At 39.2% G+C, this 288358-nt stretch overlaps 4 protein-coding genes across 9 annotated transcripts; 2 read left to right on the forward strand and 2 right to left on the reverse strand.

Moving 5' to 3' along the window:
• The first annotated feature begins 38134 nt into the window (after window positions 1-38134).
• Window positions 38135-86343, forward strand: ITGB8 (integrin subunit beta 8). Of its 2 annotated transcripts, XM_058022547.1 has the most exons (15): window positions 38135-38333; window positions 53040-53125; window positions 55740-55914; window positions 58425-58671; window positions 60429-60594; window positions 63314-63472; window positions 68215-68310; window positions 68404-68493; window positions 71084-71218; window positions 74066-74468; window positions 75553-75778; window positions 77345-77448; window positions 78530-78693; window positions 85873-85998; window positions 86235-86343. In XM_058022547.1, exons 1-15 carry the CDS (start codon window positions 38204-38206, stop codon window positions 86319-86321), a joined length of 2394 nt encoding a protein of 797 aa, XP_057878530.1. In that variant the 5' UTR covers window positions 38135-38203; the 3' UTR covers window positions 86322-86343. The 2 variants fall into 2 exon arrangements, with proteins under 2 accessions (XP_057878530.1, XP_057878538.1); XM_058022555.1 differs by lacking the exons at window positions 85873-85998; window positions 86235-86343 and adding an exon at window positions 78787-83590.
• ABCB5 (ATP binding cassette subfamily B member 5) lies at window positions 85917-160562 on the forward strand. 5 transcript variants are annotated; one of them, XM_058022508.1, is made up of 29 exons: window positions 85917-85998; window positions 127049-127139; window positions 128150-128237; window positions 128373-128421; window positions 129254-129398; window positions 129843-129909; window positions 130140-130331; window positions 131486-131657; window positions 132645-132769; window positions 135158-135332; window positions 135627-135740; window positions 136608-136718; window positions 139063-139188; window positions 140416-140619; window positions 141806-141976; window positions 144338-144499; window positions 144968-145201; window positions 147163-147309; window positions 147805-147909; window positions 148737-148814; window positions 149315-149398; window positions 151319-151522; window positions 152207-152307; window positions 153546-153686; window positions 154188-154344; window positions 156580-156777; window positions 157693-157899; window positions 158848-158994; window positions 159523-160562. In XM_058022508.1, exons 2-29 carry the CDS (start codon window positions 127091-127093, stop codon window positions 159718-159720), a joined length of 3951 nt encoding a protein of 1316 aa, XP_057878491.1. In that variant the 5' UTR covers window positions 85917-85998; window positions 127049-127090; the 3' UTR covers window positions 159721-160562. The 5 variants fall into 5 exon arrangements, with proteins under 5 accessions (XP_057878491.1, XP_057878500.1, XP_057878483.1 ...); XM_058022517.1 differs by lacking the exon at window positions 85917-85998 and adding an exon at window positions 122406-122424; XM_058022500.1 differs by lacking the exon at window positions 85917-85998 and adding an exon at window positions 126324-126361.
• Window positions 160563-211022: 50460 nt separating this feature from the next.
• Window positions 211023-211574, reverse strand: LOC131080583 (uncharacterized). Its single transcript, XM_058019002.1, has one exon. It carries the CDS (start codon window positions 211572-211574, stop codon window positions 211023-211025), a length of 552 nt encoding a protein of 183 aa, XP_057874985.1.
• Window positions 211575-216634: 5060 nt separating this feature from the next.
• On the reverse strand, window positions 216635-219322 carry SP8 (Sp8 transcription factor). The gene is made up of 2 exons (XM_058035245.1): window positions 219219-219322; window positions 216635-218113 (listed from the first exon to the last, which is right to left on the reverse strand). Exons 1-2 carry the CDS (start codon window positions 219237-219239, stop codon window positions 216635-216637), a joined length of 1500 nt encoding a protein of 499 aa, XP_057891228.1. The 5' UTR covers window positions 219240-219322.
• Window positions 219323-288358: the final 69036 nt, after the last annotated feature.

A 288358-nucleotide genomic window follows, 5' to 3' on the forward strand; every position in this document is an offset into this window, starting at 1 on the left:
TAGAGATCTTTATGTGACCTGTTCTGGAAGGCAGGTCTCTGCAAATCACTGAATATTTTGAGCACTGACTAGCTCGAGGGAGTGCTCACATAAAAATCTTGCAAGGTTCGTTCCTCTTGCCTTCATTTTGAATGCAATGATTTATCTTTGTTGACACCTACAGGAGCAGATAAGATCAAATAATGAACTGCTTTAAACTTCTTTAAATTACAGGGGTGGTTTCAGTAAACATTTTCCATCAAAATAATAAAACCAATGCTTAACCTGGCATCTTCCAGTGTCACACAGAGTTCTTTTTGGTTTTTAAATCCAATACAGTGAGGAAGCCATGATTATGCAGAGGAAGTGAAATTGCAGTTCTACTGATTGTGGTGTTATCAGCTGCAACTTTGAGGACTTAGACAACTTTTGAGTTTCGATCAGCAGCAGTGCTGCTTTGTGGCTGGAAGCTCAGGTAGGAACAGGGAATAAAAAGGGCTGTAAAACTACCTCAAAATGGTAAGAAAAAATAACAGTTGCATTTCAGTAAATGCATGCACCAAAGTTAATCAGTCTAAGATGGTTTGGAGTCACTGGATCACAGAGGATCTATGATGATTCCCTTTGCATGCATTTCTTGCTGAAGGCGAACTTCAAAGACGTACATAAATTGGACAGTGATGCTGCCATGCTTCAGAAAAACTTACAGACTACAGTAATACAGATGCAAAAACATGTAAGAAATGCTCATAAATACTTGACCATGTAAAACCTTAAAGTTTTGCTTTTATATTACTAACTTCTCATTTTACTTGGTTAGTTTACTGGCATTTTGGACTTAATTTCTAAATATGAAAATACTTTTTTGGAATAGGGGATCGTTATCTCACTTTATTAATAGTGGACAAGTTTAATCATAGTAAAATACTGTTCAAATATTAATCTTTTAAATATGAGGGAAAAGAACAAATAACAAAACTGAAAAAAGGTTCAGAGAATAGTCTTCCTGATGAGTGTCTTGAAACGGATTCTTCAACAACATCTGCAAGCTGTAAATGATAATTTTTTTCCCCTCATAAACATGTAAAATCACATGCAAGTTCAGTCATGACTGTTAAATTGTGGATCAAAGACACAGTTCGTTATGATGAAGAGAGTATTTAAATACGCCCACAAAGAGCGTTCATTACCAGTGCCACCAGGCCCGTTGTTACTGCCTTTGCTGCTTTTGAATACAGACACTGTAGCTGTTTGGTTGAAGAAATATACATATTTCTGATCTGACATTAACAATCTGGCTGTGAGCTCACACCGCCTCGCAACAGGTATGACCCGTGAAGCCTCACACCTGGAGAGGTCGAGGCTTGTGCGTGAATCCAGGCTCCTGTTCCTTGGCAGCCTGGGCACATCTCCTGCACTGGCCATGCATTGCCTTCACTCTGGTTCCTCTACCAATGTTTATTTGCTGACCAGCTGCACATAGAGCATTTAATTGCAGAATAGCAGAGCATGCTGGACTGCCCCTTGCGACACGACTTCTTCCAGGATTCATTTCTCTGGTCAAAAGAATGCTGCATGATACCAGCCCCTTCAATCCAGGCCTCAATCTCACTTCCCCCTTTCCATTATCTAGAACCTTCCTCACTCACTGAATCAGACAAATCGTGACAGGAAACATGCTAAGAAAGTTATAAAATCTGACAATCAAAGCTGCATTTAAAGCCATTCATCCAAAGCACATCTGCATGCATGTTTCTATTAAGTTCATATGAATGACCAGATCTTCCATAATTGGCGCCTCTTTTGTTCAAAGTTTGATCGACTGCTGGACCTTGGGAAAAGTTATGAGCCAAGGAAAAATGTCATGAAGTACTTTGATGAATTTGAGTGTCTAGTTTTGTCAGACACACTTTCCTTGGAACTTTCTTCTTCCTTGGAATCTCAGGCACTTTCAAAAATTCCTAACTTGACAACTTTTTAGTGGATTTGCCCTTGACAAATCATTCCTGCCAAAATGTCTGTGGCAGTTCAGAAATTACATCCTTCACAGACTTTTATCCTTGCTTCTTTGCCAAAGATCCTGTAGCTGGAGCTCTTGTAGTATAATGCATCAAGTGAGTGCTCCTCATTGCATACATAATCTGAAATTGTACTTTGAAAAACCTCTTACTGCAGGCTCATTCAGCCATTTGAATTACAAGGTGCTAAGCTTTGCTTGACATCTTACTTTTAGATTTCAGGAGTGGAGACAAATAAGATTTGTCTTCTTTTGCTGCCACCTGCATTGGAAAGATCTACCGTCTTAGGAATTTTTCCATATAACTAAGTATGAAAGAAGGTGATTTTTAAAGCTCACAACACTTTGCAATCAGTTCAAACAATCACTTTAAATTCTTTCTTTGCATGTGTTCAAGTTTTCCTATTGCAACTCATTCTAGGCAGCTCAGAAATTAAAACCATTTCTTCTTCACACATATGCTATCCTTTTGGTCAAATTCCTTATATCATCATCATGACTTTTTTTTTTTTTTTTGGCCTGCAAAATAACATCTTCTTTGTGTAATTTGAATTAAACTTTATCGTTTTCTAAACCTCCACAGGGGTGTCACATAAAATAATAGTGTCATTACTGTCTGAAGCTATGCCAAATTCCAAGCATGGACATTAAAAGGAGCAAACAGAGTCTTTGCCATCTCCACTTTGCTTCCCATGTGACCAAGGCGTCAGTAGTATTGGAATCCTTACAGAGGTTTCCACGAAAAATGTTGAGTCTCAGGGCTGAAACTTTATCACTAGTACTGGAACTTTATCGCTACAACTTCTCTACACTGAGTAATCGTGAAGACTCCATATGAACTTGTCACTATCCATTTGTGCTCCAATGAAGTCAGCTGCTTTCCTTGGGAAAGTTTGCTCTGTCATCAACCATAACTGGATATCATTTACAAGAAACCATTGCAAGATCTTAAGATCCATGATTTCTGTTGTCTAATTTTGAGTAACTGGAACTGTGCATTTGATTTTACCCTCTTCCCGTTGCTGTAAAGTACCAAGATCACATCTGCTTGCAAAAAGCAGTTGAAACAAGTTGTACTCAGCCTCTGAGAGATAGGCATGTCTTCAGATTATTCAATACAGTCACCTTGTTTTGAAAATCTTTGTCTTACAAGATTACCACCACTTAGAATTTTGCTACAATTTTCCTTTTTCATTCTTTCTCCACTGAATACTGAAAACTTATCAAATCTCTGGTATTGTTCAAAAATTAAGAGCTTTGGTGTCTCAAACTTTTTTTCTGGTTATGGAACCCTTGTCAAGTAAATGTATTTCATCAGAAGCTATTCTCAACTAAAAGCTACCTGACCACAGAGATGGCACACATTGTCACAGACTTTGAAATAAAAACCTTGAAGATACTGAAATTACAGTGAGCAGAGCAAGGATTTCATTTCCCTGAGCTGCATGGAAGGAAAGGCTTTAGTGATCTCTGATTAAATGTTTCAACTCTCTTCCTGGGATCAAGTACTATTTTTATTTTTTTCAGGTGCTGATAAGTACAGGCAATTACTGCACCAAGAAAAAAAGGTTTACATTTGGTTAGAAATAGAATTCCTTTTTTTAATTAAACTATTTAAAATACATTCAATTTTAAATATATTTCATTTTATCTTCAGTAAAACATTATATTTTCTCATTATTTTGTTCCATTTCTATTTATTACACTTCTAAAAATATATAGACCTCCTGATAAATGAAACTGTCTAGCTGAACTTGGATTTGTTTGTTGACTGTTGTTTACAGAGTAATCTGAAATTCAGCAGAATATTGAAGGGAAAGTCAGAATGTTAGGCTTGTACTTGAGGGAAAAAAATACTAAAACAGTTAAATACATTTACAGTAAACCTTTTTTCTTAAAAAAAAAACGTTCTCTGAACTTCATAAGAAAATTCTTCTATTTAAAAATATTTCCAAGACAAATAAAGTAATTAAGCAGATATTTTGACTAAAAATTTTGATCTCTTCTTCTAATTAAGAATCATACTAAAATCACAATACTTTGGGAAAGTGATGCAGATTTTTCATAGCCTAACCTCACCACAAGATCCACTCTTAAGAAATGCCTCATACAAAGTTTCCAAATGACATCAGCCAAACTTTCAATAAGTACCAGCCTGGCTGTAAATGCCACTTTACTTTATGGTGGATTTTTGAAAAGTAGAAAACCATGAAAAAAGCTATGTCTTATTTAAAAACAAACATATGTCTTATTTAAAAACAAAAATAAAATTCTCACTTCAACATTCATAATGACTTTAAGTATACATTATAGCATTCATAATATTAAGAATTTTTTGTTGTTACTTTTTTTATTAAGACTTTATTCCAATTAATCATCAGTGGTACTGAGAGTCTTATTATTAATTTACCCTTTAAGGATAAAGATTTGAAGTTATATATATAACTTGTAAAGTTTTCATTTATTGATGTGTGCGCATACATGCTTTTCTGATGTCACATTTAAGAAAAAAAATGTTTTAAATTCAACTTGTACAGTAACATACAGTATTTTGAAAAATGGACTCTCTTCTATAACAGATATCACATGGAAAGGTGAAGAAAAAATGTGATGAAGTGTTTTTTATCTACACCATATCATGTTCAGATGATTTGAATCAAGAGATTTCTGAATGTGATATGTATATAAACATTTGAAACCAGAGTGAACAGAGAATTTGAAAACAAATAGTACTCTAACATCTTTTGCAAGCAATACCACTGACAAAACACCCATGAGTCATATTTTTAAAGCTTTGCAAAAAAAAGCTGCTGTAGCATGGCTCCATTCCACACGCACACACAGAAATGCTTGGAAACTCACATTAGTTTGATAGTGGAATAATTCTATTCCAGAACATGTTCTTTTGCCAACTTCCCTCTTTTTTTTTTCCTATGGAAACAACAGAGCTTTCCCCACGAAATACAAGGCTGGAAACACCGTGTACTCAATCACCAGAAAAGCATGTACATTTTCACAGAGCCTCCTTGTAACATGATAATGCAATTAGAAATAAAAGTATATTTTTCTTTTATTGATATTTCAGTCAGTGAGTTCATATTTTAAATAAAAATTTTATGCTTGTCATTATATGTAAAATACATACTCCTAAAGAAGAAAACAGAAGTAAAAAGGAAGTTTATAAAGAATATTCTAACAAACTTGGAATTTTCAAAACCTTATAAAGCTTTGATTTTTTTTTTATTTTGGTTTTTTGTAAAGTAAAAACCTAATCAATCTATCTCTGGCTGACATATTCCAAGGTATTTGTAGACACAAGATTAAACAAGCAGATGTAAATCAGGCATGTTTGTGCCTTCCAGAGTTTGCTCCAGGATCTTTTTAGAGTGCAGCAGAGAGATGCTGCATGCTACAATTGCTTGCAGGTGATGACCTCCAGAGCACCCAGCAGTCCTGGCACCCTGCCACCTCTGATAAACCCTAAAATTTGCTACACAGGTCTGTACTACTGAGATTCTATCAGAAATAGCACCAACAGGCAAGAAAAAGTCCAGAGAAGTGAGGAAAGTATTGTATCAAAATATTTGCCCAGCATTTCTGCAGGAGCCTCCACAGGGCTGTAAGATAGGCCTGGGGCAGGTCCATCCAAGTGTAATCTGTTTCAGAGAAATTACGTGGAATGGTTTATCTGGGAGGGCAAAACAGATACCTCAACAGTTCATTCTGACTTTACGATCCATGAAAAATTAAGGATCCCATAAACTTCAGAAAAGTATTTGAGATAAAAATATGCCCAAGTCTATGAAGAAAATTTATAGAGCCAAGACCAGTTTAATATACTACAGCAACAGAGAGCAGGCCAGGGATGGTTTGTAGCGCTGTGCTAACACAGCTGTTTGAGAGAATGGGGTGAAAGAATTTTTAAAGGAAAGAAAGATGTAAAAAGGCTTCTTAGGGGCATGTGATAACTGAGTTAGATGCATCAAGAAAAGACATGTTACAGAGACTCCTCTTGGTAACACAATTTAATTTTTCATGCAATGATTAATAATAATGCAGCCTTTAATATTTTTTGTCCTATTTAAAAAAGACCTGAGAACCCATTTTAAATCCCATTGGGGCTGATTTTTTTGCACCAGTACTGTGCTGAACATAATTTATCACTACATCCCATACATATCATTCCTTACCAAACAGGGTGAACACATAGCAGGCACATAGGAAGGTTTTTCATGCAAGTCATGATATTGCCTTGCAATGGACAAAGAAGTGTGGTCCAGAGGCTTGTGGCTGAAGTAACCTCACCAGCTTCAGGAGCCAAGGATGACAAGGGCTGAGGCTCCATTGCCTTGATACCCTCTTCCCAAGAAATGAAGATGATCTGTGGGTTTTGTTAATGATGTCATCCAATTATCCAAGTGAGATGTTGTAGGATGCCTTTAGTTAGCAGAGTTTATGCATCCTTTTGCTTCTTTTCCACTCATTGTCTTTGACGTTCAGACTACACATGTTGTCTTAATGGAAAAAGAACACCTTTATTCTTGTTCCAGGGCAGCTTTTCTGCATTTTCTTTTCATAATACTGACTGAATGAATTCTGCATTTTCTTTTCATTTCTTTTCATAATACTGACTGAAGATAAAACTCAAGAGTTCACACTTGATCCCTGCCAGGTACACTACAAAAAGCTGCAAGTGTTGTTTCAGAAAGCCTACAAATACTTGGGGGTTGGTTACCTGTTTCAGTTCTGCATCTGCTGTCTTGTGTAATAATAATTATACTACAGAAGAAACCACAGAGAAGAGGAAGAGAATGAGGACACTTTTGGGGTTTCCTGAAATATTCCTCACTGGAGGATGTATAACAGATCTTAAGGGAATTTGAGACCTATTAATCCCAAGGGTCATTAAGACTGGAAAAGAAAGTGCCTCCTGGAACAGAGGCAAAAATTCTTTGGAATCATGTAACTGTAAACCAAACCCAACTTAGCCACATGTCTCCTAAATTCTGAGCCCTTGATTTTGGAACACAAATTTCGAATGAAGCAGAGAATGGCACAGCAGTGAGCACAAGAACCACCTCTTCATGGTCATAATTAGGGAGAGGAAAGAGAATTTTACTATGTTATGTGCCATCCCACAAGTGGGATGTGAATTGTAGCACCATTTCCTTGTACTAAGGACCCTTGAGAAGAAATTATCAATTTCAGAGTACAAGTAAATGCTCAGGAAAATAGTTAAGGTGGCTTTTATGCATGTTTAGTTCATGGATATTTTGTCTATCTTGATCAATCTGGGTTGAATAGAGCTTTCTAGAGTAGTACAGGACAAGTGACTGCTATCAATCCTCAAGGCACACATGGAAACTCAGTACGGGTCCATTTTCCTAGAGTCACTAAAATTCTCAATTTTCTTTATTTTCTCTTCAACTACATATCATTTCATTATATCCCCATACCAGAGTGTTTGAAAGTCATCCTTTTCTGTTTCCAAAATTTCAATGGGGGCAATTTAGATAAGCTTTGGTCCATGCCCCTACACTTCATGGTATCCCATTCCTTTTGATGGCTTTCACGTTGGTGAAGATTTTTTTTTCAGTACCCATGCCATGTCACTTCACCCCAAAGTTCTGGTTTCCGCCTTGATGTTTCCCACTGCTTTGGCAACAACAATGTAGGATCTAGCGAAACAGAAAAGAAGGACATAAAAACACTCAGGAATGGAGATACCATCAAAGGAAATGCAATTGCAGGAAAAAAAAAAATTTGGGGAAATTTAGTGACTACAAGAAAATGGACCGGGATTACATCAGGTGCAGTGCAAAAGACCAAAAGAGGCCAAAACTAACTTCACAGATGTTGCAAAAGCAGGGGAAAAATCAAGGAGGAAGACAAAACTTGGAGGGGAAGATATGAGGGACATGGTATGGATACTTAAAAAAAAAAAAAGAAAGAAAAAATCTTAGGTGATATGAAAGCCATCAAAAGGCTTGGCATGCCATCAAGTGCAGGGACATGCACTAAAGCTTGCCCAAATTGATCCCCATTGAAATCGCAAGATTTCATTTCCCTGTCCTAAAGGAAATTTGTTGGCATCTGTATGGGGATCACTTCGGTAAGCTTTGATGTAAGTCCCTGCACTTGATGGCATGCCACGCTTTTTGATGGCCTTTTTGGTCAAGTTTTTTTTTGGTTGTTTGTTTTTTCCAGTATCCATAGCATATCTCTCATATCTTCCCATCAAAGTTGTGTCTTCCTCCTTGATTTTTTCCCCTGCTTTCATAGCATCTCTGAGGTTAATTTTGACATGTATTTCAGCCATCACTAGGGATGGATGTTGGTCACTGGTGGCCACAGCCACTTTTTTGGGATCTGTGTGTTTAAATATTTGTGAAATTATAGAGAACAGCAATGCTTTGAAGTGTCTTTTATCATTAATTGCATTTAAACAAAAAAAGAAAGTTTTTTAAATTTAAAAATAAATGTTCCATTGTGGTTTGTGGGGTCAATTTTTAAATCCGAAACAGGAATTATTGGTCTTGGGAGCTGATGGCAGCAAGTTAGATATAGAATTAAAATGTTCTGTTTTTAGTATGAATAACCCTCTGAAATTTATCCACTTACAGAAAAATTTTTCCACTTCTAGTCTTCTGCAATTTTTCATCCTGCTATCTCCTTTTTTTCCAGAGGTCTCAGTGCCAAAATAGTTTCAGTTGCTAGCTGGATCTGCTAAAGGTTTTGAAGTCAGATCTCTCACTGAAGTATATTACCATTTTGCTTCTGCATTGCTCTCTTTATTGTTTAGAATCAGACCATGGATAAAAGTAATGTTGCCTTAAACCCACTTTGACTAAGACTCATACTTTTTTTCTAGTCCTCATCTAATGAAGTAAAATACAAAAGGGGTTTTCAAAAACAAATTAAATTCCATGTTACTTTTGCCATTGGATTGCAAAACAATGAAGAGTGGCTTCACCTCGGAGAGAAGTTTTTGCTTCTCAGGCTCACCAGCATACAAAGGATGAGCAGCTGTTCCCAGTCACGTGTCTGGCTGCTCTGTCTGCAACACTGGGCAAGAAGAAAATGCATTAGAGTCAAGAGAATACATATTAGAGCTACTTTGCAGTCATGGTGTCTGTCAATGCAGTGTACAATTCACAGTCTGTCCCTCCAGAACAGAGACCAGATACAAAATGAAAGTGAAAGTGGTCTCAGTCATTTTTACACTGCAGTGCACATCGTTTCTTGTGTAATTTTTAACCCTAGAAACAGTAAAAACCAAGAGGCTGCAGATTCTCTGCATAGTAAGCTTCTTGCTTTGACATATGATCAGTATATCAGCACATCATACAAAAAATTGACTGACTTTCTGAAGAGTTCATAAGATTACTGTAAAAATTCTCCTAGTTTCATGTCTAGTTTCAAATCTTCCTAGTTTCATGCATTTGCAAAACCTTGAATTTAGCATTTCTGTTTACCATTTCCTATGTTTAATTTGAATTTAAGAAAGAAAAAATGCAGTTAGTTTTTTTTGTCAGTAACAGAGTCAAACCCATACAATGAAAAACAGTGTATATAGACCCAAGGAAGCTTTGGGATGGGGATGTTTTGAAAAATTGATTTTTATCAAGTGACATGTCCAAATCTCATAAAGGGGCAGGAAAAAACTGGGTAGAGATTTCTCAGTTCATATGGAGAAAAATGTACAATTCAAATACATGAGTGACAACCTGCAATAAAGAATGCTTGAACAGTGATTGTACCCTACAGCATGCATTTATTTGGCAGAACAAAAAGCACTCATACATTTCTAAGGACCGTATGTAGGTGAACAGTCCTGCAACATACTATGTACTTTCAATTCTCAACAGAAGCAGTGGAAAATGAATGAAGGTTAAAGCCTTTATACACCTAACATCTTTCTTTCAAAAGGATATGAATCCTTTTCTTTTTTTTTTTTTCTTTTCCCTAAAAGTATTTCAGCAATTTCTTCTAGCAGTATATTGCCTAGCACATTATTCATTGTGTGGAGGGCACTAGCCTGGAACCTGAAACCTTCTTTTGCCCTAGATTTCCAATATGACCTTGAAGTCAGATTCTTTTTAATTTTTTTCTTTTTTAAGAAACTAAAACTTTTTGAATGCCAGACCTTATTCTTGCTTCTCTATCTTCAGTACTGTTTTTTGGCACATAAAGTAGAGCTGAAAAAGGCCATTCCACATTACAGATCATAACAAAAAAAATTTTAAAATTAATGTAGTCAGATATTGAAGAGCTTTTTAAATCAGGGTGTTAATGAAGCATTATAGATGTCTGCATATTTGTTCTTGCTGGGAAAAATGGTGAAATTATACAAACTGTAATTACAGACTTGTCAGTCTCTGTCTTGGAAAGCAAGACACTGCCAGTAAATTAAAATACTTATAATTTAATATATGATAACCACTAAAAAAACTACTTTTAATTGTCATGACAAGCCTCTTTAATCAGAAAATTTTGAGATATTTTAAATACAATATAGGTCATTGTAAATGGATGATTTGAGACTATGCATGCAGACATAAAAGAGTTCATACAGCTCCCTGTTATCATCATCCCAATAGAACAAAGTATTTTCTGCCAGACAGGCTATGAAAAACAGACATTTCACATGTATGCAACTGGAATTGATTTTCCTCTGGAATTACTACATATATGGAAAAGTAAAAACTATGCACAGACTTTCACATACTTACACGTGAAGATAGAAAAGTACACATAGGTATGTGTATCCACTTGATACAGATTGAGAATAGCTAAGAAAAAAACTCCTAAAAACAAGATTTAAAAGTGACAGGAGAATTAAAATGATGTAATTTCACAGTTCTGGGAAAATGAGGTATGGCTTATTATTTTGAGGGTTTGCATTTGACTCTAATGACTCTGTAATAGAAATAACATCAGTAGTTCTCTGTGTCTTGGAATATTGCCTAGGACAAAATAATTATGGAATTCACAGTTTGTGGCAGCCTTTTCTTATTTTTATATAGCAAAACATTTAGAATGTGTTTAGAGCCTATACAGGGAAAGAACAGGGCCATAACATGCACAAACATATGACATACGTATGTAATATTTAGCAAGTGGAAGATGGGCTGCAATTGATCCCAAATTTCACAGATGCAATCCATAATGCAGATTATTTACTGCCCTAAAACCCCACGCCGAATGATAAAATAAGGAATCCCTGAAAGGTAAAAATCAGGATTTCTGATTCTAGAACAACATGCATTCTCTTACATATTAACAAAGCATTTCAGCATCTCACCAGCATCATACAAGAAAATAAAATTCTGCTTTACTTCTCAGATTGTCAGCCCTTTAATTGTGGGTAGTGTTTTTAAGTCTCTGATACAGCAAACTCTGATTTTTTAACAAACAGGATTTATACATTTCATAAGTCTGGTTTCATAAACTGCAGCCTGTAATGACAGGCACGAATTTTTTGAACAGACACAGGTGAGAAATAAGAACATCCAGAACAATCAACAGAATAAAACCAGTAGTAAAATGACCTATTAAGATATGAAAGTTTAGATTATATCAGCTTCATGATTAATCATTAGAAATAAAATATATACTTATTTATGATAGCTCCAATTAGGAAAACAAAACAGTATTTATATTTGGACTGTAAGGAGTATTTCTTCCAATGTAGCAAATTAACTTCCTCTAATGTGTTTGGATATAGAAAATAGATATCAAAAAATCTTTATTAAATTTAGCACTCCTGAAAGATTTTTCAAGGGATGCAAACTACTATGGAAGGGTACAAAGCAGAAGGATGTAGGGCAGCAAAATTAATCAAAAAAAGACATTATGATGATTTCTTTGGGAACACAGGAATACTAAAGCTATAGAAGATGCAGAGAAAACAGAACCTGTAGTGAGAGGAAGAACGTAAAAGACATTTCAGGTGTTTCTCAATGGGAAAAATAAGAGGGAGGATGAAAGCTATCAAAATACAGAGAAATTTAGGGGCTAGGGAGAAGCTCCCTCAGACTCAACTTGTCTAGATCCTTGACATCTTTTTTCGTATTTGATTCTTTCTTACTGTCTCATATTTTCCATTAATTAAAATTTTAGTTTGTGTCAGACTGTGCCTTTTTCATCTGTTGACTCAAAGGAGACATCCGTTTATTTCTGATTTCAACCTTTCTAACCTTTCAGCCGCTCTAACCAGAAGAAATATGTTAATTATGTGAAACTTGAAATATTGAAAAGGTCAAAAAACCTACAGAAGAGGGAGATGTAAATTATATGTCTTGAGACAAATGCATACGCATGTCAATCTTTTTGCATTCACTCCAATGCCAGGCTTATTTTAACCTCCTTCAGGCATGCACTTTACAGACTTCCACGTCACCCTTCACCTCAGTTCTACAGCTATTTTCTGGTCATTGCTACTTGCAGCTTCCTTTGCACCAGCTGGACTTTTCAGCCTCTTTCTAGGCTATGCAATAAGGAAGGAACCACAACATAAAGATGCTGGAGATGATGCGAAGCCTAGAAATGTTCCTCTGCCAGTGGGTCAGCAGAAAAGATGCCCCCATGTGGGAAAGTAGGGATGGAGATGAAGGCACCTGTCCACCACCCAGGATGTGGCTTGGCAGGTCTGCCCTGCCGTGTAAGTGCCAAGACCTTTCTCTTCTGGATCAGTTTTAAGTCAGATGGGGAGTGCCACCTGCTGGGTGACCTTCTGAAACTGAGTCATGGGTTTAAGATCAAGGTAATTGTAACAGGAATTTACATGAGCAAAAACTCAGCAAGGGCCTAAAATTAAAGAATTGACTAACCAGAGTCAGTGAGAAGGACAAATTGGTCTTAAGTAGCTCCCCTACAGTTTCATGGCCAGCTTGCTGTTGCTTTTAGTAATCCTCTTCTTGCATGCTGGTCAGAAATCTGTAGGGCTTGCCCTCCTTTAGGTGTAATCAAGCTTTTCAAAAAGGCAGCGTACAGACCCTACCTGCCTGCTTACTCTGTCATAAATTTTAGGGTTTGGCTCCAAGGTGTGATACCATTGTCTTTTTAAATAAAGGAAAAAGAAATGTTAATCGGCTCTTGATGAGGTGTTATACCTATGTATATCAAAGTCAATAACAAAATATTCTGCGTCCTCCTAGAGATCTTGAAGGAATTTTCCACAGTTCACTCAGTATAACAGTGAACAATCAATGCATGAGATAGATCAAAATCTTCTGAGCAGTGTGTTTTGTGTACACAAACCACTTTCTCATCCTGACTCCAAGATTCTTAAAAGTGGGGAGACTTACAGCACAGACTAAGAAAGGCAGAATTCTGCCTTGTCCGGGCACAGTACAAAAGACTAATTTTATAAATTGCTTTAAGTTTTTCTTTCTATTTAGTCTCTTAAATATACCTCAGAAAGCTGGCCTAAGGAAGTTTAAGAAATAATTTGATGCCTAGAAAGTGTTGCAAGTGGTGTACGGAAGATGAATTTCTGTTATTTTCCCTGTTATGGGAGGTATTCTGAACTAAGGTGAAGGTACAAAATGTGGCAGTCTATAACCAGATATGGGCAGCTATGAGACATCAGGTACAGCACAACCTCTACCTAAGAATAACTAAGATTTCCAAACAATATTATGCTTGATTAGTTAATGAAGCTCACATTACACATGAAACCTCAACTGTTATCTGCTGATATTTGGGGGTAAAAGCCAAACCAAAATGCCAAAAAGTATTAATACTGAAAAAAAATTGGAAAACTGCAGATGGAACTGAATTAAAAGTGTGGTAAAATCCCAGAGAGTCCATACCTGATGATAGATCTCAATAGGCCAGTGAAGCCCAGCAAGGTCTGCAGTGAGTGCCCTGACTTCAGAATCAGAAAGGAGACTGCCCAGAAAAAGTCTGTCAGGGACTGACTTGCCAAAAAATCCACGTTGGAAATGGGGAGGTTATCACTTAATTAAATTAACAGTGCCACCATTTCACAATCTGACTGCCTCCTGACAAGAGAAAATGGTCTAAAACGTGCCAAAGTACTCCTTGGAGAGCTGAGTGGAGTTAATTAATCAACTTCTGTCTGAAGCACAGGACACAGCAGCAAATGTGTCTGCAGCATAGGGTAAAGCAAGAGCAAAATCACATATGCTAGCATTAGTTTAGGTGTTTAAGATGATGGTCAATGATCAAACATCAAAAAGATTTTGGTTCTGTGGCCAAATAAAAACAAGGAGACTATCCTGCTGAGAGGATTTCAAAGGAGCTACCTACAAAATGATGGAGTGTAATTGGGTGAGCCAGGCTGTTCATAACAATATGGTGGTGTTGGGATGAGAGACAATGGTCATAAAACGAAAAAGGAAAATTCCAGACTAGATAGAAGGAAAAGCTTTTATCAGCTGAAACAGATTGCCTGGTTATGAGGAGAGTGTGCTGCATCCATCCTTTGTTTTCACAGTAATGCCCAGAAAAGCCTGGTCTGTCATTATAGCTAATGTGAGCAGGAAGTTGAACTAGATGCTTCCAAGGGTTTCTTTCCATCAGAATTTTGTGTGAGTCTAAGATTATATTGTACTGTGAAAGCAAATATGTGAAAAAATATTTATACTCTAAGTAATCTGCATGAGAGGACAAATGCTTTAAAAATTGATTGGCAGAAGAAGAATTAGATGTTATGATGAGAAAAGCAAAAAGAACACAGTAAAATTTCATTATGTAAGGATTATACAAGCATTCAAATACCTCTGCTCATGTAGCAAGATCACACAAGAATTGAAATACTTCAGCTGACAAGCAATGATTGTGAATTGCAATATTAGTTTAAGTGTTAGTGGTCAATATGAATAGAACAATAAATTGCAAAACTGCCACAACAGGAATATGCTAAATAATCTGCAATGTCAAGTTAATCATTGAACTAGATGATGATTAAGCAAGTCACAGTACATGTCAGATTGGTGGCTAGCAAGGAGGGCAAAAGAACAAGTATTGCACAGAATGAAAATGAGATTTCTTGGGAGACTTCAGCATAAAAGGGCAGATATGCAGAGAAATTCTAATCACGGTCTAGGGAACTCCTTTCACAGAACAGCTATGTGAAATGAAAGTTTGCATAATGGCCAAAAAAACCCCAAATTAAAAAAGGTTAAAGAAATCACAGGAAAGTACTGAAAGAAATTATAGTCAACTTGAAAGTGACGAATGAGATCTGCTGGCTCCAACACTAGAATAATATACTTAAGTTAATGTACCTGTATAGCACCTGAGAAAAGAAAATAGTATGCAATAAAAGTCTCATTAAAAATAATAGTCAGGGATATAAATCAAGACAGAATTTCACCCCTGGGTTTTGTTCCAAAATGTTGATAATCTTGAGATGCAGTCTAGGACATCAATTTTTTTTTTGAGTATTCTTGCTCTTGCTGTTGTGCTAATAAATGCTATGGGGATATGTAGCTCCAGTCTGAATACAACAGATGATAATGCAAAGGAAAAAGACCAAAGAAAACACAAATATGAAGATTCTCATTTTACCTGAGAATATGAATATTCTAGAAGGGTCCCATTGACACAGGACATTGACACATTTTCTTGCATTTAACCTCCCGCTCCTGAATTATTATTATTATTATTAGTAGTAGTAGTAGTATTTTCAGCTCGTCCATCTCCACTGAACTTTCCCCTTTTTCCTTTCAGCTTTTCCATCATTATTTTCTAGTAATTTTTAAGGTATCATTTATAATGTTTTAAACATCACAAATCAAAATGAAATTTTGAAAGTTGATTTCTGCTTGAAATGGGAGTCTAGGTGCTATAATTTCTTAAAAAGCAAAACATTTCAAGGGCTGAGCTCATGGTTTCAAAGACAGCTATGTTGTCTGGCAGTGAGTTCCCAGGGACTCTAAGCTTTCACATGCTGAATTGCACTGTCCTGGAAGGATAGAGATCTTGGTAGTCAGGAAGCAGCAAGCATCTGAAGGGCCAGTTGATGAAAACTCTGGGATCCTCATGGCTAGATCAGCAGCCAAAGTCTAAAACCCGCTTTGTGAAAAGGCCAAACAAGTGTCTACAGAGATCAACATTCCCCAGGATATTTCTATTTTCAGCAGGTTAGTTTTCTTTGACAGAAAAACTGCACACCAGAAAATATCCAGCTGTCATTCTCACCTTATTATCATTTCTGCACAGTGGGCCTGTACACACAAAACACATAATTTTATCCTGTCTTCTGCTTCCAGCTTCACAGATCGTACATCAGCCTCTGCTCAATGCCAAATCTGCATTTACCTAGACAGTCTGGAAGCCTATTTTATTGTAGCATACATGAACCCTTCTGAATTCTGCAGAAGACGCTCTGGGTTTTGTGCTAATACAAATTTTTCCTTGTCATGATGTTGGGAAGCAGGCATTCAGTAACCACACTGACATCTTGCTCTTCCCAAGACAATCTTAGGGCAGGACATCAACAGTTCATGCTGTATATCACAGCAAGGGATGTCATACCCAGTGGTGCTTGAGGGCAGCTTTGCAGGGTATGAAATGAAAGACAAATAAAGGCCAACAATACCCTCCTCCCCTCTGCCAAATAAAACAGCAGCTTAAGAACTAGAAAAGAGATGTTCAATTTTCTTGTGTGGTTACAGTACGTTTGTTCCTTAACAGTAATGACCTTCTTCTTGGAACAGAGAAGTTATGGTCTCATATTAAAGAACTGTGGTTTTCCGCTTAATTTAGCAAAAAAAAAAAAAATAAATAAATAAAAATAATTGATGTCAAAGTTTTGGGATGGTATTGAACCTGGTTGATAAAGAAACCATAACATATCAAACTTAAAATCTAAGAGATACAAGATGGAAGGATTATAAATGAGGTAGATACAGAACAGAAAAGCTGAGTGCAAAAATGGGAGAGACTTCTGGGGAAATATAAGAATTCTAACACCAGGCCCCTGCCTTAAAATAATACTTAATTGTATGGCCTCAAATATTTTACAGTGGGGCGCTTTTTTTTTAAATTAATGTTCTCATGCAAGTAAAAAGTGCAGAAAATAATCTGTAATATTTTTTTATTTGATTAAAGGATCCTGTGTTGTTTTTATCACTCCAGCAAAAGTTTAGTCTTAAAGAAAATTCATATTACTTAACTTATTCAGTGTTTTCATTATAAGCTCAACTCCTTGGGGCTCTGCTGACAGAGAATAAAAATACATTGATTTCATGATTCTTTAGATAACATAAAAATGTGCCATAGTCACTTCAGAGCTTCAGTGCTTACGTCTAGACAATACAGAGCATGTGTATTTGCCTTTATATAATACTCAAACATCTAAACTAATCAAATTTCAACAACATGAAGAGTAGAAGGTCCCCTGTGGGATTTATTTTCATGGTAAAATCATGGTCCAGTTACATTTTTCATCTTTTTATTTGCTTACTTGTTCTTTGCTGATTTTTATACAATTCCATTATTCCAAGATGAACCAAATTTGCTTGTAGTTCACTTTTAAGTGACTTTTAAACTATTAAACCCCAAAATTATATACATCATTTGGATTTCCCCAGCAAAAATCTGAACATCTGCACAAACCATATTTTCCTTTAGAGTACAATATGGATTACCTCAAACCAATATTTGATGTCCTATTTTGATGGAAATATCTAGACAAGCATTAACATCACTAGATGTCACTAAACCGTCATTTCCTTTGCAAAGATTCTACATAATTGTTTTCCATTTGGTAAGACATTCATATTTCAGTAGTTTAGCTTTCATCTCCAGATACGACTTTGTCTCCTGTCACAGCTTTGCTTGTCACCTACGTCGTGTGTAAACCTTTGTGCTCTACGTTTCAGTTTTGGGGAGCTTTTCTGGTCATTGTGCATAACTCTGTGTGGGGGCAGGTAAAGCCTTCTTGTGGGTTTGTTTTTATAAAGTGCTCGGTTTTCACATACTCCAAGTAACACCAAAACTTTCATTCGTGCTACCTTAATGTACTTTTTAAAACTAACATACTAAAAATTTTCTCCCTGTTGAGAATATGTAGAGAGACTATTCACATCTAGATTTCGGGAAACTTGTTTTATGTTTCATGTGTACCAAACTACATATTCTGCTGAAGCTTTTTAGAGGAAGCAGCAAATGAATTTGCAAGAGCAGAAGGGCAGCCATGCCTACGGTTCTCATGTCCTACTTTTCACTAGTTGAACAGCATTGCCTCTTAACTGGAATTCCAGGAATCAGCAACGGGCAGGTATCTTGTTCTTTGTTGTCAATACCCAAATAACTCACTTTCATGCCATGCTCAACCCCAACAAAAAAATTGGCATGTGCCAGCATACACAGTGGTGCCACAGCTTATTTAGAAACAATCATCTGGGTTTGTGTCTTGCTTGCTGACACTGGAAGTGCATTTGCCCTGAATGCAGATGCTCAGTTTATCCAAGTGTAATCATTTTAATGCACTGCCTCTGCCTGAAGAATGCATTGCTGCTGCCTTGCCACCAGCCTCTGATTTGTTGTCTGTGTGGTGTGGAGCACACTTTCCTCACTTGATGGGGTTTTAATATAGCTGTGACTCTTATTAGTTCCCAAAGGTTACATTTCACCATATAGCTTTTTGATCCTTGTTTTTCCTGCCTGTTGGTGGCACACACATATCTTCTTCAATAAAAAACCAAAACTTTCAAACTAATCCTTTTTTATTTGATTGAAGGATCCCATGTTGTTTTTATCACTCCAACAAAAGCTCAATCTTAAAGAAAAGTCATATCATGTAACTTTTTCAGTGTTTCCACTATAAGCTCAACTCATTAGCATTTTGCCTTCCTGTTTAAGCTCTTAGTTTCACCTTACAGATCCTTGTATACCTTTGAAACCTCACCAAGACTTCTGACAATTTTTTTCTCCATTTTCAAGATCCAAACCATTTCTCTTCCACACATAAATTAGCCTGGTTCAGACAGCACTGGGAACATTTGTGTATCTTGGAAATTAGGCTTCCCCTCTAAAGAACTTTCATGGGCATACATAAATTCCTTTTAAATTTGACATTACTAGTGAGAGAATTATTCAGAATAAGCCCCCAAGAGCCCAGCTAGGGTTAAGTAAAGAATAGGTTCAAACAATACTTCTGAACTTCTAAGGACATTACTTTAACAATCTACTTCCAGAACTAAATGAGGAGGTGACAGTATCTCTTAACCAAATATTACTGACCAGCTTTTTGGGGGCAGAGGGGGAGTGTATTGTCATTATATCGCAAATATTCCATACTGTTGTCTCCTTATTGCACACGTTTCATACCTCCTTGAGGTTTCCCATGGGCAGCTCCTCTAAGCACTAACTCTTCCTGCTCCTCACTGCAGCCAGCTAACTCCAATCCCCCTCTCAACCAACCAATCCACTCTTTTATAGCACTCTTCTCATTGGTTACAGCTGCAGCCTTAAAATCAGGCCTAATCTCTAATAACTGGCTCAGCTGCAACTCCTTAGGGGTAAGATTACTTTCTATACTACCTTTATTTTCTTATATTCTATCCCCCTACAAATGTGCTCCAAAAATATTTTTTAGAAATGAAAACATAAGAGAAACAGAGAACTCAGATTCAAGCATGAAGTTTTCAAGGAACTTAAACTCATTAAAGAAGAGGCATTCATCCATATATAGCAGCACTCTGAAGGAGGTAATCTGGTACCTACTTCCCATTTGATTGAGCACTTATTTGGAAGCGTTTCTGGGTATTTTTGTTCTCTAACAAGATTAATCCTTCGCACAAATACACACCTATATTTTAAAAACCCAGTTATTTTCACACAAAAGCTTGTCTGGTGCTAACAGCTGTAGGGAAATATTTTTAAATCTGTGCAAATTAATGTCAATAAAACATCCCTGAAGAGAAATCCATTTTCCTTAATAGCTTCCAGATGTAATATTAAGAACAGGGTATCCATGAAGCTGATCGATGTAATTTATATTTGGAATATTTTCTTCTTTGTGTTCACAGGTCACAGAATGGATGAGGTTGGAAGAGACCACAGTGAGTCATCTGGTCCAACCTCCCTGATCAAGCAGAGACTTCCTGGAGCACATGGCACAGGATTGAGTCCAGGTGGTTCTTGAATATCTCGAGTGAGGGAAACTCCACAACGTCTCTGGTTTATCTGATCCAGTGCTTGATCACCTGCACAGTAAAGAAGTTCTTCCTCATGTTCAGGTGGAATTTCTTGTGCAGCAGTTTCTGCCCAGGACCTCCTGTCCAAGTGCTCAGCACCCCTGAGAACAGCCTGGCTCCATCCTCTTGGCACCCTCCCTCTGGATGCTTGTAGAGGTCCCCTCTCAGTGGTCTCTTGTGGTGGTACTACACAGCAGTGCAGTGCTGTAAAAGGCCATGTATCCTGAATTCCACAAGCTACTTTCTCAGAATGAGAGACCTATGAAACTGATGCTTATAAGAAAAAATTACAGGAGCTGTTGCACTTTTATAAATGCAGTACTGACCTGGGCAGGAAATTTCCATTCAGTGAATTACTGTGAAGAGGTCCTTTGATCCAAAAATTTAACAAAGATTTTTGCTTATGCCAAGTGGGAGATGCATGGGTTTCAGAGCAGAAGCACTCATCTTTTCCCTCAGAAGTTCCAGATGGGCTCAGCATATTTTGCACCAATGAAGAAAAAGGAAGCCATTTTTACACATTTATTAGGAATACTAAACTCACAGCAAGCAAGATCTCTTTGCATCAGCAAAGCTTTCACCACCATTTTTTCTGTGAAGTTGTGTCCAATTTATTGCTGATTTACACTTTTAAGAGTACTTAAGCAATATAAATTATTGTCTTTTATTAAAAAAATAAGTGAACAAATTGTTAGAAATATGGCTAATCTTTTAAAAGTTAAAAGATTTAAAAGTTGTCCGAAAACAACAGATCATTTAGGATTAGGAATATTTTATTGTACTTTTGATGAAGAAAACAAGGCATACCAGGACACTGTTTATACTGTTAAAGCATTGTACTAATGCCTCAAATTACATTCCTCTGGGGAATCTTTGTGCATCTATATTTTGTCTTTGCTCTGGTCCATTTCCATAGCAACATGTTTGTTCCTATGGAGAATCTGGGTGAATACTTTCAAATTGAGCCTGAAAGTTTTGAAACAAGGTTACAGTTGTCTACAAAATAATTATGAACACAAGTAATTTAAAAAACCTAAAACTTAAACATAATTTTGCCATTGTTTCTTTTACCGTACTCTAGGCATGATTAGCTCTGAACAATCCTTTGATCTCTTTCCCATGATGTCCAGACTGGGAGCAGGCTTATCCACATGACTTCAGCAGCTGTTATAAAATCTGGTAGGGAATTTTTTGTTGCAATTTCAATGGCTCACTGTATTCACTAATTATGTTGTTATATACACACACACACATTCCAAATTTTTACTCAGAAGCTGGGATCTCCACTTACAGAAACCCCTAATAAAGAAAAATCCCATGAGGAGACAGGGGAAAAGAACAGGGCAAGATGACTTTAAAATTACTTTCAAAATAATAAAGCTCATTTTAGAGGATCTCTTTAAACTCTAGCCAGTACCACTTCCTGTTCATACTTGTCACTGTCCACTCTTTCGACTCAGGAAAGATGTTATAGCTGAAAACCATTTATTGCTGCAAGATAATAGTGCTAAAATAAGTTTTTTAAAAATAGTTAACTGTTCTTTAGCAATATTTCTTCATTTATTCAAATGCATGCACTCAGAAAAATAAATAAAATTGAAGAGTTTGGGTTTGGGTTTGTTTTTTTTTAAAGAGGATATTTTCATCAGAACCTGCTGGAAAATGAAATTAATTTTGAAAAATCAAAGGAAAGAAAACTAAAAAGAAATACCCCTAATTACATATTGTGGGTATCATGACTTTTCATAGAGCAGTAGGTCTCTTAAGTCTAGTTGTAAAATGATCCAGCTTGGTTTTCAGTCAAATAATTTTAGGAATTCTCTTGGAATTGCCAAATTTGTCTGACCAAAGTTACCTTTCCTGCAACGCACAAAATAACAAGACAGAAAATGCTGTGTGTAAACTGGCCTAAAAGAAAGGACCCCTGTTTTGCTTGATTTGGCTTGATTGGGCAGGTGGTGTCAGCCTATTGAATCCAGCTTAGATTATGCCATTCATACAGCTTGGAAAATTACTGCTGCACAGATTGAACAATTTTGCAATATTTTGAGGCAGACCCAACATCTGCATCATCTGGAGATAATGATGCTTTCATTCTCTATGCCAGCAATTCAAGCCTTACATGTGATAGTCAGAAAGTTTTCACAGATGGTCCATTCCAACCTGCTCTTTTTCTGCTTCCCCTGGGTTTGTGCTTTTTTTAGGCATTTCCCATCTGCCTGCTTTAAAATCCTTAAATAGGTGGAATTTCTCGTGAAAGGAAGGAATACATTTATCCTGCCTCCAAATTCTTTCCCAATGATGCCACGGGCACATTAGAGCTGGCACGCCCATACTTTGAAAAGAAGCATAAAGTTAAAAAGAAAAATATGGACCTGTTTTATATAATAGTGAGTCACTGCTGCATTTTAGTCACAGGCTACAGACAATAAAAGAGAAATGAAGTGTCAGTGATTGAATTGGGAGTAATAGATAGAAGCTCTGTAGAGACAGCATCATCTCTTCTCAACTGGTAAAAACCATGTTCATTTACAGGATAGGTGCCCTGCCATCAGCCAATGAAGACAGCTCTAAAAACCTATGTGGCCTAAGTGAACAGGACATGCAATCATGGAAGTGGTTCCTGAATATCATTCAGAACAATTGGCTTGAATCATACAAAAATAACTGAGAAATAGCTACATAGCAAAGAAAGATGGTATCAATAATTTTTAATAAAAATGTTGAAAGAAATAAATTCTTATTCCACAGCGGGGAAAAAAAAAGTTGCAGTATCTGTAAGAATTGGTTGTTAATAACACAAGCCTACTTTTCCTAGTTCAGCTGGGTAAAGAAAGGAACACAGAGAAGGGTGGCAGCTTTGTTTGGAACTAGGTCTGGCTTTCTGTAAGAAAAATTGTGTGTCCAATCATCTTCAGATTTCAGATGGCAATCCACTTGGTTTCAGTAGGAATTAGAAAAAAAATTAGCTCCCATGTAAGCTGGATATCCAAAATTATGTTGGTCAGTTCCAGGATGCTTTGAATCCTGGCCATATTTGAAAATCTTGGTTCAGTATATCACAGTCCGCTCATATTTGCAATTCAGCACATCTGTTGGAAAATTATATGAACACTTGCAGAAAGAAATAGGAGCATATTCACCAGAATTGAAGGTACTGAGAACAAATTATTAATCGGGTTTGGGCAGTATTAGTGTTTTCTGTCCTAAATCCAAGCCAATAAGTATATCCTGTGGTGTAACATCTGTGTACCATGCCACAGTGAAAGCCATGGGCATTCCTCCCCTCAGTGAAATATAAATTTAAAAACAAGACAGTGAAGTACTGAAAGATGTTTTTATGTCACATGAAGATAGGAGAATTAAGCAAGGAATAAAACAGTGAAATGTGAGAAAAAACCATCAGATTCATTTCAATAAATTATAGTAAAAGCTGGAGGATAGATACTTCAATGAGATGTTATTAAAAGGCTAAAGGCCTTTTCCCAACAAAGTAATATTTGGAGACTCCCCACCTAATAGCAAAGAGTCATGGATAAATAAGTTCTTCTCTCCAAATCCACAAACTGTTTCTAAATGTGTGGAGCTATCATAGGAAGCCCCTGGGAATACTGTACATGCTTTTGATCACATAATAGCAGTGTGGCTTATAAGTGTATTATTCTGGCATCTGTGTCATACTTGAGGATGTATGAGGCTATATAGGATAAGAGCTAAACAGCTGGAGAATTGAGAAAAATAAACCAGATTACTATTTATGTCTTTAGGACTGCATATATTTTGTATAGTCTCATCTCACTCTAAACACTACGCTGTCCTCGTGAAGGACACAGTGAAAGGTCATATTAGAACAGGTCCTTTCCAGAAACATGTTCCTATATAAGTGTTAAAGAAAGACAGGCTAGAGAAGTGTGCTTTGCATTTGGAAGATAATGGGAAAATAACCAAAGTGTTTTAAAAACTGTAGAAGTCAATTTCACTTATCTTTTGCATACATAAATTTTACCTTACAAGAGTAAAAAGAATTTTATGAAGCCAGAATAAGGGCACAATGTACTATACCATTTGTGTAAGAGACAGGTTGACATTCCTACTTACCAAAATCATAAGCTAGAGTTAGGGCAATGTTCCAGAATTTGCAATTGTTAATCCACAATACACCTTAATTACATTAGCATTTCCACCTTGGGTTGGAGAACTTTTACCCAGAATGAACTATCCAAACCCATGTACTACCAGAAAATATTCTAGTTTCAAAAGAGGAAAAAAATTACAGATAATCTTGATGGCTCTATGGAATTAAGAGCATGTTACTGGCTGCTAGGATAGGACCCAGCTAACTGGGGATAATATTAACAATCAGAAAAATCTTCCTGTGGAGCATCCATAAGGAATGGAAAACAACTGAGATGCTAGAATATGAATCAGACAAATGTAAATTTGTGTCAATTAGCCAAAAGGAGCCTTTAGGCTCCTTAACACTCCAACACTTCTTGGCTGGCTTTATCACAGATTTCTTCCAGGAAATGTTCTTATTCAACATTAAGTTGACAGCATGGTTCAAAGTGATGAACATTAGTAATAACATTGACATTTCACACTAAACACAGATATACTCATTAACATAAAATCCTTTATGTGCACCCTTATATATAGACACGTAGATTTTACTCGACAGATATATAAGAAGAAAGATTAAAATGTGCCAACATACTAACAAAGTTACCTACTTACAAATTATCTCTCTTTCAACATTCCCTAAGGCCTACCCATTTGATTTAGTATGTAATGAATCGTGCCTTTCTCCATAAATACTCTTCCTCAGCCGTTGTTCCTGAAAAGGCTTATATATAAATGTAGATATAATTTCTGCTTTTTCTATTCCATCACCTCCTCTGCAGCTCTGGCCTTCTGTTGTGTTTTGTTTACAGAGTAGGAGCACTTGTGCTTTAGTGTTTCCCTCCATTTAATACTGCTGTATAGCAGGCTGAGGGTGTTCTCTAATTTGAAAGACTTGGCCACTTAAAACGTGGCTGTCAGCAGCAGTTGCTAAGAAACTACAACTTAACTGCTTTCAAACACGGGATTGCTAAAGTGCAATTACCCTCACCTGCTATTATTATTTATATGAGCTAAAGTGTAATTCCTTCGTCACCATACTGGACACGTCCTCTCTTACCTCCCATTTCAATAAGCCCCTTCTTTCTGGTAACTTCTGAGATCATTCCTCATCTCATCCAAACAAACATTTCAAACTACCCCCATATCCCAAATATTCCCTGAGCAGGGAAATGAGCCACAAAATATCTTTGTGTAGCTCAGAATGAGAGCACATAAAGGCCCAGCCAGTTACTGTCACTTAGAAAACCATGATTTTGAGACAGAGCCTCTGAATAAATTTTCCCCTAAGAGAAATTGCATAGGAGTTTGAATAGGAGTGGATGGGCATTTTTCACTTGAAAATGTTTATGAAGTAATAAAATATTTAACTAAAAAAACAAATTAACTAAAAAGTAAGTGTATAATTTAGTAACTCTGTCTCTATTAAGTCAACCTTCAGTGTTTTGATATATGAACAAAAAAAATGCCAGTAATAAGGAATATACATGCAAGTGGAGTGGTTGTCTTATGGGTGTAAAACTTTTGTCCTTACCTTTTTTATCTTGTAAAGATCTATTGGTGCCTCCTGAATAAACATGGCATCTTCAACAGTATTTTGGCTGATTCCACATCAGCTCAGCACATTCTGTTTACTAAGTAATTTCAACCATGTGAATTAGACGTCGCCTTCTTTGCTTTCTGGAGGTGAATGCAAACCTCTTGGAACCAGTCAAGCAGAGATGTGAATGAGTGGAAGTCTGGGCCAGATAATGGGAGTGAACAATTAAAATGCAAAGAATTTGTAAAGCTTGATGCTTGCCCTTTTTGTGCAGCCTGAAGCATGCAGCAGTGCATGCGAGTAAGGAGGAACAGCCTTAGGAAAAGCATGGCACCTCTCCACAGGTGGGAACAGACAGCCTTGCTCTCATCTTTCCTTCCACTCAGCTCCCACTCAGAGCTAAGCAGACACAAACCAGAGAACAGGCTGTGCAGGGAGGCAGCTGCTAGCCCCAGTCCAGCTATGCTTTATTGCAGCTGTATATCTTCTGAAGAGACCCTTGCTGGCACCTGAAGATTCAGAAATACTGGAAAAAGGGCTTATGTATGTCTCCAGTCACCCACATGGGCTCACACAAAATAGAGAACATGAAAAGGTAAAAAAAAGGGAAAAGGGAGTAGGGAGATGGAAGAAAAAATAATCTTAGCTAATACATACTCACACTCAGGCAGACCTTAGACCTTCACAAACTCCTTCAAAGGAAGTAATATAGTCAAATGTAAATCTTGTTAGTTGCTGGACTACTAGTCATTTAAGTTAAACTAACTGATTTTTAACAGTTCACACTCAGGGTACAATTCCTTGTCTTAATGCTGTATTTGGGTATTTATTTTAACACACGTAGTTTTCTGGCACTGCAATTTTGAACATTTGAGCTTCTCTGTAGGGTGATTAGGCAATGTATCCTGCATTAGACTGCAGAGGTAAACAACATGATTTGTAGCTGCATGTGGTTGTTAATTATGCAAAGAAAAACTTTGGGAACAGTACAGTAAACAAATGAGGTTATTTGTAAATCTCTAATTCTCTAGTTTTAATTTCCAAACTACATAATACAAATGCAGTCATATTTTCCTGTATGAAAATAGCATTAATTTTAAAAAAAGGCAAGCTCTGCATCAAAAGATATCATTGTTCAGTTATTTAGAAAAACAAAAGATGCATTTCTTTCTCTAAGGGAGACCCTTGAGCTGACAGTTTTTTTTAAAGAGCATTATTTTCACTAAAAAACATTCTGATACCTCTATATAACTTAAGAACACATTGTTAGAATATATTTCAACACCTCTACTGCATAACTGCAGCAGTAGGCTCAGGATAGTTCATTTTATGAAAAAAAACCAATCTGCCATTTCCACAAAACTCCAATTTAGAGTGGAATGGGAATAATAAGTTGGAACAATAATTCCTGAAGACATCATTTGGATGGCCACCTTTGGAGATGCTCTGGAGGCATTAATTTGTGGGAGAGGAAGGGGATCAGCAGTCCCTACTACCCTGCTGTGATGGCCTTGGGCCAGAGGATGTACTGTACATGTTAAGGGATCACCAAGGGTTTCCAACCTCCACCCAGATCTGCAAATTATCATTGATGTCCTGAGCACAATATGAAGGCACTAGATTTAATCAGATTTATTGACAGGAGTAAGACATTGGGGTTTACGGTGTACTTTTAAGAGTTCTTTGAAGGGAACAGAGTTTGGTGGAAGGGCAAGACTGCAGAGAGACCCAGGTGTACTCCTGCATATTCAGATATATCCAGTTTTTAAAGATTGTTTCACCTGTATTTTTTTTTTTTTACTTTTGGACACATCAGAAATTCATTCTTCATCATATTCTGCTTGCTAACTGAGGCAGAGGCAATAAAACACACTACTAATAAATCTAGGGATTCAAACTGCAGCCCTTGGCTGCCACCTAAAGGTTTGATGTACTTCTTTATAGAAATACCACCAGACTCCATTTCCATGTTTGGAATGTAAAAATGCTTGTCTACTACCATTACAGGCAACCCCAGGGTCACTATTGCTAAAAGAGAGGGGATAAAATATTTATAGGGTAAAATTATTTTTTTATAAAAAAACAAAAAGCCTCACCAAAACAAAATGTAGGAAAAAAACCCACAGTGGTTCAACAGCACTACAGAAAGAATGATTTCTTGTTTTTGCATGCACTTTCAATCTGAAATAACACCTAAAATCTTTTTAAAAATATAAAAAAACAAAGCATGCTATTTGGTTTTGATGAAAGAAGACAGCCAGATCAAAGAAACAATACAAACTACTGAGCAATGAATGGCTCAAGAACAAAAAGAGGAGTGGTGTGCTCAGCCACCATTTGGACAACACCATGCGAGCAGCAGGCAGTTTGCATAGGTCTTATGCTCTCCACCGAGGGGAGACTGATCTCTCCAGACACTGGAAATTCAAGCCCTTTGAAAACAGGAGGAGCTGAGATGGAAAATAAAATCCTGGCCAGGAGTCCTTTCAGCACCAACAAGCAGAATTATGCCTCAATTCTTTAGCTAAGTACAACTATCTGATTGTCATCAATTAACTCAAAATCACTGTTCCTTATTCACAGTGTCTGTAGTAGCTGGGCAGTACTGACTTTTTTCAGAGGTTTTTAAAACTATTATAAAGTTTAAATTTTCAATTATCTATCATTTTTACACTGATTAAATCATTAAATCATTTGTTGGGAAATCTTTTTTTAAACTATCTAGAACCTGTAACTTCCATGGTAAATGTTACACTTTGGTCCTTATATGAAGGGATTTTTGCTTTTTTCCTTTCTTTTGTTTCCTTCTTTTTTTTTTTTTTTTTTTTTTTTTTTGTTAGACTTTAGAATATTGGGTGCGGATCTGAATGAAAATGGGTGCTCTGAGGTGATGTGGCCAGCAAGAAAAAATGTAAAACTAGCACAGAAACTACATACCGTTTTTTGAAGTTTAATCCTTATTTACACATCAAACTCTATTTTGACTTTCCACAGAAACTGATCTGTTTTATTTTTGGTTCATCCACTCCCCTTACAGGAATGATACCTCTCATGTTCTTACAGGAACGAGGACTGACAAAGGGACAACGATGCTCTGAAAAATAAACCAAGAATCTACAGAGAACTAGTGGTTTCCACCCACACATGGGAAGAAGCTTAGGGACAGTGTTATCTTGGCCTCCATTGTAAAAATGAAAACACACAAGTAAACAGTAAACTCATAACTGTGCATTTCCAAGCTGTGATCATTGTGTATTTGCAGTATTCCATGGAGGACAGTTAATAGCTAAGGTTAAAGATCTAGTCATCCTCTTATGTCCTTTTGAGTGGTCCATGTGTCTGTGTCATCTGTGGCAGGCACAGTTATATTTGAGGTTATTACCTGGATCACACCTTTTGCAATCATAACCTCCCATGGCAGGTGTTAGGATAGCTTGTAAGGCAAGGAGCATGTCCCTGGTATCCTCTCACACTGCCTAAGGTGCTGGCTGTTCTGTCCTTTATTTTGGTTTGGTACCTGTATTTTTCTGTTCAGCAAGGTGCAGTTTTAGTTTAATTGGATGTAATGTAATCTTTGCCAATTTCAGAGTCAGCCAGGACACATCTGCAGATTAACTTCATGTGTTCTGTTTTTTCTTCCAAAGCCAAGTCATATAGTTCTGTTAATCATCTGTAGGAGTGTGGACACTTAGAAGATTGATAGGATTTAAATCAAGAAGGAATTGTAATGGCAATCTTTTCTGACCTTCTGTGTTGCCCAGGCTATGACTTCACCCAGAAATTTAACATTAATGCTTCTGTTTCATTTATAGTCTGTCTCTCATACAACCATTGAGCCTTGAATTCAAGACCAGCCATGATGGAAAATGGTGCCAAAGAAGAAGTTTTATCAGAAACATTTTTCTTCAAACACAGTTAGAATCACTAAATTACTCTGCAATCTCTATTTCCCCTCACCTTCCAGTGATCATTAGTGTGTCATGTCACATGAGGATTATTTGCTGGTACAATATCACATTAGCTAAATTTTAATGAAAAAATAATTATCCTAGCTGTAACTTAATTTTGTAAAATGCTTTCCACTTATAATAAAAATATACGCTGTGGCAAATCCTAAGGTAGCTGTGTACTCTATTCAAGTACATGCTAACAGTGTGGCCTTAATTTTCATCCTCAGTTCATACTGACCTTATATACTGAACAATTCAATTACTCCTGACAGCCCCAACTCAGGTTAGAACTGTCTGTCCCCAAAAAATTCTCTGCTCCTTAGCAATATATTAATCCCATAGTCCCCCTCATGTCTTATCTGACTTCAGTCACAGCTGGTACCAGATGCTTCAGCAAAGGTGGAAATCATCTTTAAAGGAACATGTAATGGTGTGGCTGCAGGGGAAATTTCTGTGCAGCCTTAGAAAGTGACCAGTTCTTGTTCTGAGGTACAAAAGGTTACTTTTGTTATGAACTTTTATCCTGGCTAATGTAAAAGCACATACAATTCATATAAATATTTCATTTATTTTTAAATCCTACAAATTTCTACAGCCAACTAATTTCAAGAGTTACTTATATATTATTTTTAAAAGAATCTTTATTTTAGCTTAAAGTATGAGCAGTAAAACCAATAACTACAGTTCCACTGGATCCTGGAATTAGACTAGAGAAGACTCACTGATATGAATAAAAAAAATTTCAGAAGTAGAGATATCTTTCAGAAGAAGGGATGAGTTTGTGTGAGGTGCTGCCCAAATACACATGCTCTTATGCCAAAATGAAAACATTGCCGAAATGAATCACCTGAGGATAAGCAGGATATAAGAGGTGAGAAGATATATACGCAGACACATATTTGAAACAATTACAAACATTAATATGCAACGTTTTCTTACTATTTCTAAATGTCCCCATCTGCCTCCATTCTTTCCTGATTTTGCACCTAAATATTTCTCAATTTATTTTAGTTGTCATTTTAGCAATGAGTCTAAAGCTGGTGAGAGAGGAGAGAGGATATGCAGGTAAACACCATGCACAGGCTGCAATGTGCACACCATGTTTCAAGACTGAGGACAAAATCAGACGAAATTCTACCTTTGATATGTTCAGAACCTTTGATAATTCTGGAAAACCACCCACCTCCTGTCCATATTCTCCATTTCTCCTACTTGCCCCCACACAGAGTTTGCCTGTGGGATTTTTCCATTCATCGGCCACTGCTCAATGCAGCAGCTTAGCTATGGGCAGGAGAAACGATTTTCACTCATCAATCACCCAATTACAAACTTCTGCTTTTCAACTGTATGACACTTTCGAGCTTCATCCATACAGGTTATTCAGAGCTAGAAATGAACTTTAATTTCTGTTAAACAGCACCAATGCTGTTTATGAACCATATCTTAACTTTCCCTTTCAACCTCTAACACCTAATTTCCTCCAAAGTTTCTCAGGAGGAACTTTCAGAAGTCCCAAGAAATATTTCCTACTTACTATCTACTGTATTCTACCTACTTTCTACCAGTTCCTAGTAATACATAACATAGGAAACCTCTGGGAAATAACAAGTGAGCTAATGGTTGTCAGGGGCAAATGTGGGAATTTTCTCTGAAAACTTCCAAAAATGTCAGGCCTACTGTACTATTACAAAATATTTCATATGGACATTTGGTAACCCAAGGTCTTAAATCCAGGGTACAGAAAAGGGTAAAATTGTTGTGGAAGGAGTATGAGGAAGAAGATGCAAAGCTGCTTGAGATAGCTGCAGCAGCAGCAGCAATCAGGACCTTGGGACTCTGTTAGGGAAGTGAGACACCGAGGAGTAGGTGGGGAAAGCAAGAGGCCTGTAAGTATCTGAGGATCCATTCAAAGTGACTGAGTGGAGGGAGGGTGAGAAGAAAAAATAAAAACTTTTTAATGCAGATGAGGAAGAAGGCAGAATGGGAGTAGTAGTCTTCAATGAGAAAATAAATTAAAAGAGGAAAAAAAATTGAGGAAGAAGAAAATTAAAACACCTGAAGTGTAATACAGTGACTTCATGGGCACCTATGTTGGCTCTCAGCACTAAGTGGAGATTACATACCTTTTTCAAGTAGCAGAGGGAAAAGTAGGAGACAGGTAACAAGAACAGAAGGAAATGGGTGGAGGTAAAATAAACACACGGAGTGCCAATGTTCTGTGGACAGTTTGACCTTGCAATAATAACAACAATAACAAAAAAAAGTGTGTGACTTGCTAAACTTCACAGTGGCTGTTGTTCCTCTGTATAAATAAAAGTGCTATTTGTGCATGTCACAAAGTATTCTGTGAAATGTGTGTTTTCAGAGTTCAGTTGACTCTGTCTGTGGATCTATACCTACATCTATCAATATGAAACCTGGTCTTCACCTATCCTCCATGGAGCTAGAAAACAACATAGCTTTAAAGATGCTATGACTGTTTTTGGGTGGGCTGCAGTCCTTTGTGAATATAAAGCTAATTAAAACAATATGCTCTTTTTTCTCTGTTAGTCACTGAAGGCAAACAGGAAAATGGCACACAGATTAGTAACAAAGGGTCAGGTCTTCAGTCCTTCAGGCCAAAGTCTCACTGAAATAAGGCTAATGAAATAACTCATCTAGCCTACTGTTCTTCTGTTTGTTCCTTTCAGAAATCAAGCCATGGTGCTTGTAAGTTCATGAAGTAATATCTGGAAAGTATTAATGACAGCATACAGAAGAATCCCAGGTAAATTTTATACTCCAAAGACAGACCACAGGGGACCTCACCTCTCTGAAGTCAGAAGGACTCTCAAAACAGTGTATTTGTCAAAAGAAAACACTGTCTAAAGTATCAGTTCAGACACATAAAAATGCATAGTGGAAATACCAAAAAATCTTAGTGAAACAATATTCTTTAAAACTCTTCATGTGACAACATCTGAAATGTTCTTCTTTCAGAATACATCTGTTCAGCTAAATATACTACTGGGGTTTTTAGTAATTACTTCCAGAAAGAGATTTTTAGACCATTTCAATAAACAACTTCAGCTTTGACCACTTGTTACAATACATATTTTTATGGTCTTAAGTATTCTAGAGGGACTACATAGATAATTTCTTATGCTTTCTTGTGTCTAGAAAACTCACCCTATTCTTTCTTAAACAGAAGACAGGGACACCTTTATGAGCCTCCCCACCGAGCCAATATACAGATCAGCTGCCTGCACTACAGATCTCTTTGGAAATTAATGTGTAGAACTTAAAGCATTGAGTTTAACCTAGTAAATCCTAAACAGAATGATACCTTCTCACCTGTGAAACAACTGCTCTTTCTGTCTCAACTGCTTGCTGACCATTTCTGTCGAGAACCCATGTGCACTGGCTTTTTTTTTTTTTTTTTCTTGAATAGTCCGAAATATCTCAGGTTTATTGTCCTATAACACAGTCTTCTTCACTGGACTTGTCAGAAGCACTGAAGTATACAAAATCATGCTCTGGGATTTCAGGAGGATTACATACTCTATTTTTAATATTTAAAAAATTACAATTCAGTTGGTTATATAAACAAGGAAGAAAAGTGTACCAGTATGGTATTGCAAGTAATGTTCTCAGAAAAGCAGGAAGGAGAAATTTTTGCCACATAAGCCAGAAAAGAAAATAATTTTATAGTTAAAGTTTTCCAAATATATTATGAAAAACAACAACATTTAGATGCAGTATGCATAAGTCACCAGGCTGAGTATATGGAAAATAAAAAGTGGAATTCCACCTGTATCTGCATAACATTGACCAAACTGTTAACACTGAGAGGGTAAATGCAAAAAAGGTATTGGTTCAGATGCTGCCAGATAGTTTCATGCAGGCCTACTGAAGTTGCAAACCTAAGTAAGGTTTGTAAATTCACATAAAATGTCCACCTGAAATCAAAGTAAGCCTTCACAACAAATTAAATAGATTGTTGGACATGTGGATTACTGTTTTACAGTAAAATTGACCATTTTCTCTTTGTGCCATATACTTCAGGAAGTTCAGTAGCATGGGTTAGTAACTAAGGTAGGTATTAATGAAAAAAAATAATGAAAAATACTATTTTGGGGAGTAAAGATTTTTCTAGTTTGGAAACTGACATTGCCAGCTCTTACCAGAACTGAGGCTAGAAACTAAAAACAATGTGCACAGTTTTAATATCTTATAAGGAAATGCATCACATTTTTCATCACATTTGCTTTTTCAGAATTAGAAAATAAAAGCACATTTTGTTAAAAAAATTGTGTACTGCATTAGGCAGCTGGAATTAAATGTAGAATTTTTCTGTATATAATAGACAGCATAAGTGGATTGTTCATAGTCTGCACTTCTGAGGAAAAGGCCTTCTTGGCAACTGGTTTTTTGGGAATAGTCATAGATTTTGAATTATTCCATCATTTTTAGTTGATGAAATATAATGGATTTTCACAATATACTGACCTTTTTATATGAAACAGATGCAGTTTTAGATTCAAATATTGTATAAAGAAATGAACACAAGTTATGATAGCAAATGCAATTGTATCTGACAGACAAGCATATGATTCTTTTTGTTAGTTATACTGCAAAAAAATTCAAATTTGCATGTCAGTGGGATTGAGCGAAACCAACAAGTCCAAAACAATTACTATACTCTTGCAGGATTTTATACTATTAAAATAGGGAAGTTGGAGGAAAGTAGAATTAATTTAACAATACCAAAATGCTTTTTATGGGGATTTTAATTGTATCTAAGATTCCATAATAACGTAAGAAATCACAAGATTGAATAAATAATACTTTTCATTTTAAAAAAGCTTTGATACTAGTTGAAAAATACCATAAATCTTCCCTTTGCAGTCCTGGTTTGGACTCCCCCCCAAGAAATGGCACATTAAAGATGGTTGGAAACATTCAACCAAAAAAGGAACATGGTTTTTGTAAGAAAAGTTTTGGGGTTTTTGACCAGCTCTAGTTAACATTCATTGCAGATGCAATATTTTCAAAGCTGTTTCCTGAAAAGAGAGACTATTCACCAACAATGTGATAGACAATTGCATTTTGTTTCAATAAAGCAAATGTAAATACTGGAAAAAAGCCACAGTTATAACACTTCAAGAAATTTGGGATACATGTAATATAATAACACAGTTTCCACCACAAAAATATGTAGAATAACTTAGTTCGGAAAAAGCCCCCTGAGGCCCAACCATCCCTCTGCTCAAAACAGGTTCAATTAGTTCAGTCTGCTTGGGAACACGTTCAGCTACGTTTCAACTCTCTCCAAGGGCAGAGATTCCACAAACATTGCTTCAAGATTTCACAGCCCTGTGGATAGGACAATGGAGTGAGACTCTAAATCCATTTCCAGTTGCTTTAAATTCCTTGTTACAGGAGTTTAAGAGTTACATACTCTCATATGTGACCTTGGATGACTCCGTTTCTCCACTTGCAAGCCTAGAATTATTATTCAAAACTCCTGCCTAATTATATTATTGCATTATAAACACTGTCGAAATAACAATATATTCAAAGATACTATCACTGCAAGGTAAATGTTTTTAAGTCCTTGGATTTCACCATGAGAAGAATGAAGCTAAAGAAATAGGGCATTTCACATAAAGCAGTAGACTATGCTTTAAACTCTTACAGCAGCCTCTAGACATTGAGGCCTAAACTATTTGTATCTTCAGTTCTTAGCTCTTTTATTGGTGATGTTATTCAAAGTGCATAGTTTTCACCCAACATTGGCATCCTTTTCGTTATGTTTTCAGGGTTTAAGTTAATGACCAGAGTAGTTTCATTTTGGTAACCTTATTATCAGATTTTTATGAAAACTATCCATGTTTATTCTTCCACATTAAACTGCAGGTATTGTCTTTCTGCCCGGAATACCAAATCTTTGCATGATGTTCTCATAAGGAGTAGTGCATGTAATGACTGATTCCTACATGTATGATGAACAGCCTTTGCTTAGAAACTCAGAAGATAATTCATGCTATTGAGGACATAGTCATTTTTTTTTATGCTGCTTATGATAATTTACATTCTAATAAATAGTTTCATACACAATGTATCTGTATGGGATATCATCTCTATCATTCCTCCCATCAGCACTACTTAGAACTATGCAGGTGAAAAATCCAAAATAGAGAGATTCCAGTTTCAGACACTTTTGCTTCTGATGGTATTTTTTTAAAGATATTTCCTTGAATTTCTTGATGTATCATCTGAATCCTTTTTTTTCCAGATACATTTGAATCACCATAAACTTGCAACATCATGATCTATAAACTAGACACTACAGTACCCAAGAGGAGTAAATTGAGTTTATTTCACCCATCACCAGTGTATCCCATTTCAAATAGCACCCAACTGAGTTCTCAAGGGACATGTAGCTCTCCACCTATAGCGTTTGAGACTGTGACCTCTGAAATCATAGGGCTTTTAGGTTAAGAATGTCACAATCTTTGAAGTCCTGTAGATGCTTCATTTCTTTCTGAATGTCATTGCATATGGCTTTCTCACATCCCATATCCCCATTTGGGCTGTGACCACTCAAGGAATGATAGTCAGATGTCTGAAATGGGGAATTTTTCCAAAATGAAGCAAAAAACATGATACATCATTTAAAAACTCCCAAGAGTGGGACCACGAGATTGCTACATTGCCAGCTCTTCCTCAGCACTCTAGAACAAACCTACCGTGTTCAGTTTCTGACCTCTGACATTCAGATGCTAAACTATTCATAGCTTCGCAAGGCTTAGCACAGGATCTGAAAAGGCTTCCGCAGCCCTTCATTCGTAAAGACAGTGAAACAGCACATTATTTACACTGGTTGCATTTGCAGGATTTATTAACGTTGTACCCCGCATAGGCAGACTTGGATGCAGCGCAGAGATCCTTTTAGGATCCTGCGTGCACTGTCATCTGCTGCCGGCATCATGAATTAAGGCTGGCCCTCAGAGACCCGAGGTCGGCACACATACCCCGTAACGCCGCCGGGCGGGGGCCCGGCCACCGGCGTGTGACAGGGCGAGGTGCCCAGGTGGGTTTTACCTGCCGGCAAAACGCCTCCACCACCCAGAGCCTCCGCGGGGAGCGGAGCCCTGCAGAGGAGCACAGGGGCGGAGATGCAGGGAGCTCCTCCGGGGAGCGGAGCGGGGCCGGGCGGGGCGGCGGCCGAGGTCGCACCTTGACCCGGTGGGGCTTTCCTGGCCCGCACGGCGCGGTACTTTCCGCACACGGTTAACCTTTGCGTTACTCCCACTGCGCCCGGAGGGGTGGAAACTCCGGGCAGAAATCATTCGGGGAGGGCGGTAAAGCAGGGGAGGCGGTTTTAGGTAGTGAAGTTTTGCCGGCCGCACCAGGGGCCGGCGTGCTGGTGCCAGCGGGAGGGCCCGGGGGAAACGGCGGCGCTCCTGGGGCCGGTGGGCAGCGCCGCGGGTTACGGAGGTGCTGACGGCGAGGGTCGCACAAGCAAGGGGCGGTGGGGTCACAAGGAGCGAAGGCCGGCCCAGCCGGCGGAGCGGGGCGGAGCGGCTGCCACAGGGCCACGGCGGCGGGCGAAGTGCGGCGGGGGCCGGCGGCGCAGCGCTCTGCCCGCGGCCTTCGCCCGCCTCCCCGCCCGGGGGCAGCGGCCGTGCCGAGCTCGGGGAGCCTCGACCGAAGCCGGCGCCAAACAAAGGCGCGGGCGGGCGCAGTGACTTCACCGCCGGGCCCGCCCCCGCATTCCCGCCCGCGGAACCTGCCCCGCTGCCGTCTCCTGGCAACCTGCGGGGAGCTGCGGGCCCGGCGCGCACCCTCCGCGCTGGGGCCGGACAGCGCCGCGCAGCGCCGCCGGCCGCGGTCTCCGGCCCTCCCCTCCCCGTCCTCAGCAGACCCCGTCCCCCCGGCGCGGAGAGGCGGCCCCGGCGGCGGCTGGAGACGGCGGCGGGCAGCGCCCACCTGGCCCCGGCGGGGGCGGGCAGGGGGCGGCCGTCTCCGCCCCCCCCGGCAGCCGCCCTCTCCGCCCGAGGGAGGTGCGGAGCCGCCGCCGCCGCTCCCCGCGCGGTGCCAGGAGCCTCCCCGCGCCCCCCAGGCAGCGCGGGCGGCGAGGCGCCCCTGGCCCGCCGGGCTGGAGGCGGATGGAGGGAGCCAAGCTCCGCGCTCGGCCGGGGCCCCTCTGCCGCCGGGGGAGGGCCGGTCCTGGCGGGGCGCGGGGGCGCGGCAGGCGCTGCCCCCGAGATGCGGCGGCCCCCGCCCGCCCCTGCGAGCGCCCTACCTGTGCCGGGCCCGCCGCCGCCCCTCCCCCGGCCCCGCCGCCGCCGCCCCCGCGGGGGCCGGGACTGAGCGCGCCGCGGCGCCGAGACACGGCCCCGAGAAGAGGGAGCGGGAGCAGTGCCGGCCGCGGCGCATGATGTGGGTGCCGCTGCTGGCGTGCCTCACCGCGGGGATCGTCTCCGTGCCCAGGTGCCAGCGCGGCCCCGGAGCCTTCCTTGGGGCGGCCCGGCTGCTGGCGGCCGTGCCGGGACTCTGCCAGCGCTGTAAGTGTCCGAGCGCCTGGGGCTGCTCGCCGTGCCCCGGCTGGTTGGGGCTGTGGCTGGGTTCGGTTCTGGCGCGGGGTCGTGCGGGGGCGGGGGGCTTGCCCGGGCCCGGCGGCTGCCTTGGGGCGCAGCGCTGACAGCTGGGGTCGCCCGACGCCACCGGCACTCGCCGGCCGGGCGGGCCGAGCTGGAGGGCGGACGGTACCTGCAGGGAGAGCCGGGCTGGAGCGGCTCCTGACCAAGCCTCGCACGGCCGGGGCCAGCCCAGGATTGAACTGCCCACGCCGGGGCCGTCCCGCCTTTGGGGAGCCGTGGTAGCTCCCGGGAAGCCGGCGGGACTATCGCACTCCGGGGTGCTGCGGGTCCTGAAGTGCACCCTCCGCAACACTCCGTGAAGCGGCACCCGCGCCCGCCCGGGGAACCGAGCTAGGGATGGACAGTTCTTGGGGATGGCAACACTTTGTTTTTACGTCGTTTCTATGGCATGCAATGGCAGGGTTAAATAGGGATAGAGCTACGAGAAGATTGTCTTCTGTTTACCTTGGGATAACGTGCGTGTTGACAGTTTCCCGGGAGCTATGGTTCTCGGGTGAAAAAGGCTCTGGTAAATGTGGGTAACCCCTCGCGTTGTGGAATTGCTTCTCAAAGCCCCCAGCATAAGTTTTAATGTGTGCAGGCTGAGGGGGGTTTGTGCAAATGCACCTTAGATAGTGCAGCAGTTGACAGAGCAAGCAGGTTAGTCTAGTATTTCATAAAGGATTTTATTTAGCTAGCAGTGATCATAAAAGTAGATCTGATTGTCAATCATCTTTCTGTATGTTTTTCTGCTTGTGGAATAATTGGCATTTCCCAGTTTAAGCCTGGAGCTGATTTAAAATGTTAACATGTAACCTCTGAAACTAAGATTTACAATGGGAACAATGTATTAGTCTTAAGTTCTTCATCGCATATGTGACAAATTCATGCCTAATTCAGTAGGATTTGCCCATTGCTATTAAAAACAATGGAATAATTTGTTAACTTTCATAGGATAATTTATTTTACTTTTTTGGCTTCGTACTTTGAATTCAGAACCAAACTAAATGTCAATAGGAAAAATAAAATATATTATTAAATTTCTTATGAAACATGACATCTCGTGTGTAGTATCCCAGATTTTTTTTTTATACAGTGCAATTGAGTTGAAAGGCTAATTGAAACTTTATGAAGAGGATGGTTCTGTGCCTGAATGCAGTGTTGTGCTTGCTCATGAGTGTAGTTCCTGGGTACACACTAGTGCAAATAATGCATCAGAACAGAATGCCACAGGGGGGAGGTTGTGCATGGGGCTTTTGTGCCAAAAGATGCTTGCTGTCTTTGTTGTGCTTCATAGTGAAAATATATATGGGCAATGCGTCATGGGTTATGTGTTTATTGTGACAACAGCTCTCAGATTGGGCAGGCTGTAACTCACATAGACCTTGTTTTTTCCTTTTCATTTGAAACCTCTGCTAATTCATGAAAGCTGAAAGCACACTGAATTCTTTCCTTCATACATAATCACTTTACAGGCTACAGCCGCAGTTGAAGCAAGAAGAGTGTTTTGTTTTGTTTTTCTGTGAATGAACACGTGAAATTTTTTGTTATTATTAATGTTATTTGTGATTTTTTACATTTGGCTGTGGTAGCCAGTGCAGCACCACCTGGATTCTTTGAATGTCTGCAGGCTGCTTTGAGAGAGACTGGGCAGCAGCTCCATGTACAGATATTTGGCAGCATGGCTTTGTTCAAGCAGCCACTCCTCTCTGCTTCTGCATCGACAGTGCTGGGCATGGAGAAAAGCATCATGCTGTTCCTGTGCCATCAGCAAGTCCAGTTTATTTATGTGCAGAGTTGGCAGAACCTGCATATCTGTTGCACTGAATCTCCAGTTCTAAAAGAGACTGGAATTAATATGAAGTTTACATGGAACTCAAATTTATTTAATTCTTTTTGGAGCATTTGTGGCTCTTTAATTGAAAAATTGAGAGCTTTATACTACCTGAGGTATTTGTTCTGCAAACTGCAGTTTGAGATGAGAGTCATTGCTTGGGGATAAGTAAAGGTAGAATTTGGTGCAGGGTTTGAAGGTATAATGAGTGCAAAAGGAAATCTCACAATGCTGTAAATTTGCAATTCCCAAATTACAGATCCTGTAAGCTCAGATAAAAAGAGTAGCGTTGCTGCCTTCTACAAAGAGCCCCTTGTTCAATAAGTCTCACCAAAAGGAAATTTGCAGTTCAGTAAGCCAATTATAACAAATACCTGACCTAAGAATCAAGCTAGTTCTGTAGGGATTTCTACAGATCTGTGCATTTATGTTGGAGCATTAAACCTGACAAACTCCTAAAGGTGTAAACCAGTGAACTGAATAAAAGCTGGATTCTGCAGCAAAAGCATGTGTATGCATTGTGCTAACCAGTTAGTAAGTGCTTACTTCAGTGAAGACAGTTCCCTTGCCTTGTTCAGAAACCAACTGCTGAAACTCTTATTTTTTACCTGCTGTATAAGCACAGGGGTTATGTGGGGTTCAAGTACTGAAGAATGACTGATTGGTCAGGGTTAATAGATGACATTAGTTCAAATCTCCACAGTGTCCCAAAACCAGTTATAATTAATATTAAAATATGAAAATGAAGGTATTTGGTGCTTTCCAAAATACCCAGGGAGTTATTCCTCTATGAAGCTCAAATAAACAGAGTGTACTTGTGATGTGCAAAGAGGAATGGGATGGAATGAAAATCTTATGTCTGAACTAAAAGTTGGGGAACAGTCACGCAGCAATTCTCCTAGATAATCGTGTTTGACAGGTCTCTTTAATATACCAACTTTAAATGTCTGTATTTTCAGTCTTCTTGAAAGTGTGATTTGGAAAGACCACTGGGGAAAGTGGGGGATCTGTGATCATGAAGGGGTCAGTTGTTAATTGATTTATGCCGATTGCATGACTTCTGATTCATTAATTTTCTCCCATCAAGGTCTTTGGTGCTTCGCCAGTCTGGTCACATCAGATTTCCATGTGACCCCTCTAGTAAGAAAGTTTTATAAACCATTACTCGTGTTACTTCTCAAAGGAGTAAGAAAAGCTATTCAAGCCACCCGTGGAAGTTTTTGAAGAGAGGTGATCGAGAAATGTCTCATGACACACACACAAGCACACAATAAAGTCTGAAATAAAAGATATATCATGATAGCTTTAATTGGCGTTTGTCTGTTAATTCTCTTGTGTACCCATGCGGCCCATTTTCTATTGAGTCTCAGTGGAAGAAGCTGTGTTATATGGAATACCCAACACTGAGCCAGTTTGGCATTTCCTGAGGCTTAAAACAATGCAAGAAGAAGAGACGACCCATTTTCCATTTCCTGAGTCTGCCTGGGTGATCTGCTCCTGAGGGCTAATGGACCATCTTTGGGAAAGCCAACCTTTTGGAAACCAGCATTTGGGGAAAAACAACCTGGCAGTTTGAGCAGGCTGTAAGTTGCAGTTCTGAGTAATAGTGAGGGAGAGGTTTGTTTATGTGCACATTGCTCAAGGAGCATATTTTGCCAATGACATGAATACATTTGCTTTGCAAATTGTACACTTCTCATAATCGGTTGCAATTTCATGTCTCTGGGGGGCTTCTGTGGTAAGGTGTTTTTTTTTATTTTATGGTTTTTACAAGTTGAATGAAACTCATTGCATGTGTAGTGTTTACAATGTTTTCATGCTACAGGTGTTTGAGATGAGGCTGGGGAAAGAGAGGAGAGGGGCAGTTTATGAACTAGAAGAGCAATAACCATTCTCTTGGTGCTCTGGAAAGGTTGCCTCTGTTAGTTTGGATATGCTGTTGCTGAGGAAAGTTGTCAAGGCAGTCTGAAGAGTGCATGCATCAGAAATACTCTCTACAGTTTGAAGAGGCAGTTGCTTCTTTTTGGGCCTTTAAACTTTCAAGGACTGGAACTGCAACAACTGAGAAAAGAAAAATTACACCCCATTAGTCAAGAGGCTTAAATGAATAAATTTGATTTTCCATACAATCTAAGTTTAATTTACTTCACTTCCCCAGACCATCAGAAAGATGTCAGAATGTGAACTTCATGGAAGCTAAAGAAAATATTCATTAAATTACCCCCATTCCACAAGCAGACATTAAAATGTCACATTATAACTACCTTATACTTTATAGAGCACTTAAATACCGGTAATAGTTTTCAAATCCCTGTGAAGAATTTGTGATGACTTATCCATGTTGTGTCTTGAGTTTGGGACAATTAGATCTAATTACCATAGGAGAAGAAAAATGGAAGATATTTTATTTAGAAATTGTGTAAGTTGACATGGGCTGCTGATATTTATCAAGACTTTTTAATAACAGTTAACAGTTGGACCAGAGGATTTAAAGGATCTTTTCCAGCCTAAATGATGCTATGATTCAAGGAGGTACTCCTGTGCCTACATGTGCCTTTCTTATCCTCATCTCTGAAAAGTTCCCCCACTTATATGAAGATGGAATCATTCAGGACAAAAACTCAAAGAGAAGCCTCAGACAGGTGCATATAAACTCAAGTTTTTCATGAGATATATACCAATGTAGAGGATTACTGGTGGACTTGGCAGTATTTGGTTGATCTTAGTGGTCCTTTCCAACCTAAATTAGTCTGATTCTATGCTATGATTCTGTGAATAGGTCTGATGTAAGGAACATTAGCCTTAATTTATAAATTAAATCTGCATTACCTACATGATTATTTTTTTTCAACAATGTATATTTTAAAAACTGATTATAGAAAAAGTGTACTTTCTGAGTTCAGGATAGGTGTATCTAAGGCAGTGATTGGGATTTAATGAATTCTGTCAGGGTAAGAAGAACGAGTGGAATAGCTTGGTGTTCTGACCTTTAAAGTTTGTTTAGTGTTCTTAAAATATATAAATGGCACTAAAGTCATATGTTATATTTTCAAAACTTATATCTGTGAACTATTCAGAGCTTTTGCTGTAACTGATAATCTAGACATCTTGGTATAAATTTGACTTCTCAAGATGAATTTACTGAAAACAGAGAGTGGAGAAGGATATAGTTTCCGTTTTGTTAATAAACTTTTTTTGTTCTGGGGTTTTGTTTAAATAAAATTCTTAACACCTCAGTGCTTCTCATTCTACTTGCAACCTCCTTTTCAGCAAAATCTTGTTCTCAAAGTTCCTGTATCTCCTCTACTAATTACTGACTTCTGTTTAACCAGTGGAAAGATGTAATAATTCTTTCTCATCTGCTTAAGCAAACATAATTTTTGATGGACAAAGTAGGATATGGTCTGTTATTCTTTTCTAAGTACTTGAACTTCATTAATTTTTTTCCTTTTGGCAGTTTACATAAATGGACTTGGGCTATTTAGTTTAACTTTTGGGAAGGAAGTGGGGCTCTAATGAATTAGTTCACTGTACACTGTAATGGAACCTTTCTCCAAGAAGAAAAGTAAGCTTCTTGCCAGCCATTCAGGATTCCCCCTTGTTCTGGTGGCAGAACAAGAATAACCCCTTGAGCAAAGTGTGTTTCAGGATGATCAGAATTTACAGCATTAGAAAGCTGCCAAAAAAGCAACTTCTAGCTGAGGCTAAATTGGCCTAAATTGAAAACTTTGCGAAGCTCATAATTGACTTTTTTCTTTATATGTTTCTCTGCTTCCCATGACTTCATTGTCATATGCCTGTGGTAACTTCTTGGTATTTACCCATGGTGACAATAATAATGAGTCTGAAGTATTTATGGTCATCAAAAGATGCTGAGACAAATATTTTAACTATGGTTATTGGAGAAAGAAATTTCTGTACCTTTAGGCAGGTCAAATGATGTTCCTGCATGTTTGATTTTCATTTTACTTCAGGCCTCTTCTCTGCCCACTGATTTGGGAGTTAGGTTGTTAGCAGCAGTAGTTCATTGGGTTCAAATATTGAAGACTGGTATTTTAGGTGTTTTGCTATTGTAGCAGTGTTATGAATACAGCTGCATGGTGTATGGTGACATCACAAAAGTAGTCCAAGTCTGATTAAACCAGTAGCTGCCTTTTCTAAAATAAATTCTGTTCCTTCTCTATGTTCAGGGGAATTAGGCTAAGTGAATTCTGTTTGTTCTATACTTGAGAGTACAATTTATTTCCACCTTATCTCTGCAGGGTGGAAAGGGTTAGTACTGTGCTGAGGACAACTTGCTTCTCTCAGATGGGAGCTTCTTCCCAAAATCAACCAAGTTCCCATCTTTTTCCTCAAACAAGACTACCAGGAAATAAGAAAACTTGTAACAACTTACACAATGGCACGAATGACACAAAGTAACTAAATAAAACTAATGACATCAGCAAGCAGCCTCTTCCAAGCTAAGCAAAGTTGTTGGAGTGCATTTTGCTGTTAGAAATGTTGTGGCATTACTTCAGAACATTAAATAAACCACTACCTGTTTAAAGCCTAGAATTTGCCCGTTTGAAGTCTGTCCCTTAAGAGAGCATTTAAGCTGCACCTGCAGACCCTACACAAATGTGAATACTTCTTTGAAAGAGCAGAAGGAGAAGCTTGCATTCAAACAGTCTGTGAGCACCTGTAGTTTACTTATAATTAGTATGTGAGTCCATATATTTTATAGCCCACTGCCATATTTTGTGTAATCTTTGCCCCCAAATTATAAAATTTAACAGGCTAAACCTAAAATAGATGTTGTACAGTGTCTGTTCCTAGACAGGTTGGTTTGGTTTTGAGGTTTTTAATTATGAAAAAAAATCCCAGAAAGTTTTTTACCAATTTGTCTCAGGGACAATAACCATCTTTGGAGATTGAAAATCTCCAAAGATGGTTATTGTCCCTGAGACAAATATTGAAAAGCTCATTACTGAAATAACAAATACCGTAGACTTGGTATTCTAGAAAACAGTAACATTTTTGAAATAGCCCTCTTGAATAAATGCTCCTCCCAATCTTGTGGACTACATACAAATCCTTAAGGAATGGTGGTTATCCTCTCTGATACCAGTCTTAGCTTTTATTTCATATTCTTGAGGTTTTCTCATTGCAAGTGTAAACTATGTATGCTCAATGTCTCTCTAATCCACACGTGCACAGCTTTTGGTTTGTTTCAGGAAAATCTTGTGTAAAAGCACAATTCAGTTTGTCATTTTGTGTTCAGAGCTGAGGGACTTGTTCCCCTAGGTTGTCAGCTTTGGGAATTTCGAACTAGAATAGATTTGTTCCAAACCACCATGTTTGCAGATAAAAGAGAATGAAGTAAGCTATTTGCATTGCTATGGACTAAGAATCTATCAGGTTGTCTTTGGTGACACTGTGTGGGAAGAAATAGCCCTGAGCTATTAGGATCCTCTGCACTGCTGCTGGGTATGTGAATGGAGAGAGTGCCAGGATGAGGTCATGCTCCTATAGGGCAGAAAGCAGCAATTTGGTGATGATTAGACATGCAATAAAAGGGTACTTTAGAGAAACAATTAGGGGTTGAAGGCCTGGTTTAAGGAGGAACAGCTATTGAAGATAGTGGGAGATAAACCTTGGGCTGGTCTTTTTTCAAGGTTGATCTTCTTAAGAAGGCAGAAAATAGTCATTTTTATCTACCTTTATAACCATCGTGACCTCCTGATTAGGTAAGACTTATAGAATACACAGGAAAATACCAACCATTCTGGGCTGTTGATAGGCTACCTGCTAGCAGTGCTTACTAATACAAAAGAAATTAAATTAGCAGTGATATATGACAGTAGCCATTCCAGGCTTTGCTGAAGCAGCATGACTGTATTCAATCTGGTCTACTCTGAGGGAGCTTCTAGCAGCTGTGGATGACTGGAGTACAATTTTTCCTATGCCCATGTTCCATCCTAGGAAACTGAATGAACACAACTCCACACATCTTGAAGTTTCCTTGAAATCAAGGGATTAAAAAAAACCCAAACCTTTTAAGCTCTCTGGTTCCATATGCTTTGCATTTTTATTGGTGTAAAGCTGTACAAACAGGACCATCAAACCTGTGCCACAGAAGCATTAGCTTTTATGACTGTGGGAAATTAGTCTGTTCTAATGATATAATCCTAGTAAATTTTCCTGTATGTTTTATTTGCAAGAGACAGGATAGATTAGTTTCTGAAGCCAAGTAGGCTTTGACTCATTGTTTGCAGGCATGAATTGCATCAACAAAATGTAACCATCTCCCAGAAAAGCAGGAAGTTTCATGGAAAGGAGAGGCTACAAGTAAAGTTGGCCAAGAGACAAAAAAAATTTCAAGGTTGCATTGCTTGTTTTCATTCTGTATTGTCGCTTGGGAACAAAGTCAGACTGGAGTAGTCAATAGTTCTGTCTCTCATAGTCAAGGCCATGTCTGAGGCTGTGGTTTGAATGTTGTGTTTTTGAGTCCTAACTGCAGTACCAGTAGCTACTATGGGTAGTACCTTTTCAAAAAGGCTGTTATATGAATCTTTCAGAAAAAAAAAAACCCTTCAAAATTGCTATATGTAGGTGAAAAACTTGGGTTGCTATGCATCTGTCTGAGGCTTATGTTCCCCAAGTCTTCATCTTAATGTGCAACCTTCATGTATGTGCTGGAACTTTTCAGAGAGATGAGGATAAGAAAGACACCGGTAGGCTCAGAGAATTTCAGAAGTATCTCCTTGAATCATAGCATCATTTAGTCTGGAAAAGACCCTCAAGATTCTCAACCTAACCCAGCACAAGCCCACCACTAAATCATGTTCCTAAGCATCACATCCACATGTCCAGTGGATGATGGCTCTACCACTTCCCTGGGCAGCCTGTTCCAAGGCTTGACAGCCCTTTCAGTGAAGATATTTTTCCTGATATCCAATCTAAACCTTCCCCAGCACAACTTGAGGCCATTTTGTGTTATTGTTAGTTAGCTGGGAGAAGAGGCCAACCCCCACCTTGCTGCAATATCCTTTTCAGGTAATTGTAGAAGATGATAAGCCCCCCTCCCCACCCCTGAGCCTCCATTTCTCTAGATTAAACCACTCTAGCTCCTTCAGCTGCTCCTATTAAGACTTGTGCCAGTCCCTTCCCCAGCTCCCTTGCCTTTCTCTGGGCATGCTCCAGAACCTCAATGTCTTTTTCACCAGCAGCTTTCCAGCCCCTTTTCCCCCCAGCCTGTAGTGCCACATGAGGTTGCTCTGACTGAAATGCTGAACCCGGCACTTCCCCTTATTGATCTTTATATAACTGCCTCAAAGCGTAATGTGAATATCCTCTCTAATTACAAAAGTGTCCATTCACTTTTATGGGAACTCCCCGTCAATGTGCCTTTACAGAGCAGACTTTGAAAGCATTTTCTATCCTCCAGCATCAGCTATGACTCTTGTTCTCTGCCAGGGCTTTCCCAATGCTGTGTTGACAGAGGTGTCCTCCCCTTTTGTCTGCGCTGTTCAGCTGAAATCCAGTGTCAGCTCTCTCCAGTGACGTCACTCAGACCTTGCACAATGTGCAAAAAAGGAAGATCTTGGTGGTTTTTCTTGCGTGCTTTGCAAAGGCACAAACTCATGCAGGGCAGACTTCTGCATGACTTTGCATTTTAATGGCTTTGTAAATCACCTGTGTAGCTGTAACTAATGACCCTCATGTTTAAAAGGTACTTTATTCATAAGGTAGTGCAGATTAATTTGGGAATCCCAAAACTCTCAGTGTGGGGGGGTATATTGGCAGAGTTAGGAATGGGAAGTCCCTATCAGTTATCAGGACTTGTTCACTAGTGATTATTTTCATTGCATTTATTTCGATGTGCAAAGACTATTTCGATTCTCACCTCTGCCTCTTAATATTTCTGTAACCACATTATGGTTTATCTCTTCCAGTTCCATTTTTCCTATTAGGAACACTGTAAAAGTTGATTAGTTTGGTTTGGAGGGGTTTTTATCTTGTTTGTTTGTTTGGAAAGGTGTTTTACTCATGTGCCAGATTTACAGAAGTATTTTTTGAGAGCTCAGAATTTAATAGTGTTTTTAACCTTTCTTTTATACATCTTTATTTTCATAGCAAAAACATGTCCTCTGCCATGCAGAGTTTTAGTTTACTGCTTCTTTTAGTTACTGGCAAAAAACATTTTAAAATCAGTGTGCAGCTTAGATTCTTTCTGTCTCAATAGTGAAACTAAAGTGCCCAAAAGTTAATGACGAAATGAAACAAATTAACAAATGCCATATGTAATATTAAAAATGGGAGAGGAAAGAGAAGTTGTTTGGTATTCTTTTGAAGTAATCTTAGAATTTTATTATAAAGCATAAAAAGAGTACAGTGTTCAAGTTGAGATCTCCTCTCCTGGGCAAGGTTGAGTACCTCTTAAAGCTGATTTTGAGGTATACCTTGTAATCTTATTGGAAAATCTGGTGATGTCATAGTGTGTTTTTAAGGTATGGCACAAAAGGCAGAGAGAATTATTTCTTATTTGGAAAAAAAAAGGAGGGGGGTGGAAATCCCTAATTCCAGGACTAGGTTTTAGGATTGGCAGTTAAAGCACACTCTTTTTTTTTTCCTGTAATCTGAGCATGTAACTGTCCAACCTAATAATCATGGAAAAATAATCCCTCCTCTGTAGCATTTTTATGATGCTTTTCGTTGTACCTGCCTGCTCAGCCAGAGCGAGTGGGGAAGCCATGTGTTAGGTGACGGCCACTCTGCAGGGTCCTGCTGCTCTGCTCTGAAGACAGAAAAGTGAAAGTAACTGCAGTATACTGCATAAAAGCTGCAGCTTTCCTCATAAATTAGGCTATGCATGAGTTAGTGAAGGCCTCATTCATTATCTGTGCAGGGGGATAGCCTGGCTGATGGCTGCCCTAGAACAAGATTAGATGCACAATTGAAGGAAAACCAGCTCTGTGGAAGCTGGATATTTTCCTATCTGCTTGCCTCAATGAGTGTTCACCAGTGTGAGGGCCATGATCAGGGAGCATAAGCTGCAAGCTGTATTTTGGCTTTCTCTTTTTAGAAAGCAAGTGGTACACCCTCCAAAGCCAGCACAAGCGTGTACCAACTGTGAAGCTGATACAAATCCAAATTCTTGGCTGTACTTGAACAAAGTGCTGTCTGTTTGAAAACCTGTTTAACATCCCCTCTGAGACGCCAGAGTGCTTTATTGCTATTTCATCTCTGAGATAAATACCCTGATTGTGATAAGGTTACTTTCATAATAAGGAGGCAGGATATAATTATAACATATAGGATGTTTGTCTTGCCTTGATCCCTCTTGTTGCAGAGAGTCTAGGCTTGCCACACCTGTGATCACTGTAAATAGCTGCAGTTGTTGGAGCATGGTTGTAATTTTGTGGAGTAGGCTGGAAAAGTGTGGTTTAACCTGATGCACTTTTTATTATATGCATATGCCTTTGCAGTTCCCAGCACAGAATTTGGCCCTTGTCGAAAATACCTTTTGGCATACATCAGTTCAAACTAAGCCAGTAGAAACTAGCCCTTAGCTTTGGCTGAACAGTAACTCAGTCTTGTCTGGACTCTGTTTTTGGTGAAGTGGCAGGAAAAATCTCCGTTCTTTTTTAAGTCAACTCATAAAAAAATATTTCTTGCTTTACCATGGTTTTTTAAAGCAACCGAAAAGTTTATACTTCAACACTTATGGTTTTAGTGTAGGTTTACAACTAAATACTAAATATTTGATGAATGAAAGCATGTCCATAAATGTTACTGTTATTATGGACTATGTACTTGGGAACCAGAGTAGTGATGCAGACAGAATAATAAATAAAGAAATTAATTCAACTTTTTCAAGTTTCTTGTTATTAAAAACATAAAATTTCAACCTTTTGTTCCAATGGTACCAGGCTTCTCTATTGCCAATCTGCAACTTAATGTTATGAAAATTGAGCTCTTGAGACTGGAGAGTTAGCAGCAAAGAGTTTTGCATCCAGGAGTACTGTATATCTCATTTGTTAATGTGATCACACTGAAACTAGATTTTAAGATATTGTTTCTGACTTAGCAGTCTGCAAAATCAGAAAGACACAGACCCCCCTATGTTTTACTGTACAGGCTATATTAATAAACTAAATCAAGTTTCAATAGATTCAATAAACTAATCATACAAAAAAAATTGGGACAGTTATTTTTCAGTCAGCTTTCCAATGCCTCTGGAAAATGGCACATAGACATATATTAGTGGGTTTTTTAGGAAGTGCATATTAAAAAAGGTGTTAATATTGTGCTGTGTTGTCAATGGCATTTAAATTAAAGTATGTGTTTTGCAGATAGGATTATATGTCTTAAGAAAGGAGTCTCAGATATTATTGCAGGAACTTAATTAGGCCATACTTATTATTTGGCTTACTTGGTTTACTGATTGCAATGACTAGGAATTAATCTTCCTTATTCCATATCTGAATAGCTAGAAACACAGGTTTCTCATTTTTTCATGTCAGCTATTTATTCTTATCAGACCAGCTCTGTCTCCTGCAATGAATATTAATTTGAATGGGTAACCTCAAAATTCATGTAATTTTCTCCCTATTTTGCTCCATGGGGGTCTTAAAACCACTATTGGGCTGCAGATCAGCAACTTATATTTTTCCTTGTCCTTTGACACTTTACTGAATTTATCACTCTCTTTTTCTTGTACCGCCTTTCATCTCTGCTATCTTTGATATCCAGTTGAAGATGGGAGGGGTGTTTGTGTGCCAAGAACAATTACATTCCTTTTATTTTCATTCTTTCAACAACTTTTCATTCTGACTCTTTGCACTTTATGAATACTGTCTAGAAAAGGATCTGTGGCAAGGTCTACAACCCTGTGCATGTCAGTAGCTACCCAAAATCTTCATACTTTTTCCCATCTCCTGCAGTATGTGGTAACATTTTCTATGGCCTCTAGGACTGCTCTTTCAGAGTGCAGAACTAGAACTGCATAAAGTACAGTTGCTGTCTTCTTATAATTACAAAAAAAGTTTTATTGTGTTAGTGCTGAATGAGCTTGCTCTCATTTCACATCCAAGTAAAACTTGCTATGCTTGTTTTTATAACAAAAGGAAACAAAAAAAATCCCTTCAGATTTTGTCTTGTTCTTTTCTTTCTCCTTAGCAACTCCTTCTTTATTTATGCCTACCAACCTCTCCCACCCTTTAATCAGTTTTCCCTGCATTCCAGCACCTTCCTGGGCTGCTTTTCAACTTACTGTTTATATCATACCTGTAGCTCTCCTTTTCATTTATGCTTTTTTCCTCACATTGCCTTCATGGCAAAAATTGTCAGCAGCAGTTGATATGAAATAGAAATGTTGGTTTGACCTTTGAAATTAATTAAATTGCCACTAATCTACACATTATCAGTATAATGCTGCAGCTTTGCTGCGCTAGGCTTGTTAATACTGGTATATGTGTTGTTGATAATAATAACAATGTGCAAACTGTGATTGGTGCCTTGCATCAGCCATCGTTCTAAGTGACCTCTTGAATACTAGCTGTTTATATGATACAGGATCTCATCTTAGAATCCACAGATGAAATCAGCAAAATAAATTTTAAAAAAAGATATCTTAGTACATATTCTCCTAATGCAACTGTTCACTATGAGAAGTTTGTCACATTACCTAAAAAGAAAGATGGTTTGCTTTATTATTTCAGGTTAGAAGGAAATAATCTCAGACAATCATGTCACCAAAACTTTGGATGAAAACCAAACTCTTCATCAAACTGTTTCGATATGATGATGCACACTATCACAATGGACCAACTAACATATGTAGCCTTTTTATGCAGAAATTAAATTTATTTTGCTCCCTGTTTTTTTTCTAATATGTCATGCTGAACGTGCCAGAAAGCAATGTTGTTTAACACAGTACTACCGAGCTGTGCATTTTGGGCCCTCCATATAACTCCTAGCAGGTGACCTCTGTCTTGTTTAGAGGTGCACTGGTCTGCAAGAGGCTTGTGCTCAACATGGTGAAAGGATACACTAATGCTGACATTCTAGCTGAGCTGACCCAGTCCCTTGAAAAGACTCTTCTTCTCCATACCAACTGCCAAAGTTTCATAGGAAAGAGTAGTAACTTAAGCAATGATCTATAAAACAAAGACGTGAAAAGGATATAAAGGACTTTGCTGGTAGACATGTAAGTAGGCACAATTTTTGCAATTGTTGGTACAGAATGATGTGTCTTCAATCTGTGACACATGTAGTGTTGGATTCATTTCTATTTGCTTCTGGAAAAGAAAATCTTCCTCTTCTGGGAAACTATTCATTGCAAAAATGAATATGCAGAAGGGGAATATTTATAGAAGGTGAGAAAATACTTTGGGTTTCATGAGGAGTGAATAATGAATGATTCAGTCAAGTGTAAATGACTTAAAGGGAAAATGTCTGTGAAATGATAAGCTACCTAGTAAATTCTTTTCTCTTAGGCAGTAAATCAGCAAGATACATGCCAAAGATAAACTTGCACTTCAAAATTATTCTAAATCAGGATCTTAAAAATTTGGCCTTGTTAATTGTGAATGGAGTTTATTCAATTTGTGCAAATATTTCTAGACTGTAGAGAAAAGAAAATTCTATTCCATTGCCACAGTGCCTTTGTTATGTTTTACTTCTGTTTCAATATATTGTCATCACTCTTAATCTGGAGAAGTCATTTTTGAAATGTTGGTTTAAAATTAGATATTTTACAATTTCACATATCATCATAAATCATGAATGTTTGGGTTTGTATTTCATTGCAGCGGAAAGCAGATGTGCCACTTCAAATGCAGTAACATGCACAAAGTGTCTTGCTTTGGGTCCAGAGTGTGGATGGTGTGCTCAAGAGGTATGGCATTTTGCTTAATTACATTTGACTTTATATTTTAGCTGCTTCTGATCTTTATAAAGATAAAGACCTTTAAACTGAGAAAATTATAGTGAGAAATAGCAAGAAAATCTTTAAATGACCCCTAGAGACAGAACCTGAGAAATCATGTGAAATACATTTTGTTTCCAAAGGGGAAAATGCAACCTTTTATTTGGAAAATTGCAGTAATTTTAAATAAAGTGAGACCTTCCTAATGCATTCCATCTGCTTTGTAGACAGCTTTGGCAGACTTACAGTTGCTTTGAGATTTTAACAGTTTTTGGCTTCCAAAGCAAAATTACTTATCACTACTTTGTATTAAGTCCTTATCATATATGAAAACAAGTCTATACATATATGTCTACTGCGTTTAGCTAAAGGTTCTACTAACAGTGGAGTTGACTTCAACTTCACCCTATATTATGATCATATCACAAATGGAAAAAATGATGCTTTTCTCATTTTGACACTGGAAACTATCAGTTCTGAGACTTGGCACGGAAGATAGATCTTCGGTAGCAAGAATTATTCTGAAATTATTGTTATTGTTCAAGCTGTAAGAATATGAGAATTTTTGCTTTTGTTTGACAGAAAACACATAACCCTGTTGATAGCATGATTTTGAATAATCACTTCAGAGGAGCAAGCTTTTGAAGAATATCACTGGCAATCGCAAGCTCATATGCTCTTTAAGTTCACGTGGAAATTACCAGTGGTAGCTTTCCGGTTAGCAGCAGAAAAGGTAGATAAGTTCCTACCTATAATATAAGGGGTGTATCTGGCAGAGATAAGAAGAGTAATGCACTGGTAATATCTGTGTCTTGGAATTGTTAACTTAGTCTGCCAAAGGTACAAGGCTGAGTAATGCAAGGATGAGTAGAGGCACGCAGGGCTTGCTTTCCAAGAGGAAGCTTCAGACGTGTAGACGGCACAATGGATTACAGTGTTCATTATTCTGGCCCCATGTCCTGTGTTACAAAGGGCAAAGCTTTATCCTCCTCCATCTGCATTTATTACAGAACAGCATTTGCTAACTCTCCAGTGCTTTGGAAGCTGCAGTACATCCCCTTCTAAGTAGGCACACGGACTTGGCCAGTTTCACTTCTGCTCTGCTTGTCCTGCATCACTTCTCAAGTCAATCCTGAGAGCTGTTCATGGACACCAGGGCTTTCTCAAACCCTCTTAAATAGGTGGCTCACCTACACACCATCCATGGTTATGGAACAGCATAACTAGTATTATTGCAGATGGAAATATTGCAGTGCAGCTTAGCCTGCCTGCTTCATGAGAAAAATCTTTTTAATAAGATAATCAGGCCTGAGGAACTCTTGAAATGCTTTGAATTTATACCTACACACAATGCACCTCAGAAAACACTACAAATCTATTAGTCATTACTGATAACAAGAGTAGCTAAATTCTTATGCATTTAAAAATCTAGCTTTTTGAAAAGTATCCACTAAAGAATATGTAAATAGCAGTAACTTAAAAAGCAGTCTGTTGGTTTTAATAATAGGTTTGGTTATAGAAAAAATATATCTGGGATAGACTACAAAAAGAAGCTTTGAAGATAGGAAAACAAGATATAGGACTGTCATATTTCATTGTTCAGGGGCTTTCTCTAGTCTTTACAGGGTCTGGATGACTATTTATTGTCTAATACACAGTTCGCTGTAGTTTAGATTGCTTATTTTTGCCATTTGCATCTGAAAGATCAGAGCTTGTCCTTTGTTTGGTGGGTCTCCAGCTTTGACTCAGATGGACCAATACTTTCAAAGACTACAAGAGATCTTGTCTTTCCCCTCCCACACACATGTTCAGAATCGTATTAATCATCAGATTAGTGGTCAGGAAGGAATTTTGGATTGGATCATTTTGGCACAATTTTGGACAACTTTTCTCTTTCAATGCAGAAAAGAATGGGCTGCTTCTGACATCATCCTTTTACTAATCACTTTTCATTAAAAATCATAAAAAAGCTACCAGGGCTTTTTTATGTTGGTGACATCCTAAACTGTCTGCTCCTGTAATTATACATGGATTCTCCTTTCCGGGAATTGAAATGATGTAGTTCAGCAGGTCTATGGATTTTGTATAGTGAGATAGATAAATTCAAGCTGGCTAAATCTAGAGCTGACCTCTGGTGCTCCTACTAAATATCAGCCTGAGTAACATTACCAATGGATTCTTCTGAAAACTAACCTCTTTTGATGTTGTGGAAATGATGCTTTCTTGCTAAAATGAGCTCATAGCATGGCACAGAACTTTTTTAAGTAACATAATAACAGTGTGTAATTTCCTTTTTCTCCAAAGTCAGATTGTTCTGATTGTGCAAGATCCTATTTCTCATTTAAATTTTTTTTTGTGTAGAAAAGGGTCAATGTGAAATTGGGTTTAACTTCTAATTTAAATATTGCATCATTACCATTATTAAAAACATATGGCTTCATGAACTTGTCCTATAATTTATGCAATTATAGTAGCATATTTTATTGTTTCAAAGACCGATATTTTGGTTTTCTTCATCCTTTGAAGTTTATACAGTTTTTTTTCAGCTCAGATTGTTTTGTACTTTTTCTTTCTTATTAAACAGGATTTCATGGCTGGCACAACACAGAAGGGACGCTGTGACACTGTTTTCAACTTAATGAAAAGAGGCTGCCAATCAGATTTGGTTGAAAACCCCATGGTTCATGTCACAATACCTAGTGACCATGAAACAAATACACAAGTGACACCAGGAAAAGTTTCAGTCCAACTGCGTCCAGGTTGGGTCATCTCTAACACATTGATATTGTAATAAATTTAAAATAAAAACAATAGTTCTAAGTACAGATATTTTATGAAGAGGCATCTGGAATAATTATTTGGAAGAATGATGCTATAGCATTGTATTGTAGAACTGTGATGGTGTTGCTCCCATATTCAAGTATCATCTTCACCAAGAATTGTTTCTGTCAAACACAGCTCGGAATAATTCAAGTACTAAGTGGACAGGGAACTTTGATGTTTTTTCCTGTTTTCTTATGTGGTTTCTTGATTCTTTAGCCACTTACACTAACAGTTTTGCCTTATATGTGTATATATATTCCTTCTGAAAGAAAATAGAGTTATAATCCCTAAATTCATAATTTGATAAACTTCTTAATTATTTCTCTACTTTCAAGTACATTGACTAGACAAGTAGAAAAATACCAAAACCATAGTATAAGACTACATTCCTAAAGAATGTTCACTGCCTGAATTTTTTTATAACTAGTATATCTCCATTTACCCTCAGCACAAGTCTAGTTAAATCAGTGTTCATTCTCTGTCTCTAAAAAAGCTGTAACCAACAGCCAAAGTGAAGGTGATATAAAGGGATGCAAGATTATCTTTCACTCAATAAAATTTAATTTATTTCTTTTTCAAAGAGAAAGAAATATGTGAGAGGGATCAATCTTTGTCTTAAAAACATTAAATGCTTAGGAGAAGTGTTTTGCTGATCTTCACTGTAGAAATGGTAATTTTCTGTCAATTACAAGGGAAAAAGGAAGATCTGCCTGAGTGTAAAGCACAAAGGATCTCTGTTTTTCACACTTTATAATAATAAAATAGTCAAGGTAACATCAGCACTTCTCCTTTCTTCACTCTCCTTTCAAAGTGACTGATCGCTGCTTCAAGAAATGGTTCAAGAAACTGAGCTACCTCTAAGCCCTGTCTGTGATCACATTAATTTCCAAAGGCATACTGGATTCATAGGAAAAAAAGTTAGCTTTCTCAAATTTGGTTTCCTTAACCATTTTTTCAGTAAATAATGAAATTAGGTTTGGAGTTCCTTATGCTTTGTAGAAGTTTTTGCATCAGGGAGGCAAAAGAATGAAATTTCAAGGACTCCAGAAGAAAAACTTTTTATATATACATATCTTGCCCATATTTTCCACCTCAGGGAAACACACAGATATCCCACTATAGTTTTTTCTCAAAACAGACATTTGCTACAGTATAATCATGCAGCAAAGATGCTTTTGTTTTGATGCTGGGGGGGCTTGTCACTGTTTTCATATACTCATATCAGTTAGGATTTATGTGGGAAAAAAAATAAAAGCTGCACTCAGTATCTCACTCTATGCAAACTGGAGACCTGCAAGGGTCATTTACAAAAAGTAATTCAATTTACATTGGCAAAGAGGAAACATAAATTACAGCACACTGAAATTGTTTTCCTCATGCAAGACCTAATACAGACAAATCCTGACATTTTCAGATGGATTATGTTCAAAGACCTTTGGAAGAAAGTACTTTGCATATTTAAATTTTATGAGTCAGATCTCTATACTGGATGTACCTTTTGATAGTTTTAATTGAAAACCTGCATTTTTCTTCTGTAACATCTTCCTTCCTCCTGTCCTTTGCTGTATCTTCATTGCACAATACTGGATTAGATTCTCCACTCATCACATGAAGATCCTGAACTCACTTCTGCTCTAAGCTCACACTTTGGATGACATAAAATGATGGCTAATTTGAAACTGTGAATTATTGTACCCACTCTGCCCATACAAATCAATTCAGTCATTTTCCTGACATTACAGAATACTAGACCAGCAAAAATGTGAGGACTGGTTTAAGCAGCTTCCAAAGCATGAAAAACTATCATCTTGAAATAAGAGTTCTATTTTGTACATACCAAAAGATGGATTTTTTTTTTATATTAAAACATTTTAATAAAATATATATTTTTTTATCCCACAGAGTTTTCTCATCAAATCTTTGGGATTTGATGAGCAGTTTGGGATAAACTTGTATCATTATTTATGTGAAGTTTTGAGGCTGTGCTGTCCTTGTGGTGTGTATGTAGTTTTAGATTCTGTCATATGACAAACTATTTGCAGGATACATTTACATACTTTGAAGTGACAACCTTGAAGTGACTGACCCCAATTTGTATGCAGATCTGTGTCCTTTGTGAGCCACAACTGCTTTTTGTTATAATGCCAAAGGGATTGCATAACCATGAATTTAAAACAAAATGGAGAGAAGTCAGATTTTTACAATAAATTGCACAGTGCTCCTGCAAGAAAAAAACCCAAGATGTTCTCCAAAACAGCCCTTTATGGCTTATTTTTGAATGCTTCTTCAAGGTTTAATTTACTCTTGGGAGATTTTCTTGTTTGTTTGTTTTTCTCTTTGCTGACACAAACAACTTTGTGCTGAGGTTGCTACAAAAATAAATGTATTTTTAAGCATGTCCATTCAAAAATAGTAAACAAACATATTTGTTTCTTTTGTTAATCAGGAAGTGAAGCAAACTTTATGTTAAAAGTTCGTCCTTTAGAGAAATACCCTGTGGATCTTTACTATTTAGTTGATGTCTCAGCCTCTATGCACAACAATATAGAAAAGTTAAATTCCGTTGGATTTGCTTTATCTAAAAAGATGGAAAATATTTCTCTTGATTTTCGACTTGGATTTGGATCCTATGTGGATAAAACTGTGTCACCCTATATTAGCATTCATCCAGGTAGAATCCATAACCAGTGCAGGTATGTAGTCTTTTAACATTTACTGTAGCACAGAGACGTGTATTTAATGTCAGAATATGCATTATACGTATTTATTTTTAAAATTCTTCAGAATTTATCTTGGTTTCCTTGTACCACAGTTCTTTGACAAAGTTTCTAAGAAAATGCTGAAAATTCTTTTACAGTGATTCCTTCTGAAATACCTGCTAAATGATTTCAGAAAAACCGTTTCTGTATCAGAAAAATGTGCTGTATTTTCTTTAGCAAAACAAGCCAAAACCCATGCTGCTTTGTTGATGTTTTGTATTTAATTTTAAATTAAACTGTTGTGGTTTTCGTTATTTTTGGTATAATACCTAGATTCATCACAAAGCTTTTACTTTCTGATCTAGGTACTTTCTAGTGTATGGTCATGTGTTCATTAACTCTTTTGTGATAATTCTGCTTTTGTCAACATGATGTGGTTTCTTTCAGCACATTTAATGAACATAAGTGATTCTCTGATCTACAGTTCTAATGTGAAGTAGCTCCTCTTTTAAATACAAAAGATGTTCTGGCCTGCATTTCTTTGTTCATGCCATGCCTTATGTACCTTGGGTTCAACACTTACATGAAGTGAGGAATCACTTCCAAAACCCCCAGAAAACAAGATTATGCACAACAAACTCAGAGCTGTATAAATGATAGTAGTTGGAAAAGTGAATATTAATTCTTCATGCTTTCTTGCTTGCCTTTCCTGGGAAGACATGATCCAAAGTTCTGTCAAGTCCCTAAGTACCCTTTATGATTTCAGTGGGTTTTGAATTGGTTCCAAGGAGTGGAGTTCCTTCTAGAGATGTGACTGCCTTTGGATAAAGCAGTCATCTAGACCATCTATGTATAGTGAGTGGATATTGATTAGCATTTCTAGGTCACAATGTATTTTGCCTAAGAGGAGACATCTGCAAAGGTATTAATCCTTTCAATGCCAGTTTCTCTTCTTTGACTGTACCTTGATTTGGAGGAGAGCAGGTTACAGTCTGGATGCAGCACAAATTAAGAGTTGAAAGCTGCTCAGCACCTCTGGAATGGATGAGCACTTCAACTTGTGCCATTAATCACATCTGGGAATGGGTCCCAGGTCAATGACCTGTACAAGTGCTGCTTCACTAGCTTACCTATGATAAAAATCAAACTTTCTCCCTTATGCATAATTTGAAAAAGTATCATTTGCTATGATGTTACTGAAAATGAATTTTCTCATCTATTTGATGAGGTAATTATTATTAATATCAGTATTAATTTTGTGTACAGTTATGTAACACTAGTGGATATAGGAAGTTAGATTTTATTACAGTTCAGTAGACTGTGTAGCAACCTATTAAAAGATCTTACTGTTACAGTATGATAGTCTTTTCTCAGGATAATGAACAGCGAAGTTGTACCACACTGTAGATATTCCAGAAGGTTTCATATACTCCCTGAGATCATCCCATCCCTCTTGTTGCATTTTTTGTTCTGTATGAAACACTACATATATACTGTTAACATATTAGCTAAGTTATTATATACACAATTCCATAAAATACAAGATAATATACATTCTTTGTAGTTAATTATAACTACTTCCCACTGAACTTAATTTCACATGGACTTGCTCTTTTTTTCTGTAAATGTTTCTTATTCTGTGTTACCTACATCTTCATTAATATCAGGATTTTATGGGTTAATGTGGATTCAATATTTTCATTTCCTTCAAAGGAAAAATAAGTCTTTTTTATTTTTTTGTTTTTGTACAGTGATTACAATTTAGATTGTATGCCTCCTCATGGTTATATTCACGTGCTATCCCTGACTGACAATATAGCAGAATTCAGAAATGCAGTGAATAAACAAAAAATATCTGGGAATATTGATACACCTGAAGGAGGTTTCGATGCGATGCTCCAAGCAGCTGTGTGCCAGGTAAGGAAGCAACTTATTTACAAAAGAGTAAAGAAATAGTAATTCAGGCACTATATATATATATATATAAAGAGAGAGAGAGAGAGATAAACTGGTGGTCAGTGTTCCTGAATTCAAAATGCCAGTGCTACGCCTGATAATACTAAGATTTTTTTCTTCATTTTCCATTATTTCCCCCTTAAGTAAAAATTTCCAATTGAAACTGAAAAAGGAGAGCATGAAGGAACATGTTTCAGTATTGGTTAGGGATGTTCAATTTCTGGCTTTAACCAGCCTAACCAACATAGGATGGATGATGAAAGCAACTGCTTCTTGTTTTAACAGACACATGTATGAATTTCAGTCAATTACATAATTAGTTTCATAAATCATTAAAGCACTGCTTGTGTTCCTCAATGAAGACATACCATTTGACATTTCTGCTCCTTAAGAACTTGAAAATTGAAGATGTTTTACTTAACTGCTTGTGTAGATAAGGATAACAGAAGAACTTCTATGTTCTCAGCTTTTAAAATTTTCAAAATTTAAAACAGTACAAATCAACTAAAAATTAACTTTTGTACATTGATAAAATGTCATCACAGTCTGTCCCATGCAGAAAAGGATAGAAAAGATCTGCATGGATAAGTCTCAACCTTAAGCATATTAGATAACAAGAGTTTGTTTTGCTCTAGAGAGCTATTTTTTGTTATTGTTTTTCTTCTTATGCATATTAATGCAATACAAATTTTGAAATTTTGCTGATTCATGGGTTTGGTAATGCTCTATAAAATATTCAACTTATATTCAAATCACAGGCTTGGCTTGTTTCTCATCTGTTAGAATGATGTCTGGACAATTATCTTGTCCATCTTCACACTATTTTTCTGTACAGTACAATATCTCAAGAACAAAAAGTAATCCAAACTATGCTAAAAATTGATAGTTTGGTCCAATTTTATTTTCAAATTTTGATGAGCAGGTAAGTAAAAACCACGCTTTATAAACACTGTGATTGAAACTCTTACAAAGAATTATTCTGGAACTTTGGAAAAATTCCTAAAAATTCAGTGTTTCTCACTGGACACATTCCACACTTATGACATGTGAGTTCTAGAATAATATATGCTTCCAAGAACAATAGAATGGAAACATTCATGAGAATGTGGAGGCTTTCCTGGTAAGTGAATTGTGAACTGAAATGGATGGGAAGAATGTGCAATTCATAATGACCATCATGAACTATAAATTATATTAATGTGCACTCATTTTGCCTACAATAGACCTTTATAACTTGCTCCATCTTGCTTTAACCAATACATCATAGTTGCAAGTAGCAGGTTAGGACAAGGAGCTGCTTTAAAATTTAGATTGCTGTGACATATGTAGGTAGGAATCATACAGTCACAGAACATCTCAATTCAGAAGGGACCCATAAGGATCATTGAGTCCAACTCCCTGCTCCTCACAGCATTACCTAAAGCTAAACAAGTCTCAAGGTGACAAAGTCAAATGATGGAGTCTTAGGAGAAGATGTTTTTACAGTGCTGGAGGAGAATTTGGAGTGATTTAAGACAAATCCTGTTTACAAATACAACTTAAAATACTCCTTCTTTAGAGGGATGCTGCCTAGGAGTGTCCGAGAGAGACTGATGCCTAAAGTACAAGTTGGAAAGACATGACACCCCTCTGTACTTGTTATTCTTGCTGGCTTGAGATATTTAACCTCCTTTCAGAGATAGGAGAGAGTGAGCCTGAGAAAGAAGCTAAATTCCTCTCCATGAAGAAAGGAAGGCAGAGAGTAAATCACAAAACCTGGCTGAGTACATGGACTGTATGCAGGTTCATGTTTCACATGATAATCATAGAGATTGTGTGTCATAAGAAGGAGATAAAATGGAAGCAGTGAAAAAGTAGATGGAATAAGCAAGACAGGGAATAATGAAAAATCATATGATGTGTTTCCTGTGTGCCTCAGAAATTTGATTATAATCAGGGAGATAAATGTTTTGAAAATACAATTTGCCATCTCTAAATTGATTTAGGTATAAGTTTACCCTGCTGCATCCTTCACATCACCAAATTCCTGAAAGGCATTCAATTCACCATTGAGGCTGCCACTTTGCTATCAATCCCCTAAGATGGTGAATAAATGTAGCATTTTGCTTCTTAATAAGGAATTTCTCAATTTATAATTGCATTAAGTCCTTCAAACTTTAGTTTATTGATTTGTGATTGCATACTAATGCACTTTCCAGGAAATTGTGTAGGAAAAGAAAATTATAGAGTGATGAGAATATAAATCAAAGTAAAAATAGAACAGTGCCAAGTATCAATATGGATGAATGCATGTTTACTGATTGTAATGCTTCCTAGGACCCCAGAGGATTTTACAAACTGTGGGCTTTGCATTTGTTACTTAACAGTGATGTACACAATGTGGCAGCTGTTATCAAGCCCTCGATATAAAGCATAACTGACCTGTGTAGTGAGATATGGCTGTTTAAAAGCAAAGAAAATGGTAAATGGAAAAAAGCAAAGAAACTGGTAGATTTCAGATGTAATACATTATGTGTATTTCCACACAAAATGCTTTAAATAGCCTGGTCTAAATGCAATGCTGCCAGGCAGTGTAACATCTAGAAGGTGGTCTTTCATGTTAATTTTTTGTTTTGTTGTTGATTACTTTAGAAAATAGGTAGCTGCTGCTTTCTTACACCTAATTTTGTTTTCTTTGTAGAGCCATATTGGATGGCGTAAAGAAGCAAAGCGACTGCTTCTTGTGATGACAGATCAAACTTCCCATCTGGCCCTTGACAGTAAATTAGCAGGAATAGTAATTCCCCATGATGGAAACTGTCATTTGAAAGATAATGTGTACATCAAAGCTACGACCATGGTAAGGTATATGTCATGGATTTTTCCGTCAGAGAGGCAGTGCAAAACTGTTTTAATGAAGTTTTTAGACTCCTCTCAAAACATTTTTTTTATTTCAGTTATTATAATAATATTATTCCAGGTAGGGAAGTTGTGAAATGAAGAATTGGTCACCTGGCACATTGACATTTTTTTTGTGTGAACTAACGTATTTTGGAGTTCTGAATAAAATGGTACAGAGCAAAGAAGGATATGTTGTGGTTTTGGTGTGAGTTTTTATTAGCATCTCATAAAAATCACACACATATTGTATAAAATATAAGTAAGAAGTGTGTGGTGTGATATCTAGCACAAGTAGAAGCTGGTAATATGTAGGAGTTGTACAATCGTGCTCACAAGACAAAGGTAGTGGCTATGGTTTATGGTCAGAGGATACACAGGAGTGTTGGTTGAAAGGCTTGGTAAGAATAAACCAGGGGGCATACAACAGCAAAGAGCTATCTCAAATGGATGGACTAGCATTAAATGCATTCAGATTTCACAGTGGAAAGCCAATGTGTGGTAATACAAACGTCTGCAAAAAGTTGCAGCAAATCTGATGTAGCAAAATAAGATGCCTTCAACAGACTTTTTTAACTTTCAGGATATTTTCTTCAGTAATAGATAAAGTAGTTATAAGTGACTGAAGAAAGGAATTTTTCCTAAGAATTATAGGCTTCAACTGCTTTGGCTATTTTCTTAAATAAATATGAATTGTTTATTTAAGAAACATGAATCACTGCTTAATTGCAGTGTAATCCCCAGAAAGCAGAAGTATGAGCTATGGTACAGTTAGAACACATTGAAGTTTTGTTCTCAGTGCTGGCTGCCCTTAGTTAAAGTGTACAGCCTGTGTTCAGCCAGAGCCAGCAATGTGAAAGTGAAGTCGGTGAGGGCTTGTGTAAGTGGAGTTAGACCTGAATGTAGTCCTGGCAACTGTTATTTACAAGGATGGTGGAGCAGCAGGAAGAGGCTGCTGGCTGTTGTGCTATCATGAAATACAGGAGGTTTCTGGGAAGCAGTGAGTGTTTGGGACCTTGCTGAACGGAGGAGGGAGATCAGTGTGTGCCAACAGGAAGGTTATTTAGGTTTCCGTTTATCTGACGTTCATGCATTCATATACTCCCTCTGTCACCTCTTGGATATTTCCTCACAGATGTCAGATTTTTTTTTCCCATTCTAATCAGCCTATTCAGTTTATTCTACTTAGAGCAAATAATCCTGAAACTTTTCTTTCCCAATGCGGAACATTCTGTTTTTCTTTCTTTTTAGTTTTCTTAGTTGCAGTGCTATAAATCAGAGAATATTTGCTCTGCTTATTCAATAGTTGCTAAAGGTAAAAATCTTTTTGGTGTTCAGGATTCCTTTGATAATAAAGATATTTTCTGTTTCAGGAAAAAAAAACAACAAACTGTATTTATTTTCTGTCCAACTTTTGGAATTAATTTCTGTTGCAACTGAAAAACTCACCAATGGAAAATATGGGCAAAATGAATATATGTCTATGCAGCTATGATAGATTGATGCTCACTGAAAAAATGGTGTTTTTACTGATATTCTGCATTCTGGTTTGATAGCTCATAATAGAACTTTCCCATATGGAAAATGAAATCTCCATGATGACTGCTACTGATGTATTTTATGAAATTGTTTTTTTTAGCTTCCCCAATGAAATGACCTTGAAAGATGCTTAGATCTGTGTGGAACATTTAGAGCCACATGTTTTCTGGCTGCTAACTCCTTTTTTTTAACATATGTGCTAATTTTTGCATGCCCACATGTTAACAGTAGGCATCAACTTAGTACTAGGAATTGCATTTTCTGGAGCAGATTTGATGACAACACAATAGTGTCTGTAAGGGAAGATGTGCTGGTTTCTTGGTTTTTTCCTCTCATCCATGGTAGATGTGATTATTTTATTTATATCCAACTTCAAATGAGTGAGTGAAATCAGAGGGCTGAAATAACTATTTGGTACTTAAATGAAATATCATGAAAGTCTGTCAGTCTTTTAGAAAACATAATATGAAACATATTTTTGGATTTTTTTGGTATCAATACAATTTTGTTTGGCTGTACTAAATTAAAGACTTCTGCAATTACATTGTTTTCCTGCTTTGATTCTTAGCTTTGGGTAGTCATGAGAAGATTGTATTTTGGCATATTTTTATTTCTTACTTGAGCCAGTTTAGAGGACTTTGCTTTATTTATTTGAACAAGCTTAGACATCAGAAATATTTCCACTTAGACAATTTTTCTGCATGTTTCTTTCTAACTTCTGCTAAGCAGTCACAGAAGGGTCAGCAAAAAAAATGCATGATAGGAAAGAAATCTAGTCTCTTTTAATTGGACCTGTGCTTGGTTAACTCCCTTTCTGAAATGTTTAACATTTGTATTAGTTATCTTCTCAGCTTAACCAAGTTAAAATAATAAAATGAATTATGCAATTGAAACAAGAGAGATGATCTAAAATTAAAGTACATTTACCTGAGCAGTAGTGGGAAGAGATAAGATGAAAACACATAAATTACAGCAAGGTTTTCACAGCAAGCAAAGTAAGGCTCCATGAGTGACCACTGGTACCTTATATCATCTCTTTACATAAACAATTAAAAAAAATCATCAGGTACCTTATGTCATCTCTGGTGCCTTATGTCATCTCTTTACATAAACAATAAAAAAAACTTAAAATGCTAGTGTGGGTCTGTTGATGCTTTGGGCTTTGTTTGGTTTTGGTTTTTGGTTTTTTTTATTCTATTCAATTCTAATAAAAATAAACCAGAAGCTGGACACTCTAGAGACCTACTGATGACAAGTACATAGAAGTTCAGCCTTCCTTGTGAGCAGAGGTAATCTGGGGATCCTGTTCCCGCAGCCCTTGCATGTCTGTGGGTGTCATAAGCTCCATCTGAGTAAGTTTTTATTTTATGAAGGCTTGGAAAGCTATTTCTGATACTCCTGATGCCAGAGTTCAGCCAGTAGCTGCAGAGTTGCTGAGGAGCCATTCTGCTGTAATTCAGACAGATCTCGTATCATGTGCTAAGCCAAAGGACTGACCTATTTTGACAGCATCTCATGATCTCTTGGTACTGCCCCTGTCATTCTCACATTTATGGTGCAGGAGGAGTTTGCAGAACTTCTGGCTTCACTCGTGTCCTAGGACCACTTGGTGTGTCTGTGGTCTGCCAGCCCATTGCACGTGGCCTGCAGGGTTGGGCAGCACAGTGGAGGCCCCACCACTGTGCTCTGTGCCATGGAGAAGGAAGGAGGGCTTAGCACTGTGTGGTAGGCTACTCTCTCCAGCTGGAGCTGTAAGAAGGCCTGTTTGATACTGTGTCATCTACCTTTCATCAGTTATCTTAAGGAACATAATCTTTTACCAAAGCATTGAAACATTGAGAGAGGAATGTACCCTGGCCAATATCAAACTGCACCAAGAAACTCCTTTGTTCTCTCTGTACGTTATACAGGCTCTTTATAATTGTGCAATATGATGGAAAATGGATTTTGCTCTCTTGCATAAGATTCTCTTTGTCTCAGTTGTCTTGCTATTCAGATTATTCCTAGTAGGGCTGTTGACTTGCAGGGTCTCTTAAGTAAAAAGGGACAATCTGAGGAGAAAGAAATTGTTCAGGGTAACAGACTGTGTTTGTGCAAGAGAGAGACAATAGGGGGGGAAGATGATGAAAAATACAAGGAAAAGAAAGAGCAAACTATGTAGGGGATAAAGGTTGAAGTAGCTGACGTAAGTGGAGGTGTCCAGATGAAATCTTTTCAAGTAGAATCACAGGCCAAGACCCCAGTCACTTCTTTCTTTTTAGTCATGAATTTTAACTGTTGAATTTAGTGGAGAACTGTTGAATACTTCTTGAGAAGTATTCATTTAAGGCTGGTTAATAAGTGGTGATTTTCAGATACAGTTTGGTTTGGAGTACTGGAGCTGAAGGGATCTCCCATAACCCAGGTGTACAAAGCCCATTGGGACTACACAGACACCCTTGAACTTGCCCAGATCTTGGATGAAGAGGCAGTAACACAGCTCTTGTTCTCAAATCCATGTCAGATCTCTTAATGAGAAGTGTAGAAGAGCAGGTCATTGGCACAGGACAGGCTGTCATAGGTACTCCAGCAAATAAAACAATGCGTTACTGAGGAGAGCTGTGAAACTCATGCCATCTTCTTCAAGCACAGGTGTGGTTAAGAAAATGTAGCAGGTCATCATGGTGAGGACTAGAGTCATCAGCCCTTAGGTAGGTCTTGAACACACCAAGGAGAAAGCTGTCAGTTGTAATTACCCTCCTTGCTGTGCCCAAAAGCACACCTCATCTCAGTGTTTCATGTTTTACTTTCTCTCTGGCTTTTGCACAAGAACCCACCTATTATTCCCTGTTCTTCTAGATGGACCATATCCTATCCATATTTCTTTAAGCATAAGACGCAGACCAACAAAATAACATTGTAGAGTCGTCCCACTGTGCAGCAGATCAACATAGATGGCTACAGATAACCCTAGGTGATGCCCTGATGATTTTTTTTTTAATTGTTTTTTAGGATGGCCCATCCTGGTTTTGATATCAGTCTACCATTCTCTGTACGTTTGGGAGTTACAGTTGGATTGGAATCAATCCAATTTGATTGATTTGAAAATCTGTAATGTGTCATATATGAAATACAAGATTTTTCCCTACTAATCTGCAATCTTCTCTTTCCTGTTGTATTTTGCAGGAGCATCCATCTCTTGGGCAGCTTTCTGAAAAATTGATTGACAATAACATCAATGTTATTTTTGCTGTTCAAGGAAGCCAGTTTCATTGGTATAAAGTAGGTTAGAAACCTGTTTTCTTTTTTTAATTCTGAAGGCACAATATTTATACTTAAAATTAAAACTGTGCATAAATTATTTCTTTTTCATAGGATCTGTTACCTCTCTTGCCTGGTACTGTTGCAAGACAAATAGAATCCCAAGCAGCAAACCTCAATGATTTGGTGGTAGAAGCCTATCAGGTATGAGGAGAGTGACATGTTCTATGTAATATTTGTATATTTTTCATCTTTTATAGCCTGAAGTTGGAATTTCCAGGATCTCGTCTTCCAACTGAAGTCTGCAAGGATACATTCCGTACTTTTCCTAATGTCCAGGTGGATAGGTGATACTATCTTTTGACAGCTCTCCAAGTCCCAGGCAGTCAGGGTCTCAAAGCCAAGAGCTTCTCATTTTTAATTTCTAAGGATGCTTCTAAATATTGTATTTGGTTTTCTATATCTGTTGCTATGTCACTTCAAAAGATGGTTTATTTATTTGAATTTTGGCACCTCAGATCTTTAGTTACAGACCAGACACCACTGTCTAGGCACCATATAAATTCAGAGCAAAAGCCTAATGCAATATCTGGAGAGTTCTGCAGCATAATTTTTAGAAAACAAACAGGAAATGGGAATTTACAAGGAGGTAGTTTTAGAACAGCGGATATCGTGAAAAGCAGTATCTATACTGTAAAAAGCAGAGTAATGACTTGGGGGTTTTAGGCATGGAAGTGAAGAGTTTTGATAGAATTTGGGAGAGAAAAATGGAAATGGCTTTGTGAACTCTTGCTTGGAATCATCAATTGAACGTAATAGTTTGAGAAAGAGAAAGTAACAGTGTGGGAAATACCATAAAGTCATTTTCCACACATGATTGACACAGAATGGCAGTTTGAAAGTGAAACAGACATGTTGTTAGTGAAGGAAAGACAGTGTAAACAGCTTTGGTAATGAAGCCAAGAAATAGACATTTGAGGTACCAGAGCATGGGGAGCCCACAGAGCAGCATCTGAATGAATGTGATGGTTTGCATGCTTGAATGCTGTTAAGATGTGCAGTTACACACAAACATTCTGTTTCAGAAAGTTGAAATCTCAGCTTCAAAAGTATATGCAAGGTATCCACATGTATCACTTTTTTTTTTTTTTTAATTTGTTAGATTTGGGAGGCTGAAATTATCCATTTTACTTGCTTAACCACAGAATCAAGCAATTTGTTTTCAGCAAATTGGCTATAATGAAGAGCAAGCCCCCACGTCTGTTCCTAATTCATAGAGTGCTTTTGCATACACTTTTCTCACTGTCACGTTGGAGACATTGGGAGAAAGGCAAACACATTCAAAATCAGAGCTTAGGGGTAGTCAAATTGCAGAGAAGTTCTCACTGGTATTTTATTTCCTCTTATAAAGTCAAGAGATCTCATTTTAAATATGGAGGTTTGCAGGAAGTTGCTGGCATAGAATTTTGAAAATTGTAGTCCTTTTGTATGACAATTTTACACTGTCCTTCCTAAATTGAAACACAGTTCTTACTCAGTGCAGGCAAACATTCAAGGGGAGGAAATGAAATTTTATGAAGCAATTACTTTGTTCAATACAAGATTCAGTGGGACTTTCCTGGTCCAGCCACCCCCAGTTTGCTTTAGGTTTATTTTCATTTTTCAGACACTGACTTTCTTCCCATTCTAACCTTCATCGGATTTCACAATTTGAGCTTTTTATCATAGTTTTAGGGGCTTTTTACTATATAAACACATGGTGAACAGGTCTTGAATGTGTTGCATTCTAGGAAAAAAAGGACTTAGATAAGAAAATAAATTTAGTGTTGATATTCAGTGACAGTGGGCCTCTTTCACTCTTGTTCCAGGCAGGGAAACCTTAGCCTTAGCTATGGAAAACCCTGGCTGAAAATCCCTGGCTAAAAAGCCAAGGATGAGTCACTAATTTTCAAAAAGTTACTACTAAGATAAACATGCGTTAAGATTCACATAATTGTGTTTCCATTTGTAGCAGTAAAAATATCCCACTAAACTTATTTTTAATAGTAATATGACAGGAATTTTAAAAATCCCTCTGTGCAATTTTCAGTTCATAAATTTATACAGAGCTTTAATAAATTTTTAAATCGTCAAGAAGTGTTTCTTCTTTGAAGGAAGCAGGATTTTAGGTCATGTAGTAAATACAAGTTACAAAGTAGTTGCTTTTTCATTATTTTTTATTGCAAAATCGGCCAATAGCTGGCTTTTATAGTCTTAGTTTACCCAGAAAAATCAGTAAGAATAATCCCAATAGCCTTTAGGTCACCCTAAGGTTTGTTCAGAGAAATTTTTTTTAAGATAAATGCAAAATATCAGAAGTTTTTAAAGTGTCAAGTCAATTAGAAAACTTTTCTGCTGGATAACAGTGGTTCTGTGTATGTTTACTGTTGTATTTTAGGTGTGTTGCTAAAAGCCAGCGTAGACTCAAACAATGAGCAGTTTTTGTTGCACATGATTGTTGGAATAGATTTTCAAATTGTGAAAAATGCAGTCTCAAAACCATGTTAGCAAAGCTGAAAACATTTTTATCTGGAAAACCTAATCCTCTTTATCAGAATTACCAGTTCACTGGTTGTGTATATTTGGAATGTAATTGGGTCTCTACATAGGAAACAAAGCTTTAATTCATTCCTTTATTCACACAGACAAGCTTTCTTCATTTTTAGTCAGACATAGGAGCCATACTTGGTGTTAGTCACTAATGTACATTGTGTTTTGAGATGCAGTGCAATTAAAACTTGTTTTCTGGTTACAGAAACTAATCTCTGAAGTGAAAATCCAAGTGGATAACCAGATCCAAGGTCTTCATTTCAATATCACTGCTATCTGTCCTGATGGAAGTAAAAAACCTGGCATGGAAGGATGTAAAAATGTGGGATATAATAAAGAAGTATGTTGATAGTTCTCATTCTTCAAGGAACTGGAATACTTATTTTTCTGTTTGGTTGGGTTTCAATGGTGTGAAATCTTCTAGGGATTTACTTAAACTGAAAATGGATTTATGTGATTAATGATCACAGGCTCTCTATTATTCTCTGGGTTTATTTTTCCTGAATCTTATTTTAATTCTCACTAATCCTGTGGAACTAAGGCTCAAAGCTTTTCCTGAAAGCTAACGTCCATTAAAACTTTCCTTCTTTGTCCTCCACTGGGCACAACCACCACATCCATTGTGATGAAATCTGTACGTAAAGAGGTTGAAAGATAATCACCCAGTGGAAAAAAATCACTGGAATTTGTGTTCCTTGGGACTAGATGTCACCTTTCTCTCTTCTTGCTTTAGTAGTCTTCCTGCACAATCAGGGTTGTGGATAATTAGTTTATTTTTTAAACCAAATTAATAAAAAAAATTATTCCCATTTGAATTGGTGGCACCTACTGAATGAAACAGAGCATCATGCACCATGAAAATGCAGGGGAAGATGTCTGGCTGAGGTAAAGAACATGGTTTTCTTCCCAGAAAAACTTCTCTGTGCATTGATATATTTATTTAATTGCTAGACTACTGGAGTCTTTTCGCTTGCCAGGAAGAAGTCTGTGTTTCTAGAGAAGAGGGTCAAGTTCTTTCCTGCTTGACATGTACATATGTCTCAGCTAGTGTGAAAAATAGCTTTTGTGTAAAAATAGCAAAACAAATTAAATGTGTGAATTGTAATGTAAATTTGAATGTATTTTATGTTCTTCTGAATTTTCTCTGCATGCCGCTGATTGTAGCTTTTACAGTTTACAGGAGATCTGCTGTTTTTATTCTTAAGGCATCTTTTCCCCTCTGTTGGTCCCTGGGCATGTCATAAGAAACAGGACTGGAATTTGTTCTGTTTAATGAAAAGAAAAATATTTATATCTGTTTCTTTTTAATAAAAGCCAAGCCAGTTGATTGTAAAAGATTGCATGTGGTCCTAAACCTCTATGGCTGTTGAAAATGAGCCATCCTTAAGAGATTAATTTATTTTAACCGTAAATCCTTCTTTCAGTATTTGTTTACAGACAAAATGCTTTTCCTTAATTCTCACATTCCTTTCATTGTCTAATCCTTCTTCCTTCCTTTTCTTACCAAAACACAAAGTGGATTAAATTCTGGAAGAATCCTGTGGTCTCTTCAGGGTGAAAAACCAACTTTGGCTATTAGCAAGTGTCATGGTGTTGTAATTATTTAGTCACCACAGGCTCAATCTATCTGCTGCTGTGTTCAGAATCAAATTTCACAACTCATATGCACGACATGATTTTCCCTTCTCTCCCATTTCCCTGCAATTCTTCCAGTACTGTTTTGTACATGAAGATGATGTTGTCTGGCAGGGCTCTGTGTTGAATAAATCACATTCCTTAGCTGCAGCCTGTCCTCCCCACATGATATGCACCTGCTGTATGAATCAATTCCTCTGTAGCCACACTTTTGCCCTGCAACCCAAGGGAAGAAATCTCAATGCATGGAGAGTGTGGGCTGCTGAGGGGTTATGTGTGTAGTGGCACATTTGAGAAATGAGAAGAAGAAAAGCAAAGGGTGAGACAAAGCCTGTGTGCCCCCTCAATATGACATTAAGTGCATGTTTCTGCACAGCATTCTTCTCCTGTTGTCCGTGTGGGCAGCCGCAGCCCCACTTGCCACAAAGCCACCATTGTCCCCAAGGGCTGGGTTGTTCTCGTGTGGGGGCGCAGCGGGAGGGAGAGACAGTGATGAGAGATGAATGGCCTCAGTATTTGCGGGTTGTTTTAGCCTCATATGTAATCAGTTTCTCGGGGTTTCTCCTTTTTTATTTGGAAATCTTTATTTTTTTGGTAGTAAAGATTAAAGGTATTTGCTTCTCTTGTGTTCCTCTCTCACTTTTTCCTCCTGGTTACCTTTTCTTTATGAGGAGATGAGAAAGAGTTGCTTTGCATCAGGAAGCTGAAAAAATTCAAAACTTTAGAGAGAATACCCTGTCAGAAGTGTACTGCACAAAAAAACCCGAAAAATAATTGTAAAATACAAGATTGATATATAGTGTGTCAGACATGTCAGAGCTGTCAAAACCTTTTAGAGGTGATTGATGGAAACTGTGGCACTCACCTAACTACAAAAATGATCCTTAGTCCTGTGCTAGAACTGCAAAAAGCCATGGCAGCTGCTGCTGTAGTGGGCACTGCTGGGATGAGAACTTGGAGGACGGTGGTGATGGCCATGACATGGCCTGGAGCTAGGCACTGGGTCCATGGAATTGAGAAAAGTAACTGCCAACGTGTGAACTGTTTCTGTGTTTCAGTAGGGGTAGTCAGGGCCATCCAAAAATCTATATGGTTTATGTGTTCATGACCAATTCTGCAGCAGGACATTCATTATAGATTCTTTTTATGAAGAGCACCTCTGTTTCTGTTTGTGTATTGTCTTGTTCAATCTAGTCCCAATTCTTACCTAAATATTCCTGTGATATAACAGAATATACATGTTAAATAATAGCAGGAGCATGGTGATGATATTTCTATTTCCATTTAATTTGTATTAAACTTGTCTTTTGCAACTACGCTTTCTTAACTTCAAAAGTGGACTTCCTCTATTATTAGGATTTTACCTATATTTGTGATGCCTATCATTACTAATATATAATGTTTGAAAAGTGACCACTTGTATTTCGCTATTATCAGCTAGTGCACATTCATACACAATATAAGATTCTGCTTTATTTATGTGTTAAAATTTTTAAACAAGTGCAAGCAAGAAAATAACAATATTGTTAAATCCATCTTTATTTCTTCTTAGGTACTTTTCAATGTATCAGTTACAATGAAAGGATGTCATACAAGTGGAGGAAGAAAATATGTCATACTTAAGCCTATTGGTTTCAATGAAACTTCCATTGTCAATGTGCAGCAAAGCTGTGCCTGCCAGTATGGGGACAGCACAGGGCGCAAAGGAGTGTGGGCTGATGAAACTTCTGACAGCCAACAGTCCCCGTGCAGTGACAGTGACTGCAGCTTTAACAGAGACACGCTTCCCTCAGAGAAGTGCAGGCAACACCAGGACCAACCCATCTGCAGTGGTCAAGGAAATTGCATAGATGGGAAATGTTTCTGCCACAAAAACAAGCTAGGCAAGGTGTATGGCAAGTACTGTGAAATGGATGATTTTTCCTGCCCCTATCACCAAGGAAACTTATGTTCTGGTAAGTTGCAGTGTTTATGTCTATGTTTTCTTGGTTTGTTTTGTTTTCTGAGGCTACTTTACATGATGCAGCTGAAAACAATGATATAAGGCTGTCAAGAACTGGAATTGTTTGTGCAGAATTAGTGTGGGAAATGTCCTGAACATCCTGTTAGGAATTCACACTCCTGGACTTTTTTTACCACAGGCATACTGTCTTCTAAATTTCACCACCGTTTTCTAGGGGATAGACTGATTTTTTTTTTCCAAAGTTTAGCTATTTTAATATTTAAATCTCAAAATTCTTAATAAGTAATTATACTGACTTCTCAAACAAAAAATAACATTATTCCAGGAAGCTAGTTGATACATTTCAGTATAATGGAAATATGAGATACTGAGAGATTAGGAAGTGATTATTGCTTCCAGGTGAGATTCTGATTTTCTACTACCCTAAATCGGTCCTGTGAGACATACAGTGGCACTTGATTTCAAATACTGGTATAAACATGAACACTGTAGGGAATGCCTGCTTCAGAAAGCAGACTCCTAGTGAAACAGAGTTGTTAGAAATTTTCATTCTTTTTGTAGTCCACTTTATGGTAGGGAAGAGGAAAAAAAAAATAGGAAATGGAAATTGAAATTGAAATGGAAATGGGAGTGGAAAATGAAAAGGAAGGAACAAACCTGGCCTGTGCACATGAACTTTATACTATTTCTTCCACTGAATCTTGCTGTTTATTTGAATGGAATGTTTTCTTGCTAACAAGAAGTTTGTTTAGTTTGCCTGAAGACTATTTTCCTGGTCATTGTGTAATTCCTAATCTCCATTGTTTTGATCCAAAGCAAAAGAGCAGAATTTTAGTAAAATGTTTTAGAGCAACATCATAGTAGCAACTTATGCTCAACTTAACAATGAACAGCAGCCATCAACATTGATCATGCCAGTAACTTCAGTCCAAGTTGTTAACTTAAAAACTAATTAGAAAGTCCAGGTCTAAATTTCCTCCGTTCAAGATAAAGCACAAGAAATACAAATGTATCCATCTAATTTTTTTTTCTGTGTTTTCATGGAAACGTATGACTCCAGACTCTCTGTGTTGTAGGTAATGGTGAATGTGAAGGTGGTAAATGCAAATGCTTTGCTGGCTGGGAAGGTGATCGTTGTGAGTGCTCATCACAATCAGCAAAGCACTGCCTGAATTCAAAGGGCCAAATTTGCAGTGGAAGAGGAAAATGTGTATGTGGAAAGTGTGAGTGCACAGACCCAAGAAGCTTTGGCCGTTTCTGTGAATATTGTCCTACTTGTAACAAAGCCTGTGAAGAAAACTGGTAGGTTTCTTGTGCTAGACTTGACTTTTTCACTCCCTAGTATTGAAACACGAAAATATATTTCTGCTTCTATTTCTTAGTTATTTAGATTGTAGGAAATTGGTACAATTCATACTTGATACTTCTCTGTGTAGTTGGATTCCCACTGGCAATTTAGAGAATTGCATGTCAGCATCTATTTTAACCATTCTTCATATGAGATCTCCTGGAAATAAAGCTATAAGTTTGTATTTTAAAAATGGAAAGTAGTTCCTACTTTTGAATGCCACCAAGTCAAATAATAGTCTCCACATTTGTTTTTGCACACTCCTTGTGCTTCTCAGCTGAAAGAAAGCAGTGTGGAGCTAAAGCAGTACTTGTAGATTGTCACTGCCATTGATCAGCAGAGCAGAGCTGGTCTTACCCAGAGAACAACATTCTTCATTGCTCAATTTCAAAGCACTTAGTCTTTGCCATGCTGGTCTTAAAGCCCGTCATTTTTCCTTACTCATGTAAAGGAAGGGACAGTGTGGATGGAGGCCAAAACTGAGCAAGCCCAGGAGGGGACAAGCTAGACCAGGCTCTCAGTGGTGCCCTCTGTGGTCCTGGCACAGAGAGCAAATGAAGCCCTTTCCTTGGGCACATCTCTTCTGTGCCCTCTCGTCACACATGTGATGTTGTGCATCTCACTGTGGTGCAGAGGGTGAAAGATCAGCCTTTCATTGGAAAGGTCATTGTGCTCAAAACAGAATCATTGTTTGTTTGTATTTATTTCAATTATATCTCATCTGGTGAAAATGCTGGAGAACCAAGCTTGGCCACATCTGGAAATGTTGCTGCTAAGATTTCACTAAATAAAATGCAGTTAACCTTTCTGGCTTACACTTGTTCGAAGTCACTGTGAAATATGTGCCTTTAATAAATTCAGAAGATGGCATATCTTCATTAAAAATTCAGTTAGGGCTTTTTTGAGGATCTCTTGTGACATCTGTCTCCTTCAGGGCTATACAGTGAAGACAGTAAGACTGAGAGCATTGCCTCCCACTTGTGCTCTCTCTCTTAACTGCCCAGCAGTGCAAACTTACTTGGCTTTGTCTTAACATAGCACCCAAAAATTATTGGCAAAACTGTGTTTCCTCTACTTACCTCTACCTTTCAATTCCAGCGTGCATCTGAATGAGATTGATAGGTAAGGAAAGACTAGAAAGTGGAGGCTGAAAGCTGAAGAAAGCTGGACCTTAGCTACACCTTTGCATCACAAAAGGCAGAGCAAGGATTGGGTGAAGGTGGCTCAAAGCCAAAGACATGTTTTAGTTTGCAGCTTCTGACTAGTTGGTTCTGAGAAGCATCAGGGGGATAAAATGTTGAGAGAGGCATCACATTTCAGAAAAAAATAAATAAATGTCGCAATGTTTTTGCTAACAACAGGAAAGCATTATGTGCAAGCAATACGTCAGCCTGTTGATACATTCTCTTAAAGGGGAAGGCAGAGAAAGACATAGGTTTTCAATTATAATTTACAGGAAGTATTATTAAATTAAAAATATTAAATATGAAATTATTAAAATTTAAATTATTATTTTACAGGAACTGTGTTCAGTGCTATCATTCTAATAATGCATCTCAAGTCATACTTGACCAGTGCACAACCTCATGCACTTACCTACTGCATTATATTGATAATACTTCAGGTAAGTGGCATTTTCTAGGTAATTTTAATAAGAGATTAAAATCTTCTGTGATTAGTAATTTAATTTTTCAGTGTTAGAATGTCTTGCAGAAGTATATCACATTATTGCAATAGCAAAGAAAGAAAACAGGAAAAAGAAAAATCATTCATAGTTTTAGGGAAAGTGAAAGATAAATAATAACAGGAAATAAGATTGTCAAGCATTGCTAAGTTCAGTTTTCCCAGATCCTCAAGAAGTCATGTCTAATAATGATGAATCCTGCCTGAGCAATGCTTAAAGAAATATTTATAAAAATTTGTTATGGCATCTGTATGTTTTATTACATTGACCATGTTTATAGTATTTGACATTACCAGAAACAGGAAAGAAAGAAGTAAAATGCTTACCTCAAGTTCAGTAATGTTTAAAAGTTTCTTTCAAGTATAAAACACTGCAGTTATGAGGTCTGTGGAAGAACAAAATCTTTTTAAATAAAATCTCTCCAAGTTTAATCACTTCATGCAGCAATTAAAATGCAGGTAAATGGTTACCTTTTGTTATACCTTAATATATATATAAATCTTTTTATATTACAGTTCATCAATGTGAAAACTTATTGTGAATACTTTTTTCATAACTTTAGCATTAAGGAAAGCTTACTGTATTAGTCTATCAGTGAGGAGAGCACTGGACAGGGATTCAATAAAACACATTTTCTTTCAAATTTTACCAGTGATCTTCACTGTTGTCTTGTGAAGATTAAATTCTCTCAGCCCCAAACATCTCTAATATTTCATCCCCTCTACTTCAGCTATAAACTCACTAGTCTACAGAGAATTTATGGTGGGCAATACAATGAAACCTAAATTCTTTTTCTACCATGGATCTTGATCTGAATTGCCTTTCTTGATATGCCCAAATTTAAAAGCTTGCATATGACAACTGTTCCTCTTAATTTCCCTTAATTTATTTTCCCTTACTTTCTATCAGGCTTGTATTACATTTGTGCAGCATTACTAAGCAGTGGTGGAGATGCCTGTGTTAGAGGGATGTGCCTGTTCCATACGTTAGGCTTTACCCCTGTGTTTTCCTTTCATTGCAGATTGTTTCTCTGGACGGAACTACTTTAGAGTCTTTTCCATAATCTTTATAGTTACCTTTCTGATCGGGTTGCTTGTTGTCCTTATCATCAGGCAGATAATTCTACAGGGGAGTAGCAATAAAGTTAAATCTTCATCTGATTACAGAGTATCTACGACAAAGAAGGTAATTGATTTCAGAGCCATCATCTTCAGTAATCTTTTTCTTGCTTATAAAAGTTAGCTAATTGCTGATAAAAATTGTATCTTCTCCTTCAAGGATAAGATGTTTTTGCCTACAGTTTGTACAAGAACAGTAACATACAGACGTGACAAACCAGAGGAAATAAATATCGACATCAGCAAGTTGCGATTAAACGAAACTTTCAAGTGTGAATTCTGAAGACTGCAAATGTCTATTTCCATCATGCTCGACTTTTAAGAAATTACCTTTTGTACTCTGTGGGAGTCTTGACTGTTGCCATATGGTTTTGTGTTGTGCATTTTGTTGAATACTGTAACAAATTGACATGTAAACATATTCACATTATGTGATTATGTTTGGAACTATAGCTGCTGTATTTTTTTAAATTTTTTTGAAAGAGAAATGTGCGTTACTACTGTTCAGAAACATTAGTGTTGATGTAGCACTTTAGCATATTCTAATTTATTTAGTTATGGCCTAGAATGTAGATACAAACTGATCTGACAAAGCACTGATCTCACTCTACATGTAGCTGGTACTGATGTGCTCTGTGGGAATGGACAAAAGCTGTGACTGGAGTATTAACATTGCTGTATATTATAGCAATAGATGAAACTATTAAAATGCTCTTTAATAGAGTAAATGGTACTTTTATAGTTCTCTCAGTTGACAGATTCCACTAATTTGTCTGCTTATTCCTCTCATCTTTTCATCAAAAAAATGATGGGATTGAGTGTTTAGTTCCTGGTATATGTGTATGTTGTGTGTGTATACATACACATATGCATGCATACACAGATAAATTATATATTTATAGGGGTTTTTGAATGGATTATGTCATTTAAGGATAATTTATATCTGATAAAGAGTAATTTTAAGCTGTTTTACTTGCTTAAATATAATGCCCCAATTTTATACAAAACATAAGGTGTTTGGAAACTGAGTGGCTACAGAAAATTAGAGTTCCTTTACCCAACAGCATGGTCTACATGATGATCACTGCCAGCAGACTACACCTTTAGAGTCAACAGCATCAAATCCATTGCAAATAGATAAATTACACCAGAGCTGTGTTTGGTTTGCTAGCTACATGTCAGTGTTTTGCCAAATAAGGACTTGGATCTTTTTATATGATGTCAGGCATAAGTCTGATTTTACATGTGCTCTTTTTCTCTATGTAAATTAGTCGATGAGATTAGGTTTTCTAAGATTTTTGTAACTACTTCACTTTTTTGTGACTGTGCATTGAGAAGTGTGTCCAGTGTGTGATGGAGAAAAGAACCTGCAAACTAGAAGAAAGTGAAGAAAATAAGAGTATTTTTCTCAAAACACAATAATTGACTTTATAAATATGGATTGGATTCTGCATTCCAGAAATGTGCAAAACTCTTCCAAACATGGAGGAACCAATATAATCTTATCTAAGAGCAGAATGGGAGCTAAAAAGTCAAGCAGAAGCATCTTTTTTTTATCCCTGAAACCAGCTAGAGTGGTGGAACACGTTATTGTTATATGCTTGCTGGAAGTGTCAGTCTGATTTACTAACTGTATGCTGCTGAAACCCTATGAAAATCTGATCAACCTCTAATGCACTAAAACCTTGCTGGTTTTAAAAAAAAAATCATCTCAGAAGACAGTCTATAATTTCACTAACATTTATTACTAATACTAAATACTGTCACTATTTGTCATAGATAAGAGTTACAGAAACAAAGCAGGACTTCCTTATGTGCAGTCTTTAGAAATTACTTGTATTTCCTATTCTGTATTTCTTCTGTAAATTCCCACTGAAACGTGAGCACTGTGAGGATTGAAAGGAAGGCAGGGTGTAGAAAAATGATGAGTGTTTTATGAGTGTTAAGTTTCTTGGGTAACAGATCAAGCGGGATTGAGAAAAATAATACACAGACAATGGACCTTTCATTAGTCATAAAAGCTTAGGAATTTTTTTTAAATGTGTAAAATGGACTATTAAATGTTTTTAAAGCAGTCTCTGAAGTAGGTCCTGAGCTTTCTACCACACAGGTAAAATTATCTCATTTAACAAAAAGAGTATTTCTTTACACTGACCCTGACTTTAGTGTTAGCTTAATTGTAGAACCTTAGTCATAGATTAATTCTGTAGTCTAATACTACACCTTAAACTCTCATTTTCTTTTAAAGTGTATAGGACTGTTCTCCTCCTGTGTAAATTAAAAGATTTCAAACAACTGGTTTTGGTGGGATAAAGATAAAAGATTTATAAAGGTTGACCTGCTTTTATCCTTGTCACAATTCATGGCAATTTGTGAGTGGGAAACAATCTCTGGTTGCTATTTAACATAAATTTTAAAAATGCTTAGTGAAGTATATGTAAGTATATAAAAAGAGGTTAATTATATTCTTTAAACAGTGTGATAAACCCTTTAAAAAAAAGATTCCTCAGAATCTATTTTCACCCCATAATGGCTTTTAAAGCATGTACTAAAGCATTTATTGAACTGATAAATATATTTTTTTCATTAGAAATTACTTTTCACTGTTAGAGGGAGTTCAGTTTTGTGGGTAAGGGATAATGGAAGTGGGTTCTTGGTGGAAGAAAGACTTGAGCTGTAATACCCATCTTCCAGACACATCACATCGTGCTGCTACTGCTTTTCTTCTGTAGCACTTGGCATTGGACTGCTGCCTGTGAAAGGGCATGGCCAGTATTTCCTTATCAGACACCTGCCTGAATGTTCAAAATACTCTGGTCAAAAACAGCAGGCTCACAGGACAAATTGCACTGTAAGCTGCTTGCTGTCCTGAGATTAAAAAAAATGTATATATATAAACAAAAAAAAAAAAAAAGAGAAAAAGCTTTCTTGCATCTCCCTCATGCTTTTGCTGTATTGTGGAAGAGGCTTGGTGAAAGAGAATAAGCTGCTGCTAATGTGACAGGTCAAGGCTTTTAGAAGGCCCGTGGGGAGCTTATACAGAGCAGGATTCTTGGGAGGAGGCTTTGTTTCTAGGGATGGAATCTGTCCATGAGAAACTCTGGCTTTGCTTGGTACTTGTTTCCCTCTGCCTTTGACCATGTTTTTCAGAAGAGCTGCTGCAGGAGATGAATAGCTCAACAAAAGCCTCACTATTTAGGGAGCTGTGTTCCCTCAGCACATGACCTTAAATGAGAAAGCAGCCTTTAATTCACAAGGAATTTCTTCAGTGATTGCAGGAGGACTGTGCTTCCTATAGTGCTTAATATGGGAGATATTAAAGACAAATTAGTTCATATTAGTTTTCAATGTATTGTGCATCAAAGATGTTCATAAAAATAGGGGAAAAAATAACTAACCTCAGAACAGAGTGTTCCAAAGTTCTCAAATAACACTTTTTATACGGGGCTTCTTCAAAAAAATTTAGAAAAAAGTCAAATAATCCTACTGCATGCTTATATCCAAAAATATACCAGCAGATACTGCTGCTTCTCATCATTAGTTTGGGGAATTGTTTTTAGATTTGGTCCCACAAATGAAGAATGTACATGACTTTTCACAGCATATTTGTTATTGTTAAAATCCATATGTATACTTTTCCAATTCTAGTTCCCTTTTTTAACCTTTGACCTGTTATTTGCCTGACACTTCAGAAATTGCATGTTTATGTAATTAAAAAGTATGTATTTTACATCAGATTTTTTTGAGTACTATAAAATGAAAAATGCTATGAAGAAGTTCTTTCCAAGAATCATTACTACACTAATAAGATTGCTGCAGAAGTGTGTGGGAAAATAGCTGTTTCATCCAGAAAACGTGCACATGGTATGCAAGGAATTTTCATTGTGCCCAGCTGAAATCCCCTTACATTTGCAAGGTTAAAAATGAACCTTAAAAAGGAAGGATGTTCGTATGGGCATAGTTTACATTTTAGCTATTATTTACAACTGGATTTATTTTTTCCTCTCTATAATGTCATGAAAACCTGCTATGTAAAGCATTCTTCTGACTGCAATGGAAAAATATTTTTTTCCCAGTATGATCATATATAATATTTATTTCCTGCTTAGTGTGCGTGTTTTGCAAACCGTGGGAGTGAATGTGTGAAACAGCTTCAAGCAACCCTCTGTCCTAAAGTAGGCATAGAGTCTGGTGATGCCCAGGGCAGAGACATGCAGGGTCATGGCTGCCTGTGTGGAGACTTCAAGAGGGACAGTGCTGGGGCAGAAGTGGTGCTCTGAGATCTCACTTTGCCTTTTGTCAGGGCAGGAAGCCTCTTTGGAGTGGGCTGGCTTGGCAGCGCTGGTGCCCTAGGTTTGCATCGCAGGCACTGCGCACAATGCAGACTGGGACTGCATTGTATGCAGTCTGAACCCTAAGGCTGCAGGCTTTTTGCATCTTTACTCATCAAAAATGCCTGCACACAGCCCAGCAAGGGATAGCCTGTACACGTGGATGCTGCAGAGCTCCATTAAGGCTCCTGGGGAGCATTTGGGCACCTGCCCGCTGACTTCCCACCAGCCCCTGGATCTCCACCAGCCAGCCAGCCTTAAGGAATGTGAGCAGGGGCTGTAAAGGGCACTTCTCACAGAGGCATTTGTGCTGAGTCAGTGCTGGGTGACTCCTACTCTGTCCCAACTGAGTGACACCTGGTGACAATGTCCTGGCTACCATTTTGCAACAGAGGGGAAAGCAGAAATGAAGCAATCATTAAGAAAAACACTAATTTTTAGTTCTGATCTCAAGGCTGCTCTGATGCACAGGTATCTGTTGGCTCTTACACAGGACTGAAATTCTTGGAGAGGGGGGAAAATGTTTAAGTTAACCAACAGGAATGAATCTTTATAGCATGCCAGATCAGTGGGGTTTCACCGAGAGCAGGGTAGCTCAGAATGGTTGGCATGTCTGGGGGGAGGGGTTGAGGGGTTAAATTTCTAGATTCTTAAGCTTTCTGCTGATCTGAATTTCATATTCTCTTTGTTTCCTTTTCTGAACATGCTTTAAAAAAAGGTACCTATTAAAAAAACCTTAAAGTGTGTGGCATTTGTTAAAATAATTACTTCTGTTGAAATTCTAACATTTCATCCTGATACCTATATTGTATTTGGGCTGTTTCAGTTATATTTTGAAGGGAGATGTTGAAAAATGAGTCTTTTGCAGATGCATTAGTGTTGGATGAATTCACTGTGCTGGCATCTTCACTCTTAGCTACTACTGCTTCAAAAATAATGCTACTTTAAAGTGTCTTACTTAGCAATTGTGTGACAGCAATTAATAATACTACGGTCTTAAACTTTCTATTTAACATATACTACCTTTTGTAAAAAATAAATACAGAGAAATAAATAATGTGTGTCTAGATTTTATGCATAGAGAATTTTAGTAAGGGAAGAGGTTTTAAATTTGATAACTTCTTACTGCTCCTTTTACATTTTGAATGATACTTTTAAATCACTACTTTTGTTCATCTGGAAATATATTGAATATTTTATTATTTAAAATAGTATACTTTTATAGCTGTTTTATTAATTTCAGTTGACTACTAACTTTTATTGTGATATTTATTAATGAGTTACACTGTAGCATATTGAGATGTTTATTTTTCTATCAGAGCTGTAACAACTATGACATAGCATTATTTTAATGCAACATCATTGTACTTGCTCTCTAAAAAATAAAATCAATATTTAATCCATATGGATTTTTTATATTTTTGATATTAAATATATCTGTGACAAGAAAGAGACGTTCACCTGCTTTTAAAAGTATAAAGCACATTTACTGAGGTGTACTGATATCTGCAAAGGGAAGATATGATTGTGGTTATTTTAAAATTGAACAATACCATGTCCAAGGAGATAAAATACAAAGAGAACTTTTTTTATCAGATGTAGGCAAATGAGTAGATGCACATTCAGGTTGAATTTTGAGAAGATGGGAAGGAGCAAAAAACTATTTATCAGTTAGGAGGTGCAGCTGCCCACCACCAAGGGTTTACCTTGCCCAACCCATCTAAACCTGGAAGCACTAGGAGGTGCTAGTATTTTGTAGAAGACAAGAAGATGCTTCCTGTGTAAATACAATCTCTAGATTGATACACGGTTGTGATAGCCTCTCTTTTCCCTTGCCCTGTTGGGCGGTAGAGGAGCTAGATTTCTGGAAATGGGTAAATCTCTGCAGATGCCTCATCTGTGCCACTCACTGCACACTTGGGTCGCTTCATGAGTATTGGTGAAAACATGTCACTGGTGGGGAAGGTTCTCTCATCCTCTCCTTGTGCAGAATCAGTCACAGCATTTGCCTTGCACAGCGGCACGAAATTTTTCTTGAAAAGGATTTAGATATGCCTTGGATAAGGACATTTAAAATTTGCCATGATGCCTCAGTAAGAGATATCTACGGCACTAAAACACTTGCCAGACATCACTAATAAAACTGCCCATCCATGCTGCTAACATGATCCAGTTTTTGCTTTAGGAGTGAGAGAGAATCAAGTGACAACTGATGTGTTCTCAATCATCATGTAGCTTAGTGTCCAATAAAAGAGAAACACTAAGAAAAAGTCAAAACTGTAAGGAAAAAAAAAAGTAATTATCACAGGAAAAATCTGTAAATATTTTTTGCTTCTTTTATCAAAGCACGGAACATCATCTTAATATATGCATGATGAGACTATGTCTGAGAAATTTCCTTTCACAGATGCCATAATAAACCTTCACTGACACCCAGAGCAAGCAGGAGGAGCGAGCCCTATAAACAGAAATACATATTTTCCTTGAAAGCTTTCTATTGGGAAAACATTCATGTTATCATTACTCAGAGTGAACATAAACCTAGATCTGAATTTCAGATGAATTCAAGCATATAACTTGAGCCAGAGCTATAGGCCTCCATTTTGAGGTTTTGTTAACAATTAAGTCTCCCATAGCCAGTGATCCTGGCACCAAGCAGTGTTGGCATATCCTGTATGTTATTGAAATGATGGTAAGTGCTCTGTATAAAATCTTTCTTCCTCTCTTCTTTCCTATGTTGTGTAATCCAGTAACTAATTCATAGCTATATACCTTTAAATATCCAGGCCAGGACAGGGTTTGTGACACTGGCATTGTATTTAGCCAATTTTTACCCACATATGCACAGTTGTCAGCAACAGTACAACAGGAGCTAAATGTGTCTCTAACCTAATGCAAGTGCTATTTTCTTGCAGATGCCATTGCCAAGGAAAAGGCTTGCTGCCCAGACTCTCCAAAGAGAAAAGAAACCTAAATTACAGCCTCTAAAGCTGGAGGAGGAAAGAGATCCTGATTTCAGCCACTTTTTTGACACCAGTCATGTACGTGTATTCTGTTACAGAATTTCTCTGCCTGCATGATTCCTTTCATGGTAGATGCAGAATTTGATAGAATATTCAGAGAAAATGGCATTAGAGTTGATTTGAGTGAGTATCTGAATACGCCTGATAATAACCAAAATATGATGATTAGAATTAAGAATAAAAACTTTATTAACAGACTGATTTTGACTAGTAAGGAGTTAATCTGACAAATGGGTGGTTTCTTTTGGTTTCAGGTTCTGCAACAAAGACAAGAACCTTGGAAACGCATTCCTGCTACCCTGGGTTTAAAAGCAAGCAGTTTAATGTATCGTATAAAGTAAATAAAAATCTAGTTTTACAGAATCTCAAGTGGTCTGAAGCTGTGATTAGAGCACAGGTGCTATCAGTTCTTCTGGCTGCTCATCATCTGCTTGGGAGTCTTGGAATGGTCCAAGTTGGGTTGGACTGTACAGAATTCATACAAAGCAGGCTTCCAGTCTGATTTATTAGTACTCCAGAAGCCCCAGCATTATCATGGGGTTCCTCATTCCAGGGGCTGTGGTGGGTGACAGAAAGTAGAATTTTCCTTATATTTTGTAAACCATTCTATCTCCTCAGCACAGAGCATAGCATGGTCTCTGATTATTTTCTTGGCCTTGAACTTCATGATTCATGAAGTACAGTTACTGCTTAATAAAGATGATGTGTATGCAAGCAGATAAAGCTAAATTATTAACCACAAAAGCATAATAATGCCAAGTTATGTCACATATGCTTATTGAAATCAGTACTTGTGATGTATTTCTTTCAGCTCTGCTGCTTGCCAAGTCCCCCTTTTGGGACTCTAAGCCTCATCCTAAGCCTCTTGTTTATGCCTGAGCAATCTGGACAGCCCAGAACCTGTCTCTGAGTGGTGTTTCTCTGCTCTCAAAACTGCTCACAGGAGAAGCCTTCTCACAGACCCCCTTCTGATATTTTGGGCTTTGACCATAGCCTTGCCACAGGCATTCTGAAAGCATCGCTGAGGCTGTAAGATGTGTGGCCTGCTGAGGAGATGGGGGCATGACTGGATGGGTTTTTCATACAATTTTTGGACACACTTTTGCTTTACTCTGCTCTAGACAAAGCGGGAATTTCAAAGACTTACACAACTTAATCATGGTGTTCTCTAGATTGTCCTTGTCTTCAGGAGTGTTTATGGTTGGCTTTTTTCCTTGAATCATTTTGCAGCAGCACTCAGGTTCCTGTGGGAGAAAAAACCACAATACTTCCTGTCTTTCTCAGCTTCTTTTCTCCTCTTCTTGTGTATCTCTCTAGATCTAAATGGAGCTCTACCTGTGTCTTCTTTGAAAATTGCAGACACAGGATCAGAGTGAGTCATCAGGAAACAGCTGATAAGGAAAGCTTTTTTTACTTTTGGGCAGAAAAGAACAACTTAAAGTCTGTGGTGCAAAGCTAAAGAGAGAGCATCTCTCAACTTGGTCAGGTGCAGTACCATTCCCCTGCTCCTTTCCAGAGCTCAGAAGCTGGGGCTATTTCTTGGTGTACTAGCCAGCCCATAGATACTCACAGGAATTCTCCTGCTGTAAGCCTTGAATGACTGCAGGGTGTTTGCACCATACAAAGCCCAGAGACATAGAGAACCTCTAATATCCCCATTCTGATAACAGATTTTTTTCATTTCTTTCGTATAACTGTGTGTGTGTGTGTGTGTGTGTGTGTATTTATGCATGTTTATGTGTGTGTCTGTCTGCATATTCCATCCAAATTAACTTTTCCTCAGCATCAAGTCCATCCCTGATTGCTAAGCAGCCTGTCAGTCTATATCCAGGCATAGTTTCACACACCTTTTTTGTATATGCTTCAAATGGGATTCCTCCCCTAATTTTATATGCATAGCAGGATCTTCCTTTTAAAATTCCTGTTTCTGTTAATGGCTAACTGCTATCGTGTGGAAACTGTGACTTGAAGTTCCCTGGTGTCTTTATTTATTTTTTTCTTTTATCCTTTTTGGATGCTGCCTAGCACATTAAACCTAAAACATAGAAGACAGACACAGCACCTTACCCAGGGATTTTTGGTTCACAAATAGGTCCTAATCACAATGTTAAAAATAATAAATTAATGATTCCTTTGCCAGTTTTTATCTCACGCCTTTGAAAGCAGAAGTTTTTTCCTCACTCCTTTGATTTTTTTAAAAAGAATAATTTGGCCCAAAGAAAGAAAAGATAATGTGTCAGATCATTTTGCAAATCCAAAAAGTGTTATTCTCAGAAGGAAGATTTATTATTGTGTGACAGACTAAAAGTGTTTCATGCTGTCTAAAATGAAAACCAAGTAGATTAATTTTCAGACCCAAAACCAAACAAACTCTGGATTCAACAGTTCTGTCCAAGGTTCATTTCTGTGAAGTTGCTGGGCCCTTGTGGTTCAGTTGAAGACTCTGTTAGAAGTGAACACGCTGAGCAGCTTTAAATATCAAATCCATAAGATTGCCTTTGATATCAGATATATAGCAGTGTAGGAATGTTAATGTAGTATGTTATATCCCTTCTTTTAAAAAAACACAACCTTTTACAGAACTTGTTTGGTGATCCAAAACATGAAAGGCTTTATTTATTGTCTTAGCTGATGTTCTCTCTTGGATCACCAAGAATTTCTGCTAGCAAATATTGTGGAGTATTCTTATGTTTTCTATTTTTCCCCTTTTCATCCACCAAAAAAAAAAAAAAAAAAAAAAAAAAAAAAAAAAAAAAAAGTAGTTTGGACTTAATCTATCTGAAAATAATGTAATGCATAATTTACTGTTATTTCCTGTACTAACCAAGAACTTTGCTTGTCTAATTAGCTGACTTTTTGTCAAGTGTGTTATTGTACTCAGTTTTTTTTTTTCTTTTTTTTTTTTTTATCTATGTGAGGAAGGAAAATCAACAAATGTCTGTCAGCATCATTGAAATATCCCAAAGTAAAGTGTATTGCCCAGTCTAAATGCTTTTATTTAAGTGATTTGATACATTTGGTGCCTGTATTCCTATAGAATTCAAGTGTTTTTACCTTGCCAAATTTTATTCCCTTACTTGGTCAGTGCTTGGTTCCTCCTTGTTCCATAGGTGAATGCAAGTGCTTGCCAGCAAAGTCTGCAACTGTCCTTTGAACTAATAAAATAAGGGAATTGCTATCCTTCAGCAAGCTTTGGCAAAGAGGACAGTATTGTAAGTTTTATATGATTACAGCACCTGGGCTATTGAAGTTTTATTGGATATAAAATGTGTAGTCAATTTATACACAGCTGCCCTGAAGTCAGCAGTATAACATACCTGAAATTTTACTAATTCTAAGGGTTATCATGTGAGGGACTTTTCTGAAGAACTCTCTTTTTCTTGAGTATTTTTGACATCCCCCTTGGAATGATATTTTTAGATACTTTATTTCCCCTGGTGCCTCCCTAGAGGTCATCCAAATAGATTAATTTACAGTGTTCACAAGGAAGAAGAATGATGCTGTGCCCTCCTTACCTTAGTGATATGGAAGTGACAAGTGCTCCCACAGCACCAGAACCGTGTTCCAACAAGAGTCCTTACTTTTTATATCAGTACTCCATGAGAATAGCCAGGGTTTTTCTCAAACCTGAAGTCCCTCTAGCATGGTGTATCTGTCTCCAGCAGTGGAGCCAAGCTGCCATGGGAAGCATAAGCACACTCTAATTGAGTATTACTTCCATGAGGTCCCCTAGCCTAAATTTTTCAGCATTTCCCACATCTAATTCCTTTGGTAAATCAGTAGCCCTCACTTTCAGGTATGTGCCATTGAGTTTACTTTAAAGAAAAAATTTAAAAGAAAAAAGAGTCAGCCACCAAGTCTGGAACCGCTGTATGAAGAAGAGCTTCCTCTGGTTTTGAACGCAGCATTTGGAATGCAGGAACTATGCTCCCAAGCAAATAGAGGGGACATTGTACCCCAGCCACTCTTCTCTGGAAGGCTTGTCATGTGTCACCAGGTCACCTTTCCCAGACTGTGAAGTCCAAACATACAGAGTCATTTATACCAAAGCCTGTCCTTATCCTTGATCATCTTTGCAGCACTTTTCAGCTCCTCTCCTATCACTGACATTCTCATTTCCATTATGGATGATGGAGTAGAGCTGTTTTCAAAATTCAGAATGTACACAATCCACCTGTTTACTAGGGACATACTGATGTTTCTTCCTTTTCATTTTATAATGCTTCCTAACATTTTTATGACTTCAATTGATACAGAATTTTCATGTCTTTCTGCTTAACAGAGGTCTTATACTGAATTATAGCGTACTTTCCCGTTTACCTCTGAAACCATTGAATGAAAGAAAGATGATTCCTGACATCCCTTTGGCATAAAAGTGCTAGAAGTTCAGTTCTCTTTTGGCTCAAGAAGGATCTCTGTCTCTCTCCCCCTCTCTCTCTTTTTCTCTCTCATTCATAATTCTGTTTTTTCAGCACATAGCATCATTCCTGGTGAAGCAAAAATCTCCACCAGATACACCCTCCAGTATTACAGCTCTGCCTTTCTACTTCTGTTTCCTGTTCTGCACAGGCTGTAGTAAAGGCTTCACAGAAGCCTGGTCTCCAGCTTTTTTTCCAGCATGAAAATATTTTCCTCCAGAATTTCCTACCTTCTCTCTTCTATACGTGATTGATGGTTGCCTAAATTCTACTCACTGCAACCCACTACCTCTAAGGTTAACCAGCCTTGCACTTTGTAGGCAAATTGTATGTTTGCCTATATGTCTGAACCATGTGCTGTATCAGAGCATTTTGCTCCTCTTCCCTTCCTGCTGGACATCCTAATTCCAGAAGGGCATTTGCATTAAGAGAGAGCACGCACAATCCAGTTAAGAGAAACCTATTACTGGAGCCATACTTCCTTTCACTTGTCAATATGACATTCCTGATCTCACCTGCCAGCCTACTTCTGCCAGCAGAAGTAAACAGCTTTTCTTAAGACAAAATATTCAGCAACTGCAATGCATCCTCAATGAATGTCTCCATTAGCCCACTTCTCTCTGGGCCAGCTATCTGACTCTGAAATCCGTACACAGATATGCTGACTTTTCCACAGAGGCAATAATTGCATGACTTTCCCTTTCTCCCTTCAGGAAAGGTGCTTCTAGTGTTCTTCCTTCTTTTTGCCTTTTTGGACAGCTACAGCATCTGTTCCTGAAGAACTATCTGTTGCCAACTGCTCCTTTTTCATTAGCCTGCCATAGTGCCCTGGCCGCCAGGAGGGCCACACATGTCCTGGGATGCATCAGGCACAGCATCACCAGCCTGGCAAGGGAGGGGATTGTCCCCTCTGCTCTGAGCTGGGGACACCTCACCTCGAGTCCTATGTGCAGTTTTGGGCACCACAATATAACAAGGGCATGAAGCTGTTAGAGTGCCCAAAGGAGGGCCACAAGGATGATGAAGGTTCTGGAGGAGATGCCATATGAGGAGCAGTTGAGGTCATTTGGTCTTTCAGCCTGGAGGACATTGAGAGGAAACCTCTTTGCAGCTACAGCTTCAAGAAGGGAGGAGGGTCAGGCACTGATCACTTCTCTGTGGTGATCAGTGACAGGACTCAAGGAAATGTCCTGAAGTTGTGTCAGGGAGGTTTAGGTTGGATATCAGGAAAAGGTTCTTCACCCAGAAGGTGATTGGGCACTGGAACGGGCTCCCGAGGGAAGTGGCCACAACATCAAGGCTGCCTGAGTTCAAGAGTTTGGAAAATGCTCTCAGGCACATAGTGTGATTCTTAGTGTCCTGTGCAAGACACATAGAAGATGAAAATGTTATATTTGGGCCCTAAACAGTCCTGCTATAAATGATTTAGCATCTGAAAGTCAGATCATTTGGTAAGCAAGCCTCCCTGAATTATCGGCTAAATTTTTAATTAAATAAAACTATGAATTGTAAGCTGAATTTTTCATTAGATACAACTATGGCAATGGAAAGTATTGTTTCTTAGCCAACAGTGAAAATGAGAGAGAAACAAGAAGGTATCTGAAAAAAGTTAAAACAAGGATTATCATGTCCTCTACTATAGTGACTATCATCTTAAAAATAGTCTTGTGGGTGGTGGTAAATCAATATTTCACTCCTAGGTTTTGTTCAAAGACGAAAGTTTTGAACTTCAGGATTTTGGCAGAGATTCCTCCAATTTTTGGCACAGCACAGTCCCAAATGCACTCCTACATTTGTCGAATCACAAGAAGTGGAAAATTAAAAACAAGAAAAGACTAATGGGATAAATCTGAAAGTAAGAATCATCATGACTGAAATCTGTTAAGGTATTTTCCACAGTATGAATTTCTACTGCTTTTCCACATGGGATGTGTATTTAGATAAGGGTAGACATCTTGACAGGCTGAAAGAAGGGTCTTCTTAACTAACCCATTGCAGACTAACCCATTGCATCAGTCTAGCCAAGGGTTTTCCTTTTGAGGGGACAGCTCTGCTGGGAAGGATCTGTGAAGCCTGGTGGTTGCAAGCTGAATGTGTGACAGCAGAGAGTCCTGGCACCAAAGCACACCAACAGTACCATCTTGGCTTGTATTTATGAAAACATAGCAAGGGAAATGATGGAAGAAATTGTCCCCATTTTACTCAGAACTCGGTAGTACCACACCTAGATATTGCATCCTCTTTTGGGTCTCAGTACAAGAAAGGAATTGAGGACCTCGATCAAGTTCAGCAAAGGGGTTCTGAGATGGTCAGGGTTGCAGCACTTGCCCAGTGAGAAGAGACCAAGGGATATGGGCTTGTTCACCCTCAGTAAGAGGTGGCTCCAGGGCACCAAGGAGCAGCCTGCCAGTGCCTATGGGCAACTGTTAGGTGATCAAGACAATGGAATCAGTCTCTTCACCAAGATTCTTAGTAAGATAACGGACGTAGGCTGGAACAGGAGTTTGAGACTGGGTTTTCAGAAGAATGCTCATTCTGAGAGTAATTAAGCATTCTAAGAGATTGCTCAGAGAAGCTGTGAGGTCTCTGTTCTTCAGTGTTTTTTAAATCCAGCCAGACAATGTCTTGAGCAAACTTTTCCAACGCAGCATTGCTCTCCTTTGAACAAGAGGTTGGACTAGAGACCTCTCAAGGTCCATTCCAATCTGGATAGGTCTGTGAGTCTGTGAGATATGTGGAGCCTGGTTAGCTCCTAAGCACACATCATTGTTCCCCTCTGTGTTACCTACATTTGCTTCAAGAGGCTTGTTGTATGCAGGTGGCCATTGGTAGAGCTCACAACAGTTTGCTAAGGATCTGCTAGGAAGGAAAAGCTGCAATCATCACACTCCTGTATAGAGCAGAGAGATTCTCTTCATTGAAGAAATAGCTATATAAATAAACTTAATTCAGTGACATTTATAGCATGCATTGACTTTGAATATGTATTCCTTATCTGACCATGGAAGTTTTTTGCCATCTGAAGCAAAGAACCATATTCTGCTCCAAGGCATATACAAATCCCTTCAGCTTCAGTGGGAATAGCATGCACATAGCTGAGGGTATGGCTTGGCCCATGGTCAATAGCCTTCTAAAAGCATTTTTTTCCTATATTTTTTTTCTTGCAATATTCATCTTTTTCCTTTCCAAAGCTTCTGATGTCATTCCTGTTGCTGAAGTTATAGGGCTCAATTTAGTGGGAACATCTTTGAAGTTTAATTAGATTTCTTGAGAAAGACCATGGGTAATATGAAATACTAGTTCACAAGACTGCTTCAGGCTAAAAGTGTCATATTAGACCAAATATTATGCAATTGTTCTGCAATTCATGCTCTCTTCCCACTCATGAGTTGGGTTTGAAAAACTTGCGGAATATATATGACATATCAGAGAAGTGCCAAATGTTCCTTGTGTAGTCCATTCTCGTATTTCCTATGGAAAATGCTCCTTCTCATAATCTTCCCTTTCCCACATTAAGCTGAAGTTTGTCCATTACACCAGGGTAACATCATCCATGTCCACAAAACTTCAAGGAAAGCCTCACATGTCCACAACATCTGTTCCAATGGCCGCATCCAAGGTCAGGTACAGACTGCATCCATAGATCTAGCAAGATGAAATATTATGTAATAGACACAGTTGCCATCTATGCCCTTTTTCTAGAAATGCATAAGTGATTATGCAGAATTATCCACATCTGACTATAAAAACTTGAAAGTTGAACCTTTTAGCTGCTCTGAACTAGTCCTGGTCTTGTCCATCTGCTACAGTGTTTGCAGTGGGTGTGAAATCAGCTCTGATTTGTCTTTGAGGGTAGGGGCAGAGACCCAGGAGAGGAAGGCATGAGATTACATGCGTGCTTTACTCAGGTGGTGCCTCACAAGGCACACTGGCAATCTGTGGAGGAATGGGGAGAGATGCTGTATCCCAAAGTCTGGCATCTCAGCCCTTCCCTCATGCCCAACAGGCAACTAAATCTGCTTGGCAGCACAGAAGTTGGGCTACAGTAGAACAGTATCTTGTTCACAACTGCAACATTTTCAGCACAGAAGATCCTGAGACGTGTTTACAAACCCTAAGTTAAAATTTACTCTCAGTAACTTACTGTCCAACCATTTGTCTTCAGTGGAATAGTGACAGCAAAGCTGGTGTCACCTTGTCCAGACGTGACTGTCTCCAAGAACTGACACGAAACAACACAGTCACCAAGCTCAACCTAAAAGTGCTGCTCCATTTGGCCTCTTTGCAAGTACTCTAGGTAATGGGTCAATATATGATTTCTTGGGCACACTCTGCAAGGGTAAGACTAAGAGGTGACCAATGGCACACATCTTTGTCAGCAGGTCATGGTGATGATAGACTTCATGGTTGCAGTCCATGATACTTCCTTCTTTTAATGAATATGGAGAAGTTTAAGATCCCAGAAGATAAGATCCCACATGGACGTGGGATGATACTGCCTTAAGCCCATTTTGAACAGACTTAATACATGGAGTTATCTGGACATACTGAATCCTTAGGCAAAATCAGCATTTTTTTGGTATCACTAAAATAAGAGTTTTATGGATAAAAAGCTTCCATTCTGTACATTCAGTGCTTATTTCTTATAAAAGAAATTAAAGCAATCATCAAGGGAACAGAGCACATAGAACTTTACTGATGTTGCAACCCGCAAACAGCAAGAGATCCCTTTGTGTGAAATAAAACTTATATTTGGTTACAACCATCACTTTACAGCACATAGCTTTGAGATCTGATTCATTATGGCACAACTCCAGTTTTATAAATGGTATTTAGAGTAACATTAGACGGATTCTGAGATGACTCTGTTTTTAATATTTGAGTAGTTTGTTGTTCTTTAACTGTCAGAGCTATGTGTTGGAAAAGTAATTTATGTGTTGAAAAAGCAACAGTTGAATGTAATTTTCGCAGCCATGAGTCCACTAAAAGGAGTGCCCACAGGTCTCATACTGCTGCCTAAGAAGTGTGACTATGGACTGAGAAGTGAATATGTTATAAAACAGAAGTTCTGGGCAATATATTTGGGATAATTAATATTTGCATAATAGTGTGTAAATATGTCATGTGAAGGCTTGAACACATGATAGCTTTGTGGGATATAAATATGGCATCCATAGAAGGTTCATGAGTACCGGTATGTTTGTGTCTCTAAATGTCAGATTTTGCTCTGAAGCTGTGTTCTCCAGGTCGCCCAAATGGAACATGGCCACCTGAAAGAAGCCCCTCAGGCCCACCCAGCCCGAAGCACCACAACTGGACCTCCCTGACCTGTCATGCTTTCCTCAACACTTTTTCTAGCAGCTGATTTTTAAGACAGGAGAAGGATGAGAGCAGTACAACAGAGCTGTGGGGCTGTAGCCAACAGGGGCCAGCTCAGGAGGAGCCCCATGGGGAAATCCCACCTCAGTTGATGATTTGGGCCCTGCAAACAGGGCCCTTATTCTCACAGGCCCTCTCCCCAGTGCAGCTGCCTCTGTTAATGTAACACACTCTTTTTTGCCCCTTCTTTTCCTCATTTTAAACAGTCTGAAGAAAAAGAATTAGGATCCCTAAGTCATATACCTTCTGTAGGAGAGCTGACTTGTATGCTACAGACTGGTGGTGTTCCAGGACTTCTCCTTACAGAAAAATGAGTTCTTCCTCTATGATCATGCTTAGGGTTTGTGTAGGAGTGTTTGGTAATATTAAGTACATGCTTTTTTCAGTTTCATCCAGTGGTTTTAGGTCTCAGGAGTGCTACTCCTTTCCCCTTCAAGGGGATCCCTCCTCCATAGATGAACTGGTCAGCTATTCATACAAATACTGTTTATTCTTCTGGTTTTGAATTATGCCTATTAAAGAATTTGCTTTGCTGCGAGAGAGGCGTCCCTGGGATTTGGGACTGGCCATGTGCCATGGTTTCCACATGCAAACCCTTGGAGCTAGTCTCAGCCTTTCCATTGTGGCTTTGTGCTTTGACAGCCTTCAAGGGTAACATTACTTATTTATTTTCTCTTTTTTTGATGAGTGTCTGAAACTAGGTAACTGACTGTGCTTTTCAGACTTTAAAACAAGTTTAAAAAGCATGGTTTGTACATATGATGAAAATTGGTTGCTCTCCATCTACCAGAAATCTCTGTATCTGTCCCTGATAACCCCAGCACACTCCTTCATGTCCCCATTTATTTGGTTGGCAAAGGGTGGAAATAAAGCATATGCTCATTGGCAGGTTGGTGTGCCAACAGGCCAACAACAGCCAAGCTTGGAAAAGGTAGAGAAACACAGTTGTTCCCCTATCTGGTGTCCCCAGATATCATTTTATCCAGACACCAACATGGGAGAAATTTCTAGATTTAAGAATTATAGGCTGATTTCCTCTTTCATAAGTTATGAGTGGCAAGTGGCCAATTGAAAATTAAATGATGGTGCAAATCTCTCTTTTATTTTTTATTATTGTTTTTTAGGAAACCACAAGAGTTAAATCAGCAGTTCTTAAGTTTTTTTCCTGTGGTTGATTTGGGCAAACAATGGTGCCCACCCACTTTGCAGTTCTTTTTTGCTGTGTTTATATTTCCTCATGAGAAACCAGCCAAAATCGCTGCTGAAGATGGAGTTGGGAAGGAGATGTCCCATAAGAGCAATAGGCTGCCAGTAAAGTCTATCAAAAGGATGGTGCTGCTGCTGCTGTTGCTGTGTATTATTACTGTACTTCTAAGGTTGAATATCAGTCTTAGACTATTGGTTTTTTCTTGAAATACTGTTTGTGTAAATAGGAACTTATCCCACAGGAGGTAAAATTCATATGTCATAGATTTCCATGTTTTGAATTATTGACATCTTCTCACTTTTCCTTCAGGGAGGAAAAAAGGTGTGGATCTAAAGAATGTCAGCAAGAAAAAGCATCAAGCAATTTCAGTACACTTGACACCATGAAACAGACTTTGAAATAGAATAACCTCTTTTTGAGGGTCCAAAAAGATCAATTAGGGACACTTCCAAAACTTCAGTATTTATGACTATTAATTATAGTTTATTTTTTAAACAGTAAATTTTTGTTCAGAAGCCAAATTTTATTTGATAGACCTTTATACTTCACATTTTCAGCCAATTTACTTTATTTTTCTTTTATCCACAAATTTGATGACACTGGAGCTGCATAAACAAGCACACAAAGCAAAGCCCAGGATTGGGAAAATTGCTCATATAGTTGTTTTGGTTGATCTATTAAAGTAGTGGTGTTAACAGAACATCTTAAATTGCACAGTAATAATTTGTAGTTCCTACTTAGGGTATGATGGTTTTCCAGTTTGGTTTATTACACTGTAAATAACTCCCTTGCATCTGGGTTGATTTGTTTATTCAATTAAATCTGAAGGAAAAACAACCCAGTTTTGCAACAGTTAAATAAAGCAATTGTGCCATCCAGTGGCTAGCTAGGTTAACTCATGTCTTCTCCTTCCACATGATCATTTGGTGTTTCTTTTTTCTTACTCAAAATAAGATGTAATTCTTGTAACATGCAACGTTCCATTGCTGTATCCCATTTATATATGTAATAAAATTTTAATTCTTTTCAAACTTCTTTTTTCTACACTCTTTAAACTGAAGGCCCAAAAGAGGAATAAGATGCACTATATATTTTTCTGGATCAGTTAAAGTTACAGGTTATTACACACCCTATTATCAAATATCATGGACTATTGGCAAAAATGAGTAAATAAAAACATAGCATTTATCTCCTGTGACCATGGAGCACGGCAGAACCTTTAATTAGGTGTTTTGAACATAACATTTTGAAATAACAGCTATGACTGAGTTTATAAATTGGTTCATGAAACATCTCTGTGACTGTTTGAAAGAAAAATTCAGAGAGGGCAGACAATATGACAAAATAATCCTACGGTACGATTAAATTCTTCAATGTCACACTCATCTCTTGAGGATAATTTCTAAGGCAGCTCTCTGGAGCCTCATGTGAGACCTGGGGCTTGTTGACTACTGAGTAGATTAGGAAATGCGGCCGCGAGTCACAACTTGAAAACATGTCATCATTTCCAAACCAAAATCCACTGTGATAGCTTCAGAGGAAGAAGAATGTCCCTGATTACAACATTTTGTTGGTGCTCCACAAGCCCGTTTTGGGGAAAGTTTCAAATTAATTTACGGCATCCGCGTGAAGCCTGCAGTTTGGACAAGCACAACACTGCGTGCATGGGTGTGGAGGACCAGGCATAGGCATGGAGGATGTAGGTGTGTTTTGTCTCAAATATTCTGGCTGTTGTGACAGGAAAGTCGTGATCAGAACAGAGGGTCCCACAGAGGTGGGGCAGCATATTGCTAAGCCAACTTCTTTTTCCATCTTGAGATTCACTCTTACCCTCCCCTAACTCCCTTCCTGGAGAACTCAGAAGGGCTGACTGCTCAGATACAAATGATATGGCTGAGTGTGTGTGATGGACTGGGAGGAAAAATCAGAAAAGCTATGAAAGGAAATGCATCAGTGCATCAGTCCCTCTCACTCTTTCTCTTTTTCCTCTCTTTTTCTTAGTCTCACTACCCCAGATTCAGACTATCTACATCGCAGGATCTAAGGACTGATGATCTTCTTGCTTCTCTTTCTTTTTTCCACCTTTATTTCTCTCCCCTCTTGCTTTGTCTTGACAAGGTTCAAATATCATATTCTAGCCTGTACATTGCACTCAAGAGCTTTTTTAAGTGTGTTGTAAAAGTTAAGGGCTTGATAGAACAACTTTTGAGACTAAAGGCTGGGCTGGTTGCCAGAGCTAAGACAATTATACAATAAAGCCAAAGAGAGTTCCCTGACAAGTGGACTGGTCTCTTTGTTCAGCCTAATGGGAATTTATAACAAACATAGTTCTCCCTACCAATTTGGTTGTGATGGTGGGTAAGAAAAAAATAAGCAGCTCCTCCATGGAGGCAAAATGCAAGCGAAATACATTTCAAACATGTATGGTGCTACACATAGTGCTATGTTGTGGGAGAGAAACAGATTCTGGTGGACTATTCTGGTTCCTTTTCTTACTCAAGTTGTTTGCCATCCCCTTAAAACATTAACCTTGGGCACAGGAGTTGCATATCCCAGAAACTGTCACCAGGAGAAAAAGTGCATCATTAAAATAGAGTGGGGGCCTCATGCTGTGGGTACGACTCATGAAGGGACATGTTCCAGTCCCAGCACACAGTGACAGCTTGTCACAGACATCTTTTCATTAAAAATCCTTCCTTAGGATTTTTTCCTTCTGAGAAGCTGAGAGGCCTTAGAAACAAAATGTAAACAATGATTATCTGCTGCTGTGTAATGCAACAGGTGGAGGGAGCCATTATTGGTCTCATGTGGGTGTTTAGAATTAACGGCCGATCACGGCAGAGCTGGCGCTCTCTCTGTCCGAGCCAGAGACCTTTGTTATTCATTCTTTTCTATTCTTAGCCAAGCCTTCTGATGAGAACGTTTTCTTCTATTCTTTTAGTGTCGTTTTAATGTAATATAGATACCATAAAATAATAAATCAAGCCTTCTGTAACATGGAGTCAGATCTATGTCTCTTCCCTCATCCTAAGACCCCTGTGAACACCATCACAGACAGCTTCCTTCTTGTGCAAGTACCCTGTGTTCTCCTGACCATGGCAACATACTCTTCTAGCAGATAGACTGGCCTTTTATTTTCACTTGGATTTAATTGCAGGTTTTTAGCTCTTGGGCTCTTCATGTATTCCAGCTGTGTAGTCCTTCCAGAAGCAGCACAAACACATGTTGCGATCCCATGCAAAGCTCTCTCTGTCAGGTACAGCTGCCAAACCATCCTCCATTCTGGCATGTCCTCCCCACTTTCCTTCTCCACATTGCTAGCACAGGAGGGACTCATTAAAAATCAAACTTTTCTGTCAAGTATTAAGCCATTCCAAACATATTTCTAGAATGCAAGCAGCAATTCCTCTATGCCAGGACTTCCAAGGAAATCTGTCTGCAATGCTGCCCTGACTCTCAGGGATGTGAACTACCACCCACCAGTTCCATATGCACTTCACCATGATGAGATATGAGATAATAGTTAACACAGTGACATCCTTTTGCTACAGAGACACAGGAAGATTCTCCCACAAGGAAAACCTTAGATCTAAGCACAACTGTATCTTGTCTTGTAATTTAGAAAGCATTTACAAATTTAGGCTATCTTTTGAGAGGGCCAGTCCAAGAGGAACTTAACTGGCAAGAATCCAGCATTTTTGACGCTTCTTAGAAATGAGACAGCAAAATCACTGGTCATTTTTGAAAATGTTGCTTTGTTCCTTATGCATACAAGTTCATATTTACAAAGCAGTGTTTTACATACTGTGCCACACCTGGAAATGAGATTCATACTATTTCTTTTCTTTTAGATATCACTAGCTCTTCATAATGAGAGAGATAATAATATAATTCTCATTATAATATAATCAACTATATCAAATATATTGTAAGATGTAATAAATATATAGAGACCATAATACATGTAATATAAACTGTAATAAATATAATATATAGATGACTTAAGCTATGTTATATAGTATACAGCCCATTGTATTGTATCATATAATTTCTAATATATACAGATCTATTCTCAGAAAACAGATGAATAACAGCTAAATGCAGATGTTCTGTGCTGGTTGTTTGTTGGTTTTGTCTTTTCTAAATTGTTACAAAAAGCTAATGTTTAAGATTCAAAAACCACAAAGCCCAGCATCAAAATGTCAGGACGGGTGAAGAACCAAGACTTTCTCAAGCCAACTTTTTATCAGCTGCAAAAGTCTAAAGAGACTAAGTGACAATTTTGAATGTTTCTCTTGGAGAAAAAAAATCTTCAAGAACAAGACCCAGCCTTCCCATTCAGATAAAAACCCACTGCTCTGCAGCCCCTTGAAGAAGCAAAGTGTTGTCACTATTTCACTCCGACTGAGTGTGTGTCTGCTGGACAGACCCCTGCCACCCTTCCTGTATGAATCCCACTTACCAAATCCAACTGCAGTTGGGACCAGGTGCAGATACAGAATTATGGATGAGATCAGCATTGCTGTGATAACCATCATCGAAGGAGAAAAATAAAAGGGTTTGAGCTGTCTTGAAGAAACATTAATGAATTTCTAGTGAATAATTTTTACTGGACAGAGGACCTAAGGTAGTGTTTAAACAGCAATCCTCATATTTAACACATTAAGACAAAATATTAGTGTTTTAGCCTGGCCATGTAGTTAATAATAAGCCAAATTAAAGGAAGTTATGGTAGGGATATTTTTCTACTTTCACCCTCTTGCTGAAAGTGTTGGCACGGTTCTTTGAGTCAAATCTCAGTAGGAAGGAGATAAGGATGTGATTATTAGCCCTCTGACTCCTAACCCTGCCCTGTTTAAGTAAAGTTAGACCTGGGCTGGACCTGCAAGCAAGGAAGCAATCACTGAGCTGAGCTTTCATTCCTCTGGAGTATGTGTAGCCTGAGATATCTCATCGCATTCAGATTCCTCTGTGCTTGATTTTCATGGTTATGTATTAAGTCACTCCACTCCTTTCCCATTTATTTTTGGCTCCTTAATCTTGGCTGCCTATGTCACTTGTCCTTGGGGAGCTCTTGACCCAACAGGCATGAACTTCTGTCACAATTAAAGCTAATCTCTGAGAGTTTTGATATGCCTGGGCCACCCTCCAGAGTCTGCTATGTTAATGCACAAAAGCAGGGATGAGGCAAGCAAGCTTATCTTTTTGAGGATGTTATATTTGTCCTATCTATGGCTAATCTATTACAAGATATAACAGCCTGACCTTTTCTGAGACTTTATTGATAGAGTGCAATGATCATTTCCACTTATCATGAAGAGCAATTGCCATGTTGTTAAGTTCATAAAGAAACTTTATCAAAGGCAATCATCAGAGATGATTCTCTGTCTTCTTTCAGCTATGAAATCTTCTGCATCAGTAGTATTTGTGAGCTAGTCTGACATAAATAATTCTCAATAATTAATTTCTCTCACAGCAGTCACCACCCAGGGGAAGATGCCAAATCTCTTTTTGTTCTGTCTCATTAGTCACAAGTAATGAGCATGTGTGCAAATTGCAACACCAATTCCTAAAACTTTAGGCAGGGAGGCAGCATCAGAAATGAACTACCAGAATTCAGCAAGAAGTGTACTTTTGGCCACACTGCTTCATGCTCATATCCAGATCTACAGCTAGCTACTTGGTAATCTGTGCTCACTCATCTTTTCTCACCATCTACAGTAAGGTAAACAGACTTTTTCCCCATTTGTAGTACTGTCATCCCATGTATAATTTTCCTCCTGTGTTTTCCAGTTGACTTTTCTAAGATTCATTTTCACTTTTAGAGAAATTAATGTTTTACTTTAAAATTTTTTAGAAATATGTTGGCTTAAAGATCAGGACTCAAACAGCAGTTACTACCTGCTTTCAGTACTGATGCAGTGTCTTGGAGATGCAACAGCTCCCCAACTTCTTTCTAGTATTCCTGTTCTTCCAGAAATATTTCTGTTGCTGTGATTGCTGATTAATGTAATAATATAATATATTAAATATAATATAATATATTAAATATAATATATTAAACATAATATAATACAATAAATATGATACATTTAATATAATACATTTCATTTCATATAATACATATAATATAATATAATATAATATAATATAATATAATATAATATAATATAATATAATATAATATAATATAATATAGTATAATATAATATAGTATAATATAATACATATAATATAATATAATATAATATAATATAATATAATATAATATAATATAATTAATATAATATAATATAATATAATTAATATAATATAATATAATATAATATAATATAATATAATATAATATAATATAATTAATATAATATAATATAATATATATACTCTGAAGAGACTACCTTCAGGATAGTCCTAGCTTGTAACAGGTTCTCTACCCTTAATCACAGGAAATTATGACCATGCTTAAATATATATATATCTATGCATGGGAGATGTAGGATCTGGGCAAGATGTAAATGCTATAGAATAGGGGATGGTAATGTGAGTGAGCAGAACATGGTTTGAAGACTAAATTTGGGAATACCATTCCTAAACCAGAACACTATTCCATACAGCTTTTATGGGAGTGGTTTATGGAAATACCTCTGTTCTGTTTGGGCATGACTCACCACAAGGTCCCCACAGTCAAATGAGTAATGTGGGGTCAGGGCTGCTGTGGTCATCCAAGAAGAGGATCTGCCCCAGGTGTGGGGCAGATGTGTGCCAGCACAGGCAGCTGTGAGAGCCAGCGGAGAGGAGAGACCCTGCACCCTAGGAACTGTGTCACACCACATACAGAATGCCAAGGCTGTGTCAAGGCAGGGGGCAGAGCAGTTTGAAAAGTAGGCCTTTTTGTGTACGTATGCTTACAGACACCAGAGCGCTTTACTTTGGATTGGCACCAAGCACAGAGTGTCATACAATTATGCAATGAGAAGATGAAGTTTTTCTAATGAGATCTGTGGAACAGAAATGGAAATGGCACAAAGGAGCAAAGTTAACACAAATTTTATCCCATCTGTTTTAGCACACCTCGCTGCACTGTAGGAATTCCTGAGTGAATTCCTTAATTTTCACCAAGAATCAAATTAATTTTAAAACATGTTTTGAATAAAGGTATGCATACATTTTTGGACAAATGTTTTGAAAAAGATGAAGTATTGAATGAAAGACAGATATTGCCATCACACAGCTATGCAGTCCCCTCTCTTGCAATTTGCTTACAAATCATTGGGAGCTCCTCTGCCCAGACAGATATTTCACCCTCATGCTGTAAATTCTAACTGGCCTCAGTAAATTTGCTAGACCTGACCATCATAACATCAGTGCAGAGCAAATCTTGATGTTAGGGTAGCATTATGGGCTCGGTTTGTCTGTGGTCCCTTGGACCTGCTGCCATGTCACTAGCAAATAATGCACAAGCAGAAGAAACAGGTTGGACAAAACTTTGCTCCCTATAAATTTTGACTGTGCAAGTTCTGAGGCAATTTTTAATTCAAAATTCCTTTTGTAAAATAAAATAGGCATAGAACCCTTCCTGGGGTTTTCTGAGGTAAAACCAAAGACTTGGGAAGTCGTGGTGACTTAATTGGTTATTCATTTACTTTTATATTATCTTTTAATGTGTGGTGTTAAATTCTTTCTAAAAACTAGAGCAAAGGTTTTTGCTGAGTGTTTGTTGACAGGATTTGGGAGCCAGCAGCATCAGACTGAATGCTGCTCCTTCCAGTTTTCTTTTGCTGGGAACAGTAGAGTTGTGTTACTAAATTTTCTTTACTTCTATTAAAGAGGCACAAAGATGCTCTGACCAAAATGCAGACTTTTCTTGTTAGATTCAATTTGTGAAGTTGCATAAAATAAATCTGTTAACAAGGGTAGGAAAAGAAAGTGACTAATTTTAGGGAGAGAAAATAAGGAAATTAGGGCAAGACAGCAATGGCATTGTGAGAGGCAAGGCCCAGGAACAAGCACTTGGCTGAGGGCAGATGTGGGGACGTGGCTTTGCTGGCAGTGAGCAGATATGTGCCTGCCTCAGGATGGATTAAGTGCTGAGGGCAAGCAGATGTGCAACTTTCCCACATACCATTTATGCTTCTTGCAGATATTTCCATAGTTGAAGGTAGGTTGCTCTGTAGCAGGACTGGAAGACCTGCTCTGCAAGCTCTCTTTCCCTGCTGTCACTCAATTTATGAGCACTAAAGGAAAATCCAGGCATTCATACCAGTCAGTACAGTCTGCTGTGCCTTAAAATGCACTTGAAGGTATCAAAGGCAGTGTTTAAAATGTGTCTGCTCCCAAGTACAAGGTGACTTTTTAAAATGTTCACCACCCAGATGTCATTAGTCAATGGGCACTTGGGAAAAAAACCCAAACCACAACAATCTATTTTCATTAATAGTTTTTCCTACACACCAGGTGCCTTATTCAACAATTGACTCCCAGCCTTGCTCTCCAGAATGAGGGAACAGGTTTTTGATAAGCTGTTATAGACTGAATGCCAGTGATGGAACTCCTTTCCATTTGAACATCTCTGACCAGAAGCAGGTGTAAGATTTGCTTAAAGCCTACAAATTAGTTTGGTCAGCAGGAAGCTGCATTTTTGCATGCAAGAGAAGGATTGTTTTCAGTTTGGAAACCCTCTCCCAGTTGTGGGAGCTGCTCTAGCCACCTCTGCAAATAAGGGGAGTGTGTGAACTACACCTCACTGCTCCTGCCCAGCACCAGCATCTGCAGCTCTGCCCTGCCGTAGAGGAAGGCACAGTCTACAGACTATCCTCTGCTTCCAATGTCTGCATTTGTATTTTAAGTTCAGTCAGCAGAGTCCAGAGCAATAATCAGGCTCCAAGACCTCAGTGATCCACAGCAAGGGTCCAAACCTCAGAGAGACAGCACAAGCCTGGCTCCTCTGGCTGTTCAGCTGCACAATTGGCTTTCTAACCAGCTTCATCAAAGAGAACAAGTCCTGTCATGATTTGGAGGAGCTGGAATGCTTTGGGAAAATTCCAGGCTTCAAATACAGGCCACAGATATTTATTCAAGACAGAAGTCATCAGGATGAGTGATAAATTTAATTTGGTTTTGTAATCCTGTTCATATTTTCAATTCGCAGTTTCTATTTATTGCAATGGGCTGAATGGATATACAGCACTAGAAATTCTGATTGAGAAGGTGTTTGTTTTCTGTACTTTCCCAATATTTGGACAATTTTCCCCTCTTAGAGCTTCCACCTTTTTTTTTCATTTAACATATCCATTACTTAACAAAAGCTACACTTTTTCTGCATACACTGTACTATTTTTTAGTTAATTACTTTATCAGTTTTTACAGGCCAGAATTCAATCAATATGAAAATCTACTTACTTCTGGGCATTACTTAATACTTCATCTGCCCATCTGGAGTTCTTTACTCAACATGGAAAGATAGGGCTTCTATTATGGCCAGGCTTCTTTCTCCCCTTGTACTTCTGGGGACCTCCTGCAGACCTGTGAGTTGGTATTAGGCAAACTACTTTGAGCAAATGATAGCTTCTTTATTTACATACTTTCATACTGTAATGCCTAATTAAATGCAGGCTGTGCTTTTTTCCCCTCATTTAGTGCTGATCAGATCAGATAGCGTGGAGTAATTATCTCAAGCTAAGCAAGGTATGACAGCCATCAGATATGGATTTTGGTGGTTTGTTTATTTTCTGTCATATTAATGGACCTTCAGAAGTGCAATAAAAAAAATCTATGAAGTGTGTATTTGGAACTATTCAAGTTACACAAAGATGAAGTGGATCACCCCAAGTATTCTTTGCCTGCAATGGAAAATGCAAAACCTGACAAAACCCCTCATTTGAAAAGGCATCCCCAAGGGAGCTGCCACACCAACCACCAGCCATCGCCCCAACGCTCTGCAGCTCTTCTCTCTGCACACCAGCAGTGCTCCACTCCTCTTTCCTTCAGCTGTAAAGCCCTCCTCTTCCTGGTACAGGCTTTCTAGAGGGTTTCTGGTTTATGTGGTCTGCCTTTTTAAAAACTGCCCCCCAAAAAATCATCTACAGGAGTGTCAGTCCAAATATGACAAAGTACTTATGAAATTTTCATGTATGCTCATTACCTAATAGAATGTTTTCCACTGTATTAATAACCTCAGCCTAATTAATTTATCACATAGAGCAGGGGATCCCCTAATACCTCAGTTTCTGTCAGCTGGACCACACTGCAGGTGCAAGTTAGTTCAAGTAGTTTCAACAGTTTTTTCTCTGGTATTGTAGGAGACATTGGGATTTGGCTGAAATGTAGTATTCAATGGACTTTAGAATCTTGTATCATTTAAATTGGGAAAGAAGACCTTCTTTTTCTCAGGAATATTCCATATTTTTCTGTTCCACTTCAATTATTTTGTCACAAGGAAAAATCTCTCTGAAATACTATTACCAAAATTTACACTGAGCTGTAGTGAAAGTGGGAAAGCACTTGTTAGTGGACATCATCAGGTTGAAAACAGTGTCTACACTTCTCCAAAACAATCTTTCTTCAGAGAGTTAACTCTGCTTAGTGATTTCGAAATACTAAAAGCAAAGTTTTTCCAACAGTATTTTGGCTTTTCTACTTGCAGTTCCAGCTGTGTCCTTCAGATTTGAGATAAGCAGATACAAAAAATAAACTTTGCTAAAAACAGAGCCAACTTGAGCAAACCTCCAAAAATACTGGATACTAAGTTTGGGGTAAGCCCAAACACATTCTTGTGTCATCCAGTTCCATTATCTAAAATTTGATTGGTGCATCAGAAGGAAATCACTATTTCACTAAAGGTAACAGCAGTAAATAGATTACTTTCAGGAAAAGCATTATCTGCTTTGACATTTCTGGGCCATTGGTTTTGATTTGTTTTGGGTTGGGCTTTTTCCCATTCCTTGGATACGAATATTTTTAATTAGTTTCCTGAAAATGTGCAGTGTGTCTGCAAGTTCTCTGAATTGGCCATCTTCCCATCACGTGACTTACACCATGGAGCCTGTTTTCCACATTTTTTGTCTTCTTTCAGGTATTAAACATATAATAAATGCAAAGTTAGAGAGCCTTATGATTTTTGCAGTGCCAGTGAGGTCTCATGTGATTAACCTGCTGAGTAGAGCATGAAATACTAAGAAACAAATGTTCCACAAGACAGGAACTCCACACAGTAAATGAAGCAAATCATGGCTTAATGCTTTGTATGAATGTTTGGTTCTACTTTTTTTTCCCTGAGGGCAAATGAATATTTTATTATTTTTGGTTGATATATTGAAACAGATAAATACTCTAATGCTGATTACTAGTAACAGCTTATGGACAAAAATGAAGTAAATTGCATATGTGAGAAAGAAAAAAATCATACAGTCCTGCTCTTCTTAAAGTCAACAACATGACTTTCAAGCTTACCTAAAAAGCTGGGCCATTCTGTTTCATTTACATATTAAGTTCACCTCATTTAATGCAGTAAACTGGATCAGGAGGGGATTGAATTTCTAAGTAGCACTTATGTTCAGACCTGCCATAGTGCATCCGATAACTACTGGTGCAAGTTACAGCTGAAGTCACTGTTATCTGTAAGAATTTTGCATTGGAGCATAAGATCCACTTGGAAAAGGATCTTGAAGCACAAGAAATTTTCTGACCAGCAGGAAAATATTCACCCAAACTTTGTGTGATGTGAAGTCAGCCTTTTGTTAAGCCAATTTGCAAACCTGCTCTGTTTAAGGCAGGATAACAGTTTTGGGGAACAACCTCCTCCACAAAGCAAAACAGATCCTGGAGAAAATTTTCACTTCACATCAGACATTTTTCCTTTGGACAAAGATTCATGCTGCTCCCCTGTTCTTGGCCAGTGTTCTGCAAACTTGCTTCAGTTTTACTTACTGCATGCAGTAAGCAAATACATTAAAGAATGACAGGTACAATGGAATTAATACATCTCCTTCTATATAAGATACCAATTGTTTAATCAATAAAAGCTATTAATTTTAGAAAGATCTCACTGCATTTTTTTTCTGCCTTCCCTTTGCAAAGTATTAGTTGTATTCAAAGTTCATGTAACCCCACAGTAAAATCTGGTTCTATCAAACATTTGTCTGTGAGACCTTCAGCTGTCTTCCTCTTCTTTATGCCTTTCATCATTCCATGTCCTATAAAAAGCAAATATTAAAGGACTGGTTCTTGCATTCCTCTGAAGAAAGAGCTGGAATACATGTAACAGAATAATTGAAATAATATATATATATATATATATATATATATATATATATATATATATATATATATATATATATATATATATATATATATATATGAAATTGAACAAAGGATATATCAGTATTTCATAGATTTTTTTGAAAACATCTAAATTTTATCAGGTGAAAACAATACACTTACCCTAGTTGATATTAATGTTTTTTCCAGGAAGTTGCATACATTTCAGAAATCCTATGTCTCGAAGACCTGTCATTTTAAAGTTGTTTTGAAATTAAAGTAAACCTTACTGCCTTAGAGGTAAGATCTTGCCAGCCCAAACACTGTAAATATAAAGAAAATTAGTCATGGGGATAATTTAAGATAGACATTTTAAAAATGTAAATGTCTTTTGGAAAGTTCCAGATTAAGTGCCACTCTGACAGGAAAAATGTTTAAAGTGTTATAAAGCAGATGTCAAATTTGACAAAAATCTTATTCAGAGAAGATAGGTTAGAAGGACAAATGGGAACTGGGTTTTTTTTTTTTTTGTTTTAAGCATGGCAGACACAGATTTGTGGATCTCTTCTGGAGAAACATGAAAAAACTTCTGTTTTCCTGGGCATGGTTTTCCCAGATGCTAGAGGAAGTGGTAGAAAATTCATTTTTATTTTGTGTTTGGGACGCTGATTTCTTGAAGATAGACATGGCAGAAAATCAGTAAGACTTGATCATAAAGAAGTAAACAATAATTCTGTGTGCGCCGGCAGTTTATATACAGACACAAATGGGACGGGGCTACTGGAATCAGAGTCGTGAGCTATTTATTTTCAGCATCAGTCTCATGACATGGTTATTACGATGGAGAGAAGAGATGCGAACAGCTCACTGGTCCAGCAGTAAGCCAAAGAAACTTAATGTTTCAACATACCATAAATGCATCTCAGCCAATCACAGAGAGAAAAATCATACTGAACAGTAGTTCTATCTAGTCACTTTAAGCACATGTAGCTTTGGTTAAAACAATAGTGGCCTATTCTCAAAAACAATGGCTCGTTTATAAGGGACAACGAATAAAGCCCTCTTCATAAGCGTGAAAAATGCATGTATTTTATGATTGGCTTTTCGCAAATATTAAAATGAATATAATATGTGCTGTGTTAGAAAGTAATGCTGCACTAATTTTCTTAAGTACTGCGTTAAATATAGTTTTAGGTTATAAAAATTGTTAAAATAGAAACTATGCTAAGGAAGATGCTTTGTTTAAAAGAAAGGACTTGCAGCGAGATAACAGCCACAGGACACCTAGATCTTTCAGAGAAAAAGAATTTATTGCCTTCTTATGGGAAGAAACTAACTTCTTCCCACCTCAAAGGCACTATTAGGATTAGAGGGGAGAAGTTGATGAAGACCAGGCGGAATCCTGTGTTTGAATGGCATTTATGCATCATGTATGAGGTGTATGAATATGCAATGGGCTATTGCTCTTAAGGGTTAATCCTTTGTTAACGGGTGTCCTTTTTTGGGCTTGTGATGCCCAGAGAAAGGTACCTGGATGTCCGTAACACTTTGCTTTTATTGTCTCATATTGTCCTAATTAAATTTGTCCAAATTGCTATTACTCTAATTATATTACTATTCTTTTTAACTATTTTATTACTATTAAACTTTTAAAAATTTTAAAAACAAGTGATTGGCATTTTTCACAATAAGCATAACCTTCTAGATATATAATAAATAAACTTGTTGCAACTTAGAAAGCTAAACTACACAGCTCTATTGTTCTTTTTCCCATGTCTTCGCTACAGCTTATATGTCTTTTTCTGCTGCCTTAGCACTTCACAATTCCTGCTGTTTTAGCAGCTAAAAACACCTGTGGCAGGTGTTTTTATCAGAAATTAATTTACAATCTTCATTACACTTCTGCCCAAAAAAAGCCACTCACACGCTATCACTAAAGCTGGAAACATTCCATATTGTACAGATTAATTTTTTTTAATGAAATTGGTACAACTTTCCAATATCATGCATGACCTTCTTGGAAAAAACATTATTCTGATAAGAAAAAAACCCATCCTTATTCATTGGTAGCTTTAGATGTTTTTGTTTTGTTTTTGACAAGTTAGACCAATTTGAAATGTTGATCTCCCCAGCTCCCAAAGCAACCTGTTACCTGGCAAGACTATGTCTGTGACAGCTAAAACTTTGGGCTGTAATGGGCACAAATTTAGAAAAGTGCCTAAAAATCCTTGGAAAGAAAACAACTGAGACAATAGAAAAACATACCCCTGTAAATTTCTCATATCCCTCTGTCTCCTTTTGCACCCTTACATGCCCTGTTGTGATGTTACAGACTCCTGCTCACAAGCAGGTAACTGGACTTTAACTGGGCTGACTTCCCACACAAAAAATCCAATACAATGTGGGGATTGTTCTTGGAGCTCTCTGCCTGCTGGCATACATTAACCTGGTACAATAAAAGATCTACTGAGCTGTACCCAGCAATGATTGGTTTCTAAATATTGACCTTTTGCACCAGGACACCTCTTACCTTCTGCACAGCAAAGCGGCTGAGCAGATTGCCTTCTGCTTAATTAATTATTTAACAGGAGGAAGAGGTGTGTACTCTTCATCACGGTGATGTGCATGGCGAGAGGCAGCTTCTCCATACTGAAAGGTAAGCTGAAATGAACAACCCTCCCTTTCTGTCACCTTGCATGAACATCAGGGCCAGCTTCCTGGTTCATAACCTTTTATCTCTGAAAATATTAAACATAAACCACCCTCTGATAAGCAGTGATAGTGCATTTTGTAAGGGAGTTGTAAAATAGATAAGGCAATTAAGAAACTTGACTTAAATTTTCCCCTCTGGTTCAAGGGAATCTCCAGATCCCTGCATACAAAATCGGTCTGTGGGGGAGAGAACAACAGTAACCAACTTAAAGTGTGAGGGATACTACAGCTCTTGAATAATTACAAACCATAAGTGATATGAAGTATCAGGAGCTGATGCTTTTATTTCAACTTTTTCTGACCCATCCAACAAATCAGTAGTGCTTCCTGTGTATTTATGGACCCTTTGGTAAGTGAAGGCATTTTATCTCTCTCTGATTGTGGTTATATTCAGTTATCTGCTTCCCATTGCATGAATCTCTGGTCTAATTGCTAGTCATTCATTACCAAATGTTTTAAGCATAATTTAATTCTGATAACCTGCACATTAAATGAAGACCAAATTTAGTGGCAAAGTTCAAAGTAAAAATTGATTGAACTGATCACCGATTATATCTCTTTTATAGCATTCATAAGGGCCTTGTGGTGGGAGGGGCATCACGTCTCAACATTTTACTTGCCTCGTAGAAATAATGTTTCCATCATAACGTTTCAGATTTTAATGCCCGGTTTTGTAGCTGGAGCTCAGGGTGAACACTCAGCCTGTCTTGGCTAGGCTTGCTTTACTATGATCAACTTAACTGATCATTTACTCAAATATGTTTCCCTTTTTTTTTTTTTTTTTTTTTTTTAATGAAAAATAAAGGAGATAAAAGGTCTTGCTGTTTCACTAGGAAGCTGAAATCAAGTCAGTGCTGTAATACTGTTCCAAAACATCCTTAGTCTCAGATGACTAAGGACTAAGCCACTATCAAACTCAAGGTATTACTAATTTAGTGATCTTAAGTAATAACTGCTCCAAGAATAAAATTGTTCCTGCTGTGAGGTGGTAATGGATGAATCCTAAGCATGACCAGAGATGGGAGGGAAACATCTGGACTTTCCCTGGATGCCCTGGGATTCTTCATTTCGTTCTGCAAGTTCTTACAGAGCCAGGACTGGGATTCAGCTGCCTTTTCTCACTGGCAGCACGCAGAGCAGTGGCAGGGTGCTGGTCCTTGGTGACCTTTGGGAGGCATGTGGCAGGGACGAGCACAACTGAGTGCCCAGGAGTGCCCGGGAGGGCTGGTGACGCCAGTGGTGGAGGAAAGGAGGAGTTTTTTAAGGTCAAGGAGAGAGGGGAGAAGAACAGGTATCCTGTTAGCCACAGCGCCTTTCTATAGGGTTGTTTATTACCTTGTAGCATGCAACAGAGGGCAGGTCTTTTATAGTGGGAGGTAAACAGGAATGGCCTCAGCACAGCATTTCAAGTTTCTAATTACAATGCCCTTCACTTCTTTATCACGTGCTTCAGCAAGAGCCCTGCCTGTGAACGCTGGCTGAGCAGGTTTGTACACGTGCATGACCCTGCATACTGAAAATTCACCAACTCCTTCAGCTCTTTCTCACCATCTTCCCACTCGTGTGTCCCTACTGTTTGCGTGCTCACCCAGCTAAGACACAGCTGCAGCTGCTGAGGTATTTCTCGTCTCTTTTAAAAAGTCATGCAGGAGAGTAAATAAAAGGCAGAAGGTGGCCTTTTCATAAAACACAGTAGTAGCTTTTCTGCAGTTTACAGCCCACACAAAGTTTTACAAAATATCTGAACTTTAAACAGAAGGTATGTCCTGCTGTGGCCTTCCAGATTTGCCAAGATTTCCCGACCAGCCTGGTACCATTCTGTTCTTCCTTAAGAAATGTCACTAGTTTCTTTCATACACCATAACAATAAGCAAAGCCTGAACAGGTGTGACTCATATTAATATATTAATTCTTCTGCAAAATTGAAAGCTTGGCTTTAGCATATCTGCTAAGGCCACAGAAATTCTAGCTCCTCTTTTGTGGGCAAATGCCATTCCCAATTAAAAAACTTTTATTTCTGAGCTCTAGCCCACACAGTTCTTCCTCTCAGAAGAAAATAAAGTTTTATTGGATTTTGTTTTTCATCTGCTGACTGATGTTTAGTACTATGTACATATCTGACTTTTCTGTCTGTAGAATTTGGGACTTTCACCCTTTAATCACTTCCGTGGATCAGTAAAGGTGTATTTCGTAAATTCCATTTCATAAATATATAAATAATTTAAAACTTCAGTGAAAGTTCACCTTTTTTTTTTCATAAATAGGAGAAAATTATCTGCCCAAGTCACACAAATTAGAGGTCGAAGAGCTAAAAAAGAAAAAAACATCACCACTTTCTGGACTATCTAATGTCTAAAAATTATTTTCTTAAATATTTAGAGGAAAGTTCTTATTCCTATAAGCCCAAAGGAGTTATATCATTACAGGAATAAGAGATATCACATAAGGAAAATTTTCTGTGGAGTTCCAGTTTAATTCCCCATATTAATATTCTTGAATCAAGGCTCAATCAACCACTTCAATGTCTGATTTGCCTCTCCTGTGAACCTTCCGGCTTCATGGTGAAATAACTTAAATTCAGGCTATGCACATGAAAGCAGATGGTTGGTAATAAAATAATACTTCTTAATTTACATGTTCATGTATCCTCAGTACTCAAAGTTTAAAATACTATCTTTTGGAAGCTACTTTGAACTTTTGTTTTGCAACATTTTTAGGAAAAATTTTGGGATGGGGTAATTTGAAAAGCATAAAAATAATCTAGCCACTTGGAGAATATTAATTTTTTCTTTAAATATTGTCTTTTTTAGCTATATAAAAATGTAATTTGCCCACAAACTAATTTGAAATACATTTTGAAAATTTCCCTGAATTCTGCATTTAGTGCAAGATGTTTTTCTGACTGAAATCCATAGGAAGAGATTCTGTCTTCAGAAAGTGACAACCATCAGGAAATAACCTGAACGGTATTCAACACCACAGAAATATTGAGTTTGTCATGACAGCATCATTTCAGAAACACTTAATGGATTCTCATTCCTACAATTCACCTGTATCGAATTTTAAAGTTACATCATGCTTTATACTGTTCCTGTGATACTTAGAAATAAAGCCAAGAAAAGCAAGATATACCACTCTCCCTGACTCTATTCAATGAGTAACTCTTCCTTGGCAGTTGCAGTGGAAATATTATGTTATATTGGTGTAGATAAATTTCATAATTTCTTGTATTCAATCTACTTTAATGGGTAGGATAAGTCTTGACTGTAATAGTGCAGTCTTTCAATGAGAATATGTTATTGAAGACACCAAATTTTATCCCAAAACAGTAACATTTCTGGCTTATTATAAAAGAGGTCATCATAGCAGGCAATTTAATGTGTTTTTTTTTTTTTAACTGTGGACTTAGCTAATCTCTTTTCATGTCTGTGACCATTCTCACAACAAACCACACACTTTTTCTGCATGTAAGTACTCAAATTACTAAATACAAGTCCATAATATTTACCAGCGCCACAAATATTTTTCAATTTTGTTGTTTACTTTAAACTCACATTATTTTCAAAACACATGTTGGCACATAAAATGAAAATCATCAGAAGGAAACCCCCACAAGCACAGCTTTTTATAATGGAAGGTTTAACCAAGTCAGATGTTCTTTTTTTCTGGAAGAGTGAGCCTTATACACTGAGTATCAGACAGCAAGAGACACAGTTATCCTAAGCTCAACTTAATTTTTTGCTCTCCAAGAGAATGACAACTAAGACTACTATGATTCCTCTAGAGTAACATTTCACGGGGATGGTAGAGCAGAATGGATTATGAGCTTGGTTTATTTAAACAAAAAAACATGCTTACTGAAAGTTTTGACCATCCTGAACCATCATCTTTTCAGGCTTTCCTCTGGGGGAAAATGTATTAACACTCGCAAAAACACAGTGATCTTCACTTCCGTTCACCAAGGGACACCTTTCCCACCTTCAGACACGTCACTTCTGATGTCTGGTTGTAGACATGTCCTACTCCCAGAGCCACACTTGTGACCCACATCCAGTGGAACAGAAATTTAAAAGTTGTGCATCCCACAGAACACTGAGCTTCTGGTGGATAAGAGCTTCTTGCCCTCACTCATGATTGTTTTTAACACTTCAGTAATTTTCGGCTTTGTCTTGCTCCATGGTTGAACTTTTATGTGCTTTTGGCAAGAGAGGGATTATTCCCTGTTGGATTCTGGTTAAGGCTATAATAGGTTATTCTGGCGTCTTTGGCTGGAAAAGACACAATAATAGTTTTCTTGATTAAAAAATACATAAATCTTAAAGATCTTGGGAGAAATAGCTGGGTTCTGAGCTTATTCATTTTTATCATGTGTATAGCTAGGGCAACATTGCAGAATGTTGTATTCCATGGCATTACAGTACAAATGCCTTGGAGTTGTAAAAGTGATGAATGTTCAGATTGCATCTTCTTATTGGTAATAGGATAGCATCCAATACAAGTAGAAAAAAAAAATCCAATGCTTTTACAGTGTTACTAGCTGAAAGTTCCTCCTGATTGCTCTCTTGGACATATGGCAAGAATTTCCTTGCAATTCATTAAGAGCTTTTCTGAATGACTTTAAAAAGGGAAACACAGTGCATATTGACTTCAGGGATATTTGGTAATGCATAGTGCATACTGCTGAGGTCTTCTAATTATTTCCATAAGTATTAGTTCATCAGAACAGTACAACTGGGTCATAGTGAACGACACAGATTGTTATAAGGAGGAACAAGAGGAAAAAGTTTTTGGGTTTTTTTTTTTGGTTTACCTAAACAAATTTGTATCCCTAAATAAATCAAAGCAATATTTGAGTAGCAACCATATTAGAACTGAATTATGCTGTTGCTAATTTGAAAAGGCTAATCATTTCCTGAACCTTTGAGAGCTATTCAGGCATGTTCTTGTGCATAACTTGGATGCATTGAATTCTACTTTAAAGGAAATATCTTTCATCAGTCCTTTTTGTAAGCCATGTTAATTTTAATTCAACCAGAAGTTCTTTAGAGTTCTTGTAGTCTGTTTAGAACAGAAGGAAAGTTTAGTGAGAGCGCAGGCATGACTGTGCAGTGATGCATACAAAAATGTACACTTACATAACTAGTTTAATATTGCAAACACATTTAGAGCTAAAAGTTCAGCCCTGCATGAAAACAGCACAGAGTCCTGATCTAGAGTTTACATCACAACAGGAACTAGGATCTGTATCTCACTAGCTCCTTTAGTCACCTGAGGACTCCTCAGTCCATGTAAAGGGCTTCCTTCACTCTTGGGAGTGTAAATTGTTAAAGATTACACTGGACAAAACATACTCCTAAACCCTGTTCACCTGTCAGCTGAAGGACTGGATCAGGAACATATGGGAAACAGATGTAGTTTTAGATCCCATTTGCAGAGTATGCAAATAACCAAGGTCAGTGAATATTGTCACTTCTCAAAGCAGAAGGAGGAAGAAGTAGGAAAGGGAGATTGTAGTGATACCTGAGAGACTACCTACTCAAAAGGAAAGGAAATTCAGAAGATGCCAGCATCATCCTTTTAAGCACTGGAGTTTGACTAAGGCAGCTTTGGGACATGGAGTTCTCACTCTGCCTCTCACCACAGTTTATCTACCGATGTGACAGACAGGTGTGATACTTTGTTCCTCCCCTCAGCCCTGTCAGTCTCGTTACCTCTGAACCAGAAATCAGTGCCATCCTAGCCAGCACCAAAACTAGCCACCAGACACTGCAGTCTGGAACGCAGGAACCATCAGCTGGCAGGAATCCTACTGCTTTTTTCTGAAATGCCAAAACATTTTTCCTCTGAAGAGAATGCAGCCAAGTACATGTGAATGGTCTGTCATGGAAAAAACCTAACTACCCCAAGGCAAAACAATTTTGTGACCACATAACACAACTGTATGAACAGAAACTACGACTTCTCTAATCTGAAAGATTTAAGCCAAGTCTATAATTAGGGTAAACAACCAAATTAATTCTGGTGATCAATTGTAATTTGCATGCAAGTAGTACAAGGCAGATGTCATCAGAAATTTTCCCCATCCTCTGTTTTGAGACAATTTCTTACTACTTCTAGGATGCTTTTCCCATTCATGTCCTCTGGAACCATATACTTTGGAGGTCACTATGAGATGTAAAACTAGGGGATAGCTGAGATTTTCAACACCTGAGGCTTGCCAGAAGAAATGGGAACTTTTAAAAAAAGGAAAAATGCGCGTTTGAAATGAGGGAAGTGGTGATACCAGCTGCACAGGCAAGTGCTGTGTCTCTCAGAAGAGGGGGCAGCTGGGGTGGAAAGCTGGATGGGGGAGCAAATAGAAAAAAACATGATTTAGGAAAAACTATACTCCTGAACTTCAGCACCATCTCAGTCCAGAGACAGGCATTCTCTCAGTTAAGACTTGTCCACATATATTATTTAAATATGAAGCCCACAGTTATTCGTCTTAAGAGTTTTACTTTAGGTAGGGTTAAATGTTTTCTGTGTGTCTTCATCATTTTTTTTCTGCCTTTGCATTTTAATTTTCTTTTTCCTGGATTAAATGGTATCAGTGGAAGGTCACTCTCTGCTAACATCTTTAATTTTTTAAAAAAATCTTCATTTTTATCATGGCCAATCCTGACAAGGGAAAGATTCAGTGACGTGTTTGTGAGTCATGAAGAGCATGCTCAGAGAGATGTTTACACTGATTCCTTTAAATGTAAATTACCACATTTTCTGACCCTTGAGAGCATATAAACATTTAATCAGAACATCTTCCAGTAGTAAACACATGGTACATATATGAATAACACCCATTTGATTCAGTTATGTTATTTAGATTATATATATGTTCAAAATGCTCTTTTATTGGAGGGTGAGACAGTAAAGTAAAAGAGAGATGTCCTTGCCCTCAAGATTTGGCATTATGTTGAGAAATACAAATATTTAAAAGAAAGCAATTGTCACAAGGTAATTCCCTTTGAGAGTCTGAGAGTAAAAGATGAACTTTGTGCTGATCACATCCTGCTCAGCACTATGCAGTACATTCAAAATGTTGTTCAGTTCAAAGACTGGAGCTTGGCTGATGCCACCCCTGCAGTAAAGACATCTGATATTTTCTCCATATTTTTGTATTATGGACTGTTGATAACTCACTATCACCTAACTTTTTGATGTGAGATGGTACAGAGTGCTTGAATAAGACCTTTCAGACCCAGAAAGTTTTCATTTCAGGTTCAGCTTTCTTCATCCTGTGTTTATATTCATGAAACACTACGAAATCGTACCAGTGAAAAAATTATATCAGTAATTATGTCTACACTGCTGAAAATACATCCATTACTTGCAGAAGAGGTCCATGGACTTCATGGTTTTAACATCTTTTATCCATTTTGCTCAGAAATGTGGCCTCTGAATGGCCACAGTTCTATGGAATACCACTTAGCCCGAGTTTCCTTGGCATCTTGGCTGTGATGTTATATGGAAAGAAAAAACACAGAAAAACATTTTTGTTGGCCAAAGCTAAGGATCTACATTGCATTCCCTAGAAGGAATCATGTCTGTGCAGAAGTGAAGCCACAAGGACAGTGTTCCAGTATGGCAAAACATGAAAAGAACAAAAAGTGTTCTATAGAAATAAACTCTTGGGATTAAACTCAGAAATAAATATTCCCAAAAGCAAACCCCGCTTTTCCTCTGAAAGTGAAATAACTGGTGCCCTCCAAAAAACTGAAGCCCTCCAAAGTTTTAATTTCAATGGACCACGTCAGTGACTCTCCCCAGGGCACAGACTGGGTTGTGAAGTCACTGCCTTTTGGCCACTTTCCCATCTTTTGCCAGTGAAACCTTCACCAAAACTGTTGCCAGCTGTTCCACAGGCTCAGTTAGTTGCTAAACTCATGTCTTCAATTACAGTGCAAATTGTTTGTGATTAAACCACTTTCATTTTGTTTTACCCTTCATTATGTTTATCGGTACCACAGAGAAAATGGAGCTGATGAAGATCTCAGAAGACAATTTCATATTTTCCCAATCTTCAAGGCAAAATAATCTATACTAATTTTTTCCTCATAGACCAAATAGCTTTACTTTAAAAGAAAAAGAAACGCCAAAAATAAATAAATCAAAAATCTAGACACCAAGAGGTTCATCAGTTATCTGTCCCAGCATATTTTAATTTTTTCTTTCTTATTGTAATTCAGTAACACAGTAGATACTGAAGACACTGGATTATACTGGTTTTGCAACAGCCTTTCAGATTTTTCTAGAATTGATGGCATATTTTCCACTATACTAAACCAAATCCCATCTGTCTTTCCTCAAGGGTCATATCTTTCATATGCCTTCAGTTTCACTTTCTTCCTTAATTCCTATCACCCACATCTGTCTTGAAACCACCAAAATTAGACACAGCATTCCAGCTCAGGACTGACAGTGCTACACAGAGAAAAGGCTACTCCATATGTTTCACATGTGACTCTTCTGTGCTTTTGAGAATTTCAGTTTTTTTCATCCCAGTTTGACAGCATTGGCTTCTATGCAGTTTTCCTTCCAGTACATCTCCCAGATGCTGTTTTGTAGAAAAGTTTACTGCAAAGTACTTCCCAGCTTCTGCTTATTGATAGATTATTCTTACACAAAAACCTCATGCTTCTGCATGAAATGTTCTCTTATTTGTGTTTCAAGTTCATAACAAGTTCCTATTAATTACCAATTCTTTTTATCCTTTTTTGCATTTAGGCAGCCTTTCCATGAATAACAATAATCCTATTGGGTAAAAATAATCTTTCATTCAAGCTTTCATTTATTCTGTTATTATTCCTTTCTTTTTCACAAAAAATGAACTAATACTACTAACTACTACTTCTAATGAACTACAGAATATCACCATCTCTTTTATGGAAATCTCCTTCCCTGATCTCACTCAATTTCTTGGGATTAAATGAAGAAATGCCCATCTCCAGTTACTTCTTTTGAAAGAAAATTCTGTTCCTGGCACTTTCCAAGAATTTAAGGGGCATTTTTTTACCTCTGGTCTCTGTTGCCCCATTTATTACTCCTGAACTGATAGCTCATTGTCCTGTCTTTCTCCTCATACAGGATGGAAGGCCCTGGAATTAATTACCTGCCTACACAAGGCAGCTCCTCCTCCCTTTCCCTTTCTTTCCTCCCTGTCTTTCTGAAATATGTGTATAACAACATCCAGTTCCCTCAACTGTCTCCATAGATCTTTACTGACTCAAGTCACCATTTCCATAATGTATGAAATTGTCTTGCTCAGAGCATACAAAGTTTGCCTACCAAGTTTTCAGCAGAATGACCGCCTCTTTGCTTGATATGATCTTACCACTTATCTCACTCTATTACTTAGAAGGAAAAAAGAATTAAAAAATCTCTATTTTATGAAAAGCAATAAATCACACTGGCTTGACTTTCTTTTTAAGGCTAGAGGAATTATAGTAATCCTGCCAAATTCTGCACACTTATCACTTAAGTGTCACCTAAAATAGACCTACAAACTTCACAGGCGAGAATAAAATGTGTTTCCTTGCTTTTATTCTTTGAGAAAATGTGTACTAGAGAACTTGTAAGACTATTTCAGCACTAATGAATTCTTGCAAGTTGTTCTGTTTAGAAACTTGTATAAATAAATAGCTGTCTTTGATGTTAATGTTTAGTTAAAAGAATCAGACGTGTTCCTGCTCCCTAGTTTCTGGGAAACCACAAATAATAGTTTTGCTTGGTTACAGCATTAGGACTTTTGGATAACATAGCTCAGTTTTTCTCAGTAAAGTTCAAGTGTTGGGACATATTTCTTTATCTGATTTTTTGTTCTTCCAACATTCACCTCTACCCAGACCTTCTCCCTTCGCTGCACAAATCTCCAATAGCTCTGCAGTTGCCAGTGCGACAGCAGAATAACTGCAACATTGTTTCAGTTTGGAGAATTACAACATTTCACTGGCTGCTCCCTTAATTAAAACACTCCATTTATGCCCACCAAATCCAGTCTCCTAATTCCAAGCGCTGCGCCATGACTACAGCTACTCCCAGTGATTACTAATAGTTTTACTGTTGAGCTTCAGTACAATAGAAATGTCACTGTACTGCTGTGGATATGTGGGAGGGGATTATAACTAATTATCCCCAAATCCTACAATAACAATTTTCCATTTTTAGTCTGATTGCCAACAAATAAATTAAAAACCAGGACTTTCTGATCTTAAAGTGATTCTGTCAAGTCCTTTCTGGCTGGATCTCAGGTAGCACAAACAAAAGTCACAAAGCAACAAAAACCAAAGGGCAACACGGTCTTTTATAGGTCCTGCCTGTGAATTACAAGCCAGCATGAAATATGAAGGTGATCAGCTGCAATTAAGGTAGTGGCTTCTGAGTGCAGAGAGATGTCTTGCTGGTGTTCTTCTCGTCTGTTGGAGAAATCACAAGGTGGTTAGGAGCTATGATACCTGTATAATACAGTACACCTTCTTTGTATTTGACTGTCATTTTGAGGAAATGTTTCAGTAAAGTTGGGTGTCCCCTGGTTTTGCACGCCATGTGTTGCATTCTTTTCAGGGTTAATGGGTTTCTTGGGGAAACAAGTTCTCATTTTCAGCTTGTGTAACAGGGTGTTTCCGGTAGGGTGTTTTGTTTGCTTGTTTTAAGGTGTGCTTATGGATAATAGTTATTTTAAGTAGATACATTTTCTAGTCTGTTATGGGTTGTGTTAATTGATTATATTTAATTGTCTTTAATGTTGCTTTTCCTGTCAGTGACAATGTTTGGACAGATGAAACAAACCCATGGAGACATAGGTGTATATTGGCTATTTGGGATAGAATATTTTTCAGATGCATATATTACTTTCCAAAGATAGAAGATATTTTTGGATAAAGGAAGAATAGTATTTCTTCTCCAAATTGCATTATGATATTTTTATCATAATATGTTCATCTCAAAATTACAAAGGCAAAATTGCAAACTACATCTTTTTGTGTGGCTCCTCTCCCTTCTGTTGATGGGAGTCTTCTCTGTTTTACATGTGCATTTTAGTCCAGAATGTTTGCTTCTGCAAGGATATCAGAATACACTGATTTATTTTTAAGTTAAGCATCGAGTGGTTAGCCGTAACTAGATTACAAGCTCATGTTTCTCAGTAGGTTTGATGGGGAATATTTTTCCAGGAGACCATTTCTTATTCCTTCTTTTTTAAATTTTCTATTTAATCTCTTTGTTTATAGCTTGGGTGGGATTCTTCCCCCTTTGAAGATGCTCATTAACTTGCATAGAGCATATCATCCCTTCCAAGGGAAGAATTAGGGAGAGGAGGGAGAGAGAAGGAAACAAATTCCTGCTCGAGACCCTGTGATTCTTTTTTCTGCATGATCAGTTCTTTGCTCTTCTCCCACACCCTTTTTGGACAACTTTTCTATGCAGGGGAACCCAGGGTCTTTCTTGCCAGGCCTGTGGAGTACAGAGCAATGGATCTGAATTGTGATTGTAACAACTTCGTTGTTACTGCATGTGAATAACTAATAATGAAGCTTTGAAAAGTGAAAGTGTCTGTGTTTTGGAGATATTAAACACTCCCTAGCTGCCAGTGATGCTGAATGCCATCTCTGAGTATTGCAGAGCTCTGAAATAAAGTCCTAGTGATTTTTTTGGATTCATGCTACCTCCATTCATCTACTTGGCTATGTGCTCTCAATCACACACCAGGAGTTTGCTTTCCAGGTGAGATGTCCCTCTGTCTAAAATTTCATGTGCAAAGATAGTTTCTTCTGAAAATAGTAGTTTATGACTGGTTTAAATAAAAAACTGAGGTGTGGTAAGGAGAAGTTTAAATAAAAAACTGAGTTTAAATAAAAAACTGAGATGTAGTTCTCACTCTTGTTGAGGTGAGTAAGACGAAAACTGGTTACCTTTGGTGAAGGAAATACTCCACAAAATTGCGAAGCCTGAGGCTGGGACAGCAAAATAATTTCACCTTGGTGTTTCTGTCTCTTCCAAAAATCTGTAAACTCATTTTCTTTATGACAGCAGAAGCCAAAGGCCTTCTTAATTTTTTGAAGCAGAGAACAGCTGTGTCTGTGCATTATGTAGGCTTAACACTGAGCCATGGAATCACTGAACCGTTTAGGTTTGAAAAGACCTAAAGACCTCTAAGATCATTGAGTCAGACCATTAACCCAGCAATGTCAAGTCCACCACTAAACCATGTTCCTAAGTGCCACAGCTGCACATGTCTTAAATGCCTTCAGGGATGGTGACAAAATAACTTCCCTTGGGCAGCCTATCCCAATGCTTGACAACATTGGTGAAGATCTTTTTTCATAATATCCAAACTAAGCCTCCTCTGGCACAACTGAAGGCCACTTCCTCATCCTGTCACTTATCTGGGAAAAGAGGCAGATGCACACCTTGCCACAACCTCCTTTCAGGTGGTTGTAGAGAAAGACAAGGCTCCCCTGCACTTCCTTTTCTCCTAATATAAATTACATAGGCTAATATAAATTACATAGATATACAAGTAATGCAAGTGATATAAAATAAAAGTAATATAAATCCTAGGTAATGCTAATGAGATAAAAAAGCACAGAAACAGTCATAGGTCTGACATGCAAGAGTTTGACTCTACCTGAACATACAGGGTTCCAGTGGGCAGGAGACAACAATGCCCAATAACATTTTCTTCTGAGGTTCTTTCAGAGCATCATGACCAATGAATGTAACACAAACATAATCTGAATACTTAGTGGGAGGTGGCCAAGAGAAACTTAAATTAGGCCAAGTCTTGCACTTGTTACTTGAGAAAAATTTCAACTGAGTAACTAGTTTAAATATCTGGGAGTCTTCTCTGAGATACCAGCATTTGGTGGATGGAAAAACAACTAGGAGTTTATATATCACAAACCCTAGAGGCACTACTGAAAGCCAATTATATAGATCATAATATGTACCAGTGGGGAAGCTGAAAACTGTTATTTTTTAAGCTTGTGCAGAAAATCTGATTTGTTTACCTGATTTCTTCAGAAGGGAGAAAAAAAAGACATCAACAAAGCCAACTACCACCCTCTCAACTAGCCCAAACCAAGTCTTATTTCTGAAAAAAAAACAAAAACACACAAACTGTGGGGAAGAGGTGAGAACCAAATGAGCAAAACACGTTGCTTAGTTTCTCTAAAAACAATTTTGAATTTAGCTAGTTTCAGTTGTCACGTAGTTTAGAAGTGGAACAGAAAAGCCTTTATTTAATAACAATCCTTAGTTGAAATTCACTAGCATATCTTAGGTCTTATTTGAAATTCTCCAAGTGCAGTGACGCAATTTCACTAATGTGACAGGACCTTGCGGAAAACTTGCCCAAATCTGAATGTTTCCCTGGACAAGCAGCTCTCCAAATAACCCTTCATCTCCCCTTAGCAGCTGAGTTTTCTAGATTTAAATTCATCTAGTTTTAGTAATGGTGAGACTCTGTGTCCAGTTCTGGGTTTCTCAGCGTAAGAGAGACATGGAGCTTCTGGAGCAGGTCCAGTGTAAGGCTATGAGGATGATGAGGGTGCTGGGGCACCTCACTTGCAAGGAAAGGCTGAGAGAGCTGGTCCTGTTTAGCCTGAGAAATATCTCATCACTGCCTGTGAGCACCTGGTCCCAAGAGGACAGAGCATCTCTGCTGGGTGATGCCAGGCAATAGGGTAGAGGGCAACAAGCAGAAAGTGGAATACATAAAAGTTCCACCTGAACACGTGGAAGAACTTCTGCATTGAGCAGATGATCAAGCACTCCAACAGGTTCCCAGAGAGGCTGTGGAGTCCTCCTTCACTGGGAATATTCAAAATATATCTGTACCAATCAATCCTAGGTTATGCCCTCTAGATGACCACTGGAGCAGGAAGGTTGGGCCAGATGACATCCAGTGGTCCCCTTCTAGCATTAGCTATTCTGTGAGAGTGACACAGAAGGATGGAAGCGGTGCAGCGGCAAGGGGCTGACGGGCTCTCCGTGCGCGCTTTGCAGGCTCGGACACCCTCGGGCGGCTCCTGGAAGGCGACAGAGGGCAGGAGCCGGCCGGCATCCCTCGGCAGGCCCCTTATCCTGGGCGGCTCTGCCCGGCCGCGGCGCTGACCTTCATCCGCAACCCGAGCCGCGGGCGGGCGGGCGGTGCCGCTGCCGGTGTCGCCACTACAAAGCCCGGACGGGCGGGCGGTGCCGCTGCCGGTGCCTTTGCCGCTACAAAGCCCGGACGGGCGGTGCCGGGGCCGCTGCCGGTGCCGCTGCCGCTATAAAGGCAGGCCGGGCCGGGCCGGGCCGGGCCGGGCGCTGCGGGCTCGCCCTGCGCTCACCGCGCCGTCGGGGCTGCAGCACCCACCGCGGGCGGGCTGCGAAGGTGAGCTGAAATAACCTCAGGGGGAAAGCGCAGTCAGAAAGCGGACAGCTGTTTGTTGTCGGATTTGGGGTTTTGGGGTTTTTTCTCTATTTTTCCACTTTATCTGAGATTGATTAAGCATTTTCTTATCAATGTTGTTTTAGGCTTCATCAGATTCATGTGCAGCTTCTTGCTAGGGGTTTTGTTGATGTTTTTCTTTCTTTTTCTTTTTAACCGGTATATTTGATAGATTAGGAAGGGGAGCCTGGGGAAAACTAAGAGCATCGATTCTTTACGGCCTCTAAATGCATCCTAGTATAACATGGCTTAAAAAGTGTGTGTCTTATCGTTGTACTCATGACCATGTTATGGCTGTTCGTTTATTTCTAAATAAACATAAGGTAATGAGGGAAATCATCTATTCTGAAAGAGATTGCTTACAGTAACTTTTATGTTGGTAATTTCAGGATTTATCATAACAGGCTACTGACCTAAGTTGCTTAGTAATACTGTGCACTGTTCTTAATATCTCACTAAGAGTACTTATTTTTTCACACTGTTACCTTTTTTTTTCTTTTTCTAGTCTTTCTATTTAAGTAGAATCATGTTTAGACCAAAATGTGATGAGTAATGGAAAAACCCACAGATATGAAGTCTTTAAATATTTACTAAATCAAAGTGTTTTGTTGGGGGGGGGGCTTATTTCAGGTTCTAATGTGACTCTCTCATAAGCACGCAACAAAAAGAACAATGAAGGACTACTCTGCAAATTCCACAGAACAGAACCTCTCCGATCCTGGTAAGAAGGAACACCACAGGTGTGTTTGAAGAGTATGTTCCACAGAGTTGAACTAAAGAATGTTGTGAAGCTCTCCTGATTGCCATAGTGATTTTGTAGGCAATAACATGAGTTTCCTATGAATGAGTGGATTGAAGCCACACCTATAAAATATTTTTTGTGTGAATCATTCCTTCAAGTGTATTTGTAAAATTGTTCAGGAAGGTCCTAGCCTGGGCATGAAAATTCTCCTGGGGTAAGCTGGAAGAATGTTACTGCTTTCAAATTGTTGTGTCAAACACACATTGTAGGCCAACTAACCTTAAAACAGCAGGTAAAAAATTCTTTTCATTGTGATTCAGCAGCAAAAGTTAAGATAAATATAAATTGGGAGTGGCTGGTATGGGGAGCACCCTGTCTCTTTTTGTTTTACAGGTGGCTCCCCACTGTGGTTACTCATCTGTTTCTTTAAATATATTTTTATGTCTTATTTGGTGTATTTAGAACTAGAAGCTTCCTGGGGAGGATTATGCTTTCATCTAACTTTCTGGAGCTCCCAGCCAGCACAAAGGAAATGGGACATGTAACAACTGCTGCAATTGAATAGTGAAGATGTTTATTAGAGTCAAGGACATGATTATTTAGTTAACTCCCACCTATCCGGTGTTACCTACAGCAATTATAACCTTCACTATAAGCAATTTTGTGAGGACTTCTCCTAATTTGCATTGAGTTGTGCAGGCATTGGAAGGAAGAATTAACTTTCTTTTTCTTTTAATCTTTGATAATCTTTCTGGATAAATACATTGTAATTATAAAATGTTGTTTCCATCCCAGAAATGGACATGGAAACTTTTTCTAGAAATAAAGATGAACTGAAGAGACAGAGCCTGGTGAATTTTTCTTGAAACTTCCTCCCAAGAACATGAGAAAAAACTAGTTTTTAAATGCAAAAGAATCAGCAGTGAAAGACACAAGAAGGTAGTACAATAGATGGATTAGTATGCTAAGAAAGTATTTTTATTTCACAGAATCTGGATACAAGGAGTGTGATGATCCTTCTTTCCACCATGAAGAACATGTAGAACAAATTGACCAGTCAAAGCCCAAGAAGGAAATGTAGGTATTTTTTAAACTTTAACTTACCTGGGTGTATGGGGATATCAGAAGGGCAGGGGAAGGAGGAGAAGAGTTTAATACAGGTTTACTAAAAAAAACCCCTCATCTTAATTAGTCTTTTGTACTTTACTCTAGGAAGGAAGATGAGAAGCCAGAGAAACGAATGGTTGGCATTCTTGAGCTGGTTAGTGCCCTGTCTAATGATCTGCTTGATACTTTCTTTTCTTTATTTGACGTAGTGAGTTTGTTATGAATGACAATTCATAGGCAAACAAACATTGGAGAGGAAGCTTGAGGACTACTGATTCTACACCTGCTCTCTGAGAACCAGTGACAATGGTTTTGTGGCAGTTTTCTGTAGGACAGCTACTCCCAAACAAAATAGCTCTTGCATGTGGACTTGATTACTCTGAAACAAGAAAAGTTTTATTCTTCTGCGGTTTATTCCATGTATGTTTGTACTTTGAGTAAGTCAGACCAGTCAGGAATAAAATGCTCCGATTTCAGATTAACCACATCCTGGGATATCTATAGCAGTTTAAATTCACACCCTTCCCCAAACAAAACAAAGCTTCAGGGGTCGACAAGTCTTAAGGTACAATCTACCTCTGCTGAAAACATTTTCTACTGGTAGGTATAAGCCAGGTGCTGGTCAATAACTCGCTTTTGTTTACATAGTAGAGGCATTATCTTAGTAAATATGTAACTCAACGGAACACAAAGCACAATATATTCTACAAAGGTCATCATCACTTGCAAGCATGTAGCTTTTTTCCCAGACTAAGAATCTGTGTCCTGCCAGCGTTCTCTTAGCATTAGCTAGGGTACTAATTTAAAGATGCATTGCACTACTACAAAATCCTTATGTACTGAGTTTACCTTCAACTGGAGTGCTGCTACTTAGAATATGTGGATGAAGCATGTTCTGCAAGTCTGATGTATTGTAGCAAATGCATGAACTGTCAGGTGTAATGTCACTTTTCTCTCTTTTTTTTTTCTTTCTAATGCTTACATAGTTTCGCTATGCTGACGGGGTGGATGTCCTGTTGATGATAATTGGTTTGGTTGCAGCGGCTGCAAATGGCACTGGAATGCCACTTATGATCATTATCTTTGGAGAGATGACAAACAGCTTTGTGCTAAGTGGCGTGCAATCCAATGGTAAAAAGTTTAAATTCAATTTCTCTGCATATTGGCTGTGCTTTGCTACTGAAGCTAAGATTTTTTTTTTTCCCCCCAGACTATTCACTGGTATATATCTAAGGGAGCATATTATGAGCAACACTCATCCTGCTGGAAATAACCCAGGCATTTCAATCCACCTTTAATGACTAGACCAGGGCAAAACCAAAGCATTGGATATGCACTTTATGAATGTACTTTGACTTTGTTAAGATAGTAGGGAGTACAATCAACCTCAGTTATCACTAATTGCTTAAAAATAAATGTATATTTTCCAAATAATTTTGTATTTAAGTTTGTATTGCAAGACTCCACTTGCAAAATACAAATCATTCCCAAACCTGATGACCCCATATTGCTATGTATCAGTTCCTCTATATAGCATTTCCACCAATATTCCTACTTTTTATTTCCTCTTCACAGATACTTCAGTAAACAATTCCAGCTGCCCATCAGATCCAAGTGTGGATATAGAAGGTGAAATGACAAAGTAAGGGTCTGTAGTTATCCTGTTAATAATGTATTAGTGGGTTTTCTTTTATTGTGTTATCTGTTTGAGCAGAAGCCATATTTGCCTTCCCAATAATGCACCACAAGTTTCGGTATTTACCGAAGCTGATTACTTTGGTGTGATTAATGAAGACTAGTTGCTGTTCTGTGTGTCTAAATTCTCTCATGAGCTACAGTGGGATCACATGGGCTTTTGTTCCTTTATCCCAGGTATGCTTACTACTACGTGGCAATTGGCTTTGCTGTGTTGATCCTGAGCATGATCCAAGTGTGGACATTTTTGGTTACTGCTACAAGGCAAACTGCAAGGATCCGGCAGAAGTTCTTCTTTGCAGTGCTCCATCAAGAGATGGCTTGGTTTGATACTACCCAAATAGGAACATTGAACACCAGACTGACAGAGTGAGGGCTCTGTTTTGGTTCTTTCACACACATACACACACACCCAAGTATGGCGCTTAAAAGTAAACTGACATTTATCTCGGCAGAATAGCCTATAGAGAGTTTAAAAAAACCAAAAACATAAAAAAAAACTACCAAACCTAAAGTGTGATATATTACAACTCAAAGTGGGAAATTCATTATCCTTTTCGGCTTCGTTTGTCCTGTTTGTAGTATGTGCATTGGAAGAGTTTGGTTTTTTTCCACGAAATGCCTGACACTGGCTTTCTGAAGTCCATGAAGTACATGTTCAGCCACTGCTAAACAAACGGTTCTGCTGTCTCCACCTAGTTTATACACACCAAAAGCTGACACTTCATTGAATGGAAATGAGCCTGGACTTCAGTATCAGTACTTGTACAAGTGTGGCTTGTACTTGTATCTCATAGTATTCTATCTAGCCAGTTAAAGTCTTTGGAGTAGTTCCGTAAACTTAAATAGATTTAGGGGTGAGGACTGTAATGCCCTTTAGCTATGGGATTATATGTGTGAACAGTACTTTTTTTTTAATACTTTTTTCTGGATTTTATAGTAGCTTTGGACAGAGATCTGTCCTGAAAAGTGTATGAGAAGCTTAAATGAAACCACTCTCAACTCTAACATCTGTGTGTTCTGGGAAGAGAAAATAAGGAAGGAAATTCATAAGAAAAATTGAGGTTATTCCAAATAATGGTATGATGGAATGGAGGTGGCTCTTTATCTGAGTCAGTAGCCAAAATTACAAACATAAAAAGCATCAGAGAGCTGAGCAGAAGAAATCTTTTAGAGATGGTCAAGTTGGATGAAGAGGCTGCTTGATTGTTTACTCACATTGCTCCATTTGGATGCCAGATGAGGAAACTAGGTCATTGGTGACCTAGAGACATGGCACAGAAACAGCAGAGAATGTTGAGAATACAGAAAATTATTCTTTAAAAACAGGAGGCTTCTGCTGTGTTTTGGCTACAGAAGAGCCTAAATGGTACTGTTCAGTAGCTGTGGTCAGAAATTTTCTTTTGCCGGTTAAGAAATGGCAAAGTTCCTGACATGAGACCACACAGCAAGAAAAGGGGGAGGGAGTCAAAATGAGATTAATTCTATACTAACAAATCTCTTTTTATTATTGTTATTTTAAGTGACATCAACACCATCCGTGAAGGCATCGGAGACAAGATCAGTATATTTCTGCAGTTTTTTTCCACGTTTGTGTCAGGGCTTATTATAGGATTCATCTATGGGTGGAAGCTGACTCTGGTGGTTATGTCAGTCAGCCCACTTCTTGCTGCATCAGCAGCAGTTTGGTCAACTGTAAGTGTGTGGGGATTTTTGAACAAAGAAACCAGAAAAACCTTACAATTGCTATGCACAGAAAAGGGGCAGAGAATGGGAGAAACCTAATGTGGTTTCTAATTTGGGAGGTTGGTCCCACTCTTACTTTGATTTCTACTCCTCCTGCAGCCTTTCTCTGGGTTCCCAAGCACAATCTTGTAAGTTGTGTTCCTTCTGTCTGCACATCCTGTCCTTATGCCGTGTTGCATGAGGGTAATCTCCATCAGAGCATCTTTCTGGCACAGCAATTTCCTCATGGCAAGCACTGGGGAAGCCCTCGCTTCTCCCTCCTAGCACAAATGCCTTTCAACCTCTTTCCATCTATACATGCATGTACCACATCTCTTGCAAATAATTTACCAATTTTCATGCTGTGTACAGAATAAATCTATACAGCTATGCAGGTACATACAGCTGCTGAAAACTGAAGTGATATAAATCAGTGAAATGGCTGGAGAGGTGTTCCTTTCAGACAGGAAAACTTTCCCCTTATGCACTATTTGCCACATTAATGTGTATGGCTTATACTCCTGAATGGCTATTTATATGATTTTATGGGGTTTTTCCTACCTGAAGCATTACAAATAAGCTAAGAAAAAGAATGCTAGAGGCTGTAATGTGATTTTCTTGCTTACTTCAATATCAGCTGGTGTTCTAGTGTCTGAACACCTCAGAAAGTCAGAGCAGCTACAGCACCTCCTGCTTCACTCTTCCCAGTGTAGTTTGTAGGCTTGGGAGGAGAGCAGATCGGTCAGGAAGCTCATGATGTTTGTGTAGCCTTTGATTGTAATGAGGAGACAATGATAAATTGAACTCTATTTGAGGGAAATTCAGGACATGGGGAGAAGCTGATTCCCACGTTGCTGAGTCTGGTCTTGTGCACCTTGTGGGATTGTTGTTATTCACCAAGACAGTGTGTGTATTCTTTCAGCAGGCTGCAATAACAGCTGTTTTCCACCTTCACAGCTCCTGGCATCCCTTACTGCTAAAGAGCTGTCTGCTTATGCCAAAGCAGGAGCTGTGGCAGAAGAAATTTTGACAGCAATCAGGACTGTTGTGGCTTTCAATGGACAGCAAAAGTCTTTAGAGAAGTAAGTTTTAAAATTAATAAATAACCATATTTAAAATATGGCAAGGACATTTAGTTGTGGATTTGTTTTGTGGGGATTTGTTTTGGGGGGAGGGGGAGAGGGATGAGATTCTCCTTTGTGTCATTTTGTCTTTCTATAAGTGGACAAATAATCTGAAAATGAAGGTGTGCAAATAGACCTGGTCAGTGAATACAGACTGCTTGGTGTTGTCACTGCAGCAGAGATGAAAATTTCTCCTTTGACTGAGATCTGGAGTTGAACTGAATGTGGAAGTGGTGGGAAGGTTACCTTTCCCACGAGTCAGATGCAGCAAAGCATGCAGTGAGTTGCTTATCTTCTAGAGCATTTGTGCTACTGCTCTGGACTTTGATTGCCGAGCTTATTTTTAAACTACACTGGATAACAGCCTTGGGCAAAAACACATTTCTGGCTTTTACAATGATTTGCAGCTTTAATGATTTGCAAACAACAAGTGTAGCTGCCCAGCGTTGGCCGTAGTCATACATACAAGGTGAAATGATTGTGGCTGGCCGCAAGCTTTTTGACCTGCATATCAGATAACTCAACAAGCATAAGCAATAAATTTTTTATACAAATATCAGGCATCACTGGTTCCATGCAGCTGGGAAAGGCAAAGCAGATGACCTGATCCATATGCCCCACGAAATTCTTCTATCTTTTTCAACTCATGTTTGCCTTAGTCTTGCGCAGAATTTTTAAGGTGGTGTCAACCCCAGCTTAGGATCCTACAGTCTGCTCCTGTATTTGCTTCCAGAAACTGAGTTCTGACTATCTTATAGCCCTGTCTTCTGCTCACTGGAATTTGTTTTTAAGATGCAACAGTATTTGGACATTTGTTCCTGTTTGCACATTAAAGGCAAAAAAAAGCCCCTAAGATGACCCAGATAAGTTGCCCCATGCCCTTCTCCCCATATTCTGCAATTACCAGTGTCTGAAAATTAAATACAGGACCTGTCGATATTAATTCAAAATACTTTGTCTAAAGTCAAAATAATTGATACCTGAGTCAAGTAAGACCTTTCCTTTTTATGATTGACCAGTCAGCCTCCTCTACAGTTCTACTTCTGTTTAATCTAAAAGCCCCAAACAAACATAGTGGCTCCCCTAGGAATATCTTCTACTAGGGACAAGCTCCTGCCAGGGAGTGCATTTTTCAGATAGTGGATTGTGACTCCTACACAGCTCTTGAATGCTGACCTCAGAGTTAGGAAAAGCATCCTTTCACTGCACAGTGCTTCCACTGCAGCAAAAGTTTACTCTTGCAAGGGATCTTTAATCACCTTTAGTTGCAGGCAGTGGCTTGGCTTTTCCTCAGTGTTGGAGTGATCACCTGTATTTATTACTCTACTTAAATGCAGTACCCATTTCCCTGGAAGACCTATGATGCCGCTGACTCAAACTTAGGGCCTGATTTTAACAGCACAATCAAGTCAAAATATTTTAATATGTTTGACTAACAAATACAGCACTGGTGGCATCTTAGAAATTTACATGAACAAAATGAATGCAGGGTTTTTTTTATGATTGCTTCCCAGCTGAATTAATTGCATATCTTCCTATAATGGGGTTGTACTTTATTGAAAATATGTACTGGGAAAAGAGTGCAAGCTATTGACCATGTTGATTATGGGTAGAAAGTTACACTATTCCTAGGCTACAGTTTGCATAAAGAGCTTGAGTAAATGAAAGCTATTTGCTGAAAACTATGCATGAGTGAATGAATTTGAACCATCCTTGGAAAAAATAATTCTCTAGTTGAACTTGTTAGTCTCTATACTGATTTTCTGTGTCCACTGGTTATATATTTCAATCAATAAACTGACCCAAGGAAAAATACTTGACATCCCAAAATGGCCAGTAAGAAAACAGCTTTGCATTTGGAGGGAGCTCTCATTTATCTCCTTCCCTGTTGCCTGGGGTTTTTGGAGAATTTTGTTTTTATTTTGCTTGTTTTAAATGTGGACAACTGACCTTTACCTTTGTGATGAACGATGCTGCTAAAACTTTTTCAAGGTTTCCTTTCAGGTTTAATGGAAACAAGGAGTTCAAGAGTGCTGTTGTGTCTTCCATTGTGATAACGAAGTTGTGATACTTCATTATTTTCTGAATGTCTTTGACAACAGTATGCCAATATTGTCGGCATATGTCAGAGTAGATTTATTCAAATTAATTACCTCCCTAATAGTCCTCTCTTAAAAAGAAACAAAAAAAAAAAACCCAAACAAACAAAAATCCCCTGTATTCCCTTTGAGATTTTAATTGTTTTTCTTACATAAATCCTGTTAATTAAGAAAAGGGCACTGGGAAGTGTTAACCAGAATGGCATGTGGTACCTGTCAAATTAATGGTTTCCTTACTCACTTTCAGATACGATGCTAACTTAGAGGCGGCTAAACGTGTTGGAATGAAAAAATCCATTACCACTAACACATGCCTGGGTCTTTCACAATTTTTTATCTTTGGATCCTATGCCCTTGCATTTTGGTATGGGACCAAGCTCACTGCTGAGGATCCACATTATGACATCGGCCGTGTGTTAATTGTAAGTACAGCAATGCAGCTTTGAAAAATGCTCTGTATCTTCAGGGAAAGTTTTGCAAGTGATGTCTCTGTTTTCTGACATGTGCTTGCTAAATTAGTTGTTAGAGACTCACTCAGTATAAAACAACTGAATGGTATTCATCTTGCTTTTAATCAAACAAGTTGGATTGTCTTGGACTCTATTTGTAAGGTGGGATGAATAACCTAGAGCTGGTGCTTAAATCTTTCCAGTGCCCACGTAGGCACTGGTGGCACTGTAATAATTAATTGCAATGCTCCTCTCTGTCTCCCACAGGTGTTCTTCTCTGTGATTGTCGGAGCTTTCTGCCTGGGACAGGCAGCTCCTAACCTGGAGACTGTGGCCAATGCACGTGGGGCTGCCTATGAAGTATATAAGATTATCAATAAGGTAAAGACCTAACTACATAGAATAGAAGCCTTTCAACCAACTTAGCTTCCACTCCTTCTCCTTTTTATTTTTTTTCCCTTGAGAAATGCAACAAAAGCGCTCTAAGGCCTCAAATCAACTCTATAGATGTTTATTACAGAAACCCATATTTTCATTGATCTAAAAAAACCAGCCTCTTTGTTAGAGTGAAAGCTGGAAAACCCTATATGTGTGTCTGAGATATATAGTTGAAGTTTTTCTCTAATATTAGACTTTCAGCACCAGAGGGAAAGTAGTATGGCACTATACTAATTTTTAAAAATGCATGTATGCACAAATTCAGCTGAGATGGGGTTTATTGAGGAGGGGGAATTGGTGAAGAGTGGATTAATATCACTATTGAAAGTTATAACAATAATAATCTGTAATGCTGATGTTGCTATAAAAAAGGTTTTCCATATCATTATCTTGATTTTGCTGTGCTATGCAGGCAATTGCATATCTGTGTATATAAAATATTTTAAAGTAGGAATCAAAAGTTCATGGAGAAGTGGCTACATCATTCTTTTTCATGTGAGTATAAAACCCTCATATACAGATTACTGAGGCCCATGTTTTGGTTGCAAGAGAATGCATCTAAGTTCTGCAACTATAGATTTTCTGCTATGGATTTTGTTGCTTTTGAAAATGCACTATATTTGTCAAGTAAAATTTACAATTTGATGTTCCCCCATATTCAGCATTCTGCAGGTAAAATGCAGCAGTTCTGCTACAATGTAAAATGCAGAGTAAACAAGTATCTGAGAAAGTAAAGACCAATGCATGTAGCAGAAATAACAGTTCCAAAAGAGAAATAACCACCAATTTATTTTACAAACCTCTTTCCAGAAACGGCTCATAGATAGCAGTTCTAAGGAAGGTTACAAGCCAGACAAACTCGTAGGAGAAATTGAATTCAGAAACATCCACTTCAGTTACCCTTCCAGACCTGATATTAAAGTAAGTGATCTGTTTAGACTATTGAACTTATTCAACTTGTGTCCATGTTTTTTGTCTAATTTTGTTCTTGAATGTGAAATGCATTCCTGTTTGGGGGAATGGGGCATAATTTTCCTGCCAATGATGCACAAAGACAAAGCTCTAGATCTACTGTCACTGTGCAACTCATTCTCTTCTGGAGGACAAATCTAATATGTGTTGCCCCTAGTCTGAATTTCTATGAAAAAGAGTTTTGATAAATCAAATAAGATTTTTCAAAATCTTTCATTAAGTCTTCCAGACTTTAAGCAGTTAAACCAGAAAATTACTTTTTTCCAGTTTCTTGGCTCTTAGGAGTTACGACATCCTGTGTGGAAAATTATCAGAGATGGACTTTCAATACATTGATAGTGTATTTTTGTGAACATATCATCCTAAATGTACATTTGGAAGTCAAACATTGTTTTGGAAATATGCTAAAATTGTTGTTCAAGAAACTGTCGTGCCTGCTCTTTGCTAGTTCAGTTTCCATTAGTGACCTGTGTATGTCATGTCATGGTGATTACTTTTGTGGTTGCACAGTTGGTTTGACCTCTCTGCTTACAGTATTTTCTTACAATCTTTTAAACACCTTGATGAAAGTGAAAGAGAAAGAACAGCAGCAAATTACTTTCTTCCTTGGTGAAGAACAAGGTGGAAATAGAGATGTCAAATGTCAACAATGAAAAACTTGACATGCTGATTTAGCGGTGAGCATGGGAATGTTTGTACCTCTCTGGCTGTTTTTTAAGGTGGCTGTTCCCAACTCAGTCATCTGAGGTCTGTCCCATTGTGCATAAATCTGTTTCCAGGACACTGGGATATTTGGAGGTCAGATTCAGAGCTGGGCTTTCTCCTTAACTGAATTTTTTACAATGCATCTTCTATCCCTCTTGGCTCAGAAATCAGAAGGCACATAACAGAGTTTTCATCCTTCTTCCTAAAAATCCTATTCAGGCTGCTGAGCTACGTTGTGGGTCAACACACCAGATGGGAGGGAAATAAGAAATATTTCTCATCCTTCCCAAATCAGTCAGCAGCTCTCCCTACTAAGAGCATCAGTGTTATTTCGTAGAACAAAAGGAATCAGCAAAGCTGTGTAGAAGTTACCCACAATCTCTCAAGCAGTCGATACAACACATTATACCCTTCCCTGTCGAGGTAAAGCCAAATCAAAGAACTCTAAGGAGTACAGTTTCTATTGGTTTGATCTTGGCAATACATTGCCTGATGAGAGTTAGAACTAGCCTAGTGTGTGGTAGTAATTAGTTGCATGTGGAAATATTGTGGTATCTAGAATAAAGTTCATTCTTGCTAATACAGGCACCAGGATATCAGCTTCCTGGGGATGTAAAACTGGGTGGATGTAATAATGCGAGAGGAGAGGAATATTGCAACTATTTTAATCTCTCATTGCAAAAACATGTGTAGGCAAACTTATAAATCAGCCTGGTATAAACAAGAAGAGTTCCCATAGCAGCCAAATATTTTGGCAACTACACAGCATTACTTGTAATGACATGGACATCTTTTGAGGTAAAATGCTCTCTAAATGTGAAAATAGCAAAAAATGATATCATTAACTGCAGCTACTCTTCAGATTGCTGAGACTGTTAAAAATAAGGAATGGGACTTATTAAGGGCTTCCCAGCAATTACTTCATCAAAACAGCCATTTATATTTTAAAAATAGAAGAAAGCAGGGTTGGTTTTCAGTGATACCTTTTAGCACCTGAAAATAATTTTCTGTGAGATTCATAATTATTATGCCCTGGAAAATGGAGGATAGCAGGATAATTAAAACCCCAAGCCTGCTACTAGATCACACAAATTGGAGAAAATTAGCTATGAAGTTCAGAGTAGTGTGGCTGTGTCTAGATTAGTTTGAGTGTGCTGGGGAATTTTCCCAGGCAATGGAATGCAATGGTCTATGCAAGGGAACTCTTAAAATGTTTCTTGGCATGAACTTGGCCCGTTCCAGTTATCAATCTTCTCAACAATTTCCCAGGCTTGTTTTGGTAGCCAGAGGATCTAGGGGCCATTCCCAAAAGGCAGGTTGCATGCAGCCATCCTGTTTCAAAGGCTAATACATTTCACAAGCATAGGTGAAGACTTTTTCCTATCAGTGCTCCAGAATATTCCCAGGTACATTATATTATTGTTGTCAATAATACAATTATACAATTATATTATTAATGTTGCCATACCTTTAAACTATGGCACTCACTACTGCCTTGATAACAACAGCTACATTTACCTTGACAGACTGTTCGCTGATCAAACTTGTTAAACTAAGACATATATTTTTTTTATTTATTTATTTGCAGATCCTCAAAGGTCTAAACTTGAAAGTTCAAACTGGGAAGACCATTGCTTTAGTTGGTGCCAGTGGCTGTGGAAAAAGCACTACTGTTCAGTTGCTGCAGAGATTCTATGATCCTGACCAGGGAGAAGTGAGTATCTGCAAAGGAATTGTAAAAACTCAGAGCAATTAGGACATGCATGAATTTCCCATATTGACTGAATCTTGTTTTCTATTTTGGCTGAATTTCACCATATATCTGTATAGTTCATATTTCCACAATTTAAATTTCAAATGAACTATCTTCTCTTGTTGGCTTGACTTCATTATTCTGCTCCTTCTTACAGTACTACATCAAAAACAGCAAATTACACAAGGCTTTCAAGATCTGAATTTAAAATAATTATCAACTGTTCATTTTTAAAATTCCCTAAACATTTTTAGGCAAAGCATAATCCAACAGAGTCCTGCTGTATTTTGCTTCGTTTTCATTGAATGTAAGCTAAAACCTGCAGAGAGTTTTCCTATTTTAAATGGTTGATTTCTTGGCTTGTTTTTCACTATCTGCTAACCCACAGAAGTTTCCATCGTTACACATTGTATGTGTTTTACCACTAAACACTAAATCCAGTTGGTAAATGGTAAATATGACCCACATTAAATTTCCAAAGGAAAAAAATGAGGTAAATGAAACAAAGTATTAAGAAAATTTGATATTTGAAGGATGCTACTTAATAGTTATTACTGCTAGTTGAAAGTAGGTAAACATTTCAAATATGAAAAATTGAACTATCAGTATTTAAGGTATCAAGGCAGCTGTTTTCAACACAGTTCTTTCTTAAACTTAGTTTTCCTGTGGCTGTTCATTCCTGCCCCCATGCCTCATTTTGCTGTGTCAATGCCAATGTTCATAGGACCACACTGCAAATTACCTAGGTTAAAAATAACTTTCCCTTTCCTTTTAGTCAATTTGAACTCTTTGATCTGGTGTTATGCACAGCCACAGAGATGATTGTGTAGCCGCAGCTGTGAGGACAACAAACTGGCATAGGGGCACGAGAATCACATTAAAACTGTGCAAGGAAGCTGTGAAGTTCTTAAGCCAACTCAGACATGACAGTTATTGGGGGATAACAAACAGGAGGGAAAAAAAGCCCCTGATGTCTTCTCTGTTCATGCCACTCATCATAATTTTCCATCTTGTGCAACAAATGGAAAAACTGCAATTGTAGCTTGTCCCCCAACATAGCTCTCTATTAAAGACAATTTTTTTTTTCTTGACCTTGTGGCTGATACTTCATTCAAGTAAGAGTAATTAATTGCTTTATTATTAATAGAGTGCATTTCCTTGACTTCTTTGACACTCTTTTCCTCTCAGATTACCTTAGATGGTCGGGATATTCGGACCCTTAACACAAAGTGGCTACGAGAAAATATTGGCATTGTGAGCCAAGAGCCTGTTTTGTTTGCAACCACAATAGCTGAGAACATTCGCTATGGGAGAGAAGACATTTCTGATGCTGAAATTGAGCAAGCAGCCAAGGAAGCCAATGCTTTTGACTTTATATCTAGATTGCCTGATGTAAGTTGATGAATTTACTTTGAGTGTAAGAACAAAAGATCCATTTAGGCTGGTGTCCTGAAAGCAGAGCTTGGGAATCAAAGTTATACTACAACTTCTCAAAATATACTTATTGCCTAAAGCAGCTTTCAGTTCAGAGAGTGTTTCAACTAGATATTGTGCCTTTGGTTGCTCTCAAAGGACTTGTACTGGAGTCTGGGAAAAAATGTCAATGCCTTAACTCAGGAGAAAGGAAGCTTCCCAGATGTATTGCCATCCCTACCCATCCCATGAGGCATAAAAGAGTTGGTTTTTAAAAAGAAGAACCAGAAATCCAGAGCCCTTTGTCAGGAGCTGTCTGTACATTCACAGGAAATAGCAGGGAGTGGGAAGAGGTAAATAAGTATGCCCTGAAGTAAATAAGTATGCCCTTTAGCAGCTACAAAGCTCTTCCTCTGAGATTCACAGCTTTGAGCCCTCTCTTAGCAGTAGGTGCCTTACTCCTTTCAGGATGGAGCTGAGAAGCAAGGTCAAGCATTCTAAACACATCCTCATAAAAGGATAATACGTCCTTGTCTTTGCTCCTGAAGTTAAAAAATGTGGGAGGAGTGCCCACCTGGGATTTGATTTCAAATCCTTTTACTACTTTAGAGAGCTTGACCCTATCTCTCAAGTATGAGCCATTTCAAACACATCAATCTGTTCCAAGGTTCCTTGTTCTCAGGAAGAGTGATTTGTTCATATTTGCTCTTAAATAGCTATGTAATAAAAAACTACAGTGGACTTTGAGACTTGTGACTTTGCAGTAAGTGATATGGTCAGTAGGAACTAAACCATAGCTCCAAGGGGGAGGCACACTATTGGTGTGTCCCTATAATTCCAACCCTTTTGGAAAGGTAGGCAATACTCAGAAAATATAGAGATCCTTTTTACAGGCTTGCCTTGAGAAACCCCAGGGTTTGGAGCACTGAGTGAGCAATAAAGATCTTTAAAGAACCATAAGTTCAAAGTTAGGCAGGCACAATATGTGGGGGTAGGAGGGTTTGGCTAAGGGCCAGTTGGATGGACGCCCTTCTTTGCTTGTTCTGCCTGTGCTCGAGTCAGCTGGAAGAAGCTACATCTTCTAGAAGATGAGTACTTAGGGTTGCACTGAGAAGTGAGGATTTGAGATGTCTCATAACTTCTGTTCTGTTGTCTCCTTTACCAGAAATTTAACACCATGGTGGGTGAAAGAGGGGCTCAGCTGAGTGGAGGACAGAAGCAACGAATAGCCATTGCCCGTGCCCTAGCAAGAAATCCCAAGATTCTTCTTCTGGATGAAGCTACATCTGCATTAGACACTCAGAGTGAATCCATAGTGCAAGCAGCTCTTGATAAGGTAGGACTCACTGGAGCTAGCAGCTGCCATGAAAAAGTGCAACAAACACTTAAGGAAACTTAATGTAAAGTTTTCGGTGCAGGTTTCCATCCAAATCAAGAACATTGGAAAATAAAATTTGGATGGATGCTCAATTTCAGTGTTTTAACAAGGATTTTGAACTATCAAAAATTTATTTGAAAATTGGTTTTGATTTTTAGGGGTTTTGGTTTTGCATCATTAATAATTATGGAACTGTAACTTAGGTCTCCCGCACTCCCTTTTTCAAATCATAATTGTTCATTTGCTGGTAAAACATCGTTGACATCTTATCAAGGCATGTATGAGGACAGAATGGCCTTTTTCAGGTGGATTACTAGAAAAGTATATGTTATTTATATCCTACTATTTGTTCTTTATTGAATAGTTGCTTCAAAATTTTAAGAAATTTAGCCATTTTCATTCTTTTTCTGCTTTCAGCAGCCCCATGGCTCTAGGGTGGGTGCTGCTGCAGAGCAGAGCTGTCAGATCTTGTACCCATGTCTCTGATCAGCACACAATGCTTTCCTCACAGCCCACCTTCATCAGCAGTTTCCATCAACATACAGTAGAACACATAGGCTTTGATTGAAAAAGAACTTAATGGCTTGGCTTCAATGTTTTTTCTTTTGTCGAATATTTATTTTAATATTTTTTTAAATTAGGTGAAAAATCCTGCCTTTCATTTCAGTAGTTATGCAGAGAAAGACAAATTACCATTACGGCTCAAGGGAAACACAGAATTTGTCATCTTCACTTGCTAGTGAGTTTAAATCTGAGGTAGAGTGCAGCTCTTTGTTATAGTCACGTAATTCCAGTGATTAGTATTGAGGTAACACGTAGATGCAAAAATAATATTCATATAATCTTTCTTCTGCATGTTTTGGATTTTGTGGTTTTTTCTTAATTTTTTAATCAAGTACTTTTCTTTTCCAGAAGTTTATTATTTCATTGAGTGCATAACAGAGGGAGGTCATTTAATTAAGTGAACTCTTTCTCATCCTTCTTCATGTTCTCAGAATACACCAAAATGAGCCCTGAATCATAACTTAGTCATGTTTTCACAGCATTTTGATGTCCATCAGTGTAGTCCTCTAATGAGATTTCCAAATTTTGTTTCAACATCCCTGAGTGGAAAAAGTGGTGCTACTATTGTTCATTATTTTTACAGCTGAGGAGCAGAGATGCTAACCACATGAACACTCACTGTTTCAAGGCATTCATGTGAAACTTCTTGTAGCCAGCTGGTTTTAGATAACTATGCACCCTATAAAGCATTTTGCTAGTTCTGATCACAGCTCTCAGCTGCAGTGGTGAGGCTTTGTGTGTTAGGCCAGAGGCATAAAAACCACACTGTGGCAAACTTCCTGGGAGTGACTTGCATCAGGTCCATGAGAATGGCAGGTGTAGGGGGAAGAATTCAAACCTCCATGGTAGTAGTCCTCCACTGCAGATGGCCTCATTATCTTCATGCCCCTGTTCCTGTGCCCATATGATGTACAACTTCTGTAGCAAGAAACTTCCAGCAGGTTCCAGGTTCACAGAACATACTTGTTGCATGAGGTTCCTTTGGATCTCTCCTCCTGCCAAGCTGCCGTCTGCTCCAGGCATTAGGGTGGAGGGAAGCCAGCCTCTCCAGCAGTCACAAGGTGTCCTGTGCTCGTTTGCTGCATGGGGGCTGTGTGTGCCTCTGCTCTGTGTGAGGGTGCTGGAGAGAGGTTGAACATGTCACCTGCCAACTGAGAATTCAGCGGCTCCTCCTGCCAAATCCCAGTAGGATTATTGTCAAATAAATTTGTTTCAGAAGGGAGTGGCTCAAACCCATTTTTGATGCGAGTTGGCTCCTCTATGCTTTCCTGCTAAGTCTGGTCAGCAATTATGCTGATGTTGTACTTCCAAAAGTTTGCAGGGACAAAGAAAATATCTGCTCTTTATATATTTGTTGTCCAAGCTTTATTTTCAGAAAGATCTAACTGTTCTTATGGCATTTCCCCATCATGCTTACATGGACATGGAAACACTTTGTGAGCAACTTAAGCTCAAACAGTTCAAATATTATAAAAGCCAAATAATAAATAAACTTTAATTATGGTCTTTAATACTTGTTGCCTGTCTAAAAGAATAATGTGGCTTTCTCTGTCTAAATTAGTCAAATGAAACGGTCCTTGAACTGCTAAGCAAGGACACAAAGCCAGGAAAAAATAACAATCTTTGCTTTTAAAAGAAAGAAAAGTATTTTTAAAGTTTCAATTTACTATATATTACAGGTGACTAAAATAACTTTATTTCTGTGCTATTTTCTTGAACAACTTAACTGTAACAGGGTTTTGTGTGTTTGTGTAGGCTCGGGCTGGACGTACCACCATTGTGATTGCTCACAGACTGTCTACCATCAGGACTGCTGACACTATTGCTGGATTTGAGAAAGGTGTTGTGGTTGAACAGGGGACACACAGTGAACTGATGCTGCAGAAAGGAGTCTACTATTCCCTTGTAATGCAGCAGGTAAAGGCAAATTTACTTTCTTCCTCCATTTCGCAAAGTTGTCAAATGGTTGGTGGAGTTATTTTCTCTCTAGTTCCTGCATGTTATCCAGCTGGCAGCTGCTCGATTATTCTAGTCTGGGCACTGACACAGGCTTGGAATTCTTGGGGGTTTTACCCAAAAGTGTTTCATATATATGTCATCCAATATGACAAAAACATAAGTGAGTTTAAGGCACAGACTGCATCGTTATGCATAACCATAGAGGTGTTAGATTCCAGGTGGATTCCATAGATGGCTTTAAAGGAAAAGAGGGGGACAAAATCAGAATCAAATAGTCTACTGCCCTGCAATTGCAGACTGAAATATATGTGGCCTATAGACAAATACACAGTTACACAGTTGAAACAGCAATATTCAGGAGGAAAAAAAAAAGTCTTTCTTTCTAGTCAAAATGCCTTGTAAATGTATATCCTGAATTCTCACTAGGGTTGTACCAGCGATGTTCAAGATGATGGCACATCAGAAGATAGTGAAGGCTCAGGAGCTGAGAAATATGAGGAAAACATAAATCCTGTGGAAGAGTTGACTTTTCAAAATAATATTGAAACCTCTGTGATACCAGAGAAAGGCAGCATACGAAGAAGATCCAGCAAATATAAGAGCAAGAAGAGTTCATCTAAAAATCCCTTTGGAAAAAAGAAGAAACAAAAGGAGGTGGAGGTTGGTATCAGAACTTCAGTGTAGAATTTTAAGATGTAAGCATAAACAAAAACCATGCAACTTGGATTACCTTTAGACAGCTGTCTTTTATGCAACCTTTACTCAGGTGCTATTGCAGTCAGTACTCACCAGACTGAGGATCATTTGTCTTAACAAAGATCTTCATTTTAATGCTACTGAGTTAATGTGGAACTTGAAAAAAATTGCTATTGATTTGTACATTTCTTTGTACAATTTAAGAGAATTATTTCAGTGGTACAGATTTTTTTTTTAATTCTTTATTTTAATTCTATCTAATTGAAGCTAGTTATGAGATTTCATTAGCAAGGTTCTTTACTCCCTGGTACTGACTGTTGCAAATATTGCTGGATGCAATATTACTGTTGCAAATAATCCCTGGAGTGTGTGTGCCCAAATTGAAGGCACTTTAGAGTATCATACTACATTTATGTCAAGCAAAAAACCAAAAAAGAATTGAATCCTTGACATTTTGAAGAGCATTTCCATTAAAAGAGATGTTATTCTTTCTGGTTTAGTATATTCCTCAGTTTTGCAGAGGTTTTACAGATAAAACAACTTGATTGACATAATCAATAAAAGTCATGTAGGAAGTTTGGGGTTAAAAAAAATTATTTTATTTCAAATTTGAGCAAAACTTGCTCATAGCATCAAAAAGAGCAGATTTCTAGTGCATTCTGAAACAGACTTGAGATGAGCAGCTCAACAGAAACTTGATTTTGTTTTCTATTTTGTAGTACTTTTTTCATTAAACATATTGGAAGAGTGATTTAATATATTAAGGTCGCTTGCATTTTTTGTTTAGTTTTTGGGGTTTTTTGCCTGCTTTCAAGACCTTTGAAGTGAAGAACTAAAATATAAATTCCGAAGTAAAACCATTAAGTCTTCTAAGTCTGTGGAAATCAGGATCTCATTTGTAATAAATATTTAAAATAATTTTGAAATCCTTAGTATGATTTTATCTGTAGATTTTCCCCCTCTCTAAAATTCATCTTCCAGCTAATGAATATTTCAAATAGCAAGAACTAGCTGGACCCATTCCCATTCTCATATAAAATGTTGTATAACTTCAAAATATACTTTTTGGCTGTATATTAATACTGCTTAAGACCTTAGAGGAAGTAGTGGGTGTTCATGCTCAAGAAAACAATATTCATCACATTCAGAAAAAAATGAAGTCGAACATCTAGCAGTTGTAATTATTTCAGAAAAAAATCAGCCCACTTTTATAGTTGAGATTTAGCCAACGTCATTCAGCATCTAAAAAGCAGGATAAAATAACCAGAGAGCAAGAGTAAATTGCTTATAATCCTGACTAATATTTTGCCTCATTTCTGATGTTTTACATCTTATTTACTTTTCCAGAAATATCCCTTTGGAGGCATAAGCATTTAAATAAAGTGATAAAGCAAGACAGAACATTTTTTGTGCCTTGAAAGCACAAACAGGCTGACTGACTCTAACTAATGCCTCTTTCCTGGCTTTGGTAATGATTTATTGGATATAGTTTGCCAAAGGGAAAAATGACCTCTCTACCCAATTGTTCTACTGCTAGCCCACTGGCATTTAGCTGGACTGGAGGGGTCTCTTCTGTCCTCTGAACTGTGAGCTGTTCAGTTCTTTATAATGATTGAAATATTAGTTGCCATTCATGGTGACCAGTCCATCTGAGTTTCAGTGTACTGTCCTGGCCCCTCTCCCCTCATGACTTAGCCTTTTGATAAGTTTTTTGCCAACGCATTTTTACAGCGCAGTTCATGTTCTAGGACATGAAACAGCAAAGCAGCAAATCTCCAGCATGTTTGCTTGATCCGAGTGCACAGAGAATGCTTTCCGCATTTTACCAAGACAGTTCACTGCTCGAGGCCTAATGGACACCCACTGTCTGGAGAATTTTATGTTCCCTGACTTTCCAAGGAAAGCTTACAATGTTTTTCCTGTAGGAAGAAAATCTCCCTGCTGTGTCTTACTTAAAAATCTTGGCTCTGAACAAACCTGAGTGGTTCTATGTACTGCTGGGAGTGATTGCTGCTGCTGTCATAGGTGCAGTCCATCCTGCATTTGCTGTTATATTTGCAAAAATCATTGGGGTAAGTTTTTCCATTTGTGGGTTTTTATTTTTTGTTTCTTTCTTTGAGGGTTTTGGGGTGGGGTGTGGTTTTTGTTTTTTTGTTTGGGTGGAATTTTTTTACAACTGGAAGTTGCAGTCCTGAGCTTTCTTCATGCTCAACCACTCACTTCTTTCCATGTAAGTCTTTGAGTGGGATTAACTCATATAAATACATCCACTGAAGAATGTTGAAGGGACTCTAGAAGCAGAGGATGGTGGAACTGCGTCTGACTAGCTGAGGAAAGGAGGAACGTCGATGGATCTGGGAGAACAAATTAGTGCAATGTAGGTTAAATGGAAAGTTAGGCTATCTTTTGGGTCCTCAACAGAAAGTTGACTGCAGACTGGTTTTAGAATCCAGGATACTTGCTAAAAGAGATTAAAGTAGGCAGACAAGCTTCTTGAGGTGAAGGCTGGCTTATGTAATGGATGTTTGTCCCTGTACTCATTTTTGTGGGTTTTTTTCTTTTCATAGGCTTTTCAAGAGACAGATCCAGAAAAAAGAAGTAAAAACACAGTATTGCTTTCTTTACTATTTCTTTTACTTGGAGTGATTATCTTAGCAGCATACATAATCCAAGTAAGTGTCACTACACTGAACTCTTAAAAGCTCTTACTTCTCCAGCAGGCTGCAGGTATAATTCCTATCAACACAATCTGAGAAGTAAAAAACCAATCAGAGTTTACAAAAATATGCACAAGTGCCAGGGTCTTCCTGAGATACATAGATTTAATGTTTACCTAAAGATATGGGTCTATATTTGCTCTTGGTTTAAATAATCCACTGAAGGAAATGTTAATTCAACGTGATTGAAATCAAAGTTGAGGGTCTGGCCTTAAAAGTCAAAGTTAATACTGATATTTCTCACTGACTAGTCTATAGGCTCTTGCCAAAGTAAGTATGAAACAGAGTCACTCTTTCCATTGCAAACAGTGCTTTTCATACCATCATGTAAATTCCATCATTTCCTGCGCTCTTAAAGGTTGCAGAAAGCACTGCATGCTCTCGGATCATAAAAATCCATCAGAATGACTGCTGTGAGTGAATGTTTCTGGTCACAGTCAGGGTAGGCAGCCCAATCACTAGACAGGTTGATTTATATTGGAGTGTTGCTGTCTGTGTGTGCAAGATTGACCAGAAAAGTTTAATCTCCCTTTGCTTGGGTGGTTGTGATACAAGTGTGTAATATATAGATGCCTTCTTTGCTATGTTACTTCCTCTCTGTGAGAAAATCAAGTTTCAGGTTCAGGAATATGAATGATGCTTTTCCCAGGACATACATATTCACAGGGGGTTGCAGGTGTGATGGCTTTTGTTGAGCTTCTTGGTGTGATTGCTTTTGTTGTGCAGATTTATAAACAGTTACAGCATCAGATGAGAAAATGTGACTGTTTTTCCTCCCCCAGGGATTCATGTTTGGGAAGTCTGGGGAAACCCTAACAATGAGACTGCGCTCTTTGTCCTTCAGAGCATTACTTCAGCAGGTATGAATTAGGCAGTTAAGATATTGAGAGAGAAATGCGTGGGGACAAGAACCTGTCTGTTTGTAGAAACATCTAAAAGGATCGGTAAATTGGTGATTGGAAGAAAAGAGAACCCGACCATAGCCTTTGCAAATAAAAGATCTTCCTTTCCTTTCTGTATGTACAAATCCTTGTAGGCCCCTTGCAACTCAGGGTATTCTATGATTCTGTAGCTGATGGGAGAGGTAATTTGTAAGAGAATAGTTAACCTACTCAGGACCAAGGAATGTCTAAATAAATGGGGGCTATAATAAAAGTTTCTAAATAGGCATGTTCAGGAAAACATCACAGCCAAAAACACTTTGATTATGAGCAATTAGATGTCCACAAAAGAATCGTATTTTTAAGCTTTTTCTTTTAGTTTAATTGGAGAGAATATTCAGAGAGAATATTCAGTTAGACATCCTGTTTTGTACTTTCATGTAATTTTTTGAAACAAAAATCAATATCTTTTCTTGCAGGAGATTGGATGGTATGATGACCAGAAAAATGCTGTTGGTGTTCTGCTAACTCGTCTTGCAACAGATGCTTCCCAAGTTAAAGGCGTATGTTGATTCTTTTATGTGTATTTTTTAAACGTCTTTTTCCTTACAAATATTAAGTTCAATTGGCAAGGAACTCCAAGATTATTTCAGAAAGCAAAGTAGGAAATCTACCCCACAGGCTGGTAGATGCCTTTACGCAGCATGCTACAGACACATGGGAAATGGTTTCTCAGCTGGTAACTTACAACTATCAAAAATCCAGCTGATGTTCATGTACCTTTCATGTACCTCCCTGCAAGACTTTGGGCTAAATATATAACAACTGTCGAGCATTTCGCTGTGCAAAGTGAAATCTGCATATATGCTTGGACCACAGTCACTGGACCCTAGGTTTTTACATCATCTTATGAGTGTCCCCTGAATGCCATAAAGGGGTTGCATTTGCAGAGGATAAAAACCCTTACTTGCCTGAAGGTGAGTGAAGAGAATTCTTCTTCCTATTGCCACAAAATGTGCTTCACAAACAGTAAGAAATAGACTAGAACAATTTAAAAGTGCCATGGAGGGCAATGGCCAAAGAGGGGAACTACTCAAGAAGCTGGTATAAGAGAGGTGGCCACTGGACACGGGTGAGAGAATATGGCAAATTCTGCACAGTTCCTCCAACTTCTCGCCTCACCCACAGAACCTGCCAATCTGCCAAGCACTTCTGTCTCTTTGTGGGGAAAAGCAAATCCCTGCAGGACTTGCGGGGAAAGGTTTACTAGTGTATTTTTTTCCCCTTCATATTTGTACATCTCTAATCCTTTAATCCCTACATTTTTCAGTCTCCATAGGTTTTTGTTTCTCTCCAGCCCGCCTTCATTGTGGATTTGCAGGGATGAAATAGTCTTTGACAAAATTTAGTCATCTTTTAAAGTTTGTTTGCTTCAGTGGCGATGAAGTCTATCGCCCTGTCAGAGCAGTAAAAAGGAGGGGCACACACAGCTCCCTAACTACAAAAAACAATCCAATCAAGGCATGAATGGATCTCCAGAGCTACTGTGATGTCTGGAGTACCAGTAAGACAGTACCATGCCTCATACTGCACTGATTGAAGTTTCCAAATCCATCTTTATGTGCAACCCCTAGAACATATGGCAACAATTCACCTTGGCATTGGTTTAACTGTTAATATTTTAAATTTATGGAACAAGAAAAGTCTTTGCAGGACAGGAAACCCTTTGGCAAAAGAAAGAAGAATATTTGCTTCCCACCCAAAGAGGTTTTGTTTTTACCACCATGTCAAGGTCTGGAAAATGAACTATTTCCACAGGACTATTTGCAGAAGTTCTTTCTGCAGATCAGAGCCCACCCGGATGCTGGGTGCTAATAAACTCTCATTTTAAAAAGTTTTTGGTGAAAAGGTTATACAGGCTGGGAGGAGGTGAAAATTCTTCAGTCAGAGTTAGTCTTTCCTACTCATTATCCCACTGAGATAAAACATTTCTGCAGGGTGGCCTAATTCAGAGTTCTATTCTCTAAGAACATAACCTCAAGTGCAGCAATGTAAGAAGCTGAGGATGAATATTTTTCACCACTGTTAGTGTGGAGGGTCTCAGTGGTTGGCTGCTGTCAGAACCAAGCCACTCTCGCCTACTGCTGGACATCGAACTGCCAACTCGCCCTATTCTCACAGTGGTCACAATTTTCTCTAACTTGGGTAGAGTGCGAAGTCCCAGATACATTTCATTTAACAACTATCATGTCCAACTCTCTAGACTACTAATACCTCTTGAAGGCCTGAATGCTGGCAGGTGTGAGGAATCTCTAGGAATGGTTACAGAAGTTGGTGCATAATGCCCACACATGTGATCGCACCTGATTTCATTTTCCAGCCAAACCTGTGGCCTTGATTACAGCAATTTAAAGTTGTAACTTAAGCAACAAAAATTAAAAATCTAATTGCATATATTTGGGGGGTTTCTGGGGTTTTCTTAGGCAACTGGAAGCCGACTTGCACTGATGACTATGACTGCCTTTACCCTTGTGACTGCCATCATTATTGCGTTTGTATACAGCTGGCAGCTGACTTTGCTTATCCTGGCCTGCATTCCTTATATTGTTGTTGCAAATGCTGTGAATACCAGCTCTATGTCTGGTCATGCTGCAGAAGACCAAAAAGCTTTGGAAGAGGCTGGAAGAGTAAGTTCTTCAGTTTTAGCTACAGCGTTCTGTGTGAGATCACTTTTAAGGACAACACTGTACTTATACTATAGCTGACTCAATTGTCCAAGATAAATTAAGTGTATTGAGAGGAATATTTACATATCTTCAAGAAAAGCAAAATGCAGATAATGCAAACCATCTGCAAATTAGAATATAAAAATGCATTTGAAAGCCTCCATAGTGGATTTCTGGACAGGGGCAGCTTGTGCAGAAGCAGCCCCAGCACTGGTGCCTAGGGTGAGCAATGTGGCTCTGCACTGCTCTGCTGCAGCCAGAAGTGTTGCAGCATTGATACCTTTCTATTCTGTCATAAAGGCAAGCCATTAATGTGCTCAAGAGTTTCAGAGTACTGCCTTCACTCACCTGATAGTGCTCTTCTAGGAGACAGAAGTAGCGCATGCAAAAGAGCAAGCTGTGTCCAGATTCTTAGTGCTTGTCCCCATTTTATTAAATTTGGTTTAATTCATGAGGGCCACAACCCATGGTTAGGAAAGACACTGCTGATGAATACTTGCATTGCTTAGGACTTTCCTTCATCTTCATCACTACTCTTAAACAAGCACATTCTGATCTAAAATAATAAATGCTAGAGAAGAAATCAAGTGTTCAGAAGATATCTTGCAGATTGCAGTTGTAAGAGATTACCTCTTATTTGTTTAGATTTCAACAGAATCCGTTGAAAACATAAGAACTGTAGCTTCACTGACCAAGGAAGAAGCATTTTATGAAAGATATGTTGCTTGCTTGAATCATACATATAGGTGGGTTTTTTTTCTTTACAGTGCACTTTAATCTTTCAGATTTACTGTAAATACCTTTCTTGGAACCTAGCCAATACTCAAAAGACTGGGAAGAATATCAATAGTTGTTCATATAGCTTTGGAATTTGTATAATCTCTGTATTTTAATATACATTATTAAGTGTAGAGTGAAATAACATTTGCAGGATTTGTCTTTTATAATGCAAACACTTAAGAAGCTGCATTCTCTGCATATGTGTTATAGAATATTGTGTTTGCCTACAATATGCGATATGTGTTCACTCTATGTCAGTGCATTGCACTGATACTACTTAGGAACTGACAGTTCCACCACACCCTTTATAGCATAAACAAGTTTTATTCCCCCCACATGACTTCGGAACCTTGAAAAGAACTTCATACATTTCCCTTGTTTGATCCACTACATCCCACTGTCTTTTCTCTACTGAAATGCATTTGAATCAATTCAGTTGCCAGATGTTTCTAGCTCCATTTTATTTAAACAAAATAGCCCAAAATAAAAATTACTTCTAATGTAAAAGAAGGAATTGAAAGTGATGTATTCCACAATCTGTCCTTAACCAAGATTTTGTTAAAATTCAATGTCTGGTGAACTGCTAAGAGCCTGGATTTGGGCAGGATGCTTGCTTGGACTGTCACAGGTCTGATTTACAGCTCATCCTAAACAATGAGGACAGAGAGTTCACCAGATTCTTATTTGGTGTGTGTTCAATTAGCTACACAAAATGAAACGCTTCCAGAGGGATAGATTGAGAAATCATGGCATAGTCTGAATTCTAGTGGGGATACCCAACAATGTGTCCATGCTCTGCTCAGATGGGATGAGCTGGTGGAAGCCTGCAGGCAGCTCTCAGGCCAGGCTTAAGCCTAATTGTTTTCTTAATAAAATGGGTCATATGGGGTAGTTACTAATTATTTCATTTTAACTAACTGCTCTAGTGACCTGTCCTGCTATAAAAGCAAAGGAAGGGGATTCAACTTAACATGACTGAGGATCAAGGTTTTCATTGCCTTCTGTCCTCAGGGAGATTTTATGTCCTGAAGCCAGGGGCTCTTAGGGTCTGGCAAGGATTGTTTGTGAGTGAGTGTGTTGTGGGCTGATTTGTTGTGGTTTTGAGGGTGAGCGGGATTTCTTGAAGATTTTATTCCAGAAGTCAAACCAGTGTCTGTTGTTTCTCTTTTACAAGTCATTTATGGAAAGTTTCTTCTTTTATCAGAAAATCTCTGAGAAAAGCTCCTTTTTATGGATTTACCTATGGAATATCTCAAAGTTCAGAGTACTTTATTAATGCAGCAGTCTTCAGATTTGGAGCATGGCTCATTGTTAATTGTCTGACCAACTTTGAAAGTGTCTTTATGTGAGTATACTTTATAAAACAAACAAACAAAAAAGATCAAAATTAGTACGCAGTGTAGTGATTTCAATGCACGCAAATTATTTTATCAAATTACAGAGGTAATGGAGCATGGGAATCCAGGAATTCAGTCTGGTTGGAAGTTTTCTTAGGGCATAAGGGCTGTTTTGGGGAAAGGTGCTCATTTGGGCAGTGAAACAGCAAAAGTGAGCAGCAAGCTCAGCACATTTACTTTGGAGAAGCCTTTGCCCTTTGACGTCCCTTCCAGGCAGGCAGAGGGTGTTGAAAAGAAAAGTGATATGATACTGCTGTCCAGCTATAAAGTAGCTATGGGAGCAAGTTGACCTTCCTAGTACTGGATGACATCTTGGAGTGTGAGGAACTCCAGAAATATTATAACTTACAGATGCTAAAAAGCTTTATTCTGAAGGTATGTTCTATGCAGCGGGAAGCGAATGCATTGTTCAACCTGGAATGAATCATGCTTTGTCCTTTGCTTTTTAGAGTCTACTCTGCTGTCATATTTGCAGCTATAAATGTTGGGCAGTCTTCTTCCATGGCACCAGACTATGGCAAAGCTCGAATGTCAGCTCAAAGAATCTTTCAGCTTTTGGACAGAAAACCTCTAATTGACAGTTACAGTGAACAAGGTGAAAAATTGGTAAGGATTGGTGTTATTTTGCATGGGAGCTTGGCAGGATATTGGAGATCTGTTTCTTTGGGGTTGTGGGTGTATTTTTTTGGAAGGAGTGTTCTTTTTTCACAGGAAAAAAACGTTGTAACAAACTAAATTAATAATTATTTTCAGCAATTGTATTCACAGGTGCCTATTTCTTAGGGTATCCCAAAAGGATGCTGAATTAGGCTGACATAATTTTGACCTGAAGGGAGCCTACAAGAAAGATGGAAAGGGACTTTTTACAAGAGCATGTAGCGATGGTACAAGGAGGAATGGCTTCAGACTGAAAGAGAGTAGACTCAGATACGATACTCGAAAAAAGTAGAAAAGATTCCTGTGAGGATGGGATGAGTTGCCCAGAGGATATGCGCATATCTCATCCCTGGAGGTGTTCAAGGCCAGGTTGGATGGATCTCTGAGCAATCTGGTCCAGTGAAAGGTGTCCCTGCCCATGGCAGGGGGGTTGGAACTAGATGTTCTTTAAGGCCCCATCCAATCCAAACCATTCTATGGTTCTGTCAAAAGACAGACACTATATAGTGGCACTGACTTATTTAGGGACCGTATTATTTCTGGGTTTCGGACAAAAGTGTATGGCCTTTAAGATAGTTTTTTCTCTAAATGATTAAAAAATTACTTTTCATTCTACTGACTCACAGTGTAAATGGCTTCAGCAAAACACTGATAATGTCACTTCCAATAAAAGTTTTGTTGTCTTTGTAAGAGTTTATAGGAGAAATAAAATACTAATGCATTTTTCTAATTATTATGTAAATAAGAGAGATTAGTTCCTTTACAGACAGGCACTTTGCCAAAAGCCATCCTATTCCATCTGTGGAAACTTTTACAATTAAAAATGTGCTCTTGTGAAGTCAAAACAAGCTTAATGAATAATTTAGTTTGCTCTAAAGTTGGGGGAGAAAAGACAACAAGAAAAAACCAATAAAAAGTGAAAATCAGAAAATACTCAAAAATCCCCAATGAGCCTTGTCATTAAGCAGCCTGACCTCAGCATTTGTCAAATTTCTGCATGTAATGCTTTAAATTTACATGTTCTGGAAGGATTACAATGGCACATCCAGGTTCATTTAAATTTAAAATTAACTTCCCATATAGGTTTAGACAGTAGCTTCTACTACTCAGGAAGCCATAATTCAGTTTTCTATAACTTCAAGCTTATATATAGGATTTTCAGCCTTTAAGGTTCTTAGCATGCTTGCATATTTTCTTGAACTAGGCTTCTCTGACATTGAAAGACTTGGCAGAAGGTCTTCAGTAAAATAAAACTTAAGTGAAAACATTTTTATTGTAGACTGGAGTTAACTGCCAGTGATGACTGTGACTTAGCAAAGAAAATGTTTGAGTCCATCAAATTAGGTTATTACCTGCTGTGAGAGCATCGTGTTAGTGGTGCTGCTGGCATGTACAGGGGGCTGGCTCATACCCCAAAGAACAGGACAGTCTTGGCATGTCCCCCTTTCTTCCACTTGTGCTTAAATATCAGCCTGCCTAGGATGTCCAATTAACCATCACTGCTTTTTTAAACACAGCTTGTCCTTTGTGCTCGTGAATAACTGACTGAAGAATTTGGCTCTGCTATCTTAATCTCTGATTTTGATCTTGTGTTATATTTGCTCAAATTGTGCTACCTGCAGGATAAGATCAGGAAAGCAAATGACACACATTTATATCACAAGGAGAAGTATCTCAATTAAATGTATTAGAAATGAAAAATCTGGATATTTTCTACTTTTCTTCAGAGGGTGGTTGAGCACTGGAACAGGCTCCCCAGGGAAGCTGTCACAGCACCAAGCCTGACAGAGTTTAAGTGTTTAGACAATGCTCTCAGGCACATGGTGTGATTCTTGGGAATGGTGCTGTGCAGGGCCAGGAGGTGGACTCTGATCCTGGAGAGTCCCTTACACCTCAGCTTATTCTGTGCTTCTGTGATACTCTTTTCAAAGATTAAGTGAAAAATAAACACAAGAGATGCAGAAAACTTCTCCAGAAGGATGTAGTGACTTACAGATCATCCTATAACTAGTGATACTATGCTCAGTCAAATATGTCATTTAAAAGAATTTCAAAAGCACTTTTGAAAACACCTTCCCAAATTTTTTGTGTCTCTCACTATAATAACCAAGTCTTAACAAGTGTTGTTTTAGTTAAGGCTAATAAATGTTAATATGAGCATGTGAACACTCTACTCCTTTTCAGAGCCATTTTGAAGGCAACATTGAATTCAGAAACGTCCATTTTGTATATCCAACACGGCCAGAAGTTCGGGTTTTGCAAGGACTTAATGTGAAAGTTAAGAAAGGACAGACTCTGGCATTAGTAGGAAGCAGTGGCTGTGGCAAAAGCACATCCATTCAGCTCTTGGAGAGATTTTATGACCCTGTGGAAGGACAAGTGGTAAGAATAGGTTTGTGTGGCTATTAATAGTAATTAGATCTACAGAACTCTTTATCTGCCAAGGTTTCAGAGGCTTTTGACAAGCCTGGCAGTCCCTCTGTTGGGATGTCTTTTTTAGAGGTGTGAGTTAGAGGCTGTGCCTCCAGTGCATCGATCCCCAAACCCCTGCCATGGCCTGCCCTGTGCATTTGCCCACCTGTACAAGCAGTGGCATCCATGCTGGCACAGTGTGCATCCTCAGGTCACAGGTCTTGCCTGGGAAAGGAACAACCAGGTCTGGCTGCATTTCCTCCCCAAGGCTCCTCACACCCTGGTCAGATGGGGCGTAACACTAATGTATCTTGCTTGACAGTGTGTAAGTTTTCTTGCTGATATGAACTAACACATTAGAGACAGATACATGCTTCAGATAACGCAAATGTACTAGATGTCATTGTTTCACCAACAGGAAGTCCCAATGGGCTTTTTGATGCAACCCTTAATGGGTATAAAAGGTGGAAATAAACCTCCTTTGAAGGTTGCAAGATCAAAAGGCCTACAGCTGAGAATATTTATTTTTGTGCTCAGCTTCTTAAGGGGCAAGGGGCAGCATTTCCCATGAGCTTCCTGGCGCTTCTTGTGGTCAGTGGGGCTGGAAGGACCACAAGAACCATCTCTTATCTGCAGGTTGTTTCTGCTTGCTAGCAAATGGAAGCAAAACACAAAATTAAAAACTAATGCAAGAAAATATTTTGTCCATTCTGCTGGTTCATTTTCATTTAGCATGCAAAATTTTACCTGATTACATCTGGTAAAATAGCACATAATGGGCTTTGTCTTAGAATTCACATTGTCTTAGAATTTCCTGTTTACATCAGATATGTGTGGATGAGCTCAGTAGCCAGCTTGGCCTCATGTTTCTCTTGCTTTTTCTAGCTAGCAGACGGATTTGATACCAAATCTCTGCATTTACAATGGCTGAGGTCCAGGCTGGGCCTGGTGTCACAGGAGCCCATTTTGTTTGACTGCAGCATTGCTGAAAATATCCAATATGGAGACAACAGTAGGGTGGTTAGTCAGGAGGAAATTGAAGAAGCAGCTAAAGCAGCAAATATTCATGCCTTCATTGAAAAACTGCCAGAGGTAAGAGACAGTGATCTTCTCTTCACAGTGAGATCATATACTTGGGATGATATAGAGATATCAAGGCAACGCTCACTTTTGTTTTCCCTAATATAATAGTCTTTGTTTTTAAATGTCAGTGTGTTTCAAGCTTAAAATCCTTGTAGTTTGTTAAAAAAAAAAGCCAATGTTTTCATAATTACAGTGGTATACAACCCACAATATTGGGGGAGTGAGGAGACGGAAATGAGAGAATGTTCTATGCATAAGTGTTCATAATAATTTTTTTATATATTTTTCCTTTTACAGCAGAAACTACTCAAGTTACTCTGATAAAAACATTTTATTTTTCTTTTAAAAATTCAGTAAAATAAAATACTCCATTTCTAACTGAATGGAAATGCACAGAGAGTCTTTCTTAATAAACAAAAAGGGGCAGTAAATCAGAAGTAAATAGCATGGCATTTGACATTCATGCCTGACAAGAATTTGGTTCTAACAAGGAAAAATGCTTTGATATCTTGCTTTCACTGTAGTTCAGGGTACCTGAAACTGAGGCAATAATGCTGAAAAATATTTCATTTTCATTATTACTAATAATGTTTGAGATTCTTTATTCACAGGCACTGCAACTTCAAATTCTTTGTGAATATGTCAGTAAGAATTAAATTGCTAGTTAATCTTATGAACATACGCTCTTTGGATGCCTCACTTCTGGTACCATTCAAGACCTATTCCAGCCTTTGAGGGAGTAAATTTTCAGACTGGCTATAAGTATGTGTGGCTGTATATATAATTGCTTGTACTGGAGATGTTTACAAAGCCTTAGCTTTCTTAAAACCACTTGCACTATTCTTTCTTTCAAGATGAAAATGCTTAACTTTTATAGCTGTGAATAAATTTTATTTTTCTAATCTTCCTTCTCTAAAAGTATTCACTGGTGATCTTTTTTGTTTGTTTAATACCCAGAAATATAATACACGGGTGGGTGAGAAAGGGACACAACTTTCTGGAGGTCAAAAACAAAGAATAGCAATTGCCCGTGCTTTGGTTCGTAATCCTGCTGTTCTGCTTCTGGATGAAGCTACCTCTGCTCTTGACACTGAAAGTGAAAAGGTGAATAATGATTACTTTGTGAAATACTTATGCCTATGTACATGGCTAGTTGCTTTCTGTAGAATAAAATTAAAGAAAACATGCTACAAATGCTCAATTGTGAAACAAGTCAGGGGTTTCACAGTAGCTTTTCCACCTGAAAGGTTTGAATTGAACTATACTAGAAAGATGTATATATTTACTGAATAAAAGTAGAAAAAACCTGACACTTTAAGTATAAAACTCCACATTGATCTGATATGCGTCAGTTGTCTTCCTATCAGATGTATCTGATGGTAAATACTGAATTTGTCTTCTGACCCAAGCTGGGAGCCCAAGAACCCACTTCTCCATGGTCTCACATTTGTTTGATCTGGCTCACTGGCCTCAGTGAGAAATCCTGTTGAGTAAAGGTCTCCTGTTTGCCCTGACCTGTATATCTGTGGGGCATGTATTCAGGTGATAAGAGAGTGAGAAATCAAAGGTAGTTCCTAGGACAAGGGAAGGCTTTTCAGGTGCTAACAGTTTTGCTGTGTTCTCTGTGGACAGATTGTCCAGAAAGCGCTGGATAACGCCCGGCAAGGTCGGACCTGCATCGTCATCGCTCATCGCCTGTCCACCGTGCAGACAGCCGACATCATCGTGGTGATCCAGAACGGCAGGGTGGTCGAGCAGGGCACCCACAGCCAGCTGCTGGCCAAGGAAGGACACTACTATGCCCTTGTAAATGCACAAGTCTCTAATTAGTACGACTTACTGAGTTGTTGGGTTTTTTTACTTTGTTTTGGATTTTCTAATGGGAAGACATTAAAATCTCTACAGAGGATTACTGTGGCTGGGTTTATGCTGACTGAGCAGGAGCTGTGCTGCAGCCTGGTTGCTGTATCCAGTGTAGCCCTTGGTCCATACATCCATGGGGATGAGCAGTGCATGCCCAGTGCTGGGTCACAGAAGGGGCACAGAGGAGTCCTAGGGACTGAATGTGTTGAGCAGTTTGGTGTGTGACATGCTCTGCAGGGTGTCACACCTGGTGTAGTCTCACCCACCGCTCAGGTGGGTGCCCTGCTCTCCCTGTCCCCCCAAACCCTGGCCCACAGCAGCTGCCACAGGCCAAGGTGACAACAGAGTATGACAGCAGTTAAGCATCATGGATAAACAAAAAGCTGGTGCTTGTGGTTGCTCTTTGGGTTTCTTCATCAGCCAGATGAAGTCATAAAGTCTTCTTTAGTTAAAGATGATTATCACTGAAAACTGAGATTCCAAAAAAAATAATTGCATTAAAGAGAAAGATGTTGATGCATGGGTTTGGTTTTTTCCCCTACTTTCTGCCACATTTCTCATATTACTGTCCTTCACACATTTCTTGGATATTCAGTACTCTAATTCAGACAATAATTATATATATAATTATAATAGCTACAACCTTTCCATGTCAAAATAAATTGCATAAAAGATACCATTGTTTTCTTTAGTATTTTTCAAATGCTGACCTAACAGAATTTAGTCATTCTTTGTATCCATCAAGATAATTTCAAAAGTTTTGTGGGGAGCTAAGATGGCATCTATTGGAGTGGAATCCTGTCAGCCATGTAAACAGCTTTTCTTTAAAATAAAGATGAAAGGAAAAGTTGCTTTCAATATAAGTTCCTTTCTTTTTAATAGGCATAATACTTAGGGTGATGGTTTAGTAGTGGACCTGATAGTGTCAGGTTAACATTCGGACTTGATAATTTAAAGGGTCTTTGCCATTCTGAATGAGTTTATTATTCTATGAATAATTTCAAAAAATTTAAGTATTGGCAAAGCTTGTTTATACGTGTGTTTTAAGAATTTTTTAGTCCTCTGATATATTCCTCGGGGTGCTGAAAGACATCCTCCTTTAACTGTTGAAGAATATGTACTATGTAGTCAGAGTGACTCAGCAGCTGGGGTTTTTTGGCTGGTTAAACCCAATTGCAGCATTTCAATTTTCCAAGGCTTTGCGCGTGGCTTTGGGTTAGGATTTATAGCCTGGAGCAACCTGCAGTACTTTATAATTTCCAGATTGCAGCAGACAAACTTACAGTAATTACCAGCTCCCTTGCTCATTTCAATTATTTTCCGTTATCAGGATCTGCAAGGGGAATAAAACACACAAAAAAAAATCTGATCTCAGATTTGCCAAAATAAATACAGTTGTTCTCCCTCACAGTTTTTCTCAGAGACTGTTTCAAGAGGAATTTTTACTCATTCAGGCATCCCTCTTGTGTGATCTCTCAATTTTCTTGTGATAGGCACATGCTATGGAACTGCTGCCCTTATTACATTTCCAATTATCTAATGTGGGCTCCAATTAATTCCCTTTTCCCTGTTTTGTTTCTGCACTGCAGTTAAAATTACAAGCACTAGATTTTGATTCACAGTGTTGAAAATAAAAATGGGAAATAACCATTACTTTTCTTAGCAGTGGGTAATTTTTGCTCAATTCCCTTTCCCATTACCAGTCTCAATATTTTTGGAGCTTTCCAGTAGTGGAGGTTGGAAACAGCTCCCCATTCTGAGGATCTTAGCAGACCTCAACCTCTGTAACAGGCAGCCTGATCCTCGGGGATCTGAGGATGCTGCATCGATGGCCAAAGGGCTGAGGAGGTGTAAGCTGCTTTGATAGATATTTTGTTCTGCCTCGGGGGCTCCATGAGCAGAGAGCACCCTTGGTGCCATGGAAGGAACCCTCTCCTTGGTGCAGGACCAGTGCAAAACCCAGGCCTTGGACACTGCTGTGCCTGCCCACTGGCACACAGATTGAGCTGGGTCACTTTACTGACTCCATGAGATATTAAGAGATAAATATGTTCAGCTTCTAGGCACTAATAGTAAACTCTGTGCTCTGATAGTTTGTTTCAGACCATCCAAGTCACCTTCCTGGTTGGGTATGCCCATAGACCTTGCAAACTCATTAAAAGCAGACCTAAATTAAGGGAGAAATGTATGTCAAAGCACCTATTTCAGGACCAGGGCCTATATATGATACAGAGATCAAAAGAATCAACGTTGACAGAGGATTTGTTGGCTCTACTAAGTAGACACACAATTTTTCCTTCAAAAAGCCTTCTAAATGCTTTCTCTGAAGTCTTCACACTCTTTTCTGGGAAGTTGTATCTTAATAATTCCCTAGAAGACTTAGATCAGTGCTGGCATTAAGCAAGTTTCTAAGCTAAGTACTTCTCTTCTAGTCATGAATGAAGCCTTTGGTGTTCCTTGACAAGCACAGGCCAATATGTTCCCTTCACCCCTATTCTTGTGATAGTTATTTCAGGGCTGAAGTCCCCAGTGACACTAGCAGTGACTCACCATATTATGGGCATGTTTGGAGAACACCTTGTGCAAGGTTAGGGGAGACTTTTAATTCTGACACCTGGAACATAAAGCAGCACTTTTCAGAAAAAAAAAAAATGTCATTATGAACATGTCCTGGTTGTGGCCAGCATAGGGTTAGTTTTTGCAGCAGCAAGGAGGGGGCCTGGCCAGGACCCAAAGGTTATTCTTTACCACCTCATCATCATTGCTGGGTGTGGGGCAAACACAGTTTCTTCTGGGAAGAAGGAGTTCTTTCTGGTCAAGTAAGTGTGGTTTTGTTGTAGCAATACTCTAGCTCGGCCCCCATTTAGGGCTCATCTGCTGCCTGCAACCATGGGCACTCTGCCCAGGGAGAAACAAGCAGCTTACCTAAAGGAGACCAACAAGAGAGCTGCAGAGGGACTTTTTACAAGGACATGCAGTGGTAGGCCAAGGCTTTAAACTGAGAAAGTAGATTAAGAGCAGATATTAGGAAGAAATTCGTTACTGTGGGGGTGGTAAAGCACTGACATGGGCTGCCCAGAGAAGAGTGGATGCCCCACCCCTGGAAGTGTTCAAGGCCAAGGTGGATGGGGCTGTGAACAAAGTGGTTTGTGGAAGGTGTTCCTGCCCATGGTGGAGAGGCTGGGACTGGATGGTCTTCCATGTCCCTTCCAATCCAAACCAACCTGTGATTCCATGGAGAGCTGAAAAATTACCACAGTTCATCTGGAGCTGTGATTGTGTCTTGCTGAAGCAGGAAATACAGTGCCAGCTTTTCCAAGGTATTTCCAAACTCTTCTGTTCCTCAATGGATTTGGATAATATTAGAGGAATGTGGTCTGGCAATCACTAGAACTATATCCAAATTGCAAATAAACTGGACAAGACAATGGATAAAAGCCTGTGCTTTCGCTCTTTCCTTGCTGCTGCATGTAAACAAACCAGACTTCTGTAAAACACATCTTCTCCGTGTCTGAGACATTAAAGGGTTTCTAAGATCATCAATGTAGTAAAGAGGAGAAACAGCTGGGCAACAAGGCCACAAACAGCATCTGTGTAGTTTCTTCTTACAAAATGTACTTGAAGTGTTTATTTGTTTTTAGTCCTGATCCTTAGGTACTTGTAAATGACTGGTAGTTTTAGATGCAGTGGTGGAAGAATCCAGTTGCCTTGTTATCATTTATCACCTTCCAGCTGCCCTACATATAAGTTTCACTACACATTGCCCATTGCCCTGACATTTTCCAGGGTAATGGCTCTCCCTGACTGTTCTCTTCCAGTTACCTGAGCTGCTTTTCCTCCTCAAGCACCCTGCCTAGCACACACAACAGATGCAGCACCATGTGCAAAACACAGACAGAGACTTAGAGGGGAAGTGACAAAAACAATAGCAAAGCTAAAGAATTACTTTCTAAAAGTAACAAAAATTTCTCATCAGAAAACTGGTCACTGCATTCAGTAAATTAATCACTTACACTGGATTGCTCTCATCTGCGTCTGCGCTGTGCTCTGTTATCCAGAGTGCAGGCAGCTCCCATCTACCTGAAACCCAAGTAATTAGCTCATTTTAGCATTTTACTGCCTACCTGGTTCATCAGCAGTTAAGTCCAGAAACTATTTTCTGAAGTATATCTTTCCATTTGGAAATAATATATTTTTTTTGCCCTTAGGGAAGCTCACACTTCTGCTGGAGTTATCCCCAGCCTGCTCAGTGACATCAGTATCACAAGCTCCAAAGCAAACTTGCTGAGCCTTCCTGTATTTCTCCTGAAGATGCCAGTCTTTACTGAATGCTTTCACAGAAAGATGTTTTAAAGTCATGTTTGCTCAACAGATAGATTTTGTGGACTTGCTTAAATTGACCAATATACTTTTCATTGCACTGCTCTTTCCATAGGAGTAACATTCTCATTTCTTTCTAATCCTTATGAACAGAATGTGTTTTTACTGCCCTCTCTCCCCCATGTTATCCAAAGCAAAACCACCTTGCAGTCAATCACCACTGAATTAGTCCCTTTTGTTATGGTCCTTGAAGTCTGAAAGAACAGCTATATGAATAATGTTATTTTTGTGGAAATAATTGTTCAAGTTCACCCCAAGGAGAAAAGAATATCCTCAGTATTTGATCCAATGTGAGCAGCGTTCATGGAGAATGCACATGTTATTCTACCAAGAGGGGAGCAAGGGGGAAGACACGTGGCTGTGGGGCACTTAGCACTTAACTGCAGACATCTGGGTCTGAAGCAATCTGTCAGATTGCCATTAAAGTCCTCTAGGACATGACTCTTCTGTTCCCAAATATCTGCCTGAACAGACAGTGAACTACGTCAGGGAAGTGCCTATTTCTTACCATAAATTGAAAAGAAGAGTGTCAGTTTTTAGTCAGAGTATGCATCTACATTTCCATCAGGTGAAGGGAGTCCAACTCCGAATGTTTTATCTTTCTTAAAGAGATGGCTAGGTTAGTTTATCATTCCCACAAATAATTCTTGGAGATCCTTACCTGGGATCTCCAGGCCTCTCCAGATAAGACACTGGGGAGGCCAGTCTTGCAGCCAAGTGCTTCAAGAAAAAGTGCAGTAAACAAGGCCAAGTTTTCTTCATCTAGGTATCAGCTGTGCAAGAAGCTTTGGAGTGAAGGAAGAACATTCAGGAACCAGGAAATATTTGTCCAGAAAGTGTAAAAATGGAAAGGAAACATAGAGGTTGCAGAAGAACCCAAACCAACTTTTAACCATGACTGAATTAGGAGAATCTGCATTGTTTCCCTTTTGGATGGCATGTGGAAAATTTTAAACAAGGAGTTAACATTTCAGGAATCAAAATTGCTGATGTCTCCAACATTTACATATAATGCCTTTTACGAAATCACACTAAAAATTATAAGTAGAGTTCCTATTTTCACATCTGTTACTCATATGAACATATCCCTGACAATGCAGCATGTGTGCTTCTTCAAACTCGAGCAAAAAATTATCACTTTATACAGCACTAATAGGTTTGGTTACATACTCACTATATGTATTTACTACAAATGAAGTGTACACCAGCAACACTGAATATGGAAACAAAATTATAATGGGTCACTTTTATTATACCAGAGCAATATGAAGAGATACCTGTAATTTGGTTTGCTTTTCAGTATTCAGTAATGTAGTTTTAGTTTGAATAAATAGGATTCCCAATACAGGCTTACATTATTTCTTCAATTTCCTATATCACATATACTTTGAGACCTGGGAAAACTTTTTCCATGAGTTCATGACAATTCTTTTGGGACTCAATCACTGTCATGTTTTAATACTTACTTTATTTTTCTCTTTTTCTCTCTCACTCCATCTATCTTTCTTTCTTTCATTTTTCTTAGGGTATATCTTAGGGCCTCACTGAAATTATTTACACTCATAAATTTAGATGCACACAGTGATAGTGTGTTTTGATTTTGATAAATTTCTCTGCACTCACCACCACCATTTAATCTTTGGATCTATCACTTCATAATTGTGTTTAACAAATAAACACAATTATGAATATGCTTTTTCTAACAGAAAAATGTCTAATCTGCCCCATTTATAAAAAAAAGGAAAGCTGAAATTTTTCAAATATATACGAGAGTATACTTAAAAGGTTATATAGTTCTATACATACAAAATATATATTACTGTATACTTCTTTACATTGTAGATTGCTTTATAATCAGAAATTTGAAAATTATCCAGGAAAAAAATGAAATTAATAATGGGAAGTTTCCATTTGCTGTCAGCATTTTAGTTCAATTTTGCAGAGTCAAAACTATCTTTTTCTCCTGCAAATCTCTCTCATCAAGCTTGGAGGATGCAATTTCTCTTTTCAGCTTAGTCAGACTCTTAAGTTCTCCCTTGACTCACATACTGCACTTGCCCGCATGATGCCAGTGACTCACACGTATTTATTCAATTTTTCAGTAGATGAACCATTGTTAGTTTTATGTCTAGGCCTTTTAGCTGTGCCTCCTGAGAAAGCAATTAAACCCCTTGCACTTGAAAAGCCCAGACAGCTCAGACTATGAAAGCAGCGGAGGGTCTGTCCAGCTGCCCCCGGCTTTCATGAGAGACGGTATTATGAAAAGACTACACAACTCAAAGCAACTTATCTGAAAATATTTACAGCAAAATTAAACCTTTCCTTATCTCTCTGCTTTGCCAGAGGCTTCTTTTCTTCCAGAAAGCATAGCTTTCCTGTGAAGGCTTCCTATTTCATTCTTTCCCATCCATCCTACAGTTACACATCATTCTTGAACAACTGGGGAACAGAAATGCCCTGCTGCTGCTCAGGACCCCACTCAGTGTTAGAAAATGCTCAGCACAGAAGGAACCTAGAAGTGCCACCCACCACAGCAAACACCCTCACACTGAGTGTCCTTAAAGACTGTGTCAAGCCAATGGCAGCACAACTTATCCCACCCTTGTCATCATCACACAGCACTGCCATGTGTAGTGATATTTAAAATACATTTCATTGAAGTTCAGCTTTTTCTGTGACTTCTTTTGCTTGTTTTCATCTTGAGGGGGAGCATAGTTTGCATAAAACTGCATTTTATCCTCTTTCATGTTAAGTACACTCAATCATAATGCTACTAGGAGTGGCATATTTGCATAAACATCCACAGGTCTTTATAATAGGCTTGTGCTAACACTAGTCACATCTTGTCTGAAACTCAGAGTTTTTACAAAAAAAACCACAAAGTACAGGAACAGACATTGATTTTTTAATGTTGGATATAAAAGGTTGTGTTCTTTGATTAAAAGTAAATAGCAGAACATTGCTAAAAACAACCTACTGCATTACATACATGGGCATTTGGGGTTTTTTTAGTACCAGCAGCTCTATTTGTTTTCCCCAAAATCTGATGGAATTTCCTTCATCTCCACTATTTATTCTCAGAGTGCCCCAGGTTTTAGTCAGTGCTTCAGTGGCAAAAGGTGCCACATAGGAAGAAACTAAGGTATCCTGGTAGCTCCATCCTTCACTAAGACTAGCATGGCCCCATTTAGTTAGACATTACTTGAAATAATGTTTCTCTGGAAAGAGAGGCTCACAAAAAGTGAGTGACCTGCTCTGTTTTATCTACTGTGCAGGGAGATAAAGAAGTCCTGATCAACTGTTAGAACTGGAAATGTCTGGGAACTTCCAGTACTGAGATGCAGCTACTGCATGTAAACCTAGTCTGATGGTAAGTCAGGGTCAGATGGGACTTTACTATAATTGTTACCATATTTATTATTTGGACAATTGCCTATAAAATGTACCAGCCTTGTTCTGATGAGGCAAGGAAAATCCTCTCCCAAACGAGATCAATCTAACAAAAAATAAAACAGGAAAAGACCCCAAACCTTAAATACTTGAAGGGCATGGATAGGTAAATACACACTAACAGAAGTGTCTTCAATTCTTTCTCAGGACTCTGCACTATTTTAACCTTTAAAAAAACTTGGCAACCATTCAAGGTTGAATTGAATGATAGTCAGATGTGGGTGTTTTCTGGAAATATTTCATGAGGCTTGAGGCGTAAATTATGTTCTACAAGGACATTAGCCATCCATCTTTCCCATGGCCTTCCTTCTTTCAGCTCATCATATTCTCTTGTCCTATCTTGCTTCAGAATAAATGTCAAGCATGTCAAGAGAGGGGGAGGAATTTCCCCAGGTTGTTTGTGAAACAACTGGCACCATCCAGCTTCAGTCCTGCCAGAACACTTTCAAGCACAAGAAACACAATAATAACCCTCAGTGTGCCTCTCCCAGTGCTCACCACACAAAAACTGGTTTTGTCATGATGAGGGTCTCTGTGCCCCTCTGAGCCTGCCCAGCACAGCCACCACCTGTTCTGTCCCAGGGACAGTGCTGTTCCTCCCCCACCCTTCTCCCATGGGAGACTGCTGGGATCCAGGGCTGCTGGCAGCGCCCATGTGGACCTTCTGAGCAAGCCTTGCCCCTGGTCTGGGGCAGGAAAGCTGCCACCTATGCTTTCATCCTGATTTCATTTGATTTTCTGATTTTAACACTTTTACTATTAAAAAACCAACACCCAATTTCCTCCTATTGGTGAAGTGCCACTTTTCCTCCTTCCTTAACACAGGTCCAAGAACTCTCAGGGCCTTTTAATGCTTCAGCAGGCAGTCAAATATTTTTAAGTTGCCAGAAATCAATGTTTTTACCCAAAATAGGTCTTGAGCTACATTTTAATGAGAAATTGTCTGGATCCTCAATGCAGGATATATCTGAGATTCCTGAAGAATAGCAGCATTAACAGGGCAAGGTGATGATACTCAGTCTGCACGTCCAGGTCTTGTTATTGAGATGAGAAAGGTTTCAAGGCAGCTTAAGCTTAAGGAATTCTGACTTCTGACATAAGTTTAGTAGCTCACATGCTCCAAGAATTAAATTCCAATAATTTATCAGAAAGGATTTTTTAACTTGGACAGAGAAAAGGATAATTGGATATAATAGCCCTGACTTAAATTCTCATCTGTTTTTTTCCTTTTTTTATCTTTGAGTATATCAGTTGTGAGTTGCATGACATACAATATGACTGGGGAGAGGAAAGAAAAGGAAAACAAACAAAAAATTCAGGAGAACAAAACCTCTCACCCATAGGGCATTTTTGTGTAATTTACAAGGCAACTTCCTCAGGTCAGAGTCTCATCTTCGGGGATTTTCAACTTCCCCACTCTTGAGGAGAGCAGAGGCTATTGCACATGAGCACACACTGACCCCCCACAGAGAAGTGAACTGGCAGATAAGAGATTGCTTTCCCCCCCTCCAAGCTCCCGGGAAGGTATGCAGTGCACAGAGCAGTGTTTGTATTACTGCTGAAGGGAAGGATTTCAGCCAAAAGAAATTGCCAGCCCTGGCTTTTTAATGAACCATGTGCTGACAGGCCTGGTTGTGAACTGTTACAGATGTGCACTGGACAGTCTAATGAGACGCAGGAAATTCAGGAGGCCCAAAAATCTCAGAATTTTCTGCTGTGATGGTAGTATCAAATCTGCTTGTGTTCTACCTGGCATTGCCAAGCAAGGGGTGCACCAGCTGTCCTTCATCAAAACATTTCCATTTGGGGTAAAGGCACTGATGTGTGTTGATTGCCATAAGGGGGAATAAAAGAAGGGCTGAGTCACTAGTCAAGAATGAGAGCACAGGCAGGACAGGATCCTGCAGTGGCACATTAATTATAGTAACATTTTCTGTGATTCCCCTGCTACATAACCACTGATGCAGGAGCATGACTGGGGGCTGCAGTGGAAAAGGAATTGGCCAGGATGAATGATGTGGCAAGTAAGGGAAAACAAGCCCCTGGTGAGAGAACAAAAACCCCTGAAAATTTCTCCTTCCTGCATAGTGGAGTCTCCCGCTGATGTGTCCAGTGAGGAAGAGGCACCTTTTCCCAGTGCTTTAGCAGAGGAGTGCTCTGGTATTTTTCTTAGAGCATGACTCAGACCCAGGGATTGCCAAAAATACATGCCAAGTCCTGCTCTCAGTTACATGTGCCCACAACAACTCAGCCCATGAGCAGCACCAACTGAGCCGTCAGAGCAGCTGTGGGCTGCTCTGTGCAGCTCTGCAGCTCCTCCATTTCACCTCTGTTCTCTCTCTGAAGTCTGATTAGCAACAGGATTGCAGATGGTATTGCTAATTGTCTGGCCTGCAAATTTAATCAGATCAATGAAAGAAGTCTGCTTTTACTGTTATTTGACAGATAAAACTTATTTATAGCCACCTAACTGATGAAGAACCATCCAGCAGATGCCCCAGCTTACTTGCTCTTTGTCATATGGACAGGCTTAAATGCAAAAAAAGAAAGCATAGACAAGAGCCCATGAAACAAAACAGGACACATGCACAGATCTTTCCCAGCAGAGCTAGCATTTGCCAAAACTGTAAAGCAACATAAGATAAGTAACACTGACATCTGTTGGCAAACAAACTGTGTACTGATCTCTGCTTGTTTATTCTGTGGCAATATTTTCAGCTGCATTAGCAGTGCCGTGAGTGCATGGCCCACACTTGCAGTAGCACTCTGCCACTCCAGGGCACAGCCCCACAAACTGGCAGAGCTGCCCTGCAAACAGCCTGTGGGATAACCTGCCAGTAGGACACTGAAAAATTCAGTCTAACTGTGAATGGCCTATTCCCTTTATTCCCTTTGCACAGTATGAACTGCAGAGTCCATGTTTCTGCAACCTCCACTCACAGTGGGCCCCCTCTTTTTAGCTTTTTTTTTTTTTTTAAGACATTTCTATTTGTGTAAACATCCATTTGTAGCAACAACATTGTCTTGTAACATGCTGTATTCTGGGGAATTCTGGGGAATGCTGTATTCTGGGGAAAGACTTCACTTCAAGAATCTCTTCTCTCTTGGAAACCCAGTGCTTCTCCAAGGGCCAGGAAGTTAGAAATGAGACTGCTAGTAAAACTAGTCCCTCTAGATGTAAAATCTTTGAGGTTACATGTAAGTCCAGCCACAGGGTACTGCAATGTTTTTCAACCTTCTGATTTCCCACCCCAAGAGGTAATTATTAGCTTTTGAATTTTGAAAGTTCTGGGTTGGGGTTTTTACATCACTTGACTTGCCATGCCCATATATTCAAAAAGCAAAATTTGCACCACAGTAATAACTTTCCTGAGGAAGAATCTCAGGGAATTCTGCAGTCAGATGTACATCTGTTTGTCAATAAGCCTGTTCACTGAGAGGAGAAATGAGTTTTAGTCAAGGCAATAGTTAGCACATGGGCATTGGAGACTTTATCTGCTGCTCCTTGCCTGGCTGTGGACAATAAGCAGGTGGTTTTATTTCTTGCTTATCATTGTAGTCTCAACTCTTCTCATTTAGGGTGGCATGCTTTGAGTGTTTGGAGGTTTGCTCTAACTGAAGCTGCCTGCTTACTGAGACACCAAAATAATGGTTTTAGCTGAGTATGTGGTTTAATAGATATTAGCTCCTGGTTATCTTTCCTCTTTTTTCCCCATAATTACATAATCACTGTGTAATTCAATGCAAGAAGATAAACTTAGTTCCAGGAATAATGTGTGCTTTAGTATTTTAGGAGTATTGAGTCAGTTTAAATCTTCTATTCTGCTAGGTTTTTAGGGTTTTTTGAGACTTCTTTCACTGACATTATTTTCTGATTATCTGATTTGCAAGGAATTCACCTACTACCACGTGGATCTGAAGAGATGGGAAAATTTAAAGGATTATATGCTTAAATCAAGAAACATTGGTTTGCTTTGCTTCTGTCAGCAGAGAAATCTGGGAAAAAAGAGAAGAGATCCTATAAAACTGATTTTCCATTTTACCTGTCTCTGGTAATAAAGTGTTGACAAGTTTTATTATATAAATGAGTTTTAGGTTTCTCACCTCCAAGCCAGCTGTCTGTAAAGAAACCTAAGCTGAGTAAGACTGTACATCATGAACTTCATGAAATCTTCTCTACCAAAAGAAGCGAAGGCGAGCACAGTAAGAGGACTGGATTTCCATGGCTGTTTTCTCAGGAGAAGCAATAACTGATGCATTTACTGCTAATGACTAAAAAAATGGAGCCCAAGCAGAGACAAATGCTGCCTTTGGAAGAAGAGAGTAGCTTTCCCGCATAGCAATGCAAAAAACCCCCACCAAGCAGTCAGGGCTGTCAGTGGCATCAGAGCTGTCCTGAGTGAAAAGTTGTATGCATGCAGGACATGATAATACCCCCTGGTATTATCAAGTTTTTCCCTCTTTCCATGAGTGATCATCCTGCTAGGTAACAACTTGCTGAGGATTCCCTGAAGCCAGAGCCAAAGAAAGGCAAGGGAGAGCAAATTCAGCTTTTCACAAAGCTTCATTCACTTCTCTTTTTTCTTATTAATATTAAAATATTGCTTATATCTGAGTGCTTTCTACAGATCTCATAAGTGGTTTTATTTGTGAATTCAGACATGTGGCTCTTGATCCTGACTGTAAACTGAGTCACTGTTTTAGGAGCTACAATGACACACACAAATTAGATGATCCACCATCCACCATTACAAAGCAAAGGGAAGAAGCCAGAGTGAGCAACGTATTTTATTAATGACCTCTATTTCTTTATAAGATGTTCATTAAATTGCAATACTTTCTTCATCAATTATGCAGATAAACTTGGCTTTTAAAAGTCTCTGCAGCAAAACCAGCAATATCTGGCAGAAAAGACAGTTTGCTGGACTTCAGAAAAACCCTTCTTGTTCCCTCCTTGGCCTCTTTCTTGCACACATGTCCTTCCTTGACAAAGCTTTCCAGCACAGCATTGCCTGGGGAGCCATCAAGCAAAGCATTCCATCAGCAACATGAGGATTAGGGGGACCAGCCAGTGAAATCAATATTAAAGAAATAGTAACATGGAGACAAGTGTGCGGAGCAAAGACCCCATAGAATAAAAGGGTGGTCCAACAGGTTCTCTACTTTGCTCCAAATTTAACTTGGTGGCTTTTCCTGAGGTGTCAAAACTACTACTCACAGAATCACAGACTTTTTTCTGTTGGAAGGGACCCACAAGGATCATTGAGTTTTAAGTGAATGGCTCATACAGCATCAAACCCATGACCTCACCATTACTAGTCAGAGCCTAGGCATGGAAAGAAGTCCTAATCTTTGGTTTTGTCCCTAAAATGAAATCCTGACAGGTATTGACATGTGTGATGAATTTGGAGAGCTGGAATAGACTCTGGGTGCTTGTATTTTGTTAATTCCTTTGCTTTTTCCAATATGTTCTGCAAAGAATGTTGTTTTATACGGTTGAAACACAGGGTCCCTCTCTAGCCATGCTTACACACGTGGCTGGCTGAGATGAAAAAAATTATAGGAGAAATGTCCTAAATAACAAATCTTCTCCAAAATGTATCATATCTATCCTTTATCCAAGTATAGCAGCTTTCCCAATTCTGGAAAAAAAGGGCTTGTCATTTAAAAATAATTGTATTGTTTCAGAAAACATCTTCCTGCTCCAGGCTCCAAGCTGTCTTCAGGCGTGTTCCTTCCATCGTTTCAAATTAAATATGTTAAAATATGAAGCTTGTTTTTATGGTGTATGGTCATGAACTTTTTATTCATTTTTGTCAGCATGGGAATGTTTACTTCCATCAGAATTTTCTTGTAAATTCACTAACCCAGGAAAAAAAAAAAAGAAAAAAAAAGAAGAAAACTAGAGGGGAAAAAAAAGGGGGGGAAAACCCAAAGGAAAAAAAAAGAAAAGTGAAAAGTTTTAATTCAAAAAAGTTTCTGCATAAAACTAAGATATCCCACTGAACTTATGGTTTAGCTGACTATTGATTATATGCTCAGGTTCAAATGCCTCACCAAGAAACACAGGTAAGAAAACCCTTTCAATACATTAATTGAAGAGTTGGCAGAATTGCTCTAGGAGTCAAGAGTATTAATCCTGGGGATAGGGACAGGAAAGGTCTGTGTGGAATCTGTTCAGAAAAGAAATATAATTTGCTGGTATTTCAAAGGAAAAGTGCAAAAACAACAATGTTCATTAGTCAAAAGCAAGCCTATAAGCACAACATGAAAAAAGAGATCACAGCTCTTATTTTAAGTTATACTCTAAAATCAAGAATTTTATTAATTCATGAAGAAAATACCATATACTGACCCAAATCTTTGTACTCCTGGAGAAACAAATCTTCAGACAGAAGAAAATATTAATTTTATAGCACATACAAGGTGTATAAATACATATGCCATATGCAATGACTCATTTAGTTCGTTTAATATTTACATGTCCTAAAAGTATATAATAAATATGTGGTAGTATTTATTTCATTGCAAATACATAGCAGTGTGTAAGTAGGTTAAAGTAATTCACAAAATTTTTATAGAATCATTAAGGTTAGAAAAGACTTTTAAGATCATCAGGTCTAACTGTCAATCTAGTGCCACTGCCATGCTCACCATTAAACTGTGTCCTCAAGTGCCATATCCATACATTTTTTGAACACTTCAGGATGGTGACTCCACTACTTCAAATAGAAACATTTTTCAGAAGAGTGTATTTATAACCATAGCTCTTTGTAAATCAGGTTGTATTCTCTACACCTCATGTGAATTGCATCATTTATGATGTTATATTTATATGTGTGTATTTATGCGTTAGCAGTCCTAGAGGTGCTCTAATACCAGATAAAAGCACCAGTGAAATAATAATTTCTGGTCTGAGCATCTGTTTTATATCCAACAGTAGTGGTATGAATCACTAGCCTTAAACAGGAACTTCATAAGCTATAATATAATGAATTTAAAGGAGTTACAGATTTTATTTTGTCCTGTCTTATGAATGCTGGTGGCAGTGGCCAGTCTTTATTCTACAGCAGGAAAAAGGGGTTTTTTTCTGGATTTACAGGTCATACTCATCATTGGCCTAACACAGAAAATTTGTACAAAAACTCCTTCTACATATTGGAAAGTTCTCTTTATTTAACTTGGTGATTTAAAATTCTATTTTTTGTTGATGTGGGAAGAGTTCATTAAGTTAAATTACTGGTCATCAATTTGAATAAAAATTGTACTTTCCCTTGATTTGTCTTACACATACTATTTATTCAGTAAAATAAATTTAGGATTGCCTAAACTGTTCGCATAAGCCTGGAATATGACTCAGTCATTTTTAATCAGTTTCTTCACATCCACAAAAAGTTGTGATATCCTCTGCCAAGTAAAGCATGCAATGTACCTCTGCTGTACCCAGATTGTCCCAAAGTGGCTGCCTCTGGGCAGAATCACAGATGTCATTTCCTTTCCGGAACAGAGATTATCCAAGCTGAGCCCACAAGCTCCCTGACCGTGGTCATTTCCATTTCCATGCTGTCTGACCCCTTTGTGATTCTGCCTTTCCCACATCCATGACATCATCAGCTTCCTGGGAAGCTGAGACAAGGTAATGACTTTGTAGTTACCTAATGCCTACATTATGCAGTCGTGGTGGAGGCAATTATTCTCAATGGCCTTGCTGCTCCTTTCATTTTCTCTCTGTGTCTTGAGAACTACTTGATATTTGGTTTAATTTTTTTGCAGCACCTCTGTCTGCTTGATTTGACATTATTCAAGCTTCATTTTTATGATCCTGACATCCAAAATACACCTACATTTGGTGATAAATATATTTTCCCTATTTTTAGGTTCTTTGTTCACTTGTATTCTTTTTTTTTGAGATGAGTATTTGGCCTAAGGCAGTTTAACTCTTGTTAGTTTTGCTTCTTCTAAATAGAACCTTTCAAATTAAGTCTCTGACCTCTATATCCCAATTGACTTTGCTGGATATTCAATCCACCTGAATACAAATTCATAATAGACTTTTTCAGTTACCATATTTATGATCCTGATAACAGGTGAACTAAATGGAGGAATGGCATAGGATGGTTGGAAAATTAATCCGTCTTTAAGTTTTAAAAACATCCCATCTATTGCTAACTTTGTGTTGCCAATCATCCTAAAATTAATTCAAGAAAACTTTTTCAAGACTGCATTCCTTTCTGTCTTGGTATGGATCTGCAGTACTTCAGTGGTGAAGTTCATGCGTTAGGTATTGTCATATATTTTAAAAGTATCTTCAACCACATTTTATCCTCTGTCTTGGAGATTCCATCTCATGCTCATTTCCCTACAGTAGACTTGGAAGCAAGAAATGTACCAGTTTTTCTTGTCAATTTTTGTACTGACATGCTTACCCCTGCCAGTTCTTCACCCTTACACCTCTCACAGTTTTTTTTAGCTCACAGTCAGCTGGTGGCAGCCCCTGGCCTCCTAGCACAACTAGCATAAACATACTCCTTGAAACAATGCTGTGGAGTGGTGTTGTGGCTTTATTTGCTTCTAGAGGTAAAACACAGAGGTAAGAAAATGAAGATCTGGAGGTGCAAATGGTCTCAAGAGGTTGTTTTCAAGGGATCCTTCAGCCCTCAAATTTAAATTGTCACAGGACAGCCTCAGGAGTTCTTAGGGACCCTCAACTCCTGTCAGCAGCAGAGGCTCAGGGTGCCAAAGAAGCAATCTTTCTAAGTGCCCCCTTACACTATTGGGTGGAGGATTTTATTTTAAATTGGGTTTTCTTGGCATGGATGGCATAACAGGCTGTATCTGCCAGAGAAGCTGGTCTTTCTCTGTTTTTCTTATCAGTGCCTAAGACTTCACTTTCAAAATATTTCGCACCAGCTTTAACATGTCTTTTGCTATGATTTTTTGCTTGTAAAATAAAAGGCAACAGTATTATTTATCCCTATATATGCAGTCTGAATAAGTCCATTTTTCCAAGTTAATGTTTGCTTTGACAAACTGAAGGCGGTGCGCCTGCAGCTACCACAACACAGTAAAGAAATAACCCAAGTTTAAAATAGACTAATGCAAGATAGTGTCCCAAGGCAAAAAAGCAGGAAATTGGTTGCAGTTGAACTAATATTTCTCTTGAAATTATCTGTAGCTGCTATTTGCTGCACAGCTCCTGCTCATCCCTGGGCAATTCCGGATGCCTTTGGAAAACCCTCTCAAACTTCACGCTGTGCTGCCTATATATGGTGTGATTCCTCATGTTTGCAGCCCTTTGCTACAGAAGAAATGTGTGCCTTTATATTTGAGGGCTGTAGAAAGTGTCTATTGTATGAGATGACTCATTCATAGTATTTCCCCTTTGAGAGAAGAATAAAGGAAGTGCATGACAAAACTGGGAACTTCCATTCAGGCTTTTAAACTCTTCTCTCCTGGATGTTTCAAACAGATAAACTGAGGGAAAATTACACAAAAAGATATGGATGGTCCAGTATTACTATACAAGACAAACAATTTTTGGAAATAGCTATCACGTTCACATACATAAGTGAAGCTTGATTTGCTAGTTGATGCAAGATTATAGATGAAATAGTGATGTTTACAATGTAGCCAATGTAAAACTTGTTGTAATAATAACTACTTTTTTAAGCTGATAAATATTTAAGAATTACCTTCTTGTTGTCTTTTTGTGATAATCACTTTTTCTCCACAGGAGATGAGTAATCCTGAAAGCAATCTATTTACCAGTCTCTAACATTTCAGCCCATAAAACATTTTTAGTTTAAACTTAATCATTTTTACAATTCATGTGGGCATTATTTTACCTAGCTTTAGCCATCCATCCAGTATTTTGATGTCTAACTATTTGCAGGCATATTTGAACACCCACCTAAAGGAGACATTACTTAATGACTTGTTATTCTGATATCAGATTGCCCTATGATATATATATATATCAGCCTGATCCCGAGGTGAAAGGTCATAAAATAGAATCTCGTACTTTGATAAAGTGGGGAGTTTTCTGTAGATCATCCTGGAGGAACATAACCTAAAAAACATTTTGTATTAGAAGTTTCTGAGATCTCATAGGCATGGTCAGACAGGCAGCCATCATTTTTGTACAACCAATAAAACAGGTGTAAGTCATGGCCGAGAAAACACAATGTATGGACAAACTGTAACTAGAACAACAGAAGAACACGTTTAGGTTAACTTAATGGATCTTCTGTTATGACATTCAAATCTATTTCTTCCTTGGAAATTAATTGAAATGAAGTTCAGTACTGAATAGGAGCTGGGGGTTTTGTCGTGTGTAGTGGAGTTTTGTGTGCTTGTCTATAAACCAGTTTATCTCTATTTTTTCTCTACATGCAATGAAATGAAAACAGAGGGGTTTACATGCACACTGGGAATAGAGAAATTAAGATCAGCTAGGTAATTAAAACAAAGTCCAAAGCTACAGAGTGGCTGAGTGAATGTAAATGCAGTAGAAATTTTGGAGGGACATCGGAGGGGAAAAGAGAGCTATATACCATTCCCAAGTGGGTCACATCTGCCTCTCTGCAAGTCCAGTAAAACACAGGGGGATAGGACGCGTGTGTGGGAATTAAAACCACAAACTGATTTTCTGCAGCCACCTTGTGTCGAAAATGGAAAATGCAGCTCTCAAAATCTGTTTTTGAAAGCCCAGTGCCCTGCTTCAGCAAGGTGTTGCACCCAAGGGACTTAAAGCTCATTAATGTTACTATTGCTGCCAGGAGACCTGCTCACACATGAGGAGTTTTGCCAGTGGGAAAACACCCTGAATTAGGGTGGATTTTCACTGATGTTCAGTTTTTAGGAGAAAATGTTACCTAGCAAGAAAACATTACTTTTAGATCCCATTCCTTTGCAGCCTGGACTTTGCATAATCAAAGGGGATCTTGCCATTGATTTTAATGCTCAATTAGGTCCTATTAGACATTATTTGTTCACACTGCAAAAAGTGATAGATATTGTACCCTTTTTCTCAAAATGTGCTATCATTTTGGTTGAAAGAAGAAATCTGCAGAAATCAGTGTTCAGAAACCAGAATTGGCTATTGATTGAGCTTTAGTGTACAGTCCCAAAATTCTCTTACTAGATAACCCTGCATCTGCTCTAGATATAAGTGAGACATTGCTAGCTCACATTGGACTGGGAAAATAACTGCTTTGTCATTGATATGTCTCTCATTTTTCTTTTCTCCAATCCTGAATTTAATTTAAATTCAGAGAGAAGATATAAGTGACAGTTATCATTTTCCTTGACAGGTTTGTAACAAGGACAAAGATTATTTCCCATTCAGGGCAAAAAGCTGCCTACTGTTCTTCTGTGACAATATTCTCATCTTTTCCACCTCACCACCACTGCAATAATGATTTCCACCTGGCTCATCTAGCTGGGGGCTGGGCTGGCATCATGGCCCTGAGACGGGAGGAACCCTCACTGCAACACCCCAGACAGTTTAACTGCACTGAGCATTTAATTCCCAAGAACGCATTAGGAAGAAAACTGAGTAAGATGCATTTTGGAAAAGGTCTTTGTCTCTCTTCTTTGGTTATATAAGTGGTCTGCTGGTACTAACCTGTATGTTTGTTTACTCCTGGAAATTCACCATTTGCACTTATGTGAGGTGAATATCTTTCCTCCATAAATTGCCAAATTATAACCTCTATATTTTTTTGTGCGGCAAAAGAAGCCCAAAGCTGCCTATTTAGGGCAAACATTGCCTTCAACCAGATAATGCTGAGCAACATTTAGCAGTGGCAAATAACTGGTGTCATGCTGTTAGAATGTGTGAGACACTGGGAGCAGACGTGTCTCTCACCAGTGAGCCATTCTCTGTGGGAATGCTCCCAACTTTGAACATCTTGGCTGGGCTTTTCAACAGCATTTTAAAAAACATACTCCAAGGAAAGCAGGAGCAGACAATAAACCAAAAGAGAGAACAGGTGATGACTTCAGTCTGCCAGGGAAAGGAGCAGGTTGTCATTTAAGTTAGCTGGGGGAGAATAATGGATTATACGGATATTCAGCAGATGGGATCAATGGGATGTAACAAAAGTATCAATATGACAAATTAGAGGAATTACTTCAAACTACCAAACAACAGGGGACATGAATTACAGTTTGGTGTTTTGTTTACAGGCCACACGAGGTCAAACTACTCTTATTATTGCTCATTGGCTCTCCACTGCTCAGACTGTGGCTGTAACAGTGGGCACTGTGCATGGCACAGTGGTTGAAATAGGAATGCACACAAAGCTGATGGAGAAAAAGGAGCCGTATTATTCACTTATAGCCTCACAGGTACGTTGATTTTCATTGCTTTTATTGCTTGCATAGTATGCAGGCTAGATATATCATGGATCAAATCCCTACTGAGCCATATTTTAGATATGAGAACTGGAAATATGATCATGCATAGATACATTTGTCACACAGCAATTTTACAAATTCTGGTTTCTTGTATGGACCACTGTGACTCTGCTAATTTCTTAATGTCTCAGATGACCTTCAAAATACAAAATGACCTATGATTCAAGCATAATCTGGCATGTGCTTTGAAGTGACACACAGACACGTGGACATAGAGACCTAACAGCTGCATCATGACCATCATCAGGAAAACCCCTTGTTGCTGTGATGTCAGTGCTGCCTGGTACTGAGATATCAAAATCAACTCACCTCCAAATAACACTGCATCTCTTTATATAATTTCTCTGCAATATTGTGGCAACAATTTTGCCTGTAGTCTCAGTTAGAAGTGTGGGTGAAGGTTTCCACTGTTCAGACTGGGCTGTAAAGAGCTGAGGCTGTAATTCTGAGCCCTATGTGTATGTAGGAGCCAAACTGAAGCCAAAACCAAGAGGATGCAGAAAACATTCCATCTTTTGTTTTGTGCAGAAATATTAACGGTTTGGACCCTTTTTCCATACTGATCTACCTTTAACAGCAAAATGAAAAGTACAAGTGGAAGTATTTGGTAGGTGTATTTCTGCCATTGCTGTCAGTGTGCTCTGGCAGGGTTTTTCAGGCATACTGTCTAGAACTAAAACTGTGGGGGGAAAGGTGGCTAAAACTAGGACTCACAAAGAAAACGACTGCAAAATTTTAAGGGTGAAATCTGGCTCTACTTGACTTAATATTAGCTTTGGTAGACTGTAGACACTGACAAAAAGGTATTTGCAAATTGCAGCAGCCACCAAAAGCATTTCAGCAAGAATTTCACAAAATTCCAGAAAATGGAATTAAAAGTTGTCAATGGTTATAAGAATCTATTGTTTGCTTGCAAACTTGGTAGTTTGAAGAAGTGCTAAGGAATTTTTACATCATTTTAGTCAATGGATATTTGTAGGAACCTTTCAAAGGTTAATTAATTAATTAACAGAATTAATCCCATTGAGGAAAAAAAAGTACTGTTTTCCTAGGACTTTAAAAAACATGTTTACCCTTTTTTTTTCTATACTGTAGATTTGTATGTGGATTTCTAATGAATAAGGGAAATTTTTATAGTGTTATATAGAATCATAGAATTGCTAGGTTGGAAAAGACATCTAAGATCACCAGATCCCATAAGAAATAGCTTTTATAAGTGAGGCTAATTTGGTGAGATGAATAATTTAAAACTGAATATCAGCATACTTATGTGAAACTACAAAGAGAAATCAGCGCACTTTTCAGAGCTTCAGTGACCAACACAATACATTTCTGACTGGTTGCATTTTTTTCTTGTCTTATCCTCTTTGAATTGGTTTGAATGGATGTTACTAGAGGAACCAGTGACCACAGAAGATCCTAAGGTTGGATCAAGTATCAACAGTTTGAAGCCAAATAGAGCAAAAGGGAAAACATGCTCCATAATAAGAAGATGATTAATAAACCCTGCAAAAAGTAATGTACCACACAGGCTAAAAGGTCCAGGGATCTCACTGAACCCTAAAACAACTAATATGGAAAGAATAAATAACTGCCAAGCAGTGTAACTGTGGACTCTCCATCATTGGAGCAGGTGAAGCTCCAAGCAGTGAGCCTCAGGCAGAAGGCTCTGGGTGCAGGGTGTACTGGATGACCTCTGGAGATTCCTTCTGACCAGCAAGATTCTGTGAACTTATGACAGCTGGTGAGAGCTCCTGCACACCACTTCCCCTTTCACACTGACGTCACTTCTTCAGAAGAACACGTCAAGAACTATTTCTGTACTGATCAGGAGGACTGTTTCCTTTTTCTAAAATTAGTGCAAGTGATACAGCACATTTGTTAAGGTTGGATTCTGTTGCTATTTGTGGTCCTGAGGCGGCATTATGAAATGATTCATACCTGTATCCTCACCCTTGTTCTCTGCTTCCTCAGGATCCTTCTGTTTGATTCCTCCTGCTGCTGAAGACAACACTAAGAGCAGTTTATCATAAAAATGTAGAAATAACTGTAATTTCAAACTATTTTTTTATTTCTTATGTCTGAAGATAATAAAATTAAAGTGTGAAGGATCATTTACTGCTCTGTGAGCACTGGCCACAGTTTGAAAGTGGCCTGGTCCTCTGTTTTGCATCATACTTGCTGAAGGTGTAAAGTAATTACCTTTATTACCATAATTAAATTGAAAAATAAATTCAGTAAAGTAACATGTTAAGTACCTTTAACAGTCTTTGATTATCCATAACACAGGGAAATACCAGTTAGAGATGTTTCTTAGACTGATTATTAAACATTATTGCCATCACTTCCCTGGTGTTTAATCCCTCAGCTTAAAAAGAATATGACTGAGCTCAAAATGGTCCTGAATGTGCTTCTGCTTCATTCAGGGAAAGAATAAATGGGTTCTACTACTCAAAATAGTTGTTCTTTACATAGTTTTTTAATGTTGTATTGAGTCCTAGCACATATATGGCACATTTCCCATTTAGAAGTATGAAGAATTAATGACTGAGCTTTTACAGCATACTTGAGAATACGTTTTCCCAGGAGTACACTTTGCTATGTCTCAGGAACATAAGAAGCTTTTGCTCATTTTATTTTCCCCTAAAAGTGAATTCCTGGAATCTCCAACTTCCAGTTGTTGTGTTTACACTGATAAATCATTCATTTTTCTAGCATCCCCTAGTGCAAACAGAAGTATTTCTCAACAGAGAGACTCGCAGCCCCAGTCCTAAACTGCTGTGTGATTTTATCTGATCCAACCCTTGCTCAAAGCAGAGAGAACTGTGAAACAAGGTCAGGTTACTCAGGGCTCTTGAACACTCTCCTGAATAGCCCTAGAGCTGGCAAACCCACAGCCCCTCTGGACAGTCTTGGCCACTCCCCTGTGAATATTGTGCATCTATTAGTCAGTCAGTGTTTCCTTTGTGTAGTTGGCATCTTCTGCCCATCATCCTTTTACTATGCACCCCTGACAAGAATGTGGCTCCAGCTCCTCTGGATCTTCCCATTTCCCAGTTGGAGACAGCAATCATTGTACTTGGTTTCTCCAAACCGAGCGCACATTTCCCTCCCCATCTCAGTAACTTCTCATACAGCGTTTCCCAGAGCCCTCTTTATCTTTGTAGCCTTCTGTGCAGCTCACTTGAAGAATGTCAATGTCTTTTTTGTTTGCAGTGGGAAGCCCAAAGCAAGGGTTTGACAGCTCCTCACGTGTGCCCAGTTTCTGAACAGAGCAGAATAGTTGCCTCTCTCCACCTGCTGACTGCCCTCCTTCACTAATCATGTCCCCTGTGCTGGCGTCCTCTTTGCTGTCAGGGCACACTGCTCAAGATGCCCACCTTGTGGTCCACCAGAATCCCCACATACCTGTAAAATAGGGAAGACTGATGATCCAGGAAGGAGAAACTGAAAACTGGCAGTAAGAAAATCTCACTTAGAGCAGTCAAAGCCATGGTCAAGAAACCTTAAAAGTATAACACAAAAAAAAAAAATGTGCATAAAAAATTTCCTGCTTGTGACTGAAATATGTACCTATATGTATATCTAATGTATTTTAAATACATATACTCAGTGTAGATAAGCCCAAAGTATTCTTGTGAGGTCTAAGCAAAACTGTAACGACTGCATATTTTGAACAAAGCTACCTATAATCTATTTCTATTTCTGTTTCTACCGTACTGCTGTTTTTCCTATGGAAATACTCAATGTATACATAATGTATCTTTTTCCTGAATTGATATCCTAACTTTCAACTGAACATCCTGCTTTAATTTTCCTAACAGCAAGAGTGAGCTAATTTTATTGTTCAGTCTGTAGGAAAAAAAGAAAAAGCAAAATTAATCTTAATATAAACCTACAAAAAATTTCCCTGATACGTGTTGTACATGATCTAGAAATATCCTTTTTATTTCCATCCTCATTTAATTTGGGCTTCCTTTTTAAGATTTCATCTAAATATTAATGAGTGGCAAACAATTTCCATAAAAGTACTATATATAAATCTTTAATTCAAATTGCAAGTTTCTCCATTTTTTCTAATGTAGCAAACAGCCAAACCCTATTACCCTGAACAGTTTGAAATCATAAATATTTATCTGAGCTCAGTGGTGATTTGTTATAGAGAGGTTAGACTGTGTCTTCAACACAAATTTATTTCTGCAGTTGAAGTTGGAGCTAATGAAGTCCATATTGTCACACTGATGATGTTCTTTCAAAATGCACATTAGAATCCAATGTCTTTTGCAGAGTTTGCAACACAAATGCTTTGAAAAATTTTATACTGAGTGTTCATTCTCAATCTGGAAATTATCACTCATATAGTATTTTCTTCCCTTCTCTATTCCACTGTCAAGACTGTGACTGAGAATTGTATAAAATTCATGAACTCCAACAGTCTTCAGTAAGTTATTAAATCAGTATTATTTTTTTGCAAGTTTTTATTTTTTGTACTAAAGAATTATAATTAGGGGTCTCAGAAGGAACCAAATGTTTTTTCTGTTACATTAGTAATTCTTTGCTAATCACTGAAGTTTTGCAGATAATTCTTCTGTTTAATAGAATAAGATTTAGAAGAAGTAGTTTCTAGTCCTGTTTAAATTGGGACAGCTTCAGTTTCCACAGCTGAGGGATCATGACCTAAGAGGTGTTTGACTTTACAACTGTCTTTATCCAGCCCCTTTAGAATTTACCTGTTATATTCTATTCCTAAAGGCTACTACAATAACCTATGTAGAGTATGTAAAAATGGCAGAGTGCCTAAAAATGCAAAAGGAAATATAGTACACACACAGTTGTTTTCTTGCATGGATTTCATTATAGGAAAGTGGGAGAAATTCTACGAACATTGCTCAGGTGTATAGAATTTAAAGTCTTACTTGAGTGGGTTATTGTCAAGCACCCTACTGAAAACAAAACCCAAAGTATTAGTAAATAGTCCTATTTACATTATACTCTTGTCCAGTTCAATGTTATTGTATCAATTTCTATGGTAAAGAATGATACTTGAAGCATTTGCTAGCTACCTACCTTCTGGTGCACCTGTCAGAATCAGAGGAAACCTTTGCTAGGTAAACTGAACACTGTCTTCTCACACAGTTTCCCTGACCAATCATGGCACTAAAATGCAGTGGGAATGGAGTTCAGCTTCCTTTTAATAACTGGCTCAACTAACCAAACATGTTGCAGTAAGTGTTTCTATGTTTATTTCCAACATACATCATACATATATGTGCCCAGAAGGTTTGCAAGAATCTCCACTGTTTGGCCACAATCCCCATTTTGCTGATTAAGACACAAGACATTGTTTCTTATTTTTAGCAGCTGTAACTCTGCCTGCCAAGAGCAAATGATTAATCAGGTCCTTAAAATGACTTAACAGCTGTAAATCAAGTAGTAATTTTAAGAAGCAGAGCTCATGGACAAAATAGCTGTTTCATTTGCCAGGGAGCAGAAAGATATATTTAGTCACCTCTGGATGCTAACATTGCTTCCATCAGATCTTTTAGAAGGTCAAGTTGATTATTCCTCAGGTCTTGTCTGCATGTTGCTACAGAAAAATCTCACTGCAACATGCATAAAGTCCCGATTTTTTCAGGATGTCTGAGTATCACAGCCAAAAGTCTCTCTGAACCCAGACCTTGCTTGAGAAAATAGGAAGCATTTCTACACATTTCTGGCAGTGTGTCCTGGGCTTCATTCTTCATGTGTCTCTGAGGCTGTTGTCACTGCCTGCTTTCCATGCTGTTCCTTGCATCCTTACTTCTGCCAAATCTATTACCTAAGATCAAACAAGCAAATTTGACTAAAAATAATAATTTTTGTCCATAATTACCTGTATGTCTCCTTATCTTGTATCCCAGTACTCATGATTATTCTGGGGGCCCATTTCTGGCCATCTCAATGCCAGGTTCAGTAGGTTATTTCAGTCATTTCACAGAAAACCATTCTCAAGGTGTCCATGGTACACCAGTGACATGCACTTCCCTGGGTGGGAGTGACTGTGCTTACAAATGTGACCAGGGCAGCAATTTAGGGTGCACATTTAGAATGGTGAATAGTTGAAGAGGGAGAAGAATTCCTGTGTATCTATTGGCCAGCAGTATTTGCCATAACCAAATTACCTGCTATAGCTGACCCTCAAATGAGAGCTTATATCATATTCTGGTTATTTTACAACTGACTTTTGTTTAAAAGGCCTGCTTCTCCACCCAACAGTGCCAGTGGAGCATCTCTGTATTCTTTAGGGTCAGACTAATCTTAGCTCATGTCAAGAAAAATGACGTTTCATGTTTTATGAGTTCTGCAATACATCAACTGCAAAGCTTTTAGCAATGATTTTGAAACTCCTTCTTTAAACCTCTAGAAGGCTAAAAACCTAGAAAAACCTCAAAAACATGTTTTTCAGACCACGTTGATGTCATTTGGACCACAACATTCCCTGATCAAATGCAACATGGCCCATAGTGACACAATGGAAATAGTCTCAGAAGGAATCAACATCTACATCAAAATAGCCTGCTCACTGTTAGGGTAGAGTTTAAGCTGGAAAAATATTTGAAAAATTGAGCCTTTTCCAGATCTTCATTTTGCAGTTGCATTCACTCCAGCCTTGGAAACAGACTGCAGGTTATAGGGCACAGTCTGAGCTCATAGGGAGTCAGTCTTAAAGGATATCACACATCAAACTTAATACAGAGAGCATATTTCTATGGTGAAGCATTGCAAAGCAAGCAATGAGTCACACCAGGGAGAGAAAAAGAGGCAGGTTTTAGATAGGAGGGAAAGTAATCAAAATGAACCCAAAGCGTACTTACAAGAAATGAATGTAAAGTGCATGTCTTTCAATCAAATTCTAATTAAGTTCAAAGGATGAAGAGGTAACACTCATCAAGCTGTGGAGTTAAGTTTGCACCACAACTTTTCAAAAGCTTGAGTCTTCTCAGATCTTGGATTAAGAGATCAGGCAACAGTGAGGGATGCCAAACTGCAAGGTTCTTCAAAGTTTAAGGGTACCTGAACACAAGAATTCAGACAAGCTCATTTCCAAAAAGAGAACTAATCAGTGAGAAGGAGGGAGACAGAATGCATTAATTAATATGTTTCAACTGAACTGTTACAGGAACCAAGCCCAGACAGGTAACAGATTTTAAAAAAAAACTAAAATTTTAAATCTGCCCATATGATCACAGTTCTCAAGAATCAAAACAAATTCTTAAATTCATCAAGAGATAGAAAAGAGATGACAGAAATGTTTTGCAAAAGGCAAAACATTTTATTTTGTTATTTTCAAGCTGAAACTTTCTGTTTCAAAACAGTATTTTCCCTTCAAGCTGAGCTTCTGCTTTTAAAATATCACTCAAAGAGAGATGAGTATTTTAAAAAGGTAAAGAAAGAACTTTGGGTACCATTAAACAACTTTTATAGCCATTAATTTTTTTAATAACTGAAAAATACAATGATTTTTTGATTTGGACTGATTTTGAGCTATGTGTAATTTCCTTATTTTGTGGTTCAGCTGCCAGACTAAAAATTGACATTATTTTCAATATCTTTAATTCTGTATTCTAGTCTGAACTGATAAATATAAAATAATATACTGAACTGATAATATAAAATTCTGGAATAGGTTACTTTTCTGGAGTTAAAACACAAAGCTAGAGTGGGAGAAGAGAAATTGTGTCATCTCAAAGTGTCCTAACAAGGGCAGTGTGATTCTGTACTCCAAACCAAACACTTCCAGCTCTGTGCGACCAGCAGTTCTGTGCACGCAGACTGCAGATGCGTGCGGCCTGGGAGAGTGTTTTAAAAAATGGCCACTGCCTGGTTGACAGATTGCAATACACATTTCTGTCAGGGGAGATGAGGCCATGGAGAATGACTTCCATGACATGTTCATGGCCTCTTATTTTTCTCCTCTTCATTTCACAACTCTTTTATAGTTCCTGCTGTGATCTAGAGGATGAGATTTTGAATTAATATTTAGCATTCAGTGGTAAACTATTTTTTCTTTAATTTTCTGATTGTAGCTTACTGGCACAAGACTTAGAGAGGCAATATAAAACATCTCTATCTTTGGTATTTCTGTCATTGTCTCCTTCAAATTGTCTCCTTTATATATGCATAACTGCTGATCTTTTCCATAGCATCTATGCTTCCTATCACAGGAATGCTGTAAGTGCACAGATGATGTAAGTTCCATGGACAACCAGGATGAAAAGGGACTTGCAGGCATGAGGGAAAGCAAGTCAGTGCCACTCCCAATCTTCAGAATTTAAATTTAAACATGTGGCCTTGTTAGGATATGTTTTCTTTACAGCTTTCTTCCCCTTTTCTCTGTGCAATACTTGTCACAGTGACATCCTATAAATGAAGCTCTTTGAGCTACCACAATGATGACAGCACAGTATAAGCACAGTAACACAAATGGCCCGAAAATATATATATATATAATACACACTTGATAATATTGTCAATCAGTTGGGAGGAACATCCACTTTATTTTTGATAAAGAGAATGTTAAAACTCAAAAAATCCACAAGAGAATTACAAAACACAAGTCAAACACAGTCAGCAAACATAGAGACAACCTGTGTAACTCCTGGGGCATGCAGAGGCACATTCCTTTCATTCCCAGTCATATAACCTCAAAGAACAGGACAATTCATAAACTCCTCAGAAGCAAAAAGGAGGAGGGGAAAAGCTAGCTAAATTCTCTCTGATGTAGATGAGTACAGAAATTTCTTAGGGAGGAAACAGCCTTCAATACCAATTTGAAAGTGAAATAAAATTATAATGCAGAAGAAATACAGGCCATATGGCATCATACATTACCATTTGCCAGCCCTTTTGTAGCTAGCTGTAATAATTCTGGTGACCATCATTTCTTATATTTAGGTACTTCTTATGTGAGAAAGATGTTACATTTGGGTGATTAGAGGTTAAATGCTGACATGTCAAAAACAGTTGAAAACACATTTATTTTTGTAGTTCTGTGACTTCATCTTGCAAATACTTCTGCTTTTGTACATGAAAGAAAGGTAACTTTTCCTTTGGGTACCTGAAACAGATTGATACCAAGTCCCTGTTGATTTCTTGGAAGCAAAAGAAGTGTTCAGAGTAACTGACCTCTGACTGAAACTGCCAGGAATAGACTGACAGAGAGGCTTCCAAGGCATATTGATGGAGTGGTAGGTTGTTAGCAAACATTGCCCAGATGCCTTGCTTGAAGGATGCTGCTTTTAAAGATTCCAGAAAGCTTTTTGCCTCCTTCTTCAAGTGATGAGGGGCTGTGGTGATATGAGGTTGGGGGATTATAGAATTACAGAATACAATAGTTTGTGTTGGAAGGGACCTTTAATGGTCATCTAGACCTTGCATTGATCAGGGACATCTTTAACTAGATCTGGTTCTTCAGAGCCTTTCAACCTGACCTTGAATGTTTCCAGGGATGGGACATCTACCCCTAATCTGAGCAATCTGTTCCAGTGCTTTACTACCCTCAGTGTAAGAAAACTCTTCCTTGTACCTAGCCTTAATCTACCCTCTTTTAGTTTAAAATCATGCCTTGTCTTGTAGCTACTGACCCTACTAAAAAGTTTGTCCTCATCTTTCTTGTAAGGCCCCTTCAAGAAATGAAAAGTTGCTGTAAGATCTCCCCAGAACTTTCTCTTCTCCAGTCTGAACAGCCCCAGCTCTCTCAGCCTGTCCTCATAGGAAACATATTCTAATTTTGTGATTGTTTTTGTGGCCTCCTCTGGATCTTCTCCAATGTGTCTATGTCTTTCCTGTCTGAGGACTCCAGAGCTGGATGCATTACTCAAACTGATTTTCACAAGTTTGGATCAGTTTCACAAGGGTGGATGTGTACTTATGGGTGCTCTGTATTAAATAATCTATCTTCAGGTTTTCACCAAGCAGTGATCTGCGCCTGAATTTGTCATAACTTATACAGACTTCCTAGTGAAAGCAATAGAAGAGATTAGAAGAGATCCTGTGCATATTACTGTACACATGATCTTCCTGCATATATGAACCACACCTACTAGTGAAGCTGTCTCATTTATGGAACTCCCTGACTGTTCAAATGGAGATGATGTTGAGTTTTCTGAAGTGAGTTATGCTTCTAAATAGTGAGTATTTCAGAAATACTTGGAACAGTGTTGAGATAGGTAGGACCTGTTAAGGATTCAGGATTGATTTTCTGTATTTCCCCTGTACCAAAGGACTCAGGTTGAGGGTGTATCTAATTATTCATGTGAGACTGACTGTGAAGGGTGTTTTCAGGCAAGCCATATAAATTAATAAACATAAATGTGTTTATTAAGAATGTGCAGATTTACACCTCCCTTCACATCTTGGAAAATATTTCACTGTCACAAAGATAAATTGCCTTCTGAGTAGAAGGAAATAAATTCTAGTTTATATCTGTATTCTTTAAAACTCTAGAGACTTTCTCAAAATACTTCAGCTTCTATTTCAGCCTTTTGGATAAAATTGGAACTCAATTTAGCCACTGTGGTTGAAGAAACAAAAAAAAAATTCTATAAATACTTTGGCTTCAAAACAAGGGCTAAGGAGCAGCTCAATATTTTGCTGGATGCAGAGGGTAGCATAACATCTGAGGATAAGGAAAAGACTAAGGTACTTAATGACTTCTTTGCCTCAGTATTTAATACCAAAACCAGTTGTTCTCAGGTTACCAAGCTCCCAGAGCTGGAAGTTAGTGATGGGGAAGAAAGAAAGGATTATGCCTGTTATGCCAGTTAGGCACCTACAAGTGTATGGGTCCAGATGGGATGCAAGAGTAATGAGGGAGCTGGCAAAAAAATTGCCACGCCATTTTCAGTCATTTACCAACAGTCCTGGTTGAGAGCTGACTGGAAATTAGCTAATTAGTATCCTGCTGTAAGAGAGTCAGAAGGATGATCTGGGGAACTACAGGCCTGTCAGCCTGATCTCAGTACCAAGAAGGTCATGGAGCAGATCATCCTGAGCGCCATCACACAGCACATGCAGGACAACCAGAGAATCAGGCCCAGTCAGCACTGGTTTACAAAAGGCAGGGCCTGTTGACCAACCTGATGTCCTAGGACAGGGTGACCCTCTCAACAGATGAGGGGAAGGCTGCAGGTGCTGCCTACTAGATTTTGGTAAAGTATTTGGCACCACATCCCACAGCATTCTCCTGGAGAAACTGGCTGCTCATGGCTTGGATGAGTGCAGTTGTTGCTGGGTGGAAAACTGGCTGGCCAGGCCCTGAAGTGGTGGTGAATGGAACTAAACACAGCTGGCACTCAGCCACTCTGGGGGCTCCCCAGGGCTCAGTGTGGGGGTCAGTCCTGTTTTGTACCTGCATCAATGATTTGGCTGAGTGGTTTCAGCTCACTCTCAGTCAGTTCACAGAGAACACTAAGTTAGGTGAGAGTGTTGATCTGCTGCAGGGTAGGAAAGCTCTGAAGGAAGATCTTTGGTGGGCTGGATTGATGGGTTGATGATAACTGCATGATATTCAACAAGAAGTTCAGAGTCCTGCACTCAGACCGCAGCAACCCCCAGGTGGCACTAAAGGCTGGGGAAGAGTGGCTTGAGACAGAAAGCTCAACAGGAAGCAACAAAAAAAAAAATTTAAACTTCAGGGTGCTGGCTGACAGCTGGCTGGATATAAGCCAGCAGTGTGTCCAGGTGGCCAAGAAGGCCAATTGTATCCTGGCGTGTGTCAGCAACAGAGTGGCCAGCAGGACCAGGGCAGTGATTGTCCCCCTGTACTCAGCACTGGTGAAGCCACACCTCGAATCCTGAGATCAGTTTTGGGCCCTTCTCTACCAAAAAACGCATTGAGGTGCTGGAGAGTGTCCAGAGAAGGGCAGTGGAGCTGGGGAAGGGTCTGGAGCACAAGTCTTACAAGGAGTGGCTGAAAGCTGGTGCTGTTTAATCTGGAGAAGAGGAGGCCTTGTTGATCTCGGATGTGATGGTACAACTTTTTTAATTCACCACAGCCACAATCCCAGTATATTTGCACATCCAAAAGGCATGACATACCTGGAATTGCTCTAACACCACATATTGTGTCAAGCACACTAATAACTTGAGGCTGGAGAAAAGGATTTGAATGTTTTTCAGGAAAATATGAAACATGCATTGCTAAGAAATTTACAGTTAAATTGAAACCACCTAAAATAACTTTCTCAGTTTGTCAGTGTTTATTTATCCTCTCTTCAGGCATCCCTTCTGTCCCCTTACCACTTTGCATTTTGGAGTAATTAGTAAAATATGTAGAAAGATATTTATTTTTAACTGAAAAACTAAAAGTCTGGGCATTCTCTGCATTTTTATCCAAAGCCTTTCAGTGGATGACACATTTTTGGATCATGCCTTGTTCTGGTGTCAAACTTCTGGCAGTAAAATGTATTTACTCTTGTTGTGCCTAATCATATATGCTAGTAATATCTGGGAAGATATTGGCAATGTAGGTGAGACATCTGAAGGGCAGATGATCAAAAAATTTAAATAGCTCCTCAAGAGGGGGAGTGTCTGGAAAAGAAGTTTGCCATATTAAAAATGGTTAAGTGCTAAACACACACATATCTTGTTCCAGACAGATATGTATATTGGCATAATATGACCACCCAGAGCCAGGGGAGAGAATTGCATTAGTGGACAGAGTGCATCACAAAGCAAGAGAGGCCACTGGTGTGCAGGAATGTGTTTTTAGTAGCTGATTATTAAAATGAAAGCTTATGAAATCTACTTTTTGTCCTCATTTATCCTCTGGTGTTGGCAATGTTGTTTTAAAAGGAGAATTAGGCTAAGCAATAATTTTTTCCTCCTTTTTGCCATGAGAGGATGAGGCAGCCTTTCCAAGCCAGCACCAGTGACTCTGACCCTAAGGCACTCCATCTGCCACACTGGGCCAGTATCATGAGAGGTCTCTCATCAGGACTGACCAAGTCAATCCTGTGATGAAAATATTTTAATCTGGACATTTCATGGGGAACAAAAATTCTGGAAAATGTTGTTTTATATGTCGCTTGAATCTGTTTACACTTAACACTTTGCCAATGTCTTTTATTATTTTTCCACTTACATATCCAGCTTTAAAATGTCCTCATAACAACTTAGGATTTCAGATAGTATAAAACTGTGAGAAGGATTAATATATTAGAAAATAGGGCTGTCATTCAGAGGGATCTAGATAGGTTGAAAAAATGGATGGACAGAGACCTCCTGAGGATGCCATAATTGGGACAAAAGTAATGCCAGGTAGCAGGAGAGTTTGGGAGCTGTCTGGCTGGGCATCACCTTTGCAAAGAAGACCTGAGAGATCCTGGTGATAAATTGGGTGGTATGACCACCCAATTTACCACCTGGACTTTATTTTATTTTAATTTATAAATTACCTGGATGGCAAATTGTGTGGTATGACCTTCTGGTGATAAAGACTAACCACATGCTGAGCACCATTAACAATATTGCACCAGCTCAAGAAAATAAACACAGCCTTGTAAGATCACTCCTGGAGTGCAATGTTCAGTTTCAGAGTGTCCATCAAGAGTTTAACATAATCATAGAATCATAAAATTTTAGAATGATTTGGGGTGGAAGGAACATTAAAGATAATCTAGTTCCACCTGCCCTGCTATGGGCAGGGATGTCTTCCATTAGACCAGGTTGCTCAGAGCCTCATCCAGCCTGGCCTTGAAGACTGCCAGGGATGGGGCATCCCTAACTCCTCTGGGCAACCTTTCCAGTGCCTCACCACTGTCATAGCAAAGAATTTCTTCCTCCCATCTAATCTATACCTGTTTTCAGTTTGAAGTCATTATCTCATGTTCTATCACTAGAGTTCCTAACCAAGGATCTCTCTCCGGCTTCCCTGCAGGACCCTTCAGACCCTGGAAGGTTGGTCTGAGGTCTCTGCACAACCTTCTCATATCCAGGCTGAAGAGCCCCAGCTTTCTCAAGCCTGCCTTCATAGGGGAAGTGCTCCCATCCTCTTAACAACTTCATGGCCCTCCTCTGGACTTGCTCCAACAGTTCCATGTCCTTCTTATATTGGGGGCACCAGAATTGTATGCAATATGTTAGATTAAGTGTGTTCCAGGAAAATGAGAAAATATGCAAAACCAGCATTCTACAGCATAAATCTGACCACTGTAGGGTGGTTTGTAAGTCACACATTCAAACAGCACCACATTTAGAGCTCACAAATAGCACAGCATCCTATGGTTGCTGGGAAGCAGCGCTCAGGTTGATTTGGAAAATATTTTGAATGAGCTTCACATAACACAAGGCATATATGGAGAAGGATTGCAGGATAATGTTGCTTTCTTCTGTAGAAGGACAGCAGGGTATGTAATACCTCTAACATCTTTAGGCCATTTAAGCCTACACACTGCCAATTTCTATACATATCAGAGGAAATCTAGCTCTTTGGTGAATTTAACTTTCTGTATGTTGTTTGAAAAAGCAAAATAATCCACTTGCCTCCTACACCTTCCAAAAGAGAAAGCAAAACAGCAGAGCAAAGACAGTTTTAAAATTTCTGTTTTCTGAATTCTCTTTGAAGGCCCATTTTAGCAATGTAATTTCATGTTTCCTTTTTAAAAATATAGGAGTGGTTTTTGCCAAAACATATTGTTGTGTCAAAATGTGTCAGTTTTCATTAAACTACAGGAAACAAAATAAATAAGTGGCACTTTACCTGGAAAATAAAATAATTTCTTGGACTATGGATTACTCATTCCCCTTCTTTGCCTCATTTGAAGGGTTTAGAGAGTAAAAAAAAAAGCATTAAGAATATTTGTTTATTTCTAGTCTTATCTGCTCCACTGTATTTTGGTGGAAGGGCTTGATTTTGTTCTGCATGCAGTCTAAAAAGTCAATTTGTTCTGAAGCTATGGTCACTAACCCAAAACAATGTTGTTCTGCTAGTCTGCTTTAGAGCTCAGTATCTCAGAGGAAATTCCTTGATACCTTCTACTTTCATATGAGGTAAATGCAGAAACAGGTGGTCTCTGTTGTTTCAGTTGCTGCCAAGAGGCAGAATCTACAGAGAAGTGTCTAAGAGAGAAATACTTGATGCACAGTCATAAACCACGCAGGAGAGCTCCTTTTATTTATTATTTCACATTACTGTGAGATACCCTGCTTAATTCCCTCCTTCCCTTTCTATCTATTTCCTCAAAGTAACTGAATTACAACTGATAATCCTTTTAAAGTAATACTGTGTTTCTCTCCCATTCCTGAAAGCATCTGTTTTTCCCATTCTTTTACTATAGAAAATCACATTAAGTAAGATCTGCTCCAAGATCTGCTATCAGGCAAGATAAAAAAACACAGTTTGCTAGACATGTCATGAACTTTGCTATTAAGAATCTCATGATGAAGAAATAGTAGTTTTCAAGAATTTATTTTTTGTGATGCAAAAATTTCTTTATGTCACAAACCCCAGTAAAATAAAAAAAAATTTAAAAACCAAAAAAATAAAGCAGAAACAGCCTAGTAAAGAATGACTGTATGCCCTTGTTGTCTTCGATAACCAGAAAATGTGATCCTTTTCACAGTTTTCCTATAATCTGTAAAAATTAAGCAGAGATTAAACATGACTTTACTTAACTGAAGTAGGTGTTTTAATTAGACTTACAGTAAAACAGTCCAGTACAGTATACAACCAGTATACAGCACAATATTATTATTCATACTGCAGTTTTACTGGTGATAAGAACATCTGATAATATTACATCATATTAAAAGATAGCAGAGTTGCCATGTCCTGCTATGATTTTCAAGGAATCATAGACAACAGGCACTCAGACCACAAATGAGTTGGGTGGTACCTAAATATTATGAGTTTCAAGGCCCAGAGGCTGTTGTAGTTATATTATTGTATCCTGTGTGAGCATTTTCAAATTGTTTAGTTTGGGGAGGACATCACACATCCCCCTACAAATAGACATATATGGTCAAGTTAGCCATTATTTTCCATGCACACTCTGAACAAACTCTTTTCCTGTAAGTGTTAAGAATACAGCTTCAGACCTAAAATTAAAGACTGATTATAGTGGAATGAAATGAAGAACAGCTAATAAGGGTTATTCAGAATAGTTAGTCACCATTACACCCACGTCAGCATTTCAGGGATATTGCAGAAGTCTTTTGGTGAATATAATACTTCAGGGCATCTGAGTATGACGGAGCTACCTAAAAACATATGTCTGCAATAGATTCTTAATCCAACATGAGCATTTTAAGACAAATGACTACATGAAATTATTAGTTTTCAGAACAAAAGTAGCACGTAAGCATTGTTGATCACATCTCAAAGGGCACATTTGATGGAAGTTTAGAGCTCTGTGACATTTCTTTTGTGTATTTGTCTCACTTAGATATCCTCATTCTGGAAGGCTTGTCCCTTCAAGTTGAAATTGGACACATTATCATCTGTTGACACCTGTGGATAAGGGAAAAGCACTCCTCTTCTGCTGCACTGTAGAAGACTACAATTTGCTGTACTGATGATTTTATTGATTTATCTATCTAGTGCAACAGCTGTCCAAAGGAGAGCTACTGTCCAGTCTCAACCACTTTACAGGGAGGGTGATTGCTCTTGTTACTTATTACTAGCATAGGGAAGTTTCATATTGTAATGTGTAAGAAAGCAGGCTTTATTTTTACTTATCCTTCTTAAAAACTACTATCAGCCAGTTGCAGATTGAGAGGAGGAAAGCTGTTATTTCATTCTGCTTCACCGTGATTCCATAGACTCCAATTAACCTATCCCTGTTTGCATCACATTAGACAGGTAAACTGCCATCATGTCAGTGTGGGTCCAGTTTCACTGAGAAATAATTCCAGTTGATATAAGTGGAAATTAAATGCTGCTTTCATGCTCTGTGGCAGGAAGGATGATGAAGACTTAATAAAGGGTGGTTCAACTTCAGCAACTGCCACAGCTTTGGATTTTGGAGACTTCTTTTGCCGTCTTGTATTCACATGCTCTCATCCTGTGAACCCTCTGGTCCTTATAAGTGTTCCAGTTCACTAGGGTAGTTCTTGAATTTCCTGTTGCTGATATCTAACATAGAAAATCATGTTATCATGCCAGATGTGCTTGACAGGCACATATACAGCTGGTTTTCAACATCTACCCTTCCCTGCCTTCTCCAAAGTAAAGCAAAACAACACCCTGTGATTTTCCCCAGGAAAAAAACCACAAATGTTGAGGTCTTGTATAAAAATGTACAGAGTTCCTTAGCAATGTACAAGAAAAGGGAAAATACAAAGAGAACAAGATTAATTTGATCCAGTGTGGGTACTCCAGGTGGAAACAGTAATTTCTGCCCTTGCTGCAGTGGAAGTACAGAATGTTTCTTATGTCACCACTGTCACCCCACAGCTGTGTCTGGTTATTACTTTTCCCCTTGTTCAGATGTGTACAGATAATACACTGCGGGGTAAATGCAGGGTCTTGGTGCAAGTTCCTTGCTCACTTCTGTTCGATAATAATTTTTCTGAGTTTTTTTGTTCTTTTCTTCTGATTTTTAAATGGTTATGTTTCAAAATACTAGTATACTAGTATAGTTTCTACTTTATTGTAATTTTGTGTATTTAAGGTTGCCATACGTCTAATTTTTCTTACACAACCAGGCAATGATTCCCAAATTGGTGATTCTTTACTCTCTTTTCACTGCTTTACCAATGTCCTTGAGTGGAGAGAAATTACAGACATCCTCATAAAAGAAAACCAAAGCCCAGGATGCTCTTATGAACCGCTGAAACTAAGTGCTCAAGAATTTTTTAAAACCACCATAGACCTTGTTGAAGCCTGTTAAAAGCCTTTTTCATAGAAGTAGATATTTCACTGCCTTCTTTCACAGCAGTACTCTTTTAAAGTTTATCTGGACGCATCCACTCTCTGGTGACATTCCAATAGTTCAAATGAGTCATGAGTACAAACCTTATTTTTAAAATTCCTTTTTTTTTTTCAGAATACATAGGGGAGGATTGCTGAGTATTTTGCGGGCTTTTGTTTGAATTAAAACAGGTATTTAAATCTTAAAAAATATGGTTTAACTGATGCTTTAAAATCTAGCAAAAGATAGGCAGTCATCAGTTTGCTTAGCATCAAGAAGCTCTAGAAGGTGATTTTAGACCTTGAGAGCCAGATCTCTGGCTCAAGAATTTCTGATCTTTGTATGAGCAGATGACAGAGATCAAGGTTTTCTTTAGTGTGTGGTTGGCCCAACTCTAATACTAGAAGGATTTTTTTTGGTGGATAGCCCTGTCCTAGTTAAGATTTAAGCCCTAAATTCACATAGAGAAGAATTTTATTCATAGTTTCTGGAGACATGTTGGCCTGTGTTCACTTCTTATGGTCTACTTTTTCTTATGGTCTACTACTTTTTGGTCTAAACCAAAAAAAAGTTCCTGTGGCTTTCAGTGAGATAGGCTGTCACCCTGACAATATATGTAGAAATAAATTACAAAAACCTTCTGTCATTGGTCATTGGTTACTCTCTCAGTACATATGTAGTATAAAAAAGCCACAACTATTTCTCCAGCATACATCTAAGATGAAGAACAGGAGAATGGGATAACCACCAGATTCTAATCCTACTTCTGCAGAGAAGGTAGGATAACTCTCAGTAGATATCTGCTCATAAACTTTAACTACACTTCTACGAACTTCTACCTCACAGTTCAGACTTAGGTTTTCTGGGAGGAAAAAGATTTGCAGATATTCCTCTAAGAGATCTTTTCTTCACAAAATTTGGGCCAAGGCCACAAAGTCATGCTGCTCAAAGCTGGGCTGAGGTTTGCAGGATAAATGAGCCCTGACAGAACATGGCATGAGAAAGTATCCTTGTAACACAACTGCAGGTAGCTGTCTCTTAAAATTGTTTGTTGTGTGTGTAGGTATAACCAAAACCTGATGAAAGTATGCATGTATCTGCTACTCCCCCAGGAGAAATATTTAATTTAGAGTGTTTATTGAGAAGTCTGGGCCTGTCTAAATAGGAAAATTTACCAACTTACTAAACTGCTGTAATTCCCTATGGGGATGGAAGGAATAAGTATATCCATGAAGAAAGTTGTAGCTCTGGCAGTAAATTTCTCAGAGCAGACAAACCCTTCAAGTTTTGTCCATAACTTGAAAATTCAGACATGATATTCATAAGACATAATTGATGAAGTTGCAACGCAGAGACAACACAGCTGCTTAACCTTAGGGAAAAAAGCAATGAGGCCTGTTTGCTTCTTGACAATATATCCCAGCATATAAAATACTATCATAATCTAATTTGGTGTTGTTTTGTGCCCTCTTGATGCTCTGTGGATCTGCATTTTATTTGGATTAGACACTGACTATTTGAATTAAACTCAACTGATTTGTGTTAGACTCGACTTCATGAAGCAGCCTGTGCTCTTCCCATCCCTGTGGTGGAAGGGTCAATAAAGTAACAGGTTTTGTCAGCAGAGGGTTATCAAGTGTGAGAGGCATTGTACTGTGATCCTAGATGTGTGCATCCTGTGCAGTGAAGCAGACCTACAAAAGACATACACTCTTTCCTTAGCTAGTCAGTGACAGACATTACACAGAGATGCTTTGCAGACTCATAGAAATTGTGCTATCCATCTTAACTTGCATGGATTCACATATCCAGAGCTGCCTTCAGAGGCTTCCAAACCCATGTGTCTTTTTGCCAGACCATGTAGGCACTTTATAACTTCTCTTACTTTTCCTCAGGTGGTGGAACAAACTCCTGCCCGTGCCCAGAAGAAAAGGACCTGCATTGAGACCACTCACCACCCATGACCAGCACCAAGCACAGTTACTCTTCTAGTTGTTACCAATGAAAAAAAAAATAAAAAGAATTCACCAGCAGTAATGGCAAGACATGAAGCATATTTTAATTTAGCAAATGCACAAACATTGCCATAAAACATCAGTAGCTTGAGGTCTTCTTTAGAAATGAGCTGTCAGAAGGGGAAGGAAAAAAAAAAGAGCAGTTAGTATCAAAAGGGCGTTGTCTGACCTGCTGGATTTACAGGCTTTATTCCACAGTACTTAGGTCCTGTTTAGGACTGGGAGTCTTTCAACATAATCAGTATTCTTGCCTTCAGAGAATAAATACACACTTTTTACATTGAGCTGAATATGAATGTGGCTGCAGACAATTTTTCACCTTTTCATTCAGCTGCTTACTCCCTCTTTTTCTCCTCCATAAAATATGCAACTGAGCAGACTCCTTTGGAACTAACAGTGACAGATATAATTAATTAGCTGCATAATCTTAAATTGTTGTTCTAGTTTTTATGTTAATTTTTGTAAGAGGAGGTTTAAATCATTAAACTGAACTCTTGGTGCTAAGGGCTGTAGTGATGGACCTGATTTGGAAGCACAAATCAAACAAATTAAAATCTGTAAACTAATTTTTTCTGGTTTCAGACTACATCTCAGCTCTGTTCAAATTCAACTTATTATTTAGTTTTCTAACCATTTTCTGTTCCAATTTAAATTACAGGTGGACTTAAAGCTCAAAGATTGTGACAAATTTTCATTCATCAAAGTCTCTTTTTTCTTGATTTGTATTTTCTTTTACACATTTGTAGATTAATTATAAGTTAATTGACAAAGTGGTTAGCACAAATTGTGGCAATATGAAGTGTATGTGCACAACCTCAAAGCTATGTTGAGCTTCTCTAAGGGACAAATGGAAAGGAGAAGAATTTTTTACTCGTTTTACCAGTCAGTTTTCAGCATATAACAACACTAAAATTTTATGGTTTCCTTACGAGTATCCTTCTGCTTATTTCTTGGAAGAAATATCTGTTCACTTATTCTGATTAAGTATCCTGCAGAGCTAAATCCCAGAATAGGAAATCCCAACCCATAACAGAAGACTGCTTACTCTCTCAGAGATGCACACAATCCCACAGCAGCCAAGCATATACCAAAATATCAAAAAATGTTAATAAAACATGCCCTTGAAAAACTGGACGAATCACATGAAAAATAGGGTGTATAAGTGCTTGAGTTTCAGTCTCTTGTGATGCTAAATCCTTCAGTGCACCCAGCTCAATAAAGACCATTACACAATTATTTGGAAAATTGTAGGGTTTTTGGTTTGCATTTATTATGTGACTTATAGAATCATTGAAGTTACATGGAGGAGGAAATGAAAGTGGTAAATTCTTTAATAATCAGTCCTATTATGACTCAGTCATGGGTTAAGAAATTAGAAATGCATTTTCAGATTTGTTGAAGTACTAAACATCTTTAAAAATTTTGTGTCTAAATAATCTATGTATCCTTTTAATGTAGAATAATCTTAGCTGAAATACATAAGTATTGATAACTGAGGCACTTCTAACCTTTCTATGCCAGACATGGCCCACTTCTGAGTTTAGAGTAGATTATCTTCTAAAAACATTTACTGAACCATAACTAATTCACACTGTGGTGTACAAAGCCTAGAATAAACACTGCTCTTAAAGGATTTATTAGACTTGCAGGTGGAGTGTCTAAAGCAGACCTTCAACTTTCTCAGACACAAATAGGTATCCAGTGCTGACAATTCCTAACCATCAGCAACCTCTGCTTCACTCTCCTTGTTGAAAGGACAGCTTTGCCCTGATATCTAACCTAAATCATCCTTGCTGTTTTCTGCTGGGTGTTTTCCAGCTGGCACACACCCTTATGAAGTCTTTTGCCCAAAGCCAGGTTTCATTCTCTATCTGAGACATTTGCAGTGCTGAGCAGAGCAGAAGGATTATTTGCCATGCTTTGCAGTCTCTATTCCTGCCTAGTATATGTCAGGAGGGTGTTTTGCAACAGCATGGCATTGTTGCAACTGGTCACTCCCTGCTGAGTTTAGTTCCTAGAACTTGTTCTTATTGAATATTGCCCTATTTTTTCAGACAATTTATCCAGTTAGTCAAGGTAATTTTGAATTCTAATCCTGTCCTCCGGCATCCAGTCTTTCTCAACCTGACATTTTCTGGAAATTTAATAAGCATGCTCTTCTTCCCATTTGGTCATTAATGAAAATATTGAAAATAACACAACCAGGGCAAACTCTTGCAGAATTCCATTTATGCATCCGTTTAGATGAGGAATTCATGGCAGAGCAATAAGTAGAAGTTAGTAGGCAGATGTATCTAAGTGTTACAATTATCTCTTCTTCTAAGTCAGCACACTTTGACTTGAATGCAAACAATTCAGATTCAAGCTGTACGGTTTAAAAATCCAAATATGATTGCATCTGTTCTCATCTGAGCAGTCTGCTTCACAAGGGACCCATTTCAAAGCTCATTATAGCTAATGAATGGCTCCTATAAATTTCAGTGGGCCATGAATCAGGGTTGAAAAAAGGCTAAACATGATCCTTCACTGACACTAAAATAAAGGTTTGCAGAAGTCAGCATTTGATTTTTTTAAAAAAATATTTTGATTAATTTAACTAACGAGTCAGCAAAACTGGTCAAAAATTTATTTTTCTCAAACTTTGTATTTCCCCCAAACGATCAAGGAATAAATTGAACACATTTCAAATTTATTATGCAAACATCTAAGATAAAAGAATAACACACTCAAACCTAATTATCCAAAAAATATCTCAGCATGAGCTGATGGTGGGCCTCATTGAAACAGATCTGTGAGCTCCGAGTCAGCCTCTTCTAGCTCTCACAGAATTTGAAATGTTAAATACAGATTAGAGTTTCCTACAGCCTCTGGCAGTCAATTTTGCAATTTTGTAGCTGATGGCTTATCTACATAGATTCAGATATAGTAAACTTCTTGTAGAGGACTGCTGTGACTGCCCTCAAATTACATACCAGGGAGTCCCTTAAACTAATTTCTGCCTAGACTACATTTTATTTCCTTTAAAAAATAAAAGTGGTTAAAGAGATAAAAGTAGCAAGAATTTTACTGTAGTCTTTTTGATGATTCCAGAAAATAGTTATTTTCATTCCAGCGACTAGTTATCATCACTGTTAAAATTTTGCAGCCTGGAGTCTAAACTTGGCTCATTTCAGCTGAGTTCACACACAATGACACTTGAAGGATCACAAGACCCTTTCCTTTTTATGTTTCTGTTTTCTATACAATTACTTCAGGTGTAACTCCTATTTCTCCTCTTTCACTAGATAGACATGTCCTTACGGTCTTTTTTATCCAGCCGCCAGCTGTGGATCTTCACTAAACACTCCTTACCTTTCCCTGCATCATCCTTCAATCTGATTTCACCAGAAATTCTTCACCAGATTCTAGTGCTATCACTAAATTACAAGCTGAGGAAACCACACAAACCATGTATCTTGAACAAACAGGGTTTTTTAAAATAGCTTAATTTCAAATGAAGGTGGTGAGACCCTGGAGCAGTTTGCCCAGATATGTTTTGGGTGCCCCATCCCTGGAGGTGTTCAAGCCAGGCTGGAAGCATCTTTGAGCTACCTGGCCTAGTGAGATGTGCCTTGCCAGTGGCTGGGATTTGGAACTAGGTGATCTTTAATGTCCCTTGCAACACAAACCATTCTATGGTCCTGTGAATTAACCCTAGATATCTGCAACATTCAAATTCAAGTCCTCTGCCCTTACTCACTGGAGGCAGACATCACCACAGTTTTCTGTGACTTATCTCCTACTGTTTGCACTATCTTTACAGATCCTTTCAGCTGCCCTTTTCTTTCCTGCCATATTCCAGCATGTATTTCTGTACCTAACCTTCCACACTACCCTCTATGTGTGCACTGCTCCCTGCATTTAATGATGCAGACCTACTGCTTTCTCTTTGTGTGAACTTGCTCAAACCAGGGTAGCAGCAAGAGAGCAGTTAGTGATGAGCATAGGGCAGCCCACCAGGCACTCTGGGCAGGGGACTGCCCAGTAAAAACCTGGAGTGACAAAACAAACTGCAAACCAGACTCTCCTTTCAAGAGGGAAATGGGAGGGAGGATGGAATAGAGGAAAAGAAGGACTATTGAGAGACAGGCTGGAGTCATGTCTTCAAATAGACAGATTGTGTTTGCTAAAGATAAGCTTATAATATTTCCCCTTTGTATTTTTTGCATCAAAACTTTAATAATAATAATATTTCAGTAAGTAATAAGTGATATTTCATCTACTGTATTATTTTGACTGTAAGAGAGTTATCTTTCTCTGAATTTCAATTACCTTCATTGTCCTCTTCAGGGTGCCTTATGTGTCAGGTGTTCTGCTCATCCATCACTTTGCTATGGGAAATGCTCCTCTTCTATGGATGTAAACTGAGAATGTCAGAAGGGTTTTGCTGCTTCTTTGCATAACATTGAATATTTTCTTTGTGTGACGCAGTTTAGTAATTTGGTGGTCTAGCTGGAAATATCTGACTTGTAGTTTGAAATCTAGAAAATTTTAAACCATGTAACAGCTGTGAACCTTCAGCTGGGACAGCCATTCATGTACCCTGCACAAAGATACTCCTGTTCACCTGGGCCCTCCACCCTCTTGTCCTGCTCACTTGTTTTGACTTGTTTTGAGTGCTTTAGGAAACAAATTGTGAATATGCCTATAGGGAAGGTGTTTGGGTTTTTTTGCAAGTACTCAAGTAGACACTTGCTGTGATAGTGTTACTTCCACATGAGCTTTGCCAGAGAGTCTAGCCTATCATCCTATGAAAACATACCATTTATCTTTCAGTAGACAGGACAAGTATTGACCTGAGCACACAGCACAAGACCTGCAATGCTCACTGAAGTTTTCATGCTAATGATAAATCTAATTAGGAATTAGTGAAAAGACCTTTTCTGTGTCAAAAATATGGGGAGGAAAAAATCAATATACTCTTATAGACTTTGCTTGTAACTTTTAGGTAGCTGCTTCAGGATCTCTTTTTCAGTTTTACTTTCAGGAAGAAAAAATTGGCACTTTTTTGTGGAAAGTGCTGTGAAAATGTGAAAACCTTCTCAAAATAATTTTGCAAATAAAGCAAAGTAAACCTGCCTTCTCATAGAATTTACCAGGTTCATAACTTGGTGAAGACAGAGTTTGCCAAATGTAGATTTTATTTTCATCACAACAGAGTGCAAAACAATCCATTTCAGTCAAAAGGCACCATTTCATGATAATTTTTCAGCTAAACCAGCTGAGATTTGATAGTTGCAATTCAGCTTAGGAAAGGGAGGCTTCCCAAGACAACCACGTGGAAGGGAAAGTTGCCTCTGTCAGAATTGTATTACAAGCATATTTGATGATTATGCAACATGCATGTGTGGCTGAGACTTCTCTCCCTCTCTCAGCATGTCACATATTTGGCTAAGAAGAGCCACTTTATGCCTGGAGGCACAACCTCAGCACCTGTTTTTGTGCCCAGCAGCACCACCCTCACCCTCATGGGAGCAGTCCTGGTCACCCACCAGCACGCCTTCGTCCTGCTGGTTTAACCAAGCCTCTGACTGTTCAGATTCTCTCTGGGGGTCCTAACTCCCTGTCTTGGTAGAGTTCCACAGACAGGAGATTTTACATGTTTAGATATACCTTTCCATTTGAATTTTGAAAGTACCCTGGGTATTGCAGTAGTTCAGTTGGACTGCAGTATAACTTATGCACAGCTCCACTTCTCTTCCTCAAAAATGTGTACTTCATGCTGCTGCAGAAGGTCTTCCAGTCTTGGAAGAAGTATCAGAGCTGCTCCTTACACAATAGGAGAGAGTTTCTTTTCAAAAGTTCTAAATCCATCCTAAACTTCCAGCTTCCCACCACTGCTCTAGTCCTGTGACACAGAATGTCATCACAATAGAGGTTTTATACCCCCAGCTTCCCACAGGGAGGAATGAAACTGGTGCTGGTGGCAGGATTTGCAGTGTGTGAGGTGCCTTCCCATCAGATAAAAGTGAAATCTAAGGTCCTTATGCTCTGGGAAAATCACTGACTTAAGTTTATCAAACAAAAAGTATTCCAGAATTTTTCCACATGCAAAACCAAGTTGTAGGGCAGTATCTCTTAAGAAAAGTGATCTGCAACTCAGTGACTTCAGTTTGCAAGCCTATTTGTACCAGATTCTGAAGTGAATGGTCTTTTGTTAATTAATTAGTTCATAAGTCTGAGTTAAGTGTACTACAATTCCCTGCTGAATTTCCCTTGTTTGAACAATCCATCCCACAGCCTCAGTTACACAGATCAGCCTTACATAATGGGAAAGGTACTTGTCAAATATAAATGCAACCTCAAAAAAACAGGCAGTCTGTCATCATGATAGGGACATATTCTTGTATTAGTTAAAGAATGTGAATGTTACTCTGAGTTCATTAAATACTGTTTGCCAGTGTGCATGTGTGGGAATAAATTTGTCTGTAATTTGAAGTGATTCCTATGGAAACAATTGTCATATAATCAAACCACCAGTCTGCCTCTGTATCTCTCAGCACAGGAACTCTTGTATCTGTTGGCTGGTTTGAGGTGCAAGTGGCTTATTAAAAATGAAGAAAATAAGCAGATAAGTAGTGGAGTTTGTTCCTATATCCCAGTTTAAGAGAAGGCCAACCTCATGCCTTGTTACAAGTTAAAGTATCTCACCAGCCTGGCAGCTTTTGTTACTGCTCCCATTTCAGAAGAAGCTTTCATCAGCATGTACATCTCTGTTGAGATACAGATCTCTGTCTTCTTTGGCAGGAATACAAGAGAAACCACACATCATTTGATCTCTGGAGCTTAGTTTTGTCAGTGTGCATTGTGCAGTTAGACCATGCCCCAGGACAAGTGACTGAAACTCTGTTCACTTCTCAGCTTGGGCACCCCTGCTCTGACTGCTTGGAGCCGCCCAGGCCTCTGGTGAGTCACAGGAAAGGGAGGCACACTGCTCTGACCTTCCTCTCATCATTCATTAAAAGCACTTCCCTGTAGTTGTGTGGGGAGCTAAATCCTGGTAGTGTATGGAGGGAATCCTCAAAGCCTGTGAACAGGGTCAAACTCATGAGGGATGAGCAGGATAGGACACCAAGTGGCCATACAGAGCCTGAGAGCATGTAGGGACACCCACAGCTGGGCATGCAGGGACCTGTGCAGTAAGGTGCTTGCTGGGTTTGGCAGCAGCCAAGTCCCCAGATTTTATTTCCTGTTCCTGTTCTCTTCACAGGGTTTCATCTTACCTCTTTTTTTTTTTTTTTTTTTTTCAGAATGAGAGAAAACTTTTCCTAGTTTCTCTGCTGGTGCTGTACTCTCTGGAAATGTAGATTATGCCTCAGAAAACAGAAATAACAACCTAGAGAAACCCGTGCCATCAGGGTTTTTACCTTACCACAGTAAGATCAGCCTTGGAACCCACACAAAACCAAGCTCCTTCCTTCTCCCATGCGCTTGTGCCCTAAAACACATTATCATGAAGGCACAGCCTGATGTGTTATTGACTCTTCAGCTCAGTCTTCACCCAGGAAAAGCCCCAGTAAAAACAGTGTTTCACAAGAATGAAAATTTGTCCTACACAGACTAAACAGAGATTTTATCAGAGAGGTTATTGCAGTTGGGCTAGAAATGACAGCTGACAAAAAACATTTTAAAAAATTATAGCAGGTTTAGTGAGATCATGGTGACTACTACAAACAGGGGAGATGCGGCTAAGTTACTAAGTTATGTGCCAAAAATTTATCTGGTTGATGCAGATATTCCCTTCTGATCTTTTCTGTGCCTGAAGAAACACAATAAATTATGTAAAAGTATTTTTAACAGAACTTTCTTGAATTAAGCCTGACTTCAGAAGTGCATTTTCCTCTGCTGTCAAATGGAAAAATGTAATTTTAAATTTATTGCAGCAGATGGAATAATTGTACTTACTGATTGTGTTTGGCCTACAATCAGTAAGTACAATTCACCAGCTATTTTACAAAAGGCTGAAATTTTTTCATTCATCTTTAGCTGTTGAATCTCGCTGTCACTCTTTTACATGAGAAGAAGTGATATGTGCATATTTTCTTGAAGTTTTGGGTCTCTTTTAAAACTTCTGTTAATTCTCCCATGAGCACTCTGAAAACAGGTCAGCAATTATGTTATAAAACAAGCATGTCTTTCTGCCTACAAATGACAAAATCAAAACAAAATAGATAAATACTACCTGATTAAAATACTAGTTAATTAAGACCACTAACCATGGGGTTTTTCTCATGGCTTTCATATTTTATTAAGATTTGATTGAAAGATATTGAAAGTAAGTAGTCTAAACCTGTAAAATGTGTATCATCTCTAGAAGGCAACAAGACTTCTATTGTCTACAATCACTTTATGTAGTATTACTGACAACAGGAAATCATTTCCTGCTGTATATTTAAGACAAAAAAATACTGCAACATGAGGAGAAAAATCTTTTGTTCTTTGTATCTATATATCAACTTGAATGTATATGTAACAGATTTTTTTTACACTCCTTCTCTGATACACCCTGATGCTGAATGCAATGTACCTTGGAATATTTACATCACGATAGACTAGAGGATACACATGTGGAAACTCAGCATCTTAGAAGTCCCTCATCTTTCTTACCTGACTCATACAGTCAGAAAAACTTAATGTCTGCCACAGCAAGTGAAAATTAGCAGGGCCTGACATGAATGCTAGCCAAGTTGTGATTTAATGTCTATAAAACATTATGAACCCTTACATACTATGTTTTGTAACTGAACTCGTGTTTGGGTACTGTTGCTCTCCAGAACAGAAACAAGATCCACGGCATGACTTTGACATCAATTAAGCTTTTCTCATTTATGAGCAGAAAGAGGTCAGACTGAATTTTTGGGTTTCTGTGTCATGAAGGGAGAAGGACTAGGCAGAACTAAAAACAAATATATTGCAGCTAACTTTTTAAGGATGTCCTTGATGAGAGCAATATTTTTGGGATCCAAGTCTTTTAGAATTCACAGAGTTCTGAAAGCTCTTTTTAAATAAAGATATGCTGCTTGCATGTGCTTTCAATTCATTCATTCATTCATTCATTCATTCATTCATTCATTCATTCTTCTAAATATTCTGTTCTTGGAAAAACAGGACGTAAATTTAGTCTGCAGCTGTTCCCACAGGCTGTTGAGTTTAATTGAGAGTAGAAGTGATCCAGTGTCAAAGTGGGCATTAAAACAGAAGTCTGCTGGAAATCTTGGGCTTGGTGCACGAGGCTGATAAACTCCCTGGCTGCTGGGCCAGGGCTGTGTCACTGTTCTGTGAGTGACACCAGTGCTCTGGAGGGAAGGAGTCCTGCTCTGCACCCCTCTAAAATGTGAGACCTGTGTTTGTCCTAACACAGAAGATGGCTGTACGGAGTTAGCAGTGTGCTGCTGCATTCAGCACAACTGAAAACTGTGTTTGGCAAGTGTTTTCTCCGTTTGGCTTTGTCCTTTCATGTGTATATGGACAAGCAAATTAAACCCCATTCTTAGTGTGGTAATGGTCGGACTATGCAAAGCAAAGCAAACACACACAGCAGACAGTGGTGCTGGCCCTTACTGAAGTTTCAGGTACCAATCTATTGCCAGGTAGGGATTTCCTCCTTGGGGCAGCCTGTTTGCACTGCCCACCTAAACTCTGCATCAAATGTAGTACCTTTCACTGCTCATCAATCCCACTTTATATTTATTTATCTGGAGAAACCAAAAATTACTACTGGCAAATAATTGTGGCTTGCCTCCTTTACCCTGAGGAAAGAGAGGTTCACAGAACTCACTTGGCAGCTCGGAAAAGGCAGCTGAGTGAAGTTTGGTGCTAATGTTTTTGCAATAGGCAAGATTTGCAAGGATAGGCAGCATCCTCACAACAGGTTGATTGCTGTAATGGAGAAAAAATCTTCATACCTGTTGCCAGGCATCCATGTCTGATCTTCGAGTATGAGCATGAAAATACCTAAAAACAAAAACCACAGACAAACAAACAAACAAAAAAAAAAACCCACCACAAAACAAAACCAAAAATAGAAATCCTAAACTTCTGAAAAGTAGAGGAGAGAATGCCACTAAGGGGCTAAAAATGTCGAGAGATGTGTAAGAAGGGACAGCAGCAGTGAAAAGAGAAAAATTCCTGAAGTTCTGAGTGTTAAAACATTTTCCTTCGAGTAGTTAAAAATCCGACCGCCTGCTCCTTGCAGTGGGAGGCAGGGAAGCCGGCGGGGATATGACTTCAGCACCTCACTCGCAGGCTGAAGGGGTTTTCTTTTCTTTGCCGGCCGCCTTTCCCTTGAGAGGACACCTTTGCCCGCTGTGCCCATTCCGCTGCGTTGTCACCGCGTCGTTCCGTCCCCCGGGTGCCAACAGGGTTGTAAGAATTTAATAACATGCTATATACATTTTGATTTAAAAAAAACAAAACAAAAAAAAAAAAAGTGCCTTCTAAAACTAAACCCGGGAGCAGCGTTAATTAACTGTGGAGCAATTTTAATTATCAGGAACACACTTTCTGCCTTTCACACGCACAAGTCGGTGAAGAGAACACCTGAGCTACCCTGAGAAGATAAATTTACAAAAATATACTAAAGTACTTTGGAGCGTCTCCTCGGGACAGAGTTTTCTGCAACAAACGCGAGTAAGAAAAAAAAAAAGGGGGGGGGGGGAAATTTTTAAAAAGCCGTCTCCGAGCCAGCGTTCAACTACATGAATGAGTTTAGCAACTCAGCCAAAAGCCCTTGTCACCCTGTCACCTCCCCCGCTCAGCAGCTTTCAAAGAATTCGGGGATGAAGCATTTAAAATAAATCCCCAGTCCTTCCCTAGTAGCTGCTTTTGCATTTCCAGCGTCTCTTGATCCGAGGCAAGGACATCGTCCTGCCTCGGCGGGGATCCCCGGCCGCCCCATTTCCAGCCGCTTGTGAACGCTCGGCAGAGCCTGGGTGGCCGCGGGCACCTTCTCCATCTCACCTATTTCCAGGCGATTTCACGGAGATTCATTCTCCCATGCAGGCTTGGAGCTGCTCATCTGCCCGCAGAAACGAATTCTGGACCATTTACTCTGCAAAAAAATACGCCCACCGTCCTAAGAAGGGCCGCGATGCGTCCCCTCGAGGGAAAGCCGGGCGCCTCGTCCAGGGGGAGAGACCTGGCTGTGATTTGGAGCAGAACACGCTGAGTTTGGAGGACACGCCGGCGGCAGCACGGGCGGGACGCGGGCAGGGCCGGCCCCGCGCCTCCCGCCGCTCCGCAGGGTCAGCCCCGGAGCCGCGCAGGGCTCGCTCCCTCCCTCGGGCCGGCCCGCAGCCCCGCCGCGCCGCTCGGCGCCCCCGCGGCTCCCGCTGCCCACGGGGCGCTCACGCCGGGGGGCGCTGCGAGCCCGCGGCTGCTCCGGCTGTCCCGGGGCGCGCCAGCGGGCCCGTGTCGGGGCGGGAAAGGGGAAGGGGCGATGGGGAGGCAGATAATCGCTCCCGAAAGAAGCTGCGGTGCAGCGAGGGGGAGGAAGTCCGGGCGAGGCGCGGAGCCTTCTGCTCAGCAGCAACCGGGATGTGCGAGGGGCCGGCTCGATTGCCAGCGGAAGGAGAGCCGGTAAGGCGTGGGAGAACAGCGCTGGGTGCGCAGGCACGCACATGCACATCCTCCCGTCCCAAGGGATGAGGACAGGCGTAAAGCAAAGTGTGCTGCCGGCAATAATAAAAACAACAATAATACTTTAAAAAATTATTCTTTTCCTCGTCCCTGCAAAAGAAATTTGCGCGGCTTGACATTGCCCCAGAAGCAAAAGCTGCTCAAAAGAAACCTCCCGCCCAAGCGCCTCTCTTTCCATAACGAGGGATGAACACTCACAAGCCTTCTTTCTGCGTCCCCGACACACAGGGCAGCCCCGAGGCTCCAGCCGGGAGCGGGGGCTGCTCCCAGCGTCCCCTCCCTGGGGACACCGACTCTGCCCAAGCATCGGGGCTCCCCGTCTGCTTTCTGCACCTTGCAGAGCAGTATCGCTCAAGCTGAAAAGCAGAATTCTCCGATTGCCAAAATCAAGATTACTCCACAGGAGGTTGGTCCATTATTCAGCTCCTCACCGGGCCTTGCAGGCAATATAAATATGCTTCTTGAAAAATTGTACCCTTCTCAAGAAGAAATACAGGATTCCAGTCTGTTTCGAAATCCACAAGTGTAAAATGGAATTACTCTGTATTTAAAGTGCCCCACTAAAGCTCCTATCCACTTGCCATTATCCCCTATTTCCCTAATCCCTTTTTTAAAAAAGTAATTCCAAGTGGCAGTTAGAAAACCATACAACAGGAAACACAGTAATTGTCCTAAATAGCGCAGTTTTTCCTCAATACACACCTTCCTGATGTGTAGCAATTTCTCCATACACTTTAGCAAAAGACAGACAGTTTGCTTAAAACTATGCAACAACAAGTGAAAAATTAGTGTTCTACTTTTTAAAGCACATATTGCAAAATGTGCTCTCCTCCATGGAATTGTTGAGTAATTTTTGATATATCTTTATGACTGAAAAAAAGGGCAATGGAGTGAGCTTAGAAAGCAATCCCAATTTATTCTAAGAAACATAAGGTTATTCTGATACAGCAAAAGAGTTTTGTCCTTCTATCATAAATCTGGCAAGAGCATGAGCAACTGCACACCTAATTTGCTCACACCTTTTTCCAGCTCCTTCTTTGCAAAGATAAACCAGAGGTCGCTTCACGGAATGTAAGTGAAATGTGGCAGGTTTTGGCAAGTGCATACTTACTTTCAGCCACTCGTACTGAAAGATTTGTTGGGCTGCATCAAGTATCCTTACTCCATCACCTTTACAGCTGTGAACGTGTTGACGGCTGGATTAGCCACCCCATCCACAAATAAAGCATTTGATATTTCAGTTCTTGTTTTCTGCTTTCGCATTCCTAGACTGGAATCGAGGAGAAGTCAGCACCTTTTGATTGCTGCTTAGTCTCGTCAGGCACAGGCGGAGGGTAGCAGGAAAGGCACTATCAGCAGGCAGAAATGAAGTGGTGTTTTACATCACTTCAGCTCCACACATCTCCCGTCACTGCTCTCTATTGAAAATTTAAACTGGAAAATGACAATAAAAAGCCGGAATAATGGGTAAAGCAGGACACGAAATTCGATAGACATTGCTACGAGCTTGAAGGGAAGCGACTTAAAAGGTCAGAGAGCAAACGGGAATGGCCACAATCATCTGAAGGCAGTTGGAAGGTAAGTTGATGGACACTGGTTTGACCCACAGGTCAGCAAACTAGTTTAACTCTACCTTGATCTGCACAACGCAGAGACAAGTTCCCGGCTCCTATCAAGCAACTCAATGCCCTTATCTGGAAGGGTTTAGTAAAAGTAAATCCACTACAAAAAGGAGCTATTCAGCCTTCAAGTGCTGGGTTTTGCTGGTAAGAGAAAGGAAAAATATGTGCGTTCTCACACAGCCTGGATCCAAACTGGCAGCTCCGAAACAGCAGCAGCACACGCTCCTTCCCAAGCCAAGGATGAGTTTTGCTGCTGGCTCTATCCCACTGCCAGACATTCCCACTGCCCTAAAGAAACCATCAAGTTCCTGGACAAGAGCATTTTGATAGCACTCTATTTTCAGGTGCGTATTTGAGAAGCATTATTAAAAGTCATCCTCTGCTCCATTACCCTTTCTACTAGGTGATCAAACCATTTCATCGGGACCAAAATTTCCAAGTAACATAACCACTGCCTCTCACTCCCACTGGGGAAATCAGGTGCTGCTCCACCACTCCATTTACATGGCATTAAAAACCAAAAAAAATCAGAGCAAACTGTTGCTTTTTTTCAGTAGCAAACTTTGCAGGCCTCTCCTGGTTGCATTTGTAATGAAGAAAAATCCGAATGCAGCTCAGAAAAAGTCAGTCAGAGCAACTCTTGTTTCTAGAGGTTGTTAACAGTCCCATCTAACCCTTACACCACACGGGACCAAAATGTTGAATGCATCTGGAGTTGACTGGTCTGTGCTTTTTTGCCCTGCAGTTTAATACCTGTTGTTTAAGGTACTACCAACACCATGTGTTTTACATGCGTGTACTAAAGATCATTCTGCAATGCAGATTACGTGCTCTAGCCCTAATTTTTCAGTACCTCGACAGTGAGCATCACCTCCCTAGGTAACAGATGAGGCCAGATTTCCAAACAGAATCAACACGACTTCCAGACACTTCCCCATCCCCCCACTCCCCAAAGAAGGTGGCAAAAGAAAGTGTTAGGAGTTTGAAGGGTTGGGTTTGGGTTGGTTTTGGTTTCGGTTTGGTGTTTTGGGTTTTTTTGCCAAAACGCTAAGCAAATGCACAATTGTGTTTTTATTGCTGTCCAGGGGAAGCTTGTGGAAAAGATTTAAAGGGCACAGCAAGGGCGGCAGCGCTTCACCGGCTGGCTGACAGCACCCCGCAGCCCCTGAAATTGCCCAGATTCCCGGTCCTGTGGGGAAAACGCCCCCGAACAAGAAGGGAGTTTTCACACACAACCGCGAAGTTTCCCAGCCCTGAGACCTGAAGAAGTTACGGCTCGCTACGGCAATTAGCATCGCCCCCAGCCACAACCACCTCACCTCAAAACAAAAGCGGAGGACCACTTTTTCTTTTGTCTTTTAAAGCAATAATGACCCTCAGCATTTCAATATTAAATCTCCTTTCACAATGGATCTGGCGGGATGTGAAAAATAATTTCAAGGAGGAGGTATATGCAAAGCAGCTGCTCAAACATACTCAGATTTGTGAAAGGCGCTGTAAAATTAGTCTGATAAAAGCAATTTAACAATTTTCTAAAAAAAAAAAGCTAATGTCTTTCATTTAGTTTCCTCTGATGGTGCATTTTAAAAAGCATGAAACAGATCAACTTACCCATTTTAATGCCTCAAAGTTGCTCTCAGTATGTGCTAAAATTTACGTTCGTTGTATATTCTCTTTTCTCTGAAACTCTAGAGAACAACTCATGACATATGAGCTCAAAGCAAATCATTGACTGTAACGATGGACTTACAAAGAAGAAAAACAACTGGCTGACCTAAGGTAGAATGATTTTCTGGAGTTTATTAATACCATTTAAAATATTACAGATAAAAATCAATTACATTTCATGCATTTAAAATGCAAATCTAAAATGTTCCAGCGAAGGGCTTTTCATTTCAATGTGAAATATCCAAATTATTTCAACATTACAATGAGACAATTAGTTTGCAGCATTGCAAACCGCTAATGTAGTGTCAGGAGTGTTTATTAACATTTATCAATATTATTTTCAGGAAATACACATAGGCCAACGTTAGTTCAGTTTCACTTGGACAGTTTATTTAATACATGGGTTGTGGCAAACCCACTTTATGAAATATAGGAGAACTCTCACCGTAACTATACCTGAACTGCCAGCAAATGCAAATAAGTACATGCTCCATTAAATTAAATGTCATTCAACATTTATCAAATATTGTTTGCTTAATTACAGTTGTATGCCTAGCTAAATTAATATTCAAGCAAAACCTATATCCTGAAGAGTGATTTGATGCACACTTCAAGAGAGGAGTCCAGAAAAAAAAAATGCAGTGAACCAGGACTGCAACAAGAATGTTTTCTCGTGACAGGAAAAGAAATAAAAATTAAAAAGAAAAAAAAAAAAAAGCTCAAGTGTACTTCAATATATTTTCAAATATTTACTGGAAGAAATTTACAAGAAAAATACTATACAAAATCGTCTCCTGGACAACTGCACCTCACACCGATATATTGGTGGAGTTTTATTTAATTGTTAGCTAATCTAGAACGATTTCCCAGTGGTACAAACCTATAGGTTCAGACGCATTTTACAAATATTTAATTTTCCTATTCCCCCCCGGCCTCTCTTTTTTGGCATTGGAAATAAATCTTCGCTTGAAACCCACGGCTCTTCTTCATCTGTCTGAAGTTAAAAAAAAAAATATACGACTTTCAACCTAATTATTTTCAACGCATTTCGCGATTCCTGCTCAAACGAGAATTATACAAATATGCTGGCAAACGCAGTGAAATTCGGACTCGAGGAGGTAAACGATTTGTTAAAATTGGGAAAAAAAAAAAAAAAAGGTGGGGGGATGAGGGAAGGGAAATAAGCGCACTGCCGCTCCGGTCCCTGGGAGCAGACGGGCTCCGAGCAGGCACCGGGATGGGAGCAGCTCCGAGGGTCAGCTCGGCGCTGTGCGGGGCCCGGAGCGCGGCTGGCGGCGCTGCCGTCGGGGCCCCGCCGCGGAGCGGCCCAGCCCCGGCCCGCCTGCCCGCCCCGCCGGGGCACCGAGCGCGGCTCTGCCGGGGAGGCAGCGCGGGACGGTTTCCAGCAGCAAAGCGAGAGGGGACGTGGGTGTTTTTTCCGCTCTAAAAGCAACACGACGCGGGGGCGTCTCGAGGCGAAGGGGAAAGGAGGCGGCGGCGGGGCCGCCCCGTGGGGGGTCGCGGCTCTCCGCCCTTGCCGAGCCGCTCCCCTGCCCCCGTGGCGGGGGTTGCGCGGCCCGGCCGCACCGCCAGCCCCGTGCGGGGCTCCGGGAGGGCAGCGGGGCCGAGCGCTGTTCTTGCGGAGCCGTGCCAGCTACTTACGTGTCCGCGTCCCCGCCGCAGGGCTGCGCGCTCGGGGGGCTGCGCCACCGGGAGGGCGGCGGGACTGGGGGGCGCCACGGCCCCGAGCCTCCGCCCGTCACTCCAGGCCGTTGCGGTGGCCGGGCTCGGGGGGCGGCAGCAGCTCCGGGGAGTGGCAGGGCGGACTGCCGGCCGCGCTGTGCTCGCTGTCGGTGTCGCTGCCCTTCTTGCCGCCGGGGCCGGGGCCGCCGCCGGGGCCGCCGCCGCCGGGGCCCCCGGCGCCTCCGGGGCCGCTGTGGGTCTTGACGTGCTTGCTGAGGTGGTCGCTGCGCATGAAGCGCTTGTTGCAGACGGGGCAGGCGAAGCGCTTCTCGCCCGTGTGGGTCCGCAGGTGCCGCTGCAGCTCATCGGAGCGGGTGAAGCGCTTGCCGCAGAAGAGCCAGTTGCAGACGAAGGGCCGCTCGCCCGTGTGCCAGCGCAGGTGCGCCTTCAGGTGCGAGGTTTTGCCGTAGACCTTGCCGCAGCCGGGGATGTGGCAGCTATGCAGCCCCTTGCGGCGCAGGCTGGCCCCCGCCGGCCCCAGCCGCTCGGCCTCCTGGCAATTGGGGCAGTCGCAGGTGGCGCGCCCCGAGTAGCGGCGGGCGGAGGAGCGCGGCGAAGCGGCCAGAGGCGCGGCGGGGCCGCCGCCCAGCATGGAGCCCCCGGCGCCGGCCAGCGGCGAGGGGGCCGAGTCCGGGTAGGAGCCGGGCAGCACCGGCTTAAATCCGTCCATGAGATGCTGCCCGGCGGGGCTGAGGAGGTGCGAGGAGGCGCCGCTGCTGAAGGCCGAGTGGCCCAGGCCCGAGTAATCCGAGTTGTAGCCGCCCAGTGGCGAGTGGAGCGAGGTCTGGAGTCCGCCGGGCGCGGGGTGCAGCGAGCCGGGCAGCGCGGCCGCGCCGTTGGGGCTCTGCACGTCGATCCAGCCGGCGCCCACGTCCCACCAGCTGGAGGCGCCCGCTGAGCCAACCTCGCCGGCGCCGAGCCCCGGGTGCGAGGGCTTGAACCAGGACTCGTAGGGGTGCGCCATGCCCACCCGCGGGTAGATGCCCTGCAGCCCCTCCACCGACGTGTGCACCTTGGAGATGAAGACGGGCTGGTGCGCCGCCGCCTCCTGTCCTGCCGCCCCACCGCCGCCGCCTCCGCCGCCGCCGCCGCCGCCGGCGCTGCCCGGCGCCTGGAAGACGGAGTAGTCGTTGGCGAAGGGCGAGCTGGCGGCCGCCGCGCTGCTGGAGGTGAGCGAGAAGGCGCTGGAGCCCGGCGAGCCGCCGCAGCTGAACGAGTCCGAGACGAGGGCGGCCGCCGCCGCCGCCGCCGCTGCCGCCGCCGCCGAGGAGCCGTTCCGCGCCGCGCCCGCCACGCCGAAGCCCGGGAGGCCGGAGCCCACGGCCCCGCAGGTGCCCGCCGAGGCTGAGGAGGAGGAGCGTTTCCAGGGGTGGAAGCCTTTGCCGAAGGAGGACGCGCTGTCCGAAAGGGCGGACGGCGAGGGGCTGGGGCTGCCGATCTTGTTGCAGGTCGCGGCGAGCATGGCCAGCGGCGTGGAGCCTACCCGCGGTTCCTCCTGCGGGCACAGAGGGGAGAGCGCCGTCCCGCCGGCGTCAGGGATGGAGCGGCCCCGCGCCGCCGCCCCGCGCCCCGCGCCCGGCCCCGCTCCGCTCCGCGCCCGGCCCCGCTCCGCTCCGCCGCCCGGCCCCCGGCGCAAAGTTTCGCGACTCCCGCGGGGGGATCCCTGCGCTGGGGCCGGCACCGCAGTTCTGCCTCCAAACGCCTACCGGGGCTTTTTTTCACCATCCAACTCCCCTCCCCCGAAGGAGCTCAGGAAGGGTTAAAAAGGGGGAAGAAAAAAAGAGAGGGGAAAAAAGTTGCGTCTGTTACCGTAGCTTTAAAGATGCCCCCGGCACGGCGGCAGCTACGTTTCAGCCTGCTCCCTTTCCCCTGGACGTGGCTGGTCCCCGTCCCTCAGGCCAGTAAGACTGTTTTCTTAAATACAGAATCGCAGGACTATCAAATTACTGCTTTTTTTTTTTTTTTTTCTTTAAGCGTCCTTTAAATCAGCCTAATTTACGTAGCAACGATAATGAAATACATATATAAATTTAACATATGTAAATATGTATGCATACACGAGTTGAACGTACCTGCTAGACACGGTGGGTTGTGTTATTTTAAAGGGAAATAAAAAGTCACAATCTGTTGCAAATCTTTTTAAAAATTGCACGCAAAAAAAACCCCGATAGTGCTGGGTTTGGGATTATTTTTTGTTTGTTGTTTTTTTTTTTTTTTCTTCCAGCAGTCACATGTAAAGAAGAAAAGCCACTTCTTCGGGGGCACAGGAACAGCACAGCCCAGGCGCTGTAGGTTGTTTCTACAAATGCCCTTAAAACCTTTTCTTGCTCACTGAAAAGTGACTCTGCCCCCTTTTCCCCCTCTCACTCTTTCTTTTCACCTAAATTCACTTGTACTTAAGCTAAAAAAAAAAAAAAAAAAAAAAAAAAAAGAAAAAGAAAAAAGAAAAAAAGGGGAAAAAAAAGAAAAAGAAAAAAAACCCCAGGCTGAATAGAGGAGACTGATAGCCCCGGTCAAGACAGGGGTTATTTTAACCCCCTCCAATCGACAATAAAAAGAAACCAATTAAACCAGCAAGAGAAAAAAATCCTTAGACTCACCCCTAGAAGTGAAGTTGCCATCACACAAAAGTGCCCTCCTCTCAGAGGATCTTTTTTATATTGATAAATCAGAGGCAGTGTTTTTTTTAGAGGTGTGCAATACAATGATCAGTTCCGCCCATTCCACCACAATTGTAGCTCCCTCGCCGGCTTTGAAGTGCCGCTGAGCCGCCGCCAGCCAATCCCCGGCACCGCCGCCTCGCTCGCCGACGTGACCGCGTGAAGTCAGCAGCGCCGTCGAGCCGGGCCGCGGGCCCCGCCGGCGCTGATGACCTCACTCACGCACTCACGGCGGCGAGCGGCGGTGCCGGTCCGCAGGGACCGCTCACCCCGGGCCGGGCCGCTCCGTCCCGGCCGCCCCTTTCCATCAGCCCCCCACCCCACAGCCGTGTGCGCAATTTGACAACAGTTGCTTTTGAGGTTGTTGGGGTTTTTTTCCCCTCGGAGCGGTTTATGTTTGAATTTTTATACCATCATGATCATCATCATAATTTCAGTCTTACTATGATTATCGGCACGGCGAGAGCGGTAGCATCCCGTTTCTCCGCTAGCCCCCCTTTCTCCCCTTCCCGATCCCTTCTGGTCAGCCCCTCTTCTCCCGTTGTCCCGGCAAGGGGGGGAACACTTTAGGTCACTGCTGCCCGTCGTTCCCTCCCTTCTCGCCCTCTCTGGCCGCGCTTTCAGGCGTGATTCTTAGCGGAGGGGTGGCACAAGCGGAGTCCGCCCGGGCGGCACCGGCACAAGCAGGGGCTGGCTTCCCGCCGCCTCGTCCCCCCGAAGGTGAGCGCTCTGCTCTCCTCGGGCAGCCCTGCGGGGCTGCGGGGAAGGGCAGAGCCCTCTCCCCCTGTCCCGGCGGGACCCCGCTCGGGCCGGCCCTGCTCGCCCAGGTGCTCTCACCCCCCGCGGGTGTTCCACGCCTTTGCTTAGCTTTCCAGGGGATGTTTCTCCTCTTTCTCTCGGCTCCGGTTTTGACCCGTTTCCGTGTCGTGGGGATATTGACTGTACATCATATCTATTGATCAAGGGAGTAATGTGCATTATCATACTTTGAAGTAAGAGTGAAGTAAATTAATGAACTGCTTTCTTTCTCTGAAAGCTGACGCTTACCATAAATGTCGCGTTTCTCTCTGCGAGCTGCTCTGAATGATTTTAGCCTGTTGAGAAGGCGTGACAGGCCAGCCCAGAAGGAGGAAGGGGTGGGGGAAGGAGGGAACTGCGTTTAACAAATAAAAAAGAATTAACTTCATTGCTTTGGTCTCCTTCTATAATGATATTCATTTTACAGACCTAACGCACACTTGTTTAAATTTCGGATTTAATTTAATCAATACTATCACCCGCAAAGAGGGGAAGAACATTTCCCGGAGATACTCCCTTGTATGAATGCTTATTAACTTTTTATCTCCACTTTCTTTATCTGCTGGAGATGGGGAGGAACTATTAAGACATAGATCAGAAAGCGTAAGAGCAAAACAAGCATCGTGAGCATTACATTTTAGATGAACACAAAATCGCATTTTGTGGTGTGCCAGGTTAGGTAAAAAGATCGACACGCATTCCTTTCAGCCCCAGAAAGTCTGGGAGACTTTGCCATACACCGGGGAAGTAGAAGCCTTTAGTGATATATCTCTTTTTAGGACAGCCTCGCCGGGTGGGTCTTCCATTCGCATCCGTATTTTGTCTGCACTTGTCTGCCCAGAGGAAACGTGTCCTTTTTTGATCTTTTCGTGTTTGTTTGTTCCGATGCTTGCCTTGACTCCTTTGATTTGGGGTCGAAAATCCTTAATTTTCAGTGCGCTTTTCCTTTAAAAGCACCGTGTGGGAAATTTTGAAAAACTCGTTGTAAAAATAGTCGTGGGAGTCTTTACAAGGGAACTCAGCCGAGAGGGAGGGAAAAAAAAAAAGGCAAATACATCAGAACAGAAATCACAAAACTCCTGCCAGTGGGCATCCTCCTGCTACTCTGATAATTCCCCCGAAACTGGAAAAGCAGCAGCTTCTGAACTTTGAGAGCGGTGAGCTGATATTTTCTGAATTGGCCACGGAAACATCTGTAACCTTCCTCCTTTGTATACATTGCCTGCTGGGCAAAGGATTTAAGCAAGCTTACAATTTTGTTTGCATTTGCCTTATTGACCACTGCACTTAAGCGTGCAGTACATCAACATAATATGCAGGTGGGGGCGGCGGCGGGGTGGGGGGGAGCCAGCAAAGAGAGGTTTTCCAGAAATTAATTAAAACTTTTTTTCCCCCCCCATTTGAAGTTTAATGTACGGGAGGAGATAAATGTTCGTGCCGTTTCTTGAAAACCTGTGGGATCCACTCTCAATAAAGCTAAAATCTATTAGCATTCTGTATGCATCTGCAGCATAAATTTCATTTGAATTTCAAATTTAATAAACCAGGAGGTTTTTAATCATCCCTGGTTTTATTTGTTTGATATTAACATGCTTATTGACCGGGTCTGTTGACCAGTTTGATCATTACAGGACAGCAAAAAGTTAATTAAAACGACCACAGCTCCTTAATCATATCATCTGTCTCATCCATGTCGCTCCCTTTATTACAGCCTATGATGGATAGTCTCCCAGATTAATTTCTCTGTTTCTTCGATTTGGACAACAGCTTTTTGGACCTAATTTACATCCTGGGAACAACTTGCTCAAGTCTACCTAACATCTTGAGCCTACAATGTAGATTAGCAATCTCGGAACTTTAGACACAACGATAGCAGTCGCTAACCTTTCGGGAAGGGGGGTGGATTTTCTTGGAGCATACCCCGATTCTCCGCGCTGCGACGGGCATGCGGACAGAGATGGATAGACCCTTGCACCAGAGGTCCTCGCCTGTCTACAGACAGCGCTACCGGGGCGTACAGGGGGATTTCTCTTTGAGGAAACAGAGGTCTGTGCTATTTGAAAGGGCGTATCTGGAAAGATTAAGCTGAGGGCTGACCACGCCGTGTGCTGAATGTCCGTGTTAGCGAGGGAAAGCGTTTCACGCCACCCTTGCGCCAATTTAGGGGCACACGGGTGGGAGCCGGACTCCTCTGTTGCCTCCCAGGCGGTGCGGCTCCGCTCCCGCCGTCTGTCAAGTGTCCAGCGAGGGGGAAGCCTCGCTCCTCGGCGTCCAGCGGCTCCTAGCTGCGCTCCCGCCGTCACGGGGGAAGCCTCTAGGCGGGGGCCTTGTCCTCGCCCTCGCTGTGCTCCGTGCTCTGGAAAAGGCTGCGTTGCCCCCGTGTTTGCCCCACCGCCCCGTACCTGCTACCCTGGGCTGGGTAGGTGGGGGCCAGGAGGTGTCCCCTTCTCCCGACACCTCCAGCTAGAATCCGTCACCTGGAAGATTTACGGAGAGGTGTCAAACCACTCTCCAAGGCGCACAAGGGCTCGGCTTGTTCGGGGAGCCGAGAAAGGGGAATGGGACGTAAACGAGACGAAACGGCCACCAGCCAGAAAGGACCGTGCTGTGCCTGGCGGTCACTGAGCAGAGAGGGTGGTTAATGTCTTCCTTTAAGCTCTACCTGCACCTCTGCACTGCTGTGCTTCTCTTGGGACGTTTCCCTCCCTGCCTCGCTGGGCACTTTCGTGGAGAGCGGAGCTCCCTGTCGGGCACGGGGCGCAGCGCGGACGGTGCGTGTGCGCCGCTGCCTCCTCCTATTGCCTGTGTGGGCTTTTTCTCCCGTAGGTGTAAACGTGCCCCGGGTACCCGGTAACCCTGCCGGTGTAAACGTGCCCCGGGTACCCGGTAACCCTGCCGGTGTAAAGGTGCCCCGGGTACCCGGCAGCCCTGCCGGTGTAAACGTGCCCCGGGTACCCGGTAACCCTGCCGGTGTAAACGTGCCCCGGGTACCCGGTAACCCTGCCGGTGTCCCCGTCCCGCTGCCCGCCCGCGTTTCCCAGCCTGGGGCGGCCTGACTGCTCCGCGCAGCCGGCGGAGAGAGGGGCCCGGCAGAGCCCGGGCTTCTCTCTGCGCAGGGGACAGACACGCCGACCTGTCTGCAGCCGGCGGACGGGATTCGCGATTCACTTCGACGTCTTTCCTCGTTTGTTTATTTATTTGTCTGGATCGGTGCTTAAAAAAAAAAAAAAAAAAAAAAAAAAAAAAAAAAAAAGGCAGCTAGCTGTGTCTCGGAAGGGTCCCTGTAATTAAATTAGCCGGGAAGACACCGCGCACATGCTGCATGCTGGTGTGTGCATGCCTGGGGAGGGTGAGGAAGAGGCACCTTCACACCCACTCTGTTTACATCGCCGGTGTGCGCCTTGATCCGATCCGCATCTCCTCCTTCTTCTCCCCGTTTCTTTCCCTGCCCTCGCCACCCCCCCAGGCCCACCCCCGCTCTCCCGGTACGCTGTCGCTGCGCTCGCATCGGCTCCTGGGCGGTCATGTAAGTACCGGGAGGCGCCGGCGGGGAGAGCGAGCGCCGGGCTGAGCGCGCCGGCACCGGGCGGGGCGCAGCGCGGAGCCCCCGCCGCCGCTCCTGCGGTCCTGACTAGAATAGATTTGTTTAAGCGGCTTTCTGTTTTTTTTGGTTTGTTTTTTTTTTTTTTTCCCCTATTATATATCACCTTCTCCCAGGCACCACTTACAGTTAAAAACTACTAAATTCTTCTCCTCAGCGGTATTGATTTCTTTTCATTCTGCTCCGTTAGGAGAGGAGGTAATGCTTCCAGATTACCCCGCGCCTCCTCCAGACGGTTGACAATTGCAATCGCAGTTTCGGGAAGATAAATGTTACTTTGGGAATTGTGCTTAATTACAAATAATCTAGGAGATGCTCCGGGTCCGATGGTTTAACCACACGTGTTCAAATCATAGTACAAGCTTTTCAAGAGGGTGCCAAGATATAGTAACCGTTTGGAAAATCGGTGTGTAAGACAGGACGCTCCCATTAAACAGGCTGCCTGAAGCTGGGTCACGCCCCGAAATACATGCTATTTATTTATAAACATACAAATATATCAATGTATGTACACATGGGCGCCTGTGGATATGTGCGCGTATATGAATGTGCGTGACAGACACTCGCATATGCAAATCCTAAAACACTTAAAATTGTAGCCTACGAGAACACAGAAGAAAAGGAAAGCTTTCCACCCTTGTATGTATGTATGTATTATGTACGTATGTATTTCTTTGTTCTCCCAACCGCACAGAAGTGTCAATCTGGAAAAAAAAAATTAAAGCATTTTTGCTTGCTGCTGTTTGTGGAGTGGAAGAACGCCCTGGTCTTCCAGGAAAGACGAACCTCCGAAGCACTGTGCCAGGAAGGTTTTGCCCTCGTCCGTTCACACACTCAGTGTGCACCACAGCCGTCTCCTGAATGCAGAACTCCTGCGATTTGACTTGAGAGACCCTAATATTGATATATTTACTGTTCCTCTTACAATGTAGCTGCCACCTTTCCCTGTCGTTATTTGCCTATATGGCAGAGCAATTAGGTCACCCCCTCGCTCCCTCTCCCCCCTCCTCCCCCAGCAGCCTTATTAACTTCGGGGGAGGGGGGCAGACGAGCAGCGGGAGGGAGGCAAGGTGGTGAACAGGTTATTCTCTTAACCCGACCTGGCTGCAGGAGCGAGATGAGCAACACTGAACAGATGTCCCCATTTAAGCCATTCTTTTCCCACATGCCTGCTGGATGCTGCCAGGGCGCAGGAAGCTTGCTGCAGACCTGGCCCATTCCCGGCCATTATGGCCAAGTTATTCTGGACCAGTGAGCACGAACAAAATGGGCTTCAGATCGCGTGCTTGAGAATAATTCGACTCCGAGCCCTGGAAGAGCCCCCTCCCCCCATTTTTTTAAGTGTTGGGGGGTGGACAGGGACGTGTCTCAGCTCTGATCGTAGCACAAGAACTTCTCAAAAGCCCCTTCCCCCTCCCTCTCTTCGGCAAATATGGTATAATTTACAGAGCAACTTAATAATCCGAGGGCCACCGCAAAAGCCCTTTGCGTTGTAAACCGCTTCTAATTACCTGCCAGAGCAATTAGCTGACTATCACGAAGAAATTAGATCGCTCAATGTAGCATAAATAATGCGAATAATTTTGTAAGGAGAATGGAAAGCGAGACCTGGTGTTTCTTTATAAGGAAATAACACCTCGTACTGTACGAACCCTACACGAACACATATTAATGTCTAGGCATGCACGGAAATGAATCCGAACATGAACCCTCTGGCTTGGATTCAGCACTTTCTTCATTTACATATGCGGGGTGAAAGTCGGCTTCCAGGCGTTTAGATCCAGAGCTCTTCCAGATCACAGTAATTAACACATAGCGACTTCAATAGGAAAACCTGTTTTCCAGATGATTTTTACAATGCAGCTTTATGTCTCATTTGGCAGTTTAAATAGCTGGAGTTGTTTTCTGGCTGCATCTCCACTATCATCTGTTGAGCATATTTTGCCTAGAATATTGACCAAAACTTCCGAACCCATTTTTAAAAAAAAAAAACATAGATGACTAATATACTGGACATGCCTAGAGTTTTCGAGAGGTGTGGTTTGTTTTTTTCTTAACTCATATGGTTAGTTCGTCGAGAAAATGTTATGAATCGCCTTATAAGTTTATGCTATTTAACAACTATTATTTTCTTCTTTCTGCATTTCACCTTGAAGGATCACAAGCCTTTACTCCATTTTCACTACTTCAATATTTGATCTCAAGAGGAAAACGGGTTTTTTTCCAGTTTAAAATTTACAGGTAATAGACAGTCTGCAGGGATTTAAATGTATGTGTATAACAATCAGGTTATTAAATTTAAATAGTGGCGAAATATTTGTTGACGCTGCTGGATCTACAGCTGCGGAATTGAGGAAGGAGTTTGTGCCCAGGAGTGCGGAGTAATGAAAGTGCCTTAACAGATGAATTCAGCTAAAGTGGATTGAATTTGTTTCTGTTGTGTTTCCCCCTCTACCCCCGCCCCCGTACTGAGAAAAGTGCTAGTCATAAAGCGAGACGTGAAGGTGCCTGATCGTAGTGAAGATCATCCCAGCCCAAACTGCAGCTGCTTACTGCTCGCAGGCGCTCGGGGATTTAGCGTAACTCGTTAGGAGTGCTCCGGGCTAAGGATAAACACAATTAATTTGGTTTAGCTTTGATAAATAGGAGCAGCAGCGTACACTGTGATTCTTTAAATGCGTCTTCGAAGGGGGGCAAAACCCCAGTGTAAGATCAGATCTTTCATAACTTTTCAGAGCGTCTCTTTCCTCAGGCTCGGGCACTAACGCAGCAGATATTAAGTGACTGGTCAGACACCCTTGGTCCCCAGGTTGTCTCCGGAAAGCCGGAATTTTCGCTGAACACGGTTTCTAAGCTTCTCCTGGTCTGATGGGGACTGCTCAGCTGTTCCGTAGCCCCCACGTAGCACACTCGGAATTGTACAGCATGTCTAACGATTCTTGCTCGTCGGCTAATTAGAGAGGGCTTTGAAGCTCCATTACCGGCAACAAAATTATTGCGGTCAGTTTAGGCCAAATTCTGCGGTCCTTAATGGAGCGAAACTCCCATTGAAGTCAATGGGACAGAAGTCAATGGACGTTGTGCTCTATTAAGGAGCACAGAATGTGTCCCTTTGTGATTTAGAGATTAAAAATCGGTATCGGTAAGAAGTTGAGACGGTCACACTCCCAGGTGGGATCTCACCAGCCCCGGGTAGGGCTCGATCCCTTTCCACGGGACGGGCTGAGCCCCGCGGCTCCCCAGGGACGACGCCGAGGGCAGGACCGGTGCCGGGGGTTATTAATCATCAACCGCGGCCAGACAAAAGAGCTTTTCCGGCGGTTCTGAAAGGACCAAAACTTCGCTCTCCCGGGGGCTTCAGGCCCCGGGGCCGGCGGGAGTGTCAGTGCTGAGGGAGGAATTCGGTCCATCCCGCGGCCCCGGCGCTCACTGTCCCCTGGCGCGGAGGGGGCGTCCCGGGCGCGTCCCCTCCCTCCCCTCCGCGGCGCTCTGTCCCTCCGCTCGCCGTGGCTGGTGTCCCCAGCCACCGACCAAAGAGGTCCGCTTCCCGAGGGAGGCTTTGGATGCCGAGAGTCCTGCAGGAGGACGCAGGAAGCGGCCCCTTCAGAGCCCGCAAGCAGCTCACACCCCGTTTGGACACCAGCACAGCAGGGCTTGGGAAGTCCCGTTCCTAACCCTGACCACCCACCCGCTGCTATCGACGTGATCTGACAGCTAAACTCTGAGCTCGGGTTTAAGGTGCAGCTCTGGGCTAACCCTTGATCTCTCGAATGGAGTTTGGTTGTGCATTATTAAAAATTTCCTTATTATGGGGGCGAAATAGCACTGGACAAGCGGAAAAGCCCGTTTTACAAAACTGAAGGAAATGCTGCAGGTCACTGAAATATGGCTATAGTTCAATATCCTTCCTTTTTGAGACAGAAGAGGGGTGAGACATAGAAATCTTTCTTTCTTCTTGTTATTGCCCTAGTGGAAAGTAAAAGCCTCCAGGGAAACTTCACAGCGTTTTTCTCAGAACGCAGAGGAGCACACACAGCTGATCCTCTAGGAAGCTGTGCACAATTAAGACTCATTTTCTTTCTGCTGGAACAATTAATTGTACAAATGAAAGGTCAGGCATGTGCTTTTCCCATGTTTATCAACCACAATAATGAGCCCCTTCTATTTTTTCCCCCGGCGCATTATATTGCAATAAAGCGCTATGGCAGTGCCGTCTCTCTGGGTAAACATCCTCCAAGGCGATGCGGCGGAGGCGAGCGGTGCGTACATGTATGCACGCACATACATTTAAGAGGGACTCAGTGGCCGGGGCGAAGGCAGATGCGAGGTGTGAGAAGCGAGGGCTTGCCCAGCCCCGCTGCTCCCGCACACCGGCGGCGGAAAGGCGCCTTTTCCCCGGAGCGCTCCCGGAGCGCCGCCGGCCGAGCCCGGAGGGAGAGCCCTGCCTCCCGGGGTTTCTGCGTTCCTCCCGGTTTGGGCTACTTTTGTAGGGGGGGGAACTCCTCCTACTTCTCCGAGGATCCAAATCACCTCGGCAAATTCTTCTCGCTTTCCTCCACATCATAAATCCACCCCCGAAGAGATAGGCTGGCAACTCCTCCACATCCATGACATTACACGATTCTTCTGCTCACATCTTCAAGAATACACCAAGTACCTGCCAATTCTAAAAAAAAATCAAGAGGCTCCACTTTTTCATGCCAGCTTAGTACAGATTCATTGACTACACATAGTAGCAACCTTTGGAAACACAAGTATGATATTCTATATTTTCATCAGCAGGTTCACTTATTTCTCCTATTACTTGGGGGACAGGCAAGTCACCCACTGGGATTGTGCTTGGGGGAACACAACTAGTGTTGTCAAGGTGTTTTTCTCCAGCTGATACATTATCCTCCATGCAACTATTCAGGATATCTACCCCTTGTAATGTTCTCCTTAACCTCACTCTGCCCACGGTCACAGTGGATGAATTTTTCACTCCTGACACGTGTGAGGTGATGGAGGAGAATAACCCTACTGGAGCAGTCTGACACGTGTTGTGTCTATCCAGGTGACCAGGTCTACTTAGATTATTTTATCATGTTGGCCTAAGATACCCAGAAGGTTTCTCAGAAGGGTCAATCTCCATTAGGACCCAAAACATGGGTCTATTTCTCCTTGGGTAGGAACCTTTGCCCTATTTCTTGCAACATTTGTAAGAGGGTGCCTTGTGTACACCTGGCAGTTGTGGACAGGCAAGTTTGGTTTAAACCAGCAGGAGGCTCTGAATGCCTTAAGCTGGTATTTGGATTCAGGGTCACCACTGTAACCAACCCAAGAGAAACATCCCTCTGGAAGGGGAAGAGCTCTGCTGGGCAGGATGCAGCGTGGCCTCCTGAAACGGGCAAAGTAGTGACAGCACAGCATCCCATGAGACCGAGTCCAAAGAGAACGTGCAGACTGAGATTTTAGATCTCCTGGATGCAGAGCAGTGATGCTGCACAAGGAGAAGCCAACACCATTGCTCCTGGGGTGTGTAGCTAATTGTCTATCAACTGCTCTGTATCTGAGCTGTATGGTAAAAGGCCGGAATGATTTATGGTAGAAAAACTCATTGCTCCTATGAAAGGATGCTCATTTTTTTTGCAAACATAAAATTGCTCTTCAAACACTGAGCAGTCTCAGACCAAGTTTGCTATAGTGGCCTGTTTCATAGCAGGAAGGAATAAATGGTAATGCAAGTACTGACTTTGGCCACAGTGGGATAGAGGGTTGTCCCCGAGCTGGAAACAACACAGGGATAAACACGGATGGGGAAACACCCCTATCCCTGTGGGAGGGATTCCTGAGTTCCGGCAGAGTGCCTGGGCTTCCCTGACACATCGCGGCCGTGACCTGCGCGACCCGCAGCCCCCTGTCCCAAATCACAGCGTCGCACACCGGCCACCGCACCTGTACGTGAAGCCCAGCCCCCGCAGCGTGCCCAGAGCGAGCGCCCAGCCCGTCCGCCACAACCCGCGCCTTATCCCCCGGGAGCGCCTGCGGGCAGCCCGAGCCGGCGGGCGCGGCCCCGGTGCGCTGCCCCGAGCTCCGCTCGCCGCCTCCCCCTCAATCACGGCCGCCCCGCTGACAGGCTGGGAGGGCGCCGCACAAAAGGCGCGGGCGGGCGCGGCCCTCCCCGCCCGGCCCCCGCCCGCCCCCCGGGCCGGCCCGGCCCCCGCCCGGCCCGCCCCGCTCCGCCCCCGCCGCGGGAGCCGCGCCCGGGGCCGGGGCCGCCGCCAGCCCGAGCGGCGCAGCGAGCGCCGACCCCGCGCTTGCACAGCGACAGAGCCTGGGCAGCGGGACAGCGGTAAAGCACCCGCCTCCTCGTGCTCGGGTGCAGCGTGATGGTGGCTAATTGGAGAGAACCCAGCGACTAGGAAAGGTGTGCAATCGCACCACAGCCTGTATGTGGACTCAGTTTTTCAGACACTGCGATTCAAAACTGACTTTCATGGCATAAACTACTTTTTCCCCCCTCAAATGTTCTCGGCTAATGAAAAATGGATTGTGCTGTAAAGAGCGACCCTTTAAATATCAGTTTGTGTCATGCTATATTAAAAGTAGATAAAAGAGATATCAAATGCTAAATGGATTTTCTGAAATGGCTGAAGTCCATTCGTTGGTGATTAGAAATCTGTTTACACCAAAAAATTCTCTCACAGGCAGAAAGTTTAAAGTAATTTTTTATTAGGATGTTTTATATATGATAGCAGTAAGCATTAATTAGATCTTGCACAAATTTCAGGATGGCTTCAAGTACAAATTTAGGAACCTGGTATGTTCAGTAGTAAAGACACATTTCATTCCATGGGGAAAAGTGACATTAAGTCTATGCTACATTTTTGTGGAATTACTGTTTCCACAGAATCATTCAACAGACATCATGTTAGTAGTTATTAATTTATTCATCTACTTTCACTATGCTAGGAATACTGCCTTCAACTGTTGAAGAAGCAGCTGGCTTTTTTATACAAATAAACTGGGCTCTGAGACTGTCAATCTTCTTTGTTTGACAGAGAGGAGTTCCTGCCCACACGGAAAGAATAGCTCAACATCTGTCATCCCATTCTCTGCGATGGCCCAAAATCAGGAAGACTACATCTGTCCTCTTCCTTTCAGATACTTCTGGGAGACAGAGGTAGGAGGACTGTGTGTTTGGTCAGCGTGTTCATCAAGCATTAAGCAACCTCTCCACAAGCCCTTTCATGTAATTGTGTTGTTTTTCCACTGCTTGAACAGTAGAATTTGCAGTAGGTCTTTGGAATTTTGATCCTACTATGAGTTTTTTGGGTTTTTGTTTGCTTTAGTTTAGCCTACATTTGTTAATAAAACACATTTTAGTTGTAATTAAAGTGTTTAGCAATAGTTTATGCCTAGGCATGTGGTTCATGGGCATGTAACTTGCAGATATATACATGAATGAGCATAAAGCGGAAAATACTTATTCTTTCAGGTTAGGAATTACACTACAGTGGTGAGTGATGGAGAAAGATGAAAATGAGGGATGTTATTTAGCTTATCCCTTGCAAGCTTAAAAGTGGCATTTTTTGACATAGCTGTGTGTGGAGCAGAGGAGAAAGGGAAAGTGTGGAGGAGGAGGAGAAGGGGATGGAAGAGGCTGGGAAGAATGTGTTATTATGTAAAAGAAATGCTTAACCTCATTATCTCTGGTTTAATATCCAGAAAATTTGTCAAAAGCAAAAAGAAACAAATGAACAAAAATATCAAACAAACAAACAAATAGAAAAAAACTTTAATCACTGAACTCAGAATAGAAATTAAAGTAATTTTTCAATTAATGGTAATGTCCTATTCCAGTTGTAGACAAACTAGTAGTGAAGAGTGGAATGTGCATTCCTTCTCTTATCACAATTAAGAGCTACTGTGATGAACCTCGGAGTCCCATCCAGCAGCAGTTGTGTGAAGCAAATACCTCTGTGACCTACAATTTCAGCTTCACAGTCCTAAGATTTGGGGAAAGCACCAAGTGCAAAATGCTCTGAGGGATTCAGGCATTGTGACATTCAGCTCTGCTGTCCAGGGGAATCCACCCTCTGAAGTCAGGCTGTCAGCTGCCTGTCACTGCCTGCTGGCAGGTAGGCTGTGGTGACATGGTGATTGTGATGTGGCTTGCACCCATGCTGCCCCTGAGGGAGCAGCTCAGTCACTCTGTTACCTTCTGCTTTGATTCTTAGAGCTCTAACCTCTGTTTATCTGCTCTTCTAAAAAGAATGAAGAAAGGCGGCAGTTTCTTAGTAAGGCCGGTTCAGTGATTCGTTTAACATTCAATTGATTCATTAAACATTTTCTAAATAAAAATAAATGAATTACATTTTCCACAGAAATGCCAATCTAATCTCAAGGCATTTACTCATTTCAAGTCCTAGAATGAGACTTTACTAGACCGTATTAGATTATACTTAAATGAGATTATAATGTGCCACCACCAATTGCAAATATGGTACTAAGTTTGCATAAAAGATCAAAAATATTATTTACAGATAGAAGAATGATCTTGGTTCCATAGCTGGACCAATCCAGAAAAGAATCCTACAGAAATAGGAAAACCTCCTGCACTACAGAAGAGAATAATGAAAAATGAGATCCTACTTTCCCTCCGGTCTCTCTGGTTCAGGAACTAAAATTCTACCTTCCATTTCCTCTGCTTCTTTTCATGTGCATACCAAACTTGTCTCTGCCCTATGTAGAATAATGTACTTGTCTTCATCTAGGCCCCCAGATTTTTGGAGACAGGAATTGATCTGGTTCCTCCTCAGGTCTCTGTTTCCATAGTGTTGGAATCTTAGAGATGGAGTGAAGATATCAGTCAAAAGGACAATAGCTTAAAGGAAGGAAAGGGACTTGCTAGACAGCCTAAAGGTGAATATCTTCCTACATGTGTCTGCTGGGGGAGACAACATATAACTGAATTGGTTGTTGGCCTTCTCTCATTGCTCAGAAAAGACAGTTGTGTCAGCTGTTGTATTCAGAAAGTAAACTAAGCCAGCCCTGGCCTGGACATTTCATTTTCCAATACAAATGTTCCAGTAAGTTTTCTCCAGATCACTGTGTATAGAAGTTTTCCTGTGCTTTGTCACTGAAGGCAAGCAAACCATTGCCAATTCTACATGGCCTTCTCATGAGATGATAGAGATTAAATATTTTGCATTTTCTTTCTGATTTATGAGTTTGGGGTGTACTCATTTTATGCCTTCTTTTTTGTGAAACAGCGCAGAATAGAAGTTATTTTTGTTGTGTGCATTTTTAATGAGAGCTGTGAATTTTGCAACAGCATTTTCTTCTGAGGTTTGTAGCTTGGAAAAAACACCAAATATAGTGACACAATAGAATTGCAAGAGTTATAAACATTGTAACTAGCCTTGGGGATGTTTTGACTGAGTCCCTCCTCCAAATCTCTTCAAGGAAGCAGATCCTGAAAGTTAATAAGCTTAGGAAGATTTTAATGAGCACATAGACACTGAAGCAACTCAGAGAATTTGCCTTTGTCTTATGAAAAGGTATCACAATTAAACTCCTTATTACTTATGACATGTAGTTTGTGCTTTGGATTGGCAACCTTCAAAGGTATGTTATTATGATTTGTTAAATTATGTGAAATAGGTAGAGAAAAATAAGCAGCCTTTAATGACCTGGCCAATACTGTCACTTTGTCAGATTCCAGAAAATCATTGTTGAGGTAAGGAACAACATTGCCATTTATTACATCAGAATGTGATAAAATAACATTCAAATTCTCATCATGACAGAAAAAAATAATGTAACAAAGAAAACACTTCCTAACATGGTTACCCTGATCTGCATACAAGTCGACAACATTCAAAAAACTGACACTTGGATGGTTTTGTGCATCCATTTCTGGCTTGGATTGCACAGTGGCTTCTGAGACCCTTTAGCACCAATACTGTCCCACAGCCTGTAGGAGCTATGCCATGAGCTGTCCTTTCGCTGTCTCTGGTCCCACTGAGAGCCTGACACACTGAGGACTGTAACACTCACCACTGGATTGCTCCAACCCTAATCCAATCCATTTTATTCTGTGCTAAAATGCAGACAGGAGTTGAGTCTAGGAACTGATTCAATCTCTCCACCCCTGTCTTTGCTTTATCAAGAAATGTTGCTGCTGAGGTGAGGTACCTCCCTCTCAGCTGAACAAGATGCTATTATCTCCAAGTTTAAGACTGTATTTTTTTAACCACATAATTTATTTAATAGTTAAAGTACGGTCTCTGCAGTGTGAAAACAGATCTCTTATAAAAAGACGAGCTTTGATTCCAAAGATTATTTGGGGTCTAGACCTTTTAAGGAAAAGGAAAGCAAAAGTTGAGTGCCAACTGTATTGTTAACCCCGCACTTTACAAAGAGAGTCTCTCCATGAAATAGTGAGCAGGCAGGGACCACCTTTAGGGACATGTGTCATGGGTGGTTGCACAGGTCACCACAACGCAGGGCTGCTATTCACACAGAGTGAGAATGTTGCAGTGTCATGCCTGTGCTGCTGATTCAGCTCCTTATCAGCTCCTGGCTTGGAGCTTTGATAGCTGATGTGACACACCATAAATAATGGAGGGTCAAGCTGAGCAATGTTGTTCACTCTGACCTTCTAATACTTCTGGCTTATTAGATCAGTCATTAGCGTTTCAACAGGCTGCTGAGAAACAGAGTACAGTGGCTTTAGCTGCCAAATCCTCCCCTATTCACAGACAGCCTCTCTGTGTAGGTATTAAATGCATCCCAGGGAAAAAAGTCATATGTTCCTTGAAAGGAAATCAATTTACAAAATAGGGTGAAAATTGCAGAATAGCCAAATATAGAATATGGCCATGTATAAAGAGAATCTATCAGCAAAAAGCCCCAACCTATTACCACCCCCTGGAGCCCCTCCAAACAATAACCAGAAAAGGAGCTCAATAGTTATCAGGGCAAATCTTTTTTTTTTTTTTTTTTTTTTTTTTTTTTTTTTTTTTTTTTAACCAAAGGGATGTGAGTAATAGTGTAAGAAAAGAAGGCAATGAAGATGGTTAGAATCGTACAAGGAATAAATATACTGTCATTGTACAACCTCTGCCTCCTCCAAAGTTCTGAATTGAAGAAGTTCAGTAGTTTTCATTTTAGGGCTCTGTATTTCTAATGCTGTGAATTTTTCCATTAAAACTGTGAAATTTTCCATACCGGTGGTCTGCCAAATCTTAAAACTTTAAAATAGTTTAAAGAAAAAAAATAATTCAAAATCTCATCAATTCCAAAATTAATTTTATAAGCAAGCATATTTTAGCTAATTTTAAGAATTATTTTAAAATTATTTTCTTGAATACATCTAAATGGGCTTTAAAAAGGAAGATATACCATCATAAATGCTACACTAGAAGGAAAAAGACACACCATTAGCACAAGCTCCTGTCAAGATTTGCCTCAAGATTTTATGGCTGCTAAAGCAAACAGGGCTAGATGCCAGGTACACCCCTGCCATGGGTTTATATGGAGCTCCATGACACCAGTGCTGTTGCCCCTATGTTATCTTGCCTTATAGGAGGGGATGTTGTCTATCACAAGCTGACAGCCATGCCAAAGAGCCACCCTGAACAACAGTATTGCTCTACACAGCAAAAATCCTGTTTAGTTTTAAAAAACAAAGGGTTAAAAAACTGTATACTAAAAATTAGTATCAAAAAAACTCTGAAGCTTATGCATTCAAATGAGCAATTGGAAATGGACAGAATTAAGCTTTCCTTGTCAGCCCTAAGTGTCCTCTTTCATGCTATCTATCAGTCTTAAAATGAACAGTCTTTTTGTTTTTCTTTTTTCCTACAGCATTCACACTTTGTCAGGCACAGGGGTTTCCTGGGGTACTGTAACATAGAAGACTCTCATCTGCTCGAGTATCATGAAAAATAGAGAAGCTGCCACAAATGAAACCAGAACAGGGAGACAGCAAGCTCTCTTCTGAACACAGCTCTATGTTATGATGGATAAAAGGATTCTCTGGAACCGTAGCTCCATAAGAGAACCCCCATATATCCTGCTTTTGTCTCTTCTGTAGACTCATGTTCCCTATGTGATTCAAGAGAAAGTTTTATAGGTGGAATGCACTTGTGTATTCCTTATTTCCTGAGTGCACAACTTCATACACTCAGGACTGATTCACAGAAGTGCTGAGTACTTATCATAGATGCTGCCGAAATCAATGGGGCTTATCCTTTAGACATATAAAATACCATAAAAAAGCTAAGCATCTTTGAAAATCTAGCTCTGAGCACATCATATTGAGGACCCCAAATTAGTAGATATTTTTATCAATCTTGGCCATAATGGCTCAGCACTTCAGTTCCCCATCTGTAAAGTGAGTCTAATAGTGCAGTCTCACTTCTCAGGTTTGAAGCTAAATTAATTAGTATTTGGGAAGCACTCAGAAACCCTACTAGAGAATGCTACAGAAACACCCATAAAGATATTAATAATTCAGTATTCTGCACAGGGTTTGAATGATGTGCAGTAAGGAAGGCATGGAGCTACATATTGAGTGATAAGAATAAAAAGAATATTGAACAGCTGCTCACTCCGGGAGCATCGTCCATCCTATGAACTGAATGATGTATGTGTCTCTGCAGTTAAAGACTTATTATCATGCATATGTGCAACGAGCTCAAATTAAAGTTGCAAAAGCAAGCTTAATTCTGATTTTTCTGAAGTTGAGGGGGCTTAAATTTGCAACATGCACATACTTTCAATGTAAACGTTTTGTGTGATCATCTCTGTACTTCCATGTTTTCCTCCTGAGGACATGAAAAGTTTCCTGCGTCAGTGAACTCAGTGGTCACTTACATAAAGCATTCATGTGGCCTGGGTCACTCTGGGAACAGATGTATTGATTTTCCAGGGACCAACACCAGGGGCAAGTTTGGTTTGAACCATTTTCTTTGTCTGATTGCATAAGTTTGTAGTGGCTGCTGGGTAGAAGTGAGGTATTAAGTATGTACAGGGCGAGAGAAGCAAGCTTGTCTTTTGGCTTTACTTTGTGTCAAGTTTTTTTGGTGGTTAATGTAGCATTGGGAGAATCACATAAACTTCAATCCCAGAAATGAAGTTATTGCCAAGGCAAAAATTCCTATATTTACATATAAATGTCTCCATTCAGCATGAATGAATACCTTTCTCATTTGTAATGAAGTAGCAACATCCACGACAATCATATTCTAAGACAGAGATGTTAGATTAAACTGACTGTACGTATCTTTGGATGTAAACCCAATCTTTCAGAAAATCTACCTGATCCAAATGAATAATCCTTAACAAACATGTTCTGAATTATGACCAGATTTCTATATAAGATTACTTGATATCAACAATACGGAAGAAGGACTGCTGGCTCCTACTGTCTCACTCAAGGATGTAGGTCCATTTTTAGTGGGTCATCTATGTTTAGATCAAAGGCTTGGATTTTCCCAGTGACCTGGAGCAGTCAGTGGACATTGTGGCTTTCTGTTATTTGTGACCAGACCACAATCCACTATTTTTAAACCTGCCATCTACTTTTCACTTTGAGTTCTGGAAAGAGAGAGAGTGATATTTTAAATTTTGTTTAATTGGTCATGTAATGACAATTAAAAATATCTGACTCTCCCCTTTCTTTATTCTCATTTTACCCCAGATTTCATAACAAATATATTGGGTTTCCAACTATTTGTAGTCCTGTTCCACATTATATTTTCTTGTTATGCTAACTCAAAGATTATTTCAGAGAAAACTGCATCATCCCTTGTCAGGACGGAATTTAAAATATTATATCATATTGTTTTAAGCAGGCTCTTAATTTTGCTTGCACTTCTAAATGCTTTTCTGGACATAGATACATTTCTGAGGAGAAAACAGTATTGTTTATTTACACAACTCTCTTTTCTCCCTTGTACTTTTTTTTTTTTCCAGAAACATAACTTATTATCTACTCCAAGATTAAAAGCATTCTAAACCATATCAGCTGCAAGAAATAGCTATCTTGTTGATTTTCAGAAAGTCTACAATACTCCATCTAATGTATTCAATGAATTATTTATTTCTTAAAGAGATACAATAAATCTTCACCTACTGTATTTGATGATTTTCATAGCAGGAATAATAAGTAATATGATTTGAGTGTGATTGGAACCAGGTACCAGGAGGGGGGGAAGGGAGGTCAATTTAGACTATTTACCAAGCACATTGAAAGACAGTGCATCATGTGTAAAGACACTGGACCTTGCTACTCATTTAAAGTTTCCAGGTGAAGAAGTTGATGTATTTCCATTGAAAATAAAGATCAGCAATTACTTCAATACTTATATTTTAAAGGAGCAGCTTAGGTGCAAAAGCACAATGGTGATGTTCACTGGCATTGTTCCCTGTTACATTGGAGTGGTTCTGAGTAATTCCATTGATTTCAGTGGACTTTCGTTGGGCTAACTGAGAATAGAATCTGACTCCATGTTAGCTGGGGGTGGGGAAAGTGACAGGAATACAAATAACTCCAGATAAGTATTTGAATTACAAATACTCGGCAACATGGTTTCTATCTGTTAAGGATGGTCATACCAAGTCATGAAAGGTCTGGATACATCCTTTCCTGTTTAGTTCACGCAGTTAAAAAAAAGATAAAAAAATAAAGCACTGCTCAGTGGCAGCTGTTTTTGATGCTGATATTATATACTGTTGATGTCATATTCTGAAGCATCCATCAGAGGATCTCTAGAGTACCTCAGAAGCGTGCTGTCCCATTCAGACTTTGAATCAACCAAAAGTTATAGCTTAGTCGAATTTTTTCTTGGCAGGTAGTGAGAGGAGTTGGTGAGTCCCCTGTCCCACTGCTGTGTGCCTACAGAGTGACAAACAGCTGAGCAAACAGTTAGGAGCATGAGCACCAAGCCTTTCGATTTTAATGTTTTCCAAGATATTCAAAGGAATCATGCAGAATATTTATGTGCATCATGCAGGAATTTCAGGGTTTAACAATTACTTGCATCGCCATGCTTTGCCTTACCTTGCTTTTTCTGTCTCTCCATCCACTGCATTCATCTCTAACTTGTATTGATGAGATGGAGACCCTGACTCAAGCAGAGCATAAGATTTTAATAGAATACCTTACTCCTCTTGCCTTCTTCTGTAAGCAGGTATATTTTACACGGAATACCTGCAGTGGGATCTTGCTCTAGATCTAGCTAGAATTGGCAGCAAAGCACAAACTGGTACCAGCTCTCTCTATATTTACCTGTATCCATCATCCATTCACCTCTGAGGCCTCTGCACAGATATGTTCAGATTTTCATGCAGTCTTTAAATCCACTTGAGGTCTGGTTCTTTCAGATGACTGGTGTTATATAACCATATATTATCAATGTTTTAGTCATCAAAATATCTGACCTTCAGAATATGCTGTTAAGCAGCAAACAGGCTGACTTAGGTAATTTTGCCTTATATACTTTTCTATTTAAATCTCTCTTCTGTGAAAAGCTGTTCCAAACATCTATTTGCAAAAGTACCATAGTAATTTGCATCTATTGAATGGATTGCAGATTCTGTTTTCAACTTTAGGAATATTTTACTTTAATATTTGTGTTAGTCAACGACTTTTGGCTGGTAATAAGAGCGCTGGCTCACTAAATAAATTCATTCTTGTTTCACTTTTTTTTTCTTTAAAGCATGTTGAGCTTTCTCCTCTCTTGTGCATTAGCGATTTGAGTAACTATCTAGTTAATACTTGTTCTGCTGATACTCTGGAAAGCTTTTCTTTAACAGCATGAATGAACTCAGCATAAACGTAATTCTAAACTTTGGCTGACATAGCTCAATAAATCAAAACCTTCATCTCCCAGTCATGCACTTAGTTTCATTAAGTACATAAGAGTAAAGCTAGTAATAGCATTAATATGGCTTAAAAAAATTGCATTTCAACCTGTTGGAAATTCCCCAATAATAAGCCTTAATAGATACTGATACCATTAAACCATCTTATTTCAGGTATGCACATTCAGGTGGCACGACGTGCCCCCTGTGTTTCTTTTACCAGCTGTGGTGGGAAGGGGGAGTTTCCCACTATTGGGACCTCTTGCAAGTCCTTGAGATTATTTTATGGTTAGAAACATCTGGATGCAAATGTCTCCCACCAGCTCCTTCAATGTTTCCATGAGTCCCCTCAGAGCAAAGGATTGGTGTCCAGGGAGATCCCATAGGAAGGGCAAAAGGGTCAGTGGAAACTGCCACTTTCCTACCTTTGTAAACAGAGGGGGTATAGACCACAGTAGGCAGCATTTTACAAGATGCATTTGAAAGAAAATGGGGCAGGATAATCCAGGCATTTTGAATTTATAATCTTGGCTATATAAATTGGAAGATGTAGGCAAAGACAAAGATCACAAAATCTGTCCCAAAAAAGCCCTTATCTTTGTGAAAAAACCCATGTTTCATATAGCCTTAAAGCTATCACAGCCAGCATTTATTGTAGTTCCTTAGATTTGTTATGGGATATAGAATGTATTTTCTGGGTGAAAAAGAAAATGGAAAAGCTCCCTTTTATTTAAAGGTTCCTTATTCAGAGGATGTACAGCTTAACTGCAAGGCTCTTGTCTATTAAACTGGAGTACACAGGGCATCATGAAGAAATAAACTTCCAAGTTTTCTTGCTCATTGCTCATTCTTTTGGCCTGATTTCCATCTCGATTTGTCAGATGTTATAGATTAGGGAACAGGAGTCTTACTTTTTCAATAAATGCAAAATCTAACAGTATTAGTAAAGCTGTAGTTTTGTAGTCAACAGTGTTTTCTGGCACCAAGGAAATGTTTTCCAGCTTCACATCAGGTGATTGAGCTTGGCAGTATCTATTAAATCAGACTTCAAGCTTCATGCTGTTCTTTTTAAATTAAAACTTTTACATATTTAATCCTTCCTTTACTGTACTGTGGTAAGATGGTAAATTGCCAGTAAAAAGATTTCTTTAGTAATAATTAACAGCAACTCTTTCTAAGTCAGCTTCATATGCATTTTTATCTTAGTTTAAATTATGTTTTTGATATTTGAGAGGTATCTAGATGTGTCTATCACTAAAAAGTAGTATTTGCCAGTCAGGGTTGTTATAGGAATATTGTGTCCCATTCAGATATTAAGTTTTTAAAGGGGTTCAGAAGAAAGGTGCAGGAATAATTTGAGAATTGGAAAGTGCTCTTTACAATGGCAGCCCAAAGAAACTTCATCTATTTAGATTATTTAAAAAGCAAAGGTAAAGAAACAATTTGACTGTGGTCTATAACCCTCTGCATAGCAAGGATAAGGTAAAAACAGAGGTGAGAAGATTCTTAAAAAAACCAAACCAAAACAAAAGGCCCCTTATAACATGATCCATGGCAGAAATCAGTCAGCAGTTTTCAAACTGGAAATTTCTGAGGAGGGAGAACAATTAACCAGTGGAAAATACTGCCAAAGGATGCAGTCAATTTTATACACATTAAATCAAACCTGCATGTTTTTCTGAAGGTACACTACAGTTTTATCACAGGCTGTGGCTTGAGGCAGAAATTGTTGGGAGAGCTCCTGTAGCGTGAGTTATGCAAGAGGACAGAGCACACAATTGTAACTGTCTTGGCTGGGAATGTGTGAATCATGTTCTAGTGCAGTATGAGCCATTCTTTCATCAGAGTCTCTCTAAATTTATATTAAGTGCTGTCCAGGTCATTACAATCCTTTTAATAGACTATCAAGTCTCAGGTAGTCAGAGACTGCCCTTTTTTTTTCAGCATGTAGAGTACAGAATCACATTTTGCTTGGTGGGAGGGGTAGACTTTAAACTTAGCTCATAGAAGAGTTATGGAAAAAAGAAAAACCTAGGAAATAAAAACTGCTTTGTTTACATTTACACTGCCACTGCCCTTCTTTTGTTTCTTTGGTGTGTTAAGTTCACCTGTTTGCCAATGGGTAGCTCAGTGCACTTTCTGAGCACATAATGGGTTTGCACCAGAGCTGTTGTGACTGCCCAGGGTTTTCCAGGCCCTCTTTAGCTACAGTCCATTGTGTGATGAAGGCCTATTGAGATACTGAAAAAATGTTTGATTCATTGGCATCAATTGCCACTGTTACCTCATAGTTGTAACACCATAAAAACATTTCTCTCGTACCCTAGGCTGGGAGTTAGCTGTGTGTATGGCTGGTGATTTAATATGGTTTAAAAGCAGTCTGGGATTCAGGCTGTTTATGTTCTGCTTTCCTGTGTTTTCCTTTGACTGGAAAAGTGCTTGGAAACTTGTACACATTCCAGGCACCAACCCTGTAAACTCTTTCCAGTGCTACCTTACTATGTAGTTTTCCTCAGCCTTTAACTGGAAGCAGGATGCTTTGCTATTTTTCACTTTTCTCTCTTGGTGAAGAGTTTTTACATTTCTACCTGCAAATGAAGCGTTTTGCACAAATGGGAATTCTCCAAGATAACATTTTAGCCTGACAGTAATGATCCTTTTCTTGGGGTTTGGAAACTTTACCTACCTTCACAGATACAGGTTTTTAATACAAGCTGTAAAATCATGTGCTTATGTTGACCCTGATCACCCTATTCCTGGCTTTTCTATCTCTGATCTTGATGTGTGCATGACCCTGATAGAATCATTCTCCTTCTCTGATTTGCTTCCTACTCATTCCCTATTCTGTGTGGTTTTTGTGCATTGCTGCTAAATGTCCCACATCAGTCAACACCAGGGCATTTTAGCTGGTGTTATTGCAAACAGTTTGTTACCAGTGCTTTTCTTAGCAGTGCTTTTCACTGGTACCAATGCAATCTGGGGAAGTGCAGAATGGAGTTTTTTCCCCTTATTAGGATTATTCACATTTTGTAGAAAAAACAACAGAGAAAAAATTGCAAAAGTAACTGATAATGTCTAAGCAGAGGCATTTGTAGTTTCGTTGTTCTTGTAATTGCAGTCCCTAACTATAAATGAAGATTTTTGAGAATTGAAAATAAAAAATTTCTCAGTCATTGTGATCCAGTTTTGTTCCCTCATTTTCATCAGTGGCAACAAATGAAAATATATTTTAAATGAAGATAGTGAAAATAAGAGTTGTTTGTAGAACTCTGTTAGAACAGATTGCCTAGGAAAGGCTCTGAATCTGTATTTGTCTTATTTTTTCCCCCTTTGACTGCCTGGACTAGTAACCTCCAGACCAAATGGATCTAGTCCACTCAGTAACTCTAGTAATTCTTTCTGCTCTGGTGCCTCTGAGGCAGAGAGGCTGGACTCAGGAAGTAACAAGCATTGCTTTTAGAAGAAAAAAGCACCTAAAGGTGTCTCTAGAAACCACAGAGTTGAGGAACAAAGCATTTCCCCACCTTTGCTAAACCTTTAGCCTCTACATATAGCCTTTGTTAAAGAAGTGTGTGATGTCCAGTATCTGATGCATAATGAGCTACCTCAAAGAGACATTGTCAAGACCTTATTTGGAGCATTGTCTTTTGTTATCTTGTTTCCCAAACATAAGGTTATTTGAAGCTCTCAATACGTTAACTAATATGTTGTTAATTATTTTATTTTTTTAAAAATCTTTGTTTTGTTGTGCTTCTATCTAAGGATCATGTAAGCCTTTACATATTTCCATACTTTCAGCATATTTTATGCAAATGGCTGTTAAAAATGAAAATTCTAATTTCAAATGAAGAAAATTCATGACATGCATCTTGTGTTGCAGTTTAATCACTGTATACCCAGGAAAGTATTGACAGTTGTCCCGTGGAAGCTATTAAAGTTCCTGTCCAAGGTTAAATGAAATTGCAGTTTATCAGAGCAGCATTGAGAAAATAAGGGAATCTGTTCATGGCTCTTGATTAATGCCAAGCATGATCAACACAAGGGGGTTCATTAAGCTATACATCATGTGGGTAATTTAACATGTCATTGTGCCTGCTGTCTGCTTTAACTCTCTGCATAACCTGGTGTTCTGAACTTGTACCTGAAGTGTTGTCTCCCAGACTTTGTCATGCTTGGGTTGGCTCAGCATCTGCATTTATACCAATCCCTTTTTTATGACCATTCTGGGTTTTTGTTTAACATTTGCAATTTATACTGGAAATGCTTCCTTCATTGTACAATTTTCCTTGACTTTTTATGACCATTCTGGGTTTTTGTTTAACATTTGCAATTTATACTGGAAATGCTTCCTTCATTGTACAATTTTCCTTGACTTTTTAGATCTTTCTATATTTTGGGAAGTTGGTGTTGAACAAGGCAGTCAGAACTAAAGGAATTAGGTCCTAATTAGGAAGAGAACAGCCTCCTTAATTCCCAGTGAAGGACTGCATCTCCATACAAGATCAAGCCTGACAGCTTTCCACACAACTGGTAACTCTGAAAGATGGAGTGGAAAGACTTTTCCAAACAGCTACAGAAGTCTTCTGATTGCAGGTGTTCATCCTTCTTGGGATTTTAACCACAGAGACATTTGTTGGGAAGGCAGCATAGCACTGTGCAAGGAATCCAGGAAGGTTTTAGACTGCTGAGATGGATTTTCTAGCACAAATGCCAAGCAGATCAGACTTGAACAGCCTGATTCTTTGATACAATGGAATGACTGGTTGTATGAATGGGGGAGGACTAGTGGACATAAAGTTTGGCTTTAATAAGGTTTTCATGCCATCTCCCATATAAGAGACTGCTAAATGCATTTGGTCTGGTCTTGGCTGTTGGACCCATAGACATTTATCAGTGATTTCATGTTTAGTTAACAGCTGACAATAAGAAGACCACCATGATGTTGAAATGGAACTGACTCAGGTCAATGTGTTCATCATCAACAACAGTGATATAACAGAAGGTGCTCTTAGAAAATTAGGAGGTGTAGTTAACATGCTTAGCAGGAGAGACTCAGTCCCGAGGGGCCTTGAGAAATTCAGGGATGGAGCCAACATAAAATCTGTGAAGTTCAGTAAGAGGTGCAGGGTCCTGAGTAACCTCATGCATCAGTGCAGGTGAGGGGAGCCAGCGTGGCTGAAGAGGTCCCTGAACAGTGGCCACCAGGCTGACTATGAGCCAACAGTATGTGCTCACTGCAAATAAAACAAATCTCTGAAAGCATGTGTAGGAAGTGGAGAGGGGCCAGCAGAACGTTATGAAGGTCAGGGACTGAGAAAATTCACCTTTCAAGGAGAGGTTGAAGAAGCTGGTCTTTGGTCTGGAAAAGTGGAGGCAAAGGAACAATATGATAGTATCCTTACACTGCTTGCAGAAGATTTATAGAAATGATGGAATCAAACTCAATTTTGACAGCTGGTTAAAAAAAAAAAAAATGCAATGGCCTACTAGTACCCCACTATGCTGTAACAAAAATTTCAGGAGTGTCCAGCTGTACATATGAATGCATGCTGTGCTCAATAAGTGGCCAGGATTGTGGGTCATGAGGCTGTATTCCGAAGTCTCAGAGGGCTGAGGTTTTAGTACTCTTTGATGAACTTGAAAGCCTCCTACAGTGCTGTAACTGCAAAAGTACAGTGATGGTGCTACATGCATTATCTGACCAAAAAACCTTGTCACATACCTCCTCACTGATACCAGTGAGGTATCACAACTATCAGTGGTTTAGAGTACAGTATGCACCAGCTATTAGAATTTTTGAAATTCACCTCATTCCCAATGAATTTAGAAAATATCTACTACACACTTACATTGGCTGATGATTTTCAGCGCCTATTTATTTGCTGTGCCATTGCTTGTATTAGCTGTAGGAATCTACTCAAGGCAAAGGATACTGCATTTATTTTTCCAAGTGTAACAAAGGTATCAAACAGAGGAATCAAAGGATCAAGTGATTTACAGAAGATGCACCTAAAAATTCAAATAACACAATTCAGGTTATGTACTCTGCTTTATTTAAGCAACTGAAATGATTTTCCATTCTCCTCATATTTACTTGTTTTCATTTAGTTCTGGGATTAGCTGAGATTCTTGTATCTAGGAAGGACTGACTGTGCTAGAACTTTCAAAGCATTGTCATTTAATGAGAAGTTTATCTTAGGATTGGATTTCTTTTACAAAAAATGCATTTGCTGCCTACATCTGAAAATAATTAACTGTCTAATTTCTTTTAGTATAGGGATTGAGAATTGAATATAAGTAAAATATTACAGTCATAAACATATTACAGTCTAAAGCCAGATTACAAAAGTGTACCCTGGTTGTAGTAAGCAACACAAAATGGTTGTTTGATATAATTGTAGTTAGTGTATTACTGCTTCTAGCAAGTTTGCCTTTACTTACAACTACCATGTCTCTTGCTGCAGTGGGAATCTCTTTTACTCTGAAATCTTAAATAGTTTTCAGGTATTCACAGTTCCATAGTGGAATAGTTTAAAAAAGAGAGTGTATTGTTTTCTCCTACCATTAATTACCAAAGGTTTATTTACAAGACAATAATTAATTATACTTCTGGGATGCTCAAGAGTCTAACATAAATCAAAGCAGACTTGATAAGAAGCGATGAAAGTCTCACATAATTAAACAGGGCACTAGAGACCAATTGTTTATGGAATTATTTGCTTGGGCTAATTGACACTAATTATTTAATCTGATTTTCTTCTCCCAAGTAATGCTTCTACCAATTCTCTGTTCTCGGCTGATGGCACAAGCATATTTCACTTTATCAAGGTGTTCTCACTGTATCAATACAAAGGTTTTTCAGCTGTTACCTTCATTAGACTATTTTTGTAGCAATGCAAGAGGGAAGTATGGAAATGAATGATACATTAAGTTTTGGTAATAATTTCTGGACTCCACAAGGTATTGAAGTGTTGCAAATGCTAAGCAAGGCAATGAGTTAGTTGATGATAAAAGTTAATTCTGCAGTAGAAGCAGCCTTAGGAACACAAACATGAAACAGATTTGCAAGCCAGCTGATGGTATAGCTCACTTGCTACAGCTCCCTAGCTACTATAAAAATTCTAATAAGAACTTTATTTCTAGGTAAGATCAGTAACATTTCCCTGATGATGCATTATCTCATATTTTATAAATATCAACATGCGGTACAAGAAACTGTTAATGGAATTTTTAAATTTCTTGCCAGAAACTGAATTCAAAGCCCAGTGATGTTATTGAATCTCTGGTGCTGTTTTGTTGAATCACCCCTCGCGTGTTAGAGCAGAGCATCAGCCTGTCATGCAATTCTGCCATGTCCTGTAGTCATGCAGAAATAGCAGCAAAACACAGAGACAACCAAATTAAACAGGCTGATCCTAACATATCACTGCATTCCATCTGGACATATAATTTATTTTAGACTTTAGTGTTACTTGGTCAGTAACATGCTTGTAAAGATGTTCATGTGTGTTTTTAGTCTGCCTCCTTAAGGAAATGAGACTAATGTGATACTTTTACCAGGATGCCCAGAGACTCCCTTTAACAAAGTTTTAACTCACTGATCAATTTGAAATGGATGTAACAATGAAAGATGGCTCAATTATATGAATTTCCAGTGAAATTCATGAAAATAGGTGTTTGTGTAGTGGGAAAAAAGATATGTATTAGAATCCCCACAGAGAAAATGACTGTAGTATAAATTCTATTATTAAACAACAGAGAATCCGTGTGGGGTACAGCCTATGACTCATTACAGAGCTCACGTTTCTTATGCAGTAGGGATGCACACAAGGGTTTTGGTCAACCTTTTGCAAGTGTCTGATTCCAAATAGATGAGTCCTTTTCTTCTCTTTTGTGCCTAAAGTTAAACACTGGTGAGAATTTTCAACATGTAACTGTGTAATGTCTAAGCCAAAGCGTGACCAAGGTATACATCCTGCCCTTCCCACTGCAGCACTTCCAATTCACATGCAGCTTGAACACTGCTTTTCCTCTGTCTCTGGAGCTACATATCCACCTTTTCCCCCCATCAAAACATTTAAGTAACTGAACAGTTTATAAAATTGTGAGTATGATCCAGTTCTCAAGAGCTTGTGTGCTGCTCTGTTCCTACACGTTATATAGCCAGAATTAGCTCCGCATTCTAACACTAGTAATTCAGATATCTTGCTTATTATTGCTACAATTATTATTCTGACAGAACAGATAACATCCTCCTCCAAGGAACTCTGTGTTTTGTATCTTCAAATTACTTTTCAGGCACTACTTCTCACTATAAGCAAGGATTTCAACAAGTGATAGCAGGTCAGGGGTGTGAAGTAACATATTCAATACTTCAGAGTGAGTGACTCAGGGAATATCAGTTATTAGTTGCTGCTGGATGTAACTGCACAAGTCATGGATTATCCAGGGCATGGATACTAGAAACAATATATCACCTAGCTATGTTCTGACTAGGTCATTACAAATATCTATTACTAGCTGGTTTTCATTAAGTTGCTTCATAACCAAAATCACAACTTATAATTTGGTTTTCCCATCTTGAGACATATATGTAAGAACCCACATCACACAAAATCTCTGGTCCATGTTACCACTGTGATTTTTTAATTTAATTTTATAAGTACCTTCGGATTCTTGGAAAAAGCTCTAGCATATAAAGCTATATGCATGGAAATATGAACAATAACAAGAAGTTTTCAGCAAAAATTATAGTGGCATTATAGTAGCATTGTAAGTGAATAGTGCCTTAATTAGGAAGGCATGAAAATGGGCTATATTCTTACATCATTTCAGAAGAAATCTGTTAAAGTTCTTGTTAACAGAAGCCTTACATGAAAAATATGCTGCATAAGATAGAAATGCTGGTAAGTGATCAAAACACAAAACACCCTTCGTGTCTTCCCAATGAGAGCTAAATATCTGTGTCTGTATACAGATTTATAAATTTTGTCATAGTAAGCTATAAGAATGCAACAGAAATAATAATTATATTCTAAGTAGCTTTTTATCTTGGTGCTGGTTTTAAACTAACTTAAAACAATTTAATTTGGGTTTATTTTTATGCACCTTGTAGGGGAGATATAATCAGTCTGTTACAAATTTACTTTTAATAGGCAAGGTAAAAGATGGTTTAGTGTTGGAATCTAATTATCAGTGTTGAAATGGATCTTGTATAGAGACGCAATAGAACAGTGTGGTTTTGAGAATATCTTAGAGCTGTGCTTCAAAATTGAGAGAAAGCTATTGCATTTTAAATAATTGATACTTTTTAAAATGGAGAAACTGAAACTGTGAGGAAAAAATATAAGGTGAACACTATAATATGAAAATATGCATATGTAAGCATCTGAAAGTGCAAGAAGAGTTTAGGGCTAAACTGTAAAACAGAGGTTTATCAGAGAACGTGTCTCTATCTATATTTTATTTTTTCAGTTATAATTTAGAGAAAGGAGTTTTAAGAAGGTTTTCCAAAATAATCAGGCAAGCTTGTATTTAAAATACATGTCAGAACTTTTTGAAAGTACTGTGTCATCATTAGTCTAATTCTAAGAAAAAGCACCCTATATACTCCCAGATTCAAGGGAATTCAAGGAATCTGAGGAGTTGAATTTCATCTCTATTCCCCTAACTGTCTGGAGGGGCAGGGTGTGCATCTTTTCCATGCCCAGGACACACAGCTGCAGCTGGAGAACAGGAGTTCAGCCTTCCAGGGTCTGCCTTGTGTTGTCACAGCTTGCTCCAAGCCTGACTAGAGCTGCATATATCATGCTCACCTCCTTTCTAAAGCTCATGAAGAAGGCATCTGTACGGACAGATTTTTATATTAGCTGTGGGTGGGTCCCACAAATACTGAAATTTAGTGGGAAGACAGAATATTTGGTGTGAATACTGTGTAAATGCTTATAACCATCCAGTCAATGTATTTTATCTAGAGCACAAGGTATTGATTTAGTTTCCAACATCTGGAAATAAATAACAAGGCTTTGCCCAGTGTTTTATAGGTTTAAAATCCAGGTTCACCAGGGTTCAAACTTCTACCTGAGTGTCCACAGGTAGGTTCAACAATGTGATTTGGACTGTGATTAAAGCTGCTGTGGCAGCCAGCAAAGCTGAAATCAGACAGTCTGGCCAAGTTTTTCCTAGGAGCAATCCAACAGATTGGATATACCAAAGACAATATTTAGGCTTAGAGACTGCAAGGGAATAAATTCACTGGTAGCTGTTGTGTGTTTGCCAGCTCAATGGGAATATCAGGCTCAGAGACTTTATTGGGTTCTTCCCATAACTGAAAGATCAAGTTCAGAGGTTTTCAACTTAAAGAGAATTTTCCTAGGTCAGAAACTTATCTGCTTATACCATCTCTAAAAATCCTGTATGTATTTCTCACTGATCATAACATGCCTCACTGCATTGTCTTTGATAAACAACTGATTTTTGGGAACTTTTATGATTTCTCATCCTCTCATCTAGTTGCCTCACTGCACTAAAAGACTTTAAAAAAAAAGTCAGAGTTTTGTCACAATGATGCACAGAAGAACAAAAATCTGTTGCTGAAAGGGGACGGGAACCTTGCTGCATTTATTGCCATTGAAAAGTATGTTCACCATTCTCCTCTTTTCTTCTTCCCATCTTCTCTTCTTTGTGGGTAAGTTCAACCTATAAAATAAAAATCACGTCCCCTCAAGTACCAGTCTTAGTACTCAAGACTCACTGACTCCAGTATCTGATGGACTGATAACTTTTTGTCAGCAATTTGTACTTCCTACAGCCATGGAGTTTTCTGTTGAAATACACCACGTCTGATACACAGGAAATGAAATATATTTTGTGGAGAGTTTTTCAGTAAAATAAAACCTATGTTGAAGGAGCTATCAGACTTTTTTTATGCTGATGCCAATTGGAATTTGTATTCTTTGTAGATTTTATGAAAAATCACCTACTGCTGTATGCCAAGCTGCCACAACTGTAGCTCAGGACCAAGGATACAAGAGAACAATTTCTTTATCATCTCTTACATTGAGCCTGGTAATCAATGGGAAGCAAAGCAGAATCAATATTAATTGATCAGTTAGGTTTTTAAATAATTGGCATTCACTCCACTCGCTAGACAAAATAACAACTGGCTTTTAGGGTTTGCCCTTTTCCAGCTCTTTTATCCCAGTTTGTGCATTTGTGTTTATCCCAGTGGCTGCTGTGATGCAGGAGGTGCCTCCAGGATGTGGCACAGCCCCCACAGACATCCTTGGTGCTGCAGACAGAACTCAGACAGGTGGGGTGGTGCAGTGCAGCACCAGAGAGTGTTTTCAGAGTGCTCTGCTCCTTGCAGGGCAGTGGCCAGGCTCACCTTCCTTTGGTTTGCTCCCAGTAATTCCAGACTGCAATGAAGCCAGCCTGGCAGCAGCACCAGGCCTCCATGGATGCAGGGGCCAAATACACCAGCAATGACACTGTAGTTTACCTCATGCAATCTACATTTTTGTAGAATCCTTTGGAGCACACTAAAGGTTAAATGACAGCATCCATGAGCAATGAGATTATAACAGCAGAATATGGTTTATTTGTGTAAAAATATGGACCAAGTAGTGCTGGATGTATACATACATGTTCTGCAAGGAGCGGAGGAGGCATTGATGGCCTTTTGCACTCTCTAAACCTCTCTAAACCTCTCTTCAGGCTTCTGGAGATGGATTTGACACAGGTACATCTGTCCAATTCCTGGTCTCCCTCTGCCTACAATCACTATAGAGATGTTCATTCAGCATTGAATTGGGTAAAATTGGTGGTATACTTTTTCAAATAATATCTCCTTTTAGGAGACCTTCAATCCCTCAGTTAATCAGGATGAATTTGGATCTTTTGACTCAACCCTTTGGCTGTCAGAGCTGCATGCTTCCCATAGATGTGTCTGGTTGATTTCCCCTGGTCTTGTGCCACAGCCAGCTGGGATTTCTAAACTGATCTTCATAAGACCTTCCTAGGATCTGGTCCTTCATCTCTCTCTCTTTTGCCTTCCCAGCTCTGAGATAGTTAGAAAACCTCTGCTCTACAGAAGAGGTGTGACACATTACAGACTGTGTCGTTCTCAAGTTTTTCTGTGTCTCTGATTTATTACTGGCAGCATGAAATTTTGGGGATTCTTCATGCTGTTGTCTCTTAGAGAGCACAAAGAAGAGTAGCTATGGAGGACCCAAAGTCTGCCACTCTACTCAGCTCTGCCATAAAGTTGAAATGGTCACTGGCTGCCTATTTACCCAAGAAAAAACATAAATGAGACATGTAATATTAGTAAGAAAGCATTGCAGAACTTGTGTTGTGGAAAGTGATTTTTAAATGACTTTCTGATACCATGCCTGAATTTATGTTGTTTGGTACTTGCTGTGAGTGCCATTTTTTTATTCTGTAAATATGACTGCAGCATTTTGATCAGCTGTCCTAAGTGCTTAATCAAACTCTATTATCCTGCTAGTCATAAACTAGCCAAGAGAAAGTTACTGCCTCAAAATGTTACTACCTATGGACCAGCCTTAAATAAGGCAAGTAATGGCCTTTTTCTTGGGTGTGATAGAAACCTCTGTTTTCTGGAACCAAAATATTTTTATACTTTGCTATTAAGTTTCATTGAAGCTTTGTCTGCTTTTATGTAAAGTATACTGATTTATTAGAAAGCTCACTCCACAGTAAACTGATAATTGGATGCTGTTGAAAGAATGAGTTTCATTGATCTAGTCAGTGACCACAGACATTACTGAAGTAAACCTCTTAACAGTGCTGGGGCGTATTTTGGCCACAATCAATTTTTGTGAATCTTCCCTTGTAGTATTTTGTTTTATTTGACACTATCTGCATTGATCTAAACCCGGAGCACATTTAATGTGTAAAATTTATCTTGACAGAAAGTTTCATTACTTTTCAGTCAACACAAACTTCTCATTCTTTATTATAGATTAAAAATCTGCTCTGACAATCTGTGCAAGTAACGTGTAGATACCTGTTGCATCAGTATGCATGTGCCAGAGACAGAAAAAGGATTGTAGTTGGAGAGCTGGGCTTTAAATAAATAAGACATTGCACTTGCTGATGTTGAACAGAATGTTTTTTAATATCTGGCATGAAGAAGATGTCAAATATAAAGATTCTCTTCTCTGCTTTCTGTTTCTGTTTTAATTATTTTTTTTAACAGAACTTGATTCTCTCTCTCCTCACAGCACATTCATGGCTCCACACAAATGCAGCCATTTTAGTGTTAAACTCCATGAACTCATCTCTTGCCGTTGCATGGACCCAAAGGTAAGAGATGATCCACAGAAAGACAGGAACTTCAGGAAAGCCTTTCTGACATTTTTGAAGGTGTTTGAGTGCTACTGTTTAAAGGCTAATGATCAGAATGTTTTAACTATGGTTAATGCTTAGCAATAATTATAATTTAATTTTAAACTAAAAGATCATTAATACTTATGTTTATAAAGCAAGAAAAATCTGTGTGCTTCAGATGAGATGTTTAAGTTAGTATCACCTTGGGATGTTTGCCCTCAGTGTGGAAGCATCTGTTTGCAGGAAAACTCTTAACATTCTGTATAAATAGCATTCAACATATTATTGTTGTGAACTAGATATGCTTTCTGAGTTCCTTGATTTTCTTTATGTTACATAATTCAGTAAGTTTATTAATAAGAAGTAATAAGTAGTGAATAAGGCTTAGTCATATCCTGATAGAGATGAAGTTCAAATTTTTTAACCAGATGCACACTACTGTGTTTGTGTTTGATTCATTTCTGGTAGTAGCTGCTTCTCATCTTGTGACTCTTGGCTGGTGAAAAAACATGGTTTTTTGTAAATAGTTTAATTCACATGAAATTCACTCCTGGAAAAAAATCAATTGTCTTTAGGATTTATAAAACCCTTTTTAAAATAAAATTCATATTCAGAACTATCAGATTAGATAGCCAGTGCTGTAATTTTCTGTTTTTAAAATATTAGAGATGAAAAATTTCCATGTTAGAAGTTCCAAGATTAAGGTAAGTGCACTATTATCTAAAGACAGTAACTCAGTGACACGAGAAGTTTTAAATGTCTTTCCTAGGTAGTCTGAATTACAATTATTTCTGGAGAGAATTGCTGCCATCTTGCTCTTGCTGATTTATGGGCTGACTCTGAAGGTGAACATCAGGCTGATATGGCTTTTTTTTTTAACAAAAAAAAACTAAGCCAAATTGTTTAAAAAACCTAAAGCCCTGTAAACAGATGTCTGAACATTGCAATGCAAGTGAGAATGACTTTGACTGATGCTGAAAATCTGTATGAGAACCTGCATTATATGTCTTGGAGGTTTCACAGGAGGGGAAATCTAGCTTTTCCTGATGAGGAACAGTGCTTTGCAAAGGCAGGATCACTCCAAACATCTTTGGTCCTTTCTGGGACTCATTTGTCTGAGCAGAGCATTTAGAGCTGCTGACTCTGAATCCCTAACCCTGTCTACATTGGCACAAAATGAGACCTTTTTATTTCTCCATGGTTGGCAATGGTGAAAGAAAACTTCTGAGAAAACCTAAAATATTTATAGGATTTAAAGTTCTTTTTCTGCATAAAGGACAATGAAAAGAGAGCAGAATAAAGCAGTGCTCTACCTTTCCTGCATTCCAAAAGCAAAATTAATAAGAAAGTTCATTGAGTGGTTGTCATGGTATTTACAGAAAGGAGATAATCATAGGAGGTACAAGTGCCCATTCAATGGGAGTGGCCTTTGCAGGAGATTTGATAGTGGAGAAATTAATTTCCCTGGTGAGCTAAGTGAGATAACATAGTTTTATCTTTTTCAGAAAACTAAGGGTAAATGATCTGGTTCAATAACTCTCACTAACTATATTTACATAAGCTTTTTTTCTGTGTTTATTTGTTATAATAGTACTAGTCATCTAACACAGATGAGAATTTAGCTGGAAGTCAACAAACACCCCTTTAAGCAGCTGGCCCATTTCAAGCACTGAGAATAAATTAAATGATAAAGCATGCTCTCTTTGATTAGAAGACCAAAATTAGTCATTGTGGAAGTGTTTCAAATTGTAGGAAGAGCAGCTTTCTGTGTGATAGACATGTATGTGCAGTGAATGGCCTAACATTTCATTGCACAATTGTGTTATCTTTAAGGAAAGGGAGGACTGAAAAGCCACATGTTTCACAAGACTGTAAATGGCTTATAATGAAAGATACACCATTCACTTTTGGAAAAGAATACTAGATAGAATAGCTACAGTCACATAGGGTAACAATTTATCTTACTGCAGCAAGACATGTGAAATTTCACACAGTAGAAATGGGAGAATTTTCCACCCTGCTTTTGAATTCTGTATAGAATAAGTATCTGTTCATTATCTTGTATCTGTATGCACACACGGTGAACTCTGAAGCCTGACTGTCAGGGACGAAGAGATTAGTCTGTGTCTGTTAAACAGTGAAGTCCTCTAAGTGCTTTCATGTTCTTAAAAGCTCAATCTGCACTTGTATATGCAATCTGCAGTGTGGTGTATCATCAAAGAAAAGCTACTGAGTTTGTGCATGCATGTGTAGTAATTGATTTTTTCCAAGGTACTTGCCTGGCTGCAGTATTGCATATTTTGAGGGTAAGATCAAATCATAGTGTGGAGGAAAAAGCCACTGCAAATATGGTAGTGAAAACAGCAGCACAGGTGGCAATCAGATTTGGAATGCAGACATCTTAAATCAGTGCCCTTTGCGGGAAATCAAGATAAATTTCAGTGATAGCAAGGTCAGGGAAAACAATTGTGCCAGAAAACCAAAAGGCCTGGGTGTCTTTTTGTCTTTAACTGTGTGATAGCTCTCAGAGTGAATCTCTCGCCTCACCAGAGAGAGGGCTTCTTAGGGCCTTACCAGAATTTGATTGCTCAGTGTGTCTCTGTCAGGATTACTCGCTGTGATACATCCACTAGGACCCATAATTTCAAACAGTGAAAATACTCCATTAAGATTTGACAGATTAGGAAAATGAAAACATTTGCATTGTGCAGATGACATATTTAAAGAATCTGAGAGGGCTGCATTTCTGCAGCCTGGAAAAGAGATGGCTAAAAAGAAATCAATTTTCTCTCTTCATCTCTATTATAGAAAAGATAAAGCCAGACTCTTCTTGCTGGTGCACAGCAAAACAAGAAGTAGTGGACCCAAGTTGAAACAAGGGAAATTCATCTGAAGAAAAATTATTCTTCTTAGGGAAGTTGATTTTACACTGGAAAAGCTGCCCAGAAAGGCTGTGTAATCTCCATCCTTAGAGGTGTGTAAAACTCAGCTGGATGAGACCCTAGGAAACCCAATCTAGCTTAGAAGTTAGCCATGGTTTGAGCAGTGTTGGAACCCAATGGTTTTCTATCTGCCTTCTAAAATAAACTACACAATCATATATTAAAAAAAAAAAAAAAAAAAAAGCAGCAAATGTGGAATTCTGCTTGGCCAGTTGAATGCTCCCTGAAAACAGATTCATTTACATCTATGGTGTTTCCTCTTCAGGGCAGGAATTCACTTTTTGATTCTGTTTGGAGAGGATCAGTAGCATTGGGATTTCTATCCTTGGCTAGTGCTTTTCTAGCTATAGCAATTGTCATTTAAGCCCAGCTGGAAATTAAGCATGCTGCAGCTGCCTGCTCAACCCCCCCAGTCTTACCCTCCAAACCTGGTGGTATGGAGAGGAGAATCAAAGTAAAATTTGTAGGTTGAGATAAGAACAGTTTAATAATAAAAATAAAGTAAAATACAGTAATAATGGTAAATAATAATAATACTACTAATAATAATAACAACAACAACAATAAAAAGGGGAACCCAAGCGATGCACAGTGCAATTGCTCACCACCTGCTGGCTGATGCCAGACCTCCCCCTTTCTGAACTCAGATCAGCTCCTCCTCTTCCTCCTTTGTCCCCCCACTTTATGTACAGAACATGATGCCACAAGGTCTGGAATATTGCTCTGGTCAGTTTGGATCACCTGTCTCAGCTGCATCTCCTCCCAGTCTCCCATGCACCTCCAACTTCTTTTGCAGTGTGGCAGTCCACAAAGAAGAGCCTTGGCTCTGTGCAAGCCCCGCTCAGCAGTAACAAAAACATCTCTGTATTATCAACACTGTTCAAAACATAGTCCCATACTAGCCAGTGTGGAGACAATTAATTCTACCCTAGCCAAAACCAGCACATTATACAAATACCAGAAATGAAGGGTGGCTCCATAAGAAGAAGAAAATAATGAAGGTAAAGTTTAAAAAACATCTAAACTGGAGGAGATCTGATAATAAGAAGAGAGATTCTATCAAAGCCATGCACTTAGGTGGAGAAGGAAGTAAACTGACAAATCAAAAGATTATGCTTTTTCAGACCCAGGGCCAATCCTGTGATGAGTCTGTGACTGTCTTGGATGGAGAACGAATGTGCTGACTGGACTGTGACAGGCAGTCTGGATGTCTAGTGATGTGCTTTGACATCTTTGTGATTTTGGTAGTGTAGATAGCTTTGATCAAAGCATATGGCCCTCCCATGCTTCTTCAAAAGCAGTGGGATTGTCCCAGTCAAAATTTGGTTACTCTTGGAGTAAGGGAATGCTTGCTATGGAAACACAGCCAAGTGTTATCCATCTCACTAGCAAACAAGTATTCTTGCCTGAGGAGAAGTGACAGATGGCTTACCAAGCGTAACCCTGTAATTCACAACCTGCTTTATGTGGATCTCCTGGCTATTGCTTTCTTCTCTCCCTCATTTCCATTTCCATTCCCACTCCCACCATTCCTTGGGCTTTTGCCATCACCCTCCCACTCTCTCCCCATTCCTATATTGTTGCCTCTCTCCCACAGCACTGCTTCTGCTCTCTCCCTGCATTTCTCTTGTAGACACAATCTGAACTGCAGGTCTGAGGGGATGTCTGACAGCATGACCCAGTAGGGAAAGCTGCTGTGGTGCTGCTCTTTATCCACATTCTCATAGTTTTACATACCTCAGCTCCTGGAAAGTGCTCTTATAACTTGCTATGGTCTGATATGTGAAATTTTTTCACTTCAAAACTTATCAATTATTTTGTGGTAAATTACAAGGAAGACAGAATATGTAAAGTGCTTGCTTTTTTTACACTGGACTCTCTGGGGCGAGTTTCACTCAGTTCCTCAGCTGTGATTAATTTTGTTTGTTGCAATGGAAAGCTTAACAGGGTGTATGTGCAAGTTAGAGTGTTGGTGTACATTTCAGAGGAGAAATCAGGTTTGGATACATACTAAATCCTCCTGAATCTATATCCAAATGTTAAAATTTTCAAAGTTCATCTAAATTTGCTGAATTCTTTGTTAATTAGTTGCAGTGGATGTCAGAAGTACTGAAGATAAAAGGCCAGATAAATGTATCATGTGTCAGTTCTGGAAGGAGGAAGTACAATCTCTCCCTCTCTTACTGAACCTTCCCACCTATGAGATATGGGCCACAAAGGTCACATAAAGTTCAAAGCATATGTGTCTAAACCGGATTTCTTGAGAGCAAATCACATTCAAATTGCACAATTCCCTGTTGGAGTGCTTTACACCTGCTTTCCTTAATTATTTCAGTGACACTTATTCACTGTCATTGTTGCTTCTGCTGGCCTGTGAATGGCCTGGGTAGGCTGGCTTGTGTGGCTCTGGACAGGGGGAGCAGCACATTTCAATGGGTGCTGGCAGCATCTTAGAAATTTGGCCACTGAGTTGAGCGGTAAATGTGAAATTCAGAGGGAGCTGTGGCCTGCTGCCATTTGCGGGCTGTAAAGACAAGGAGTGTTGCAAAAGGACACGAGTTTCGTGCAGAGGCTCAGACTGTAAAATAAGTTTGGGAGAAAGTGCAGCTCCACTTTTATTTTGTGCTCCCAGTGTGACACACAGTGAGCAGAAATCTTTGGTCTTTTGAAAGCCTCCTGTTTGCCTTTCTCCTTAAATGGCCCCACAAGGAAATAGAAACAGACTGACTCTATTACACAGAGTGGGAGAACTGTGCAAGTTTTCCTTCAAGTGTTAGAAGTTTTAATTTTATGAACTGAAGTGATGCTGTATTTGTATTTCAGGGTGTGAGGACATGTGAAAAATTAGTTGACAATAACCAAATTTAAATGTAAGCTTTGAACCAAAACACTGCACTATTTTTTGCTTTAAATAAAAGAAGATGATGCCCAAAACATGCCCAATATGTGGTAACTTTATATGTACATTCCAGTCAGATATTTTACCAATAGTAACCTAGAAACATGAACATAATTGCAAATAGAAAATGTTGGTAATGATTTAAAGACACGTGATTACAATACAAATGCGGGGGGGATGAAGGGTAAAAACCTCTCATGGTTTATATTGCTTTAGTTGCTAGATTGGTACATTTTTTTAGATGAGGTCTGCAGATCAGGGGTGTAAAGATGTGTAAAATTTCTTAACAATTTAAATCAGGATAAACCCCAATCTTAATGATATTAAGCCAATCTTAAAACAAACAAAAATCCAAACAATCCTGACATAAGTAATTAGGCTTAATTTCAGCTATTTGTAACTTGTTTTCTCAAGGAAAAACTCGATTTTGTTTTATTGATGAAGTGGAAACCTGTTGCTAAATAGAGAGAAAAGTTCTTACAGTATTTGTGAGGGGGTTTTGGGTGTTGGGATAGTTTGCTTGCTTGGCTAATTGTCAGGATGAATTCGAGATTCAGAAACCATCCCTGAAGAAAAATTTAGGCAAATATTTCAGAGAATATACAGTTTGGGGCAAAAGTTCTCTTAGCTTTTCTGTGTGAAAAATCTGCTGATTCAGTTGGACTATTCATAAGAGAAAGACCCAAGAAGCTCAGGAGTAAGACTTTCTAAATTACCTGAAATGACTTCTTTAGGTGTTTATGTAAAGGGAGGGAGAGGAGAACAGAGTAGCAAAGTACAGTGGGGCTTGTAGAAAAGAAGCAGCATGTTATGGAGCTAGGTAAGACTAAGCAGAATGGAGAAGGTCAGCCTCTGGCTAGAAGAAAGGAGGAAGCATTAAAAGGAAATTCTACTGAATAATTAGATGAGAAGGAGTATTTGAAAGGAAAGAATTAAAGAGCATGGAGTGCTGGTGCCATAGAATGCACCACTATCTGAATGTTTTTTGCTGGAAAAGCAAAATTTTAGTTTTAGGAAGATCATGTTTTCTGATCTGTTAGTGGCAACACGAGATATAACAAAGCAGAAAGCAGTGATATTATAAAGAAAATAATATTGTATCCAGTTTGTATAAATTGTTCCAGGTGAAATTTGATTTCAAGTGATGCTTATTCTGGCAGCCAGGTGCCATGAAGTAGGGTCGGGCTGTCAAGGGTCTGGATTCTCCAGGTAGAAGCAGGAGCTGATACCATTAGCAACATTCCAGGAAAAAATTGTGGAAAATTTCTTCTTGATATTAAAAACCCAGTGTTGTGTGTCAGGTATTTTGGAAAAAGCCATATTTCAGGTTATGTGTTTGCAGCAAGAATGGGGGATTAGAAGCATTTAGCTCCACAGTAGGGAAAGACATCTATACCAGATCTTGTGAAGTCACTAGCCACTGTTTGGTAAAGAAAAAGATACAAAGTATGACTGGTGGTGTTTTTCTGAGGCTAAATGATTATTTATTTTCAACTCTATTTTTAGTACTTGGCCCTAATACTTATCGTACATAACACTACCATGATAATGTGCTTCCCAGGCCATTCTTGTCTGCAACTTGGTCAGAGTGAACTGGTAAGAGCTTCTAGTGCATGTAAATGAAGGGACTACATGCTTATTTCTCAGAAAATATTTTATTATGGGTGCTTTCCTTGTAAAGTGATTTTTACCTTCCATTTTAACAACAAAACATTCTCATATTTGCCATCAGTTTTTAAACTTAAATAGTTCTAGTTCTAGATACACTATCAGAAAGCAAGAAGTTTTTTTGGTATAAAAAAAAAATTTAAATCCTTCCTGAGTCAAAGTTCAGAAGAATATAAATGTAAATTAAACTTTATACAGATATATTTAAGCAATAATAAAGGTAAGAATTTCAGCAGTAATTCTTGTTAACGTGTGAGTAGTAGATGAATTCTTGCGCAGTTTATTGAAAGTGATTCTATACCAGATACCGTTTTTTGAAATACATTGCATAAAAATAATCCTCCTATTTGAACAGCAGGAAGGATTCATCTCCAGAAATGTTTGCCAGGACTATGCATGTGTTGAAATTTGTCACAGAAGAGATCAATAAGTGGGCACTGCTTGAAAAGTAAATCACCTGGGGAGAGCCAGGGAATTGTCATTGTAGTGGAAGTATCTCAGTAGAAAGAGGTATCTGTCCCTGTTCATTAGAAAGGAAAATGAAGAGGGACGGAGGGAATGAGGAGGGTGGATTGACTAATATAAAGAATAACTGTGGGGGGTTAACTCTTCCTGTTTGTGCTGTCAGAACTCGTGCTTTGAGTTAATTGATGTCTTTGGGGACCCCAGAAGGAGGCAACAAATTGTCTCCTCGTTGCACCAAATTCACTGACTTGACAAAGTGGTCTGCTCAAATGCAGAGCAGAACATTAAATGGAGCTAAAAAAAGATATCTGCATTTGTAGCAAATGCATTAGAATTTGAGGAAATGTACCGAGCAGTGAAAGGTAAAAATTGCTCATATTATTCCAAGGAATTATGTATGAATACAGCAAAGAAAAACAGAATAAACCTAGCTAATAAACAACCACTGAGATCCCCTACTCAAAGCCTATTTAAAAACAACAGGGCTCGTTCCATTAATTTCAGTGGACCTACAGTGAGGAACTTTATGGTGGCAGGGGGGAAGACCTCTTATATATCCTGAATGAAGGCCTTCCATTCTGGACATGTATATCCAGCAGATACAAGAAACTCACCAAATTTTCTTTTTTTCTTGTTACTCTATTTTGTTATCTTTAGGAAAAGACAGAACAACATATAAGGGTGGAAAGGATTGGAAATGACATCTGTGGAATCTAGCAGAATTTAACTTATTGGAAGTAGCAGGGATTATCCATTTAAATCTGGACTTTCAGAGAATTTAATTTAAAAAATATTTGTTATTCATAACTTCTTTGGAGTTTGTGTGTGTGAAACTGCACATGCAATAAAACATTTTATGACTGCTGGGCAATAAAATTCCACTAGTTCTATACAAATGTAGTGCTTGGTGAAATACAGCCTGTGGAGAGCAGGAAATCCCAAAGACATGCAACTTTACAGCCGTAGAACTGGCATAACAATGGCTAATAAATGGAACTAATTCTTAGTGCCTTGAGACATTGTCCAGAATGGGAGTTTGATTTCTGAAACTTGAACAACGTCACAGAAAGAATACTGTTCCTCAGCGGTAACTTTGTTAACCATGACTCTGCCCTTGTGTTTCCTACATTCTTTTTACTCTCCAGCTTCTTCAACATGTGAGACAAGGCTGTGATTGACAACAGCTTTATTCACTGCACAGCCCCTGGAGAAGGCTCACCCTGCAAGTTACATTCACACTCTGCATGATGGGAAAAGAGGAGTTCACTGTAATGTGGTTGTACTTAAATGCCTCCAAGATGTTTATGGAAAATAATGCTCTAAGATGATTTATGATGTCAGAAGCCCATGGTCAAGCAGGTCTCTTGCAGTTCCTGCCAGTCTTTAAGCCTACATCATAATTCACACACAATATGCTGTCTGCTCCAGAAACTGCCAAGTTTTAAGTATTTGTTTTTTAGAATCTTGTTATGGGAAGCATATCAACAACAAACAGGGCTTGTGTCTGTAACAAGCATTCTGCATGGACACTAATTTTTGGGTTCTATTTTGCTGAGCATTTAATGAACAGCTAGCTGTGCTCTGCCTTAATGATTTTGTCATTAGTTAAGAATTTCTAATGAAAGCAGAAGGATTACTTCTTTCATTTTATATTTGACAACCTGAAGCCTTTCAGAGAATCAGGTACAAAAGTGTTTTCTGGAAAATAGAGAGCAAATTTAGCAATCTTTTTTTCTCTTTCTTCATACACATCCAGAGTAAAAGAAGCAGATACCCTGTGTGGGCTTTGTGCTACTGACACAGCCTGAGAATAAATCTTTTGCATGAATTCACTTTGTAAAACTGATTATAAAAGAAAGTGTCCGTGTATAGACTATTGAAGGCAAGGACTTTATCTGAGCATTGCTGATATCTCTGCTGATAAACTGGTACTGCATTTCTTGATACCACTTTCTCTTAAGAGCCGTAATAGACCTGTACAGTCACTATGGAATAAAAATATCAGATAAACAGTTCTTAGTATCTGTCTTAAATCTCTCCCTAATTGACCAAATACATTTCAGTACTAGTTTAATTAGGTGTCTGTCCAAAGAGAATCAAATATCTATTCAAAGCCTCAAGCAGTTAAAATAGATCTAGAGGTTGGCAACCAGCATTTACTCCCTTTCACAGAAGTTGGTGTGAGGTGTTGCCTGTTTTATGTTTGCCTTTTCCAAAAATTGGTACCCTCTGACAAGCAGCAACTGTGTCTTCTCCCTCTCTATTGTTGTTAGTGCCGGATTTTTGCCAGATTTTATGTAGCCAGGTATTACTGTGGTCTTTGTTTTACCACCTCAGAAACCACTAACTAATATTTGCTTCACTGTTCAACATTTTGCTTGCTCAGGGATGAGTACAGTGATAGAGCAGGGAAGACAGTAATGGCTTCTTGGGTGAAGCAAAGTCAATTTAAAATGAGGTAAATCTGTTTTTGGTGGATTATACTTGGCATCGTGGAGAAATTAATAAGGCATGAGGTCCTGGTGATGGAAGTTCCACAAAATAAGACTGAGACTGTGGCAAGGTGCAAGGGAAACAGTTCTACATCTTGTCTTTTGTTTACCTCCCCGCACTGCTGTCAGAGGATGCTTGACTGTAGGGCTTGTTGGGTTGTCCCAACTTTGTCAACATTCTCACAAGCTTTCCCTGAAAACAAATGACTCAACAAGCAAGCAGGAAATAAAGAAGATAAGCAACAAGAAAATGTATGTCTTTACCTTTCAAATGATAAGCCACATTGTCCCGAAAGTTTACTTTGCAACCCTAAGAACTAATTGCATCTGTCTGAATGGTTGTCTGTGGGTCCATTATGCATGCCCGGCTTAATATTCTTCTGGATGCCTTTGTGAAACTATTATCCTGTAGCATTCAAGTGTGTTTCTTTCCAGCAGTGCATTAAATAACATGACTGACGTCTGTCACATATTTGTTCTCTTCTCTCTGAAAACATACCTGTGTCTTGCTCTATAAACTCCCTTCAATCAAACAACTCATATCAAAGTAATTGTAAAAGGGAATTCATCTCTCCTACACAAGGATAGACTGATTATTAATGCAACCAGCAATGATAGTGTTGTAATATCTGGAGGCTTCTTGACCTGTGAGAAATTGTTGGCCTTGCTGAAGATGATGGGTGGGCTAGCTTTTAGAATGAGTGGAAATGCCAAGCTATTTTGTAAAATAAACTGTTTTAAGCAGGAGAAGCTTATGCATGAGGTTTATGCCAGTGACAGAAGTGCATAAGCTGCAATAGAGGAATATTCTCTCAGGCAAGTTTACTATTGCTCCCTTAATATGGAATGTGCACCATACAAAATTGTGATTTATGGGACAGTCGCTCTGCATTTTATTTTCTTCTCTGGAACAGTGAGAAGGCTGTTGATGGGACTGATGGAACATGCAGATGCTACGAATTTTATTGGTGGAGGTTTACATAGAACTGAAATAGAAAGCCTAGATAAGGTCAAGAAACAGAAATGGTGTTGCCATGTGGGGAAACAGAGCTCTGAGAAGGGAAACAGACTCAGGAAATGAAGCTGCAGGGGTGTTAAGGAAGAGTTTGCCTATCATTCAACAAAATAATTATGATGAAGCAGCTGAATGTGCCTTGGCTTAAGCTGATCAGCAGTTTTGTTAAATGACAGATACCAGCCACCAGTTCAAACTGTTGAGCACCCAGCTAACTCATCTTCTGGTCTATAAAAGAGAATAAATGTTCATAGCTTTTTTCTACCTCTCTGGCAACCCTGTCATTCTATCCAAGTATCAGCTGCCATATATATTTTGCATGACTCTGTATCATGTCAAGGTCTGTGACCTTGCTGTTCTCCAGTCGTCTGAGCTTCTCACCTTGTCCTTACTTTCACAGAAATGTGTCAAAATATCAGGACATGCACCCAGCTGAAAAAGTTTTTACTTTTTTCCTATTTCAGCTTGTTTCCAACCACTTGTTTCTTATCCAGCCTCTGCCAACTGATATATACCATGACTAATGAGCTACAAAGACATGCTATGAAGACTCCTATAATAAAAAATCAGCGGGATGAAAGGGACAGGCCACACCTTTGTCACGTGAAATTCCAGCTTTTAATTCTATATAACTCCTTGATATATCGTTGATGGGTCTGAATTCCCATTTTGTGTGGGACTGTCCAGGAGACTGTATAGCATTTTTGAGCCTGCCAGCCAGTAAGGGAGAGTTAACTTTGGCAACAATATATGTGAGCACAGGAAATAACTAGAACTGTCTCGCAGACAAAAATGTTGTTTGGTGACTCTGTCTCTTATAAGAATAATTGGTTAGCAAACTTGCTTACTGTATTTTTTCAATTTAAAATTAGATTAATATTAAGCTAATGAAATGTACATGCTACTTGAACCTGAAGACAAGCACTAAAGATGACATAAAGGACAGCGTTTGATATAATTGAATGTAATCACTGTAATTCTTTAAAAAAATTAAAAATAACCCAATCCCCCACCGCCCAGCACCCTAAATAGGAGGACAAATATTTTTGTGGGGATACTTTTTGTATACACAGCAGTTGCATGGCTGCAGGATGGTTTTAACAGTCCTTTCTCAGAGATGCTTCCAACTGTCAAACAGCAATAGTTAGATACCAGTCTTCAGTGTGCTAGAGCCCTGTTTTAAAACCTCTGCTTGTTCCCACCAGAAAAGCAGAGAGCTGATTTTTCCTTTCACCACCTTGGAACAGTTGCAGCAGTTACAGGAGAACACGTTTCCTAGGAAGAGTGCTTTGTGGGCTGAAAGGTGAGTTACAGAATCTGCTGCAGTCCCTGGTTCTGACTTTACACACAGAGACTCAGTGGGACACCTTCTCCATGCTGTGACCAGCCACAGCCCAGATCCTGAGGACTTTCAGCAGCTTTGTGCTCAGCCTGTTGCAAAAAGGGCAAGAACACCAGCGTTTGCAGGAGCTGTGTCGTGTGTGCCCAGCATATTCTCTTGCAGTTTGAAGCATGAATGAAATACTCTGCTTCTCTGACACTATTATTCGTGGAAATACCTCATGGGTGTGACAATCCTGTAGCACTTAAAAGTGGCCTGTGCATAAAGGCTGTGTTTTGGGTCGCAGATTTTATCACAGTACACCTAGCAAGTAGATTGTAGCTGTGACATTTATCCCTTTGAGGCACAGAGTAGGTCTTGTCTGGTGAGTATGATACCGAGGTCCCCATGACCTACAACCAGTTATCCATTAAATCTAATTTCTATTAAATTAAATCAGGCCCTGTGGTCTGCCAGAATATTGACTCAGTCCTAAAAAAATTCTCAAGTAGTTTTATTCCTTAGTAATCGTTTGACTGTTGCAAAGTCTTACTCAAAATGATGTAACACATCTTGCCCGATCTGCCCACAGGAACCTGATTAAATTCAACATCACTGCATGCATAGCCCTTCTTCTAAGACCTAGCAGGGTTCACCATAAGCTTAACTTCAGGCATAAAGCATTTCTTTCCCAAAGAGGCAAATTCTAAGTGATATCCCTGCTGATTAACTAAGGACACAAAACATATAGATGAATATAAGTAGAGAAATCAAATGGACACCTACTGCAAAAAGTAGGCTGTTTGCATGATAAACAGTTGAATATATGAATAGCAGTAATTGCAGACTAATGGGCCTATCATAAGACTTTCAAAAAGAAGGAGATATTTGAACTCTAGCTGTAAAAAATAAAATAAATGCTATTGAGGAGAATTCTAATCTTGAAAAATGATTTAGAGTGAAGAGAGAAAGAAAGCTTTTGGGTGAATTTGGCTTCTTTGTAACTAAAAAATAATGCTACATTCTGTAGCAGTATGGAAGTATTTAGCAAGTGGAGTGCAGTCCTTGGAATTGCTTACTACTTCCTGTTGTCATTGATTTCAGTGGGAGTGCAGAATATTCAGATGAAAAAATTGATTTAATATCTTTTAAAAACTAAATATGTTTTACAAAATAGCCAAGACCAGGTTATGATGTGTGAGAAGAATCAAATCATATGGCTGGTTGGCAGTGCCTGTAGGGGCTGAAAATCCAGCTTGTTAGCTTTCTCTAAATGTCTGTGTGAAGAATTCTTATTCTAGTTATGTGACTGGCAAGATAAATGACTTCTAAAACACTATCCATATTTTAAAAACAACTCAGAGAGTGCAAATATTGTATCTAATACATTGTTCCAGTGCATGCCTCTTAACAGTTACTGTAATTTTCATGCCAGCAAAAAACACATATTAATTGCTGTTGAAACTAGTCCTCCCACAGTATTAATATCACTTTAAATGCTTTATAAATAGTAAGTACTGAAGTTTTTATAGAACTTCACATGAAAACAGGTTTACAGTTGTTAATATGCATTTAAATGAACTCCTAATTCTGCATCAAAGCTTGGCCTGCTGGAGGGTGGGAATGCCAAGGGAACAATGGCAAACCTCAGAAGTCAAGGGAATGAAGATAGTGCCATGACTCAGCTGTTCAGCCAAGCAGTACCATTTTAAAAAAATCAGCATATGTCCCACCCCAAGCTTCCTAGAGATTCCATGTACTGTTGAAAGAGCAAATAAATACGATAACTTCTGTCATCAACAAAGCACACAAACGAGGTGGGGGGAAAGATGGGAGAAGTTGAATTGCAAAAATAGAGAAAAAAACGTCAGAAAATGAACTCTTGCCTAAGAGCTGGAGGTTCTGATCGAGAATATGAAGATCTCCCACTGAAATATTCACCATTCTTGTGCCAAAAAATAAGGCTCTAACTGTGTTCTAAAAATATTTATCATGAGGTTAAGTGAGATCTCCAAAAGTGACTGGTAAGTTTAAGATGCTTAATATCAAAATTCCTTATAATGTTTTGATTTCAGCAGAATGCAGAATATATTAAATCTGTAAATTAACTTTTGTTTCATATTATATTTTGCTTTAATTATTGGCACATTTTAGAAATAACTGAGTAAAAATTTTCTATATATACGGCATTAGATGATATTATAGTAGGCTTTAAGCTTAGGAAATATAGGAAATATTGCCCCTTTCACATTCTAAAAGCTATGCTGGTATTTGTCCGTTCTGAATTGTTCGAAGCTGAGCTGCAGAGGCAGGAGGGAATTCCTGTAACAGCTGGGACTGCCAAGGATGGTCCCCAATACAGGAAAACATGCATCAGAGCATAAGCTTAGTATTTATTTTCGCCCTTTCTGCCTGGCATAGTACAGCATGCTTATGAGTAAATTACATGAATATTCAAAACCATTCCTTAAAGTATAGACTGGCTGACAGAAATTGCACAAGAAAAGTTTACTCATCACACCGACTGCTTGTGCATTAAGTAATGCACAAAAATCTTTCTGGGTAAATCTCATTTGCAGGTTTTGAGGCTTAAAATCTTAGTTCACTCCTGTCAAAATTTAAAAGAAGAGACATCTGTCAGACTTGGTTAATGGTTATCTAACTTCTCCAGTTGACCCCAGCATTTTAATTTCTTCTATATGTCTATGGATGAAAATGTCCTGCATGTACTACTTGATGTTTCTCCACCATTCTCATTAGAAAAAGTGCAATTTAAGAAAATCATCAAGCTTTTTTAAAGTAATTCTCCTTATCTGGTGTGTTTAGGCAAATAATACACATTTTCTGTTGATCGGCTCATACTTTAAAGTACCAGACAATTTCTTACTCTTTTACTGAAATTCAAGTTACTTTATTCCTCACATTTCTTGTTTGTGTCTGTAATTTCTTTCACAGATTTATTGTGCTAAGGTTTTCTCCCTTTCATTAGAGTCACTTAGGCTGTTAAAGGGACACAAATTAAAGTAAAAATGCGGAGCTGATGAATATGTGAATATTGTTGCTAGGCATTACCCTTAATATTACCGTATATCAAAGTGGGGAGATGCGGTGAATAGGATGCAGAGGTACTTCAAACTCATTAAACTACTGTGCAAGACTTCAAGGGTGAAATAGTTGTAGCTTACAGCTGTTAATTTTTGTTCCTTTGAGAAGCTTTATGCACAAGCACAAAGACACTGTGGCCTTGGAGTACTGTAATTGCAGATCTATTGACAGTATTTTAAAACCTCGAGGTTATTCATGCTGGCTTGCTCACCTGCAGTAAGTTCCAAAGTCTTAGAAGCAGCAGAGCTTAAGTATTCATCAAATCAGGGTTTTGTATACATGAAGTGTTTCAGTTCTCTGGAATAGCTCATTCAATAAGTCTTTCCAACCAGAGATTTTATTTTCTGTGTGACTGGGATCTAAGCACCCAGGACAGAAGAGTGGCTTTGTAAGCAATGCAATTTTCCTGTGGTCTACGGATTTCTGATGTGCTGGTGAGGGGTTACAGCAATTCTGCAGCGTGAAAGTAGTAGCAAACTTAGCTTTGATATCACACTGGGTTTACACAAATTTAAGTGCTTTGTTAGTTCATCCGTTGTGTGTTTCATGGTGGTGTTGTCACTCTGTTCCTACACCATAATTTGATTGAGCACTGCTACTTTATCATAGAAGAAACTGTAAGGTTCAGAGATCCACTGCACTACCACTTCCATTTTCTCATTACAAAAATTGACCTTCTAGCTGTGGTTTGAAAGGGCTCAGACCACTGTCATTCAGGCTTCAAGACTGGTGAGCAGTAATAATAGTATAGGAAGTAGGAGCAATAGTTAAAGCAGCCTGGCATTGTGCTCCCTTCCTGGAATCCATTTTGAATTTCACAGTACAGGCAGCGGGTGTCCTTTGCTACCTCCAGCGTGCATTGTGTTTTCCTGTAATCCCCTACTTGTCATTAAATCATTTAAGTGTATTAAGGCAACACACTGCAGGAACATTTTGCCATGTTCCTTTTGCTTTGTGGGTGATTTTCCTCAACCTGCTTCAACAGCCCAGAAATAGCACAGCACTGTTAAAAAAAAAATAAAAAATTTGGTGATACTTGTTTAAAAAAAACCTTTGGAATCTATTCCCAGGTATGTTATACACCATGCTGCAAGATGCTCCTGCATGTGGGTGCCTAAATTTGCAGATAAGAATACAAACCCTGCTACAAAAGGTCCAGCACCTCAGCAACCTTGGCCATGGGTTTAAGAGAGTAATTTTGCATCCCCCAGTCTGGAAATTCTTCTTCCTGTCCTTTCCAAATACACTTGGCAGACCTTGGATATCACTGCTGTGTTCTTGGGTCACACGTGGACCTCACTGAGTTTGCTCCCTGATATTTCAGATTTTCCACTGAAGCACTTCTGCAGGATTAGGGGAATGCATACCCTGTCCACTCCACTGTAGCTACATCAGATTTGGATTGTTCTACACAGTATAGCAGGTGTAGAGGCATTTTAAGAAGTCAGAAGAAGAGACATTGTGAAAGAAGGAGTTTGGTCAGAGTATGGGTAACAAAAATCAAGAACTTTCCACAGAAAAATATTTAAAATATTTTTTGAGAAACTAGCATCATTTGAACGGAAGCAGCTGAAATATATGATTTGGTTGAAGTACCAAAGAGTGGGGGTTTGCTTGCTTTCAATTTCCCTTTCCCTTTCCCTTTCCCTTTCCCTTTCCCTTTCCCTTTCCCTTTCCCTTTCCCTTTCCCTTTCCCTTTCCCTTTCCCCTTTCCCCTTTCCCCTTTCCCCCTTCTCCTTCCTCTTCCCCCACTAATTCTTTGGCTCTAACCCCCACAGCTAGCAGAAGATATAGCAGATATTTTTCGTACACACTGGATGTATGCCTGTTCATAGATGCCAAATAAGAAAGCAAAAGAAGCTTGGATGTTGTCATTTATGTTAAGCCATTGGAATTTTTTTTAAAACCTCTGTATTTTTTTTTCTCCTTCAAATTACTTAATCATGCACAGTGGTTAATAATAAACCAATTTTGCCAATAGTATTTGCTTGGGCAAGCTTCTTACTGAAACCTCTGATTAAATACTGTAAAATATTGTACTGTAAATACTACACCAAATGTTCAATAAAATCAAGAACTATTATTTATTCATTTTTGCTATATTTGGGGTTTGCTGGGTTTCATTATATCAGAGACATCACATTCATTGATGTTTTTCTAAAAGTATTGCTTTTATAGTATGAATCTTTTCTGCACATTCTTGAAGTCCTACAGGGACAAACACCATACTAATACTGATGGATTCAAAACACGACTCTGGTTCTGCCAGCTTTAGGGTTCCTATGACATTAGGATCCAAACCTAGTTTGGATTTCAGTAAATGATTTCAGTAAATGATTGCTGTCTTACAATACAGCTAAACAAAACAAACCACATTTAAAGCATTCAGTAATTTTGGAATGGAAAATCTCAGGCTCTGTCTATAGACTCTGAGGTTGAGCCTGGTCACCAGGATAGTTGCACTGTTTAAACATAGGAACTGTAAATTGAATTTAGAATTACATGAGTTCTCAGAAAACCACTTCTATTCAGCAAATATTTGCTACCAATTTTGTATTTATGATAAATTTAAGTATGTGCTCTCATGCTTTCCCAAATGTGGACCCTTGCTGTGGGTCAAATATGAGTTCTTGAAATATGGGAGGCTTGTAATAATTTCAATAAATTTTCAGATATCTAAAAAAATCCTAAAACTGTAACAAGACATGCCCTAGCATATAAAAATCTGCTTTTTACTAGGAAAATATGTGCAATGTGCCATACTTTTTACCTACTTATTTAAACTGTCACATGGCTTGCAGTGTGACTAGAATCTAGAAGTAGTTACTATATTCATGTGTTTTAGCCCCTCTCTTCCAATCCCTTCCACATGCCCAGTGCCAGGGACAGTCTCTCAGTCTACTCCCACATTTTATCACTTTGCCCCTCCTCAAGACAGAGGCCCCTGGCTGTGAGTCTTCAGCCATAGTGCTGGAATAGGTTCTTTGGGGTTTTTTTTGCAAGATTTCTGTGGAGCAGACTAAGGTGTAGCATAGAGCCACCTGAACTAGCTGGGTGTTCTTGAGGCTGGATTAGAATCTGCTATTTTGTTTATTCAGTAAAAAAGTAAAATTAATTTTATTCTTTAGAAAGGAGGTGGTAAATGTATCATATAAGTGGATATAACTTTTCAAACCATGGAGTTATTTGAATGTAAGTAATTTATTTTTAGTATCATTTAAGATGAACTATTGAAATCATCCTGTTGCGTATTTGCAAAAGTAGAAGAGATAATATTTGTTAAATTAAGCTGGTTGAATAGGAAAAGAATATGATTTCCTGAAGATGAACCTGATATCATAGTCATATTTTTGTCAATTTTTTCCCCCTGGGATTATTAAAATTATATCCAGAATTTAGAGAAAGAACTGATGAACCCAGAAGATGTCATGCATTTCAACTTGGTTAAATATTCACCTGGAACCCTTATAAGACACTAGTTGTTCTTGTTTATAGTTTTGCTGATTGCCAGATTCAGATACTCAAACTTGTAAGTCAATCCTTCAAAACATTGATAAAGTTAAAAAATATAAAAGAGCTTAGGTACTTTGAACTTGCTTTCTGGTTTAGAAGTTCATAGTTTGCAGTCTAATAATGTTTTCAAATTTTCTCCACATAAATGAGAAGTAAAAATTACTTTCTGCTAGGAAAGCCTGTTTTCTTGAGAAATCATTTAACTTTGAGAGCTGAAGTTCAAAGAATTGCTAGAGAAACCCAAGAGAGAAATCCTTTTGGTGGAATTACTGTTATTCTGTTTAGAAATGTTGTCATCCAGGCTAGGAGCAACACTAATTCTTTGTGATTATTTTACTGACTTGTCATCTAAACCAGTCTGCAATTGATGCAGTTGTTGAGAAAGATTTGTGCAAATTGCTTGATGAATTCAGACTAATAAAACACAAGTTTTTCCTAATGTGTTGCTCTGTAGTTAGTGGGTATTTGCAGGCTTTACAGATGACAGTCAGTTTTTCCATTGAAGGTTGCTTTGCTTAAAATACTCCTGACAGGAGCAACACTGGCAGAATTTGCAATTTGCCACCTGACAAGGTTGTCAGCATCAAGGGCCTTGTCTTGGGGCCTGATGTGAATGTAAGAATATTATCCAGTGAGAACTGTGAACTTTGTTGAACTGATCCATCTCCATTATATCTTGTTGAATCCCAAACTTGGCATGTTGTCTACTGAGAAAAGCAGCTAGCTTTTGCATGACTGACTGCATGTAGCATTTATCCACATTTCTTGTGTTCACTGTGGGCTGATAGATCAACAAATGAATAAAGGAGTAACAAAAGAAAGGGGAAAAACACAATGGTCACTCTGAATTAAAGAGTCCTTCATGAACTCATAGGTCTTGTGCTTTTCCCACACCCACAGCAGTTTGTTGTGGCTAATGCTTGACTGGACCAGAGGTTACACAGACCTGAATATTTAGTGGTCAGTTGAAAGCCTGTGGAAGTCATCAGGAAGTCACCCATGGGCTTTATCAGGATGTATTGATCCTCTTCTGATAATTGGTAAGGCGTCTGGAAACAGGGACGCAAAATCAGAGTCTCATGATATATTCATAGCCAGATGTGAATCTCTGTGGGAATTTCTTTCTTGCTATTACTTCTCTTTGTGTTGCTTGCTTCATCTGCTTCCCTTCAAGATGGCTACCAAAAAGTCACATTGGAACTGGGAGTCTCTCCCTCTGCTAATTTTGCAAACAAAATGAATAACATTTCAAAATGCCAACACCACTCACACCTACAAGCCAGGCTGACTGATGACTGGTTGCTATCATTCCCTGGAAGTCAGTGATGCTGAATGCACTTGTTCACTACCTGAATTTGGCTTACTTTGATATTGAGGAATCTTTTCCTCTTCCCTAAGAAATTTGTGATTTCCCCCCACATGTGAGGGGGTCCCAATTTACTCTGGAGAACTGTGAGTCCATGGCAAATACAGTCTGCAGCAAATGCGTTCACATTTCACTACAAAGAACATATGAACTCATTGTACCTGACACTTTACACAACATGCTCCCTGGCTTTGAGAAAACATTGTTTCATGTTCTAACTCTAATCAGCCTTTTCTGCCTGCTAAGAGAACAGAGAACTTCATTGTTATATGCAGCTGTCATTTGTCCCATCTCCTTGCTCTTTCTGACTTCAATATCTTTGTGGTATTTAGTGAAAGTAATTTTCAGTTAGAAATCTTCTGCCCTTTCAGTAAGTGCAAGTATTGCACTTCATCAATGGCCAAAGAATTCCAAGCTATCTGGGATGTATCAGGACAGTTGATAAAACCTCACAGAGCAACCTATGATAGTACATCCCATCATAAATAAAAAAAAAACAGAAAGGGCCTTTGTCAGTGTTTATCTGTAGCGCTTTTATTCTTTGCCCTTGATTTCCTCTTCAGAAAATTGATGCACCCTTAAATTGAAGCAGGAGGCTTGACAGGTGATGGTTAGTGTGATAACTGCTCAGATTTCATCAGCCAGTGTTTTTCTGGTGGTGCAATTGTAGGAACTTTCAGCTAGATTACCTGTCATCCACTACATCAGATAAAAGAGGGAGAGTTGAAAGATGCGGTTTTGCCACTGTACCTTATAGGAAATGAAAAGTGTGGGTGAGGTAACAGTAGCTGAAAAGAAGTACAATTATTTTCTAATCAGGCTATTCCATCAGGAATGTCACTGCTGAAATTTGCAATCATTGGGCAGAATCCATTGTTAAATTTGCATTGTTAAATTCAAAGGGGGGAAAATCCTAAAAGACATAGTCATTCCTACTGTTGGAATTATCTCAAGCACTACCTTTGAGTATCCATTTAATTCTTCTGTATATGAAAAGTACAATCTATATTTAGACAGAAGAAAATGTTCCTATTTTGAGTATATGTCTGTATTCTTATTTTATTCTGCTTATTCTGATGCTGGGTTGTTAGTTACCTTTTTTCCCCCTGAATTTCTGATAGCTCAATTGCTTTGTAAAAAGTTTTACTTATTTTGATTTTGAGTTCATCAAGGCAATATTTTTATTTAGCAAGTAATGCATACTACCACTACCTAAAGCATATAGTTTTGCTGATACTTTTGTACTGTGAAAGAAATCAGACTGTTTTTTGAACACCTGACACCATTGAATTTATAAAGATGACCTGAGTTTAACTAAATTAAATTGCACTTCATAAATTTTATATTTTTAATTTTCTATACTGACCTAATACTCTGCCTTAGCAATTACTTTCCAATGCTGAATTTCCTAAATATAGAGCAACTTAAATATATTTTTTGTTATCTATGCTTTGATTTATCTTGGTTATCCTCCATAATCTATTCTTCTAGGTAGCTGAGGTCTGTTGTGAGTTATATTTAAAATTATTATGTATGCAAACGCTAAAAAATAATAAAACAAAAACATAACCACTAGTTTGTTAAATATCACTATTCCCAATACTGCAGTTGAAAGTCTGTCAGTAATTCTATTATAAATGCTTATTTTTCTGAGGATTATGCAGTTTAGCTATGAAAATTCTCTCTGGGGTAAGACTTGGCAGTTGTAAGTTCATCATGTGACTGTAGCAATTTGTTGCTATTGTTTTATCAAATATTCTCAAATTGTTAGAGATTTGTTGTGAAAGTTATAAGAAGAGAGCAATTTTTGAAAATGCAGAAGACTAAATCTACAGTCTAATAATATTTTTTGTGCCCTTGTTAATAATAATTTCACATATTAAAATGATTCTGAGAGAATTGTACTTTTATTTCTTCCCCCTAGATGGATAGCCAAGGACACTGAGAGATCAAATGGATTGGAAAAAGCCCTAGTTGGGAAGAAGTGCTGTTTTCTCTAAGGCTCTTTGTCACTATTTCATCCTCCAAATGGTTTCTGCAAAGGAATGTTTACCTAATGTGCCACTGCTCATGCTAGAAACTGCTAAAATATCATTCATTAAAACAAAAGCGTTTTTTACATATCCAGACTTGAAATACACACATTGCACATTGGGTGCGATGAACGAAGTGCCACAGTGTCTTTTAATGCAATGGTGAAGGAACTTCCTGAGAACTGTGGTTATCTCTGGCCATAGCAGAAAGCTTCTCATGCAATCCCTTTTCAGGCACATCCAGTTCAAAGGGATGCTTTGTACACATGGGGAATTCCTTCTTGGGAAGCAATTGCAGATGCTCGCATCTCAGAGTAGGCAGTCTGCTGAACATAAGCTTGCACTGCAAAGAAATGATCACAGAAACTAGGAGAGGACTTGCAGAACAGATAAGAAAGGTTAAAAGTGTGGAAAGTTTGCTTGAGAGAGACAAAGGAGATTCACAGAGCCAAGTCTGTCTATTGAGGAAAAAGTTAGGATGTCAGTTAGTCACCCTTGTAGATTTCTGTACAAAGAAGAGATTTTAATAGCAGGATGTTATAAACGACATTAGAACAGGTTGTTATAATGAGATTTTGTCATTTTAAACAAAAAAAAAAAATTGTGTTGTGCTCTGTGATTTTGGAACATCAAAAATTGATTTATTGTCCTTGGTTTTAAAAAAGGCAAAAAGATAGCTAAAACCAGAGATGCACAATTTTTCTCTGTAGGCAGGGTGCTGCTGTACATAGAAGATGTTTTTACAAATTTCTGCTAGCTTTTACTCCTTGAAGTAGTAGAGGCAGCAACTGGGTCCACGTTTTTCTCACCTTTATGTAAAGAAAGTGGGATCTTTCATTTTCCATACACATCCTTAATATTGTCCAGAACAGATGTAGTCATGATCCAGAACTTCAGGCACAGCAGCTGTCAGATCAGATAGGAAAATCTATTTTCCCTATATTTGACCAAAATCTTCTGTTCATTTGAAAAAATAAGATTTTATTTGTTTTCTCTTCTGGTCGTCTGTGTATCACATTAGCACATCCTGATCTTTTGACTCAGTATGAAAATGTCATCAATATAAGAATAGTTGCCTAATTTTTGTTTTCAATTAAATATATTTTCAGCTACCTGGAAATATAAGGGGGCAATAAACAATGGATATAAATAACACACAGAATTTGATGCTCTGCAATATGCACAGTTTCCAGAAGAGTTTATGTTCTAGAACTGAGATTAATGTGGTCTCAGAGAAGGCAGTTTAGCTGAGACTAGATCTCAGCAGGATTTGAAGATGCGTGCAGTCTTTCTGAGAGATAAAGCATCCAAAACTGAATAAGTCAAAAACCCCACCTACAAAAATAGTGGTGATCCATGAGTTCATCTACTGTTAAGTAGACTGAGTGAAAGCATGCAGGCAGACTACAAGGCCCAATTCATGTTGCCTTTTTACATCTCCTCCTCCCAACAAATTCAGCCACTGCAAAGGACTGCTCATTCACTCCATGTTATGTTTGTATGTAATTATTAATAATAATGATGATGATGATGAACAGTGTAAGAGAAATGCATCAAAGGTACAGAACAGCTGTAGTAGCACATCTCAGTTTTGGCAAGCTGCTTATTCAGGTGTCTAACTCTGAGTGCAGTTCAAGACCAAAAAGTTAAATAGATGGCAGAGGGAGGAGGGCAGCTGAAGTTTTTTGAGTTTGTGGAGAGGGACAGCGACTGTCCCAAGTGTTTGACTCAAAGTCTATCACTGATCACATCCAGGCATTGCACCTTCCTGTTGATAAAATACCTGCTGATTAAGCAAGATATATAACAATTAAATAATTAATTAAAATTACTTAATTCAGTCTAGTTTTTTTCTTGTGACAGATTTGTAAATGAGATGTATGGTATAAAAAGAGAGATTTATTTGCACTGACAAGATAAAACAACCTTTCATGAACAGAAGTAGCTAGGGAAAGTATAAAACAGTAGCAACACAATGAGTAGCTTGCAGGGATCCAAATAAAGCCCCACTGTGCTGACTAGCAGCATAGCAGAGCTTTTGCTGAAAGAACAGACTGGAATGCCTCCTGTTCTGCATTGTTACAGTGCAGCAGTATGTACTTATACATGCTATTAATTTATACAAGCTTTTTGGCCCCCCAAACCCCAAATGTTAGGATAAGCTATCTACTTGCCCTGTCCATAAATTGAAAAGTGGCTGAAATGATTACATTTGATCTGCATCCATATTCCACTGAAAGTCTATTGGCTTACAAAGGCTGTCAGAGCACATTTACCACAGAGCTCTCTCCCAAGTTGGACATACTTAGCTGCCATTTCTGTGCCTCATATTTTTACTAGCTGGGTCTCAAAATAAGGTGTCATTAGGCAGAGAGTTGAGTAGCTGCATGTTTTAACACTGATACAGAGGAAAAAAATGAAACAACTGCAAACTCATTGTCTGATGTATTGAAGGCAATTCAGAAGGAGTGCGGTGGTAACACAGCATTTGCACTTTCATTTGAAGACTCATTAGAGTCTAAAACATAAAGTATAGTCTTATGTTTTCTATACTGGAAATGTTTATATCAAGTGATTTTATCAAAAATTTTGAACCAGAATATTCACCAGACAATGTTTTTTTGTACTATGTTAAAATGCAGGATTTAAAATGCCCAGTGGGAAAAACCCCAAATATATGTGGTCAGAGTTTGAAGCAAGCATGTCATTTCAGGGATTCAGTAAGTAACAAACAAATTGGCAAAAAACCCCCATGGGATGTACCATAAAGTTTTGGGTTTGAAAATGGTTGTTGGTTGTTAAGTTCTTGTCAATATTTTACTTGATCTTGTCTTTCACTGATAATACAAATGTGTTGTTCTCAGTCATATATTGACTGCTCTCTCCTCTACACATTGTTTCATATAAAAACTTACCCAGATGTTCCAAATTTCACAGATAGCCTACAAGATCAGAGCTAAAGACTGAGACATCTGAATGGGCACAAAATCCAATATTGTCCTTTGGTTAAATGCTGATGAATTTCAAGAACTTGATAACAATTGTTTTTAACATAGCAGACTGAATTCCCCAAACTGAGGTCAAATCTGTTTTAAAATGTTAGGTTACAACTGTAAAATTCTTGAATTTTTGCATTTTAAGCTTCTTCTAATTAAATTATTACAAAAATATTTTACTGAGGTCTAGAAATCTCTGCCACTAGGGTGTGGGTCACAAAACTGGGACTATTTTCTGAATTTTAATAGCAAAATCTTCATGAGTAATTTTTAAACAATCATGGGCATGTATATTTTCTACACAAAAAACTCTCTTTTGTGTGTGGATGACTGTCTTTTGTATGTGGTCATGGAAAAATTGTCCCTTTCTCCACACAAGCACACCAGTGTGGTTAGGAAAGAAGTACAGCACAGGAGTATGGCCCTGCCATCTATTCATGCTGAGAGAAGCAAACAGCTTTCAATTTTCCAAAATTCAGCTTTGTATATAACGCTTTTGGCACTTCTAATTGTGGCCTAATTGGAATTTTTGCCAGTAAGGTTGCCATCTAAGTTTGGAGCCTTGATTAAAAATAGCTGAGGTGGGACCTCAGGCTGGTTCTATTGCTCCATGCATGAGGCTGATTCCATTTGTGGAGGAAAGAGCATTGCCCCGTAGTTCAGTATAGGAGAATCCCAACTCACATTTCCCATCCAGTTCAGAAACATCTTTTACAATATTTAGGGATTTTATTATTTGTAAATATTTCCTTGTTAGTAAAAATTCAATCAATTACTAGGAAGACACAATACACAGTTTCCTTAGCTCAGGGTTGTTCAACATTGGCTTGATAAAGGACCACAGACGGTTTGAGGTCTTGGGTATTCTGTCAAATTTTTGTTTTTGCTTGCAGAGCTCTATTTCAAGCAGTGGGAAAATTTTGCTGCTAGTCCTGTTAATTCTTTCCTTGAGCTATTTTTTCCAATTTTATTTTATTATGAAATTGGTAGGCTAGAGTTCAAATGATTTTATTTTGGGATTCCAAGTCTGTACAGTCTGTATAGATTCTACAAAGAAATGGCAGAGTATAGATCCCCTATAGTAGTTCATGTTAACCATATGCATGTGTTTGTGTTCAGAGGAATAATTTTAGCTAAAGAGTCTGTGCAGTCATTGAACAGGCATATGAGCTCTCCTGTGTGTTCATTGCCACTGCAGACTCTTAGACATCCTTTGCAAAAAACTTTACAATTCATGAACTAGTGTTTGACAAGATGAGTTGTAACAGGCTTTAAGATTTAAGAGAGTTGCACATAAAAAAATCCTTAATCAGCCCTTATCCTATGTGCTCCATTTACAGAGGAATATCTTAGGATCTGGACATGGAAAAATTGCCACTCTTTTCACAGAGGCACACCAGTGTGGTTAGAAAAGCAGCACAGCTCATACAGCCCTGCCATCCGCTTGTGCTGAGAGAAGCAAACAGCTTTCACTTTTCCAGACCTCCCCTGGCTCCCAGGGTGTCTCTGTCCCCACATACTCCTCAGTGCTTCTGTAGAGGGTGTGAGACCAGCTTGGGTGTCTCAGTACCCAGGCAGTAGGCACCCTAAATATAAGATGAGAAACAACAGATGGCTACAAACAGATGGGGGATCCTAAGTAACAATTAGATGCTATTGATCAGTATGACGACAGTTCTCACAACAAAGTGATATTCTAGGGTTTTGTCCTATCTGCTTTAAATGTGGTTCAAACATTCACTGATTCTTTTAAGCTGCTATTCCAGTGGTGAATTTGCTGGGGTGAAGATGGAAAGAAGAGTTAGATGTATTTTGGTCTTATCCTGAGCACTGGAAGGAGTGTAGCACAAGTTTTTACATCCTGAAATGGATTCACACAGGGTCCACAGTATCATTCATGGCTTCAGTGAAAGAGGGTATTATGAGGCTGGCAAAAATGAACAAGGAAAAAAGGTGCTGCTGAGGAGGGGATCAGATGTTACCATAAAATCAGATAGGTTGTTGACTTCTATCTTGTTGGTACTTTTTCCATCCTTTGGTGGAAGTGAATGTACTTATGTTTTTGTCCCTGAGACATAATCTTCTCTGTGTCTGGATGATTTTGTTGCTGCCCCATAGTTCATACCCGACCATCTCAGGAATACTTTTTGGGTAACATAGTGCCAATAACATTATAAGGCCTTGGCTGGTTGTCTGTCTCTAAGTTCTGGAAAGCTGGATTTGTTTTTGTTTTTTTGTTTGGGGCTTTGCTTGTTTTTGTTTTGGTTTGTTAGTGGTTTTGTTTGTTTGTTTTTAAAGTGCTCAAGAGTTTCTAATGAGAAAAGGGAAGAAGGCTAAGAGCCACCTCCCTGACTGCCTGCAGCTAGAAAAGAGAATCTATTAGGACCATTCCTATTATGGTTGTGATAAAGGCCAAGTATTTTTTGAAAGGAATGTTACTATTCACAATCAGGTGTAGGATACTGCAATGGCTGGCAGGCCTGGGCCAAGGTGGTAATTCCTCTCATGCTCATCAGTAATGTGGAAAAGTCTGACTCCTGACTTCCCATGCTCTGAAGCTGATGCATGGGCATCATGAAATACACTGTTGGGGTATTTTTCTGGGTTTTTTTTCTCTTCAGCCATTTTGCATTGCCAATTAGTTTCTGACTCTCTCGTTGAATATTCATGCTTTGGATTGTTTTTCAACAAATGCATTGGGAATTGTGTCTTTCCAGTCCAAACCTCATTTTGTTACACTATTTTTGCCTATGCTTTTAATCTCACAGGGTGCCTTTGTATTATTTGTCTTTGTTCTTACTGGTACTTTCAGCTCCTCCTAAATTACCATTGTTAGCTCATTATGATAGTGAATTCATTAAGATCATTACTTCTTTCAGATTATTACTGGAGGTGTTAAGAAAGACAAAACTATTCTCTCTCCATGGGTAAACCTCTCACACCTCCTCTCATCATTGCAATGCACTGCCTTTTCCTTGCAATTTCTTTCCAGCCCACCAAATCCTCTTCTTCAGGTTTATACCAATCTATTTTTAAATTCAAAGGTTGTGAGATGCAGTTTCAAGGCTATACTGAAATGCACATAGGTTGGCTGCATTCTTTATGTCCCACTGCCAACAGCCTAAACCAATAAACATCTGTGTTAGCTTGAAGTTGAGGGGTTTCCTTCAGTGAATAGGGTTAAACATATACATGTAGGATTAAAATCTTAGTGCTCTTTTTAATTTTCTCTTTTTTTAAAAGGAGGTCCAATAAGTCCAGGATAAGGCGCTCTCAATAAACCAAAGTCAAAGGTTTTGCATCCTTTAGATAGCTGATAATTTTCATAACATTTCTCACTGTTGGCCATTATTTTACTTAGGTTAGCTTTTTATTGTTCAGATCAGTCTTCTGCTCTGCACTGTTTTGGTGATTTTAGTTCCTTATCTTCTAGATGTCATTAAAACCCAATACTACCAGGTCTTTATTGAGAAGAAAATTCTCATTATAGCAAAGGATATGTAGTGTCTTTTAGAGGGTTTAAAAGTTTCAGAATTTCACAAGTACTTTATGTCAAGATCTCTATTGTTCTATTATTTGTGAAAGGGTTTCCCTTATTTTATATAGTAACTTTCCTTTTAAAAAAATTATTAGCAATAGTCTTGCTGAATCATCATTCATTTGAAGTCTCTAATTTTGTATCCATGTTAATTTCTGTCTCTGTTTATGTTTATGAAATCTCTTAAAATTGTGCTTGACTCTTCAGACATTTCCTCTTTGCTGAATGTCCTTATCAATCTCAGTATTTCGGCACAATAAATACCTGATGTTTATTTAAGGTTGCTTTTGTCTTTGACTCCTAGAAGCTCTTAACATCTCTTTTTTCATCAACTTTCCTTATAAAATTCACATTAATTATTTAGTTATTTTATAACTTTTTTTTTTATTTTTTTTTTAACAGAGAACATGATAACTTTGGCCAAATTCCTTGACCCAATTTCTGATTCCCCCAAAATACAGCAAGATTTACAGAGCAATGATGGTAAGAACAGTACCATTCAAACTTTGGACTTGAGTACCCAGGAAAGGACGATCTTTGCCTCAGTCTTCCCTCTAATGAACCAGACTCTGTGGTCTGTTCACTTGTGTTCTAACTCCATCTAGTCTGTATTACTTGCTAAAAGTTAGGTTGCAAGCAGAGGCCAGATTCATGAGAACAGGCCTCAGATTTTGTCCTTTGTGAGGTGTTAAATGGCAACAGTGTTGGGTTTTACACAAATATAGCCACAAGCATCTTTGCCAGGCTCAATAGCTTTGGTATCTTATGACCTTCAAACCCAACTGACTTCACTGGGAACTGCATTTGTGCGGTGTTTAGATGCCATTATCACAAGAAAGAATCTGATGATTCTTTCCAGTTCTGGGTTCTATCTCATATTATTAGACTTTACAGATTATGCAACATTTGTCCAAATTTTTCTAGCAGTCTATAAAATGTTGCATCACTTGATTTTTTTTTCTCATGGTTAAAAAACTATCAGAAAAACTGCAAAGACCAGGCTGTTAAAAAGAAACTATGTTAATCAGATGATGATATTGTATCTTGAATTTGCAAGACCCTTAGCTTTCAGTAAGTTGACTTAGAACCTCTCATTTTCCTCTGGATCTGGTCTGTGAAGTTCACATGCAGGAATAAAAATCTCATATACACTTTCGTTAGTCTCCTAAGTAATGGTCTACATGAATCCATATAGCTTGTGGACACTTTAAATCTGACTTTTCTATCATTTTATGTTTATGATTTTTCTGAAAATAAAATAAATTTAAACTATATTTCAGCTTTACTTCCTAGTCAAAAGGTAAACTTGCATGTTTTGTTATTGATGTAACTTGAAAGATACATGTTAAGCCTTTTGTTTAAAGTACATTTAGAATTAAACAGGCCACATTCAAAGTAAATTATCTAAATAGATTTTGGAAAGAGAAAGGAGCCTGTTCATTTTAATATACCTTCAGAAATATTTTACTTCTTGATGATGACAGCAGCTCTTACTGACAACTATTAATACATTATAAACACCCCATCAGAGTTATATAAAAACATGTCAGTTTTAAAGAGAACATCTTTGACAGCAAATTTTCTGATTGTGAAACAGCTGTGCCTCCAGTACAATGCATTAAGTAGTTTATTCCTTTTAGATAGTTAAATTGTGCATGAAATGTTGCTGGCGCAAGGGCTCCAAATCTGGCCTGATTAGCGAACATCTGTTACATTGGAAAAATTCATGTCTACCCTAATTAGCTGTCAGGCTGATGTACATCAGCCCTGATGGTGAGGGATCCTGTGCTGTTTAAGTCAAACAGGTTTCTCTCCTATCCCATCACCTGCCCTTTCAAATCTTTTCCTCTGGTGTGTTGCTGTAATTAGAGATTGTTGGAAATACAATAGAGCAGGTTATGGTCAGTTATAGTCCCATCTGTGCAATTTTTTTATTCCCACAAAACTTACAAACTGACATAAAGCAGTCCTAGCAGTCAGGCTGAGGTCTATATATTTTTCTAATCCTAATCCACTCACTAAATATGAAGACTTTTCATTCTGCTAAAACCAACACCTTGGGCTGATTGAAAGAAAATTAATAATGGGCTGACAAATTTGTCTTTTTTTTTAATTATAATTTTTAAATAACGGTATTTTGTGCTGAGTATGAATTGTGGCAAAGAATTGAAGAAATCCTCATGAAAACAGTGTTCCCTGCTGTTGATATTTCAGCATCTCTTTGCTGGAACAAGTATGGACACAATTCACCTCATGTAGTGTCTACATATATGCATGTATGTACTTAAAGTTCCATACTAGGTGGACATCCTTTAGCTTAGGGTTCCAACAAGTTTTCCTATACCTACAGGGGTTTGTTAATTTGTTTTAAGTGATGCTTTAGTTTGTATAGATAAAAAGATCTTATTACTATTAATGGTAGAAATATCCATTAAGGGTACTAAGTTTATTTGTTTTAGGCAGTTTATTTGTTTTAGGTCCTAATACATTGGTATAATAACCCTAAATACAAAAAAGCAATTCCTCAGTAGGATAAATTTTTGTGACTCTATTAAAGAATGTCCACAGGCTTAACAATGATTAAGAACCGAATGCTATTCAATGAAAATAAATTGTGTTCTCATTACTGACTTTTCCCTTTATCCCAACAGCAAGGATTAAAGCCAAACTGAGAAACTCATATTTGTTAAATTAATTTCTTTGGCTTTTTCAGTTCCCCATTTTCAAAACATAGTTTAGTTCTCAGTCAAAGATCATGGTTTTCTTCATCCTCAAATGTTTTTAGGCATTAAAAACCAAAGAATTAAAATGTGTAATAGATTGATTAGTGGCAGAGTAATTAATTCTCATTAGTATAATTTCATATTAGGATGAACTCCTTTAATTTCAATTGCGAATTTTTAGATTGTTACCTGACTAGCAACTGGTCCATAAAGGTTGTTTTAAAATATTGTAAAAGGAATTATCTTCTTTATTATGTAGTCAAGGGACTGAAAGGTGAAAATTCAGAGTTGAATAATTTCTAACTGGCCATCCCTGTGGGGCAGAAATGTGTCATCAGCTCTCACTCCTGTATCCTCTGGAAAGAGAAGGAATATTTCTGCTGCTTTGCACCCAAAGAATTGGTGTGGAGCCCTTCGGCTTGATTCCTGAGTGTATTGGTAGTACAGATCTTCTCTTGTCTCTCCCTTCTTGGTTTGTCTCGGAGCCCCAAGAGAGACCAGGCAGAGTATAGATAATTATGAATGGAGGGCTGTAAAAGATGTGAGGATCACCTCCATACTTCAGCTTATGTCAGTTTAAAATGGGCTCCAGGCATTGGTTTCATGTGTTGCTTCAAATATTGCCATAGTGGTATCTCACTGATCTTTGAATTATTATGGAACATTGACTTTCACATTAAATGGTGTCTGTAAGAACAGTTACTAAAGGAAGTTTCTGAGCAAAACTGAGATGCAGTTAAAGTTGGTTGTAAGTATTTCAACTTTTGAATTTGTTGCTAAAGAGAGAGCAGTTGCTTTGCAAAACTTGCAGTGAAAAATGCATCTCCAGCCATGGATATTTATATATATATATATATGTATGTATATACATACATATGAAACAACGTGTTTGTGGTGTTCAGTATTGCTGTCCTGCTGAAGCATTAGAAAATTACACTGTAATTGAAAAGGAACAATCCAACTGATAAGTGTGATGTACATTAGAAAGGCAGACAAATAAAAGTGATAATGTTCATGTGAGCAAGTACCAGCCAGCCAGGGATGGTAAAGCAGCAGATGAAAGAGTAAGAAAGCTGCAATTTATATTCAGATACTAACTATGGTTAGGATTTCCTTCCCAGTAGCATTCCTTTAGCTGGAAGTGACAATCAGTGTAACAGATTTGGCAATGAGGTGTGTTGAACATTCACAAAGTTTTTGAAATTAGGATGCTGAGGTACATGAAAAATAAGGAATAGAGCAAAAGGAAAGTGCTGAGATTGATTATCATATGCTGGGTTAGTGTCCCATTGTGTGGGTGGGACTGAACTAGTAAAGGAGAATGCTGTAAAAGGTAAACTAATAGGAAATTAAAAGACTGGGAGCCAAAATGAATGTAGAGGAGTCTCACCTCAAAGTAGCAATAGATTAGAATTAAACTGCTCTAGAACCACAATTGTATCTGTAGCCTTGGTGCAGGAAGCCTGTAAAAAGAAGATTCAGCTGAAAGGCATTTGCAATAGCAGCAGAACCCTTTGAGTGGTCAAAGTATGCATTTATTCTGTTGCTCTTATCTGTTACTTATTTTTCTATAGTTATCAATGAGTTTGCATGCAGTTCTGACTGCAGTACTTGATCTGCTTTCTTTTAGTCAAAATATTAGTCAAATTGTAGTAAAAAACCCTAGCAGATGTCTGGTGGGACATTTGAAACACATCAAAGAAAAAGTAGGTATCCCTCACATCGCTTACCTGAAGTCTACACTTGTGTCACATTTATCCAAGTGTCTCATGCCATTCAGAACTGCTCATGGCACTCCTCTTCCTTGTAATAGAGGCCACAAAAGATTGGTGACCATTGTTCACTGGAGGTGTTACACCGCTGAAGATGCTGTGAAATGCTTTCTTATCAATTTTCTAGTACTACCAATCCTTATCAACTGAGTGCTGCTGTTCAAGACCAGTCATTTACACGAATATAAACTGTGTAGTTAATGGATCTACAGCAGCTCAGGGTGCAGCACGGTAATGGTCCTGTCAGTGGAGCAGCAATGCCCAGGGTAGTTCATAGGACCAACCATTCCTGTCTGCATGCATGATGCAAAAAGCATGACTCCAGGAGCTAACAACACTTGAGCCAGCAGCATTTGTTGAGCCCTGGGGGTGGGGGGGGGGGAAGTTAAAGTTTTCAGATTCTCTGAATCTTGCTAATTTTCAGAATAACAAGGTCCTAGATATTTGAACTTCCACTGACCGGACTATACTTTGAATCAGACCATAAATGGGTTTCTTATTAAAGCTTTGGGATCAAAAACTGACAAAGGAGTAGCGTTATTTTCAGGATGTGATGTCATAGAAAAAGCTGATACTCTCCTGTGTATCTGCTGTTTTATTTGGTGCTGCAGCCTGCTAAAAAAGAATAAATCATTAAATAGACACCATAAGTCAATTCTCCCTCACAAATTGACAAATTTATATCTGTCTTTAACATGGGAGCCATTACACAGGATATCAATTACTTCAGAAGTCATCTTTCACATTTGTTGGGCTTACATTGATAGAGATGTGTAAAGGCATTCTGTGTTCTGCACCAAAACCTGAGGGAATACCTACAGTTACCTTTTGGGGCTCCCTTCCCTAAACTATAAACCAAGCCCTAATCACAAATGCATCATCTCATGCTGTGAACACCTTTTGATATAAATCTCAAGGATAATTTACATTGAAAAATAAGGATCGATATTTGAGTTTTATCAGTTTGGCTCCAATTCCCTGAAACATAAAGTTTTTTAGAACATCAAAGCAAGTAAAGAGCACTCTCAAGTTCAAAACTGTTTTGTTGGAGGAAGAGTTGAAAAAAAAAATGAATAGAAATTTTGGCTTGACATAATCCAGGTTAAATCTGAAAAAGAAAAATACTTACTTTTGTAAAAACGAAAGGCCATTTTATCACTCAGAGAATGTCACATCAATTGTAAAGCCATCAGCCTCAAGGCTTGTTGGTGATTGCTTCATATTTACTGTTAGTCCAGCAATGGAGATGGTACTTTTACAGTCTTTGGACAGACTAGTGAGTGTGACATTTAAAGTGTTGATTTTTGCAGCACTTATGTTAATTGTTGTAATTTTCCTGATGAACCACCATTCTGGTTCCCTGATGCAGCCAAGATAGTTTTACATTTTCTATGCAGGCCTCTTTGCCATTTGGTCTGTGTAGTGTCAGCTTCGAGTGCTACTGAAAGCAGACAAAATTGCAAGCAAATTGCATCAGATTGCCAACATTGTGAAAAGGTAAATTGCTTGCAAATCTATTTAAACCACTGCCCTATTTTCATCAGCTTCAGTACTTGGTATTCATGATTGCTTAATTGGCGACCTTTCCTATTGTGTAGTGCTTTATGGTGTAATGGAAAGCGATC

Source organism: Melospiza georgiana, chromosome 1, assembly GCF_028018845.1.
Source record: "Melospiza georgiana isolate bMelGeo1 chromosome 1, bMelGeo1.pri, whole genome shotgun sequence".
Taxonomy (NCBI): Eukaryota; Metazoa; Chordata; class Aves; order Passeriformes; family Passerellidae; genus Melospiza; species Melospiza georgiana.

Coding starts and splice junctions, on each gene's coding strand:
- ITGB8 (XM_058022547.1), top strand. CDS start 38,204: ATGATGTGGGTGCCGCTGCTGGCGTGCCTCACCGCGGGGATCGTCTCC. Junction 68,494..71,083: donor TGGTGGTAGAAGCCTATCAG/GTATGAGGAGAG, acceptor TTCTGGTTACAG/AAACTAATCTCTGAAGTGAA. Junction 75,779..77,344: donor AAAGCCTGTGAAGAAAACTG/GTAGGTTTCTTG, acceptor ATTATTTTACAG/GAACTGTGTTCAGTGCTATC.
- ABCB5 (XM_058022508.1), top strand. CDS start 127,091: ATGAAGGACTACTCTGCAAATTCCACAGAACAGAACCTCTCCGATCCT. Junction 136,719..139,062: donor CTTCCAGACCTGATATTAAA/GTAAGTGATCTG, acceptor ATTTATTTGCAG/ATCCTCAAAGGTCTAAACTT. Junction 141,977..144,337: donor TGCAAGCAGCTCTTGATAAG/GTAGGACTCACT, acceptor GTGTTTGTGTAG/GCTCGGGCTGGACGTACCAC.
- LOC131080583 (XM_058019002.1), bottom strand. CDS start 211,574: ATGTGCATGTGCGTGCCTGCGCACCCAGCGCTGTTCTCCCACGCCTTA.
- SP8 (XM_058035245.1), bottom strand. CDS start 219,239: ATGGCAACTTCACTTCTAGGG. Junction 218,114..219,218: donor TGGCAACTTCACTTCTAGGG/GTGAGTCTAAGG, acceptor CTGTGCCCGCAG/GAGGAACCGCGGGTAGGCTC.